The sequence below is a fragment of the Rhea pennata genome, chromosome 1, assembly GCF_028389875.1.
Source record: "Rhea pennata isolate bPtePen1 chromosome 1, bPtePen1.pri, whole genome shotgun sequence".
NCBI classification, from domain to species: Eukaryota; Metazoa; Chordata; class Aves; order Rheiformes; family Rheidae; genus Rhea; species Rhea pennata.
Genome location: NC_084663.1, coordinates 36,848,581 through 37,134,576, shown reverse-complemented (window position 1 = coordinate 37,134,576; position 285,996 = coordinate 36,848,581). Strand labels below are relative to the sequence as shown.

General features: G+C 40.3%; 5 protein-coding genes, 1 long non-coding RNA gene and 1 other non-coding gene across 12 annotated transcripts; 4 read left to right on the top strand and 3 right to left on the bottom strand.

Moving 5' to 3' along the window:
• Positions 1–5,368: 5,368 nt before the first annotated feature.
• Positions 5,369–33,702, bottom strand: XPOT (exportin for tRNA). The gene is made up of 25 exons (XM_062584139.1): positions 33,491–33,702; positions 30,180–30,316; positions 28,297–28,379; positions 27,061–27,117; positions 25,396–25,465; positions 23,463–23,681; positions 22,757–22,941; positions 22,239–22,407; positions 20,740–20,976; positions 20,386–20,424; positions 18,652–18,714; positions 17,522–17,646; positions 16,498–16,642; positions 16,224–16,343; positions 15,957–16,051; positions 15,128–15,197; positions 14,452–14,690; positions 13,678–13,963; positions 10,776–10,965; positions 9,351–9,467; positions 9,151–9,266; positions 8,626–8,673; positions 7,224–7,295; positions 6,008–6,064; positions 5,369–5,482 (listed from the first exon to the last, which is right to left on the bottom strand). Exons 2-25 carry the CDS (start codon positions 30,237–30,239, stop codon positions 5,456–5,458), a joined length of 2,889 nt encoding a protein of 962 aa, XP_062440123.1. The 5' UTR covers positions 30,240–30,316; positions 33,491–33,702; the 3' UTR covers positions 5,369–5,455.
• A 1,237-nt stretch (positions 33,703–34,939) lies between these two features.
• On the top strand, positions 34,940–38,616 carry RPL18A (ribosomal protein L18a). Its single transcript, XM_062567595.1, has 5 exons — positions 34,940–35,048; positions 35,426–35,605; positions 36,234–36,363; positions 37,959–38,068; positions 38,474–38,616. The coding sequence occupies exons 1-5, from the start codon at positions 35,031–35,033 to the stop codon at positions 38,564–38,566; spliced, it is 531 nt and encodes a 176-aa protein (XP_062423579.1). The 5' UTR covers positions 34,940–35,030; the 3' UTR covers positions 38,567–38,616.
• Positions 36,991–37,122, top strand: LOC134135775 (small nucleolar RNA SNORA68). Its single transcript, XR_009957362.1, has one exon. It is a non-coding gene; the product is annotated as a small nucleolar RNA SNORA68 (small nucleolar RNA).
• A 3,413-nt stretch (positions 38,617–42,029) lies between the features above and the next one.
• Positions 42,030–56,103, top strand: KICS2 (KICSTOR subunit 2). 3 transcript variants are annotated; one of them, XM_062584128.1, is made up of 5 exons: positions 42,030–42,264; positions 44,435–44,508; positions 44,605–44,723; positions 48,858–49,670; positions 56,032–56,103. In XM_062584128.1, exons 1-5 carry the CDS (start codon positions 42,030–42,032, stop codon positions 56,081–56,083), a joined length of 1,293 nt encoding a protein of 430 aa, XP_062440112.1. In that variant the 3' UTR covers positions 56,084–56,103. The 3 variants fall into 3 exon arrangements, with proteins under 3 accessions (XP_062440112.1, XP_062440103.1, XP_062440094.1); XM_062584119.1 differs by having other exon boundaries at positions 44,587–44,723; XM_062584110.1 differs by having other exon boundaries at positions 44,435–44,723.
• Positions 56,104–64,628: 8,525 nt separating this feature from the next.
• On the bottom strand, positions 64,629–217,454 carry SRGAP1 (SLIT-ROBO Rho GTPase activating protein 1). Of its 3 annotated transcripts, none has more exons than XM_062584096.1 (22): positions 217,255–217,454; positions 142,952–143,147; positions 138,446–138,608; positions 130,065–130,127; positions 118,607–118,789; positions 118,110–118,238; positions 110,462–110,683; positions 109,514–109,615; positions 106,451–106,648; positions 106,247–106,331; positions 101,435–101,462; positions 98,759–98,861; positions 95,004–95,064; positions 94,778–94,855; positions 93,109–93,243; positions 82,676–82,781; positions 79,091–79,315; positions 78,318–78,397; positions 70,688–70,868; positions 69,959–70,093; positions 69,483–69,828; positions 64,629–67,739 (listed from the first exon to the last, which is right to left on the bottom strand). In XM_062584096.1, the coding sequence occupies exons 1-22, from the start codon at positions 217,319–217,321 to the stop codon at positions 67,362–67,364; spliced, it is 3,264 nt and encodes a 1,087-aa protein (XP_062440080.1). In that variant the 5' UTR covers positions 217,322–217,454; the 3' UTR covers positions 64,629–67,361. The 3 variants fall into 3 exon arrangements, with proteins under 3 accessions (XP_062440080.1, XP_062440059.1, XP_062440069.1); XM_062584075.1 differs by lacking the exon at positions 98,759–98,861 and adding an exon at positions 98,214–98,247; XM_062584085.1 differs by lacking the exons at positions 64,629–67,739; positions 69,483–69,828; positions 69,959–70,093; positions 78,318–78,397; positions 98,759–98,861 and adding an exon at positions 98,214–98,247 and having other exon boundaries at positions 70,816–70,868.
• Positions 217,455–258,958: 41,504 nt separating this feature from the next.
• RXYLT1 (ribitol xylosyltransferase 1) lies at positions 258,959–270,622 on the bottom strand. 2 transcript variants are annotated; one of them, XM_062567592.1, is made up of 6 exons: positions 270,474–270,622; positions 269,718–269,888; positions 268,658–268,760; positions 263,438–263,752; positions 260,994–261,164; positions 258,959–259,935 (listed from the first exon to the last, which is right to left on the bottom strand). In XM_062567592.1, the coding sequence occupies exons 1-6, from the start codon at positions 270,601–270,603 to the stop codon at positions 259,518–259,520; spliced, it is 1,308 nt and encodes a 435-aa protein (XP_062423576.1). In that variant the 5' UTR covers positions 270,604–270,622; the 3' UTR covers positions 258,959–259,517. The 2 variants fall into 2 exon arrangements, with proteins under 2 accessions (XP_062423576.1, XP_062423577.1); XM_062567593.1 differs by lacking the exon at positions 269,718–269,888.
• An 81-nt stretch (positions 270,623–270,703) lies between these two features.
• LOC134135796 (uncharacterized) lies at positions 270,704–281,478 on the top strand. The gene is made up of 4 exons (XR_009957384.1): positions 270,704–270,793; positions 277,961–278,069; positions 279,177–279,261; positions 281,310–281,478. It is a non-coding gene; the product is annotated as an uncharacterized LOC134135796 (long non-coding RNA).
• Positions 281,479–285,996: the final 4,518 nt, after the last annotated feature.

The following is a 285,996-nucleotide window of genomic DNA, read 5'->3' as shown; positions in this document are numbered from 1 at the left end:
ACAGGCGCCAGCAAGGTGAAAGTCATCACAACTTAGCTTTAGCAATTTTTTCTTGGCTTCCTCATGGTTCTTTTCAATGTATTAGTACAATTTTGGTATTCCTAACCTCTCTTGGATTCTCATTTATGTCCACTGATACAGCAGTCTGCAGGTGTATACTACTGCATCTCTTCATACTGGCAATATGGCTATATGTATTACAGCTGGAGCTGGCACGTTGCACACAGTCTTCTCACTTGTGTAGAAGGTACTTAGAAAATAAAAGGATATTGGGAGAAAAATCAGATTGTTGGAATGTAGGTGCTCCAGAAAGAAGTTGGGTAATTAGCATAATTGTATTAGAAATTAGACGTAGTAGATACTTGCCAAGAAAAAAAAAAATCATATTGAATTATCTATATTTGAAGTCTTTGGTTGGGGGGAAAAAAAAATCTTCATCACCTGGCAGCTTTACTAAAAGCAGCACCGCTAACTTTCCCAGTAAGTCAGGTGAAAACAGTAACTCTGGAAATTTCCAAGAGCATTTAACATTGTATTTCCTATATCATTAAAGAATGTTCTAATTTTCTAAGAATCTAAAGAAAATAAGCTTTTGAGCCATCTTATAGTCCAATTGCCTGCTACATTCAAATTAAATATTTAGCAGGCATCACAGCTGAAACAGGATAAGCAAATTTGTTAAGTAGCTATTTTCACTTCAGTTAGACCTGCCTTGCATAGCTGCCAATCATTTAAGCTTTTTAAAATTTCTACTGCAGTTATGCAGAGAGGGAAGGGAAACAATTCAACAATGTACAACAGCTCTTACCATCTTTCTCTTTTTTCCAGCCTGTCACCAGAGCATTCATTCCAAAGCTGTTCATAAATCTCATAGACTATGATAAATACTGACAAGAAGATTTTAGTCCAAAAGTATTCATGTTAAATAGTACACAAATTATACTCTTCTTCTTGTCCTAAAGGTAAGAAGCCAACTAGGAGAATCGAGTAGAATAGGAGCTAGTGCTGATAGTCAAAAAATATATATTGGATAGAAAACTCCCTGTTCTGGGTCCTGGTATCTCCTACTTTGCTGAAATGTCTGCAATATAGAAAACAATCAACATAAGGAAGGTCAGAGAAACAGAATGCGGGAATGAAAAGCTTTCTTGCCAGAGCAACAAAAGCAAAATCTGACAACCAGTCTCTACAAACCATAAGAGTACGTGACCTTCAGATACCCACCTCAGAAGAAATCAGAATTATTCAGTGTCATGGCCCAGCAGAAACTGTGGACAAATACAGTGCCCCATGTATGAACCAGAATGATGTGAGCAATCAGCAGAGAACAAGAAAACCCCTTGGATTTGAGAAAACATTTCTCAAAGAAATACTCCATCTCTGCCTTTCCACTTCTGATACTCCTGGAACTTAAAACAACAATCTTTGACTTGTCAGAAATGCATTTTCTAGCACATTTCCTTTTTCCTCATATTTGCTAACACCAGAATATTTCATAGATACTACCTCCCTCTTTCTCTCTGCCCCATCTGACATTTACCACTTGTCCTCTTTGCATACCGCAAATTTCTGCTCTTTCCCTTGTCCTAGTGCTCATCAGACCCTTCATAGCAGTTTCAGCATAGTAAATCAGCTTTAAATGTTTTCTTCTGTTATTTTTCTTCACTGCACTTTTGTAGGTTTCCTGTTGGCCTAGCTTACTAAAACAGCTCAATTAAAAGTTCAATGAACCTATGTAACCACAGTTAGAGGGCTCAACAGCTAGTTGTTCCTGAAAGGGTCTTGCTCCCTCCTCCACCCCAGCTATACTTCACAGCCGTTTCCTCAAATCAGCAGTAGTGCCTGTATCACCCCATGGTGATATAGTTTGGGGCTGGAAAATTAAACTTCCCAAAAAAGGGTGAAGAACTTTCTGAATAGTTTTCAAAAAGCTATTCACTTATTTTGTAAGAATTGTTTTCCACCAGAAATTGGCTGGAATTCAGAGAAGTCAGACAAGTACTAAGGCTGACTCCAGAGAGGGCATGGGACAGGTTGCCTCTCTGCACAGTAATTAGCTGTTGAAGTGTCTTAGCCGCACGGACAAACCGCTCCCTGAGAGAAATTGACCCCAACCTCTACTTGCTTGAAATTCATTGCCTCTATTTTACACTCAGGAAAGGGTTGACAAGCTTTGTAAGCCTGAGAGCTTATCAGGCTTTGATAACTACACCATCTTGTAAATAAAAGATACCATCTGCAAACCATGCCTTCTATATTTAATAAGCACTTGCAACTGTGTTTCCTACTTGAACATTTTATACTGCAGTAGAAAATTCTGTTGTGCATGAAAGATGGAGTTGTTACCATGATGATGGTCTACATTTTCAGTCTAGATAGGGGCATTTTGAAAAGTGCAGGTGCACAGCAAGGGTTTAAGTCATACAGGAAAGCTGCAGAAGGTTTTGTCTGGTGCAGAATTCAAGTCAGGAGAACATACACCTATTGTCCAAGGAAGAAGAAAAACAGGTGATCACCAATCTAATCTCTCTGCGAATACCTATCTGCTCTCTTCATCTTTTCTCTCCTGCCCCCACCAAAAAGTACTTTGCACTTGGTTTGCAAGCACATTATTAAAAACATCTAAACACTTTGCCTGGAGAGACCAGCTGATATGCTGAACAGAGATCAATCACCAAATTTTTCTTTTGATGTAACAAGTAAAGTGCGAATTTCTTGTTCAGTCCTTTTATTTTTTTTTTAAAAAAAGGTCAAAATCCATGCCAAGTGAAAATCTAGAAATTCATCAACAGCCTTTCTAAACCTTGGATGTTTGCAAAGGTAGTTACTACATACCCATCATGTAACTCAGCCCAGATATAACCAGCTATGGACTTGTGGTCTCTGCCTAGCTGAAGGAAATTGCACGCCGGTGATCTGGTAATAGTCAGAATGAGTGCTGTTTACATGTTTATCTAAATATATAAACCCTCGAACTCTCCCATAAATCCCACAGATCCTGATTTACAGTTCACACTTTGCACAATCCCTGACCAAACAGGATTTTGACCCAACAGGGCCAAAGTAAATGAAAGTAAAGATTCCTTTTTTTTTTTTAATCCTTCAAGCTAAGGCAAATTTCTCAGAATATCCAGTCTACATAACCATTCATCCCACAGGATATTCTTTCAGTCATGGATGGAAGGTCAGGGTACAGTTTTACAATACATCAAGGCTGATGGCTGTCACAGAAGGTGCAGGTGTCCCTCCTGCACCCTTGGGCTCCCTGCTTTATACCCCTTCTCACATGACAGTGCAGTGGCAGCCTACTGAGGAGACACATTTTGATGGAGAAGTTTTCTGCCACTTTACATTCCTAAAAGGCTCATTATGGGGTTATATGAACACAAAATTTGGCACAAAGTAACTACATGAGGACAGTGGGGCTGAGGAAGCAGGGGAGCAGCCCCTTTTGGCAGCAGCCGGGCTTTAGACTGTTCCCCTGAAAGCGTGATTTGGTAACAGCGAAGTCATTCTCTGTCACGCAAATAGAACATAGCACAATTGTACTAACAGAATTAGTAACTGGAGGCTTTTTCATGCTTTTACACAGAACTAAAAATAGTAGCACTATCCTGCTTTCAGAAAAAGTCTCAATCTCATATGTTAGACTAAGTCACTCCATTGCAATGACACTCTAGCAAAGTGGAGATTTTATATATATGTGTGCGTGTGTATATATACATACATATATATATATATATATATATATATAAATAAATAAAAAAAGCCTTTCCCTGTTACCGATCTTGTCCCATTAGTGAAAGCTTTCTTTTCCTTACCATAAAGCAGTGGTGACTGCAAAGAAAGGACATGGGCTACAGCAGTAGCTGCAGTGGCCAGTCCTCTGAGCTGGGGCAGGGCAGTGCAGGGAAGCAACAGCACAAGCAGCACGTACCAAACGGGAAGTCAAAGGCAGAAGCCAGTTAAGCACAGGCTTACAGCGCTACACGCAAAAACGAAAGCGAGAGCAGACCTAAGGAGCGTTCAGCACAGCTATCACAGGAAACGGAGGGAAGTGGGATTGTAAGGCAGAGGCAGAAAAGGCACCAGAAGCATTTAGCAAAGCACTGTGGGCGGGGAACAAAGCTCAAGTAACAGAACGCTTTTGGTTGAATGTACAAAAGTCACGAACACAGACCTATCAAAGTGATAGGAGTGACACTGACCTATCAAAGAGCAGTAAAGGTGGCACTTCCCAAGCACTCCTACTTCCCCTTCAGCGAGGAGGGTGGGAAAGGCAGCAAAGTATCCACAGTGATCATCAGTTTCCCCTCCTAGTTGTTCTTGACCTACCTCCTCATTTATTTTCCATTTAATGTGGACAATTAACTTAGCACCATGCTGTCTGAAGAAATGCTCAATCTGATTATGTTAGCATTAAGGCAGTTTTGTATGAGCATCTATTCCTAAGAGTCCTGTGCATAGTAAGACTTTCTTTTTTCTTTTTTTCTTTTTAATAGGGATAAAAACCCAAGCTATACAATAAAACAAAAAGCAAAGAAATAAACTGACAAAAAATATGTTGGGATAAAATTGTAAACAGGCACTTTACTAAAATCTCTGTACAGATCATTGACCCTACTGAAGTATTTTAATGAAAGCAATTCTTTCTTTCTACTAGCATCTTCCATATGCAAGACTGCAATATCACTATCATCCAAGGATCAGTAATATTACCAGCTTTGCTCAGGTCAAAGCCAAAAGACCAGATTGTTGTGGCTTCCAAAAACTCAACCAAAATGATCCAGAGAGACTTAATATTTCATGAGATAAAATTTTATTTTTTGATAAAAAAAAAAAAAAAAAAAAAGATAGAACCAGATGCAACTTTTAAATGAAATCATTTATTAAACCAATCTGTTTTATAGGAGGTATATATATATATATATATATATATTTTTTATCATTAAGACAACTTCAATGAAATGACTATCTACAAAAATGGCTTTGATTGTTTTATTTTCATGTCACCATACATGAATGAATGAATTTTGTCTTATGAAAACATTTTACTCAGTATCAAAAATGTACACATTTTAATAACCATTACTATGGTCCTAAGGGATTTTTACATTTAATTTCAAAAATAGGTCATTTTATTGCTGTATGTTACAGCATAAGCTTAAATCATCCTATACATAATAGAAGTGTTGTCTAGGTATACAGGAAGCTTTTCATGTTGTCACATGCCTTCATGTTCAAGATACAGAAGTGGGGTGTTTTTTTTTTTTTTTTTTTTTTTTTTTTTTTTTTTTTAACGCAAAGGCTAAAACATGTACTGATGTGAGCACAAAGCAACATTTAAAAAAAGAAAACAAAACCAGTCTGAATGGCACAAGAGTTAGCATTTTTATAAATTAACAACCAGAGTTCCTGATTATGGAAAGCGATACATGAGATTCCAGTACTTCCTTTAGGGCTTTGCTCGCTGGAAGAATACCTGTTAAAAATTTGTAAGAAACAATCTTTTAAGACAGGAGGAACACACTTTAACCATTCCATATCTCAGAAGTGTAAGATAGTAAGATATATCTAATTTTCTGTAACATACTAAACCACTGATCTCAAGGATGTCTTGTGCTATTTTGATTACACTCCTCAAAACTTCCAAAATGAAGTATATCAACATATTCTCTGCAAGTACAAACATCATCTTTTTGCTGTTTAAATTAAACAAACACCACAAATCACACAAATACCAAGCTACTGAGGATATACCAAAAGGCTGAAGATAACTATATTTATAGAATGTTCACTTATTTGGAAGGAAGGAAAATAAATAATAATTAAAAAAAAAAAAACTTTTATTACTTGGAAATTCACAGTACCTAAAAGCTATGAAATCATTTTAGTCTTCAGTTAGAGCAATGAATATTTCAGTTTTTCTTCAGGTCACTACCATGACTGAATTATGTGACAATTCTGATTGAATTAAAGACTATTTAAAGAAACAAAAAATCCTTACCTTTAAGTAATTTTTAAAAACTTTAGCATCAGGCTGCTGAAGTGCTTGACAGAATTCCTGTAAGAGGAAAAAGGAAAAAAACCTGAGATATGTTAGCAGTACATAAAAAAACAAACAACTAAGAAGCCTTTATGCAATCCATTAGTGTGTGCTTGTATTTTCCTTAAGTAACAAAAAAAAAAAAAAAAAAAAAAAAAAAAAAAAGCAGCATGTTATTACTAAAAAATTTATAATAGGCTACAAGAGGAAGGCAAAATGCATTCTGAGGTGAAAGCAGCTTATTTTTCAAATATGGGGTATCAAGTTCACACTTAGCTGAATAGAGAAAAGCAGGACTATCTAAGAGGACTGCAATCAAAGAGATTCTTATCAAACTTTTGGTGGCTTGAAATGAATACTTCAGGTGTAAAAGTTTATCTGAAGTAGTATGCACATCCAGAATTACATTAGATTACAGCAAAACAATGTCTGTCACTGCTGAAAAAATTATAACCTTAGATCAGAACAACATTGGGGCAAATGAATAATATTTGATCTTTACATATTTTTAATGCTATTTAAAAGCTCTGAATTTAAGCCTTATGAGTACAATTATAGCCTAAAGCTGCAAACCTCACTACTACAGTTTCCGTATTTGTTGCAATTAAAATTCTGTCAGTCACCAGCTAACAATTTCTTCCCGCTAGCACGGGATGCTTCCCATGTGGCTAACAATGTTTAATATTGAGACAACAGTCAAATGCGAAAGATTTCATTTCTTGGAACCCTCTTATACTGTCTACCACTCCAAAACAGGGGGCAGAGGGGAACCCTATGCTGTACAGCACTTTGACGGTAGAACCAGAGCTGTGGCTTGAATTTCCATAGTGATGAACATAACCTTTATTTTCACACTTGTTTTTATACTTTTTTTTAATATACATTCAATATTGTCACTCTACTTTTGACTTCTTGCCATAAGGATTCTGATACATTTTCCCGCAAGTTAAAATGGATTTGAATTAAAGTAGGAATATGGTTTAGACATGCACTAGGCTCTTTCCTACAAGGTATTCTTGCAATAACTTCACTCTTTACACTAAATTATTTTGATATGTGATATTAAAATATGATTAATGAGGACCAGTAGCAGACTAATTCTGCCTATATACCTTTTGCTCTCATTTAGAATTTCTGCTAGTTAGAATTTTCCAAGTGTTCTTTTAGAAATTCCTACCTGAATTATTTCAGGAGCTACTTGCAAAGAAGGCAGATATTCTTGCTGAAGATACTGAATGCATTCAGGACCCTAAAGAAAAGCAGTACACAACTTGAACAAGTATATTTTTGTATATGCTTTTGGGAACTCAGGCTTACACTGTATGGTACAGAAGAGCTTGAAAACAGATAGTCTATTTGACTATTTTACACAGAAGAGGTGCATATGAAATATCAAATGTTCATATTATTCTCATTTGTAGTGAAGATTTTATCTCAGCCTTGGCATTAAGAACTCCATGTTTCAGTACTATTTGTTACACAGAAGAAAAGGTTTTGTGAAATTGCACTGAAATAAGAACTACAAAACAGCCAGTCAGTTTCTTGAAACACTATGTAATTTAAGGTAGACAAACAGTTTAAAATGTAGAACTCCCAAACCTTTGAGAGAAGCAGACAGGTCTGTTTTGTCTAATATATTAGTATTTGTTTGCTTTCTTCACCTGGAATTATCAAATGTCTCTCACCACAAGAGGTTTTACTGTACAGTGGTATACAAACAAGACCCAATACCTCTTTAAGAGGAAAGTCAATCAACATTTTTTTTCACTCAGGCGTAAGTTAACCCTAGAACTGGAACCTGCTATATAGTTCATATGAGGAGTAGAAAAAAAAGATTTCAGATCATTCTCCTATAGTTGCATTGGTAGAGTTAATAAAAATAGTATTTGTGATAGGAAGCACTTCATTTACCAACGCTCCATTTCCTACAGATTTTTGTCTCCTCGCTGCTTTGGGGCATAAAGTGGTACAAACTCAGAAAGTCTCCTCAATCAGAACACGACCTCATCTCTGCCAGTTTACACAAAATTTTTTAAGTTATTTGTATTTGCAACTTTATAATTTGCATTTGACAGGTGGAGAAAAGCCAGCCAGCATTTTCAAGGGTGTAGCAGAAACAGTAACATGGACACAGAAACTGCTTGCTTTCCCATTAACATGGAAATATGCTAAAATATTTTGATTGTTAACTGATGCAAAATTCATTTTTTTTCCCTAAGTGTTTTTCAGTCAAGTCTCTTAAGATACTGAAAGATGCCTTTAGGTTTGGTGAAGTACTCTATAGTACATCTCTGCTTGCCCTTTTATGTCAGTAAGTACTATACTGAAAAGCAGAAGAATTCTTCAACTAAATCCAGTAACAATCAAGCGAGAAGATTTTTCTCCTTAATGAATAGTCAACACTTTGCTGTAAACTGTCAAGAGTTTGGACTCTATATTCCTACATAATACTACAGCCATTCTATTAACTCATGAGGATGAATTACTATTCTATTTTTTATATCAGTATTTCTAGAAATTGATAAAAGCACTAGAGAAGCCTTTAAGTGTTATTCCCTGCAAAGTTTTATGAAGCTTACCCTTTTGAGATGAATTGTTTTTAATGTCACTGCACATTCTGATAAAGCCTGTAAGATAATGCATAACATTAGACTATTCAATTAGCGCTTTAAGTATTTAAACCCAAAGAAGATAAAAGGCCCAAAACATGGGCTAGTTCAAAGCCATTATAACCGCCCTTTCCCTCACACAATGCTAACTGAACTTCAACCATTACTTCCAGTTTTTGCTCCACTCTAACCAGAACAATGTCTGTCACAGCTGAAACCAAAATGAACTACAAAATAGCCATCTACATTTGTTCACTTTCAGTGACATTAATTCATAAAAAATACAGGTCAATGTTAAACACTCAAACCTGCAATTCTCTACCTTGACTTTAAACATAGATGAATACAGTGTTACACTTGCAAAAATTAAAAACCCAGTACCCCATTAAAAAACATAAGAGCTTTTGTTTGTGAGACAAACCAATCTTTGATACCATGTGGGCATGTTAATTATCTGTCCCATACAAATGAAAATAAAAATTCTGTAATACATACCAATACTGTCTGGGCATCTGCTAAGTCAAACGTTTGCTTTAAAGGTGCTAAGAAACATGCAGGGACAATATGCTTGTAGACAAAGTCTGCAAAGCCTACTGGTCCATCTTTGCCTCCTGAAAAGAAAAATAACATTCTGTATTTTATCCTTGCTCATGATTAGTAGCAGCTAGAAGGGAATTATTAAAAGACACTCTTACCCCAAAGCTCCACCAGCTTAGAAAGAATAATAAAACAAGTCTTCTGTGCAATAGGATCTGGGTAATCCACTGCTCCTTGAATGACAGTGAACAATACACGCTCCACATTCTGTGCACCTTAAATAGAATAAAATAAGCTTGTTATTTAAGACTGTAGTTTAAGACTTTTGTGTACTTTTACACAATTGTATATCAGAAAAATACCATATTGAAGATAAGTTTCAGCTTACAAATACTGTGCAAATACTGTTCAACTGTACACAAACAAACACAAATAGTTTTTTGCATGGATCTCAAATATTTTGGGGAAACTGATGCAAAACCACTTTTGGCTATAATCCATTTCTTGTGATAATTTTAATATTTTGTTTTCTTTACTGGTCTTTAATACACACTAAGATGAGGGGGTGCACTGACAGGTATTCGTAAAAAAAAAAAAAAAAAAAAGCTTTCTTCTATCTAAACCTGCTAAAGTTGATTAAAACAGTACTTAAGTAGCCTACATGCCTTTTAACATATGCACAGATATTTTTATCATACTTCAAACTTCTGTGCTGTTTCCAAACTTATTTCTATTCAATTTCTATAAAATATCTTAGCTGATCACAAATGCCTCAAACGCCTCTTTCAAGAATGCTCTTGCTATTTTAACACTGCTTCCTTTCCCACAGGTATTACCAAGAATTTTAGGGATGGGGGAAGGAAATCTGAGCTCCATCTACTAGATGAGTCAATTTAAAGCTTTTAAAATCCCTAGACATTTTGACTGTATACAGATTAAAAGAATTACTTAGTAAAGAATCAATAACTGAATATTTGACTTTGAATTCTGAAAAGCAATAATTTACATTTTGGCACTCCTGGTGGGGAAAACCTGGTAACTACATATTTAAGAAGTCAAAGGATGCCTTTTTCCATAGATGACAAGATCGGGTGATAGTAACAAGAAGATTATGGAATAAATTACTGATATGTATTTCAGAAAGTAAATAATACAGGACGAGCTAAGAATACTAACTGCTGTGAGTGGTCTTGTCCAACAGTTTGAACATTTATACAAGTTTTGAACATTGCTATCCATTTTGGAATGCCTTTCTACAGGAAAGTATTTTATGAGCTCTGATTTGTAGATCAAATACAATGTTACATGAGATGCTATCCTTCTCCTTGCAAGTTAAAAAAAAAAAAAAAGTCAATATTGCTTACATACCACCACTAGGAAGAATACATCAATTACAGTTGGATTTTACAAACCCAAACTGTTGCTTAAACAGAAAAGGTTAAATATAGTATTCAGCCTGCTCCACCTTAACATAGCTAGCAGTTCTTTATAGGAACTAGGCTAATGATTTTAGCAGACAAATCTGTGGTTATATAGGATGAGAACAGTTCAGTTTCTCAAAGGATTGCAGCGTGGTTACTTACCTTGATTAGCTATGACTTCACTCATTCCACTGCCAGTTACAGTCTGCAGAAAAGCAAAGTAACTCCTCCGTAACATTTGTTTTTCTAAAGCAGCAGACTGGTCATTTTCTTCTGCTGGAAGGAGCAGCACTTCAAAAATAGCATGAAGGAGTGGCATAAACATCTGTTGCAGAAAAGGTGAAACCTGTGTCTGTGGAGATTGGAAGAGGGCATCAACTCAGACAGTAACATCAACGGAACATTTGGAAATTAAAACTTAAGGGTGTGTTATAGTTCTCAGCTTGATTCAGTGTTAAAGTTAATATTTTAATGCACCAACTATATACAACAAAGTGAATCACATCAGGTTCACCATGAATGCTACCATACCTGACTTGCACATCACCTAGTCTTTCATACAAAAATATCTAATTACTCATCTAGTCTCATTCTGTGTAGAAATGAAAGACTTTTCAGCATTTCTCACTCTTCTGTTGAGGCAAACACTATTTCAAATTCCCTAAAATACAAAGATAGGCTACTGTAAAGTCACTGTAGTTATGAAAAATTCACTTTGGAGAGGCTAAAATTGACAGCAGATCACTTTTTGTAGCATTATCTTTAAAGACTGCTTAAACAAAAATGTTTTTCTAAACTAATAAACTATCAGCATTACATAATAAGTTTACTATGTATTTTCTACTTGTAATCAGAAATATATGTAAGCGTACTAGAGTCACTAAACAACGAGTTGAAAAAGTGAAGAATTCCACTGAGCTGCTATTGAGCCACAACTTCAGAGTTCCATAAAGAGAAAATGCAGACATCCATTTCTTAGTATTTAAGCCAGTTGCAGTGAAGAGATGATTACAGATTTTTTTTAAAAAGGTTTTGAAAGCATTCGAGATGAGCCTCACAAAACTAGAATTCTTATTTTAACATGTTCTTATAAAGAATGGCACAGTACCGTAAAAAGTTAGACACGACACCAAATGCATTTGTTCCATCTTGCTCCTGCAACCTTTATCCTCTTCATCTTAGACAAACTATTATTAATTATCTACTTTTATCTTGAACTACTTTTAGGACCACTTGTGAAAAGGACTGCAGAGTATTGAAATTATTTGAGAACAGAGACCTGGACAGGCTGGAGAGCTGGGTGGAGAGGAACGTCATGAGGTTCAGCAAGGGCAAGTGCAGGGTCCTGCACCTAGGGAGGAATAATTCCATGCACCAGTACAGGCTGGGGACTGACCTGCTGGAGAGCAGCTCTGCAGAGAAGGACCTGGGAGTGCTGGTGGATGACAGATTGACCATGAGCCAGCAATGTGCCCTTGTGGCCAAGAAAGCCAATGGTCTCCTGTATATATCAGGAAGAGTGTCAAGGGAGGTGATCTTGTTGCTCTACTCAGCCCTGAGGAGGCCTTGAGTACTGTGTTCAGTTCTGGGCTCCCCAGTACAAGAAAGACACGGAGCTAACTGGGGAGAGTCCAGCGTAGGGCTATGAAGATGATCAGAGGGCTGGAGCATCTGTCCTATGAGGAAAGGCTGCGAGAGCTGAGCTTGGTTATCCTGGAGAAGAGAAGACTGAGGGGGGATCTTATCAATGTGTACAAGTATCTGAAGGGAGGGTGTCAAGAGGATGGGGACAAACTCTTTTCAGTAGCGCCATGTGGCAGGACAAGAGGCAATGGGCAAAAATTGAACCACAGGAAGTTCCACCTAGTATGAGGAGCAATTTCTTTACTGTAAGAGTGAGTGAGCACTGGAACAGGTTGTCCAGAAAGGTTGTGGAGTCTCCTTCTCTGGAGATATTCAAGACCCACCTGGATGTGATCCTGTCTAACATGCAGTAGGTGACCCTGCTTGAGCAGGGGTGTTGGACTAGATGACCTCCAGAGGTCCCTTTCAACCCTACCGATTCTGTGACTAGGGAGGAAGACTTATGTTTTCAAAGTTCCTTCACTATCAACTTTGTAGAAACATATTCCAGCCACAGGTCCAGATGTCAGATTTATCCAAACATATTACGGATTTGTTTTACTGCTCATAAAATGCACTTCACTTCTAGCAGTTTTATTTTTGCATTCTTCTGAAAGATTTAGTTAAGCTCCTTTAATGAACTTCTTGATCTTTTCATATAGCAATCAATTTGCCACCCTATTCATAACTGCACAACATTCTTGTGGGCAGCTCTATAAAGTGAGCTGGGAGTAACATATTAGTAACAATATTGCAGTACGTATGCATTTAGGCTGTGTGAATCTAAGACTAGGTATCTCTCAAAGGATCTTCAAGATCCTTTGCTATAAAATCAGCTGAAGATCCACTCCTACTTAATACATACCTCATGCCTCTTTTTCAAGAGCTCCAAAGTGTTTCCAAGGTATAAAAACCTCCATATTTGTCAATCTGTTTTGTATAATACTGCATTAAGCCTCACTGTATGTTTTTGTGCAAGAATACTGCATCAAGTTCTTGTAAATCAGTGTTTTTCACTATATGCAGATCAAATGTTTCTATATACCTAACTATACATCTCATTATAAGAAATGAAAAAATGTACTTCAAAACTTAGCATACAGTTGGAATTATTAGCTCAGCACTTTTTTGAGTATGAAATTGTGCCAATAAAAAGAACCACATTTTGCTTAAGTAGTACTTTATAATTAGTCTCAAACATATATTCTGTCTAGATTTTTGTTCTAATACTTAAAGAAAAATACTCATTTAATTGATGCATGTCCAGTCACGTATGACTGCAGGAGAAGACTGTTTCCTATTCGATTCTTACACGTATATTTGACAGTGAAATAAGGTTCTGACACATTCTGCCCTCTTGTTAATGTTATTCTGCCCTCTGTACTCAGCAAGCAGCTATTCAGCAATGCTCTGACTCCCAAAAGCTTATGCAATACCGTACCTTAAACTTAGCTGTTATCTGGTTTATAAGAGGAATGAATTCTTGAAGATCTTTTGCTTCACAGTCTTTGAGCATGTGTTCAGAGGCAGAAGGAATGAATGGAAGAACTTCTTCCTCTAGGCAAATAATCATGCGGTGAAGGAAAGTGCGGACACCGCTTCTCAGAACCTCCTTCTGTAGTGGACAACTGAGAGCTGGCAAAAATGTCTGCAAGCAGTCCAAATACACTTCAGAGCAGCCACACTGTTTTACAGTCTGCTTATTGCTGAAAGCCTTGCTGGTTCGGCTGTAAAAGCAATACACCAAGCTCACATTCCAGTATGATGGAGAAGCAGTAACATCTAGAATAACTTATACTTTAAAATCCATATACTAAGCTAAAAAAGTATATTTCATGAGATAAGAGGCAAACACTGGAAATAACAATTTGGTATGAAGTAGCTATACTTTGGTGGCTTTTGGACATTTAAGTCTAACAATTCACAAGCAACATACTATCAAAACAGCTCCATACAGTTCTTTGAGGAAGCTATTTCATGAGGAATGAAATAGATGTAGATAAAGAGAATATTGAGCAAATTTGTAACACACTGACATCTCTAACAGCCTTTTCTAAGAGGATTCAACTCATTTTCTTGGCTACTAGGGAAAAATCCCCAACCACTGAAACTGTGCTAGGTCAACAAGCGACAGGTAGAAACTCAATGCCTCCTTACTGTAAGTTCTTTACACTTCCCTTTTACTCAAACCAGATACAGTCAATGCTGTACCTACCTAGCAAACCCAACAGCATGATTCAGGCAGTCTGCCAGTGCCATCTGTCTGTCCTCATCTTGCGCCATCATCAGTTTTTCCAATAATACTTTGAACTTCTCCATCAGTGGAGTCAACAAATTTCTCATTAGAACCTGTTTTCTTTCTGCAGAATATTCACTATTAACTATTAATACTCCAGCTGTTTCATAAATGAACAGTTGATCATCACTGCTTAAGAGGGCCTGGTAACCATTTTCCTAGAATGGAACATAATAGGCATAAATTGCTAAATGCATTCTTATGGAAGTCTTCTTCCAATGAAGATTTAAACATACTACTATTTCTTTAATCATTGCATAAGCAATCTCTACAGAACAGTTACAACAGTTTTGATCTTTTCCTACTTAAGTAGAAACACCAAAAAACTCATGAAACATAAGAGGAACAACTATTTCTATACAGTTCAAAGGGTTTATCTTCTACATACTCATTTCTAGCCTACACTCCCAGAAACTCAAGTGAGCAATGTAATTAAATCAGGTACAAATGGATGCATGCAAGTGATTTCACACCAAAAAAGATAATTGTGGTTAAATACATTAGTGTACTAAACTCACAATTCAGTAAGTACTTTGGCACACTGATGAGTAAGTGCAAGCCTTATTTATTACAAAAAAATGCTTTAAATACTCACAGGAGGAGAAAGTTCCAGTAGGTCTTGTATTCTGTTCAGAACATCTTCAATAAAGGGATTCATTTGCTTACTGAAGTGAAATTTAAATAAGCAACACTTTTAAATTATTTTACAGAACTCTTGGCATTTTCTTTAAGTTGTAAAGCTTGCTGCTAAACTATCTTCTCAATATAGAAATCACCCTTTAAAAATCAAAGCATTGTTGTAGAAATACCTGGGTTATGAATATGGTGCTTGTGGTAGGCCAAGTAGATACATGGCACAGTGAGAAATCAATTCTTTCTTTCTTTCTCTCATTCTTTTATAACACACACACAAATACTTCACTCAGGTGAGTGAAGCTACTTTCATGAACGCTGAAAAAAGGATCCTTCTGAAACCTGAGTTGTCTTGCAGCTTCTCCTGCTTCTACATTCAAATACATGCCTGCGAAATCAGATCAGCAGGAGGAAGTTGTTTGAAGGGCTTTAACAGACTGAGTAAACTCCATCTGTGTATTTTCCAAATATTCAGAACTTGGTTGGGGTTGGGAGGGTGAGTTACTATTGTGAGTGTGCAGATCTGCACATTCTCAGCTGTGCTCACTGAACAGCTAATAAAAATTAGCTAAACATATACATTCAAGTTCTTTATTCTATGACAGATTTTTTTTTCCAGTGCTACCTTGGTATTTCAAAATAGGACACCTCCATTAGAACACTGTTTTGATGTATTCACTGCAGTTCATTTAAAACCCAGCCTGTTCTAATGATGCTGTAATGCACTGAATTCACCATATAGAGCCCTTCTGTACAATTTGGATGCAACATTTGTAACAGCTTTTACTCACTTAAGAGACTTGACAAATCTGGAAAAGAGGTAAGCTGTTCGGCTTCGCACTTTTGGACTTGTATGGCGAAGACCACGGTGATCTAAAAATGCCATCTGCAATCAAGAAAGCATTGCAGTCTTACAATCCCTGAACAAGGCTAGAAAAGCTAATCATTCAACAATTTAAGCAAGCCAGTTTCCTTAGTGACATTCAGAAAAGGAAAGAAGTTCTTAGATTTCAAGGAAAGTCTGATCTAGTTGAAAGTGTAAATGAGATGGAACTTACTAGAACAGTTGGAATGTGCTGAGGTTCAACAGCAAAGAATTTTTCATATCTAACCACTGTTTCAAAGAATTCCAGGGTGACTGATGTATGTTGATAGGCACTAACACCAGAAGTTACCAGCTACAGATAAAAGCATTAACAAGTTAGTACTTTAACCATTTATAACATTAAACTACAATTTAGGTGACATACCAATAATTGAGATGAACCATTCAAACTGAAATGTTTTAGTCTACTAACATTTTTATATAGCTCCCACGTCACACATACTTACTGTTCTCATCATATCTTGCAAAGCTGTAGCTTTTGTAACATCACCAGAGAAGTGAGCACCATGAGATACAGGAAGAGCCTCAGCCAACATATACAGTAATCTTATTGCTACTTCTACTTCCATAAATCGTGTAGTCTGCCAATTCCTAGACAGGGAATAAGAAGATCATACCAGTCAATAATAGCTTTTGAAATAATCACCAGTTCTACGAGGCAGTAGTACTATTTTCAGTCAAATATTCTTCAGATGCACAGCATAAAAAGGACAGATTGATTTTAACTATGCAAAAGCACACCGTGAGACCTAGGCAGTATTTCAAAATGCTTTTGGAACACCTTATATGTAGATGTAGGTCTTTTCTGTCAAAGCAGTATTGATTTCTCTTTACTAGTTTCAAATTGAATGCTACAGATTTTTCCAGTTGCCTTTTTTTAAGGTATGAAAATAGCCTACTTTGATGTGTGGATGAGGCATTCAGCTTCAGTTCATTCAGCCACTGACAAAACTATTCCTATTTGCATATATATATAACTTCTTCCTAGTTAGGCACCTGGTAATAATTTCATGTGCCTGGTTATAATGTTAATGTATTTATGTACACACATTTCAGGACTGCTTCCGTCTCTTTTGATAAAAATACTTCACTGCTGCTTCTTTTCCTCTGTCCAGCTTTGTTCCTCTGTGAGCAGTAATATATAAAATTACTTTCTACATGTCATATGCATTGTACTGAGAGGTAAACAAATGCATCTGCCAAAGTGGCTGTTGTTGTACAGGTAAGTGGCAGATCAAGAGACATCTCCAAGAAAAAAAGAAAGAAAGAAAAAGCTCTCATTCAAGATTACATAAGGAAAGTTTTTTTCTATTATACAAAGTCAAGTTTATAATAAAGTTATAACAAGCTTATTAAACCAACTGACTTCTTTTTACTACATCATGTTTATGTTCAGTATGAACCAGGACAGTAAAAAAGGCAAAAAAAGCTAAGGACAATGTATTCACAAGATTAAAACAAGAAACTTACTGAAGTGTAGTGTTAAAAACTCTGCGGACAGATGCCAACAGTAATTCTGGTGAGACCTGAGCAAGTCTGTCCAGCAATAATTTCAACTGTTTTCTGTATTCCACAAACATTGCTTCATCTTCACCCTACAAGACAGGCACATAACAGAGAAGCCCATGCTTAAATACATCCAGAACTGTTTTAGACAATTGCACCTACAACAAAAATATGTACGCACAGAAACAATATACCAAGCTCAGACAATTCAATAATCTTCGTCTTATGCTCCTGCAGTGTAGCAGCAAGCTCTTTTACTGTCTGGCTGTAATTTAGTGATATGTTGAAGTCTACTGTGTTCTGTCCAGAAACACACTAAAAAAAGGTTTTTCAGACTGAAGATAAAGCCAAAAGTAAATGAAAGAAAATGCTCTTGGCAAAACCTTACTGACCCAGCTCTTGAAAATTGACTCCTTGCTCATAAAGCAGTTCTTCCTCACCATCTAATCTAGTTTTAAAATTAAACTGACAGAAACATTTATCATTGACTGCATACAGTACAAGTCAATTTTTTTAGGTTATACTTTCCCCAAACATTTGGGGCAAAAACAGATCTGCAGACTATATTCAATTATTATTGTTGGCTGACAGATATACAAGCATATGAGAAAAGTGAAATTAAGACAAACAAGCTTCTTCCTCTTTATGCTATTTTTACAGAAGTTACATCTCCTCCAGATGCTGTCAAGCAGCACCTTTAAGAGCTTCATTAGAGAATATATTTCTCAACTCTTTTGCACAACATAGGAGTAATGCATGGCAACATGCAAAATCCCTCCAAACGAGCCAGTTCAACAATCATGTTTAGCCAACAGGACAGCTCTATTTGACTGGAAATGATTTCGTGCAAAATGCAGCTGTACTTAACCCACTAACTGAACTGGCTTGGATAACCCTTTACTATATTGTTTTGTACTCTTCAGATATGCTCTTCGGTTAAAAAGTTTTCCACACAAAAAAAGCATCAGCCCACAGACTTAGCACTAAGCCTTCAAATCTTAGCCTGTACAAACTACTGATTTTTAAAGTGTGAGCGAGTTTTCTACATGTAATTTAAGCTGCGTTTTAGTCTGTCTGTTTTTACATCAGAATACCTCATTTTCAAAATTGTATTCTTCATCATATGTCAACTTCTTCATAACAGCCAACATGATTGCCTAGGGTAAAGAAACAAACAGATCTATGAGTGGAGAAGCAGTTAAGTGATAAGAAGCAACAGTTAAAATCCTACAGTAAAGGCTTATGTTAAAAAATATTTGTAAAAGTTTAAGTAAATTCTATTTGAATTACGGTTTTCAAAGATGCAGCAGAAGTAATACTCATATTAAAACAGATGCATTATATCAAACAATATGTAGAAGCTATTCCAGATACACAGCATAGATGACTCAGCAGAGTGCTATGTCTCTGGCAGTATTATCTGGCTTTATTCCTTCCTTGTAGTCTGTACTGTTCAGTTACACACTGAGAATAACAATTAAGATGTCTAAACTAGACAGATGGAATCTTATCTCTCAGACTGTCTGAGGTCTTGTTTTAAAGATCCAGGCCAGCATAAGCATAACTAACTTCTCTAACAGCTCAACATCTCTGAAAGGTTATTTTTTTGCCAGATTAACAAGCTGAATTAGTGCAGCAACAGATGCAAGAGTAACAGCTGGGACCAGTTCCCAAGAGAGTAGGAGAAGCAAACCTTCCCCCTTCAGCAGCAGCAAGCCATTAGATCCGTTCAAGCAATGAGGTGCAATTTCACCTTTAGTAAGGACTGCTGTACAAACCCTGCAACAGGAATAAAGACTTCATCTTGTCTCTACTGAATCTCAAATTCTAGATTTATCACTTATTTACTGTTTCAGATTCTTAAAACTCTTGACTAAATGTTTTACTAAATAATAAGTTGAAAAAAGTGTATTGTGCACTTCAGTGGTAATCTGATTTATAAAGAAAAGGGACAGAAGAACAAAAACAAAAGGTTCAGTGATGTTATGAAGCCTCTCTATAATGTTAGTTCATCTGATTAAAATAGGTACGTTAAACAAAACTAGTTAAGATAATATGGATATAGTTAACTGAACTTATAATTTACTGTTAAAAGAACAAGTACAAAATTCATTTTTGTTTGTAAAGAAAAAGGAATCATAGTTTTCAGTTTTATCAGCTTGCAGAAAACCTGCACAAACCTTGTCAGTCCAAGATCTAAATTAGTGTGAAAAGCTCAGAGAAGTCCAGAAGGACTGTGGTGAATAAACCAAACAAGTTTACTATCTCCAAGACTGGACACAAACCTTACTTATTAAACTTAGTATTTATAGCTGCTCATCCTCAGTACAAGCATTACGTTTGAATAGTAGTTTTTTTTTTTTTTTTTTAAAAAAAAAAATAAGTTTAACATATATTAACATAGAGTTGATGACAACTCTTTCCACACTTCTTCCAATTCTTTGGAATTGCAGCAGGTTTTAATAAGAACAAAAAGCTCTAGGGAAAACCTGTTCTTATATGTTGATTTCAGAACAAAATAATACAGTCTTTCTACAAGCTTACCAGAACGGATTTAAGATACTAGAATTGTTTGGGAAGGCTAGCACTAAAATAGCTTTCATACATGATTTAATATGGGTTTACTATTTAAAGAAACAACTGAAGTTACTGGATAGAAGCCGATGAAACAGTTCATATACTTTTAAGTTTTCCCCTTTAATTATTGTCTATAGGCACATTTTAAGGCATATAAACACAAACATGACTTGTTTCAACAAAACACAAGTTCTGTCACACAATGTGTTCTTGAAGTAAGACTCTAGTCAAAATAAAGTTTTAATTCTTACCTCTACATTAGCTTTTTGTTGGTCTGAAAGCGCAGAAAGCTATAAACACAAAATTTCAAATGTTATTTCTTGCATCATAACTTTTTCTAATAGCAAGATACATTTGCTTTTCTTTAACAGCCATACGATTTGCAAGCATTCTTTCCACTTAACACCATATTTAACTCAATTCCTTCAGATTTCCCCAAACTGTATAAATAGTATGCCACAACCAATAAAGATACTCAATACTAGTTAGTCTAAAAGGATTATTTTGCAGTCAGCTGCCACAAAGTCTTGCTTTATATATTCCCAAGAAGTTGAAACAAGTAATAAGTCAAAAAGTGATGTTCAACTGAGGTCAGATACACTTACTTGTTTCAAGATGTGAAGGTAGTCATAGCAGAAGCCGATGATATTAGATGAGATGTCATCATCTTCATGAATTAGGAGTTGCAACATTAGAGCCACTTTTGCTTCAATAGCTTGCAGAGTGTCTTGAGCACTCTTTATATCACCATTTTTTACCAGTTTAGTCCAACTAGCTATTAATGCTTGCCCCATCCCGTTGACAAGCTTAGAAAATCTGGCCAGAAAATCCACATCATCTTCCTGAAACAAAAGAAGTCTGATTGAAAATAATAACAGAGTTCAGATTTAAATGGCATGACATTACAGACAATACTGCTTGTGCTTGGTATGAACACAGTGTAATATAAAGGCAACAATTGTCTCCTAGGTGAATAGTATAATTGCCTGGTTTGTTTTCCCTGTGGAATGGAGAGACAAAAATTAATGTTAGAGCTGGCTGCCCTCCATCATACAAGAAGTAGACTGATTCATCTCTTCAGATTAGTCACTTTTTTCACTTTACAGCAAGTAGGTTAATAATTCTAGGGGAAACACATACACAGCTTAATCTACGGTAGATAAGAGGAAAGACACTTTATGGGTGTTCACTTCAGAAATACTGATAACGAGCAAGTAGAAATTTTCAGTAATCTCCAAAGAGCAAGTGATTAGGTACTTAGGGGTTGCATTTGCAAAAATCCCCTGACTAGAACTGAGAAATATTGCTAAAACTACCATCCCAAACACAAGCTTTGCCCCCTGCCAAACCCCCTGCCAGAGAGACTGAGGTAATATTAAGAGGAACAATTCCTGAAACAATGAATGTGTATTTTCTGCAGTCTAGTAGGCATACATATTTGCAAAAGACTTCACAATGAAGAATTCAACTGTCTTGCAGTTGAAGAACTGGAGCCTTATAAAAACTGTTTTCTCTTTCTCCACAACAGGTAGTTAACAGCTGCTCCTTATGCACTATAGCTGCATGGGGAATGGGTCTTTGGCTGGCAGGTTTATTTTCCTAGCTCACAGGTAAGAATTGCAAGTCTTGTATCTGACAGAACAGACATGCATAACAGCATAAAACTTGAAGAAAGCTCTCTTTCCTCTGCCTAATTATGAACAGCTATTCTAAGGTCTCACCCTAAAAAACTGCCTTGACTGCAATATTTGTACTTATTACAGAATTATTTAGAAGGGAGGTCTCTAGGCACTGAAACACAACCACTATGCACAGTACATTTTAGCAGAGGAAAGGAGAAGTGATGGGATTGTATTAGAAGAATACCTTGATTCAATAAAGAAAAAGTTAGCAAGGACAAAGGAAATAAAACACATTATATTTAAAAAGAGTTACAAATACTACTGGCAAACTTAAGTATCATAAAACTGCTACAAATGCTTAGCATCAGTGCAGAGGCACACACAATTTTCACCTGCTTATGTAGACTTATTCTTTAGCTTTCTGCTCATCTGCTTGTTTAAGAACCGCCTGACTCACTGTTATTCAAAATCAATTTACAAACCTGATCAATACTGAAGAGGCCAGCAGACTGTAATACTTGACACAAAGATTCAACTAGTTTTGTTTTATCAATTGGGTCCATTCCCTTATTTACAATTTCAAATAGACAATCACAGGCTTCTTCCCGGAGAACTTCCACAGACATGTGACCTAGCAGCATATTTATAAACCTGAGAAAAAAATTTAAAAAATTATTTTTATATATCTACACAGTAGCATTATATAGAAACTTTATATTACTTGTTCACATATGTACAACTTTTTTTAAAAAAACTCTTTAAAGTCTACTGTACTGAGTAAAATCAGCATCTTATATATTTCACAGAGGATCTGGCAAACTGTGCATGTCCATTTTGGCCACGATATCAGCTTGGAAAGTCAAATGCTTTACTAAAAAACAAAGATGAATGTATAATTAAAGTCCTTATTTAAAGATGAGTTTAAATTTAATATAGAAATACAATCAGCATGCTGTGAAGGTTATGTTTACAAAGATGTGCCAACAAAAATAACTCCTACCTTTCATTGGCTATCAGGCTTAAATCTATCCAAGATACGTAAGCTCCAACAACTTCAAGGCACTGGCATGTCAACTCTGAGTTACTATACTGATAATTTTGTAAGATTTGGTACCACGATTCCACCAAACTTGGAATGCACTGTTCCCTCATAGTATCTTTCAATAAGGTGTTCCTACGAGCCTCCTATCAACAGGATAAAAGGATAAATTAATCTTGTCAAAGAAAAATATAAACTAGTAGCATTTTCACATCCTTTTCCAGATAATGCTTGTCCAAGCAAGATTAGTAACTCAAATAGAGGTCAGAAAACTCAGAAGAGTAGATTACTCCTCTTTAAATTAAAAATAATTAATAACGTAAGTTTTATTTACTTTTTTTACCCATAATGTCCAAATGCTGACAAAAGGTTGACAAAGAGAAAAGAAGTCCTCTAGACCATTAAATAGATTTTTGACGTTAGGATTCCTTAAAAAAAAAAACGCACTAGTAGAAATGAACATTAAAAAAAAAAAAAAAAAAAAAAAAAAGAAAAAGTACAAAACCATAAAGAGCATTAAATGACACATGGCTCTTGGATCTAAACCACCTCATGTCTCTAAGGTAGGGCTGCCATAGGGAGAAAACACCTCTAAGTTTTTTGCCTGAATTACCTACAGAACTCTTCTGAACGTTAAAGAAAATGATAATGCAAAGCTGTAACTTGCCTCTGATGTATGAACAACGTCACGGTCTACCAGTTCAGCATCAACAGCCATCAGGATTCTGAGGTACATATCCACTCCTCGTGGATTAAGGTCAACTACTGATAGAATATCAAAAAAAAACTTGGGCCATTTTGTGAGATATTCAGTAACAAAAAGCAGTGCAAAGACTTGTGCTGCTTTGTTGCGAATAAAAGTCTTCTCGGGCTGGGGATTCAGCATCTGGTAGAAACAAAATATTTTATTTGTATATTTTTACTAGATTAGAAAAATATCATTAATGGTTGTTGATTTCTGTATACTGATTAATATAGTTCCTCTCTCCTCTCTTACTGGCTGAGACAAAACAAACAAACAAACAAAGAAACCAAAAAAACCCTAGTCTTTCCAACAATTTTGAAGAAAACTTAGCAAAATTTTAATGAAGTAGGGGCAACATTCTCTCTGGATGATACAAAAGACTTTTAATCCATAGTAAGACATTACATGTATTATTTAAATAATAACAGCAAGTTTAAGTTGGTGGAAGGAATAAACAACAACTTCTAGAAAGCAAGACATGGTCCTCTTGTGGTTAACTTCTGTCTAAGTTAAATATTAGCTTTAAGAATATTTAGATGTGCTTCTAGATCTCAACTTATCAGGGAAAGAAGGAATCTACGAATTTCTCTTCCTCCTCTTTTTCTATAAACTCTCCCTAAATAGGGCAATTTGCCACAAATAAATTAAGAACAATATTAATCAATTTTGCAATGATTTTCAAGTATTATTTCAAATTGTATTATAACCCATTCTTACTATTCAGCTTTGTGCAAACAAGGCAAATACGGATTTCCAATGCAAAACAAGTGAAATGACAGCTAGATAATGGTAGATATAGGCAAGATTTGTAACAGCCCACTTGACAGTTTTGCTGGTTGCAAACTCTTAGGTCCAACTGATATCTACTGTAAGTTCAGCTATGATAACTAATTCCAGCAAAAGCTAATGACAGTTCAGACTAATAAAATGTATGTCAAATAGACTAATAAAATGCTGTGAAACAGAAGTATACCCCTGCACTTTTACTGTGTACGGAATACCTTTCTTCAAAAGGTAGAAAATTATTTCCCTCTCATAACTGCTTCCAAAATTAACTTTAAACTGCATCAAAACATATTGACATTTTTTAAAATTAATTCTTGACATAGGAAGGAAATCAATTAGAGGGGACATAAAAAATAGAATTCATTCACTAGTCTTCCAAGATTACATACTTACAGTTGGGCTAAATGATGACTAACATGGGATCATTTATAACCTGACTTTCATTGAAAGGTCATGTTATAAAGGAGGAGGAGGGAACGTGCATATACAGCATGAAGGTGACAAATGGAAAAATTAAGGTTTTCATTAACAGTATGATTTACATGATTTTGACAGATTAAGAAAAACTAGGGAAACACTATTTGTCCTATGCTTACACAAGAAAGTAGTCAGTATACTACTATAATATTAATAGACGCATAGCCTGAGTAGTCTTTTGTTCATTTACAAACATTTGCTAGTATTCTAATAGATAAGAGTTAGGCTAAAAACAGAGTTACTGCTCCTGTTTCAGGCAGCCAAAAACATGAGGAATGTGGATTATACCTCTCTAAAGGGAAGCTTTGATTTCCATATTTGGTACACAATGATTAAACAACCCATCGTTATCTGACGTAAAAGATTAATATTCAGTAATAGAGAGTTCAAGCACAGACTTCTTTGGCAGCAGATAATCTTCATTAGAACATTAGAAATTCTTTAAATTAGAATGTTCAAAGCTTTTCACCATCAGATACTCTCTTTTCAGGAAGTCACATTTAAACTCAGATTACAGGTTGGACACCTAACCTCCACTGAACACATTATCCTAGCCTACTAATGTAAGACTGCTGTGAAGGAACATACTTACCTGCGCTTGCAGCCATGTTATGAGTGTTTCCCTTATCAGCTGCTGCTGAACTTCAGTAAGTTCAGAATATCTGAAACAAAGTGTAGCAAGATCAAAATACAGTTTTGCTTCATGACAGCGGCAACATGCCACAAGGCAAAAACTATTTCAATCAGAGTAGTGTAAATGAAAGGTTCCTAAAAAAAGGTATTTACACAACTACTTGTATGTAACGGTTCTGAATCAAAGTCTTATAGAGAGAATAAGGAAAGATGTTTTGTCTATAGTAATGAATCATACTGAGGCATTAGTGCCTCCTGTATTGGAGTAGAAGTTTGAAGTTTTGCAGGAAGGCTGCCTCACTGTCGGGGACATAACTTATCACTCTAAAAAAAAAATACACACATTTTATCATAACCCACAGGGAGAGAGACAAGCCATTTCTATATGCTCAAGCTTGTTTAGTACACTCTTCAAATATTCTGTCAACACTGGGCTCAAGCAAGTCCTTAACATGGTTGCCTTCAGTGCATTTATTATCACAGATAAGTCAAAATAAATAAGCAAGCAAGGAATTTGCATTTAGGTGATACATATACAAGTCTTTTCAGAATATATAACTATAACCGAATATATAACTATAACCAGCCCACTTCAACACTTCAAATACTACCCACACAACAAGTTCCTTCCTAGGACTACAGTAAGTATGACTCTCCCTGCAATTATTCCTCCAAGCTGCTTAAGGGTCTGGTACAGACCCTAACAACTGCTCCTGCTGCATGGGGCCCCTGTGTTCCCCCTTTCAGCTACTTGTTTGTTAAGGAGAAGAAAAAAGCATCCCACCTTAAAATACTAGGAGAAAGCAAATGAGAAGCATGAAATAATGGGAAAATGTACTGCAGGAAGCAGGTGACAGAACTGAACAAGTGGAAGAAGAAAGTCAATGAGGTAAAGCCAGGTAGATAAAACTTCAGAAACTTAAGTCTTAAATTTCTACTCCAAAACCAAATTGCAAAACTCACCTGCAAAACATACTTTATTACTATCTAAAGCCTGACCCCTGTGTTCAGTATACTACAACCCGTCATGTCAATATCCCAAGAGGCAGATGTCTTTGCCATGACTTTCCAGAACAACTGTAGTTCCATGCAATGGAACTTACAATATTTCAAAGTAGTTTTTCCGTAAAATTATGATGTGACTTCACAGTGAAAAGACTACTTTCTCGCAACATCTCTGCCATGCTTATCGCATGAATAAAGCTTTGTCTAGGATTCTGAATATGGCTGCTACTTGCAAAACTCAACCTCTTTTCTGCAGAAATTGGCAAGAGTGCAGAGTAAGGGGCACTCCAGGAGGGAAGGGTTAAGAAAGTTTAATGCCAACCTTGGTAACTGACTCCATGTTGAGCTATGCATAGGTTGTATTAGCCGAGTAGAACATGAGTTCATAAAAAACTAATCTTCTCCCAAGAAAAGGTAAAGGAATACAAAGAAAAGTCCTGCAGGCTGGATTAAAGTCACCTCATCAATTAACACTGAGCTAATGGCTTGCAGAATCAAGGGTCTAAGGACTTTATTCAGGAATGGCAGGAATAATAGGTACCATTTAAAATCTTTGTAAACAGCACAAAAATGGAAATTAAACATCTTTACGTAGTTGGTATCAAGAAAGACTACTCACTTGAACTTAATTTGATGTTCTAGAACTTGAAAGCAAAAGAATTTGATATGATCATCACTAGAAAAGAAAAATAGCTCGGTTACTCATGGCACTTCTCTGAAAAGATAAAACATTCCTCAAATACTGCAGACCAGTGGTCCCTTTAGCAAATCAAGAACTGCTATCCATTAGAAAAAAAAAGCTACTGCTGTTACTTCAAAATAAAAGCAACAAATACTTGAGCAGTTCATATGTTAAAAATGAGCAAATACTAAATTAATATTTCTATTTTTCCCTATATCCACCAATCTGTTATTCTTTGCATTGACCATACAACACTACAATAATTACTGTATCCTCCCATAAAAAAGAAAAATCTATTAGGTTTCAATAATACATTCATTGGACCATTAGTACATTGAGTGAGAGTTGCACACCGTGTCTAAACAGCAAAGCTAAAGACATACTGAAATACAGACTAAGGTAGACTGTTCCATACATTATAATCTACACATTTATTATGTTTATCTTAGACCAAAAATTTTAACAAGAGTCAGTAGGCATTTTAATAAATAGAGACTAGAAAGCGCTTTTTTTTCCAAATTTTGCATGGTTTGGTAAATCAGTGCACACACTGATGGAGTCAGAGAAGTTTTGATAAATAATGTACAAAAAGAAGCATTCACTGTAAATCACTATTTTCTTATTGTTATTTGGGATAGCTGAGGCTCCTTCCAATCTGAATTAAGTGTTTTGAGATATAAATACATGCATTCATGTAAAAATACTAGTGACTACACAAGCTTTGTATCAGTTTCATGAAAAATGAGATGGCCTGTTCAGTAGAAGAGTGGGAACAAAGAACTATTTTCAAGCTTACAGCATTTAAAGCCCATAATTTCACAATTAAAACATTCCCAGCATCCCCCCCCCCCCAAAGAAGATAGTACTTATACAATACCAAGGCACTAGAACTTATTTTTTTTTCTGGGATTTCATAAAGCAGCAGTTTTTGAGCTACTAAGTTTATAAATAAAACTCCATATTAATTGCTCTTCCCTGGAAAAGCAGTTACAGATCAATACTGATACTAAAACTGTATGCATTAAGTCCATTTTAATGTACAGCTTCTCAATTACCCAGTTCATAGTTCTGGGTATTTTGCTGTAGAGCAAAATAAATAAATAAAAATAAATAAATAAAGCAGACCCAAACATATTGCTAATGAAAATAAGCAATGATTTTTAGATACATTACCTGTACATACTCTGAGCTAATGCTTCTGCACAAACTTGCCAAGCATCCTGAGATACCTTCAGTTGCTCAAAGTAGGCTAGTGCCTGCAAGCATTCAAAGATGTTTCATTAAAAACAACAAAAAAACAAAACACCTTAAAACAAAAAAACCCTCCACAGCAAAACATCTCATTCAGATTAGACTCGCATTTAAACGCTCCTCCCTCAGGAGGGATGAACTCTATTTGGCTATATCCAAGTATTTATATGGCTCCTTCATTATCATACTGGAAGAGTATTTCCACAAATGCTAACACTGAAGGTGGTGCTCATTTCCCTTCTACATTCATTATTAAGATTTTGGTACTTTAACATAAAATTCACAGAATCAGAGTTCAAGTTAGAATGGACTTCTGGAGACAGTCTAGTCTAACCTCTTAGCTCAAAGCAGGATCAGCTACAGGCAGCTGCTCACAGACTCGTCTATCTGGATTTTGAGTATCTGCAAGAATGAAAGTTCAAATCCACGTTCCAATTCCTTCCACAAGTTCTAAGTGGGAAGACATTTAAATTTTTCACTGAAACCAACTCACTATTCTTGCCGGACCACTCTGGCTGTATTCTACATGTCAAACTCAAGAAATATTCAAATACAATGTTCCACTGATTATCTAATTTATGAATCTATGAAAAAGGTTAGAAGGAATCCTATGATTCTGCCAAATTTTGGACCCTCAAGTTGCTGATCAGACCTTCTAAATAGCTTTTATTAACATTTAATTTGATCTAATTGTTTTAAGATTTAGTATGGTCTGTTAAAAAGCAAATAAAGTAATTTTTGAAACAGAGCAGATTGAAGACATTATTTCAAATCTGTGCAAGTCTCTGTTTCAAGGCTGTAGATTTTGTTTTTCTTTACTTCATAACTGTTTCCACTCATCAGTTTCATAAAGTAATTACACAACTGATTGAATTAGATATTAAAACAAGAAAACAATTCTTGGAGATTTCCTTATATCAAACAGTCTTACTAAAAATTGTTTCACAGCTTTACTTTATCTAAGCTACTTCTTACATGAATATTGAAATGTTAAGTCACCTTTTACTATATAGTATTCAAAAGCATACAGACTGCATGGTTAAAAGGTCAATAAATCTGTAAGCTTCAAATTTGATAATGGTATTCTATTAACAAAACATTAAAAATTAACCATATCCAGCCTTCCAAGCAGGGCAAGCACCCACAAAGGACACACTTAGCAGGCTCCTTTGCAACACTGGGATATATCAAGCCACATTCTTGTATATTAGCATCAATTCTGAAAGATATTACTGGAGGTCATCCTGTAGACACTCAAATTGATTTCATAAACAGGATGCATAAAATTTTTCTCTTTAAATAGCGGTGGAAGTTTAAATGCCTTTTCATACGAGCATCTCCTATCTTTTTGTCAAGTACTCGTACACCATGATTTAAGTTATATTAGCTAATATAAGCTTCACTATAGTTAAAAATACACATTTCATTAAAAGACAGTAAAGGTATGTAAACCATTCAAATCCAAAAAAACAGTTAAGAATTAAAAGAACAACTGCAACAACTCTGTTTTCAGTGGATATTTTTCATTTTGGGGGATATTTGAGGTGCTAAGCAAAAGTACTGAGAACTGAAAGTTGCAGCGCAGAGAAATAAATTCTATATACGTTAAGTGCAATTTCATAAAAATGGTGATATATGTCCTTTAGTTTACATATAAACTTCCCATATGACTTCCAGTTTAGTACACACCACCACAATCCCTTTGTGTCAGTTAACCAAGTAACAACACATGGTCAAAAAAATTAGATTTTTTCATTGAAACAGCACCCCCTGTTATTAGAGAGATAAGCAAGTTAATTACATACTCTTTGTCTGAAGTCTGCATCAGCATTTGGGTTTAGTCCTAGAAGGGCTTGTTCATCCATCTTTGTTGCTATATTCTTTGTTTCCTATTCCTAACAGCCTTACCCACTTCTTCTCCAGGGGAAGGTGCAATCATCATCTGAAAATAAAGAAAGAACAACTTTTATTTGCTCAGCATCACAAGAGAACTTAAAAGCATGACAACAACAACCACAGCGTTTTGCTCACAAAACAAAACATATAGTATGTACCCCACGAAGATGACATCATGCATACTTCTACTACAGACTTCAGTATCAAAATCATTGATATCAGAATTTGTCTAGAAAATAAACCATTCTAAAGAAATAAGCAAATTTAAAGGTCTACCATTTTATAAGGCTAGCAAGTGCAAAAATAAGCATCTCATCTCAAATATTGTTAGATGTTCCATAAAATTATTTATAAAGTATTTCCCCTAGATAGCAAAGTCATCAGGAGCGCTTTTTTCTAAAGCAAGCACACACAGGAAAAGTGTCACAGAAGTTAACCACAAAATACTTCATACTGAGTTGTTAATCAAGTTTCCTGTTCTTTATAATGGGTGTTAATTTACTATTTTTTTTTTTAAGAAAATTCTGTGTAAAACTAGCCACCAAGCTGGACAAATGTTCTAAAGAGATTATGTAGGTCTATAGGCCATTCTGTAATGCTCTGGATTAAACACAATGAATAAAAAGGTTTTGTCAAACACTCAGATGCTGTAAGCAACAGCTTCTGACAGCAAGAGTTTCAAAAAAAATGCAGTATGCTAGCATGGTTAATTAGGCCTGAAATAAGGCCTTATTCCATAAGTATATATGATGCAGGGGGAAAGGAAGATGACTGGCATGTGGAAGAGATGAAATACAAAGGAAATGTGGTTAGAAACTGCCTACATGCCTATAGGTAGAACTCCTGATTTCTTGGTATTGCATGTCTCCTGCATACTCCACTGCTCACCCTCCCCCACTGCAAGAAAGGAGGCATGGTGACAACCAACAGCAAGCATGCAAAGGAAAGCCCAGCATTTAATATGATGACAAATAGACACTTCTATAAAACTCATTACAGGGTAAATTATACCAAAACGCATGGTAAGTAGAACTGAGTTGATACAAAAAAAATTTTTTTTGCAGGTCTTGATAGTATAGAAACCAGAACATTCTCTATTCTGGAACAAAGTAATGATTCGTGGCAAACAAGCTTCACATGCTGCCTTACAATACAGAACAAGGCCACTCAGGGTCAAAACCTTTAGGGATTAAAGTTGCTCTACTGAGTCTCCTCCCTCTGTACCCTCCCCCCACCTTCTTAGCCCAAAACATCCAAAAGATTAAAATAAAGTTAAAATGCTGAGGGGAAAATGCTTTTCTGACAGCATCTTCCAGTTAGGGTGTGGTCCACAGTTATATAAATAAAACTCCTAACATATACAGGCATATTTTCCTGATGATCCTTATATTATCTGGCAAAAGATTAATCTTCAACAGAGCAGTGACAAGTTTTGCTGTTAAAAGTAACCTGATACAAGGATATATTCTCTTCACATGTTTAGCTAACAACAATGCCAATGCAATTCTAAATATTTTCTGTATGCTACATAAGTACATTTAAAAATTGATCTTCCACTACACACACTGTTCAGAGTTTTAGTTGGCTAGTCAACACTAGAAGATACTTAATGGAATAGTTATCTCAGAAGATCAGTTCAAATACCATAGCAACACATTTTTAAATCAAGCTTTATTTAAAACCAGTATTAATTAGTGACATTAAGCATTAATATGTGTAGGAAGTATTAAGCCTTATTTATGCAGAATTATTATGTTTTTTGTTTTCAAACTGCTGCACTACGTTCTGTGGTGATCTGATCTTACTACAATTAGGAGAGCACAGTCTTTTCCAGCAAGGTCATACAGGTATACATTCCTCTCACCATGACAGTCTATTCCTTTTCAAGTATCAAATACTTAAAATGGTAAGAGACTGCTTTCCTACAAAAAAAACCTGTGGTCACACTTCAAGTAGTAAAGATTGCTACTATAAAAATACTAACAGTCACAGGTGCGTAACTTGGGTCCAGACATGCCCTAACAATGTGTTAGGGCAACTAAGTGTTCAAAACATTCTGACTACAGATGTTAACCATTAGAATAATTAGTAATTAAAGAATACCTCATTTACAGCACTTGTTTTAGGTATATACAAGATTGTGACAGCACATAGGGAGCCAGCCACATACTTCATTTTAATTCCCTTAAATTTTCTAATGAAATAAATATAGTAAAAGATCATCTCTCATGTTCTTTTTTAGAGTTTTGTTTTGCTTGACACAAATCTTGAACAGACTTACAGACTCTTAGGAATTTACAATTATGTATACAAAGTATACTTAAATGAACATCTCTGTAATAGTTACTTCTCAAACTTTTAAATTGGACGAGAAAGTTATTCTTTGGGGGAGTGACAGACTAGGTCTTGATCTCAGACATATTCTTACTGGCCAGAAATTCTCTGCGAGGACTGAAGTTTTCTTGCCCCCTGAACGAGTTCTCTAAAGAGCCATCATCCTCTGAAACGGCTCAAAGGCTCTACCAGCGGAGGTGTGGTGATCAGGCGGGCACATCGCGGGGCTTGCAGATCCGCAGCGAAGGCGCCAGGGCTGCAGCTGAACCTCCGCGGTCCCTTGCGCGGGTCGCTGCAGGGTGACAAAGCACTCCTGCTCGGGCGTGCGGCCACGGCGGCGGCTGGCAGCGAGGCAGCGGCGGCGCCACCGTCGCTAAGCGAGCCGACGGCAGCTGAATATGGAGGTACGCGGGCACGTCCCTCCCCTCACGCTGCCGTTTCACCGCTTGTGGCTACCTTCCCCCTCGCCAAAGGGGCGCAGCAGGCCACCGACCGAGACAAGCTCCACAGCAGTGTGAGCACAACGGCACTGCAAGCGAAAGCTTTAAAGGAGGAAAAAAAGTCCCTAATAAAATAAAAAAGGTATTTTTTCAGACCTTTCCCAGCCCCCGCCGCCTCGCAGCGATGCGGCAGGCCCGCGGGGCGCCGGCACCCCCGCTCCCCGCGGCCGGGCCGGGCCGGGCCGCGGCGCCCTCGCCAACAGCTGCTGGGGAGGCGGCGCCAGGCTGAAGCGAACCGGCAGGGCGGCTCGGCAGAGCCCGGCGCGGCCCGGCGAGCGGCGGCGCGGCCTCCCACGGCGGCGAGGGGCGCGTGGCGGCCCCCGCCCGCCCACGGCGCAACAGCCCGCCGCGCCCCCCGCCCCCTCCTCCCCCGCCGCGGCCGTTACCTTCCCGGTCACTCCGCCATCGCGGCGGCGCTGCCGGCTCCCGCTCCCACAGCGCCGAGGTCGCCACGAGCATAGGGAGCGGGCCGGGCCGGGCCAGGCCGCGCCGCGCCGCCTCCCTGTCTGGCGGCGAGAGGGAGAGGAGGAGGCGCAGGAGGCCCGAGGGGAGGCGCCGCCACCCTCGCGCGTGCGAAACGGCCGCTGCGGCGCTGGGAGGAGGAACCGCCCCCGCCCCTCGAGCCACGCGGGCGAACTACAACTCCCGGCATGCTCCGCGGCACCGGCCGCGCCAGCGCGGGGCGACCCCGCAGGGCGCCACGAGGCTCCCGGCCGGCCTGCGCACCCCCCCCCCCCCCCCCCCCCCCCCCCGGCTTCTGCCGCCCGCCGCCGAGCATGCCGGGATACACCGCCGCGGCACGGCGCTCCGCGCAGGCGCGGCCCCGCCCCCGCCGGCACCTCTGCGCGCGCAGGCGCGGAGGCACCGTGGTGGCAGGTTCCACCCGGGCAGGGTGTCATCGGTGCGGCAGGCGGGTGCGGGACGGAGACGTTTTACGCGCATCCAACAGTCTATCAAAAATGTCGTGTCCCCCCCCCCCCCCCAAAAAAAAACACGCTTTACACACTAGGTGTTAAAGGTGAGGTCTTAACAGATACCTAGGAGGCAGTCACGCATGTGGCTGTAAAACAACGCTGTAAAATCAATCAATTCCTAAATCGAGACTCATCTGTTCCATCCATAAGCTCGCTCTAGAATCCAAAAATTGTGTTTTGTTCTCCCTCCTGCGTATGTCATCAGCAATAAAGGTGAGAGTATTAGCGGCTGGTCGTGTCATTGCACATAAAACCAGGACACAACACGTTCCTTAGAAGTGATGTTAGCATCGTAATCCCGACTAGAATAACTTGTTCAATAACTTACACAGAAAGGGCCAAAGCTCTCGTTTTTCAAAAGCACCAGCACATGCTTTAAGCAGACGAACAAGACAACTTATCCGACTTCTATTAATACAATCTCCTTCCTGCAAGTTGTTGCACCACCATCAAATTTGAGTGCTTCAGAATGACGAAGGGTTTGGACGTTTGTAAAATGAGTTTTAAAGACTGAATACAAAGAAGTACAGAAAAAATATTATAACATAGTTATTAAAAAGGAAAGAAATTAATAGCTACGAAGCCGCGGGCGGCTGCGCGGCCCCCTCGCGGCCGCGGAACCGGGGCAGCCCCACGCAGCAAGGGCTGTGCGGATCCGCGGCCGCCGTGACAAGGCGCGGGGGCCGCAGGGCTGCGCGGGCAGAGGCGGAGGTCGCAGCCTCCGGCCGTGCCGAGCCGGGCCAGCGCCACCAGTCACGCGAGCCCGCCGGCTCCCGCCGGAAGCAACGTCACCGGCGGCGCGCGCAGACTGACAGCTGCATCGTGCAATCGCGCTCTGTCGGCAGCCAATGGGCGGAGAGGCTGCGGCCGGGGCGGGGCCTGGCGCGGCGGCGGAGGGACGCGCCTCTGCGTCAGGCCTTTCCTTTCCTGGGGCCGCCGAGGAGGCAGCAGCATGAAGGCGTCGGGCACCGTGAGTGCGGCTCCGCGGCCGGGGTGCGGCGGCGGCGGCCGTGGGGAGCGCGGCGGCCGTGGGGAGCGCGGCGGCGGCGGCGGCTAGGCCTCGCGGCGCGTGAGCGAGGCCTCCACGCGGCCGGGGGCCGCGGCGCGGCCCGGGAGGGAGGGGAGCAGCCAACATGGCGGCGGCGCCGCTCCCGGCCGGCGTGAGAGGAGGCCGCGGCGCCTCTGGCCGGGGGCTGCGGCCCGGGCGCAGCGGGAGCCGGGGATCTCCGTCCTCCGCTTCATCCTCGGGCGGAGCCGCGGCTCCTTCTGCGGGGCGGGGTAGGGCTGGCGGTGGCGCAGGCCCCCGGGGGGCTCACGGCTGCGGCGGTGTCTCTCGCCTCCCTGCAGCTGCGGGAGTACAAGGTGGTCGGGCGCTGCCTGCCCACGCCGAAATGCCGGACGCCGCCTCTCTATCGGATGCGGATCTTTGCCCCCAACCATGTTGTCGCCAAGTCCCGATTCTGGTACTTCGTTTCTCAGCTGAAGAAGATGAAGAAGTCATCTGGAGAGATTGTGTACTGTGGCCAGGTACATCATAAAATCCCGATAGTCTTGGAGGCTTTTAAGGAATTCTATCTGTTTCATGTTGAAAGAGTTGATGTAAAATACTGTTACTGATGAAGTGGAACTTTTTTTACCTTAAGCTGCTGTGAAGCTGGACAACTTCTTCCCCTCCTCCCACCTCCAATGTTTGTATATGTCAAATGAAATAAAAAAACTTAGATTCACAACACTTCAGAGTTGTGAGAAACTATATCACTACTGTATGTAGTACTGTTGTCTAGTTCTTATGCCTGCTTCGTAGTGGCATGTATCTCTTAAGAACCATCTAGACCTTCATTAGCCTTGGAAAGTAGATCCTTGGAAAATAGATACTTGCATGCTTAAAATTTCATATTTTGTTGCTGGAAGGACATTATTTTCCATTTCCTTTGAAGATGATGTAACAACTGAAAATTAAATATATTTTCATACCCACATTGAATTACCAGAGACTTCACTGTAGTTATGATGGTATGGGGAAAGAAAACAAGTAGTTACCTTAGTAAAATTAGCTGCTTTTGTTAGAGCTGTAACCTGTTTATTCTTAAAGTTGTAAAATGTTGATGATTGATGTACTGTCTCTAACTATTTCTGTGCCCTTCTGTAATTCCAGGTTTATGAAAAGTCCCCTCTGCGGGTAAAAAATTTTGGTATTTGGCTACGCTATGATTCTCGTAGTGGAACCCACAACATGTACAGAGAGTACAGGGATTTGACCACTGCTGGTGCTGTCACTCAGTGCTGTAAGTTCATGTAACTATTTCAGATAAAACAGTAGGACCGTATATGAACAAAAGTTTAAATCTTAAAGTGGATGTAAAGCTTAAGTAGGAGTGCTGACTTGATCCATGATAAGGTAACTTAAACACTGAAAAAATAATGTAGGAAGCTGCTGGAGAAGCCCAGGGATGTCTATGTATTAATGTATGTAGTATTTTGTTCATTACCATTTCTTAGACGGTTTCTCTAGTTCTAAATATTCCCACTTGATTTTGGTGTGAGCTTTTAGTTTTCAATTTTGCTATATAGGCAAGAAGTTTCATGACCTCTAGGTGCTATATATGTATTTTGGTACTATGCTTACTGTTAAAAGAATTGAAAATATCTTTCCAAGTCTTATGGAAATAATTTTGCTGGTACTAGGTAGAGCATACTAGGATCTGTCCTTTGGAGACCTAAGTTAAGAAACTTGATTTCCAAAACGTGATTTTTTTTTCCTGTAACTTGCATTGCTCAAAAATCTCCATAGTCTTAGTTTAGAGAAAATCACAGATTGTCCTTGTTTCAGTCTGTTACCTAAAGTAGTTGAGAGAAAGCATTTGTATAGCTGATGCTGCACACATTTGATTTCAGTATTCAAAACACTGCAAAATGCACACAAAAACCCAAAGAATATTATTCCTAGTAATGATGTTCTTGTCATGTGTGCAAATATTATATGTATCTTGTCGCCTTTCAACAGCTGAAGTGCTGTTAAAAGTGAAACTTAAGGTCCTACATGTAACTTACATTATATTTCTGTTACTTAACATACTGAAGGATTGCTTAAGAGGTCTGAACTAACTTAATCTGTTATTGCATAATGACTTTGATACCTTTATGCTCCAGATTTCTTTTGAAGCATAGGTTTTTAATGGGTATTTTGCTTCTTCATAGGAAGTATTGTAAGCACAAGAATATTTAGATAGCCACATCTTAGATGAGAAAGAGCTATTGACATCATGATTTTAAGACAGTGATATATTTGGATTGCCACATGGGTGAATTTTGATGAAGCCCTTGCAAGGGTATCTTTCTCCTGTCTTATGAGCCTAATCTTATAGGACAAATGTACAGACTTGTATTTGTTCCATGTATAAATTTTATAGCTATAACTAAAGCTGGAATCTTTTCAGAAAAAACAAAGCTAGAAAGTGCAGGTATCTTTACTTGAAGCTTCCTTTTGGTAGGTGAAGGGAATATTTGTTGAAGTTCAGTTCATATTTTTCCTGTAATGATATTTCAGTATTGATTCTGAATCATCATTTTCTTGTGCAAAACACAGAATAGTCCCTGTAAATGTGTACCTTCTTGAAATCGAGCAAGGATAAGATGCCACTCTCATGTAGAAGCTTGGTTATGAATTCCAGGAAGAAGCTGCTGTTTCGTGTTGGTTCTCTGGTTAGTGCTTCTGCCATCACTCTGCCTAATAATGCTATTTCCAGTATGCAGAGTTGCCTGAAAATTTGGAAAGTGATGGACAGCATCACACTTACCAAAAAGATGGTATTAAGATTTTGAACTGAAAATACCTAAAAATTACTTCAGGATTTATTTTTAATGAGTTCTCTCGTTACAGACCGTGATATGGGAGCCCGTCATCGTGCCCGTGCTCACTCTATTCAGATCATGAAAGTTGAGGAAATTGCTGCTAGCAAGTGCCGTAGACCAGCAGTCAAGCAGTTCCATGTAAGTGAAGCAAAATGGCAGTATCTGGTGGGTCCCAGTGCTATTAGACTAGGAAAGGAGTTCTCTTGCCCAGTCCAGATTTGCTTTGCAGACTATAGTAGGAAAGGAACCAAACTTGCATGTGTAACTTTAGAATCATTTTATATCATGATCGAGACTTTTAATATTAAACTACTTGAGAGAAAACAAAATCAAAAAAGTATACTTTGTTACACAAACCTTGCCTTTAACAGGTATTTTATGCAATTATTTGTTGTTAGTTACTATGAAGCTTATTTAATCTGTGGATATGTTACGTCTATAGAAGTTAGCAGTCAAATACAGCTTGCCCATTTACTGCAAATTATTTTCTATTATTCATCTGTTCATGAATGTTTCAGTTAATGGAGAAACTTCTTTTCACAGGATTCTAAAATCAAGTTTCCTCTGCCACACAGAGTTCTGCGTCGTCAGCACAAACCACGTTTCACCACCAAGAGACCAAATACATTCTTTTAAGTACAAAAACATGCTATCAACTCTGTGTTGTAATAAAGGTCTTATTTGAACCTTTGACTCTCAAGTTTTCTTTTGGAACTTGTGCCACTGGTGCCTAAGAATTCCTCTCCTCCCCTTCCCCCAAGTTTTCTGTAAACTACTAGCAGCTCACTGTTTACAGCTATGATTGCCTTCAAATTGAGGCAGCTGTAGTTTTCCTTTGTTGTGTTATAAGACTGTTCATTACACTTTGTAATCACAGCTGCTGTTAGGTGGTGACCGAAGGTACCAAAAAGAACCAAAAAGTAATAAAAACAAAACAATTTAATAACTAATTTTCAAATCAAAGTAAGTCTGTTGTTGAACAACTATAAAATCCTTTGTTCCTCTTTCCCTTTAGAGCCTCTTGATGAAAAATAGTTGAATTGAGGGAAAAAGATGGCAGCTTTGAGTGTGCTCAAATGCTTCTTCAATTAAAAATGAGTTTCTCATAGCTTCAGTTAAGCTGAAGTTTTAAGCATTTAAAACTAAAACCTGTAGCTCTTGCTTGAACCTTTTCAAAGATGTTACATTCAATTCTAAATTAACATGTGTGTGTGTCTAGATAAGAGACCTGAGAAGCATGTCAGACTTTCTTCTGTCAGTCCAGGTGGTCTGATAAATACAAGGTCTGCATGTGAACCCAGTGATTAGACTGCCATGCTTGCAGTACAATGCCACAATCTAAAAACTGTATCGTGATACAGTTAAGCTGCTTCAGACCAAAAGTCAGTTTTCACATGTGATGCCTATTTTAAATTGCTGTATGTTTTGATTGTTTCCTGCAACTTCATCTTGCTTTGAATGCTTGCTGGTCTGCTGCTGTTCACTTCTGAGTATTTAGCTAAAGAAAAGACATGCTTTGAACATGAAAATTTGAAAGGCTTTATAATGTTGAAAATAAGCAAATAGCACGTTTTGTTGTAATTAAGTAACGCTCTTGTCAAACACTTCATATGACTACTGATTCAAAAGTATTTCCTAATGGATCAGTTCTTACCTAGGTAATGTTATGTGACAACACTATATGGTCCTAGAGAATCATTCATAAACCAGCACAACTAACAACGACCAAGCTGATCAGAATGAGTTGTTACAATATATGGGAGGATCTTCTACAGAATAGATTTAAGAAATCTGAGCTAGTGTTCACATTCGTGATAAACAGGGCTCTATAGTAAAGTACAAATTCTCTTCTTTTGGGTTGGCTACTTCAAAGAGAGAAACTAAGCCAAGCTTAAGCATAATGTCTTGGGTGTTGCCGTACATGATACATCTTTGGCTGCCTCTAGTAATCCTAGATTATTACTATTTTTCAGCTGAACTTGAGAGTATGTCTTAACTTTCTGCAAGTCTTACATAGTATGTGGCCTATGGCTGCAAACAATACCAAAATGTATCTACCTATGTGCCACACAAACACAAAACCTGGTAGGCACTCTGAGTAAGAGGCTAGGAGGTAGCCAGTTTGATTAGCACATGGGTCTTGCCTACTTCCAGAACTGATACTGTGTTTGTCAACAGATCAAAACAGAAGTAGATGGCAGCGGAGTGCTGGGAACTACTGGTGAGAGAGGAAATTAGGAATATTGCAGTTTTGGGGTAGCTGGAATGCTGCAGCTCACCCACCAGAGGAATTGCCTGTTAAGTGCAAGAGACTAAATTCTGCAATGCAATTCTTGTTCTGCAAGAGCTGAAACAATCACTGCTGCTGCAAACTCTTTCTGTGGCCTCGTGTTTCTGCTGAGCTTTGCATTGTACTCTTCCACTGTAAATCAGCTCAGGGAGTTGATCTGTCCAAACCTTAATCCTAATGAAAGGGGATTAATTTGAACAATTCATGATCTCTGAAATGGCTTATGAGCACACTGCAGAAATTCAAGTGAGAGGCTATATAAAGTATTCAGACAAACTGCAAGTATCCTGCAGGGATTGACTGAAATCAGTTCCCACAAGGATAGGCCACAATAAAGTCACCCACAAGCTCTTGTATTTTGGGAATACTGAATGATATTTAGGCAAGAGCACTTCTAACATGAAAATGAGTTTCAGATGTGTTTCACCAAAAAAAAAAAAAGCAGAAAGTTTTTAAGAATGGATGACTTGTAATAGGAACCAGTGCTAGTACTGCCAATCTAAAATAATTAAAACACATTATGAACATGGCCAATGCACAGATAAATAGATATACAAGTAAAGCTTTGATTCTTCACATTTGCCTTCTGGCTTTAGAGCCTTCAGGACTCAGTGTTTCAAGATCTTCTTGAAAAAGATACTGTGATAGTACTCCATACTGAAACACTAAAAGCTTAGAAAATGTCGACTAAGACCTTTAGACCTTTGACAAAACCAAGTAATTCGGAACACAGCAAACACTGAATCATTGAAAAATCAGTGGAAATCCTCAAATGCAAACTTTTCTTCTATCTGAACTTGTGACAAGAGATTTTGCCCAGTGTAACAAAATGTCCTAGCAGCTGTGACTTGTTTTAATTCAATCTCTTGCTTAGCAGAAGACACAGCTCCCAACTTTCTCAATTTCCTGAGGTTTGTGGTAACATAAATTCGGAATTCAGGAATTTACAACTCAATTATGGCTGGAATGTGCTAGATAGCATGCTAACTGCAGAAAAGAAGCTATCAATCCTGAATTTAGGAAAACAAAAATAGTCAAAGAATATAATTACCATTTTTAGAATTTTAATTTAGTGTGAGATCCTGACATCCTATTTCCCACGTCATCTCTGTATTTATGTCTTTCTCAGTTTTTCTAGAGAATTGGATATGCACGTAACGAAATGACACCTTGGTAAGTTCTCCTGCACAGCAAGTAATTGTTATTATTTTTAAACAGACTCATCTGCTATTAGAAACCAAACATGCCTCACTGTAGCGCTGAGGTAAGCAAAGACTGCCTTGGAGGCTGTCATGAGTACGTGTTCTGCAGGGCAAGAAATAAGAGGCTACTGCTTCTGGACTAAAGATATTGCGCCCCCCCCCTCCCCCAAAAAAAGGGGGGGGGGGAATTTCAGGACACAGCAACGCACCATGGGACCAGCTGCACTGCCGCCTCTGGCCTCAGAGAAGGGCAGGCAGAGGCGGGTGAACACCGACCCCGACCTAGCCCCGTCTCCCTCGTAGCTCACAGCGAGCGGCAACGCTAACCGCCCCCTTCCAGAGCAAATGAAATGGCGCCGCCCACCCCCGCTAACGGCCGCGCCGCGCCCGCCCAACGGCCGGGCCACGTGACCCGCGCGCGGCGTGCGGCCCGGGGCGGCCGAGGAGCGCGCCTCACGTGACACCACCTCTTGCCACGTGACAAGAGTGCGCGGCGTGAGCCCGTTCCCCCGCGCGGCCGCAGCGTCGCACCCGGAAGCAGTGGCAGTGCGGGGGCGGCGGGAGGAGGAGCAGGAGGAGCGGGGGAGGGGGGCCGCCGCCGGGCGGGATGGGGGAGTCGATCCCGCTGGGGGCGCCGGTGCCGGTAGAGCAGGCTGTGCTGGAGACCTTCTTCTCCCACCTGGGCATCTTCTCGTACGACAAGGCCAAGGACAACGTGGAGAAGGAGCGCGAAGCCAACAAGAGCGCCGGTGCCAGCTGGCTCGCCCTGCTGGCGGGGCTGGCGCACCTGGCCGCCGCCGAGAAGGCCTACCACAGCATGACCTTCCTGGGCCAGAAGCTAGGTACCGCCGCGCCGCGCCGTCGCCCGAACCGGGGGGGGGGGGGGAAGGGGCGGCGGTTGCTCTGCCCCGGCCGTTGGGCGCCCCCCCGCCCCCCCCCCCCCGCCATGCCCCAACGGCCGCCGCGCCGCCGATGCGGGGGGGGGGGGGGTGAAGGGGCAGCGCGGCGGCGCCGCCGCTCCGCGTGTGGCCGCCAGCCTCCGCGCCGCGGCCGGGGCGGGCGGCTCTTGCTGCCCAGCCCCGGCGGAGTCCGTTAGCTTGTGGCCTCGCCGGCGCGGGCCCGGGTAACCGAGGATCGCGCGGGTGTGTTTGAAACGCGCGTGCTGGGTCGTCGCACGTGTCTGCGCGTCCGGCGCAGGGACTGGTCACACGCTCAGTGCCGTGCTTTCAGCGTCAATAGGAGTGCGGCTGCAGTGCAGTTTACGAAAATGGCTGTGCAAGTCGATGTATTCTTCACTTCACAATTTCTAGCTTCAGTATGTAGAACGACATACATAAAAGTACCTACCTAAGCACTCAGGGCTGGAGATACCCTCCTAAAAATTGCTGTTCATGTAGCTACTACAGAATCTCGATGAATTCTGGCTACAATCTCAGCTACTTCCCACTCTCTTTGTGACTAGAAAAATCCCAAACTGCCACAGCACAAGTCATCATCAGTGTTATCCTCTCAGCAAAGCTGCTTGTTTTTCTTTTGAACTGTAGAGTGGTATGGAAAATGGGATATAAGCCTGATATGTACTGCAGTAAAGCATCAGGAGATTTCTACTGTGGTGTTTACATTCAAGCAGTATTGAACTATTATGATAAATTTCCTATATGGAAAAAAATCTGTCTGAAAAACTGAGTTTAAAATGTGAATGTGCTTTCTGAAGAAAAGACAGAATTAACAGCATTAGGGACTTTTTTATTTTTATTTTTATTTTTTTAATTTTTTTAAATATATCTCATGAGCAACAGCAATGGAAGATTTTTCATTTCTCCTGACCAAGGCACTGCCTGTGGCTTGAGAAGGCAGCTGTTTCTTTGTGGCAACCAATTCTCTGCTTTCTGCCTGAAATTGCTAATGTTGCTTTTGATTATTATATGTGTAAAATGGCGTGAAAAGTACTATCCACCATTACAACATTTCTAGGCAGTTTCAAAGCAGAGCCTAAATTTGGAATACCTTTATCAGTTCTTCAGATTCAATCCTGGTGCTGTTACGTAATTACCGCATTTCATGCTGCTACAGCTCATGAGTGAATTTTATTTGTAAGTCTGCCTGTAAATGGAGATTATTAAATAAAGGTAGTATCTTTGTATGGGTAGTATCTTCATCTTGACAGTATGGAGAATTTAAAAAAACGTAGAGGGTCAATGAATAAGATATTTAAATTGATATTAACAAAGGACTGTACAAAGATACTACCTTTATTTAATACTGTCAAGATGAGGTCAGTAGAGGTCAAGTAGAGAGGAACATTGAATTCTGTCTTTCTCATTTTGGGGGGGAATTTTAAACGTGGAAATTGCTTGTAGTTTGTTTAGTTATGGATTGATCTGTGATGTTGTCTTATTGAGGTAGATTTGATGTTTTATCTTGGAATTCTGGTTTATATTTGGATTGTATATGGACTGGAAACATTCAGTTCATAAACACAAATATAGTCATATGGTTCTCATTTAAAGTTTGCTTTCCAAATTGCATGTTCCGTGTTTGAAGAGGTATTGTTGAGAGAAATGTTTTTAAAAGATCGGGTGTTATTAATAGCAATGGAGGCTATTAATGATGACTTGATTCTTTGACTTCCATTGATAACAATATTTCCAGGTCATATATGATGCTAGCAAAGTTACCTCAACCCTTTGTTTCAGAAGGGTCATGCCATAGCTAAGGCAGATATGAAGGAGTTAGCCAAGGGCTTCTGCAAAAATTTTCTAAAAAATGAATTAGGACAAGTATGAATTTAGTTAATTACATAACATGCTTTTGGATATGCTGTGTATAATTTAATTCTGTTATTTGCAAAATAATATGTGGAAAATTATTTTTGATGCAAGAATACTGTGATCAAACGGCAATTAAGAACAACTAGTTATAAACAAGTACAGTTATACACAATTTTCCAATATTGCTGTCTATCTTTGCTGTCCCTGGATTTTGGTAATACCTCCATATTTATCTGAACAGGTGGTCAGTCATTCTTCAGCCGAAAGGACTCCATCCGAACCATCTACACATCTCTGCATAATGAGCTGAAGAAGGTGGTGGCGACGGGTCGCAATGCACTAGGAGGAACAGCTCCTCACTTGGAAGAGCTGCTTTCTCACCTGTCTGAACAGCTCTGTTTTTTTGTTCAGGCTCGGATGGAAATTGCTGACTTCTATGAAAAAATGTACACGCTCAGCACCCAAAAGTTCATTAACTCTGAAGAACTGGTAAACATTTTGGAATCCATCTTAAAGAAATACAGCTCAAGGTCAGTGCTTATTTGTTGGCAGTAAGTGCTCCGGTATATGATGACCTGCAGTAAACGAGGTTGAGATTCAAAGCAAGCCCAGTGACTTTGCTATCCTGTGATTGTTAAACAGCACAGCTTTTTGCATGAATTCATGCACACTGGTGAGCAGCATCACATAATATAGGTCTAAAAGAAGGACTTTCCTGCAAAAAAAGAGAGACTCTCTCTACTCATCATGATCTAGGAGCTACCTTCCTCATTCCTTAATTTATATCCAGCATATGAATATTCAGCAAGGAGAGAAGGGTCATTTTCCTCATAAAACATGAAAGAATTCTTGCACAGTTTCGTGAGGGGCAGCAGGGAAACAAACTGTAAATCCATGTGGGCTTCAGTAAGGATGAATGTAGAAATACTTATTTACATGTGACCATTTTATTTTTAGACTAGAATGTATGTCTACTTCTTTAATTATAAAATCTATGTATTAGATTCTATATAGGCCTATCTTCAGGTAAACAACACACTTCACATGTTATTTTTGGAGTTGTTTTTGTTTTTAATAGCTGTTTGGTCCACTTTGAAGGGCTTTATGGTGCTCTGAAATAAATTGAGAATTGTTGCAGTGACCAGAAGGAGCACTTCTGACTATCTGTTCCCTCCTTTTATGATTTCTTGAAGTTCAGGTCTAATAGTTTTATTACAAGAATCCGAGGATGCTTTTTATTGATTTTGGTATAGATATTTTGCTTATAAAACATGGGAGCATTGCATGTGATAGTGGTTTAACTTTTCAAAAAAGTTTTGAGATAAATTTTGAGGCTGACTCTTCAACAGAATAAAATTCCAGCTTTTAATTTTACAAGGAAAATGAGGTAGCTTTTGTAGGAAAATAACTTTCAAATCCATTTCCTCCCCTCCCATCTTTTATTAGCAAAATAGTGGCTAGGAAGAAATTTGTAGTGAATGTTCGGAGGTTTTCTTTTTCATGAATATTAACCTAGTTTTTTAAAGTGTATGCATAGGAAAAATCAAAATAATTCAGTGCTGCTTTCTGACATTCCAAATCTTAAACACTGCAGCTGACTCACTTATTTCTAAAAATAGCTTAGGCAAATTGCTGCATTATTGTGCTATTATGAAGTCAAAATACATCTAAGTATCGTGCTAGTGATTTTTGGCAATTCTTGATATGTGAACTCTTGCAATGTCAGGGCTCTTTGTCCAATGAAAAATGAAACTTAAAGAGTAAAAGGAGGTAAATTTTCTTTAAAATTGATTTTACATAGTATACTTTCTGACATTTGTACTGAGCAAGTGGTGAATCAACAGCAATATTAAGTCTGAAAACTCAAATTGATGCTTTAACAAAGTAACTGGAGACTATGTTATTTTTGAAATGCTTTATGGTGCTATGTGGAAAATGTCGGTGTCACTGTCTGCTCTTCTAATGCACTGTTATAACCACACACACACACACACACACACACACACACGCAGAGGCAGTGTCTCACAGGGCAAATAGTGATGATCTTGCTTCGGATTAATGAGCCATTTCTAAGATGGAGACATTCGAAGATGCTCTTAAAGCTAGTTCAATGACTGCTGTGTGCCCTTCCTCAGTAAGGTACAGAATGTTTCTAAAGGACAAGTGGAATAGTGGTATCTTTAGTCCAAGTGTTTTTTCATATTTCAGTAGTTTCTCGTGGTTGTTATGTCAAAGTGTGCTGGCTAGAAGATACTTAATAATTATAGTCTATAGACTATCTCAGGTGAAAGGCCAATAAACTCACCCTTCTCCTGTCTGTTCTGGCAGTATGTTCCTCATTGGTAGTTTAGGATATGTACCATTATTTCGGTCAGCAGACAAGATGTTTGCTGTCTAGATAGATTCTGGCCTTGATTTCTTTCTTTACATATGCAAATAACTGTTCAGATAACATAGAGCAAATACCTACTTACTCGTAAAGGAATGGAAGTACTAATTGTCCATCATTGATCAAATCATATTGCTCTTGTCTGAAAAATCAGAACTCTTGAACAGTGAAAAGCTATTTTGTTACTACTTATTGTCTAGTGTGGGCTGTTTACAAGTCAACATTGTTTCCTCTATGTTTCTTTAAGATAAAACTGGGGAAGCTACTTTCTGAATTATTGGTTTGGCTAGGATGTTAATTGAAATAATTTAAAGGATCCTGCTGCTGATACAGGTGCTGTTTTAAAGCTTTTTTTTTTTCTCTCTTTCCAGTGAGAAAATAACTAGTAAGCCTATCCTGATGTATTTTTTGTTAAATGTTTTTTATCTCGTCACCATTTTGTAAAATTGTATGATTTGTAGAAGGATGAAAAAAGCTGTAGGACAATGAGGCTTCTGTAAAGTCTACAAAGCAACCCAGGCATCTCTGCTTTGGAAAATGATTAAGGGAAAAAAAACAATTTTACAATGTGTTCTTCAGTTGTTAACACAGTGGCTTACTGAAATACTGTAAAAACCTGTTTGTTTTATGTGATGCTGAGATTAGTCAGATACCTCTGTGTTGTGAAAGTTAATTACAACAGATATACATGGTGCATAACCTGTTAATTTATTCTGTAACCATATCAAGCTTATCAGCTGTGACTGGGATGTGTATTTTTGGATTAAAACAGTTTAACAAATTCTGCTATGCGATGAAACATGAAACTAACTGAGCCATGAAGCAAAGTGGGAAGCTGTACGTCATAGCATTAATACAGGAGACTTAGCAGTGCTGCATTAGTATGAATTTTTTAGTTGCTTTTAAGGTTGAAGAGTAACCCTTAGCTCAGTCTGACTGTGAGTGTGTTGAAACTTATAAATGAATACTTGATGGGAGTATCTGGAAGAAATAATGTTGCATAGTGCTTTTCCTTCCTTCTCTAACATATGACAACAAAACCATTTTCCTGCTAGATAGCAAAAGCACTGCAAATACGTAATGTTGAGTGTTAGCAGGATATTAGTTTTAATTGACACTTTTTTGTTCAGAGGTTCAACTATGCTCCAGACTTCTCAACCCACTAAAGAAGACAGTAGTCATTGGATTCTCTGCTGTAGAAGGAAGGCATGATCGTTCCTAACAGCATATTGTGTTCAGAAGGTGGCAGGTCACCTAACCTACAGAACATAGTGCATCAACTGGTCTGCCATACTCATTATTTAATTTTCTTTAAGATTCAAATCTGAATTTATTTTAATAGCAAATCCTTTCAAGATGTGTATTGTGGCTGTCAAAAAAAGGTATGCTTGAAAATAGTGATATAATTGTCAGACAGCTTTCAGAAGCCAAGAAATAATGTTTTTGCAGAGAGCTTGATGGAAAGTCAAGGACAAAATAGTGAAGGGTGAGGGAAGAAAATTTTACTACAGTCCAGAAGAGAGAACTAGAATTTAAGTCCTTTGGTTCTGAGCCAGATATTTCCAAAACCAATTGTATGTACTATGTCTGGGAGCTGAGGAGGATAATGTAGTGGTTTTCACTTTGTCTGAAGATGAGCTCTTAAAAGTTGGGGAAATTGAGTATGAGCATCTCTGTTTTAAGATAATATCAAGACCCAGGGTATTTTTCTGAAGGAAGAGGTTATATCTACCTTTTCTTAAATAGAAGCATCATCACATCTTGTCGCAGAGCTATTGATTGTTCTTTATTGGAGATGATTCAGCTTGACTTCCTCATAGCTTTCCTACATAGCCAATGAATTGGTATTGTTAGATAATTTCCTTGGTTTGACTTAATGTCTTACTAGACACCAACAGTACACCAACTAGAACCATAAAAGCATATTTTATCACCAGAAGGAATGTAAAACTGAAACAAAACCACCTGAATTTAAACAGTGCTATAGTATTTCATGGATCATAATAAACAGTGAATACTTTTGGATTGATCAAATATGGCTCCTTTGCTTTGATTAAAAATGAGTGGGAGGTGTTTTTGTCAAACATGAAGAATGCTGTATGTTTATGCCAAAATTATGCTAAAAGAATTGTCTTTAAATTGATAAGATTGTTCTTTGATTTATACTATAGTCTGCTTTGATGTTTTGTTTTCTGGCTGTGAACTGATGTACTAGCTGATCATCTCAGTACTGTTACAACAGTTCTCATGTTCTGAATACTATTATGTTTTCTAGATTTCATCATCCAATCCTCAGTCCTCTTGAAAGCAGTTTCCAGCTGGAAGTAGATGTGCTTGCACATCTTTTAAAGGCTCAGGCTCAGATCTCAGAGTGGAAGTTCCTTCCATCCCTGGTCAATTTGCACAGTGCTCACACAAAACTACAGACTTGGGGCCAAATTTTTGAGAAGCAAAGAGAGACTAAGAAGCATCTGTTTGGAGGGCAGTCTCAGAAGGCTGTACAACCTCCATACCTCTTCCTCTGGCTGATGAAACTCAAAAACATTCTCCTTGCCAAGTTTAGCTTTTACTTTCATGAGGCCCTCAGTCGACAAACAACAGCATCTGAAATGAAAACTTTGACTGCTAAAACAAATCCTGATTACTTTGGGAAAATTTCCAGTTTCATCCGGAAATACGATGCTGTCAACGTTTCCCTAATCTTTGACAATCGTGGATCGGAGAGTTTTCAGGGACATGGTTATCATCATCCCCATTCTTACAGGGAAGCCCCCAAAGGAGTGGATCAGTACCCTGCAGTGGTGTCTCTGCCCAGTGACAGGCCTGTTATGCACTGGCCCAATGTAATCATGATTATGACTGATAGAACCTCTGACCTCAACAGTTTGGAGAAGGTTGTTCACTTCTATGATGACAAAGTCCAAAGCACGTACTTTTTGACTCGTCCTGAACCTCATTTTACCATTGTAGTTATTTTTGAGTCCAAGAAGTCAGAGAGGGACTCTCATTTTATTTCTTTTCTCAACGAAATCTCACATTCCCTAAAGAACTCCAAAGCTTTTGCAAGCCTGAAGCCTGGATCCAAAGGGTAAAATACGTGCTGCTTACATGTTGTCAAGGCAATGTGCTAGCCTTGGGGGAGCTGTAGTTTTCAAGGATTACATAAATTCACGATTATCAGAGTCTAATTAAAAGAAACCATTATTTTTAATATACTGTAAGCTCCTCTTTTTTATGCTAACAGGAAACTTGAAAAAATTATTTTTGGGCACTGCTCAGTGGGACAACTTAATTGTGGGGTGCTAAACAGCCATAGTGGGATTTTTTGTGTGGTTTTCACTTTACAGTATAAAATTTTTTTTTCAGTCCAGAACTACTTTGCCCATATCAAAATGGAATATATGCACTTTATCATCGTCTATTCATTGACCGTCTTTTACAGAGTTTAATGAAATTGTGATTAGGATGGAAGATACTTTCTTTCAGAAAACTACATTGCTTGACAGGATTTATATCTGGGAACTACATGCCAATGCAAGGGAATATTAAAACATGCTAACCTGCAAGAACATATTAAAAAAAAAAATGCATCACAGAAAGCACTCTTGTTAATATCATTTTCAAATGCTTTAAAAAGGGTAGTTGAGATCTCTGATGCTTCCTGTTAAACAACAGTCTCTCTTATGAGCAAGCTGTAAAGCGTAAAACTTTGTTATTGCTCCAAATATAGGTTCTGGCAAGTAAAGCTGAAGCATGGGTTGTAAGTACAGTATTCACAGGAGTTTTGTGATACTCTGTCCATGACTAATCTTGGCTTTGATTAAATTGAAGAAGGCAAGTTGAGATTGAACAGGGATCTAGGAAGAACAGATCAGTGGAAAAAACAGCAAAGCTATTTCAGATTGTGCTTTTGTCTCTCTACTTTTTGAAAAGGAGTAGGAAATGTACTTCTAAGTACATGTCTTCCTTTTTAAGTAAGATATTCTGTAACTTGTGGTTATGGTCAACCTGAAATTGTTTTCAGATTTTTTATATATATATTGTTTTTTCTTTCTGTTCAGTTTTGAATGATTTCACAATCAAGCCAAATTACTTTCAGAATTTGGATTTAAATATTTATCTAGCCTATGCAATATATTTACCTCATTCTAAAGTCTGTATCTCACCACCTACTTGTAGACTCCAGATTTGGATAAAGTATAATTTCTAGTTACTCTGAAAGCGCTCTATTTATTATGTAAATAATTATCTGTAAATATAATACAAAGATTAAGGCTACAGTACAGCCAGATTACATTGTTTGATTCTTCTAAGCTTTAGCTATGCAGTTGTGCAAGCACTTTTGTGGGGATTCGGAAGGGGCCAATGTGATGCATAGACCCTTTGTTTGACACCCTTTAGGGTGTAACAACAGACTTATTTTAGAGGGGAAGTTGGTAATTTGAGTTAAATTGTTGGTTTCTCATTTTGTTAGGATTTGAAATACAAAAGATACCTTAACAGGTGAGGCATTTACTGATTTGCTTCTCCCCCACAAAAGGTTATGGTAGCTTTCTCTTGTGTCATAGTGCAAATACTGTTTTTCTTTACAATCATGCAATCAAAACAACGAACATGCGCTCGCCTTAAAGCGTAAGCTCCAGCTTCCTGTTTAGTGCCAAATAGACCCTTCCGTGCTTTGCTGTAACTATATGTTTGTCTGTTGTAAATATCTGTGCCACTTCCTTGTGTCTGAAGTCTTAATCTGACTGCAGATTCATGCTTAAAACTTCTAAGAGTGTTCTGTACCATTGGAAAATAACAGGAGTTGCAAATACAGCAGCAACTGGACAGCACCTAACTGTAACTGTGTTACCCTTGCAGCTTGTATTGCCATTTTAACAGGACAGATGGTTGCTACTGATGGTATTGAGAGAGTTTGTATGTTTTCCGTCTTTGGGACAGTGACCTTGTAAGAGCATTGTACTATCGACTTCCTCAGCCTGAATATCAGAGAAGAGGCAGTTACCAGAACTGATTCCCAGTCTTCAGCAGTGTAATAAAGTGTTGCACAAATTCTGTCTGCTTCTACAGTGTTTTCCTGTGATATTAACTGTTCCTGGGAAGGGAGGTGAGGAGGCTGGGGGAAGAAGAGCGTGTGGGTACAAATACTTTCCTGCTGCTTTCTGAGTTGCAGAGGACTGCACTCTTTAAAAAGTTGCATGTTGGAAGAGGTGAAAGAGAAAGCTGCTGCCCTTTGAGGCAGACAAGCAGCCTTTCCTAGTTTCTGAGATGGGTGCAGGTTGTTTTTAGGGAAGAGAGGTCAGCTCTCACAAGAACCCACTCCTGTGGGTGAGCTTTTGGTGAGCGGCCTCTCTGGGAATGGGGGAGGCATTTGGGGTGATACTTCTGTGCAGGAGGAGGTGAGAGTTATTTTGCCCTTTATGAATGGCAGGGTGGTTTGCTCTTCTTCAGAGGGTTTGGGGGGATCAGCCAGAGGGTGACTTGTGGATGTTTAAGGAGCTATACCCCTCTCAGTGTGGCAGAAGAGAGAGTGGGAGAGGTGTATGCAAACCGGGTGCTGTCGGGTAGGAGAAAGGACTGGAACCAAGACTGTGGAAAGCACGAGCAGCGGCGCTCCCGGCACTACAGCTGGAGCTTTGTTGGGTGAGATGCCGACTGTTTGCAAGGGAAGGTGACAAACCATTTGTACCCTGTGGTATAGGAAGCAAGTCACTGCAAACGAAGACTCTACCAGACTCTACGAAGACTCAAGCAAATGCAAACACTGCCCCCCCCCACCATCCTGGCACTGTACTATATGCTTCATTCTTAGGAGTTCTGTTCTTGCAATTTTATAGGTATATGGAAAGCAGTATCTTTTCTTGAGCTTTGTGCGTTATTGTATTGTTATTGTATATGTGAATTGAGGGTATATTGCTAGTGGTTGAAAAAAAGTGTTGAAAGCAGAAGATGAGTTCCTCTGATGAGTTACTGCAATGGTGTAATGATGATCCTTTTAGAAAAAATTAGGGTGGAGTAAAGCACATTTGATGTAACTTATCTATGAAGCTTAGTGTTTGACTTAAAAATTGTCGATTTTTATCTGGTCAAGAAGATAGAATTGAAGTCTATTAATGGAGATTGTAGCAAAATTATAAATACTTGCAAGTAGATATGTTTTCTCCACTCATTTTCACCCTTGAAAATGTCTTAAAGTGATGTTAGAAAAGCATCACGTTTGTTCATAGTTACTGAGTTAAAGATTGGCACTTGATTATATGTAAAACATGTAGATGCTGGTAAACTACCACATGGCAAAGCTTAGCTGCTTTACGTCATGGGTGGATGTAGTGCTCCAGCTGCTCAGATGCGGGAAAGGAGATCAGAGCAAAAATAATTACATTCAAAGCCTTAAGTGAGTGCCAGAAACATTCTTTAGCAAATTGGAACTTGACATCTAGCCTCTTTGGACTGTACTAAACCAGAATCCCACTGCTAATTGCTCTTAATTTAGGAAATGTTGCAGCGTGGTTATGTGGTATTAAGTAAATATGGGCCTATAAATATTTTTTCTAAGTATGCAAATTTGGGATCCTAGACCGGTATTGACAGATGTTACGAATTTTTGTGTGTCTGTCTCTGGGCTTCAGAATTCTTTCCCTGAAACTCTCCCCATAAGAACTCAGCCCTAAATTTATAGAATAGGAGAGCCAAAAATCTGGGCTACAGGAGGAGGCTTGGGTGAAAGCTTCTGCAGAGGTGTTGCTAAAGATAAGTAAGTATGACAGAATCTGAATTGGATAATTTTGCAAAGTTGAGATGTGCTATGTCCAAAAACTATTGAAGGGATTGAGTGCACGTGTTAGGAATGAATATTTATAGATGTGTTAGCTCCTTTCAGATATAAGACAGTTTCTTTTCTGATGCCTTGAGGAGTTTACATTTTAAGTGACAAATGATGTAAAGAGAAGACAGTTCTCTACGAGATAAAATTGGCTGGGCCAGTAATGAAAATTAAGGGGAAAAACATGCAATAGGCAAAGATGATCAGAAACTCGGGAACTGAGGGAAAGTATGTTCATTAATGACTTCAATATTGAAAAAAATGAGCATCTCTTTAGAATAAAAATTGGAGAACAAATGCATTTTTGCAAAACTGGATCATATCTCATCTCCCAGCTCTTCCTCTCTACCTTCAACTTAAATAAGCAAAGTTGAACATACTAATGTACTTTAAAAGTCTAATATAAAATATTACTTTAAATGCAAGATGTAAAGATGTTTATGGCAACAGAATGAGAGCCAATGCTTCCAGACATTTATATGTTTAAAACAGGTATTGAGATTTGATCTTAGTACTTACTTAAGCTGCTTAGAATAGCACTGTGAAAGCTTATCTTGTAGCAAATTTCATGTATATCACCACTTAATTGAGTCTATGAGGATTTTGGCAGAACTTTTAATTTAGTATCTGTTGGCTGGAATGTGGATTTGACTGCAAAAAGTATTCTCAGATCTCTTACATATTTTATATTTATGTGTTGTACTTTTTTTTCTTTTTCTTAAATAAATATACTTCCTTTTCTACCCTTTGAAGACATAACACAGGGAGTTAAAATTGTTAATATATTTTATATGGTGCTGCAAAGGACTGTCATACACGCACAATGCAGGTACTATTCAGGTTGTAGTGATCTAAAAGTAAAGTACATTCCTGGTCTCTGTCTGAAATACCAAAGCTCACTGTTTATCCAATTTATTTTATAGATATTTTATATATATATATATGTGTGTGTGTGTATGTATGTATAGGCGCTATAAGTGGAAATAATTTTATGCACATCTCCCAACAAATTACTACTCTTTCCCCAGTGCAGCTGTGGGCCACTGTTTTTCATATATGAGCCCTTAGAGACACTTATGCCTTTTCTAGTCACTGTTATTTGTTTGAAAGTGGTTATTTGGAGTTTCCTTCCATACCATAGTCTGTGCTGCCTGCTGCAGGGCTGCTAGTCAGAGCCAGCCCTGATCGTGTAGAGGCAGAAGTCACTTATTGGAAAAGCAGTGGAGACCTCCAGAAATGAGAATACCCGCAAAGGACAACAGTAGGGTAACACTTACAGCAAACACCCAAAATAAAGAAGTAAAATGCACGATGCAATTGGACTTTAATTTCCTTTTCCAGTTAGTGAAGGACTAATTTATAGGCTCCTTTGGAAGATAAAGAGTACAGATTGCTTTGCTATAATGCTATTTAAGTACTCCATCATTTTTCCTACCTTTCTCGTGTATGTATGCCTTAAACACACTATTTGATTTATTTTTAAAACAGCTGCTGGAGATTTTCCAGGAGAGTTTGCCTGTTTGAGTTTAGTGAAAAAATATGCATTTCTAAGTTTCAACCTAGCACTGAAGCTACTGGGTTTGTGGTAGAATTAACAGAGTTTTCTACCCTGTGACTGGGACCCGAGTGCCCCCTTGTTGCACATGGCAGCGATAAGAGCAGTAAAGTGCGCTAGAAGAGGAGGCAAGTGAGTGCAAGATGCACGGGGGCAGGTGATGACAGCTCTAGCAAAGGCAGCTGGGGGGCAGAAGCAGAACAACTGCGATGCAGACAGAGCTTGAGCAGGAGGGTTGTGTTGGCCCCTCTGCAATCACTGGCCGGTTTTAGAGGAATCTATATAGGTTTTATATCCTGCAAACCTTCCCTTAGACCCTGCCTGTAATAACAGCTGCTTGCTCTATGTGACTACTTTAAAATAACTGCAGTATTTCTGAGATGGTAGCACTCAGTCTTTAGGTACCAACCATCTTGGCAAAGCAGCCGTTTTTGGATAGGTGATTAAGACCAACTTTGCTTTATCCATTATTGACTGGCGGATAATTTGTTCTGAGTTAACATTCAGAGCAGTGCAATGTGCTGCTCTACTTGTGCAGGTCACTACTGATCATGTAAAGTATTTAGTGCTCTGAGGTGTACATATCATTTGCTGCAGAAGCCCTGAGAGTTTTCAGTGTGTGTGAAAATCAAACTCCTCAGGTTAGACGTATAAGGAATCATCCCTGCCAGGCTGAGTTGTTATGATCCCATATTGGGATCCACAGCTTTGAATAAGACTTCTAAATTTCCTATGGAGAGGATTAGGCACTGCAATGTGATATTCATAGAGGTCAGAGGCAAAGTGAGGAGCAGTGGGAAATGCTAAGAGAGACCGGTGAGTTCGAAGAGCCAGCTCTGGCAGAAGGTGGGTGGCAGCAGCAGGGTGTCTGTGTCAAACCGAGTCCCCAGTCTTGAATCTTCTCTTGGAGTCAGTCTTTTCTGAGAATATAGGCAGAGGAAACAGTGTCCCACAGTACCGCATCGCCTGACGGTCTCTTAAGCAGTTAGAAAATGTTAGACTCATGTTCAGTGTTTTCTTTGACCAAGGGAATCTAACCCTGCATTTTCCTTTTCTGTATATTCATAGAAATGTTCTGGTCCTCGGGCCAGATATTCTGGGTATTTCTCTGTTGTTTTGAGCAAGAACCATATTTTCTCTGACTTCATATTTTCACCGAACGGTGCCGTCACGTCAACCACGTAGAAGGGGTTTACATGCAGCGCCAGGATGAGAGATTAAACTTGCTTAAGAGGAGAATGTCAGCTACTTCCGAGATGGGTGCTGTATCAGAAGGACCGTCTCCTCTGGCTACAAGTAAAGCTCTAGGAACGTATCAACGCTTCACAGGTGAGAACTTGGGTTTTGGAATGGCACTTGTCACCTTTGGGCTCTCTAACCCTCGTAGCAGGAGCTGAGGCTGGTTTTGCCCGCGGCGGTACAGCCGGCCCATCTCTCAGACGTCTTTCCTCCTAAGCAAACCAAATGTCCCTGCTCTGGGAGACGCCAGCTTTTGTCAGAGAGATGGCGCGAGGGGTTGTGATCACCAACAGGTTTAGCCTTCTGCTTTTAATTTGATGCTGCAAATCTGTCAGGATCATGTAGGAAGTCAGTGAGTTGAACCTGCTGTACGTGCAGAGTCTTCTTGCAGAGCTAACCTCTGAGTAAGGCGTCAGAGGTCTACTGAAGAAAACATGTATAAATCGAGTAAAAATATTTTATTTTCTCCATTCACATATATATCAGGAGAGAGCAATAGCAAATTATTTTAAATAGCCATTGGAAAATAGGTGTTTGGGAAAAGTGCGCTCCTCATTTCTTGTTACATAAGCAGAGAATTAGTGGGATAAACCACGCTGCCCCCCGGCCCCAGGCCTCCAAGTAATTTGTCTACACTGTTTGGCCTCCAGATTCAATCTCCTTACATGTAGCAGAGCAATCATTTGTCATGCTGAAGCAACACTTCGTGCCCAAGGCAGCTTCTTCTGAATTCTGAAGTTGTGCAGTACTCACTATCTACTGGATACAAAAATAGATGGACCTAAATCTCGGACCAGGCTAGTGGGATTTGTGGCACTATCTCATTTTGGTTTTTGCTATCCCAGTGGGCAGAAACGATACTCCAAATCCGCTCATCCCTGGACGTGCAAACATTTCATTACCTAAATGTGAGTCAGGTGCCTCAGGTCCCTCCCTAGTGAGGAATGATTCATTAAAATGATGGCTGCTAGATTAGGAAGGGATCACGCTAGCTTTTTCTGTATTCTGTGTTTTTTTCACCTGATCGAAGTTGTAAGAGAACAGTAAAAGAAGCTTGTTGGTGTTTTCCTACGCCGTCCAACTAGTCAAGAAGGAGGTACAAGTCCAGAAACTGAACTATCACAGTGTCGGGATGTATCTCTCTGTAAAGCTGTCCACTGCTACCTCTTCAGGGAGCTGATAGAATAATAATATATTAAAGGATAAACTTCATGCTTCGGAGTATGAGTTGCTCACGAAGTACTAAGGAACTTGTACCCCGTTGGAAGGTTATTCTACCACCATGTTATAGGGATTTTATTGTTTCATGTATTTCACGATAACCATTTTTTAGATGCTTCTTTCTATGTTATTTTTAGAAAGAAACCAGATTTAGAAATTTTGCCAGAGCAGATTTTCCTTAGAGATTGTGTGTTGTAGGCAATAAATGCAACTAGTTGCAATTTTTGTACCATTTCTTAATGCATGAGACCAATAAGTTGAACTGAACTTTTCCTTCGGTACAACACAAAAACTGCCGCTAGAGGGTGGTGTTAAATTAAAAAGAAAAGTCATTTTGGAATCACTCTCTTTTCAGGATAAAATAATTTATTCTCTCCTGCACGTTTATAAACACAGGCTACATTATACTGCTCTAGTCAGATTTATTTTAGTATTCTTGGCTTTTTTTCCTATCCAGTGATTTATGTATTCTGTTTCAGCTGTATACAACCACGACAACTATCTAGTTTAGTATTCATGTATACCTTAATGTATACATGAAAAATAAAATGATATCTCGTCTTCTTTCTGAAGGAATTTTTTATTAAATTGCTGAAAAAATTTTAAGAAAGCTTTTATAATTTTTCTCTTGAAAAATACTCATTGACTTAAAATTCCATTCCATCATAGAAAATACGTTTTTCTGCTTTTTTTTTTTTTTTTTTTCATTCTTCTTGACTAGTAGAAGGACTAAATTATTTTTTTTACCAAGGCAATGTGGTGCAATCTAACAAACACTTTGATTTTCAATGTCAAACTCCACTTAGGAAGATTGCAGGGTGGCTTGTTCCAAACTCAAATGCAGTACTACTAGTCAAGTTGTGGTCTTTAAGTGAAGTAAATCTATCCAAGACTACATCGTTTCAAATAGGTTCCTGCAAAGGTTTTGCCCTTCTGTACGTGTGTTGTTCTCTCTTTCTCTAAGCCGAAATTGCACAAGTTGCCTGTCAACGGGTCGACGGGTGACAGCACCCGACACGAGGCTCCCGAAGAGGCGTTTTCCAACCCCTGCCACCCTCTCCCAAGCGTACCTTGGATAGCTTTTCCATAGAGGGATTTATTCTGGGAGAAAGAGGAATTTGAGGAGATGAGGCGACACGAGCACAGTCGGTTTGGATAGTCTACCTTGGGCAGATGTTGTAGCAACGCTGGACATGTAAATGTGGCGTTGGCTGAGGGGTCCCGGGGGCTGAACCGTGGGCACGGAGACTGCACAGGCGCCTGGCGCCTGCCTGGCTCCGGCGCCCGGGGCTGATCCTGCTCTGTCATGTGGGACCCTGCGAGCCTTGTGGGAAGCTGCTGGGGCCACCGGGGCAGCTTGCTGGTCCCAGGGGATCAGGTAAAGCTGGTGGGCCAGCAAGGGGCATCATTGCCACTGAACATCAGCTGTGCTTCACCCTCTGTCTCCAGTCTGGTGGGAAAAAAAAGCCAGTGATAATAACTGTATTTATTTTTCTTTTTTTGTGTGCCAGGAGATAGCAGGATGAAAAACATTATCTAGCAGCTAACTGTTGGGCTTTGATGTATATCTGTGGAAACGTTAGTTTGTGTTTTCCCTGTTGCTGTTCTACATCACCGTACACGATGACAACTCTGCCAGAAAAGCAGCAGCCTGGACTGAGCTAGCATACTAAAACGATGATAATACAGGTTTTAGTGAGTGCAGCAAGCACGTTCTTTCGATGTGACGACGGTGCAGTCATGGCTCTTCAGGGGACAGGACAGTGTCTTTGGGCTGACATTGGGACCGCGTGCAGAGGATGCGAACGGGCTGCGGGAAGCCGCCCCGCAGCGCCCGCTTTCAGAGAGCAGATTTCCAGTGACCCATCGCGAAGATGAAAATTTTCTACTTGCATTTAATCTTAGCCAGATAAATCCCCGGGGGGGGGGGGAGGGGAACAACAAAAAACCTCGGTAAAATCCGGCCTCCCCACCGACACGATGAGGTTGGGCTCCGAGAGCGCTGGCGCCAGGCTGGGGGCTGCCCGGCACGCAGGAGGTGTCGCGGTTCCCGCGCCGGCCGGGAGGTTCCCACGGTGCCCTCGCCGCCCGCCGAGCCCGGCGCGGCACGTGGTGGCCCGCGGTGGCCCGTGGCGACCCAGGTGCAGCTGGTTGCCATGGCAATGATGGAGCTGGGGTTGTCATGGCGATGGAGAGGAATTTTTCCTCACCTTCTTCTCCCTCCAGGAGGGTGACGGTGTCCTTCTGGGGGCTCCGAGCTCGGCCGTTTGCCTCGCGCCGTTTTCCTCGGTAGAAACAATCGTGCGCTCTGCAAACAGTGTACGAACCCATCTTTTTGTACGGTTATTTTGTTTTCTGCGGCCTGGTGCTAAATTTTTATTTCAGAATTAGAAAGCTGAGAACCCCCCTGGTAAGACACAAATTGCTACGTCTGACGTAAATGTGTACGCTTTTGTATAAGGTGTGTTCGTGAACCGTACCTCAGCTAGCGAGGCTGTTTCCAGAGACCGCTTTAATCTTGTCAGGGCTCTTCACATCTGCATCTGCACAAAATGCAATTTAATAGCACATTAGGTGCCTATTTAAAAAATAATTTGAAGCTGATCTGAACTAAATTGGCTTCAGATATTCTCTTTCACTACAGAATAATGTACGTTCTGTCTTGGAAATGCATCTTTTTGCTGCGGTTTTACTTGAATCGCCTTTGCTCTCTATTCCCTTCCAGGCTTTAAGAGAAATGCATTATTTTTTTTTTAATTACCCATGAGCTTTGCATCAGTTTTCACTTGTGTGTGTGTTTTTTTTTCATATAGGTCATCAACAGGACAAGTAGGCACTATGTAAATCACATTGCTTTCAATGATCCTTTCCTTAGGAGAGCTGATATAACTCACAGTTAGCCCTATAGAAACACATCATAGGATAGCGATCAGCTGTGTTTTCTCAGATGTGCAAGAAACTAAATTCCTAGACTAAAAAGGACATTTTGCAGAATGTGTGTTTCTGTATTTTACTGGAGCAAACCTAGGCTGACTTACTGCACCCTAGCTCTCCTGGAACACCAGGCGTCTTTTGTAAGCGTCCTGGCGTTCATTTATAATGAAATAGTAAATGTCCTTCTCTTCTCTTTTTCTGCTTTGGCTTAACACATTTGTCAAAAAAAAAAAAAAATCCTACAATATTTGGAGCATATTCAACTTTTGGTTTTTGAAGGTTAAAATCACATATACGACTTGACTGAATGTGATGGCTGTTTTTAGAAAAGCTGAACAGTTTGCACATAATCTTCTTTTTAAAATCCCTAAACCCTTCATGACACTTAAGTTTCTGTGCTAAATCATACACTTCAAAATGAAGCCTGAAAATAATATTAGCATTGCTTCAAGGCAAGGAGTGTATGCTGCTTTCATAAACCATTTTTTTGTAGGCACTAGGGACCTGGGAAACGGAAAATCTGAATTTTGGAAGTACAAATTAATAGCACCGCTATTTCAGAAATTTCTTAAATATTTTATTTTGTTCCGTGTTTTTCAGCAGACAAGTCTTGGGACTGCCGGCACAACTATATTTATCGCCTGGGAACGTAGCAATGATACTGGCTTAGAAGCGTGCTGTTGAGATTTGGACCTGTACCACGGGTTGGGATCTGGGTTATGCTTGAGGCTGAGTACCTCTGGATTTAGGGGTGTGATCACGGTGGGGTTTTTTAAGTCCTTTCTGCTTTAAGGACCCCTGGTTCCCGCGCACCTCAGCCCGTGCTGACGCAGAGAGCACACGCAGGAGTGCGTGCACCGGTTCCTCCAAAATTCAGGTTTGGAGCACCACTATTACCATCCACAGGTCGTTTCTTATGCTTTTTTTTTTCCTCACTCATAGCTTTAAAATTACTCCCATAAATGTTGTTGAGTTCACTGACCTAAGAACCTCGGTTTTCAGAAACCTGCGGTGCCGTTGGCACCAATGGGCTAATCTAAGGGCGCCCAAAGCGGCCTCTGGGGCAGGGAGATGCTGCGCGGCGGGTTTGGCCGCGTTTGGCCGGGCAGGCGTTGTCCTGCGGGCTGCAGCTCGTGTCTCCAGGAGACGCAGAGCTGTTAAAAATAGTTAAACTGCAGCTAGCGCTTGACGTCCATCCCGAATTTGATGAGCGACGCAGAGAAGAAATGAGCTCTGGCCTCTCAGTCGAGCACGGGTCAAGTCCTCTTCTCGGTTACGGCGTGTTTTTACCCCCCTAGCAGCACGACCAGGCTTGGTCACCGCCTGCTCCCCGTCTGCTCTCCACCCTCCCGAGCGCGTCCGTCTCCCGGGCCCTCCCCGCTCAGCACGAGCCGTTCGCAGCCGGGGACGTCTGGGGCCGCCGCAGCCGGCAAGCGGCTCTTCGGCGGGTCTGCGCCGTGGTTTATGGCTGCGCAGCTGACAGACGTGAAGAAAAACACTTCCCAGAGATCAGGATCGACTTACCAATGCTCACGGGGAGAAGGGCGCCCATCCGCCTTCAGCACTGTCTTGCCGGAGGCTGTGGACAGCCCGGATTAGCCTTGGCTGCTAGTCGCCGTCGTGCAAGCAACGCTGCAAGAATATTCCTGCGCGTAAGCTCAGCGACAAAAAGTGATTTATATTCCCCTTCGCAAAATTGCCCGCCTGGTGTGATTTGGTAGCATCTGACCGGCAGTAGCTGATTGTAACACCACATATAAACCAGTTTTGTTTGAAATAAATTCAACTTAACCATAACATGTCTTATGTCGTGTGTAGCACCAATAATAATAAAAAAAGTCTTAAGAATAGGTCTGAAATGAATTCTTGAGAAGTTCTTGGAGCAGTGTTCAAGAAAAAACAATTAAAGGGCTGAGGAAACTGTGAAAATGAAGCTCTGTTCCGATGTGAGAGCACTGGTGGAAAACTGTTGTAAAATCTTGCTGATTTTTAACCACTGTGTTGGTGTGTCCTGGTGATGGGTAGTTCTGAAAACACTCTAGGCAGGAAAAAAATAACAGTTAAACCTGAGCTGACATATTGCACTGGCCAGTGAATCATTTTGCAGTATTCAGCATGATTTCTTGGTCAAAGTAGGGAGAGAGTTTTAGATGTTTTCTACCTTGAGCTTACTTAAAAATCCGCAGTTCATGATGGTGAAAACAGTCTCCATATTAATGCTATTTCATGGCAATCAGAAAGCCACCGTTAGGAAAATGACCATGCCAGTGACTGTTTTATGCCCCTGTAGTTGGTCTCGGTGATTTGACTCTCCCGCAAAGTAACGCAGCCAGATAAGCGGAAAGCGCTTTTGGATGTTGCGGGAGCCGGGCACGAAACCCCGGGGGCAGCTACGTTTATTGGCACACACGTGGCGGGAGCAGTGCACGAAAAAAAACCTGGACTTGTTTGATTCATTTGCACCCGGTTTTGAGTATGCCATTTAATGCCTTAGCCAGTGCCAAATTCTGCGTGTCCCCTCCTAGCACGCCCCCCCCCCCCCTTCAAGTCTGACTTGGCTCCTCCGTGTAGGCGCCGTCCTCCCGCGCGGCGGGGACGGCGCATCAAACCGCCCGGGCTCAGACCTGCCTTGGTTTTCCCTCTCTTCCCGCCGGCTCTGCCCGCGTTGGTGGCCGGGAAGGCGGCGCGGCGGCTGGGGCAGAGCAGCCCCCTTCCCGGGCTGCAGGAGCCGGGGCGGCGCGAGAGGGGCCGCGGGCAGGAGGCTGGCGCAAAGTTAGCGTCCGTGGCACTGAAACGCCTCCAGGGCTACACCGGGCTGCTTGCTTACGACGGGAGGTTGGCGTGCAAAGTTATTGATTTAGCTGTCCTTTCTTACACTGCTGTTCCCCCCGCCCCCAAGAGCTGAGCTCATGGAAAAAAGTAACACTAATACATGGAAAATGTAATGGTGCTTTTCAGTACCATTGCCAGCTAATACTTTGGCAAGTTTTAGTTGCTCCCAGTGTAGCTGCACCACTTAGGTTGCAGTTTTGCTTAATTAACGTAGAGGTTCACCCCGCTAAGCAGCCACAGACCGGCCACGGCTCTCTCCGGGCAGGTCGCTGAGGCACAGCCCAGGTAATGGGTTACCTGTGGCTGGTAATGAGAATTTAAAAACTGCCCCGAAGCACCTGGGATTTCCTTACCCAGTCTGTGGAGGACCTGGTGCGGCCCTCAGAGGTGCCAGGTCCTGGAGCTGGCCCAGAGCTCGAAACAGCTGGTTTCAGAGAGGCAACGGGCCGAGTTTCGCCTGGAGAGCTAATCGCACCGTTTTCATCGCTGCCGTTGGCTTTCATCATATGCTGTTCAGTTAATACATGTCACTCAGCAAGGCAAATCACCCCCTTTGCTTTGCCAAGGGCTTGGAAAACCGGCGGGGTCCCCATTCACCTGCCAAAGCCTTTGGCTGCATCTACCAAAGCCAGGCTTGCAGGCTTCGCCACAAAGCCCCGAAGCAAATTAGAAAGTTGGAGCAGTGCAACAGCAAAATTACATGTCAAGTTAAACATCAGATGGCTTCACTTGTTCTTGTGTTTTCTTATTTACTTGAAAGTTGATTGAAAGCTGCCCAGAAGCCTCCATCCCTACTACTGCAAGGGCTGGCTGCGGAAACTGGGTTATGCAGGACTTGAACGAAGGCTGCCCTTTGCCTTCCCTTCCACAATTTCTTGGGCTTCTTTTGTGCAGCGGAGGACGAGAAGAAATATCTAAAGTAGGTCACTGGCCACCGAAATGCACAGGCTGTTGCCAGGGGCTGAGGGCAGCTGCAGCCCGCAGAGTAGCTGCAGCAACCGCTTCACCCCAAGCAGTGCTGATGGGCGAGAGCACTACAGCGTGGCACCCTGTGCAGCCGCTGTGGGGTCTTCTCCTGCTTCCCTCTGGCCAGGTGATGCCCCATCACCACAGCACAGAGGGGACGAAACACCGGAGCCTTTAGCTGCAGCTGCTGCCCCTTATTGTTTTTGTTTGTTTTTAAAGCAAAGATTGGAAATCTTGGTCCAAGTTGGTTTTCTTCCCCCAAAGCTCTTGGTTAATTGAAAAATTAAGTTATTCCCTCCACGGCTCTCTGCCGTGATAGTCCTGGGTTGAAGAGAAACCCCTCTGAAGGCAGGCCTGCCTGAGGAGGCACATTCCTGGCTACAGAAATCATCCTTGACAACACTAAAAAAAACCCCTACAAAAAGCAAAAGTACACGCACAGACAGAACTAGCTTCTTTATTATAAAGATACACTATGAGGAACAAACCTGAATGTATACTGAAGCTTGTAATGGTACATGCCAAAATGTACAGTACTATACATAAAAGTGCATTGTCACAACAGATTAACAGTACATTGCTCTTCCAGAACCGTGAACTCTCAACGCCGTTATTTGTTCCTTGCAAATGGAAGGAATGCAATGGGGATGCAGCCGTACACGACCAGGGAAGGGCGCAATGGAAATGCAACAGTACAAGAGCAAGGCTAAAGCTCCTCTAAAATTTAAAGGCACTTTCACATGTACATACTACAGATGTACATTGACACAATTAGGTAACAGTCAACAAGCAGGAAGCTACCAGTACTGCAATTTATCAAACTTGACAGTAAAGGACAATACTGATTTGATTAGGTGTGTAGGAGTTACCCTTTAGTACGCCTGTAGTTGTAGCAGTCTTTCCTGTTACATATCCACTTACTATACTCTTAAGTATCTATAATAACCATCAAACTACACATTTAACTGTGTGAATGCACTAAATGGATGCATTCACTAAATGCACTGTTTCTAATATTTTCTTTTGCTAAACAATTTCTAATATAAGCATTATGGAGTCCAGTACAGTTATTTAAACATACAAAATTCCCTATGTAATTTAAAGATACAGGTATCCATCTCAATTATGCCAGGTAAGTTATTTTAAAAACGCTAGACTAAAACTGCATGTAAATGAAAGCTGAAATTCCAGTTTGTTCCGCTGATTCTAGTAAATTTGGGAACTACTTGAAAACATTTTCTAAACAAGTGGCCAGCCCTAGAGACGAGCGTCAGTCTGTACCCGGGCCGTCGGCCCTTGCCCCGCAGCAAAGGGCTGGACGGTCCAGCCAAGAGGGATGGAGAGGCGACATGGACTCGGCTGCCCTGCTTGGGCTGGGGCACAGGCAGCGGCTCTCGCTCGCTGAGCCTGCACGGGCCCCCGCCGCGGGGTACGGCTTTGCAGCTAACCACCCCGCCGAGGCCCCCGGCGCGTCCCAGCCGGCTTCGCGCGGCTGCAAATACCGGGAGCAGTGGGAAGAGCCCTGCCGGTTTGGCTTGTGGATGCAGTTCACGGGATGCTTTTCACACCAGAGGCCTTGCATTACCTATCTACAGAGCGTAAACCAGAGCAGGAATAAGCAGCTCCTAAACAACAACAGGAAATTACTCCTGTCACCTTGGTAATTAAGTTTATCCAGTTTTGTCACTACTCTTCCCCTCCCTAATTCAATCGTTTTTGTATAGTGAGTGGTACAACTTAAAGCTCTCCACTGCTGAGATCTTAATATAACAAATAATTTGAGGAAAGACAGATTTTAAAGCCAGTTGGGCTCCCATAGGTAGACCTCAACTGATTTTGCCTCCCCCTCTTCTTCAATGAAACTTATTCTATGGACTGGATGTTGGCAAATGTAATTCACAGAAATAATAGTATGGCTTAGTGTTGTAATGTGCAAAACAGCTGTACATTTACTTCACACGTAACAGTTTCACAATCGAGCGCTAAGCAAAGCTGACGGTCTTCACTCACACACAGACACCTTCTGTCATTAAAAGGAAAAAGGGGGGGAAAAATGGTACGGAAAACTTTCGGCAGTGTGACTCGAGGTGGCAGAAGATGGGCCGCCTGTCCTGCGCCTGACCCCTGCACAGCTGGCCGGAGGAGACCCTCTCCAGAGCGGCCCCGCTCTTGCTGCAGTCAGCACAGCTGAGGAAATGAGCACATCGGTTGCGCTGTGTAAGACGAGCGGCAGCGCTGGCTCAGCTTGCAACTCCTCTGACTGTTACGAACCGAATCGTGTTTTCAGTTGGACACTGAGCAATAAAGTCAATGGGACACTTTGCTGAATTACTGTGCAGTTGATCCCTTTAATCTCCTAGCACCCTGCCAAGTGGACCAACAGATTCATATGCTCTCCAGAGCTTGACTCACTCAACTGTGACCTTTAAATGGATTAAATTTTTGTGAAAAAAATGGAACATCAGGGAAAGAAGTCCCAGTTTCATGAAAAAGGCATACAATTATAGAGAACAGCAAAAGGAGCTTCTTTACACGATCTTGAAGATATGCTTTTCCTGTGACTTGGAAGGATGCTTTTTATTGGTGAGACTAATGTGATCTCCATATCTGTTTAGCACTTGTCTCTGGTAAGACTGCCAACAAGAATGCTAAAACATGCTGCCAACTGTGAGTGAGTTTTTTTTGTTTTTTTTGGTGTGTTTTAAATAAGAAAATGTGGCCTGGGATGACTTAGACATTCCACACAGACCACTTGCTACACTTCAGTTCTTAATAATCTGCTAGAGATTTCATTTGGTGACCTAGAATTAGAGGTTCCACATCCCTCACATTCCCCCACCCCTAGTTTTGTGCAGGATCTCTTATTATGTACCTACAGTAAGACTGTGAAATATGGTTCAACGTGGCAAGCTATTTGTGATCCGTGTTGTTTTTATTACAAATGGTGCAGCATCAAGTTTTCAAGTAAGTCTATGTTTGTATTTTAAAATGATGCACAATTGTCCAGTTCTTTAATTGAAACCATACAAAATACAAATGCCCATGTTAATGTAGCTAGTTTCAGACAATACATTCAAAAACACTGAAAAACAAAGCCTCTCCAGTTATAAACATGAACAAATGATGTTATGGAACCCTGACTTCTATCGTTAATCCATTCCTCTCCCTAGCGTAGCCCAGCCGTGTGCTGTGGGTGGCTGAGCTTTTCACATTGTGCAAGATTTGTCTGTTGGACCCTGGGAAGGAGGGGAAGGTCCTATGCTAGGATTAGTTTTTGGAAGAACAATAGGTTTTGGCCTAAGAGCAGGAGGTTTTAGCTGCACTCCCATTCTAGGGGCCACCATGGGCTTGAAAGTACTCATGGTGTCACTGGAAGAACTTGTGCTACGGCGAATCTGAGGCTCGGAGCTCCTTAAAACTACACTGTGGAGGGGGCTCAGTGACTCTGTGGAGGTGGCAGGAGTGGGGGTGTTTTTCATTTGCTCCAGGGTGTCCAACACCACGTCGGGGGCGTGCTTTGCTGAGCTCTGCCGCTCCAGCTCCCGGAGCTCGTTCAGCGCCGTGTTCATTGTCTCTTCGATGTCCTGGGTGAGAGACCAGAGAGAGCAGCACGTCAGTGCAGTTGCTACTGAATGCGAAGGACAGAAGGAGCAGGGGAAGGGGGCGGAAAATGCCTGAATTGTTATGCAAACCATCTCCTCTTAAATGAATATTATAGTACTAAAGCCAATTTCCACTAGATTCATTTAATTGTAACTGCCAAGACAGCAGCTTTGGCTGAACATTACAAATATTTTTTCTGTTTACCCAATGTTAGAATGTCAAAATTCAGCTAAAATAAAACAAACCCCGCAAATTATTTTACTACGTGACTGTTAGGAGAATGGGCATTTGCTTAGCAACAGCTTTGTTTTTTAATTGTGATGATTTCTGTCATCTCTTGGGTACTGACAGCCATTAAGATTTTAATCCACTTGCTAACTCTTAGTTGACTGCACCCCTCTTACAGACCCTAGGGTGTTCAGGATCAATATTCCCTCACAGAGATTATAAGATTGGTTTCCTAAGGAAACAAGCCTAGTGTGTCTGTCAAGTCCTCTCTCCTCCTGTTTCTCTCAGTTAAATTTTAAGGAGAAAAAACTATAAGACATTTTTCAGTGAGCTCACCTAAGAAATTATTTTTCCTATCAGTATTTCCGATCCAAATGCTAAAATAACATGCTAAGATTGTTCTACCACTTTTTAGTGGTACTAAGCTCCAGACAAATAGTTAAAAATATCTGATGATCCCTGCTTGCTCATGGTAACTTTCATGTACGTTAATCAAAATTCAGGTTCTCTCCCTGCCAAATATTCACCAGTCTACGCATGAAAAAGATTAGCTTCAGCCAAACAGCACTGGTGTAGCTCAAGGAAAGTAAATAAATAACTTAAGAGTAAAAGAAAATAGTAACAACATTTACATTTTCTAACTCTCTAATATCTGGTTCAACTTTCTGAATTAACCATGACAGTCTCTTCTGTCCTTCATTAGAAGCAGAATTTGAAAGCATTATCAGTACATTAAATTTTAAAACATGAATGACAGCCTGTAGTAGAATACTTTCATAATTGTATTATACCGTCAGGGTGCCCTTAGTAATCACGTTATACTGCCTAGTCAAAATTGAGTTTTGATGAGAGTGATATCTATTTGCTCAAGACCTGGTTGTTACCAGCTTTGTACAACAGAACAATCTGATGGTTGGGTACTCCCTATTCCATCCTTCTCATCTCTTCCCTGCTGGGAAAGAGACTGGTGACTGTTCCCACAGGAATAAGATGACCCATGATTTATGCTGGGGTAACTTCTTGCACTTCGTGTTCTTAGGCACAACTACAAGCACCAAATCAACAAAACTATATGAAAACTATGTGATGTCCACAAGACTGAAATACAAATCGGTGTTTTAAATTGCAAAGGTCACTGCTAGCCAGTCACAGCACTTTTCTGCATACTATAATATTAAGAAGTAATTGAACACTGATTATGCAAGTTAGATTAGGCCAGCCTTCATCAGAGCATGGAGATTTACATAACTGTTGTAATCATATATTCTCCTGGTGTTCTGGGTGGCAGAGGAAATTTCATTACAGTATAACGGGAAATTATTTCCTTTTATTGCTTCTGCAATGTCTATTCCCCCTTGTGCTTCTTCCATCCAGGATACCTTAATGCATTGTCTTTCCCATGCTCTCTGTTTAGAAAGCTAAGTAAAATATTCTACATACACATTCGTACTAGCGTGCTTTTTCCAAGGGAAAAAAAAAAAAAAAAAGACACACACCTGAGCTATTGACTCTGGGTCCAGTGGTTTATGGTCATTGAAACCTGTGTATTGACCAGATGATGTAGATCTTCTAATTGGAGGGGAATCAATCTTCTTCAGAGAGTCATGCCTACTGATGTTGGTGAGACTGCCGTGCCCAGGTCTACGCCTCCTTTCAGGGCTATCTGCATTGAGGTTGCGATTTTGCAGGAGGGCTCGGGGACTGCAGTGAGTTGCCAGGTTGGGAGAACCCAACTCCATGGATGAATTGGAGAGAGTATGTGGTGGATGCACTGGGCAATGACCATCACTGCTTCTGCCAGGGCGTCTCAGAGGAGGGGGAGGCTCTGATCTCTTTCTTTGCCTGCATGAATGGAGAAGTACTCATTAGATAACCTGTCATGACCCACCACAAGCACATGAAAAGGTAATTGCTGTGTTACTTGAGCCATGAGCTCTGAGTACTGCTGCAAACCTGTTATGCCCAAGCTTACCTTCCTAAATACACATCAGAGTGACGGTCCGTGGGAGAGTTCATGTCCTTTGATGATGACTTGTCCTCGGTAATTGGTCCACTGCTGGCCTCACTGTCTGCTTTTTGGCTCAGTGTATCTGAGAAAGTATCATCCCTGAACAAAACACACGATGAGGTGAGAAGAGTTAGTGTGACAGAGGGCATTTTGGCACTCCTAGCTTTTAATCCCCTTAAGAAATGAAAAGCAGGCTTGCTATGATGCACTGTAGTCCCTCCATGTCTCCAAAATTGCTGATAATCCTTCTGTTTACTGAGCTCCTTACATTTTGACTGTAACTTTCAGTAAGCAGGAACTTTGTCATCTTTGGCAAAGCACATGCTTAATACTATAAAACAACAAAAATTTAGGGTTGCATTCCTCCAACTGGTGTTATTCTGAAATTAAATGTCAGCAATTGCTAAAAAGAGACAGTCTAACTAAAATAGGAGCAACTAAAATAGGTGTAGCAGCATCTGTCTCTTAATGTATAGGGAACATATGCATAAACAAAGCAGCTTAGCCTAGCAGTAGTATTTGGTTAAGACCTGTCAATTCAGGGCAATAAAGACAGAAACAGCCTGTTTAGAAGGCAAACATTTAACCGATTTGAGCCTGCAAAGCACTGTTCCATTTGGGCATTACTTTATTAACAGCTTCAGTATGTTTTTATACCCCACCAAGAACATTGTCACACTAGACACTGCTTACATATCCTGCACCACTATGTACTGGTGAGGAACAAGGCCATCAATCCCGTTGTGCCTGCCTTCCCACCAGTCTTCGGACGCTCGATGATATAAAAGAAGGGAAGCTCCTTTTTTGAAAGACTGTTCTCGTGCAGATCTTCCAACATAGTCAAACTTGGCTATAGCTTCTATAGGCTCACATTCTGGGAAGAGGGAGGGAAAAAGAATGGTTGTCAGATTCCAGATAGGCTTATCTGCAGATTTTGGTTTCATAAAATTCATATATTGTTTTTACTTAGCACTCATTAGGTTGCAAAGCTGACAGAGATCAGCTGAGCTAAGGCAAACTTCAGGTATAGTTACAATATGTCCCTTACAGAGAAATATGATCAGCCTGTGCCCAACTGTGAAACATCTGGATTGCTTTGGAAGCTGTATAAAACTGAACAGAACTGAAATTATGACTACAATAGCTGGTGGTGGGAGAGAGCCCTCTGCCTCCTGATGCAACAGCTCTTTCATGGATGCAGGTGAGGCAAAGAAGACCTCTGAAAATAAGAGGAACAAATTCAGGTGAATACTAAGAAATCTGAGGAAGCAACGTGTGATATAGCAGAAGTAAACAGGAGTGCCTTTAACATCTGCAGCAGCAGAGGAACGAACAGGCACGATTTCCCTCTGCCTGAGTAGGGATGCGCTGCCTAATTGGGCTGTGTTAACAGCTTTTAAATCCTAAAGTTACGAGACTTCTGTTTTTTATGTGACGACTGTGCAGACCCACAGTGAAAAAAAACCCTAGTGTTTTACACAATGCTGAGCCCAGTGCTTGAATATGTGCAAGCTTCCCCTGATGCCCTCTTGGGTAAGGCAAACAGATCCAGGTTGCCTAAAGACGACTCCTGCGCAAGGGCAGTCCCTGTGTGGCCTGAAACTGCTTAAGGCACTTCTGGCTGCTCCAACATCCGATGTTCCTCTGGTTTCTTCTGGGGAGCTTGGTATTTTTTGAAGTCAAACACTGCTTACTGCAATCCTGACTTGTCTCCACAGTGTGGAAAAGCTTCTCCATTAAGAAATAATAAAAGATTATATTTTTTAAAACCTGTCTTTCAAAGATGAAACTAAACCCACATTTTCTTTACTCAGTATTCTGGTAAATTCATCTTACACTGGTAAAGGATGCTAGTCTGCAACCTATGCTGAGTTCAGAAATGAACTGATGTCAATGAAGGGCCCCTGCTGAACATCTACTTGCAGACAGCATCCGAGCTGTCAGAGTATCCCCTTGGCACCAGTGAAACAGCTGTGATTTTAGCAACGTCTAGCTTCTCCTGCACAAAATCAAATGCAACTGAGCTCAAACAGATTAAAATTTGTCATTGCAGTCTCAAAATATAAAGGAAAACCTGCAAAATACTGGTTTAAAAATCACACACTGTTGATCTGAATAACTCAAAGTAGAGCCCCTGAAATGAGAAACTTCACGTAATTAGAGCAATATTTAGATGGAAATGAACATCTGGGCTAATGACTAGCATAGCAACTTCCTGTCTGGGGCAAATTAAAATCGCTGAGGCTGTAACTCCCCAAAGAACCAGACTTATAATAAAAACCACTGTCCCTTTATGACAACATTTTGTGCAGGAATTTCTTTTTAAAATTAATTCCATCCTGCAGCATGAAAACATAATGATAGTACCTTTATTGAGGTTATAGTCTGCAGATGTTTTTTAATAATTTGCCCAGTCTGCAGGAGGCTGTGCTGTGGTTTGCTGCTACGCAGTCAAGTTAAGAGCCATCAGTGACAAACTGCAGTGCATTTTGGTTAGTCAGGAGTTACAAAACGAGAAACTTTCCAGAGATGGCATACAGTGGTATTTTTGGAAAATCTGGAAAATTTTAATGCTGGTATACGTAATAGTGACATATTCTAATACTAATACATGATCATGTTTTCATTTCTAGAGAATGTATCTAAAATACACCATGACAGAAAGTATAGATGTGACAAAGCGATTAGAGGCATGGAAAGACAACATTGCCATGTGAAGAAAAAGTAAATTAAACCTGCCTGTTTATCTTGCATCATACTATAAGAAAGTGATATTAAATCAAATGGCTGTAATATAAACTGATAAAAGGAAATGCTGTTTTTACACATATCATGAATGTAGCTTGCAAAATTAATTGTAAGAAGATATGGCTTATCTCAGGTAGAATTCAAAAAAGGCTAGATATTTGTATTAACATACATTTACATTAGATGTAAATTATGGATTATGAAAGAGGGGAAGCATAAGCTCCCAGATTTCAGAGAGAAAGTCACCCATTAAAGTCACAAATGCAAGCAACCAACCAGCCCCCTTTAAAACAAGTAGGCAAGTGCGTGTACATGTTTTTGCTTTTTTTCTTTGATCATCTCTGAAGCTAACTGATAATGGGTATGGACCCTGGAGTGACTGATAAACCTCTAAACTGATTAGCTATGGAATTTCCTGTTTCCACATTAATTTCAACAGATGACATAGTATCACACACTTGTGCATACAGGTCTAAATCTCTTCTAGTTTACAATTTAATGGACTAAACTAGAAATAATTCCATCTCCCTTAGCGGAATTACACTAATATAAGAGCGGTGAAAGATGAGAGGCTATTTTTTGTGTTCTCTCATGTCCTGTACCTCACTCCAGATTTAAACACTTCCTCAGCTGCCTGAAGGAAGTTGCCCCATTGGAAACAGCTGTATGAGCTGGTAATGTTCTGATAACAGATGTGACTTACTTCTGAGACTTATTTGTTAAATTTCCTGGGTAACAAACCCTACTTCCTCATGGAGGAAAGCTCAGTACATCTCATACAGTTTTCTTAACAGAACTTCAGAAGTAAGTCCAGATGGATTTTATTATTTTGAAAGGGGCCTTTTGCTTGCTTGGGTGCTCCTTTTACATGGACTACACTTTCCTATAGCAAACAATACTCTGATTTTATTTCTTAAATACTAATTCACCTTTTTACGAGTCAAACTTTAATAGTTAAAACCAAAATAGCACGACAGCTACTCCTAGAAATAAATGCATTTTGAAAAGCCAAGCCATTTAATATCAAGGTTACCGAATGACAGACAAGCATTTTTCACAGAGGCAAAGGTGATGAAAGGTGAAATTTGGAAGCTGTATCTCAAATTCTGCATGAAACTGAACTGTAATGTCTAACAGTAAAATTGACAGCTTGGAAGGAAACATAATTACATTCCTCTGCCCATACCTGGGGGCATTTGCCTACAACGGCAAGAAGTACTTGATGACATATATGATCTCAGCAGCGATCATCCCTAGTGATTCAGGTAGAGATGGAAGTGAAAATTTAGGGCAAACTGAAGAATTGTGGGAAAAGCTTTAGGGGTCCTGTTAACCAGCAAGCTCTGTTCTCACTTTTTTACATATGACCCCCAAATTCTGTTAATACTATTACTATTACTGGTGGCACAACACAGTGTACTGCGCTTAAAAACCAAGGTTTGATGGCAAGCAGATCTGTCCAGATCCATCAGCTCAGGAGAGGGGAAAGGGCATACAAAATGGAGGCGCCAATTTTAACCTTACGACCAGAGGGCCAGATGTGGCACTAACCTCCCGGGTGGCTTTAAAGCAGTGCTGTGCCGCCCTCTGCACCGCAGGGCACCAGGAGCTAAGGGAAGAGGGGAAACCACCCCCTGCGCTTTTGCGAGGGTTAGCAGTTGCTCTTGCTCTGTGCTTCCTCGGTTACCCTGGATGTGCCCTGCCTGCCAGGAATTCAGCACATCCTAAGTTCCCTGGGAACACTAGCGTAGTTCCTGATGTGTTTATGCTCTTCTGCGTCCCACCAAAGAACAGTGGCTTTGCAATTTCAAGGTCTTGTCCTCAAGGCAGCAGTTCCCTGACTGGGGAACAACAAAAGCAAAGAAATGTTGCAAGGTGTTGACAGAACAGAATTTGGCAAAAAGTTGATACCAGCATGAACTACTGAAAAGCAGTAAAAATAGGACATATTGGGGACACAACAGTAACTTATAACCTTACATGTCCCTGTAATTTTTGCTTTCAGTAGAACTACTGTCTCATTTTCTACCTCATATTTATGAGATATCTATGAACAGTATGATATTAATGATATGTATGTTTTTCCAGCAGAAATAACCCATCTGTTCAGTTTCCTCAGGAAATTCTCTCTTACTTCCTTTAAAAACAAATCCTTTTTCATACGCCTCCAACAAGAATAAAAAAATCTCCAGTAACTTAAAGGCAAAGAAAATATTCTAAAAACTGCTTGAGCAAGACATAAATAATATCTTTTGCATTTTTGCATAAGAAGCACTATGAAGTAAAGGTTTTCTGCAGCAAAATTAGATACAGGTAGATTTATTCGTGCCTCAGCTTGAGTCCAAGTGGTCTAAACATCACGAATTAAATTTAATTTCTAAATTGAGGAGAAAAAATAAACTTATGTGTTTTCCTTAATAGGGTTATATTCAGCACATTTTTTTAAAAAATGAAAACATTATAGTGAAAAATGTCTTTTCGTCCTTTCCTCTTCCCTTTGCAGCGATCAACAGAACATGTGAGTAGCCTTAGGAAGAAAAAGGAGATTTATATGCTTAAAATTCAGCAGTTATAAAGTATTTATATGCTCAGTTGTAAGTCCCAATCTTCTTTTCCTCAAGCTTCCAGGTTTTACCTCTGCAGAAATACTCTTTTTGAAAGACTATTGAAAAAAATGTTTGTTTTGTAATTAAACAAACATTCCTAGTACTACTCAGCCAGCTATTACGGGTGGGTTTATTCTAGTAGGCACAGTGACTCACTTGCATTTTAACTTTATATGGCAAATAACTCTTATAACAAGAATAACTAAAGTAGAAAAATAAATTCTTTAGCTTTTGACCATAGCCTCTGGATTATGTTTCAATAATCTAGTAATTCCTATGGGGTTAGCAGCTTGGTCTTGGGAACATTTAGGACATTTTAGCATAAAACTAATCAGATTTTTCTACATTAAAAAAAATTGCATTTATAGAATCTGCTTCATCTATCTCCTAACAGAGGGAAATACATAAGTACCACATGTCCGATCAATTCCAGCAAGCACAAAACTACACTGCTCTGCCTCCCTTTCTCTCTCCCAACATATTATTGGCACTGATGCATCGAGCCTATAATCAATGAATCAATCATATTAAAACACCAAAACACTCCAAGCCTTTTAGTGGAAGCTTTCTGTTTGTCCATCCAGGTCAGTCAGTGACTCTAATGAGATTCAATACTCAAGCTGTAAAATTATCACCTACTCTCGGGCTTCATGAATATTTTATAAAAGGAATTGTCCAAGGGACAGGCACATGAATATACATATAAAGAGATGGTGAATGCATTTCATTTAATGCAAATGTCTGTAGCCTACATTAGAAAAACATCCTATTGTAACGGAAAGTCTTTACCAATGGAAAAAATGGATTAGAGCGTGCAGGCTGAGAAGTGAAGATCAGCACTGGTTTGTACGCGATCCAGGCTTCCTCTTTGCAACAGTATTTCCCTAAATCACAAATATTTCTGTGCTAACAATCATTTTGCTGTAAACACAAATGCCTGCGTCCTTTCAGAACTGAGTTAATTAAAAAGGTGTGGTTGGGCAACTATAATTAAACTGCTAGTCAATCTGATGAACAAAAAGCCATGTTCTGAGTAATTTAATCTTTTACTAGAACTCTCTTCTTTCGGCAGCTGTTCTCTTGAGGGTTTGTCTCCATCAGTGGCACAGTCCTAACACAGGTAGCACCACAACAGTAACATGAAGCTGTTACCACCACCACAGCACAGTGCTTGATTATCCAAGATTATCCAGGCCCAGATGATGCACTGTGTGATGTTTCCATAGCCACAATTTGCATGGCTCTGTTTCGCTGGATCCTGACAATGTTTTCATTCTTTCTAGGCACAGTTTTGAAATAACCTCTTTGGATCAGTGCTGAAAAGCTGCATGTTTCTTCCACGCCTGCTCCATACTTTCTCTCTCAGTTTGGTCATGGGTCCCACTTGCTTTTGCTACAGCAGCTGGCTCCTGCGTATGAGGCTGGTGTATCCACCTGCATGTCGCCACCTCATCTGTGCCCTGAATGAGAGCCAGACAAGACTACGCCTATCTTCAGCCTCTGCTCTTGCTCAATATCTCCAGTAGCAGCAGTTTTTATAACAAAGTGTAGCTACATTATCTTGGAAAAATAAGGTGTAACTATAACTTTGTTCAGACTGTTTTGTGGAGCTGTATTGAAGAAAGAACAGGCTGAGGTATTTTTACCTTTACCGAGCTGGTTGAGAGCTTGTAAAACTGTATTCCCTATGATGGGTTCAGGCACGGGGAGATATCCTAGGCATCCTGGAAAAATGTCACCCCTCTCTAAATGGCTGCATTGACAGACTCTGCCTGCCCCTCCTCACTGCAGCAAGGGGGAAGAGACGGGCGATCTGTCACCGCTGGCTTGTCTTCGCGACAAAGCAGATGGTTACCGCTACCCTGGAACAATCATTTACATTGTCCTGTGTACAAAGGGACCAACATAGCCAGCTTTCCTATAGATACACCTTCCTGTTCCCCTTCCCTATGGCAAGCATCCCAGCTCCTATAAAGTGTCACTTATGACATCCTTTAAATGTTTTTTTTTTAAATATTTTGCTTCTCTGCTGCTGTAATTTTTTTCTTCTCATCTCCCCCTTTCTGTCTCCTCCTCTTCCTCCTTCCCTGCATCCTCCAAGAGGCACAAGAGGGGGCTTTTGTTCCTGCTGCTTCTCAGTGCATGTGTGCTGGCTGCTCAATTTGGGTTGCGGCTGGCCAGACACCTGGTGAGCTCACATGGCAATTCTTCTCTGCAGGGAGCTTTATTTTAAAACCTTCACCTCCAACCAGCTATTAAATTACTGGAAATGTGTAGGTATTTAATAATTTTGACATCTCTTTACATCTGTTCATTTGACTGAAGTCAGCCAATGAGTTTAAAAGATATTGGGTAAGATACCTGAGAGATGACCCAGTTGACATAAGCCACAGTCAAATAAACCTTATTTATTTAGGAGACTTGGTTAAAAAGAATTAACCTAACAGAGATGCATCAGCTTCTTCATAGCTACTCACAGTACCCAGAACTGTCAGAGTGAATGTGTTTAATATATACAGGAAGGATTATTGCTCAAAAGTCTTATTGTGGTGGTATCCACAAGCTTTTTGACAGTTTTAGAAGGCATAGCTTTTAAATTCTTATCAAAATGTGGCATACTGAGTGGCAATTACTTCTGATAAGTTTAGCTTTTTCAGACAAAAGATAAAGGGTCACCAAAATGTAACACTATATCAGAAAATATTGTGTGCTGACTGAAATAGTTTCTCTCTTGCCCTTCCTGTGACTGGGCAAACCAGGAGAGGAGAAGGAAACAGCTGGCCAAACACAGATGGATCAGAGTGAAAAAGCAAACAAATAGGCTTAAAAATGGTGGCTTTGCTACAGAACACCAAGACTGAAATCCTCTTCTTTCAAGTAACACACAATGAGGAAAGGAAGCAGGTCTCCTGCATGAAACACCTGTAAAACTCATTCCTATCAAAGGCACAATAAAGAAACAGACCTACCATCTTCACTGGTATGGGGCTCTGTACTAGCATCCTGGTCCACTTCCTCTAATGTACCATGTTCGCTGTATGGGCTGTCACTGAAGAGACACAAAAGTCGAGCAGAGATAGAAACCACAGCATGAAATGGATGCTTCAACGTGCATTAAGCCTCAGTCCCTGTCCTTTCCAGTCCGTCAAGAGTCACTGACTTCTTTCACAAATATCTATCACGTCACCCCTCCACATCATAATTAAAAATTATTATTATAATACCATGAAGTTATGCAAAAAGTAATTCTCATGCTCTACTAGGAATACATAACTATTGAAGAAGATATATACCTCTCCTTTCAGACAACAACTTCATTCATTAAAAAGTTATCAGAACTTTTGAATCCTTTCATTTATGAAAAGTGTGTGCAAGTGGCTAAGAGAGGAAAGGAGCAGGGGGGAGAGTCTGCATCATAAACTGAAACTGGTTAAGGTAGTTCACCTCTTACAGTTCAGTATCTGGCTGTGTACTCTGGCTGTACACCTGGAAGCCTGCTTGCCTCTGGCTAAATGCAAGGGTAGCTTCCTCCACAAAACGTTGCAGAAACCTTCTATGATTACTGTAATTGCCTTCTCTTCATGTATTTTACAATTAGTACTTTCCTTGTGAACCTAAACGCTCGTCTCATTTATCTTCATACTTCTATAGTTTGTAAAAGTCATCCTATATCACAGGAGTCATTCAGACAAGTCATACGAAGATTTTGTTAAAGAGATAGAAGGATGATATTCTGACTTACCAGTAGTCATCTCCAGCCATACATTTTTCATAGACTGGTCCATCAAGTTCTTTAGCATCTGGAAAAATAGCTTCATGATGGATGATGATAGTTTTGATTATTTCATTTACGTGTGCCTGACAAGACACCTGGTCTTGTATGTCTGGAACAGGCATCAGTGTTGGCCCAAAACAAATGGCTAGGTTGTATGGATCCATCATGTTTTCATCACTGTACTGTGAAAGGCTATTATAACAGAAAAATCAGGAAAACATGACTTATTCACTGTGACCTATATTATTCTGAAAACTCGAGAAATTTCCATTTCCTCACAATGTAATAAAATAAAAAAAAAATGGAAGAGGAATTCTTCAATAGACTATATAAACTACGAAGTGAGCTTCCGGTATGTATGTGTGTGCACATATATGTATTTCTACATTGTTGTGTTTAGCGTACACTGACCTAATGGGCTAATGTAAAATGCATCAGCTGCTACTGCTTCTATCTCATCAATGTTTATCCTCAAAGGCCCAAGTGGACTGGATCCTAAATGGGTACATACTTACCATTTCTCATCAGACATTGATGCATCTCTCCCATCCACTGGCTATAAAACTTAGGCAGATTGAATTGTCCTCTGGAGGTAACTTGGTTCCTGGATCTTACAGTGGCTATTGTGACTTCCAGTTTGTGTTTTTACCAAGCAACCTAAAAATCCCTACGCACCTTACCCCTGCCCAGAAAATCCCATGGGAGGTTCATCTTGGAATCATCCAAACAAAAGACTTAGTTTTATTAAACAGTTTTTGTATGCTTCTTTTTTTTTCTTCCAGAAAATTAAACATTATCAGTTTTCAATTTTGATTTTGAATGAAAAGTTGCTGTTTATTCCCTTGTTTGAAAGCACTAAAATTTCTCATGGAAATTCTGGCTTTTGAGTAGTTCTGTTCAGGGCCAGTCAAACATAAACTGAAGCCCTTGGACACCCTTTACCTCAGGATTGTTCTGCACCTTGAAGCAGTAAATGCATTAGTATGTCTGTTTGTATTTAAATATGGCAATATATGGACAGCATTTGTACAACAGAAACTGAAGAGGCAAACCTTCTAAATGACTCCCTTCATAACCTGTTTGCAAAATTAATGATGCTCTCCCTTTCTTATGCCACATTTTGTTATCTTAGCCCGTGTGTTTATTGGAGACATCTTGTTTTACAGATTTACATGTGTACAAGACAGGGCAACAAAGGCGACAACTGTCATCATGAAATATGGGAAGTAATGGTAATGCGTGGCATTCCTCAGGGATCATGGCTGGAGCCAATGCTGTTTAACATGCTCCTGAACAACCTGGCCAAGGGGATGGCATGCACACTCAGTTAACTTGCAGATGGCACCACACTGCAGGGAGCAACAGATATGCTGAAGGACAGGGTTGCCACTTAGAGTGACCTTGACAAGATGGAGGAATGGGCTAATGGGAGCTTCATCAAGTTCAACAAGGATGAATGCAAAGTCCTGAGCCTGAGATAGAATAACCCCATGCATTACTACAGTCTGGGACTGACCAGCTGAGTAGCAGCTCCCAAGGAAAAGCAGTAGGGTCTTGCTGGACAACAAGCTGGATGCGATACAGTACATTCACCCTTGCAGTGATGAACCCTACTTGCATATCTGGCTGTATGAGGAAGAGCATAGCCCAGCAGATTAAGGGGACAGACAGGAACTCACAAAGCTGTATTTGTGGTGCTGTTTCTAGTTCTGGGTCCTCAGTACAGGAGAGATCGATGAACTGGGGCAAGTTCAGAGAAAGACCACTGAGACGGTTAAGAGGCTGGAGCACAGTGAGTACAAAGGGATGGGGGAGGGAATCGAGTACAGCCTTAACAGGAGGTTAATGCGGAATACAGCTGCAACCTTCCATTATCTAAAGAGAAGGCATAGACAAGATAGTGTAAGACTCTTCTTGAAGATGCACAGCAAAAGGATGAGAAGTAACAGATATAAGCTGCAGCAAGGGAGATTCCTACTGGAAGTAGGGAAAAAGTTCTTCAATACAAGGGTGAATAAACATTGGGATGGGTCATCTAAAGAGGCTGTGGATTTTCTGTCCTTGGAGAAAGTTAGAGCTTGACCTGACAAGGCCTTGAACAACTTGATCTAACTTTTGAAGTTTTAAGCAGGTTGGACTTGATGATCTCAAATCGTTAGGTGTGATGACTCCACATGGCCAAGCAGGCCCAATGATACATATAGCAAAGCAGAATGAGATTTGCAGAAAGGTAAACTATAGGCTTTTTTTCTTCCTGTGCATGGAGCAGTTTGGAGGCAATCAGGGCTTTAGCCCCTTTGCTGAACTGCCTTCCTCTAGAGAGCACAGATTTAGCAAATGTGACCACATAACAAGTATAACTGCATGTAACTCTGGCCAACATGTACGTCTAAGTGGAGGAGAAGCTGTGACTGAAGCCTTTGAGGTATTTACACAGCAGCATTGCTCTATGTGGATTATTTGCTGTCTAATGAGGGGAGGATTTATGCTTTCAATGAATTCACACTTTAGCTCATCTCACTGTTGGGGGAATGAGTAATGCTTCCCTCTTCTACCTGCTTATTTTCATAAAACTTCATCTTTGAGATCTATGTCCCTCTTTTAAATATTGCTTGAAAGTGGTTTACAGACTATTGGAAGAAAGGAAACATGAACAGCTATGAATACAGACATGTGCACATAATTGGCCTTCAAAACCACTGTTTCTGTAGGAACAGACAGAAAAAGTTGAAATGAGGAAGACACCAAAGACAGAATGAATGAGCAGAGGGTAAATTTGGGAAAAAAAAAAAAAAAGAGGAAAAGGCAATGTGAAAACAGATACAGCAGTAGAAAGAGAAGAGCTAGAATAAGGACGAAGAGAGCATGTGAAGCAAAAAGGATACAGTGAAATCACCTAGCCTACCTTTTACTTTTCTCTTTCAGAATGAAGAAGAGTTTTGAGAATGATGGAGGCATAAACACTACTTTCCCTTTCTGACATACACTTCCTTCCAGCAGCCACCTCTCTTTTGCAATGTGAAAATCCAACTAGTTTATAACAAAGCACACACTCGGGGCACAGGTTCTCCTTACTGGTAGTTCCATTATTAGAAAATACAAGCAGAAACATGGAGTCTCTCTCTGGCTGAGACTAGCATCAAGTGAGTAGCTTGTAGTGCCTGTGTTGCTTGTATAGGTTGTTAATTTTTCCCATCAGGAGATTAAAATCAGCTTAAGATGAGGAAAACTTCTACTTCTAAATTATGTAAATTATTTTTAATGTACCTACAGTTTGTGTATGTTATTTTTCCTGGTTTACTGCTGTAGCTTGCACTCTCCATTTCAGATAACTTTAATCTGTCTTATTACAACTTTGCTCAGTTTTGGACAAACGGAATTTGCATGAAAATTGCTATTTTCCTTCTATTTTCATTGCCAATTAAAATATTATCTTTTGTGTTACATGAAACTTCAGTGTAAATTCTACACAGAGTATGAGTAAACACAACAATCTTTGATATCAGTAGAAGAAGGTAGATAAAGTATCTTGAGGAATTCTGAAGCACTTACTGATTGAGGAAGGCAAAGAGGTATCTCATCACTATAAGGACCGACCTGGGCAAAGTAAGTAGGAGTTTGCGGATGTGAAGAGCCCTCTCACAGAGATTGTCTATTCCTGTAAAGCAGAAGAAGATACTTTAAATTCCCTTTCTTATTATGGTCTAAACCAGCATTCACTCAGTTCATTCAATTGGCATTTGACTCTTTAGTACCGCATGTCCCTAGCCAGTATTTTCTCATTTTGGGCTATTAAAAAAAGAAGCCCTAAAAGTCCTTTCCCCTCTCATTAAAATCATACATAGTTTAAAATAATTCCTTTAAATACACCTTGCAAATCTGCTGAAGCCAAATACTATACCACCTGCTGAAACAGACAGCTCATAAAGCCACTGAATTGGTACAGAAGTAATCTGAGAGAACTAGGAAGAGAAGTTTGCCCTCAGTTTCAAACACAGATTCATTCTCTTTATTTGAATGTGGATATTGGAAATAATATTCCAATCACTAAGCTTCTCTAATCAGTATTTTTATCAACTTTCCAGCTGTAACTCCAATAACAGCAAAGTAGAACAGCTTTATGTTGTTTAATGTGTAAACAACAAATCCTAAGATCACATGTACCTTCCCTAAACTTTGTAACAATCCCCGAAATTCCTCTAAAGTAGGCAAAACAACGTCAGCTTAATAAAACCACCACTTCCTAATGTCTAATAAAAAGGATGTATTATTTTCTGAGTTGGTCATTTTGATTATATGCTACAACTGGAGGTAAGGATGGGCTAAGAAGAGAAATTATCTTTCAGAACAACCAGTCTCTGAAGTTTCTAATCAATGTGTTTTCTATGTAAATAACACTGCTAGAAACAATCTAAAATGTCAGTAATGTTCCTTATGTCAACAAGAAAAAATGCCGCAATTAGCATCATTTAGGGAAAATATTAGTAGACTACAAGAGAAATACTATCCAGTTGCTCTGAAATGGATGTTTAGAAATTTGGAAATGTGAAACAAGAGCTGTTGCCAATAGCTAAAAAGCCATTTGTACTAAAAATGGCTTAACAGTAGACACTTAAAATAATTGTTTACATAAAAATGTACTAACTATAAACAGAGCTTTTGGTGTTTATTTGTGCTTTTTGCTATGCCTATTTCCTATAAATCAGCACTTATTTGTAGATGCAAAATGTGCACTGACTTAGGTTTCTCAGAACAACTGGAGTCCAGTAATTAGCATTTTCGTACCACGAACTGGGCATAAGCAGAGCACCTCAGCAGTGACGCTTCTGTTTATTACTCAGAGGTGCTGCACTTCACTAAGAAATGCCTGGGTAGTAAACGGAGGGGCAGAACCTGTTCCCACATCTGCAGTTAAAGGAGATCCCATTGGCTCAGCCCCATCAGTGCGCTGGGGAACTGAAGATTTCGGGATGGGGTGAAACTCAGCTCCCTGGGACTTTCTGCAGAAGCAGAACAGTTCACCCCCACTTGTATAAACCCATTTGGATGGTGGCATTTATTGCAGGAGCAGCAAAGTGAAGCTCTTGCAGGAAGAGAAAAACCCTATTCTAGGAGGGTGGCAGAACACTGGAATAGTGGCATCGGTGAGCTGTAATTAACAACATCAGGGCTTATAGGGGAAAAGACCGCTGCCACGCTGTGTAATTTATAACCTGAAGAGTCAAAATGAACCCAGACTCTAGCTTAAAGTCAGTTCAAACCATTGCACTTCCTCAAGTGGAGTGTGGGACTTGAAGCTTATTTTTCTGTTTCTCTTGAATCTGAACGGTATGAACCAAAAGGAAGTACTTCTGGTTCCTGGTTAAGAACAGCAGTCCACAGCAGGGATGTGCTAAGCCTGGGAGCTGTTTGCACAGCCAGGATTGGAGAGCGGTGGCAATTGTCTTCTCTCCCTTTCCTCTGCATACCACATTTTGAGCTTGCCAGTACCATACACCCTTGCTTCTGCCCTGCAGCACCGCTCTGCTGTTCTGCGCAGCCCACAGCCTTTCTCCACCTGCCTAAACTAAGCTGCTTTCAGTGGAAGGAGTCTGACTGTACCTTCAAATCCCATTCTTCCATCCAAGAGGGCTCCTGTTACTACTAGTAGTGCCTTGTCATCTGCACTTCCCCCCAGGAAGCCTGACTGTGTATCGCTGTATACAGAGCTGTAGGTCTGGGTGTTTTTTAGTCTGTATGTATGCGTGTAGGTGGTTTGTATATCAAACAGAGCTTGGGAAGAAAGGTCTACAGGGGTGTTTGTTAGTTACTTCTTTCAGCTCTCCTGCCTCAGCAGCACTGCTTGGTCCGAGCACAGAGCGTGGCTCAGCTTCTCTCTAGCCTTTCAGTCCTATGTCCTGGATTTGGGAAGCTGGAGAGAAGCTGTGACACAGCTCCAGGATCTGCCTGCTGCATTAAAGCCTTTCCTGGCTAGTACATTGTGCTGTAGCCCTGCCTCTTCCAACCGGTTTGAGAAACCTTTGCTGACCTGAACCAGGACAGATTTCGTCCTAGCTGAACTCAAATCAGAGCTGAACCAAGAAATGGACTGGTTCAACAACCAGCTGGGTCCAGCAGCTCCTTCTGGTTGCATGCTGCCTATCTGGATGTAAAAGCTTTGTCTAAACTAATGAACAGGACAGGACACGGTCTTGAACACTGATGGGCAGCTGCCACATGGTGTAACTGCTATCACACACTCTGGTGTGCTTCTGGTCTGTGCCAGCTACAGCTCTCCCAGGCAGTACTCAGGCATGGTTCAGGGGATGTAAGAGCCTGGAACTGGTCCCAGAAGGAAACATGGACAAGGCAGACTAAGTACAGAGAGTCTGGCTGTATGGCCTTATGCCAAGCTATCCCAGTTGTCCTAGTACAGGCATAACCAGTACAAGCAGGTCATCGCTATAGTGAAGCTGTTGCAAGCTGTACATACTAGAATGAGGTGTGTGTATTTCTAATACCTTCCTGGTAACTCAGTCCCAGTTTCCATGAAAGCTCCTTTATTGAAAATCCAAACCACTGTCAAGTGGTAAATTTGGGTGCTTTCCACACTATTTCAAAAAGCTTTTCTTTCTCAGCGCTGGTTTGTTTTAAAGGAGAGAGGTAATAACATTTTTTATTTTCATGCTTCTTTTAAATGAGGAGCCAAATTTTACAGCTGTTTGTGTGTATGCATTGCGTGTGTTTGTGGATATGTAGGAAAGAAGGAATGAATACAGAGAAATCTTTCTGCATCCAGGCAGGAAGAATTTGTAGTTCTGCTGCTTCCCATACAAAGGGAGCAGAAAGCATTGCTTTGCCTGCACTCCCTTCAGCCTCCTCTGCTAAAGGGAGCCTCAGGAAGGAACAGTTATCCAGGCTGCAATCTGGCTGCTGCAAGGAACCACTAGCAATACCAATACCGAAGAAGGTTAGCTGCATCTTTCCCCTCATAGCACTTCTGTTGGTGGCTCTCTTTTCATTACTCTAATTTTTAAGTACTGTAATTAGTCCTACCTCAATGCCCAGGAAGGTATTTGCCATTTTTCAGCTATGAAAACCAAAGTACTGATATAATATGACTTGCCCAAATAATGCAATTAGCTGCCAAATAGAAATGGAAATCAGGGAATTCGAGCACTTGTTCATTACTCTAATGATAAATGAGACTCCCATCCTCAGACACAAGCAATCGGATAAGCCTCTGGCAAGGCCGAGCACATTGAGAACTAATGCATATTTTCTGAGTATAGACGGAGGCAGGGAAGGGAGATCTGTGTGATATTCACAGGAATATCAACCACACTTCAAGACTATCATCAGGTAGATACTGCAAATGGAGAGGGTTACCTATTTTGTAGTTCCCAGTTCTCAGAGTAGAGCAAAATCAGAAGAGATTTTGGAGCTTGTCTGATATACCTGCATTCCAGACCTGTCTCAGCCATGCATGAGCCTAGAACTGGTCCCAGAAGGAAGCATGGACAAGGCAGACTAAGTACAGAAAGTCCTGTCTTGTAGCTCAGACATGACTGTCTCAGCCATGGGGGCCAAACCTGCCACTAGGAGAGGCAAACCTTGCCACAGTCAGGCAAGAAGATGTTTCAAGTTGGGAACTCTCTGTGCTCTGATTAAAAACTGCAGTGCAGCCCGAAAGACAAAACGTGACAATTGTGGGGCAAAAGAAGAGAAGGAAAAAAGATCAGATTGGTTCTGGGACTTCAAGATTAAGGCACTTTGTAGGACATCTGGCTGGAAATCTAGTTCTCAGGACTATGAATGTATTTGTATCAGACAGAAATTGAATGAACTCCCAATAATATAAGGAGCCAGGTCTTCTATGTACCCACAAAATTATATAGACATCTAACCATCAAAGGTGTTTGGGATCTAAGGAATCTTCACCAGCTACTATGAAACATGAAAAACAGAGGTCTAGGATAACTCTTCAGAGATATTTAGTCCACACATCTTCACCTTCATCTTCACCTCTGTCACCTCTGAGAGATATCTGTCCAACCTGCTTATAAAAGCTTTCCATGATGCAGACCTCAGCCTCCCCAAGATAATCTGTTGTACTGCAATCTCACTTTGCTCTTGTAAAATTTTTATTTAACGGTCTTCCATGTATTTTCTCTCCAAATGGTCCTTGTCTTTAAAATGGATGAACAAATCCAGTAGAGACTCATATCACTGCATAAGTGAAAGAATTGCTTATGAGCTACATTGCCAGTCACTAGCTGAGGACCAGTTCTCAGTACTGTGAGAGAGGTGCAAATCCTGGGTATTTAACCCTTACATTAAAAAAATGCGATTTTCAGCTTCCTAAGAAGATAAGCACTGGAACTTGTTTCAGATGCATAGTGTCACCTACTACAGAGAGACACATAGTAGGTGAGCATGCACTTTTCTCTTCCTTGAGAGAAAGCACATTTTAATCACTTGTTGAATCACCATGAGTTTTCAAAGAGAATGAAAAGATGAACAGTCTGCCTCAGAAAAGTAAAGAAAGCCAGAGAGGGGATTTTTACTAACAATTACTAACAGAAAACCCCAAATGTAAATAAAACAAGACTAAATTATAAATGAAGAGAGGGATACATTCATCCTAAAGTACATTAAGAAAACATAAGGCAAATTGATGTTTAATTAAGCAATAATCCTGAAGTAGTCAAGCATGTAACAGGCAATAAATATTCAAATACATAAACTTAAAGCTTTGGTGACTGAGAACAAAAGACACTTGCAAGAGAGCAATTGCAAGCAGTTCTCAAGTATTTTGGGCCAACTAGACAGCTACATATCTTTGTCATTCAATTTCAGTTAAAAATGCTCTAAAAGCACCCTACTTTCCTGTTCATCAACATGGCCCTACACACAGCCTTGCCCGCGCTGGTGGTGAGAGATGGGTACCTCACGAGGAGAGGAGCAGTCACAGGTCAGAAATCAGAAACACGAATTCTGGATTGTGTCTGTTTTACCCCCGTGTTAACATCCTTCATCGGCTGATCTCAGCAGTAACAAAGGAAAGGCAATGCGAAGATATTATTGATCAGCAGACACAGGAGGAGAAACCTGGTGTCAACACCAAATTAATTGGGCTAACCTAATAGCCAGTGAGGTGCAAGGTAAGCACAATTCACAGGCAAGGGAAGCATAGAAGAGAAGGAAGAAGAAAGTAAACAATGGTAATGTGAGATACAGTTGGCCATTTCTCTCCTTCAGGACCAGTGTCTTGAAGGACAAACTCCAACATGGTATCTATGGGAGGTCACTCATTACTTCCACTTGGAGCAGCACCTACTAATAATAGAGTGAATGTCTAATACTTACTTTACACATCCACTGAACCTTAAATGGGATTAAGTTACACTTCCAGATGAACTTCTTATGGTCAATTTGCAGCTGATATGTATTATACATAAATATATGTTAGTGGTGAACTTAAGAGTTTGCACCTCTTTTCACTTCTAGATGAATCTCATCCACATTGAATTTTTTTTAATATATATATATTTATAAATTTATAAATAAATATACCTATATTTATATATAGGTATTAAAAAAACTCAACAATGCCACTTATGGCTCTGTGAGATCTATTCAAGAAGGCATCATTACAGGAAGGCAAAGACAACAGTCTCCTCTATTACTTTTGGAGAAGCTGTTGTCAATTTGCTGAAATTTCTTCAGGAAGAGTGGACAGTTCATAATACAGTCTTTTACTTTTTAAATAATAGGCGAGAGTCTGGAAAAGCAACAAAATAATTTCCTGACATAACATATTTATGTCTATAGGGAAATGCAAACTGTTGGCTGCAAAGGATCAGAATGATGAAAATCAGAAGGGAAAAGACAAGTTTTTATCCATCCTGATGTGTTAGTATATCAAATCTAAGGCAAGGGGGATGACAGCAAGAAGAATTATAATGACCTAAACAGTAGCTAAATTATCTGGGTAGCTTAGGTGTGTCTGCTGCTGCATTGCATAGCTGTATATATACAAGTCAACTGTAATTCAGATGTGTAAGAACTCACATTAAGAGAGGAGAGCCCATGCAGGGAAGATGACATATGGCCAGCCTTCAGTACACAGCTTCAGGACCCTGTGCCTACATGTAACTCCTGTTACAAACACCTCACTTTTGTTTGGAGCAGCCTGCTATTGCGGAAGGGCAGAAAAGAGGCATAGGGCAACTCTCCTCCCTTTTCCTCCACCCTATCTTACCCTCTGGACACAGTAGTGCTGTCAGCAACAATAGCCACCCTTTTTGCTGAGAATACAGAATTATGGCTGTGTAATGCACAGAAGCCCATAATGAGATGGAGTTTTTACATGTTTGTCCTACCTTGCGTGCCTTTTCTGGAGCAGTCACAATTTGACCACAATTTTATCTAAAACAGTTCATAAACCCAAACAGAATAACAGTGTTCTCATGAGCCTAATTAATACAAATTGCCTTAAAAGTCACAGTCATTTTGCACTGTTTCCAATGTATTTGCAAAAGGGAAAGCATTAAATCACAATGCTCTATTTCATTTGAAAATATATGCATAAATGCAAAGGAATTCCTCAGTGGCTGCACTGAGGAAAGGTTCATTTTACAGCAGTAGCCTCAATTATGCTTGACATCCATAGCTAAGCACTTCTGTTTCAAGTTTTTTTTTCAATAGCAACATTACATTCACATATAAAATCTGTGACATTCTGCCCTTTTATAGCTTTTCAGGACCATTAACTTTAGGAATTTGTTTTCTCTGCTCCCCTCTTTTATAACAATTTCTGCCAACATTAACAAAAATGCACTGGCAAATTTTGAAAAACAAGTTGAAAAGGTTTATTCCTTTCCTTACTGTTTTATCAAAAAACTAATGTAACAAGAATTGGAGTATTCCCACCCTCTTAATTAAAAGCACTAAGGCTTTCTTGACTTTGCATACTCAATTATGATACAAGGAATTTACAGTGACTTCCGTTCTCATAGAGGAAACGGAGTCTGTCCCTGCTACCATTAACATGAAGGAATATGTGAAGGAATTATTTGGTGTTCTAGGGTCACATGAGCACAGAAAAAGAGACTAATGCAGCTATGACAGGCTCAAAGACAAAAGTCTTGCCTAGATTGTCTTCCTCTTTGCAAGATGTACAAAGTGTTAAGGTCAAAAGATAGCAAGGGACACTTGTCTTTGAGACAGGCAGATTTTAATGGTACCCAACACACAAATTCTTTTAAAATTGAACTGTGACAAACAGTGTATTCTGAAATGCTTGCTATTTATTTATTTATTTTTTTAAAAAAAGCCTCTTATTCCCTGGAAGTGGTGGATAGCTTGGCAAAGCACACAGAGTACATACATAGCTGTAAGAAGACTCCACCTCAGGCTTCTCCCAGATAATCAGAGGATGCAGACACACAGCTCACCATTTCCAGGTGTGATTCTGGGGCTGGCTGTGGATAAGGGTGCAAGGGCTATTCCTTTCTCTTGTTGCACCACATTCAAAACTCCTACTGCGACAAGAGAAAATGAAACCACCCCAAGGTGCTCAAAAAGAAAACCCTTTACGCCCTGCTAAAATCCAAACTTTTCCCTTCACTGAAGGAAGTTATTGACATGACTTTTCAGAATGTCCCTAAGATAGGGTTGTAGAAAACAAACCGAACAACAGCCTCAAAGAAAGAGCTGTTAAAAACAGGAGCAGATGGCAACAACCTCTTTCCCAATAACTGTCCCATTCAAAACACTGTAGCTGGGAAAAGCAGTGACTTCAAGATTATTGCTTGTGACTGGTTTCAGTTCTACTGGATGATGATGTTATAAAAAAAAAGAAGTTGTCAATTCCTCTTTGCAAAAAACTAATCTACAGTCTTCCTTGAGCATGCAATACTTTGACCTCTTCTAAGGAAACCATAACCCAGTGCTAGAGATCTGGTATTCATTGCCATTTTTCTTAAAAGTTCTTAGTAATGCAAGAACATCTTATGATAACTGAACTGAGCCCCTCTGAGAGGCTGGCTTATCCCCCTCTCTCCATGCCCAAATGTCCACTGAACCTCTACCTCCTCTCCAAATAGCCCAGCTTATTTTCAGAAGATTCAGTGGTGAATGGAAATACTTTGAAACCATGCAAGTTCCTCTTGTTGGAACAAATTTAAAAGGTTGTTTTGGGCAATTATGTTTCCATTTCCTAAGCTGTCCTGTGTACAATCTCTGTAGGCTGAGTACTCACTCTTGGTATTTCACAATTCTATTTAGAGCCATTCAACACAAGTGGAAGACCAGCAAGTAGAGGGCAATACTACCTCCACATATGAAACTACCACTCCTGTTTTTCTTAATGCTTAGTCAAAATAATAAGCCCATAAAGAGATCTAATAGGCAGAATCTGACAGCAGAAATTTTGAAAAAGAAACCTGGTGCACAAATTTAACGACGAAAGTGATTAATCATTTAAACAGCTTAGCCAAGGATGTGGTAGATCATCTGTCAACTGAAACCATTAAATCAATAAATTCTTCTAGTAGACATGCTTTAATTCATCCACGAGATAACTTCTGGAAAGCAGTGCAGGAATTATTAGGTAAAGTTCCATCGTCCCTGTCATGCAGAAGATCAAACTCAGCCAAAATGATCCCTCTTTAGATTTCAGTTTTTCTGACTCTCAGACATCTGCTGAGCTGTGGCACAGCAGGTAGCTAAAGGTGAACCCTGGCAAGACCAGTATTATGCTTCCTAAAGAAATGGTGTTCTCCTTCAGCATTGTCCTCTGCGTGGGATCAGACTATTAATTTGCAGTTTTGAGGATCACTGGGTCTGTAAATAGTGACAGCTGCAGAAAACGACCCAGCTCTGTCCTGACAAAAACCAAAACGTTGCACACAGACCTGAGCACAGTGATGCACACGTTCGTAACATCCTCCGGGCTGAATTACTGCAGTCCTTTCTATCTGGGAAGGAATCTGCACAAGCTGGTTTCCACTCGGCACAAAGCAGCACTGCCTGTCTGCTGGTCTGCTCAGGACCTCTGCTGCTCTGACTGCTGGGCTTAGGCCCCTTTGCCAAAATAACATCATCTGGAGAGAGCCCACTTTAATTAATATCCCCAGAGAACTGGCCTCTGTACCTGAGAAACAGCCTCTTTCTCCATTTGGCTGAAGTAGGCGATTTACAAAGAAAGGGTTCAAAGGAGGAAATTCTTCGACAAAGCCAGGAGCTCTGCCTACTTCTAATGGACCCACGTGGAACACTGAACCTATTGATTGCTGGCTTGGCCTCACCCCTCTGCAGGCATCTGCAGGCATCTGGGCCCTGGAAGGGGTTTTGTGCATTCCAGGGCAATTCAGTCACCTGCTGAGAACTTTCTGAAGTCCTACAACCTCCTCATGCCCAGCTGCAAGCACCAGCAGGGCACAGACCAACACACTGCTCCTCATGAGCATCCTGCTCCAGCGCAGGAACATGCCCAGGTCAGAACGTGGGGCGGGCTCTTGCACCCCTCATTGCCTGTGCCCAATGGTCTTCCCACCAGCTGGATTTGGGGTTTTAAGCTGCAGTCCAGAACCACACAATGTCAAACAGTTAGTTACTGATTCACCAGCACTGACTCCAAGCTGCAGGGCATGAAAACCTTTGTGAAAAGTAACACGTTCTGTTTGCATGGTCATGACTTCACCCCCTTCTGTCTGCCCCAGTGGGCCGAAGAAAATAACAATGCGTATAAATTTAACTATCTCTTGTGTTCCAAAAGATTTTCTTCCTGCTGTATTAAACAAAGAGTTGTACTGTACATTAATCCTACTGGAAAAAGAGAATGACCACAGCTGCAAGTATGACTAATAGCCGACCCAGACTGTTCCAGATGGCAAACAAATTGTCTCAGAAAAATCTGTGAAGTTAGCTCTTTTTCCAGGCGGCTACTGTATATACGAAAATACAATTCTAAGGAGAAAGAAATAGGAATTTCTACTTACTGATACAAGAAATAAGATCATTAAATCTTTCCTTAGGAAAGACAGGATTTTCCAGCCCTCGGAAATAGAGCTTCAGTACTCCAGCAACTGAGTTAATGTCATGGTTACTTTGGTCATCTGCCAAAGGATTTTCACCTAAAAAAGTAAATAAAGTAAATAAAACACACATGCAGGAGAATTCTTGCTTGCAACATTTTTATAAGTGAATGACATTTTGGGGCTTTTTGGCTTGTACTGTGTGGGATGTGCAATGCAAGCATTCAAGTAAGATAATAAACATTGATTTAGAAATCTCAGGCTGTGATTAAACTGAAACAGCAGCCTGAATAAAGCTTTCTTTAAATTATATAACTTAATGATCTTTTAGGTCCTGAAGTGCCAATAGAATATTTCTGGACATGTTATGATTTGCAGTTAGTAAAATAAAAAAGCAAATTTATATATTAAATAATTGAATAGGACTTCTCAGACTATTCTTCGGGATCTTACATAAAGTAAATGGAATAAAATAACTCTTCAAACTCCAAATTTGTTTACATTCTGAAAAACAGTAACATTAAAAAAATACGTGCAACAGTTTTGTGGTACAGTGTATGGAAAGTGAAACCTTAAAGCTCATGACTGAACTGTGTGTATTTTAAAGACTTAATCTTTATTTTGAAATGCTTTGAAATGTACATAACTTCCAGAATCCCGCTATCTAGGAGAAGGAGTTAACAATAAAGTAGATTTAAAAGCTGTAGAATAAGAGAATGAGGCTTCATCTAGCACGTAAAAAGAGCTGCTTCACATATCCTGTCAAATACTAAATCAGCTTTAACAAGATATATAACTAATACCAGGGAGAAAAATATTGTGCATAATTTTTCATGGTATCAGTCACAAGATTTAATGCTCCAAGGGTTTTCCCATTAGCAGATGATGTGTAAAAAGATCTGGAAATTAAAAGACAGGTTCTAAAATCCAAGAAAGAGAATACAAGACTAAAAAAAAATTTTGTAGTTGGTATTGTTTTAACACAATTAGAGGATTGCTGGATCCTGGCTGCTCTAGCAGAGTAATCCTAGGCTTGGTGTTGCCAGCCATTCATGTTTAAAAGGCTATTTTCACTTCCTCGTATCCTTCCCATGATTCCTCCTCTGGGGCTGAAGTTTCCTTCAGGAATGAAAAGAGTGGTTGAACATGGAAACGGCTCTTTCACAGCCTGCAGGCGCAGTGATCGTGATGTCGCGTTGGCAGAGGGACTCGAAAGTCGAGCACTTATATTCCAAAAGATCAAATACCAGCAGTCTCAAATTCCATTAAGTAGTCTCTTGAATATAATTAAAAATATATTTCCTTTCAGAAGATCTTCAAAGTAAAATATAGACAAAACTATTCCTTGCAGTTTACCATTAACAAAATAAGTTTGTAGTTAATTCAAGAGTCATATGTCTTGTCTGCGCAAAGAGTAAAACATAACCTCAAGCTCCTGAGACGTTACTGGGGAAAAACATTTACATGTTATCATTATACTTTATCATTAAGCATATGATGGTGCAAAGTTTTAGGTGCAGTACACAAAGTGCATGGCAAATTGCTTTAAAAAGCCAAGAAAGTAATTAGACTTTAATAGATTTTTTTCAAGTGTCAGATATTAAGGTGCTTGAATATATGAAAATGCAATTACCTCTCTCAAATGAATTTTTAATATCATTGACTTCCACCTGGGAACCAGACACTCGAAAAATTCCTTGATGCTGAAGACCTGGAGTGAAGATGGGGGAGAGTGGTGAGAAATGAACCTATTTTTAAGAGATTATATTTTGAAAACAAAGCTGTAGTAGTAAATGCAAAAGATATACACAAAATTGCCATGGCATTTAAGAAATGACATAACATGTTTCAGAGCTCACCATATAAATTGATAAATCTGATACAGCTTTCCACGATGAGAGGAATGACTTGTCCTGAATCCTGGAAAAACAAAACCAGAAAGAGTGTACTGCAAACTTGAAAGACAAAACCTCCTTACCCAAGACTGAATATGAAAATTAGTTTTCTTGATAAATCCAGATGGACATACAGTGCTGACAAAGAAAACACTCAAAAAAAATAATTTCTAACAGAATTCTCTTCCCATTGCGGGGTGAGGGGGCAGGGAGGAAGAGGAGAAGAGAAAGGATTAATGAAAAATCACTGAATCAGGAAATTTGTAGCCTTCATTCTCTGCCTCTACCATTGTATCTGCCTAACACTGTATGTGACATCTAAGCTCATGCATTCAGTTTAGACTTTAGAAGCAAAATGAGTTAAAGCAGTGAATTTGCCCTTTTTGAAGTTTATTGTTAATGATAACGATTCATCATGAAAATGCTCTTTCTGCATTCATCTAACTTACCTTTCTTCTCCTGGTAGAAAAAATCTTACATGCAAAAGCCCTAACTCTTGGAGATGGTGTTTCTTTTATTTTTTATTTTTTGGTAAAAAGTGTCGACAAAAAAACATCTGACAATGCCTTTTCTAGACCTGTGGGACTATCAAGAGCTCTTGGAGAGGAGCCACCAAATGACACTGCATGGAGTAGCAAGCGTCTCCTGCCTGACCAGAGAGCTCCTTTGTGCTCTGCTGACTTGTGTGTCCTAAAACACAGCAGGTCATGGCTCGGCATGTTATATCAGGCCGTGCTACCTAGCTGGTAATACTGGTGGTGAACTGCAGCTGCTTGGAGGCAAGGATGCGCCTGCTCGGCTGCTTCTGCTGTTAGGCAGCATGGTCACTGCGAGGGCGGTGGGAAGGGAGCTTCCCCCTTCCACGGCACCTGGCACAGCTCCTGATCTCCACCGTGACACAGTGCGGCTTTACAGAGACCTCTCCAGCTAAATAAAGTTGTTCTATTAAAGGAAAAGAAATGCTTGTGGTGATAGGGGGATGAGTTGACTATACACTGCTTTTCAGTGAATGATTTGCCCTTTTTTTTAAAACCATTGATTTTCCAAAAGACCTGTCACAGTCCTTTGGATGCATATTTGGCACTTTAAAAAATGGATGTTTTACCCAATCCACATTAATGACTCTCAGTCATCAAATATCTATTAAAGACACAAATCATATGATTAAAAATTATTTAGAAAAGTTAGTGCTTATGCTGGAAAAATTACTTTTTCATAAATAATAGGTACCTTCAAAATTCTTGCCTTGGAAGCTATAATTTTTCTTTCAAAAACGAATTTCAAACATGTAAGCACTCGGAGAACTGACTAATTCATTTGAAAGCTTAATATAAAACCAATCTGTATTATAAAACTATGAATTTTAAAAGCACCTTGTAACTCAAAATATGCATTTTCCTTTTTAAACTAGTCCTTCATTTTCACGCTGAATTACACTAATAGGAGGATTATGAATCCAAGTAGAGGAGAAGTCAACTATTTTTTTTTAATATACGTGAAAAAATAATACACACTAATGTAAGGAAACAGTGTAATTCCTGAGACAACCTGATTTTCTGTGTACTCTGATGTTGCTTTGGTGGGGCTTATAACAGACTATATCAGTAACTAGGTTATTTAAAGTGTGGCTTGCTTGTTTGTCTTTTAAATTAAAACCTAGAAAAAAATGAGTATCAAGAATCAACAACGTCTGGACCAAAAATTTCAGTTTGGATTGCATTTCAACTGAGTAACAGTTGAATTAAAAAAAACCTATGGAATAGGTCAGTTGTTAAACCAGGAATATTGTCATCTTCACATACACTGAACACTTTGGACGTCCACAAAAAAAAAAAGCAAAATATTAGGACACATGCACAACATGCACCCACATCTCCTGTTAGTACATTGATTCATGCAGAGAGTGTAAAGCCTCTGAAAAGATAGTTTGCAGTAAGAAATTACCAAAAAAGAAAACTACTTTCATAATTGTTTTCAGAGTATCTGTTCAAAACTATGCACTACTTTATAGTTAAGTAATTCCCTTAAGCAATCTAAGCCACCAGCTTTGGGGTTTGGATCTAATGACAGGAACCTAATTTGAAGTACAAATGTTGGTGTTGGTGAGATGCCAAGAACACGGATCCTGCCACCACTGTGAATTTAACCTGACGTGTGTAATCAGTGAAAGATCATACATTTTGATGCAAAAATATAATGCAAAGCAATTTGGTGCAGTACTGGATTTCACTAGCTGTCATCCATTTGGACCTGTCAAAATGACTCATCCCTATGAGGAATGACACGGTCTTTGGCCAGGGATGCTTCCCAGTGTTTCCTCATACTAGCTGATCTGTCATTAGGCTACCAACTCTCTTCTTCTTCTTCTCCTTCTCCTTCTTCTTCCTCTTTTTTTTTTTTTTTTCTCAAGACTAACTAGGTAGAACCCTCTCCATTTACAAGCAAGAAAGCTCACACCCCTATTGCCATAGGGCACTCTTATCAGTGAGAGGGAAAATGATGGGGTAGCATTTCTCCCCATTTCATTTGTGTTTTTCTAATCAAAGGCTTCTTGTTGTGGGATTTTCTGTTTCTTTGCTTACTTGCATCTTTGAGCAGGAAATTGCTTATGATATTCATCACTTACACCATGATTTGCTGAATGTCTTTGCACCTCACAGCAGCACCTGCATAATAATGGTTGTTTTCCATATAGTTTTTCTTAGGCTGGCTTTAAGCTCCAGTCAAAGCTAAACTGGTACGGTGCCACTGAAGACAGAAATTGGCTCTGCAAAATACTTGCTGCTAGCAATGTCGCAGAGCAAGAAAACATACCATATAACATACCAACCCAGTTCACCAAGCTAACAGTTAAGATTTCTGTCACTTCATATGTAAATGTATTGTTACATATTTTTTTGAAGATTTTTTTCTCCTTTAACACAGGACTCTGATTACAGGAACACTAATTCACTGTGGTGAGCAAGTGCTTGTTAAAGAATAAGGAAATATCAGTCATTTAAGACTTCAATCACTCCATAGTCATGCTCTGGTTCAGTTTTGCCTCCTGTATGCATACACTCATTTCTTAATGCAAACTTCGCCTTTCAGCTTAATGAAAGAACTAATTTTGAGTCAGGCGTGAACGCAACCCGACAGCGAGGCAGAGATGGTTCTCTTTTCACCAAACTATACCTGATGTCTTGTGTGAGAGTTCCTTCGGCCCCGGCTAGAAGCATTATTAGAAATAAAAGTATGAGAAAGAAGAAGATAGCAAATACAGAAAAGATATAAGATCTAGAATAGTGGTGATCACAATTTCACACAATATAATAAATTCCTAAAGTCACAGGAAATCAAGAGCTGGATATCAAACCCAGGGTAATATGGCTTCTTCAGAGACTTTGAATGCCGAATAGAACTAAAATGGCAAGCAGGAAATTGAGCTAAGCTGTGGGATACACTGCTATTTCCTATCTTCTAAATGATGCTAAAGTCCCTAAATAAAACCAGGCTGCCAATATTATCCTTACTTGATTAACAAAATTGTAGCAAGTCTTATGTGAGAAACGAATCCTCGGCTTTCCCTCTGACTTCAGGAAGTATTATATTGATCAACTGGGAAAGAAAAGAGCCCCAGGACAGACTTAAACATAATGATCTGCCTCAGCTCACATGAGGCCTTGACCATTATAGCAAGAAGTGTTGAGATCAGCCACTCCGGTGGCTGGTGCCAGTACCTTAATGAACGTTTCCAAATCACCATTAAACAACTTAGCACTATACTGTGATCGGGGTCTGGGCTTCCTGTGTTTCTGGGGCTTAGGGGGAAGATTTGGAGGCCTAAGGGAAGGGAATATCATTACTGAGCAAGGTAGAATTAAGTCACACAACAAAATGAGACATCTGTAAGCTCATGGCAAAACAACACAACATTGCAAAGGGAGATAAACACAGCACTTAACAAGCAAAGATAGTCCACCAAATTCAAGTGTAATGTAATGATTAGGGAACTCCCCCATTAAAAATTACATTAGTTATGGATAAATGTTGACATTCTTGATGAACCCCTGGTACATCATATATGTTTTTTTCCAAACACGGCACAACTGGAAACGCCTTTTGTTGTTGTTGTCATGCATGAAATGTGCAGCACCCCTGAAGTTCCTGCTGCCAGCCGCGGCAGAGCACAGGGCATTCTGAGCATCTCTTTTACCAAGCAGGAAACTTGCTTCATGCTGGAGAAGCTTCAAATGCAAAGTAAAGCTGCTCAGCACACTCCTCAGATGATTTCAAAACAAACTGTCTGCATTTTCAGCTAGAGCCAGTAAGGTTAAATAGCTTTAGCCTTCCACATCCAACCATCAACACCTTTACACAAGAAAATAAACACTTTGCAAATTAGCTAAATAAATTAAAATAAGATTGTCAACTTAAAATAAACAAACAAAAGCAGCATAACCCCCAAAAAAGAAAAAAAAAAACCACACAAAATTTTGGTCTGCAAAATCTTTACCTAGTATGTTATATGTTACACATGTGATGACTATGACTGAAAGAGATTACAGAAAATAAGTATTCTTCTATAGGTCACAATTTTGTGAATAGTGTGGCAGTTGGCATGCCAACAGTTTCCCTAATTCCCCTGCATAAACACTCCAATATTTAAATTGCTCTTTCAGAAATCAGCAGAAAATTCAATGTTTTCAGAGGACAGGGCAAGGAACAATACCTTTAAAAATTAATAGTGGTAGGACCTACTATTTCTAACATATCTTTAAAGAAATCCTCTTTCCTTCTGTATTTTAACTTTGGCTTTGAAGAACATTTCCGTTTGCATGTCTCTCAAACTGGAAACTCAGCTGAACCTTGGGGCAATAGGTAGATCCCAGCAGGAGTGGGGGAACTGGTGCCAAGAAAGAGATGGGCAGGCCCTGCTCCTCTAGAGCTTCTTCCCAGAGCCTAAGTGACCAGAAATGATGGCTTCAAGCTGTTCCCTCTCTTCACTACTGTAAAACATTGCCTGAGTACACTATCTTCTTTCAGCTGCTTGCAGAACATGGAATTTAGGATGCTGTGAACCTGATCAGTCACCTGCTTTGGTATTAAGAAAAAACTTCTTTTCATTAGCATAGGCTTGGTGACCTCCATAGATTCCTGGTTGCATCCAGGGGCAGAGTTAAGGACACAGGCACATCTCTTATAACTAATGTCAGCAATACGGAAGAATGTTATGATTTGTCATCACTTTTCAGCTGGAGTTGTGTAAGGGAAGAAGGTGAAGAAGTCCAGTGGACAGAGCTAAAATGCACCACGGACCTAAGGGAGGAAGGAAGCTCTGAAGTCATTGTAGAGATGTCCCCAGGGATATGGGGGCCAGGCAGAAGAGACAACATGAAACCAAGTGATCTAGCAAATGCAGAGCAGAGCTGGATCCAAACTTCTTAGCTGTGAAGGAAACAGCATTATTTTTTAACTCAAAGTTGATTGGGGGCAATGCCAGTTCTGTCAGGAAAGCCAAAAGAAGAAAGGGTAGGAATTGAACTGGGATGGGTTGAATGGAAAGGGAAGAGTGAGCCCAGGACAGCGGGGGCTGGATGCTCCTGCTGTCCATAGGATTGGAGGGGTAGTGCCTGTAGTTGCGATAGCTGCAAGTGGCAGCTGCAAATCCTAACCGTGGCCGTTGCCCCCCATACTCTGATACTGCTGAGGGCAGTGAGCTTGTTTACATTTATGTGTGGAGGCAGTCTTGCAGGAATGGCCTAAAAAGTATGTACTGCACAAAGCAGAGGGATATAACGCTCTCTCCCTGCTATTCTGTGAATATAGAGATCTATTTAAATGCCAAATATGTGGACATTCATTGAGGCAGGTACTGCCATTTAGGGTTCATTTATTGAAGATGCAACCTATCCCATAAATTCATCTCCATATTAGGTTTTTAGGGTTAATTTATTGAAGATGCAACCTGTCCCCTGAATTCATCTCCATATTAGGTTCTACTGAAATGCATGTCCTGATCAAATGCATTAATAGCCATGACAGCCAAGAGACTGCTGAAAAAGATTTCCTTTCTAGTACCAAAAAGCTCCCTCCAACTTTCAAATATGACGTGTCCTCCAATTCACAGGTTGTTTCAAGGATCTCCCTGCGTGTGCCAGCCTGACACCAGCCCAAGCAACTCACAGGAAGGAGGCAAATGAACAAGCTACTCATTTATCTATCAGTATGCAGAAAGAGAGAACAGTGAATACATACAATGTCTATACAAAATATATATAATAACATTAATAATAATAGTGATGTTTTATATTTAATTATTTATATACCCATAAGAACTTGTTCTAAAATTTTTAATTCCTCAAATTTTATTACATTTGTAGCTCACTAAAGCAAGTCAAATAAAAACGCCTTACCTTGTTGTCATGTATTCAGCTCTGTGACCTAGAAAGATTTCAATGAACAGGAAAATCAGGTGTAAAATTTGGAACGAGATATATTTTTTAGTATCTAAATCATGCTTGACAGTTTACATTTAACCTCAGCTTTCAGGTTACCAGCAAAGATATAAAATTATACAACAAACAGGGCAGTGCAGTTATCTACCATCTCCATGGTTACATTTAAAATAAATACAAACAGAACCTGTGCATGAAGCACCTCCTCAGAAGCCTTCCCATAGATTAAAGAACCACTTGATACTGTGAACAATTTGAAGTACAGCTCCAAACAATCTCCCTGGTTTATGCTCATGTATTTTAATGACTAAGTCAGTATGGAAATAGAGCTGTGTCAAGACAAGATTGCATCTCCCCTTGTGTCTAAACCTGTTCAGTTCTCGAAACAGAGAGCTCAGGACACCAATGGCTTGCTAGTGAAAGATTCCTTTCTCTCTTTTGTCTGTATATCACATAAAAAAAAAAATCAATGTTATCACTTGGAAGCTATGCAACACAGACATAAGAAGAGTGACAACTGCAGAGCTGTAGAGAAGCAAATACTGTATCCAAAAAGGTTTGTGGATAACCTTTGCAGACCCATAAGTCAGGCATGAGCACTGTGTAAACTCATAATAATGAAAAGTAAAATGATGAAACAGTACGAAGGTCGTAATATGATAAGTTCCATCCAGTCTAGTTTCCCCAAAGGGAAATCATGCTCTATTAATCTATTAGAATTCTTTGAACTTGTCAGTAAAACAGTGGATAAAGGAGAATCAGTTGGATTAATTTATTTAGATTTGAAAAGACTCCTGACAAATTTCTTCACAAGAGGCTACTAAAAAACTAAACGGCCATGGATTGAGTGGCAAAGTATTATCATTGATCAAAAACTAGTGAAGAAAGGAAAACTGAGTGGAACTCATCAGTCAGTTTTCATCATGACAAAGAGATAACAGTCATTCACTCAAATCTCCCCATTACAACCTGCTATACGCTGCACTTATTAACGTCTTAGAGCGATCATAGCAGCAAGGGAGGCAGAAAACTGTGCAGAAGACAAAAATATATTTATATCAAGTCCTGACAAAACTGTGAGCATTACACAGGAGTTTAATCAAGTTAGGGAACAAGACATAAAATGGCAAATGAAATTCAGTATTGACAAGCTCAAATAATAAATATTGGGGAAGAATTAAACATGCAGCTAGTAGAACTTCAGATAACAATATTGACTCAGAAAGTCACTCTGAGCATCATTTGGGCTAGGTCTGAGTAGACCATTGCTCTATTTGAAAGTGATGCCAAAAAGGCTTATCACACACCAGACTGCAAAAAGAATGAAAATCAAAGTGGTATGCAAAACATAACATTGTAATGTGGCAATAGCCAGTTGCACCTGAAATACTGCACCATACTGAATACCCTAACCTGAAAATATATCTTGCAGTGCCAGAAGGGTGCAGATCTGCAAGTGGTGACACAAGGAACAAACTCTGGGAAAAATTTCTGGCATCAAAAGACATGTAAAGACTGCAGACATTTATTTTAGAGAGGTGAAAAAGAGGAGACAAAAGAAGAATATGTAAAATAATCATGACACGGACAGGAAAAGTCAGCAACTTCCTTCTTCCTACTCACAAAACCAAGGGAAATTCACTGAGATTAGGAATCTCAATAATGAATGCTAGTAAAACATAGAAAAGATAAGAATTCTAAGTTTGGGAAAATTAGCAATTTATTTTACAACTTCCTCTTAGCTTTCTTGCATTTCCCCTTGCCTCGTTCAACAGATGAGCTTTGAGTTTGAATTAATATAGCAATCAGTGTGTTTCCTATGTTTAGCACCACTATCATTTGAGTATTTCTCATCCAGTTTTCCCAGTCTGCAGATGCAGACTAAGCATAGAGCATTTAATCTATCTGCTCTGTCCATAAACAGAAACAGATTGCAGTAGGTAGGTGATCAACTGGAACAGGATCCAAAAGTGGCCCATGTTTTGGACATCAAACTGGAATCTGGATTTATTCCACCTACATCCTTACACTGCACTTATTTGAGATCTACCACTCAAATTGTACCCATGGAATTTTTTGAGGGAGGATAATCCTGACCGCAAAGTTTCCAGCATATCTCAGTATTGCATTTCACAAATTTCTCCTGTTCATTGGCCCCTGATTGCTAATGCTGTCTTCTGGAAGATGACTCTGTTCACATTTCCTCACCCCTTCCCTGGTGCTTCTGAGAATCTAAATCTGACCACATTTTTTCAACAATCCATAGGCAACTTTTGAGCCGGGAGGTTGGCTCAACCCATCCTGCTCATTTCACTACAATCACTAACTACAGCACAACTCATTTTCTGCTGTTAGTCATCCTGCCAGACATGAGCACAGTGAGGGCCTCGCTCACATTTAAGTCGTGAAGAACGACTGTCTAACCCTTGACCTTGCACCCTGCAGCGTGAGCTTACATCATCCTGTCAAGGATCTGCATAGCTAGAAGAGAGAGATGATGAGATAAAAGCAAGAGAGGGTGCCAAAGAAAAACTCACAGTTCAGACAACCCCTTCCTTCCCTTTCTCTTCTCTCCACTCTCCCCCGCGTTATTTAATACAACACCCTGCGTTATTTGATGTGTTGCTGTCTTACTGACACAAAAGGTTCCAGAAAAGGCAGCTTAAGTGGAGCAGAGGCTAAGATCATTTCCTATAAATTCATTTCTATACCAGCTACAGCAATAATGTTCTTAATTCCACTGTAATTGTACTCTTTCAGCCATCTTCACTCTAGGCATGCACAGAATCCAGACCTTCCTTCCTAGGCATGCACACTGTAACGCAAGACACGCTTTCTCAATAAAACGCGTTATTTGAACTTTTTAACCTGTAAGAATGATGGCTTTTGCTTCAAATCTCTACTCTGAAAGTGCATGTATACATTTGGGGTACTATTTCTATGTGCCACTGTGATGACACAACAACTATGTGCAAAAACACAGGGAAAAATAGATTAACTGCTTAGGGGTTAAACCTGGTGGGCTGAAGTGAACTGTTCAAACAGAAAGGTTCAAGCACGCCCAAGCATGGCAGAATAACCCAGAGTCTGATGGCAATTTATCATTTTGGTCACCCTGCTGTTTTTCTTCAGTTTTCCTTTGATACAGTTCTTCCTTTGTTTTTTCCAACACGCATTAGGCAAACGATTCTGTTGCCTTTTTTTTTCCTTTTTCCCTTCAGTTAACAAAAATGTATTTTACTGGGCTTCCAGATAACAAATATTTACTTTATTTTTCCAAATACATTTTCTGTAAATATTTGGAGAAAAAAAATCCTGAGTTTTGACTAACGTAAGCTGCATGTTTTTTGCAGGAATAAACTGCTCAACACACATTTAAAACAAAATCCTAATATATGAGAACTTTCACCAAAAAGGAAATAATACAGTTAGTTATTTAAAAGTAGTTAGCATCTTCTGGGGTCCATTCCTTCAAGAAAACACTATTTATTTCTAATCCTCAACTTCAGTCACTCTGGACTAGGGCTTTGGGTCATAGCCACAGAAATGCTAATGGCTCTTCAGGCATCTCCACAACTGGATTTGTGGAACTGTGCTTTTGTATTAAAAGTAAGAAGAGATTTGATTAACAACAGATTTTTGGCACTAAAAGGAAAATAAATCGGCATGTCCTATTGCTCTTCAGAGAAAAAGTTGGCTTTCTTGAGTCTGAACTTCAAATTATAGTCTTTAACCTTCAGGAGAGGATTTTTACTCTGCTGTGCAATTCACTTCCTCTCAAGTCTGTAACACACTGTGTGGCTAGTCCTCAAGGCAAGAAGTATGATTCTACTTCCCCCATGGGTACATGAGGAAGTGCCTGTCGGGAAGGCTGGTAAGAGACAGGCTGGAACTGTACACAGGGGCTGATTCATAACTGTCTTCATTCAGCTTTAGTTTCTTTGATCATGGACATCTGCTGAGTTAGTTTATATTTTATTTAAAACACATTATTAAAAATTGTGGAGAGCATCCAGGACAATGGATAAGGTTATCATAATTTATATATATATATATATATAAAAAACCCAGCTACTTTCATATGAAATAGTGGTAATTAACAGGTATACAATTATTCATTAAGTTTTTATTTATTATAGTTCACAGTGAGCAAATACTTTCCAGCATCCCACCACTAACTACATCAATGAGTGTCTCCCTGCTGACATTAGTGAGGTTAGGATTTCACCTTATTACCTTTCATAAATGCTCTCCTGCAGAGTTAGGCTGCAAGAAGGTCATTCAAATCCGCATGTCAGAAAAGTTGCACTAGCAGAACCGTTATAAGAGATTGGTCCTGGGTAATTTTCAATGTTAAAAAAAAAATCATTTCCCTCCACTTCTTAAAAAAAAGCCCCAAAGACAACAGAAATTGTTGTTGTTGGGAAGAACAATGCATTTGGCATAGCTCTTAAATCAACCTACACAGACTGTGTCAGCTCTCATTTCAGAACTGAGATTTTTCATTCAACAGCTCCATTTCCAAATAAAGTCACTTGTCTAAACGTTTGCACAGTGGAAATGAACATCTGTAGAGGAAATAAAACCAACTTATAGCATGTAGTCTTACCACTGCACCAAAACTATGACTGGTAAAAAAAATCAGGCCTGTGCTTTTATTGGACAATTAAGCTTTAAGTTTTGAAATTTTCTCCTGCACATCTTTGAAATACTTAATTGTGGTCACTGTATGACCTCAAACCACTTTTCAGTTTATTGTGGGATACTTACCTTCTCCGAGCGTCCTCTGCAGCAAGTCATGCTTTGCTTGAAGCTTTGTGATGAGATTACTGCCTTCCAGATATTCTCTGAATTTCTGTAGAGATGAAGACCCATCTATTACTATGTATGTGACCTAAATTCTAGGAACTTCTGCATAACATTCACTTCAGGTATTCAGTCTGTGTCACATGAATGAGGAAGCAACCAACATACCATGAAATAGAATTGTTCAGTTTCCTGCTGGTTAGCTCTTCTTTTTGCAATGCTGGGCTTACTCAGGTACGTCTCCGAGACTGTTGACTTCACCGACTCGGTCGAGCGACTGTGCTGGAAACATTCTGACACATCGTAGTCTTCAATGGTGACCATGTCTTGTATTGTTTGCAAGGTAGCCTCTGTTGTTTTTTTAACCTGTTAAAAGGCACAGTTTACCAAATGAGAAGATAAATAAATACTCAAATAGTTTTGAACAGAAGCTCACTACTCAGATGAACCCTCTGGCACACTCTCCTAAAACTAACTGTGATGTGCTAATGTGAAAAATGAGGTGCACTAGAACTAGAGACCTACATGTCTTTACATGCATGTGTGTGTGTGTGTGTGTGTGTGTGTGTGTGTGTATACACATATATATGTATATATTTTTATAACTGAAGAATGACATCAGTAGACATTATTTTTAGTTCTCTGCTTTACTGAGGTACAGCTCACAAATACAGGTGTACTCTTGTGCTGTCTGTATAGTAGTCCCCAGCATTTGTTTCTTGAAATTAGAATCATAGAGAAATGTGACATGATTTGTTTATGGTCCCTGACTTGGGTCAACAGGCAACAGTGACACACTTCTCTGAACAGTCAAATCTCACGATGAAAGTGGCTGAACAGAAGTACAGCTGAAGATGTGGCTGATAGAGCAGCATGTTCTTCTACAGGTGCTGCGGAGGGCTGGGGTGCAGTGCACAGTGGTGTTCAGATAGCAGAAGTGCAGCTGGAGGAAAGGGTGGAAAAAGAGCAATTTATACCCCATCCTATGAGTTATGGAGCGTGGTCACTCATGGTAGAAATCAAGGCATGGAGGCAATGGAAGAGGAAACGCAGCCTCTCCAGAGTGCAGTGAAAGTAACTGGCAAGATCCACAAGGATGTGATTTACCTCCAAGCTTTGGTGCAAGAGTGTCTAGTAAAGAGACTCAGAGAATCATACACACTTCTACACCTATGCCTTCAGCATAGGAAAGCACCCTTCTCTTGCCTGCCAGCATTTTTCTCCCATGTCCTTGCACTTATCTGGCAAAAACTCTTTCTTTTTTTTTTCTTTTTTTTTTTTCTTTTTTACCTTCCATCTCCTTGAGATATTTTCCGAATTTAGGTAGTTTTTAAAAGACTCATGTGTTCTGTACATGTATAGTGTATATGACTCACAGACATTAGCATTTTGAGCTGGGCATTTATGATATAAAACAGAATGAGAAAAATTAAAATCTAAAAACCTAATCAAAGTACACAAAAAATTTAAATAACCCCCGTACTTTAATATAGGAACAGATTCTCATTTAAATGGAAGGATTCTTGTATTGCCTTAAATTGGATAAAAGTGCAACTCATACTCACTATACAGCCTGTCTTTGCTGCCAGAGTAGAGGATAGGGAACAGCACTGCTTTTCTGGGTTTTTTTTAAGAAAAAAAGCACTTTATTTTACTAGGTGAGCTATTCCCATGACAGGCATTCACTACTACTGTTTATAAATAGCTCTAGCTGAGAGTATAACAGATTTTGACTCAGCTACCACAAAAGACGATACAAATTCCTTTGCCCTTCAGAAGCAGCAATTTGGGGATGGAGTAGAGGGTAGGCACAGAAGACAATAACTCTGTGTTCAGTGGCTTTTTGCCACAAAACTTTAAAATATATGCTCTGACAAGTATTCACTGTAACTTCTGCCAAATACAGAATTCTGTATGGTGACCATATGGACAGGTAAATGATGGAGTTTTCAAATGTCTATATGAAGATGAGAATCTACTTTTGCTTAAAAGGAGACTAAGGAAATTCAGTGCTTTGGATAAGCAAAGTACTTGTGTACACAGCCGTATCTGTGGACAGTCAGTTATGTCTGAATTTTTGTTAGAGTTTTATGTACATCATGCAAGAACCAACTGAACAACAAGTAAGACTTCCAGAAACTTAGACCTTGGTGACATTTCATGTCACTTGCCAAATGCTGCTTCTTTTAGCATCTCAGGAACTGCCTCCACATTCAACACATTTGATCATTTTGTAGCAGGCAGGAGGAGCTGTAGTTTTATCCTGCTACATGTACATGTATCTTCTAAGAAAGAGCTGAACAGAAGAAAAGGTAGTTGCAGAATCTGTGGCTTTCCCTACTTATTAGGTCCACAAAGGTGGCTGCAACATCAGGTTCTACATAGCCAGTGACCTTCATGGTTGAGTTCTAAACGAGCATAAATAGGTTTCAACAAATATAGTTTGCTGACGGGCATATGAACGTAAGAAAAAAATCATCCTGTTTTGACTCTTTTCTGTTCAATGGTTTCCTAAAACTGGATCGAGTGGCTGTCAGGAAAATACAGTAATTTCAACAATCTCAAAGAGAACTAACACCTGATTGTATGCAACCAAACATTATTTGTTTTTAAAAGGAATGCACTGTCTAGAACACAAGAGTTCCAAATCTAACTTATTATATGATACATGTGGGTTAAATGAATACAAGAGTTAGCTAAAAAACATGCAGCATTTTTCTCTGAGCTGAAAGATATTTACAAAACCATTTATTTTCACAGAATTGAATTGATAAAGAAAAGTTTGAACAAACAGAATAAAATAATTTTGCAGACAGCAGAATAAAAGCAGGAAAATGTATGTACGTTTTAATCAGTTCAAACTGAATTATCTCAAGCCTTTCCTGAAAGAACAAAGGCTATGTGAAACCAACATATGTCGGCACTTTGTTCTGGTCTGTTACTATACATGACTTGGGCAAACATAGCCACACTTACTGCATGCCAAATCCTGCACTAATTTACATCCCCTGAAATGTCTCCAACTAGCAGGAAAGGCAGTGTTATACAAAGAGCTTTTTCTTTATGCTTCCAACTTAGCGTATTTGCCAGTATTTGATTTTTAAAATTAAAATAGCTCATATATACTGAAGCCATTTTTACTGTTCTTTATATGCTTCTGACAAGGCAGAAAACACTGCATCACCCTGAAAATGGTGTCCAGTGCGTAGGTGAAGTAGACACAGATCTTACCTCCTCATTTTCGATTTTAAGCGTGGCCAACCGTGACTGCAGCTGCTGATACCTAAGCATAAGCTCTGCTTGCACAGGTTGCTGAGCAGTGACCTGACAAACCTAACAAAGAATTAAAAAGAGCTGTAAGATGCAAAGAAAAAAAAATCACAGTCTTGAGAGTTGCTCTTCCTAAAACTAGGTGAATTCCTACCAAAGGTATTAAAACATAACAAAGCAATGAAATCTGCCTATTTAAAGTATTTATGTATTACCTTACAAGGTAGAGAACTACATACCACATCCTATGACTATAGAGCACAGCCTTGTTGTATGGCTGCTTTGTGTTGCTTCTCTAATACACAGAAATGAAAACTGTGGAGCTACCATTGATAGATATACACAGGTGATTCAGTATTCTGCTTTGCTACTGTCCTTTGGCATAGCAAAACAGGGCACAGCTGGGGAACACTGTGCTCTTGACATCTCCAGACAGTAACATGGGGGAGCAAGAAGGGGAGAGGGTGGCATTTCAGTGAGCACAATTTGGAGCAGCTCTGTAGCTGCTCTTGAATCACTCCCACAAGTTCTGATGTGGTGAAGCAGGTAGTGAAGATAAAAAGTATCACGAAGATACTTATATTGGCCCTAGGCTGAGTGCAGGTTGGCCAGAAAATCTACAGCAATGTCCCTATGGGGCAATTCAGAATAGAGTAAAATGTAACTGCTTTTACTTGAGCACTCTCAAGCAACTCAGAACACAGTGCTGCTGCCAGTTTTGCAAAAACTTGTTGCTGGTCCACTTGTTTTTGGGTAGCAATAAGAGCTTTTACCAAACTCTTTGTAAAAGGGGATAAGATCTATATCCTGCTGAAAATAAATCAAAAATCAGGCCAAGGAAAGCTTCTTTGTATATACAAACAGAAACAGTCACCACAGGGTTTCCTGTATTTGTCACTAACTACAGACCTCATCGCCCATATGAGACTGGAACTCAAATTTCATTGGTGGACAAAAGGCAGTGGGATACATTTCCATGAATCTCTGCTTGTCACTTCGTGGCTCCAAGCTGTCAACCGCATTTTCAATGATGTCTAGGCCCTCATGCCTGGAGGTTTCAAGGTTATACTCTGCAGAAAGATATGTTCTTAGGGCTCTGTTCAGACTCGCATGGTATCCAAGATCACAACACTAATAAAACAACAAAAGAAGAAGAAAACAAATTAAAAATCAGGAACTCCATACAAATACACCAAACCACAAGTTATTATTATAATTTTCTGTCCACAATTTTTTATCTTCAAAATATTTTACAAAATACTATCTAATAAAAATACAATATTGTAATCAAGATGTTAAGTATTTAGTGTCCTCTTTCTATTAACAGAAAACGGGAAGCTAAGAGCCTGGCACAGGATTGAAAGACAGATCAGGTGTACAAGTACAGAAATACGTGTGCATTTGTTCGTCAGATACAGATATGCAGTTACTACATTTGCACAAGAAGGTCTCGGGCTTCACAGAGAAGTGAGTTTTTCAGTATTAGTGTCTTAGGCAAGCCTCAGATAATGTATTTAAACCCACTCCGACAGACCGCTACTATCTAAGTCAATGGTAGCACCAAACTGAAAATGAAGGTGTTCCTGTCTGGGCCTAAACAAAAACAAAAAAAAGACCACAACTGTCTCTCATATTAGTGACCCATATAAAATGCTTTTTGATTTAATGAGAATAGTTTAACATCCTTCTTCTGATAGTACAACATATTTACTGTAAACCCCTTATTCCCCATGCTCTTTCAGAGCCAGCAATGCACATCATGTTACTAAATGCAGAAAGCCATAATTTATATATTTTTTTCTAGGCGTGAGAGTAACACTGGAATACATGTAAAATCTAATTGAAATCTAATTGGTAAAATGTAAAGTTGAGCTTGTTCTTGAATTTTAAACATCCTTGGTTTTCATTACTCATAATTTGTTAATATTTTAGAGGAATAGCTGAATGCATTTTCAAAATGTCACAGTAGCAGTGTATCCAGTGATTGTTTTCTTAATTTCTCCCCATATTATGCAGCAAACAGTATCCTCAAGCTCTGCTCAATGAGCTTCCAGATAATGGCAGGAGGATTGCAAACCTCTCTCTCACCCCAACACTGGCATACTGGTTGCACACAAAACAATTTCTTTCTAAACAGTGCTTTTAGGCTTGACTCATGCCAGGGTCACAACGACCAAACACCTATGGAGACAAGAGTTTGCAGTGGACCAATATATCCAAAATATCCCGCCTTGCAGGCTGCCTGCAGGAAATCACTGCTGGCTTGGGAGAGATTTGCCCCATCAGAGCAGCACGATGCCTGGCCAGGGCAGACAGGGAACGCACTGCTCCAGGGCAGCCCTCTGCCCCCTCCATCCTTCCTAGGTGCCCACCTGCAGTTTAAAATCACTCTTCCTACAGAACACATAACCAACATGCTGCAGGAGGGCAAAGAAGCAATTTGAATTCAGCCCGCTGTATACTAGGTTTAGGTGCACACCTTGCTCACACCTATTACAATCCCTAATGATGCATGTGATCACATTTCTTTTCCTTTCCTCTTACTTATTAAAAAAAAAAAAAGAGAGAGAGAGAGAGAGAAGCAGAGAGAAGGAGAGTTTTCCACCATTTACCAAATCTAAACATGCCTGTGTAAGAGAAAAAAACCATACACACCTTGCTTTACATTTAATACACTAACCACTAATGATCAAACCACCCTTGGGAATCTGACAAGAGGGCTGTTTTATTCACAATATTGACAACAAAACTATTTTGATCAGCAGCAGCTTTCGGCCTTGGAAAGTACTGCAGGTCATTATTGCTGATGGGAATGGCCACGCAATTCTTGAACCATTTAAAGTCTACCAGAGAAGAAAAGGGGGAAAAAATGTCATGTTCTATCAAACACGCACAGCTAAATCTCTCTTTTTTGCATTTATACAATGGAAATTTGTGTTACATTTACCAAAACAGTCACTCAACCTTTATACTTAAGTGCATCCATATTTCAAAGATCTCCAGACTAAAAAATAATTGTTTGCACATGTTTCTAAAAGGAAAAATCTCTTGGTGTTTTACTCTTGTTCTATGTCAAATCAGATCTCACATTTAATTCACTCTCTTGGATGAAAAAGACAGACTAAAAGTGATGATAAGAAAGTGGATCAGGATAGCTGTTTTATTTCACGTGTATTAGCTTCAGAAAGACCCCACAGAAGATTAAACTGAAAGGAAATAAGAAATAGAGGGCAATGTTTGGTTTGGAATGGCCAGCTATTCGTGTGTTAAAAACTACCGGCACCTAAATCCTCGATTTTGGATCAGAGAACTAACAGAAGCCCATCGATTTCAATTATAGATGCATGGGCTCTGATGCAGCTTTTTTGCAAGCTGGAATATAATGTTGCCGCCTTTATGCTGTGACACTATCAGGAATTTCATTGTTTAACCCTTAATCTACAGAGTGGCTATCACCTGCTCATGAACAGTGCCATGGTCATCATTTGTAGGTGATAACAGCTATGCAGGGTAACAAACACTGCTTCTCAGCCAAGCATAAGGATTCTTCAAGCAAAGCAGAATATCTTGCCAGACTAAGGCATTTCTTAGCAGTCCTAATGCTGGCAAAGGAAACAGGAACTAAATCCAGAACCCTCAACAAATGTCTTGTCCACAATGACTCCTTGAATGGAATTTAAAATGCCTGCATTTGGATTTTTGCTTCAAAAATATAGGTAAAAATAAAATCTGTATGAGTAATGTTGTATTTTAAAAGCAAAAGATAAAAACTCCTAACAACATCATAACTCTTGCTTCTGCAAGAACACAGTTCTCTTTCTCCAAAATTTGCAGACATAAATATTCTCTACCTGGTAATTGCTCTACCATGAGCAATTACATGGTAATTACAATACCAGCTCATGGCTACTCAGTGAGGAGAAGGACCCTGCTTTAATATGCAATGGATGGGAAGGAGAGGGATAGAGAATGGAGACAGCACTTAGGGCATTTGTCCATTTTATGACCAAAAACATAACGTATGGCCACTAAACTGCTGTCCCGACAACATGCCATCTGGCTAGGTGTGGAACACAGGAAAAAAATCTCCAGCATCTCAAGTTTACAAAAAAGTACACATGCATGCACACAGACACAATACATGCACGCCTGCACACAAGATTTTCAGAGAGACTTTGTAGATCTAGAAGATTTGTAAAGTGCAAATGAGAAATCACATTCAGCCAAAATAAATAAAGAATCTTTGAGGTTCACTTATCAGTACATTTTGGCTACAGCTTGGATGCCTAATGAGATCTGCTGTCAGTCTATGAGCTGGGGAGATGAGATATCAGGTAGTGCAAAAGGACATGCAAGATGAAAAATAAGAGAATGAAGTCACAGCCTATGAGTTTTATTCATTTCAAGCTCTATAAAGACTTTTGGTTGGGAAAAGTAGAGGGAGATGAGTGATGCATTTGAGATATCCGTGAAAAATTAATTTTGTAATTTGCATTTTATTCATATTTGGAATTAAATCTGAGGCAGTCTCAAGAGCATTTACTGTCTTTATTGCACCCCAGAGTACATTTAGGGTTGAACAAAAACTGCAGTGCTTAGCACAGAGCTGCAACGAAACAACCAAGCTGCTCTTTACTTTATTTCATGAATAATAACAACATCCTAATGTCAATGGAAAGAGAAATTCATAAAAAAGCACTAACCTCTAATAAGTCACTATCTAATCATCTCTGTTACATAGACATCAACTCTTAAATCAAAAGGACTTGGCTGTACATACCATATTTATGAGAACTTATGTAATAAAGATTGTGAGCTGCATATACTCCAGCTTAGTTTTAAATTTAGTTCTATGAATGATTAGTAAAGCCTTACAGAATGAATTAAGTTCTTAACAGCTAGATGTTCTCTAACTTCTTACCATACAAACCATTACTATAGACTGCAATTAGAGGGTCAGAAATTCCACTCTAAGAATGACCAACACATAAATACTGTATTTATTCCAGTAGCAGAACGACAGTCAAATTTGTTTTGATCACAAATTCTCAGCATTTACCTTCAGGTCATGAGTACATGGTGAGTCTGAAAAACGGTCCCTACCTTCATCTTATGCCCAGATAAATCTAGTAATCTCAGTTACATGGAAACCTTCAAGTAACTGCATTGTCACATGTGCCACATAGTTGGATGTTGTTAACAACAGACAGATTAGCAGGGATGTGTAATTTATCACTCCTCAGAAATCCACAATTTTCAAACAAATTTCTATATACTATATGAAGCTTATTTAATTTAGCTAAAAAGCATTCTTTGCTACTTTTCACTTGATATAAATAAAGAAGAATTCTGCCCTTCACTTGAACTAGATCCTACCGTATATTCAACAGAGAACAAATATCCCATTCAACAGAACATTCAAATACCTCTGCTACAATATGCAGGGGACAGAAACAGACTGTACATATCTAGTTTATCCCGCTACTTTTTGGCAAAGGTTGGTCCAAACCCTCAGCTCACTAAACACATTAAAGCATCCAGCTAAAACTCCAGTAATATTTTTCATCTTGCTTTTATCACAAGGGCTTAAGATTATGAACAACACATCATTATTTTAAGTCAAAAGTACTGAGCTCTGTTAATGAAATGAAGGAAGTTCAGCTTAGAAACTGAAATTCAGGATTTTCCACAGTAGCCTGAAAAATCCAGTTGCAGTGGAATCCAAATGAAAAAAAACTATAAACATCCATTTGTTAATAAAAAATCCCATGACCCTCTCCAATATTGTTAGAAACACAGTCAAGTACATTGTACAGTTTACTGCGCTCCTCCATATATTTTTTGTATTTTCACTAGACATTTATCAATAACAGAGGAAATGGTTCAGTTACATGTATCAGCAATCACCAGCACGAGGGGATCTAAATCTTTTCCATGTTAACTGGAATTCAAATACAGAGAAGTAACGCCCTTCTGCACAAGCAAAGAGAGAGAGATCAGGAAAGAAGAGAAAGGAAGGCAGCCAGGGACAAAGCAGAGAAGGTAAAGAATGAAATCATTACCACTACTGAAAACTCAAGATCACACCATTCTCTTCATAGATTTACAGAATGAGATGTCTGGCTTGTTGCAACATATGGTCAGTGGGAAGCTTGTCTCACATTCCAATGATATAACCCTCAAATCTTGCCAAGACTCTAGCATTTACAAAAACTGTTTCCTTTGTCAAGTAGTAAACACTCTGTCTAGATACGACTGCTTTCACAGAATATTCTGATTAAATACAACTGCCTGAAAGACACTTCATTTAAACAATCCCACAATTGGATTTGGCTCTGAAGCAATTCTGGTTACACATGTTTACAGCCAACTCGTACAAAAATGTGATGCAAGGGGTTTCTAGATCGTCCATTTAAATTCTTCAGAGAAGAGTCATTTCTAAAGCCATTTTGCCAAAAGAATTTGTTATTGCCTACATTAATCCACTGCTTGGAAAAACATTCAAGGAAGTTATCTTTTTTTCTGCATTACTAAATTGTGTAGAATGTATATTTCCATTAAAAACTAGCAGCTAGAAAGTTCTAGTCTTCATGGCTGTGCAAATATTTTTTCAAGCACTAACTCCACTAGGTGTTGTCTTTCTATATACGTGACAGAGAGCTTCACTTCGGCTTCTCCTCACAGTTCTTTGTGAGGCTCCAGGTCCTTGGCTCCTCCTGCCAGCTCTCCCTGTTATAGCAAGCTCTGTGGACATCCCCAGCCTGAGCCACTTTTGACCAAGGAGAAACACAAACTGGAGATATTCACTGGGAAATGTGAGAACCGAAACAGGAGACAGGAGAGGAGACACAATGAACATCTTTCCAGTGTGATCTCTGAAAGGGTGGTGATGCTGGGAACAGAGGGAAAGAACTTCCTTCCTTCCAGCCACTAGGAAGAACTAATGAAGTTTATATTTATCAGACATGCCCTATCTAAAAGCTACAAAACCATCAGCCTTTAAGCAATATCTCAGAAAATTATCTGATAAGTTGGGACAGCTTCTCACCTGGGTGTTACCTAGCAGCTATGGCCACTTGTCCTTAGATTTCTGCCCTAATAATATATCTATCAAGAGTCTGGTAAATGTTGCCTGGGCAGGACAAATGGGTGGAGCAGGATGTGCAAATATATGAATGTAGATAAGACAGGGGTTGTATACAGTAGAACAAACCAGAGAAAATCAGAAGAGACAAAGCAATTGAGTGATACAGAGAAGGAAAAAGATATGCTGAGATAGGGACAGCAAAAAATACAAAAAAATGTATCACTGTCCTATACGAGAGGGAAACAAGAAAGAAATGGATCAAAACTTTTTGGAGGGAAAAAAAGTTGTAAAAGAAAAAGGAAGAATCACAACAAAAGCAGGCAAGATTTTGCAGATTACAGGAAAAAATGACAAAGAAAAACAATTCTCAATATTTCAGTAAAATACAATAAAACAGACTTATGCAGCTGTTCTAGTCCACCCCCCTCAAGGAGGAATTTTTCTTTTTCAAGGTTTGCTTCTCCAGCCAATAGAAAAGAGAAACTTCTTGTCAAATGCTGCACTCATTTATGCTACACAACAAACTAGAGCTTAGTTACCTTGTCTTTGTGATGAACATCCCACCAATGCAAAAGAAATGATTCTGTGTGAATGTTTACTATTGTAAATAACAAATGCCACTGTTGCAGTAGAAAGCACATGCAAATAGCAGCGTTTCATACAGGCCACAGGAGTGTACTCGCTGACCTATTTAACATTACATCTCTGGTGAATGAATATTATTGAACCTGTATTTATTATCTCCATATTTTGTGTATTAAATGTGGTCAGCTTAAAAAGAGAGCATGGGACATGCCAGGCTATGGAAGGTTCTCTCCATGTCATGTAAAAACATCAGTAATAGAGACTCTGCGGACAAAATACTGGTGTAGGTCAACATCAGTGTATCACCTTATTCTCCTATGACATTCTCATAGTAAAATCTTACTGAAAATTAGTAACAAGTCCTGCTGACAATATAGAATACTCCATTGATTCTGTCTATTTTGCAAACTATATGCAACAGGAATAAAAGGCAGCGTATGTTTGACTGAATGACTAGATGAATGAAACCGAATGATTTTGAAGACACACAGAAAATGCGTTATATTAAGTTAAATACTATACTTATATACCCGCTAAAGAAGTTTATTTTGTAAAAATATTTTTTTACTGCAGAAGTCCTTTTATAGTATACAATGGAAGTGATGACTTTTTGTGTTATTCCTGTCATATTTTCTCTTGCCACCTGGGGAAGAAAGATAATGCTCTAACTTTAAAGGAATACACTCAGCATCTTATTGACACCGTGTTTTGTGAAATATAAAGCTGAAAGGAAAACTTCCTGATTTTAATATAGAATGTTATAGATGATGAGTATACCCTAAGCAACTAATATCACTAATACATTCCCTTTGAAAACGAAAAGCAAAATAAAGTATGTATTATTCCTGAACAGAACAAACATAAAAACAAATGTGTGATACTTACGTCAATTAAGTCTGAAAGGTCATGAATATAATACTTGAAAACAGAAGCATTAGTTGCTTCAAGGGTGAGCAGGTATTCATTACGGGCCTTAATAGATTTCAGCTTGTTTTCAGAATATTTTGCTTGGCGCTAGGAAAGAGATCGTATATTAATGAATTTGAACGACTTCATTTTAGATACATAACAAAAACAGTAACAATTCAAGCGCATATTCCTATTAACAAGAAAGACCCTTTACTGACAGCCTTTCATAAATACAACAAACATAACACAAAGAAATAACTTAGTACTTTATTTCAAATCATATAATAAGAATTCTACTGGGAAGCAAGTATTCCCTTCTCTGAACTGCAATTAAATCAAGTTATCTGTAATGCATGATAGTTTATTATGCATTTTTATTTCCCAGTTGGACTCCTCTATCTAATATCCTGCTCAAGAATTTCAGAAATGTGTTGAATTTACTTCAAATGAAGCAAAATAAAAAGACTATTTACTTTTTCCTTCATTTTTTCAATCTTCTTTACAGAGCTCCGTCTCTGGTGCCTTTCTTCTAGTCGAATATGAAAGACAGGGTCTCCTGACCTCCCAATCTGTTTTTCTTCTTGCTTCTCTGCCTCTTTCAGCTTGCTTTCTGCACTGATGCTCTCTGCATGATACATGTGGTAAGTTTTCATGACCTGCAAAAGACAGAGTCAAAAGAGAGTTAAGGGAAAATGAAAATACAAGGGTAGCTACAGAAAAAGGTCTTTGACTAAAATACTCTTTCATAAATGTGGCTCTTGGATAAGTTTATTTGCCAACACAGACTGAGGATTTCTAGTTGCATTTTTCTTTTCTAGTTTCTTTAATTGTATCCCAATAGTTAACTGCAAGCCTATAGACCTTATTTATATGACTGACTTTGTATGACTGCCTTTAGATGATGGCAGAATTGGCTAGTCTGTTTACAAAAACAAGTATTTACATACATAAAACTGCACGTTCAGAGTGCTTTACCAACCACTATGAATAAAGAGAAAGATGATGGAGAACTAGAAATAATGTAAGCATATGAGACAGTCTCCCATTCTGCCTCATTTCTTCTCAGAAGGTCCTTATACTGCAGAAACATTTTGGTGGGTTACTTAGCAGCAAGCTAGCAATTGTTACAGTTGAAAGCAGGAAATATCTTTGGGGATTTTTTTTTCCATTGATCCAATAGGAAAGTAAAAATTCTTGTCATTAAACTTTCGGATTTTTGTCTTCACATGAAAACTTGAAATATGAGCAGTAGCATTAAATCTAGGCAGTGCCTTATCTTTCTGACTTCTCCAGTATTAAGTTAACAGCTTGGGTGTGGACACTGAAGGCTTGAAAACAACAGGACCCCGCTGGCATGGAGGGAAGGGGAAGGAAGCAGAGACAACAGGAAGCTTTAGCCTGGTAACACATCCCCAGTCAGCTGGATGGCTGTCAAAGCCTGGGAAGAAGCGGCTTTCCACTGCGTAGCGAGCAGATCAGGCATGGTGAAGAACTAGCCAGCTCTGCAGACCAGAGCAGGAGGAGGAACAGTCTGATAAATAAACTGCAAAGATGCTTCCCCCTTCGCACACAAACCCCAAATTAATACCATTATCTCCCCCTGCACACGCTGCCCCTGCAGCCAGGAGAGCTCGGGCTGCCAGGCTGCAGCGACGTGCTTGCGCAGACCACAGAGAGAGGAAGGCTGGTTCAGCCCCGTCTCCCTCTCCTGGCAGAGCACAGTGAGCTTCAGCCCCAACCCTCAGCACACGCAGACGCAGCTGCAAACCGCCCCATCTCTGCTAGAAGGGCTGCACCAGCAGCACGGACACAATCTTCCCACCTTCCCCAACAACATTTTTTTTCCCCTTTTTAGATCCAAGCAAGGAACAAAGCAGAGAGGACTCTTCAAGCGGCTGGCCGGCCTCCTCTCCTCGTCATCTGATGCCAAAGGGCTCTTCCCAGCAGATGCTCTTGAAGGGCCTGGGTCACATGAATAACACGCATCTCCAAGGGCCATGGCCACGAAGGAAATCCATGGGCCCCTCTTCTGAAGCAGAGCTGTGGACCACCAGCTCGGGAGACACACCAGTTTGGGGAGATGTCCTGAAATATCCCCTAGGGAACATCCATGGACTGATGCCAATGAGGAGACATTAGAGCTGGATGGAGTAAATTAGCCTTCCTGGTGACAGCTGAGACATGGCCTAGCAGGGACCCACACAAACCAGCTATGTGCCATGGTGGATGATGGCTGACCAGATGTGCACGCAAAGTGCTGTGCAACAGAAAGGAAGAAGCTTTTAGAGAGCTGCAATTTTGCATAACATATCTGTGTATGTTATTATGTAACACAGACACTCTTGATATTAAAAATAAAACAGGCAACTCTTCACTGACTTCCCAAGGTAAGGTAAAAAAGTTAAGGGTGCCACACCAGAGAGAGTGGCCTTATTTTTATTTTTGCAAACATTTTTATAGCTCTCTGCTGAAATACCACACTGCGTGGAACAGGGATGAGTGCTGCTGTTCTTGTGATTATTTTATAGCACAGTACTCCAAGCAAATCCAAGCAAAATGAGGACTGTACTGCTCTGGCACTGCTTACGCCCACAAGAAACAGCCAGTGCCCCAAACAGCCTCAAAGACTCAACAGTTGAGGCAAAAATGTGGAGGTGAAACAAGCTGCGCAGGGAACAGAATATGGGTCTGCAGACGTGGGATCTATACTAGTTTTGGTTTAACCAAATTGCACGTTTAGCTTCCTATATCCTGCACTATTATCCAAAGCATTTTTTAAGTTGTACCCAGGGAATCCTACTTATATAGCCATGAGGAAATTATTACTTAGAAGAAATGCACTTTTTAAAGAAATAATTTACAAACTAAACCTGAAAAAGCACCAAAAGTGATATGGCTGTATTAAAGATGATGGGAAAGGGAAATCAAAACCAGGAGTTGTGCCCTTCTCTTTTGGCCTTCTTACTAATTTCTTTAAGCGCTTTTCTGCAGAAGTCTGCAGTTGTTTGGCGGCTGTTTTGCTCACCTCTCATTTCTCTTGCTCCTCCGCCCCCCCTCCCCCCTTTTTTGGTCCAAATTCAGCTCCACCGCAAGAACTGAGACTTTTTAGGTGGTGGGACATGACTAACCCATCTGTCTTCCCAGCTCGGAACTTACACTGTTTTTCTGCCTGCAGAGTTTTTCTGCATATAGGCAGTATCATGGGAATTCTCTAACACACCTCAGAGCATCTAACAGAAGTGATGAAGCCATGATTTGCTTTATGTGACAAAGGCAGTAACCACAGAAGTTTTTGAAGTATTTTTTTGTGAGTGTGTATCCGTACTAGGTGATACTTGGTGGGAATAGTCCATGTTGTAACTTTTGTATCTACTACCTGATACTTGGTGAGAATGGACCCTGTTGTAACCTTTTGGTGTCTAGAACAATATCGCTGTGTTAAGTGGGATACAAATAAGTAACAAACAAAGTCTTGGAAATCTGTGAGAAAGAACAGCGGTTAGTCACATATGGATTCTGTGGCTTCCAGCCACAGAGTAACGGTGAGAAGCAGTCAACATGAAGGTCAGAAGTTGAAGAACAATGAAATAGCACCCCCGAAGTCAATGTGGCCCCCAAAATAAGTCTGCACACGTGCGCAGTATCATAGCCAGTTATGCAGCCAGGACGGAATTGGGCTAGACTCTCTGCACTTGTTGGCCCCATGTGCCGGGACTCCCACCTACCGCAAGTAATCATAAATACCGGAATTTTTCCAAAGGAGAGTGAGACTGCTACACAACAGAGGACCACGTTGCCTCCTCGGGGATGCCTGAGAAGATTGTGCCTGCTGACTCTCTCTCTCTCATCATGCAGACGATCAGGACAAGCATTGGAGTGGTCCTTCTTGAGATCACCATCGGGTTGGTCTGTTTGTAAGTATTTACTAATACACTGCTTGTTACTGAAGAGTGTTTGTGTGTGTGTGTGCGTGAGAGAGAGAGAGTTTGTGCTGGCTTGCCAACCCAGATGTTTGGCCCCTGGGGATCTAACTGCATCAGAGTGCTAGGCATAAACGTCTTTCTGCAGTGGGTGTGACATTTCAGCCTGCCTCACCCTTGAGTAAAGGAGCACAAGCACATCACTACCATCTCTATCAACACTACCAACCTCACATCACCAAAGAGTGCTTCTTCTTCCTTCTGCCTGTTTACAGTGCACACTATCAAATTCAGTGTCTCAGTACCCACTGACTCTCACAAACTCAAGTTTCGCGAGAGAGCAACATAGTAAGGTTCCCTATGAAGAACTGAGAAGTCCACTTGAAATTCATGTTCCCACAATAAACTCATGTTCCCACAATAAACTCCACATAAGTTCTTGCTACAAATGAGTCTTAAAATATTTTAAAAATTGTAAAAGAAGCCCTTCTTCTGGCTGTGTACTCAGGGCTGGACAATAGGCAGCTTGTCCTGCCTTGGCCTCACTGGTTTAGAAATTAATACTGTCTATACACAGAGCAGTCATCAGTCTATGCATCTGATTCCTGTCCAGTTTGTTATGTTGATAGCTCTTCTCATCTCACGCACTAATGACATCATTATTTTGCAAGCCTTTGGGCTTCACAGCTCTGCTCTTTTTCATAGTTTATCAATGTTTTTTAAGAGCTGATACAGCAGCAGCTAAACTTCACTCGAGAAGGCAGCAGACATATCCAGAAAATAAATGGGAACAATTGAGGGAGTTAGCTTCCAAGTGTTTCTGTGCATGTTTTACCAATAAATTAGCCTAGAATTTGCATTCTAAGTTGCATATATGACTCTTTTCCTTAATGTTATGCCACCTTTTGTCCCAGGGGTTCTTAGAAGACTGTTAAATACTGCAAAAGACAGTGACAGGCCTTGCCTAATTCTCGTAAATAGACTTGAATGAATCATTCTGAGATTCACAGATCTCAGGTCTGTGAATATGTAATAGATTCACAGAACTATTATTCAAACTACAAATAATTGGATGAAATAAGCAATACCCCTTCTCAAATTTCTGCCAAATTGCTGAATTGATAGACTATTCTGTGAAAGTATCCATCACTGAGCTGGCTTTAATTAGTCCCCAAAGTGGTTATTGATCAACCATCAAGTATTCACTGAAAAGAGAGAGCAAGGTCGTAACTTTGCAGATGGTGAACTGTCAACATGACAAATATGCTGCACTTGTCTGTGGAGAACAGGCATCGTTAAATGTGTACTAGTCCTTTCCTAAAATTAAACAATGAGTTTATCTCCTACTAATTTAGCAAGTTTATTACTGCAGCTCCAATGATGTAGAATATAGATTTCTGTCAAGACAACTAAATGAGACAACAAGCAATTGAAAAAGATTATGATACCCCAATTACATACCCTCCCACTTGCAGGTGATGGACTGTGCATCTAGGACTGTGCATACAAACTGCCCACATTGTGTGCAGAAAACTCAGCATCATTCATAACAGCTCAACAAGTAAGCTAAGGGCAGACTACAGCACACACACATCATGGGGAAGGGCACACTAAAGACAGCCCTTAGATAGTTATTTTATTTAAACCCACAATAGTTAACTGGGCAATTCCATTAACCAGACAGCAATTAGTGCTGCCCTTTTGTGGAGGAAAAGAGAAGGAGCATTCCTGAAACATGGCTCTGCTTTTCCTTTTCAGAGCTATAACACAAACTTCTGTTTTAGAGAACTTCTTAATCCAAAGCACTAAAATTGACTACTACAAAGTTAAAATATATTGGAATTATCCTGTGCTGGCCACAGGAGCAAGCTTTATTTTTATAATAAAATTAAATAATTAATAGATTCTTCACAGTGTTTCTCAGGAAGTAGACATTTAATGGAACAGTAGTTCATCTCTGCTGCAATTACTGTGTTTGAATTTTTGCAGAATTGTCTCAGAACTGTAAGTAGTGAGTTTTCACCAGAAAATACAGTTGCATGGGGTTCAATAGATCAGGCTATTTGGTGCTTTTCCCAAGAAATAAGTAAAAACTTACGCCAATTTCACTACCTCACTGGCTTCTAGCAGTTGAGTAGGCTCAGCATTATATATTTTCATAAGTCTCTTCACATCCAAACCAGCCTCTGATGTGGTTCCAGGAATTGTCACTGATATATTATTACCAATACAGAATTTCTGATCTCATCATCTCTCAGACCTCTGGTGTGCTGCAGTAAATTAGGCTAAACTTTTCTAGTATTCAGACTCTGTGTTACTTCAGCAAAGAAAGAAGAAAATTTGGCAGCAAGTTCTTTGAAAAATTAAACTGCCAAGATTTTTAATGAATAAGATAAGGCAATGGAAAATGCAAGTGGCACAGCTGCCCTGGTCTTATTTAATATTAAATTGTTTGCTTTGGACTGTTCCTACTTTTTCATTTTTCAGTAAGCCTTAGATTTATATTGCTTGTGAAAAGTGTGATACCACGCACTGTAGTTTGGAAAGCCAAAGGGGAAACATGAAAACGTATTTTTATGATGCTTGAAAAATTCCTGCTCCTTGACATACACAGTGGCTTTTTTCATGGTCAACTTCTGCAAAACGGAGCACAAAAAAGAAAAAGCTCCAAATCCTTAATAGGTTAACAGGTCTGTCACTTATACCAGTCTTCAGTTGCCTTAGATTGGCTTTGATAGTCAAATTGCAGGTATCTGCAGTCCTGCATGATAGGTGAAATAGCAGAATCTTCTGAAGAGGCAACCAGCAGTTATTCCTTTAACTTGAAGGCTCAGGGATTATTATAAGGCTGCCTTGAACTCCTCTCCCCAAAGTAGGGGCTAGAGACTTTGGATGAGATGCACAGAGGTAGGTACTTTTCAGGTATTTAAGTGTCACTAAATATTGCAGCTGATTCACATTAGTGTTCTTAACCTACTGAACCCTTCACAGTCCTTTCTCACTCCTGAGCAGCCCAGTGGGCTGGAGCTCTCCCAGGTTAGGCAGCTAGAGAAGTCTACTCAGAACAGACTGCATTTGTGATCAGCCAGTTCTTGTTCCACTATCACCTCTAGAAGTGGCTAGTCTATTTTTATTTCATTGTGATTTAAAATTTAAAGCTTAAAACCACCTTATGATCAGTCTGGGAATAAGAGGGAATTTGCAAGGCTGAGCAAAAAGAGGTCATCTCAGGTCTTTGCAAGAAAAAAAAGTTTTATATCAAAAAACACTCTGATTTCTCTGCCTAAAAGGCATTTTTTTGGGAAATATCCATCTATTTGATTCTTCCAAATTAGAAATTAGAAACACTTCAAGATGCTCCATTGATATCTATCTCATCTAATATGAAGGGGGATTCCTAAATCTCCCAACTCACAAAAAATACCCACCCAAACCTCCAGCCATTTTTGCTTTGAATATTTTTCTATTATTATTACTTTTTTTGGAGGGGAGGGATTGCCAGGAAATAACCTCCCTTCTGTGACCCCACACAAATAATCCGGCTTCCCTTCCCCCTATCCCTGCTCACTCCAAATATAAGCCTAGCTCTAGTTCCAACAGTTCATATCCTTATGTAAAACATCGGACTAATTACTAGCCTACATCGACTGAAAGAGTAATGGGTAGAGGAGTAAGAGATGAATGCAGCAGCTGGGATGCTGTAAACCTGAAAGTACTGATTGGCTGGTACAGCCAGGGAGAAGCCATGCATAATTAAAATCCTTGCCACTTAAAATTTACTGAACTTGCAAAGATACAGACTGAAGCTTAGCTATTTAACTATTTTTAGCATGATGTTTTGAATCATAATGTAAGAACCAGTACATAAAATACCGAGAACTGAAAATATAGAATCTAAAGTAGCAATTTCACTGATCATCTAACATGTAGAAAATGTAAGAATATTTAATATAATGTGTGAAAAACCTTCCTCTATAGAAAAAGGATGGAAAATGAAAAATGCAAGTTTCCCTTACAAAATTCTGAACAGATCATCCAGCAAAATAAGCCTTCCTCACTCTCAGGTTCTTAGAACATCTTCTGCAGCCTTGGTTCATCCGCTTCTATTTTTATTTTTACATCAATCCTGTATATGATGTATAATTTTAATTAGGATAGCACAAGCCAAAGTCAACACAAGCTAAGGTACTTCCCAAGGAATAAATGAAAACCTATGGCACAAATCTCCTATTTTCATGATAATTTCTAGTAAAGAAACAGGAAAAGGAAGGAATTACATGAACTATAAGTAAGTAGAAACATTTCTAAGTAGACTGCATTTTTGAAGAATAGTAGGAATTTAATACTCTGGAGTGTCTGACCTTTTCTTGGATATTTCATTGCAGTTCGGAGCTTTTCCACGCTGAACAAGCTGCCAAATTACTTTGTACTCATTCTCTCTCAAAAGACAAAGGTTCAAACTTTCATAAGCTTAAAAACACCCTTGAGCAGAAAGAAGTTTTTTAAATGCCTACCTCTATAATGCATTTTCAGTGAAAGGTGGTAAGTCTCTTCGATTCTTTAGTGCTTTCTTTTTCTTTCTTTCTTTCTTTTTTTTCCTAGAAGAGTTTCTTTGTTGCAAGATCTATGGCACTGTCTATTGACCTTCAAAACTAACGAACACGCCTCCCTTTAAACATGTTAAAAGGAATTTTCTAAGGGAGAAGTGCTAAACTAATTTTCAGTGATGAGTTTCAAAATCATGGCACCTTATATGACACAGAAGATAAGGACACATGATGCAGCATTATCACCAGAACAAACTCAGCAGGAGTCAGTAGGCAAGTAATATTTTAAGTCTTGTCAGATAACTACTTTATGGCAAGCGCTTACACATAGACTTAACTAGACATTGGAGCTAACAACATGATGTTCGGTTGAAAGACTGTGGAGCTGCATTACTACTGTGTGTGCCAGCACACATAGCATATGTAGGTCTAAGGGACTCACTTCTTACCTGACAGGTTCAAGGAGTAGCAAATAAAACATGCAATTTCTTTACATTGATTCCAAAAAGACAGTTTCTCATTATTTTTGCATGTAATGATTTCAGTCTCTCATTCTCTTCAATCTATGTGTAAACACAACTGTCTGTCTGTTTGCATTCTGGAAGGTCACCTTAATTTTATAGACCTTTCTTGAAAGCTAAGCAATGATGTCACAAGGAGTAAACAGATTATTAAACTCTTCTTCATCCACACACAGTTCATTAAAAACCCTGACAATTTTTCCCTCACTTAGAGGATTCAAATGTATTTAAACTCCAGTGAGGTTTACATCTTAACATTTATACTACATGATAGGTACAATTCCTTTAAAAAATACAGAATGGTGTAATAGAGACTTCTCAAAATGAGTATATCATTCACTGATTCAGAAACTTTCTTTTGGACACAAGGACTTACCTTACAATAGTAAGATTGAAATTAATTTTACTAGTTTTATTTTTTCCATAGCTCATGGGGCAAACTGAAAAAAAGACTTCTCCTTTTTGTAAATGATTAAAATTGAGAAATTAAAAATGTAGATACTAGTTTCAGCAAAGCCATTATGGTCTTATTCTATAAAGACCATATTCTATAAATGTTACAGAGAATTAAAAGCCTGTAGGCACAGGAGTTACCCATCTGTCTAGATATCTTTCTATCTCTATGTAAACAAGCATTTATATTACACAGATATGCTGATTATCATTTTAAAGACGCAACCAGTGGAACAGATGATTATTTGTACCATTCTGACACTTTATTAAGTGTGGCATGCATCTAGCTAAATGTGAATGTCTACAGCTGACCAAGTGCTTTGCAATCAATGAAGAGGTGGACAGCAGAGTTTATGGTGCATTTAGTTTCATCTGAAGCAGATGCTTCCATCTGGTCAGATGAAGAGTTCTGAGCTCCACATATTAGATCTCCAGGGATGATAACAAATGGCAAGCTAAGACATGTATACCTACACTGCAGATGCCTAAAAATGACATGAAATCTTACATCAGTAACTAAATTCAAATCGTGTACCCTGTACTTTATAAACTTCAAAGATCTTCTCATTTTACAAAAATCCTAGAAGTTTAAATGCTGGGATAGGGGTTAGTGTTTACTGGAAGCCATAACATGGAAGTTAACATCTCAGTTAACTTCTGGAGCTATCAGTGGGAAGAGGTAACACTAATGTGAAAAAAAAAAAAAAAACGGTGAAAATACTAAAGCCCAGTCCTGCAAATTTTTACTGGTGGTTCAGTAAAGTATTTCAGCACATGCTTTAACATTTTCCTATCCTGGGAGTACAGAAACTAATCCTGTGCCTTGCCAGGCACTGGAGTTATGTAACTATTTAATTGGAACAAGATTGTATCTTCAGAGCTTACTCATCATTGGAGCCCTGTTTGTGCAATGGCTTCTACAGGCTCAGACCCCCCGCAGCCGTGTGAATTGTCTGAGGCTGTCTCTGCTTTGCAGAAGCTGATCCCAGCTGATATCCCTGATATTTAACTGATTGCCAGCCTGAGCCAACAGGGTTTTGCAGCACCACGCTGTACAATATCAGCAGTTAGTTCAGAAAAAGGCCCCAAACACAAGTTCTGAAAAAAATATTTAGGTAGGTTTTGGGAATATTCATCCATAACCACACAGGGCAAGCAGACAGGTCTAAGCTTCTTTAGATCTCTAAAAGTTCAAATACTCTCCAACCCATTTACTGATGGTGAACGATTTTTCCTAGATCAAAAGAAAAACAGACAAGATGCGCAAAGATAATATTTGACAGAGCTCAGGCTAAGGAGCTAGTCTCTGATATTTGTCTGAACTTTCTCAAAAACCACAGAACTGTTTTTTGATATAAATACTGTGTGTTTTTTTCTGTTCTCCCAAATCCTGAAAAGAGGTTATGGAAGGGAGCAGTCTAGAGATTGTTGGGTAGGGTACTGGAAAGTGCAGATGTTAGAAATCTTCAGGACAGGAAAGACAATTTAAACAGCAATGTAATCAGCAATTTAATCAACAGACTTTTACAGGAAGTGAATGTCACCAGTCCCTCCTCATTCTATAGCTACATAAAAAAAAATCTTGCTTTGTACTTTCTCAGAATATGTTGTTTGAGCTTCTCTTCAAAAAGAGATTTTGGGGAATGGATTTTAGGTAGACAAGACTCATCCTTGTAGTAACAAGTTGTGTTAAGTTACAAAAAGGAAAAGAAGTTCAGATCTACTCTTTCTCTTAGAATTTCCAGTAAGCTACCAGCAGCTTGCCAGAATGCTCCAAGTGTTTTTTCTTGATCTCTTTGCACTGTTTGGAAGCCCTACACAATCCTCTGTCTTTCTTTTCTTCTCCTTTCCATATTTATTTATTCCAGTCAATGAGAGGGGAGTGCACATATTTAACATATAGACATTACAGTGTTTTTTTTTTACTGCATATAGTCCAATCAATATAGTCAAACCAAGCAGATGGCAGCATGGGTGAAAACAAGGCCCAAAGGGGATGAGCTTTGCTCTGGCAAGGAAACTTTTAGAATCACAGAATCATAGAATCAGTAAGGTTGGAAGGAACCTCTGGAGATCATCTAGTCCAACCTCCCTGCTCAGCAGGGTCACCTAGAGCATGTTAGACAGGGTTGCGTCCAGGCAGGCCTTGCATATCTCTAGAGAAGGAGACTCCACAACCTCTCTGGGCAACCTGCGCCAGTGCTCTGTCACTCTCACAGTGAAGAAATCCCCCCTCATGTTTTAATCAACTGGCTTAGCATATGCTGGGGGAAAAATAGGGTGGAAAGTTAACGAGCAATCCTGAAAGCATTAGCACTTATGTTTTGAACAAATGAGTAGTCTTTCTAAATAAAATAGTCTGGACTTGCATAAAAAGAGAAAAATTAGTATCTGCAGTGGTGGCAACTTGCTAGATAGAAGGATACTTAAAGCTTACAGGAAAGGTTTGGCATGAAATTTGTGTAAGAGAAGCTAAGTAACTGTACTTACTGTGTAAAGCTCGTTAAGAACTTTCATCAAGTCCTCATGAAGCTGAAACGCAATCTCTTTGCTCTGTAATTGAAAAGGAATGATTAGAAATAAACATGCAAAAATCACAACATAAAGTTGCTTCTGGATATTCATATTCATTGCTTATATTAGATAGTGAATGCAATGGAGCTCACAAAGACGCCATTCTGTCAGAATTACAGTGCATGAAAAATAAGGATTCAGGGATGCAGAAGTAGATAGATAACAGCTAAACCAAGGACTTTTATAGGAAACCCAGAAGTAATTTAAGAGTGTGATTCATATGAAGCATCATAAAATTAGGTGCCAACAGAAGGGCTGAAATTTAGGATTAATGTTATAAGCCTTTTTAATGGAAGGAATTCTTTACTGTTCTATAACTGCTGTGACACACGCATAAACTAAAGCACTTGGAATGCAATACTCTATAAGGATAACCTACCCAATTTCGTATCGAGAATAGTTTTTGTTTCTGAGCACATGCAACTATCTAAATATTTATGCAAGAAATAATTGTGGCTTCTCTTTGAAAAAGATAGCCAACTGCAAAACAATCCACAGAGCAGGCTGCTGCTGGAACAGCTCTGTTTAGCTTTTCTGCACTGTAGCTTTACTTTCATTCTGACCCAGAAAAAAGAAACGCTTGGCAGTGGTTATTAAAGAAAGCAAGTATGTCAAAATAGGAGTATTTAACTGGAGTCTCATTCAAACATATTCCTTTGTTAGTGGTCCATAGCAGTCCAATCAGATGAAAATTTATGGCAACTGTGCAAAGTGTTCAAGGCATTGGCACCACATTCTTTGGAAAATAACTACAGAACAGATCTATAGGACTTGGCAAACAGTCTGGAGATAATTCTTCTTTTCACTGTAACATCTAACCATGATGAACATGTCATTTTTTTTTGTTGAACAAATTGATAATTAGCCCAGCTCCTAAAAAACCCAACTTCATAATAGATAATGGCCTTAACTGTGAGAAGTACTTTGTATAGAAGCCGAAGGAAAATCTTCTGGGGCAACCCATCTCCAAAGTCACTAACACATAGTTGGCCAGCACTAAAACACTTGTAGGAATAATGGTTTCTGAATGAAGATTTCCAGCGCAACACCCACATATGAGGAGGAATCACCCAATACTTCTCAACTACTACATCTTCCAGGAGGATGAAAAACACATACAGTAGGTGGAACAGATAACTTTGCATGAGATGTCCCTGTTCCTACTGTCCTACCTGAAACTCAGAGCAGCATTTTAAGGAATATGCTATATCATCTATCACTATTTACTTCAATCCTTACATGCAAGATGATTTTTAACTGAGAAGAAACTGGAAATGTAAGTTAAAAAAGTCAGTGAGATTCTTTTATTTCCAAGGGCATCAACTTCAGCAGCTAAGGCACAGTAAGACAGATGCTCTGAAGCTGAGTTGTATCTGTCTACTACAAAACTTTCTCCATCCTTTATACTTTAAAGTTAGGTATTTTTGAAGAGGTATGCTCCAATAGAAGTATCTAACAAACAAGGCTTATTACTTCAATTTCTTTGCAAATATCAGACTATCTTCATCTAATATTGCAAACAGATTGCAATTACAGACAGAAATTCATATGCATGAAAGTGTATAAAGTACTTGTAAAGAAGTAGGATGGGAAAGAGACCACCTGTTTTTTCCCGGGTAGCTTCTTTGATAGTGCTGAACATGAGCACTCTATTTTTTAAATTACTTTTGCAGAAAGAGAGACAAATTACACAAATAAGATGGTAAACATTACAACTGGAAGATGAAAACATGCATGCACGTGAAAAAAAAATGTGGAGATTAACTCCAAATGCAAGCAACATATTCCTTTCAAGCAGCAGTCATTACCATCTCAAAGTTGATAACAATTCAAGCCCTAAATACAGTAATTGTAAGTTTAAAGCAGCACGACTTAATCTGGCAGTGCAAAAACTTGTTTCAGGAGAGGAGATAGGAAGGTCCAGTCAAATTTTCTTTGTACCCTCTGCAAGCTCTGTTGTAAGCAAAGCCCACAGCAGTTCTTTGAAAGACTCATCTTCCTTTTCCACTCTTTATTTATGCCTTAATGCAGATAGATACTGGATGGGTTAAGGACTAGGGTGAAAATTACCCTTTTCTAGGACATTTCTCCTTTTTGCTCCTGTAGAGCTTTGTCCAGCACTGAAACAGTCCAGCTCTAGGGATTTAGTTTTGGCTACCACACATACATGCTCTTTTTCAGGCAACACATCGATCAACAGTAAATTTGAAGGTGAATAGAAGAGATAACAATAGAGGAAAGAGGGTGATGTTTTAATGAAAGGAAAATAGATTCTAAAATAGGAAATAAAAAGGGAGAGAGAGAGGTGACCAACAAAAAGAGTAAAAAGCAGGAAGACATAGCCTAGCAAATCCATATGATCTCATATGAGTAATCTCTCCACCGCTTTACAGGGGGACTCCAAACTGCAGAGAGAATCTTGCAAGGGTGTCTGTAGTGATGTATAATGTGTTCGTTTTTGTCTTCTTCTGATAAAAGATTTTGTAGCAATTCTCTGATAAAAATCAGGAAATTTGGTTAACCTTAGAGAATAATATAAAATGGATTTATTTTCAAGAACCAACACATTTTACATTAGCATTTAAGACCAAGAAACATTGACTCAAGTGGCAAGCAATACGGCTTTTAGTGTGCAATATATATCGTGTCTGAGCACTAGACAAGAAATGCACTTATTTTCAGTGGTTAATGGTTCTCTCCAGTTTCTCATTTATGCTACCTACTCCCTGCTGCGGCAGCAGTTCAACACATTTGAATGGTGTGCTTCGCTAGAAGCCTATCCTCAGGGTAGCCAAACAACAGTATGTAAGATGCAGCACACATTCTCCTGGAGCTAACTTAATAGCTCTAGTCAGGCCATTAAAACCTTAGAAACAATCACAGAGTTGCTTCTTTATTCACTGTATCCTACAGAAATTATTATTAACCTATTAACTAAAAGAACAAAGACCATAATAAAAATATATAGAGTACATGTAAACTCTTGCTAAAAATACAGTATTTCTTTCTAATCTGGTTCACAGCATTAAGAGACAGTTTGAAAAAAATGTTTTGGTAAAAGTTGCATATTTATTTCCCTAAATTAATGGTAGATCACATCTGTGCAACAGACACCAATACCTAATAACAGCTTTTCAGTAGGTACTCCACTTTCAACACATCAGCAGTCCAACTGATGTTATCAAGATTTATATTTATGGATATAACATCTGAGAAACTTTAAATTTTATTCCGTATCAACAGCCTTTCCCTAAAGTTTGTAGGAATTTTTCCATCTATTTTACTTAGAGCATAATAGGGCACCCAAACCTAACTGAATTGTTTTTTTACTGAATTTTTAAGAGTCAGTTAAGTTCTTTCTGGAACTCTTCAATGTCTGCATTTAGCACATACAATGCTACTATCAGTTACATCATTTAGGGAAAATAATCTGTGACTATTTCTTTTAAATGAGTCTGCTGTTGGTCCCTGGGGGAAGTTGTATTTAAGTCCTTTATAAAAGAAGCTTTCATGAGCTGCAGTGACACTGACAATCCACAGTAAAGTTTTGTACCAGATTTTCCAGTTTATACCAACAGTTTGTTATCTTCTTAAAGCTAATGGTTTAAGAAAATGATGCAAAAAATCCCTATACATTCCACTATCTTTAGAACTTTAAAACAGATTTGGCAGGTAGTCATATTCACTGTTAATAGCCAGATTATGAAACTAAAATATTTATTGGGCTTGGCTTCTCCAGCATCTTTTACTGTAAACACTGGAAGATACGTTCATCTTGGCTCATTATGGTTTCTGTCCAAAGAAAATACATTTTTATAAATTATAAATATACAAATCTGCCTAAGGTTTTTGTGGGTATGTGTTTATGTAGTTGATTATTAATGCTGGGGTAACCAGAATCACTGTATGAAATGTTCTGCATAATACTTTTCCCTTCTGCTTGACATTTTTCCTTATTGCTTTATTCTTTAATTGTCCCCAAGAGGCCATCTACTCCATCTGCCTGAAGAGACATGCAAGAATGCAAGGTTTGAACTCTGCTACTTTATGTTTGCAATTTTATGTGTAGCATGAAGGCCAGAATAGCAATCTGTACTGCTTTTATATGGCAGTAACTGAAAAGAAGAGAAACTCAAGTGCCAGTCTGAAAGTATGAGACCTGACATAATATGATTGGACAAATGCCACAAAATCCCTGAACTAGATCCTGTCTTTGTCCTGCATTTAGTATATTTAAAGAGTAGCTGGTTCCTGACCCCTGGAAAAAGAATGACAGAGCTCCCAGGTCTACAAAAATAATGAATATCCAAATGTTAAGTGGACTGGCCTAGACAGGAAAACCATATACCATCAAGTTCGTGAATACAGTATATCTTGACCCATCAGCACATTTACGTTACAGTGTGTAAGGGTCATTTCAACAAACTTTAATCCAAATGTTAAGACGGATGTACACACACACACACACACGAAAGGAAGAACCAGAATGAGAAAGGGTATCTCATGAGTCAGGAAGAGTGCACAGTGAGACAAGCACAAGGTACAAAGACCAAGGGGCACAGATGTCCCTCATTGCTAGGCTTCCGTCTAGTCCATTGCTGGATACTATACACATCTTTTCAGAAGGGCTGGAGAGAGGGGTTGCTACAGATTCATGACTTTATGCTTTGTCACACAAAGGAGCTGTGAACAGGAGAGGGAACAAAGCAATACCCTACTGCTGAGCACAGCTAGCAAATAAGGAAACTAATCTTTTCATTATCACAATTCAAGCTGGAACTGGACTTGAAAATCCAGCACAGAAAGAGTATCTCTCTGGAAAATGTTGGCCTCAACTCACAGAAGGTTTCATCTGAGGGCCTCTCAGGAAGAGAGAGAAGAAAAGAGAGGGTGTAAAAAGAGCCAAGAAGCTCAGAGTGATGTTGTTATTATTTGCCTGCATCTCTCTTGCCTGTGAACAATGGGGTGACTCACTCTCTGACACTTTCCCTTTCCTCAACAGGCAGCCAGGGAGTTCAGAACAGAACTGTGAAGATTCAACACAGACAGCAAACAAAGATTTGCTGTAGTTGTCCTTGGACTTGGAAGGGGACATGAAGCATCTTTGAAGATGCAGAAGCCGCTGCTGCCAGACCCAGGATGAGCTAAAACAATGGGTTAATAGAGATGCATAAATAACATTGTTAGGTTAATAAACTGACAGATATGTAATTAATCTCATTACTGAATATGGAAAAGTTTGATTAGACAGTATTTGGAGAGTACTTAGAAAGATATTAAGTGATCCTATATGAATTGCTGTGTCAGATAGAGTACAGATATGTTGGATGGATGGATGGATGTTGTGTTCTTGACCATAGACTACGGTAAGGCATCAAGGTTGCACTTATCAATATTTACTTTTGAAATCTTGATATTACTACTGTTCTTATTATTGATAGTTATCACTTAAAAGAGAGAGTACATATTCCATAAAACAGTATGACCAGCATGGTTGCAAAGAACAATACTATTTCAACATCAATATAGAAATATCTACAGGATATGATTTGTCTTCTTTAATGTGAAACCTCTGAACAGTGAACAAATCCCATATACTTTCGTAATGATGAAACCCACTGAGATGGATTAAATTTTCTCTAACATGTTATTCCAAATCCAATCTTTTAAAAACCTAACCTAGGGAAAGTGGCTGAAACTAGTTAAACACTCTATTGGATGTTTACAGTTCTCTAACAAAGTCTAGGCAATTTTCTTTAGTGGGAATACAGTTTTCATGGAGGAGAATGTGGATGTTACCTTTCTCACTTTAAGTGCACCTTCTCTGTAGACAGATTGTAGTATATAACACATGCACTTCTGCACCTGATCTCTTTCCATTCCCTGGTGGATGTCCATTAAGCAGTTCTGAGATGGCCTGTAATGTACTTTCTCATCTTGCTCATTCACATCTGACAGAAATGATGGTTGAAGCTGCCCATTTGGACTAAACATAGATGCAGGGGGCTTATGTCCTTCATTAATAAAGCAAGACAGCTTGCTAAGAGCTTCACCGCCCACACAGGTCTTAGTTTTCTCCCTGTCCAACTAGCTCATCTCACTCCAAACCACCATTTCCTTTTACCCAGAAGAGAAACTGGAGCTTCATCATCATTCAAGGTATGATCAGATCTGCATCCGGGAACTAACAGCAAGCAGTCTCCACTAGGACTCTGTAGCAAGCAGTACAGCAAGAATTGTGTGTGTGGGAGCTCAGTGGAAATACCTACATTACGAACACTAGTTGGTGACAGACTCAAGTCCTAAAAACAAGTGCTCAGAATAAATACTGGTAAATAACCACTGCCACATTCATGCCACATGCTTGTAAAGCTCATTTACACCACTTCAAGATGTTGTGCGTCTTCCAGCCACCTTTTCCCTCACGTTATTGGGCCTTGCTCAGAACCCTGCACATAGCCGTTGGCGAGCTAGCTCTCCCATGCTCTAAGCTAACAGCTGCTTGATGTGACATTATCACTCTGACTGTTTGCTAGCAAACTCTGATGAAAGTTAGGATATGGCAGTTTGGGATCTGGACTCCACTAATGTGAGCTTCAAGTTATGCGCAGCAGCACTCCTTCAATTTCCTTTCTCTTCATTCCCCCGTGGAAGGTCCAAGTTATGAATAAAAAAATGCTCTTCTTCAAGAAGCTATGCCAGAATGAGAAAATTTGAAATGCTACACGTTGCTGGACATCATATGGGGAAAAGAAACAATTTTGTCAGGAAGCTGTGAAACTGTGGTTCCTATTAAGTTGCTGACAAAATTATCCACATTTTCCCCTTCTAATAAGGAAGCTGCAGCAATCTCCATTAATTAATTATGAATGAATAAAGAGGACATACTTGTCCATGGAAAACTTTATCCAGATATCTTTATACAATGTGTTTGGAGACAAAGGAAGCAAAGCTAGGCTTGCAACATAACAATCTGAACTACGCTGCAAGAGGATAGGCTAGTCCAATAATGCATATGCAGTAAAGAAGAGACTTCTGAGATATGACATAATCGACTGAAAAACTAGTCAAATTCAATAATCAAAGATTTCTACTAGTCCGTAAGAGTCTGAGAACACAGCATATAGACTGTACTGAAGCATGTTCAAATTGCTTTTCCCATCATCTTTTCACCTTCTATAATAATTTTCCTTATTAGTAAGTTCAGCAGTTTGTGAACTACAGCTTTATCAGACATATATTACGTGAACAAATGATTACTGATTGAGGAACTATGAATTTAAATTCTATTACTGTTAAAGTTTTTCATGTGCAGCAATAGATTTGATTAATGGTTTTACTTCTTTTCTTCCAAGTACAGTCTCTGCACTCCCTAAATGACTCTTGTCCCCACCTCATTGCTATCTGTCTAGCACTGTGGTCAGGTGTATGTGAAAACAGTTCCTTATTCAGAGAGCATTGATCAGGTACCCTTGCAGGAAATGCCATCATTTAGTCAGAGACTTTACATTCTTTAACCTTTATATGTTTGGGACTCATTTCTGTAATAAATATGATGTTTGCCTATAAGCATTCCACTGTGACTGATGGTTTCCCATGTATATTCTATTTTTATTTCAGAACATAACAACTGTAAACATATTACACAGAGATCAAACCAAGGCTCCCTTAGTGTTCTTGCTTAGCCAAAGGGGCTCTCATACCTGTGCTATGAAACACATAAAAGATGTACACACAAGGACAAACATGTACAGAGACAATGCTTAAATGACCTAATAGAAGCAGCTATGGTACCAAAAATACATATTCACATCCAGTATGGTGAAAGAAAGGAAACACTTATAGGAGAATCAAAGCACATGGCTACCATCTTCATACCAACTCACTACAAGGTGTATTTTCACTTTGGCCTGAATCAGAGTTTCCTCATGACAGAGTTATAAGCAAATACTGTTTCTACAAATAATTTATTAATACAACATTACTATTTTTGGAGTCCTAGGTTAAAACTGTTTCTTTTCTGCTTGGGTAGACAAAAATCCTTTTAAGAGAATAGGATTTTTTCCTTGTCTCTTGGAAATTTGCCATTCAACTCTTAAGGTCACCACCATATTCAGCAGATTGCCAAGCATTTCAGCACTAAGGGTTTGCTCCATGAGAATAGTCATGAAGGATTTATAAGTTTGCTAGAACAGATTTTATGCTACGTATTCTGAAAATCTTCTACTTGTTAAGACAGTTTGGTCTCCCTCATGCACATTACAGGCCCCACTGGAGGTCTGCAGGGCAGGCAATACCTTCTTGAACATCCTGGTGGAGTCCTCACTTATCTGCATGAAGCGCATGATCACATTGTTCAGGTAGATATCACTCAATGTTGCGTGGTCTTTGCTTTCCCTTCTCACTTGGTTCAGGAGTAAGTACCAGCAATTCACTGGCGATAAGAGATTCTGATCTTTCCTAAGGAGGAGAGAAACATATATGTTACATATATAAATGAAAAAGTTACATAATTAATACAAACAGCCCCTGATATTTACACCCATAACTCGTCACGTAAAAGTAGGAGCCCAAAGCTTACATTTAAATTACCAAACTACTGAATTTTGTAAAAAAAGGCATTAGACAAATCTGTCAGAACAAATAGTGAAAGTCAAATGAATGGCCTGCTACTACACACCCTGGAAGTCAAGTCTTCTTGCCTTTACTCATGCAAACAGTCATAGCAAAATCAATACTCTTACTCCTGTTAACAGAGTATGCTAGATCTGGACTTCTGTTTGTGAACAGCCCATCTATCCATACTTGGGATATCTTAGGTTAGGCAAGCTTCAGATAATGATTTAAGACACATTTTACAAACCCCAGGAGGCACAACTATAAAAGAGAAAAGGGGTAAGAATTTAGAACATTACAACCCGGCTGACAATATTAAAAAAAATCCTGCCACAAAGCTTACAGTTGCTCACAGATGGACTACATATAAATATTCAAAATCTATAGTAACACTAATTATTTTTTTTTTGAAATCAGAAATAAATAAATGCCAGAATTGCAAACCCTTCATGATTGTAAAAATTGTAAGTGTGCTTGTTTATCATAAAGCTGTTTCAATATACTGCTTTTTATAACTGCAATAAAATTAAAAGGAAATGTCACAAACATATATATTTTGTGATCAGCATTCATAAATTCTAGGCTAGTGCTGCCAGACACAAATGGTTCAACTGCAGGACAAAGAAGAGGACTGGACTTTTTCTACAGTGGTCCAGTTCTGCATTTCCTTTGTAGACTTTCTGGGTTGTAGGCCATTCTAGATGTTTAATATTGCAGCACAGTGAAATCATAAACAACTTATCTTCTGCACAGAGCAAAATAAAAATACATACAGTTTAACAACTGCTTCACAGCAAAAACTTATTTATAAAATTTGCCTTATAATTTTATTGAAATTTTAAGTTCATGCTTTCCTTGGAACTATGTGATCTAGAAGCTTGCTGCTCTTTCCTGTTTTTTGTGCACATATTCTCATATAGTCGTAAGGATAGGATCATGCAAGCGGGAACAGATTAGCCAGAGGCAGCAACGAATTGAGGGAGAAACTCCTTCAGCCCTTGTAAACCGTTTTAATAATTAACTATTCTCACTGTTTAAAATTTGTCCTTTAATTCCTCATCTGATTGTTTAGCTTTAGCTTTCCCCCCACTATCAAAGCAACAATGAATGATTAACAGACAAAAGCCTTTTCTTATTCATTCAATGATATGTTGGTTTGCTGTGAATTCAGATGTGAGTTAATGAAACTTCCTCATTTTGTATGACAGGGCATATCTTAACAGAGTTACTCACATCAATGCCCTTCAGGGTCTAATCACTCAGGTTAGCCTCTGGGAGCATCCCTGAAGAGCCATGCCTGTATACTTGCTCCTTACTGTTTCTGCATGTCCAAAAACCAGTCCTACTGAATTATTTACCAGCTAGTGCCATTAAGAATGGGAGAAACTTTATCTGCTGTGGGGGGAATGACAGGAACAGCATGGGGGACCACAAGTTTAATTGACTTTTGCTATAACCTCTTCTCAAAATAATCAGGTAATTGCACAACAAAGCCAAAGGCAAGGGTCCAATCCTGACCCCTACGCACACATGCTAGCCTGGATTTAACACTCATTTAAAAACAAGTAAAGATTGTATGCATCAGGCAAAAAGACAAGCTTGACATCCACAAGTCCATGGGTCGTGATGGGATGCACCCACGGGTACTGAGGGAGCTGGCGGATGTTGTTGCCAGCCCGCTCTCCGTCATCTTTGAAAGGTCCTGGAGAACTGGAGAGGTGCCTGAGGACTGGAAGAAAGCCAATGTCACCCCAGTCTTCAGAAAGGGCTAGAGGGAGGACCCAGGGAACTATAGGCTGGTCAGCCTCACCTCCATCCCTGGAAAGGTGATAGAACAGCTCATTCTGGATGTCATCTCCAGACATATGGAGGAAAAGAAGGTGATGAGGAGTAGTCAGCATGGATTCACCAAGGGGAAATCCTGCTTAACCAACCTGATAGCCTTCCATGATGGAATGACTGGCTGGGTAGATGAGGGGAGAGTAGTGGACGTTGTGTACCTTGACTTCAGCAAGGCTTTTAACACTGTCTCCCATGGCATCCTCCTAGAGAAGCTCAGCAAGTGTGGGTTAGACGAGTGGTCAGTGAGGTGGATTGAGAACTGGCTGAAAGGCAGAGCCCAGAGGGTTGTCATCAATTGCGTGGAGTCTAGTTGGAGGCCTGTGGCTAGTGGTATCCCCCAGGGTTCAATACTGGGTCCCATCCTGTTCAACTTCTTCATCAGTGACCTGGGTGAGGGGACAGAGTGCCCCCTCAGCAAGTTTGTGGATGATACCAGACTGGGAGGAGTGGCTGATACACCTGAGGGCTGTGCTGCCCTTCAGAGAGACCTGGACAGGCTGGAGAGCTGGGCGGAGAGGAACCTCCTGAGGTTCAACAAGGGCAAGTGCAGAGTCCTGCACCTAGGGAGAAATAACTCGAGGCACCAGTCCAAGGTGGGGGCTGACCTTGTGGAGAGCAGCTCTGCAGAGAAGGACCTGGGAGGGCTGGTGGATGACAAGTTGACCATGAGCCAGCAATGCGCCCTTGTGGCCAAGAAAGCCAATGGTATCCTGGGGTGCACTAGGAAGAGTGTTGCCAGCAGGTGGAGGGAGGTGATCCTGCCCCTCCACTCAGCCCTGGGGAGACCTCTTCTCAAGTACTGTGTCCATTTCTGGGCTCCCCAGTACAAGAAAGACATGGAGCTACTGGAGAGAGTCCAGCACAGGGCTATGAAGATGATCAAAGGGCTGGAGCATCTGCCCTATGAGGAACGGCTGAGAGAGCAGGGCCTGGTTATCCTGGAGAAGAGAAGACTGAGGGGGGATCTTATCAATGTGTACAAGTACCTGAAGAGAGGGTGTCAAGGGGATGGGGACAAACTCTTTTCAGTTGTCGTGTGACAGGACAAGAGGCAATGGGCAGAAGTTGAAGCACAGGAAGTTCCACCTGACCATGAGGGGGAATTTCCTCCCTGTGAGAGTGACGGAGCACTGGCACAGGTTGCCCAGAGAGGCTGTGGAATCTCCTTCTCTGGAGATCTTCAAGGCCCACCTGGATGCAACTCTGTCTAACATGCTCTAGGTGACCCCGCTTAGCAGAGGGGTTAGACAAGATGATCTCCAGAGGTCCCTTCCAACCTTACTGATTCTATGATTCTATGATTCTTACTGAACTTCAACAAAAGCCTGGGCTCTCTGTGAGGTGGAGACATACCCGCATATTGCATATTTGAAAGAATCACTGAGTCACTTAACTAAATTTTAAGAAACATATATTACACTTTCTGGAACTGTATAAGCTGCATTCAGATTAACCTTTTTTTTTACCAAATGTGTTTGGTGAAGACTTCTGTCCTGAAACAGAAGATCTGTCTGTATATTTAGAACATAACACTAAATAGACAGTGGAAAAAAGATACTTATTTTTCAGTTTTACACACACAAAGTTATTGCTTAATACACAATCTAATTGTTTTATACATACATCTAAACATAACAGGAAAATAACCAGACAAGACTATGTCAGCAATTAATGTATTTGAAACATTTTATAAAATGTACTATTCACCCTTTTTGACAGCTACTGACCACCTCTGCTTTGCACAGAAGTTACTATACCATGAAAGGGATGCATTAAATTGTTAGTAAGCATAAAATCTACATGTTCTTTATTTCTAAGAACAAGAGTGATCAAGAAGCAGCAAAAGCTCACATGCAGTAACAAATCAAAATATTTTTTCCATCTCAACACCTTTTTTACCAGTATTGCTGGCCTTTTTTGCAGAGCGAGTGGCCTTTATTTAGACCCTTTCAAATTCTGCCAACTGCAACAGACCACACACAGCTTTCCAGCCCATCTGGGCCTCTGCATCTCTCCTAGATGCTGACTGTATTTTGGGGTGGTTTAAATTCTATTTGATATGTGAGAGATAATACTTGTTTAGCCTATGTTTTAAGAAACTGAATCCATCTGTCAGAAGTTTCCATGAATAATTGCAGAGGTCCAAATCAACAAAACAGTATTTAGGCACCTAGGTACCTTCAACTGCAATGAAAACTCCCACACTGTTAAGTAGAGGTTAAACATGCCTTTGAACTTGCGCCCTACTTAACAGTACTCAAAAACAGAAGAAGCAAAGTGCCAGGCAGCAGTCCAATTGCACAGCAATGGCTAATGTGGGTGAGCCGGAGGGCAATGTCTCTTACTTGTACTGTTGATGGTCCTTTGTACTTCTTGTTTTTGCCATGAATCTCTCTGCCAGTTTTTCCAGGTTACGGGAATACTCCATCTCTATTTCCGACTTCTTGCGGAAGAAATCCTGCAGATCCTGAAGAAGTTGCACTCTCATTTCAGTCTGCTGCTCCAGGCATTTCTGCTGCTCGATGAGTTGAGCTCGGATCTCTAAAAGGAACAAATGCAACTCAAGTCAGTGAAACTAAATAAGGACTGCGTGTAATCAGTTAAAATTACAAATGCTTTAGAGCACTTCAGCCTCTGCAGCTGCACTAACTAAATCTGATTTCGGGTCCGGTGGTGGGAGGCAGCAGCGATTGCTCATGGGTCTGTCATGACCTGCTTCCACATCAGGCCAGAACATCCTTGCCCTGCTGCCTGCTTGTCCCTCACAAGCCACCACAGTGAGAGCACAGGACTCTGTGGGGCTCATATGAAAAGAAGGCCTGCTTCCCACTTCTTCCCCCATCCTCTTCCTTGCCTGCGCCATTAATATAACATCTGGCTCAAAAATTTCTACTTGCATGAGGTCGTGTTCAACTGTTTGAGCAGCAGCTCACTCTCCTACCCTGAAAAACAGCAGGCCAAATAAGCACTCTTGGGGTCAGGGTGTCTAAGGACTGCCAGGTGCATCACACTGGTTGACCATCATGTACACCATATAAATAGTTTTGCAATAAACTCTGGAGGCATCATCAACTATCACTGCGCATAGATGAAATTCCACATCTGCCCCATCTCTACCAGAGGGCAAACTGGTGTGCTATACATCTTTTTACCAGTATGTTACAGTGAATTTGGAGGAAAAAGCACACATGTATACCGAGATATCAAAAATTTTGTACAAGTTTCTAGAAACTATGGTATATCTATCAATGTAAAATATGATCAGTCAATTTAGAAGAGAATATACGCTCGCAATGATCATCTAGAGTAACACAGAAAAGCCTCCAGATTTCTTACTGCTGTACTGCATACTGTTTGCCATATGTGCAATTACTATGTGGTGGGGACTTTTTTTTGGAACTTTTATTTCTTTAGTGCTAAGCAGATCATCACATTCTGGGAACACTTAGACTAAAAAACATTCCTCTAGTTCTTTTAAGAGACTGGTTCATTAGAGTCTTATTAGCTGCCCATACACATTGCAATAAAAGCACTGTGCTATGGTAAGAGTAAACAGTTTGCAACCATAATATATAAAAATATTTTAAAAACAGTATAACACTATAACAAGGACTTTTGGATTGCAAGACAATACACTAGAAGTGATGTCAATGTAAAGGCAAAATTGTTGTAGATCTTTACTTGATCTTTAATGATGTAACCATGCTGTGGGTAAAGAGACTTTGGAAATCTTAGCTGCCTCATTGCGTTTAAACAATAAAGCATTCTGAAAACCACCACTAACATTATGTGGAACTGCAAACCAATTAGTAGTAATAACATTGCAAAAACTTATTAGACTGCAACCAGAAACGAAAGCATCCTTATTCACCTTAAAAGAGGTATGAAGGCTGAGATCTAGTCTGCTGAGATTTAAACATGTAAACAAATAAGCTAGGATGAACACAGAAAACTGTTAAGCCAACGTATTTACTGGAGGAGGGAGACACTGCAGTGTTTTCTTCCAGATCTCCTTTGAGCTACCAGCTGCTGTGTTAATCATTAATGAGACCATCCTTTTTCATAGTCTGGGAGGTGAACCAAAAAATTCATGGTTTGGTTTTCATTTCATTTCAAATCAGCCCATTGGAAAAAAAAACATGCCTCCAGCAAGGATGAGCCACTGTAATACAACACTATATCAATGACATTCATGTACACAGAGGAGAAAATCACATTGGAGCTGGAAGGTTATTAACAGAAACAGAAACCCAAGAATGGATTCTTGGATGCTCACTACTTGTAATACTTGTAATCATGGAAAATCCATGCCTATAGGAAACCAGCTGTACAGATTCACTGATAAGAAACAGATACTTGGCATGAAAGCAGGAATTTTGACTAAATCAAAATCCATGTACATTCTCCCTCTATTTTGGTAGTCTCCCATTCCCACTACAGATATTCCTTCCACCAGTGACTGAAAAGCAGCACTCTGCACAGAACTACATTCAGATTATTTTGTAGGTCAGTGGATCTTGCTGCTGTAATTCTTCCTTTTTAGGCAAGCTTTTACCATAGCAACAGTAAAGAGAAAGATCTTAGAAACAGGAATATATGAATAGAGATACAAAAAACAATCAATGAACAGGGAAGGACAGATGTAGTATCGGAAGCTACACTAGCTTTCTGACATTGTGGATTTGTTGTGGACTGTACTAGTTTCCTTCAAACTTGTGCATATAAAAAAAATTGGAGTGTGACCTCTAAATGTTGACAGTGGCTGAAAGTCTCAAAGCCCTGGGAAAGGCGGTATGCTAGTGATTGCGAGGCTGGAGACTTAAGAAAGAAGTTCCATAACTGAGTCTACTACCTGAGTCTCTCAGCAATGAGAGCGAACGTGCTAGCTCCAAAAGATCAGCCCCGAGTTAGGGGAGTAAAAAGGGAGATGTATGTTCCCCTCAGGCCAGCAGGCCAGAGTCTGTTGAAGAGACACTTCAACGTAGTTGTTCTCCTTCTGATCTTTCAAGTCCTTCTGCTCTTGTTCTTTTGAATTTCGCTTTTTTTTCTCTAATAATGTGTAATGCCATATTGGGGAGTTAGCAATGAATAAGACATTAGATCAGCAAATGCTGTTATTTTCACTTTTTGATAAGATAAAGCTGTGGATTATTATTATTATTACCATTATTTTTAACACTGGCATAACAGCCAGACAGTCTGAATGGCTGTGTATCACAAATAACTGTCTAAGTACTATTAATTAGTGTAAGTTTTCCATTACTTACTGTTTTGGAAAACTTCATCAGGGCAACACTACCTTCTTTAACCAAACCACATATGCAACTTCCCTAGAGCTACAAAGAGCTATGTGGAATATTGCTGCATTTTATTTAAAGAAATAAATAGCCAAGAGGCTGGGAGGGTGCCAAACTAAAAACTAATAGAGCCCAAACTCTCTATAGATACATAAAACAGGTGCAGCAGGCAACAGAAAGACGACAGTCCTTACTCTATGTTGCCGGCACATTTAAATGCAAAGTTGAACCAATACCAGCTGTAATGGACAACGACATTGTCCTGTGCTGCTCTGTGGGGTGGCTGATGTAAAATAACTGCCAGGATGTTATGTGCCAGGAACAGACATGTTTAAACAGTGGATGTACTAACACTGTCTCCTTCCTTGTATAGCAACCTTGAGTTGTAATCATGGCTTTTCTAGCCAACCACTGGTTCAAAGGGAATCCCATCCATTTACGGTGCTGCTTAAACAGACTGAATTTGTGTCAAGTGAAAAATGCGCTCCCTTTCTCCAAGATTTGCACATGTGACCAAAGCAAGGAAGCAGCTAATGTGACTGTAATTAAACCAACAACCTTGGAGTAAAAGTTTTATTGCTAAAGATTATCATATTAAAAAATATTTCAAACTGATGCCCCGATTGACACCATCTTTAAGAATTATAGTATTAAGTATAAAATCAGATTTTGTTTTTGACAGCCTTCAAGATATCACCTCTACTCTTTATCAGATCTTTCTCTTCCTCTGGCAAGAGGTTAAGTCAGTGCACTAAGAAAAACAAAAGGAGACAAGATTATAGCTGTTCTGAGAGTTAAGCACAGAACAGATGAGGCTGAATTACTGATATCATCCAAATCATAACCAGAAATAAACTTGTCAAGGTTACCTCTTTGTACACAGTATAGTGTTACAGATGATGACTTACATAGCACTGCAGCACTACACAGTATTGCACTGGAGAAACGGTGGCTAACTGGTACTAGGCCTGTGCACAAAAAGGTCACAATCTAATGGCATCCGTGGCATGATACACTGCTGCGTGACACAGCTATCACACTGGCTACAGATCAGCAAAAAGCAAAACCTGCCACCTTGCTTCTACAGCCACCAGAAGCATCAGGCTCAACCAAAACCCTGGGGAACCATGGGGAACCTCTTCCGATCTCAGCAGGTGCTCAGCTGGGTGTCTCGAAAATACGCAGTATAAAGCAAGTTAACTTTCTGGCCCACCCAACGGCGAGACCAACGCCGTATGAGGACTACTGCCTCACCACAGCACTGCTGCTGTAAGATCCATGTCCCTCGCCACGTGGTGCCTGCATAGTCACGCAGTCTCCATCTGCACCACATGGCTGTGCCATGTCTCGTTAGCCCTCAGTTTCTTCCCGATCGTCGTGAACCCTCATTACCAAACTCTCAACTGAAACGACTCTGAACACTTCGTAGTGCAGTTTCATGCCTGCTGCTTCTCATCAGAATGGCTCCAGGAGTTATGCCAGCCTGCCATCTTTCACTCCCATTTAAGTGGAGTTACTTCTCTGAACAGAAAAGCCCTTGCGTGCCTTTCGGTGTTTGTTCAAAGCTCCTGAAAAGTGTTGTTGCACTGGACACCTCTCCCTGGTCACCTCCAGCTGCTTCAGGACAGGCAGCAGCATCACTGGCCTCCCACCTGCCATCTCACCCTGCCTGGGATGCTTCTATATTTAACTAATGATTAAAATATACAAACCACGCAGACACATTAATCCAGTAGTATTACTGCATAACAGCACAAACAGCCCCAGGGCCACATCCTGCTAACAGTTATAAAAGCAAGTAGCTCATCCGAACTACAGGAGAGTACAAATAACCTTTCACAGGCATATGTTTATTTTTGCAGGTCTTTATCTGCTCAGAAACTTCAGTCAAAGCAGTATCACCTACACATCTTTAAGTACACAGTTCCTAAAAAAAAAAAAAAAAAAAAAAAAAGGTTACTTTTAAAACATTCAAAAATATCTTACCAAAAGCACTGAGGCCACTAGACCTGATATTCCCAAACCATTACAACTCTGTCTTTTTTACTCCTATGAACTATCAAACACACATATACATTGTTCTTACATTTATGATATCCAGATTATATTTACATAGGAAAAGATTCAGACCTTAAATTCAGTTTAGATATCATCTGGTGACTGACATATCTTTGAAATTAAGCAGATACTGGAGCATTATTCACCTTGTAGTTCTTCCTGGAAGAACAATCTTAAAAGATTTTCATTCCTGAGTTTCAGCTACTTAGCACAAGACTGTCTTATGTCTGTATCAGTTGCTAGAACCTGGGATGCTACACTAAGGGACCGATCTTTCCTATTTATCCTAGTCTTACGTCTTCCTGAGAACCTGCTTTTGGCTTCTATTTGAGATGGGCAGAACTCTGGTGTAGCCCAACACAGGTGGCCAACACCTGCAGGCTAGCTGTTGCTAGGACTGCCTGCATCAGTGAAGACATTCCTCATCCCCATCAAAGGCCAGCCAAATAACTTCAATTATACAGCCAGCTCTTCACATCATCTAGATTTTGTGCTTCAAGGAAGTGCTTAGTTCCAGCTCACTAAATGCACCCTCAACAACAACAAAAAAATAGCAGCAGGCCATCCTGGAGAGGGTTCTGGGAGCTCCTCTAAGCATATTTAGTAGTCCCTAGCTCCTAGTCATCCCTAGGATCAGGGCTTCTGAACCTTCCTGGGATGCTATCATGTCTCTCAGCAGACAAAAAGATAAATATTATGAGAGGTATTAGACTTGTGGTGGTGGTTCTGGTTCTGCTGTTACTGCTCTAGGAGATATGGAGCTACAGAGCCTAAAGGTGCTGAACAAGCTTTTACTTCTCAGAGCCATGACTAGAAAACTATCAAAGCGTTTCAATAGCAAACCAAGAGGGAAGCTTTGTGTTCAGCAGGACTGGCTTATGCTCTGTTCCAGGTTCTTCCTGACATTTTCTAGGACCAAAGGCACTGCACTTCAACAGCCAGGGAATTCCAACAGCCAGACAGCTGACAAGAGATGCTGGGGTGAGGATCTCACAGGCTGCTAGAGAAATGCCTTTAAATAGATCACTAGCCTCTTCACTCTCTTTAATATGTAAGCAAGCAGTGTGGCTACATACACAGTTTGAAGGTGACAGGCTTTTGAAGACAAGGCTTTTGTGGACTTTCTTCTGTTCCCTTGTGAATTTTACTCTGGACATTCAGTATAAGGCTTATGCATGCCCCCACCTGACAGAGTGAAACCTCCCCAATGCGCACCTCTGCTCTGAATTAATTGTATGGCTACATGCCATTTCCCAGAGAAATCATTTCAGGATTTTTGCTTGTCTGGGTTTTCCTTGGGACATAGTTGAGGCTGCCGGCTGTAATAGGTTGCAGGCTGTAATAGCCTGTGGAAGCGGAAAGGGGAGTGAGAATCATTCTGGTATATTAAAGGCTGTACAAACGGAAGAGGTCAAGGAATCTAAAGCCCCTATTGATATATGAGCTTTCTTCCCCTTTCACAACTGTATATCTTATTCCTTCAAGCACTTCAGTATGCTTAAAACAAAGAAGAGTCTCTCTGGGGACACTAGCGGGAATGCTGGTGTAGACACCATTTTCACAATGAAGACAGTTACGTGCAGGTCCCTTTAATTGTCCTACTGAAGCAATGAAAACAGATAAAGAATGCATTCTCTCTTCAGAGTAACTGCAAACGTAGTTTTACACATTCAAGTGGATATCGCTTTACTCCTAATTACACCAGGCGCAGCCTCAGCAACACACATACCCACAAGCAGAATCATGTAACTGGGGGATCCTGGTGGACAGGATCCAAAAGGGGACTGCATTAAGACACCTTTCACGGTCCAGTTCCTGCTGGAATGCAAGGATGTGTTTGGAAGAGCCAAGAAAGCCTCTATATGTAGCTGAAGAAGCTTTTCTTCTTGCTGTTCTTGGATTAACGCCCTCCTGCTATTCACAGCCACAGCTGCTGGTCACTTGGCTGCCTACAGACAGTCTGAATGGAGGGCAGCTTGCCAGCTCACAACTTGGCTGGACACTTCTGCCACAGTGCGACTGCCAAACGACCATGGGTTTCAGCAGGCAATCTGCCTGTGCCACATTTTAAGGGCCATCGCTTCTGCAGGAGCTGCTCCTTTGTGCTGGCAGCTAAGCACTGGCACTACATCCTACCAAAACCTGAGCACAGCATACTCTGTCCCGTTGGTCACTGTCTGGCTGGAGCTCAGACTCTGAGGACAAAAACTTCTACCCCTCAGAGGAGAAAGAGAGACCTTTCTTTTGGTAAACAGCAAAACCCCAGCTCATCTCAGAACAGCACTGACCAGACAGAGGAGAGCAAAGTGCAGGACATTTTCTCTGTCTCCATGTCTCCCCATGTATCTCTGATGGGGAATAGCCTAGCTCTGATCTCAGCCTCCCGCCGTGGGAGCAGATGCTCCCCTGTCGTCCAATTGCCCCACCTCTAGATGTGCAAATCAGCTCTGCAAAACCACAGGCACACAAAAGAAAAGCAAAGAAGCCACATCAAACAAGCCCCAAAACACATGTTCAAAGAACAAAACAAACAAGAAATTATGCCAGTCATGGCAGTCCTGGCAAAGGCCTGTAGCCTCAGGGGGGAAAGAAAGAAAAAGAGAGACAGAGAGACAAGGAGTCTGTGGGCACCTTTGTCAAGCAGACAGGCAGTAGGTGTCTAGAAAACCATTTAGGCCATCTAAACCATCAAGATCCATGTAACAACTTATTTTGAGGTTTCCAAAGGGTTCAGACCATGCTGGTTTTTCTTACGTTTATTCTAGATGCCATAAGACTTCCCTCAAAGTTTAAATTTGGGGCACATAAGAAAATAATAATAATAAAAAAAACCCAACGTACCCAAATCTTTCTCTTCTTACCAATGAAGTATCTACCAGCAGAATAGAAAAATGCCTCAAAACTCTCTGTGGAATAATTCTTTGCAGCACTGTCTGGAATGCTAGATTTACAAGAGTATTCTACAAGAAAAAACCATACCCATTCCAGGCCACAGATTTCTATACATCTATTATTTAATTTGATTATTATAGACTGCTGTGATTGCTCTAATCAGTAGATGAGATCTATCCTTGTTTCTGCATGCCTTCCACACAGGAAAATTCTTTCTTTACACAGAATAACTCTCTAACTATTCAAACAGAATTCATCTGAGACATGCTGTATGCTGCATTTTCCTGTCACATGCTGTGCTTGCTCTTCAGTGTTTAAATTGTAAATTCTACCTCTTAACTAGTACCTAAGGAAATGTTATTTATTTCAGCTACGGTGCTTCACAAATTAGAACAAAAGCAGCTTTAGCATCAACTGATGGCCAAACTCATGTCTGTCAGCAAATTCATGTTAGCAAAAGATCAAGACTTCTAAGCTAAATTCTGACCTCCAAAAAATCAACAGAGATTTGTTTCTAACTTTATCCCATGCTGGGATTCCTACCCTACTCTTTACCTAAACGTACAAGCAGCTTGTACTCATCTAATGGACATACTGCTACCAAATGAGGCAGGCTTGTGCTCCTCTGCATCCTTCACGCTGTCCTTCCAGATCATCATGTCCCAGTATGAGAACTTCTGCAGCCAGAACAAGTAATCCATGGGGGGGGGGGGAAGTGTCTTCTGCCAGTTATGCTTCAGAAATATTTTCAGGAAAAGGGACAGAAAGGAAGGTGTAGCTCAGACCACTTCTGTCATTATAGACCAGCTTCAATCTCTTTCAAAATCTAACTGAAAGTTGGTAGCTACAACAAATATTATCTCTCTGTAGAAGTCCATGTTAGTGAATGAAATACTAAGTTATATCAGGCTTATCAGGAGCATGCCTGAACTCTTTGGAGAGGCTAATTCAAACTCAGCAGAAGTGAACTGATTCCTGCTTTAAACTTGTCACGCAAGACTGGAAATTCTGCCAGCAGTAATTAACAATTCATAACATGATCACTACAAAGTCACTAATTCTGTTTTGATGCCACTTTCTCTCCTCCTGACGCCACTAAAGCACTTTCCTTTTTGTAGATACGCTACACGTTTTTGTGTTGACAGTAAAATACAGACGTGCCCTGTGGAGCCAGACAGGCGAGAGAAGCGAGGATGCTGGCACACAGACACGCGTATCAGAAGGCTGGGACCGAGAGATAAACTCAGCCTTGCGGGCTGCGGAGTCTGTTACACGGATCAGCAGAGAAACGGGATGATATCATTTCCTACGTTCCGGAGTGAACTCACCGTTAGTGTAGAGTGGGGTGATTTTACTGCTCCTAAGTTGCTCTATGTGGTTTATAAATTAAATCAGACTATCAAATACCAATTTTGGGATGACGGTCAATTTTGTTGCTCTTTATAGATAAACTGCTGGCTAGTTTATTCTCTCTACATGTATGTCATGTGTCTATATGCACTTATTTATATATGTTTAAAAAGCTTATTACCTGTATAATAAAACACAGTATAATATAAACTATCACCGAGCCTTTGCCAGTGTAAGATGACTGCGGAAGTGCAAAGAATTCATGAAACGTATCTTACTAAGCTGTTTCCAAACTCCTCTGTTTTCAATAAGGCTTCCAGCGTTGGGAGCCCACCTCTGTGGGCGCTCCTGGGCCTAAGGCCCTCAGCGGAGCACCTACCAGATCAGACGGCAAACTGGCCACACAGCCTCTTTGCGCAGCGCCGCGGGGCGCCTCTGAGATCAGCGGTATACCAGGGGGACGGCCGGGTGACAAATGGCGAGAAATGAAGAAGAAAAGGAGCAACAGCTGGTAGTCTTAAAACCGACGGTACGAGGTAAAAACAAGTGCTGGAGGTACGCACATTTACAGACCTTAGGATCACCATCATAAACTTGCTACTAAAATGACTTTCATTAAACAATCTCAATCTTGCCACAGAGTAATTCAGTATAATCTCTTTTCCCAATATATATACATATTTGGTCACTGCTATATTAGTTTTAGCAACTTCTCCATAAGAAGCAGGAAGAAGGATGAAACTGTAATGGAGAGAGAAGCAGCTGTAGTCTTTTTCTTTTCTTTTTTTAATTTGCACTTAGGAGACAGTATTCTGAATTTGCAGGAACTGATGAAGCACTGGGGGATCTTTTATATCTTGTCTGACACTCTTTAATTTTTATCTCAACATGACAGATTTAGGTTCACTTTTTGCACCTCTTTCTTTCTAGCAGCTAGCAATTATTTTAGCATTCTTATTAACTAATTCCTCCTCTAATTAAATTTAGATGGAAAAAAATCTAAAACTGATTTCAGATTTTTGCAATTGCTCTGACTTTTCACAATAATATCCAAGTGCAGGTTAGGAAAGAAAACTTTAGCCAAAGAAAGTTCTCAGTTACCCTGCAAATAATTCAAAGCAACCCCCCCGTCAGAACCCTAGTTTTAGAGGCCTTTCCTGCTCCCTACTCCCGCAAGTTGCACAAGTTTATTTTCTTGACATAAGACAAAATGGGACAATGCAAAGAATGTTTGGCATAAATCTGTCTTAGCTGAGATCAAGCAGAGTCAAGCAGTCAACTGCTAAGAAGACTGAAAGGCAATGCAATATTTAAACGTTTAGCATATGTCCTTACTATGGGGTGTGTGCACTGAACACAAAACACTTGGTAGCTAGAGCATATGCTTTTAAATGGTTCATCTAAAGTTTCTTCAAAGTGCAGAATATAGTATATAGGCCAGTATGCTATTTTAGCATTAAAAAAAAACAAAAAAATCAGTAGCAGTGTGTCATGATTAGAAGCATAATGAAAACCTAATGTTGTTAATCAGCTTTTCACTGCTGCATGTGGGAAAGCTAAGTTACGCCTCTGACCTTGCTGCGAGGGTGGCCACCCTTGGAGGTCTGCGACGGGGATGATCCCTGCTCCGGGCAGCGGCGTCCACATGGTGACAGACGCTACATCAGCCCTTGCCCGGTGCCCTCCCGAAATCACATCGACCTCCTACAGATCCTTCACCTCAACACAAGTAGAAACTCCCCTAACATACAGATGTGACCACTGTTTTCTTTTACTAAGCTTTGCTACAATAAACCCCTTCATTCTTAATATTTTAGGGGGACAGCTGACAAGTAAGAATGCCTTGAGGCTTCTTCTATAAATCAAATGTTGTGAGATTTGCCTTTTCTTGACAAAAAAATAAACTATTCTGAACCTTCAGCCAATCACACAGCTGTTAAAATCAGAATTATGTTGGTAAGAGCAGAGCAACAAAAAACACAATAAAAACCAAAGTCACTATCTCTGTATCATCAGATGTGCTGCTCACGGTTTCTTCTGTGTTTTGATTACTATCACTATGATAAGACTCTGGAATTAATAACTATAGAAAATGCCCTCCCTGCGTGCTGTGAAAAGGATTCTTCATGCATGCAACATCTTTAAGAATTCAGTAAAACATTTTTAGTGTGACACAGATGCCACTGCATACCATAAATATGACCAGACATTTGACCCAGCCATGACTTTCAATGACGGCTTTTTAAATCCCAAGGTGAAGTCACAGTCCAGCTAAGGACAAAAGGAAAACCGCAATATGGGCTCTGTGTGCCAAGATTTCACACATGTGCCTTGCCCACCCAACCTGCCTAACACACAGCAAAATACTTTGACCACTGTTCACTTATCTTTTACACATTTAACTCTGCTCCAATGATTAAGAATGACAAATTTAACATTTCTGTGTTTTTCCCCTACAATGACAACTTTGTATTTTTTTCCTGATGAATTTTATTTTTTTTATTCAAGCCAAATAGCTGTGCCACTGCAATGCCTTTAATGCTGATTTTAAAACATTATGTCCCAACTCCATGCTGTTTACTCATGTCAGTAAATCTTTCTAGCTGCCAAAGTCCTGTCTCCACTTGCAAACAAAGCAGGGCAAAGACCCCGTCCTGGGCAGCGTGCTGGCATTGCCACAGCTGCTGAAATGGCTGGGGCGCAGCGACCGGGCCACTCACCTGCTAAGTGCCGAGACAAGGCTAGGGTCTGCTGAGCAATTCTGCAACCACGTCATTCCAATACTGCCAAGCACCAGTGGGATATTCTCCAAAATTATATTCCAGTGTCTTGTCTCAATTTTGCATAGCAAATAAAAATGGATTCAAGCCAATACATGATTTAAGAAGCACCACAACCTAGTATTCAGAGAATTAAAAAACTGTTTCATATGCCAAACTTTGAGCAGAAAAAGTGGATATTTTTACTGATTAAAGAAAACAATAACACCTATCATGGTGGAAGAACTTGTGCCTGTGGGAATCCCAGCAACGTAAGATGATAGTGTTGGTTAAATACAACTATCAAACAAGAAGTAATGGCTTGTTATATACAGTGAGGTATTTTTATATATCAGTGAATTAATAAGAGGATAGAAATTTTGCCAAGCTTCAAATACATCTGCCTATGTACTGCTCTGATTTGATAAAAGATATAATTTCTAAGTAAGTGAGAAACTAAAGCATCTACCTCAAAGAAAGGTTTTCTGACAAGTCTGAACTCCATTACTCAGAGCTCCGACTTCTACTAAGAGCAGCTGGGAAAAAAATCAAATCCTTTACTGTCACGGAGAATAGTTTTTGTTCCATCGTCCTGCTATGGGGAAGTATAAATTGGATTGTGGACCACATTTAATTAAATTTAGCCTCAGTTGTTACAGTAGTAGGAGAAGAAAGCCCCCCTGAGGTTCCTGCTAATGGGAATTAAAAAAAAAAAAAAAATCAGACTCCACTGTTGGAGACTGTTTGTATGTAACCCCTGCTCGCTCACTCAACAGTAAGATGAAGAATGGTGTCTGCTAATAAGGAATCTTCTGGCTAAAATCATTTGCATATTACCAGCTTCTCTGAAAACATCTTCAATCTGTTAGGAATTAAAACATTCACCCACTTTTTTTTTAAGGAGATGAAAACATCAGAGCTAGCAAAATTTCAAGTTGATGATTTGTATAATTCAGTATCTGTATTCTCTTCCAGCAATAACTCACTAGTTTAAGTCTATTGTGCAAATTGTCTCTTTTCAAGAGACATATGGATGGTTATGGTTTCCAGCAGGGTCCTAATGACTGCTCTGCGGAAGCAAAGGCACCAAGAACAGCTGTAGTAAACAGATGTTTTCCACTTAGGACACTTTCAGTAAAAGGCCAAGGGAAGAATCCTTAATGTGCTACTTAGTCCAGGATCCCTTCATAAGAAAGAAAGTTAAAAAAACCCCTATTATTGACTATGTTATTAGGCTGGTTTAACTTAAAAGTGCACATTTTGGTAGCAAAATCCTTGCTAGGGTGAATAAAGTAGAAGGCAATCCAAATACTGCAAGTTGCAATAGGCAGGGGAGCAACAACATCTCCTAGGCCCTTTTTGTACCTAAACTATAATTGAACCTGAACCACTGAATTTTCGTATGTATAAACTGTCAGCTTTGAGAACGAAAGAAAAAAAACAGCAGCCACTGCAGCTGGATGGTAGTAAACTGGTAACCTGCAAAAAGACAGTTGTTTGTTATCTGGGGAGAAATTGCAATTTGACAGTTTGTAGAAAGCTGCACAGATCTCAGAGAAGAAATCAAAGCAGGAGATCTAAGACTGAGAAATCTCTTTGTCATCCTCCAAACAAGAGCAAAAAATTAGGGGAAAATTTGTAAAGAAGAAACACAGTAAACCTGGATACCAACTGGGAAAAAAAGCCAGGGTACTTGGAAAGGGCACACTAGATATGCCAGCAAATGATATGAGTCTCAGAGGCTTCTGACAATTTGCCAAAGGACTCTTTATCCTCCGTTAAGGATGATAAGAATACTCAAGAGAAGCTAAATGATTTCTTGGTACCTGTCTTTACAACAGTGCTATTTCCCAATTGTTTACCTTAGGCTTGGTCTTTTTGTGGAAAGAAGAGGAGCTAGTATCAGTCAGAAGTGCTGGAAAAAGAGCTGAAATGAAAAGATAAACTCAGGAGCAAAATGTCATCAGGTCTGAAAGATATAGACCACATGGCTTGGATGAACCCAAGAATGCAGTGGCCGAACTGCTAAGAAAAATGTGGGCTCACATCCTGAAATTGGCTGCTGTAACCAAAAAACTGAAGAGCATCTCTTCGAAAAGGGCAAGGGCCATGGACAGCGATGTTAGCATGTTCTTGGCAAGTACAGGCAAGCAAAGCATTACTTCTGTACCAAATGAGCTACTGAAGGTTTAGTTAAAAATACTTACCAAGTAAAAGCAGATTAAAAATAAGGAGAAATCAGCATAATTCCTGCAAAAGAAAACTGTACTGTGGCAAACTATTGGAATTATTTAAGCTTATCAACAAATAATGGCTAACAGAAACCCAGCTGGCCATCAGTTTCAGGTTACCTACATTACTTAGCCTCAAATTATTTTGCTCCCATTGTTGCATTTAATATCTATCAACAAACCCTTAAGGAGCATGAAAAACAAAGGTCCTAGAGTTTGAAGACTCTAGCCTCTCCAGGTTACAGCACATCTCATATTTCGGCTGCAGTTTCCTTCCTGCATCCAGTCTGTAGATATGGAGAGAGTGTTTACTGAAGGAGCTGTCCTGTCCTCTCTACCTTGATACAAATTTTCAGTTTTAGTGCTAATTTACTGCTTTTCCACTTTGTGATCTCTACCAGTTTTGGGGATGTCACAACCCAGGAAACTGGCCACCCAGAAATCATGAATAAATGAAGACCATAGAGAAAAAGTCACACTTGCAGGCTTCATACACGCAACACAGACATTTGTCAAGTCTAAAACTGAAGATTGGTCGTTTCCAAACTGGGCATGGCTGAAAGGCCTCTTCTGTGGCTTGTCTATCCAACAACAACTCTTTCATAACTAGCTGCACCTGCTCAGGACAGTCATTTATAACTCAGCCTCTACTTCCAACTTCTTATACACTGGTATAGAGCCAAGGCTATGTGATTGTAGATGGTAACACAATGCACATCAAACACTACTTGTGAGGCCATGGATTTCTTTAGTAGATGCACCACTTACAAGTAGCATAACCCATTTGTGAGCATGTGCACAAACACCGTTCAGAAAGGTACAAGACTTTGAATTTTGTTCCACCTTTGAACAGGCCTGAAAACTATGATAGTGGTGTTCTGTACCAGCATTTCTAAACACAGTGGTACTACAAATAGCAAATACATTTTGTTATAAATACAAGTCTAAATGCAGGTAATAAATTCTAAAAATTAAAGTCCTAGACAAAGTAGTCCTATCAAAAAGTTCTGAGATTATTACTATTTTTTTTTCCCAAACAGACTTTCTGGCCATTTGGGACATGAGGAAGTAGCATAAGGTAGTTGGGAGATGCTGAAAGGGCTTTAAATATCACTTCTTCTTATCTATTCTGAAAGAAAATAGAGAGCTACTGGAGAAAAAATAAGAGAGCTACTGAAGAAAATAGAATGCTATTGGAGAGAGTCCAGCATAGGGCTGCGAAGATGATCAGAGGGCTGGAGCATCTGCCCTACGAGGAATGGCTGTGAGAGCTGGGCCTCTTTAGCCTCGGGAAGAGAAGACCTTATCAATGTGTACAAGTACCTGAAGGGAGGGTGTCAGGGGGACAGGGACAAACTCTTTTCCATTGCCCTGTGTGACAGGACAAGAGGCAATGGGCAGAAATTGAACCACAGGAAGTTCTGCCTGACTGTGAGGGGGGATTTCTTCCCTGTGAGAGTGACGGAGCACTGGACCAGGTTGCCCAGAGAGGTGTGGAGTCTCCTTCTCTGGAGATCTTCAAGGCCTGCCTGGATGCCACCCTGTCTAATGTGCTCTAGGTGACCCTGCTTGAGCAGGGGTGTTGTACTAGATGATCTCCAGAGGTCCCTTCTAACCTTACCCATTTTGTGATTCTGTGAAGAACAAAATGCTGATAGGAGAAAAAAGAATGAACTTCTCCTTTTTCCTGTAATGGGGAGCGAAGATTGTGAGTGCTCCGATAATGCTCAAGTCCTACAAGTCAAGTCATCCATGTTCTACCAGAAAACAATTCATTCCTTGTCAGTAAAACCCAGTTTCACCCCAAATTAGCATTGGTTTTGATCCATCAGAAAACAGATGGACTTGATATGTGAAGAAATGCTGGTTGCTAAAATCACAGAACTGTAACATCCAGACACTGGTGCATATGAACCAGCTAATTTTACTAGTAAAATAAGGTCCTCTTCCTATCTGCAAACAGCAGTAAATTTGCTTGGAGAACAAATAAAAGCCTTAAACTGTGTCAGCCATCCTGAAACTATTTGTTAATATAACGGAAATTTACTGAGAAGACACAACTAGACATTTCTTTTCCTAAGGCCAGATTCATGAAATTGCTTTAGACAGACAGAGGAGCTGGTAATAACCTGGAAGATCATTGAGCAGGGTCGATCGCTGAGCAGGACAGACTGCAGAGCTCAATCTAAAGTCAGGGCAGAGCCTACATTTCCTGCTTTCTTAAAAGGAGAGCTCTCTAACCACACAAGTCTACTGTACTAGTTAATGAAACCTGTTGAAGCTGTTTCATTTTGTAGAATTGTTTTACAAGTATTAACATAGCATCTAAAAACAGAGATGTCTCTACTCAGACATGTTCTAGCGACCAAGCTGGAAAGCCAAACTCTGTCAGTGGTCCATTCGGTTTTTTAGAAATGCTTAGTGCTTTACAAGCACTCATGTCTCTGTTCAAGTCACACTGAACCATAACTGTTTTGGTGCCCAAATGCGTCTAGTTTTTGAAACTCCTTTAATCTCCATTCTTAAGAATTCCCTTTATGGCTGACCCCTTTTTAGACCACTTTACATCCTGAAGATAAGCAAATATCAAAGCAGAAAAGCCAGCAGATCAAATACAAAAACCTGGCTGCAAGCCAGCTTGTTTGGAAAAAATTTTCTAATAGATCTACAAGCATTTCTCACTCGAGCCAAACTAGCTGCCTGAGTTCCTCAGAGGGGGTGTAAAGCCACCCAGAATTAGCATAGTTTCTGACTGAAGCAACATGAGGAAACAATGGTTGAAGACATCTCTCATGTCCCTTGAGTAAGAAGTGCATCTGCAACAATCTAATTCTTCTGAATAATTATTTCTTACTAAAACAAATAAAAAAGCTAAATAAAATAAATAATTAAAGCTCTATATAAAAATTGCATTTGGATAGAAATGTATCAAACACCAATTTTAGGGCAAGACATTTTTAATTTTGAACACGGAGAGCTCTGCACCCTCTCAAAATATTCCGAATCGCCAGCCTACCAAGAGGGCCACTCACCCTAACCTGAATCCATGCCTCAGGTACTTTCTCAGGAACACCAAGTCCAACCGTTTGCTGGCCCTGAGCGGCTCGTGGCAGCCGGCCTGCAGGCAGCCCCTGCCTGCTCTACAGCAGGCTCCTCTACTCCCCATCTCTGCCACGATCGTTCAGGCACACAGGACCATCACGGCTCGCCCAGGGCGCAGGGGAAAAGGACAGACACACTCAAAGCACATCACTACTGATAAGGCACCATGGACAGAGTAGGCAGAGAAAACCTCCTATGCATTTCAGTTCAAGAAAAGAAAAAAAAATCCACTTCTAAAGCACCTAATTATTTTAATTAAAATTTCCCTATTTAGCAAAGTTTCAGTCTTTTGATTTATTAAAAGCTTATGATTAACATGTAAACAGAAGTTCAAAACATTCCCATTTCCTGCAGGAGGGGCATTCATTTTTTTTAAGCATGGCATTAATCAGCATGCTTTAGATAGAAATTTTAGAATGTAAATCTCTAAATAAATAAATGATAAAAAGCACTAAACAATTGCTGCCAAAAACACCTAAGGGCAGAAAAAGGTAAAAAAGCCAGCAGTGACATAACAGCAAACATTCAAGGAAAAGTAGCAGCTTTGGAGAAGCTGCATCTGGCAGTGCGATACCTGACAAACTTGTCACTGTTCTCATGAGTCCCAGGCTTTTTCCAATTTGCACTTTCAGCTGTATGTGTTTGTTCATCTAAATACAGTAACAACAAGAGCAGCTCTTGTTCCTTGTGCTGTCATTCAGCATATATTTCCTCAGCTCAGAATTGCGGCACGTCTCAGACGCTCCATCTTGTTAGAAACCTGCACTCGTTCGCATGTTAGCTGCGCGAGGGGACACGCCGCCTGGCAGCTGTTCGTGCAATGTCCAGCGTATCTGCCTCTGCTGTGGGCTGGATTCCCACCATTTGTGCTCTCCCTCTAAGCTCCTCTGTGAGTTCACATCCATCCTGGTGTCAGTTTTGGGCCTGCCAGATGCTTTCCCTATATTCCCCTGCTCCAGCAGGACTTCTCACCACCTACGTCCATCATTCAACAGCTTAGCTGATCCTCTCTGGATGCAGGGAAAGAGACAATGCAAGAACCTTAAGTGCTTGGGGGCAAAAAGAAATCTTTTCATTATCTATTTACACAGACACTAGACAGACATGTAAAATGCTGGTTTGCAGGGCACTTTCTCTCTATTTACCAATATGTTTTACTTAGCACACATATGCTCCCTCTGTATTCCCATATGTGTTGGGGCTTTTTTAAAAATAAATTAGTAGGAGTGGAATCACTTGCTCCATTGCAGGAAGCTTACATGAGAAGCATTTTGGAACAGCAGAAGAGGATAGAAAACCTACTTGATGAATTCCTGAGAAAATTTTTATCTTTCAGGACAAAAAGTGTTTAGCAGAAATACAGAACAAGGTCTGCAATGTTAAGGGCATTCCTTATTAAAACCATAAACATCTGAATACTGCTATGCTACTTAAGAAAAAGATACAGTAAAGGTCAGGTCAGCTCAAAGTTGTACCTTTCTTGCATAAAAATACAGAATATTGCATTCTCTTCAATACAAAAGATCTTTTGTTAAGACTCGGTCAAGGAAATCATTTACAGCTCACAACAACAGCTGTATTGATCATATGAACTAATGGACAATCATGCTTATTCTTGTGTGTTACATAGTGGTGATCTTTCTATCAACCATGAACACATAAATCTCAAACCACTGTTTGACAAATGCTGCACATACAGAACAATGTGGTTTTTTTTGCTGCATTAAGTATCTGAGGCCTGAACACAGACACAGACTAGACAGAAGCTCTATGGCCAAGGGTGAAGACAGGGTACAAATACAACACCTGAGAAATAGGAATTTTATTTTCAGCTTTTATGAAATCCTTGTATTGAAGGCCAAGTTGTTTTACCTTCTTCCGTCACCCTGCAACTTATTCATCCTACTTAGTTTTTCTGGATCTTCAATCTTTTTATTAAGAAAAAGTGGATGTTTCGTGTTTTTTTTTAAATAAATGGCAGGGCTTCTCAGTGCAAAATTTGGATTGTTACAAAGAAACTTAAGCTAGGCTATGACCTGCTTTTACATTGCTTTAAAGAAAAAAAAATCAAAAAAACAAAATAGCACTTTTAACTGAAAATGCATTACCTTGTGATGATGATGTCTATGAGTGGTCACTATGAACAAAGGCAAAAAGCTTCAGTTTCATAGGATTCAATCTGGCGATGTTTTCTTTACCATGTGCCACTGATCATAGTTAAAAATCGAGCTGAACTCAGACAACAGCCTGAACTGTGATAGTGGAAGATCAGCCTGGCTTTGTCTTCTGAAATCAAGACTTAATCAGTGCTTTGAGAAGGAGAAAAAAATACAGTGGAAAGAAAACCCAGCAGCCATAGATAACAGCATACAGTGGAATTGTTTACAGTATTATAAAAATCAAGCACTATGAGATATGTGAAATATGACAGCCTATCTTTACACCAACTGTTAAAGCACAATCTCCATCTGACTTTTTCCTTTGCACATTGCAGAAAGGTGAGATTTAAACAGACCTAAACTGGATTAATGATAATGCACCTGCTAACATACGTGTTATGCCTGTTCGTACCATTGATCTAGCTAAAAATTAATCCCGTCTGAAAGATTATCCTTCAGATCGGCTCTCTTAACTGGCTCACTGGAGTCACAGCACAGCCAGTGCCAGAGGGAGAAGGCAGGAACATCTCATGGGGTCTAAGAGAGCCACCGTATCAGGCTGATCTTGAGACCTCAAGTGTGAAGCTTCAGCCCATGGCTGTTAGTTGATTAACTGTGGGCAGAAAGATGTGGTCCCATCTTCCCTTCTCTTCTTGGTCACTCACCCCTTCTACTTCCCCTTCCAGACCTAACATGCACATGCTCGCGTGCTCAGCCAGATCAAAGCCTGAATCCAACAAGAAAAAAGAAAAAAAAAAAGGTGTGGGGATGGTAAGGGTGAGGTTAGTTTTCTCTCCACATCAGTTCTCCTATAATAAAATTGCATTACCAATTTGGCCTAGAAAAGCTTGTCTCCCATACTACTCCTCTATTCAGGAAGACATAAACTTCTTTTAGCCAATGATACAGAGCAGCAGCTGAGCTTGATGTGCTCTGATCTGTTCCCTGGAAGAGCTACTCTCCTTCCCACTGCTGATCAAGGGAACCTACAGACTAGCCCCCTAGCGCTGAAGTTCATCAGGACAAACTGATCTCCAGACGAAGAGACGTGCTCCAATGTTATGCTCTATGGGTTTGATGTTTTAAGTATTCTAAAGTCTCAGAGCACATCTGCAGCTTTTTTAAAAGAGCAAGAAAGACTTATCGTAGAACAGGCAAAATACACTGCCATTTCCCTGTGGTCCCATTTTTGCATCTAACTGGAATTAGAATGAGTATCATCCAGCTGGAGCAGTCACACAAATGAACCTTTTCCAAAAATGCTTGATGACTATAAACTATTAGTCTCTGTATAATCCATTTTTGTATTGGCAAATAGATCAGTGACACCTGAAGGTCTGCCTGATGCAAATGGAAGCCCTCTTTCCTCATCTCCCAGAGAGAGGCTGTTCATGGTAGGAAAGCAAGCACCCTACACAAACGATCCAGGAAAAACAGGTGCACACAGGTGCACTGGCACACGGACAAAAATTCACTTAAGTAGTTTATACATGTGGTCACATGTTTTAGAAAAAAAGGGGTGAGAAAACTTGTCCTCACCCTGCATGATACATTTGTCATCTGATCAGATGGGCTATTATTTCCTGCAGTGCCCAGCAAAGGTGCAGTCTTACCTGTCTGTGCATTAAGCATTCCTGTGAAGTACTTGTTAAGATATATCTCCATAAAAATTGCAAACCAATTCCTTGGCAAGAGTAATGGTACTAATGCCAAAGGCTCACTGTCTTCCAGTCCAAATCCTATAGCACTGAAGCAATTTCTATTACTGTCAGCCATACAGTACAATGGATATTGTCAAACACTGGAGTAAAAATGAATGTATAAAGAATTAACAAGGATGATAGTTTCCTCGTTCATGAATGACTCTGTTGCATAAAGCCTGCAGCATACACAACTACATATTTTACCTTGTTTCTTGGGGAATAATATTATTTTGGTTTTGTGGATCAGACTGTCATTGAACACATCCACCTCATTAACGGATTTTCAGTGGTATAGAAGAGTAATCCACAGGATGTCACGACTCGGGTCAAAAAAGGCAGGTATCTCTGTTAGATATCTAAGATACATACTACAGTACCTAAGTTCAGGACCCTAATTCTCTATTTAGCTAGCCAAGAAAGAAGTCCTCCAGTAGGAATTCAGAGCAAGTAAAATGCCCGAAGAGAGTACCTTTGTGCCATCACCTTTGTGCAAGCTACTGGTTCTGAGGGGGCAGAAGACTTATGCTGAGGGATTGATAAATCCATGCTGAGAGTACATGGGAATATGAAGAAATTGCATCACAGAGGAAGCCAGGGAGGAAACGGCATTTCATATAATCACTTTTTCACATGTGCATTAAGCCTAAGACATGGAGATGTCAGGATGTTATTCACTTGTGAAGAGAAGGAAATATTTTATCCTGTAGATCTTTTTTTTTTTTTTTTTTTTTTTTTAATGGGGGAGGAAAAAGTCTCCCATGACAGGAGTAGGCCCTCTAAAACTGTCAGTCCCGTAGAGAGAGGACTCCCTACCATGGCATTGCTCAGGACTTCTCCCTTTTCTGAAGGCATGGATATAACATTAGCCCATGCATCAATGCGTGGAAGTGACAGATTTGCCAAGCAGGAGCTCGGCCAGATCACCAGCTGGCTAATAGTCATATGCTAGACAGAGACACACACTGCTATTTTCTGAAGAAGTAAAAACATGCCTTCTTGCTGTGCACCACAGCAAACTGACTTGAGTCATCCTCTCCTGCATCAGTGGGATGCCTTTTGTAGCTAGAGCAACACTTCCCTTCTTGCTGTCACTCTTTCCAACTCAATCTTTTCTGTGTTACAAAGATGGGATGCAATCTATTCTGGTGTCCTAAGACAACTGCTGATTTAAGAGCTTCATGGAAGAAGAAATTCAGCACGTATTATGTGTTGGATTATGAACCTTTAAGTTCAGATATTAGAACGCTAACACACAAAAAGCCTATCAACTCCTAGAAGCATATTAGTCAGGAAAGAGTGTAGTTATCGCAATTAAATAAGAAACAAAAACAAAAATCTCTTTGTTCAAAGAGACTTAGAACTATAAAGCAAGTACATCAGAGAGGAAATGCTATAGAAAAAACCATTCACAAGAACAAAACAAGGATTTGTCTCAGGAGGAAGGAACTATAATTATTATAAATGTCACATGAAGTGCAACGGATAACTTCCACAAACAAATACATATGAGGGATTCTACAAGGCACTGAATCCTGCATTAATGCTTTCCAGGTGTAAGATGATAGCTAGTAAACCACACTACTGATAAGCCCTTAACTATGGCAGAATGAGCTCTAATGGGAAGATAATCTTCCCAGAATTGCCCCTCTGCAGAGCTCAGCTGGTCTGTCTTATTTTTTCCTTATCATTTTTAATCTTAAAGACACATCACCAACTCTCACCAATTTCCAAGCCATCAGAAAGAGTCTCCCAGGTGAACATCTACAATTTTAACCTTGTCTTTGTGTTGACATGTTTAAAACAAACAAGCAAAAAATCCCAGAGGGAATAAATGTTATAGAAGAAAGGAAGGAAACTAGCCAGATGTGAACTGCACAGGGATCAAAAGTCAAGAGAATGAAGAATGGAGCCAGCTCAGAGCAGGCCTACACTGCTGTTCCCATCTCCAGGTTATTCCTCTTACCCCTCACATCCTCTGCTTTCTGTGCTCCAAAGACATGCCTATCTTTCTTTCCTGAAAGATCCCTCTCAGTCCCTTTCTGCCTCTTCTATCATGCACCATCAGGATGCCAGGATTCACCTGCCACCTGTTAGTGTATCACACCATTCCCCTATTGCCTTTAGAAATGCCTTCTTCCCCCTAATTTTCTCCTACTTGGTTTCTCCAGGCTTAAGCATGGAGAGAGGATGGGAGAAAGCTTACACATCTCATTTCTTCCTGCCTTCATGCTGCTAGGGAGGAAAAAGGAAATGGCAGTGTCTGTCCTCTTGCTGCCATCATATGCTGAGGAGGGAAGCATGTTTTTGCCACATCATATACACCGCAGCAGGGGAGGAAGGGTATTCAAGGATGAAAGGTGCTGAGATGATCAGAATATCTTCACTCATTCTCCTGACCGTAATAAAGGCAGCCACAAGGGTTCTAAGAGCTACAGAGATTATCGCACATTCAGGGGCCAATTAGCTACTGAGCACCTCTGCAGAGAAGGACCTGGAGGTCCTGGTGGACAAAAAGTTGAACACAAGCCAGCAATATACCCTCGTGGCCAAGAAGGCCAATGGTATCCTGGGCTGCACAAGGAAAATGTAACCAGCAGGTCAACGAAGGTGATCCTTCCCCTCTATTCAGCCCCGCGAGGCCGCATCTGGAGTACTGAGTCCAGTTCTGGGCCTCCTAGTACAACAGAGTCATGGACCTGCTGCAGCAAGACCTGTGAAGGGCCACTAAGATGATTAAGGGATTGGAGCATCTCTCTCATATGAGGAGAGGCTGAGAGAGCTGGGACTGTTTAGCCTGAATAAGAGAAGGCTCAGAGTGGACCTTATCAATGCTTATAAATATCTGATGGAAGGGTGTAAAGAAGATGGAGCCATATTCTTCTCAGTGGTGCCCAGTGACAGGATGAGAGGCAATGGGCACAAACTGAAACACAGAAAATCCCACTAGAACACAGGAAAACACTTTTTAACTGTGAGGGTAGCTTAACACTAGAACAGGTTGCCCAGAGAGGCTGTTGAGTCTCCATCCTTGGAGGTGTTCAGAACTTGACTGGACATGGTCCAGGGTAAGCTGCTCCAGTTGACCCTGCTTGAGCAGAGGTGGGGGGTTGTTCAGATGATAACCAAAAGTCCTCTTCAACCCTAACTATTCCTTGATTTTGTACATCTCATTGTCAAGAGTTTGCAATCAAATCTCCTTCCTCAACTTCTCTCCCCCTTCATGACCCTCTTCTGTTCTCCTTTGGCTGACACAAGCTTTCAAGTTACAGATGCTTGTCTGTTATGACTCACAGAAACAGCCCTTAGTAAAACAAAATACAGTTAATAATACATTGCTCTTGTCTACTGTCTTTATCCTGTAGACTTAAAGCATTGTATAAAGTGAGGCAGCTGTCAGTATGCCTGGGCTGCACCAGGGGAACTAAGGGAGACATGGGTAGAATTACTGCTGCAATCCCACAGTAGGAAACAAAAAGGAAGCATAGAGGAAATGGTTGAGTAGCAAGACAAAGAACAATTTTGAGTGAAAGCAGAGTCATGACACCAAAAAATCCACCTCCTTCCAGCTGTACACTTGATCACGTGTACACACACTGGTAGACACACCATGTATGACTGATGGTAAAGGATATCCAGGAAAAGTGAATAATTCTGGTACAGAGAGTCTATGGGACATTTACCAACATACTGCTACTTTTAAAATAGATCATTTGAAAGCTCTGGTGCAGATTTGCGTACTAGTAACTTCTTTCTGACATTACTAAGGAAAGCATTTTGCTCTAGGTATTAGAAAGCCAATTTCTGGAATTCAAATATGTAGACATCTACATCTATGCTGAAGAGATGAAATTGTGTGTAATGCTGCCTTCAGTGTGCAAACCAAATATCTGCATAGTCACAAGCAGTTTATTCTCCACATTTAAAAGCAGGAGAGCCTAACAGCTGTCTATGCTTACTTTCAGAAGCTGAGGCTAGAAGAGGAAATAAGTGCTACCATTGAGGAGAGTGCAAAAGGTTCCTTTACAGAAGGAAAAATGCTTTTAGAAAGTAAAAAAATTAAAAAATATTTCAAGTATGAGAAGCTGCTGTAAGCCATATGGCAACATTTCAACAAATCTACATTTATGGTATGATTTGCTCATAACTGGTAACTTTACTCATCTTGGAAGACTCTAAAATTATTCTGTATAATCTTGGCTGCAAGTCTGAAATTCTAACTTGAAAATTTTAAATGATGCTTGGAATAGTAAGAGGTTGCTTTATCATTTTTTGCTTTCTCTATGAAAAGACTGCCTTATTCTGGAAATAGTAGATACATACATTAGTGAGATGAAAAGCAGTAGTTAAAACCAATTTCCTGTTTACAAATAAAATTTATTATTAAACTGTCTTGAAACTTGACAACTTGTTGAAGAAACACAGGGCAATGACTGCATTTAACAGAGTGAAGGAACTATTGCGCAAAATCTCTAGGTTAAAATTCAAATCCTCAAAGTTGAATAAATCAAGCCTTCAGATAATACATTCTAAAAAATAGGAAAGACTTTATTTTGATGTTCTTCATTAGCTTGTAACCTCTTCTTAACAGAATCACAGAATGGGTAAGGTTGGAAGGGACCTCTGGAGATCACCTAGTCCAACACCCCTGCTCAAGCAGGGTCACCTAGAGCATGTTAGACAGGGTGGCATCCAGGCAGGCCTTGAAGATCTCCAGAGAAGGAGACTCCACAACCCCTCTGGGCAACCTGTGCCAGTGCTCTGTCACTCTCACAGTGAAGAAATTCCTCCTCATACTCAGGCGGAACTTCCTGTGGTTCAGTTTTTGCCTGTTGCCTCTTGTCCTGTCACATGGGACAACTGAAAAGAGTTTAGCCCCACTCCCTTGACACCCTCTCTTCAGGTATTTGTACACATTGATAAGATCCCCCTCAGTCTTCTCTTCCCGAGGCTAAAGAGGCCCAGCTCTCACAGCCGTTCCTCATAGGGCAGATGCTCCAGTCCTCTGATCGTCTTTGAGGATATATGATTCACATCTGCTCATCCACACCTCCACTTCTCTCCTCCTTACTCAATGATCTTTAGCATCCCACCATCATGCCAAAATTCCTTTATCTCACATCCACACTATTTGTACAGGCCATCTACCTTATTGCCCATGGACTACCAGTCTTATTTGATCCATCCCCTCCAATCCCAGAGGAGTGCAATTCGCTGAACCTATAACTTTGTAATGCCTTTATACAGCTAATGCCCATGCAGGAAGACCAGCCACCCGGCCTCTATGACTCAGCTAGTGATAGAAGAACCTTGTGTGACTGACTCTCAATTAAAAAGTGCCTCTAAAATATGAAGCTATACTCTCATTGCCTCCTAAATAGGAAAAACGTATTTGCTTCAAATGTAAAAAATACTTTTCTGATTACAAGTCTGCCTGGTGAGTTGCACTGTAGCAGACCGAGGAGCTGCAAAATTAGCTCCTAGGTCACTATACTTGGTAACAAAAGTGTCTTGGACAAGTAAGTCATCTGTTAACTTACTTTCAAGTCCGCTGCACCTATATATCCTAAAATGCATCTGTATTTTTTCAACTATCAGAATACATAACAATAGATATTATCATACAAACCTGATTCCATTTCAAAACCATTATTATTTTTCAGAAGTGAGCCACACTTCAAGGTCAGTTACACCTCAGCAGAAATGGCTGAGTAATGCACAGAAACCAAGATGGTTGAAAATATACTGGAATATGTTTTTTCTTTGAAAATCTTGATCTCACTGAATAAACTCTGAAAACAGGCTGATGCAGAGATTTTCAAGAGATAAATTATCAGAATATTTTGTTCTGATTTTATATCCTTCAAGCTTTATGACAGATTTTGACTAGCTGTGCAAGGATCTTGTTCAATCAATACACTACAAGGCAGAATTACCTGCAGTGTAGATATTTGTTCTTACAGACACAGACATGATGAACAAGAAAAGGAAACCCCCCAGGATTCTGGTGTCCTTTATAATAAAACTTGGATAAGGCTCTGATCTCAATTTTTAGAGGCGTGCAGCTGAATAAATTCAATCTCTTTTAGAGTTATCTCATCTACAGCTGCATATGTGACATCCAAATCTATCAGTCTTGCACATCTTTTTTCGGAGTACTTGCCTTAACCTTTACCTATGCAGAGCAAGGCAGCACTGTTCTACATCTTCGTAATTTCAAAGGAGAAGAGACATGCTCATTCTACCTTTTTTAAAGGAAGGTGACCTGGATTTCCAGAAGGTGAATTGATCGGTTTAACACCTTTCTCCACATTACCTCTTCACAAGAACAAAAAGGTTTACCCAACGTGTTTCCCCTCCAAAACTAATAATGCTGTTCACTGTTTGCCCTTTCCCCTCTCCCTCCTCAGAAAAGCTAGCAGCTTTTCCATAATTTTTTTTACATATAAATTTTGTGAAACATTCATGAATTCTCTACGGTGAAAGTTATCATATAGTACACAGACAGATGTCTTCATGAAAGGTAAAGCTAGACGACATTATTAACACTCCAGAAGCATGGTAGTTTGATGAGTTTACCATGTGTACAACTAGACATTACAAAACTATGATACTTTAATACGTTCTAGCCAATATACTTTCAGATGCCTGACATACAGTGTGCAGAAAGTGACAGTTGCAGAAGAAAGACTGTTAAAGTGGAGAAAGGATTCTGGTTTAGTCAATTAACAACATGTACCACTTCTAAAAAGGCTGGTTAAGAGAAAGTGTGAGGGGAAACATTTCTAATTAAGAGCTTGCAGAACACTTACTTAACTGTCAGTCAGCTGGGAAGAATTAAACAACTAGCCTTATCAGAAAAGAGGAGATAATGAACTGTGCAGAGTGATTTTCGGACACACTCTGGAGCATCACAGTCTGATTAAGCTTCTGTTGGGTTCCCAACACAAGGCAAGTCTCGCTATAAAGCTTAAGACGTTAAGAAGCTCATTCTCTTCTATGGCTTCTTTTTCTTTGGTTTTGCAATCCTCAAATCACACAGATAAAGTTCCAGAATCTTTCCCCTCCAGTAATGCAAATTTGAACCATTTAAACTTAAAATGTTACATCCTGATTTCTTCTTTTAACTACAGCAGAAGTTTGGGGTGCAGCAAGGCCACCCAGTGCTGAATGGCATGACTAGCCCTAATGTCCTCTGTGCCCAGTCACCGGAGGCGACTCTACGGTTAAGGGGAAATGCTGTGGGCTAGGCTCTGAGGGAACAAGCCAGTTTTAGATCTTTTTCCAGGAAGTAAATGCTATGGAAGATGTGACAACGCTGAGAACCAAGCCAGGATTTTAATTAAAAACCCTTGGGCCTTTCACCCCAGAACAGTCCAACCTCTGCATCATCAGCTTTTTGCTAACAGCATTTCCGCTGGAGGACAAACTGATTCTATTTGTGGAGCAGTGCAATTAATTTGAGTTTAAAAACACAAAATGTACTTTTCAGACAAAGAAAAAAAGTGACGGTAAATGCAAACTTGCTGAAAGCTGCCCATCTGAAGTGTGATATTTGCTGGTGTATAACTTTTTTTTTTTTACAATAATACAGTTACAAAAATTTAAAAAATATGTTATGCCACTGTTGTTGCAGCTAGACTGTATCAGCTCCTTTAGAAACACAGGGTTCAGTACAGAGAAGAACCACCCTTTCAGTAAATGACTGTTGTAGCCAAAACCAAAACGACACTAGAATACCACATTCCCCAGCAACCATTAAATATTCATATGCCTTGCTAATATATTGCACCTGGAAGCAACAATCACAGCCCCAATCTAGAGTAAAATTGCATTTTTTCCAGTCAAGTGAAAATAATGTACAGTTACTGCTACGATAACAGGTCTAATCATCTCCTTAGGCTGTCTCCATTCTCCGTATGTTGGCTGTGCATAATTCATAGGTTGTGCCATATGTTGTCTGAAGCAAGTGTCCCTATAATTGTTCATGGTTCTACTCAAAGGCCTGTCTCCATAAATTACATTGTGATATATTTGACATTTAAAAAACAAACAGGGAAAACAATTCAGCAAAACATAATCTGCTTAAAGTTTACCACTTAGTCATTTGTTGAACATTCAAGTGATTAACTCACTAAAGTACATCAGTTTTTCAGTGCACACAGACTGCTTCTGCTGGCATGAATTTCAAAGGCAAGAAACAATTTAGCTGGCTCTCAAAATCAGATCTCGGTCCAGCAACTCCTTACACACATGGATAGACTCTGCCTACTTCCCAGGGCTTCATCATCCAAACTAGGATTATTCACTTGAGTAAAGGATGGCGGGATTAGGCCTTAGATTGGGAACTGCCTTGCAGCTAGATTAAAAAACAAAACAAAACAAAAAAACAAACAAAAAAAAACCCCATAAAACTCAAGTTTCCTGTTTCCTGATGGACCTCTCAGCTCTAGGTCCTCTGTACTGTGACTCCCAGCTGGCCTCACTACAGCATCTCTAATGATTTTTAGGCAAGTAAAGTTAAAAAGATAAGCAGCTGTGGAGCGAAGACTAGTCAAAATAACAGGATGACAGAAAACAGGATCTCCCAAGAGTGGCATTGTTCAAAGAGGGGAAGCAAAGGGGGAGAAGTGCAGACAAGGTTGGAGGAAAGGAAAAAATAAAAGCAGAAGTGATGAAACCTGTTTGCTTCTGTCTCCTGCCTGTACAGGCTTTCTGATAGCTAGTAAAAGATGAGCTAATTAGCACATCCCTCAGCTGGAACAGTAATAAAACCTCCCTCCTACGGCCAGCTATGCATATTTTAAAAACTTGTAGGAACATTTTGCCTTTCAGATTGTTGACCCTCTGACGAATTTGGTTGAAATTTGCCCAGGAGTTCAAGAGGTACTCAAGAGGAGAAGGCAGACAGCCAGGTGGACAGACACAGCAGGATCTCATAATACATGTTTCCTTAGAAAAACAAGTTAAAAATCTCAAGGATAAAAAGAATACAAACATGCATGTTCCTCTTACATTGAGAAAAAAGAAACAGGAAAGGAAAAGACCTGTAGCTCTGTGTATTTAAGAACTCTTTAAAGACAGCTTCTCAAAATATCAACATAACTGTTAATAAATTCCAATTTATTGAGGAAGTCAGAAAAGCAGGCATTAGATTACACTGAAATGTGAGGCACATTTTCTAAACCATAATCTATTTCTCATGTTCAGAGTTATAGTGTCACCAAAATCCCCCAGCAGTTACTACGACAAAAAATTTCATGCATAAATTTTTTTTACATAGCCTTTACCCTGTGAAGTCATAGGTTTCCAACACGAATAACACAAGCAGTCACATTGGAACCAGCAGGATTATAGGCACTTAGAGTTAAGCATACACTCACTCTTTGAGTAGTCAATGTCTCAGAAAAGTCCGACTCCCACAAAATTTAAAGTGTGCCCTCCCCCAACCCAATGCAAAGGGGTGCTCAGGACTGCACCCAGGAATATTTGTTTTCTAACAGAACAAGCAACAAGCATCTCTTTTTGCAAGGAGGGCAAAAGGGCCAGACGTCCAAGTACCCCAGGCAACACTACATTTACATTTTTGTATTAAAATGTCACATACATAAAAACAATAATAATTGAAGCAATAATGTCCTCTTTCCTCAGAAGTTTGCTCTTGGCAAGAGGGAATCTTTCCATATATTGGGATTTAGTTAATCTCAGAGCATCTAACTCTCCCAGACTTTTCATGTGTGTGAGAACATTTGGAAGACCCAAGGTAAGAGTATCAGAGACACAGCAGTCTTGTGAAAGGCACCACTGAGAGGTCAGTACAAATCCAGTGCATAATTCCTTCAGTATTTCAAAACTGCTCATTTCAAGAATGTATATAGTTCTTGCCTGTGTTTTGTTGCTGGTGTTTTTTCTTTTAAAAACAAAGCTATGAATTATTTACTAGAATAAAAATTTCAAGTTTAGATGACACAATGAATACTGAAGCCAAGGCAAACATATCAGAATGCACAGAAAATAGGTCACTCAAGATCCAGTTAAAAATGAATAAATGAAACTAATGTAAGTTCTATTGCTGACTTGGCTGAAGAGGCATCATCTCTTTCACTTAGAGCACTGCAAACTCTTTTTCTTTCAAAGTAGGTTTTGAGTGGACTTGACAGGGTATTTCTGTTGAAGGTTTATATTTTTCTGGTATTAAGTATATATTTAAACAATAATTGCACAATAATTGAATTAGATAAAATTATTATATTGCCTAATCATAAAAACTCCCAGAAATGCCAACTGAGAAGCGACCCCACTGTGCTAAATGATATGCAAATACATAGCAGACAACATTGTCCCAAAGTTTCCCATCATCAGGATGACAAAGAAAATACCTCCCCTGATTTACACTGTAGAAGCAGAACAAAAGGCAACAGAGACTTGTGCAAAACATTAAGGAAAGCTGAGAAAGGAATCCAGCTCTGCATAGGTCTGATGTATTTAAGCACAAGACGATGTCTTCTTCCAGCTGTGGTCAGGATCAAACTGAGGTCTTCCCCCAGTTCTTTAGTAATGCTCCTAAGTTACCACCTCCCTCGCCATTTTTCCCTCTGCATTGCCAGCTAACCCTTTTTTAATCATATCCCACTCATTACTTGGAGTTTTTGTGAATCAGTGGTAAGTAGTTCACTCAAACTGGCTGAATGCCTCATTGAATTCCTCCCTACTTACCATCAGCATTTTATGTATTTCATTGGGATTTTGTCATGTTATCTTCTAGCTGCAAATGTTTAAGCTTTTGTTCCAAATGGCTTGTTTTAATGGTTATGAATGTCCTTTTTACTGGAGATGATGGAAGCAGATTACCCTTACAGATAGGTTATAGAAAATCCCAATAGGTGCACAGAGATTGCTCTTTGTTTATTTGAAGATAAAACTACTGCGTATTTTGCAAACTAGCTATAAAGAAAAATGCATTGTGTTATCTGACACCTCCAACACACTTAATAGACAAGTGCCATGACAGGGTCATATTCTGCCCCGGGCAGAACGTATCAATATATCAGCCATAATTCTAAAGATGGATGATACAAGCTGTTACACAAATGGAAGTGACTCAAGTGATGAATACTATAAAAGTTGCTGTGCAAAAAAATAGCCAGGGCACTGCTACATAAGCCAGTTACTGAGACCACAGAACTCACCATTGTTTAATAGAACAGTTATTGTACTTTTAAAAGCCTCAATTCAATTGGGCTGTGGGAAGAGTAAGCATGGAAGCAACACAATGTGTTCCCAGATCAGAACATTTTGGTATACCTCTGAAATACAACGAGCCAAGCTGTTAGCTTCAACGAATTTGTTTCCTCTGTCTCCAATGAGGTGCAAATCTTGCTTTGCAAGAGAGCTGGCATGACCAGACCAAAGACTTACCAGACAGGATAAACAGCACCTTTGCTACACAGGTAGGATGAGCTGCCAAGGGTTCCCCAAAGAGCGAGGGCTGACAGAACAAAGATAGCAAAGAGGGAAACTCCAAAGAGGGATCTGAGCTCATCTAGTGTTGGCTAAACATTGGTAAATAGACATCTTATTGTTTCTAAAGCTAAAGTCTATTTTGTATTTTTTTTTTCCTAAATTCAGCAAGTCCTTCCTTCAAAAAGAACATAATTACATAGTCTAGGGATAAATTAGGCCTGTTGAGGTAACCACAATCTGTATTTAGTGGCCTGCAACCCAGGGTACCGCCTAGGAGTGGGAGGATTGCATACTTCCTCCCTGAGGTGGCATTGACAGTCTAAGGTCTTCACCTCTGGCAGGGCATAATTGGAAATCCCGGGAGCATTCAGACGGCTGCTGTCCACCCAGTAATCGTGACATTGGCTACAGCAAGGTTTCGAGGGACAAGGTGTTTAGGTTCTTTCTGTAGCAATGACTGCCTCCAGAGATCATCTGACATCAGCTAAACCAGCATAAAAACTGAAGTCTGCTATAAATACATGTGCATGTTAACAGACTGGCAAGACCTCAATGTAGGCCTGTATACAGAGAAGCGCTTGACATATACTTTGTAAGTCCCAACCAAAGCAATCCTCAAATCCTCAAATTCAAAACCTTCCCAACTGTTTTCAGCATTTGGAACACACAAATCATCACTGAAGTAATTTATAGTGTTAATCAGTGTTTCAATAAGGTGATACTGTAAGTCTAGCCCTTTTTAAATCCAGAATTACTATGTTTTCCCCATTAAGAATCAAGGCAGTGAAGAATCAAATACTTAAAGGAAGAAGTTAATGAACCGACCCAATTCTTTCCATCTTGAAATTCACTGAATCTTATAGCCTAGGCAGACAAACCAATGGCTTAGAAGTAAATTAGTGAAATGAAAAATTTATTTTCCTATATTCTATGAGCCTGTCATCTCACAGAACATACTTCCATAAACAACATCGATAAAATAAAAAAGTCTTTTAAGTCACAAGCATTTCTGCCTATTATTAAGAGCAAACAGCATATTCCTAGGCAATGCTGCATTCTTTTCAAGAGTATTTTATTATTAATCTAAAATACAAAATGATGTATGATGTATTTCTCAGCACACACAATGACATTTATTTACTTAGAATGGACAGGGATACCATTATCAGAGGCATATTATAGGCATATACAGAAATCACATAAAAAGATATATCCTGCTCTTGCGTGTTTTGCAATTCTGCCATGAAAACCCAAGCCAACCCAAACAATCAGTTCCTTCCATCCAACCCCAAAACCTCTGCAAATTATGTAAAAGATACTGAAAATTCAGATTTTTTTTTTTGCCTGCAATCTCACTACTTGTTTGCTAACAACAGACCATGTTGCCATCTTAGAGGGTTCCTCTAAGCAGAAATTTTAAAATAAGTTGCTATTATGAGATGTAATTTATTTCAGAATTTAAAGACAAAAAAAGCCCCACAGAACAAAGCCCAAAGACTTTTCGACCCATTTGTTTTACACAGAGCTCATCAGGCCACAGACCAGCGAAGTCGGTTACAATACAGATGCTGTGTCTTTCAACTACTGCTAAGTTGCATCAATACAAGGCAGATCTACGGATCTAGGCTACGGTCCAAAGGGAATTATTTGTAAATGTTACATAAGAATGAACTGCTGGCTGTACCGCTTCATTTTTGTTTATCCACACAAATTAAAAAGCGTGGTCATGCGTTAAGTTAATCAATAGCAGAAAACAACTATCCCCACTTCTTATGCCACATGGCCTATTTATTGCTCTCAATTTAAAAAGCAGCAATAAAAAGGCCACAAAAAAGAAGATATGTCAGATAAACAGAGGGCTGTGACTAGATGGAGAGTAAGCCACAGAACGTGACTTCCATCAGCATGCAATTCCCACATCCCAAGTGTAAAACTGGCAGGAGTTACAGATAAATCTCAAGACAACAATATACATTAAAACTTACTATAATGTAACAGACTGAAGTACCGGACACTGCAAAATACACTTTAAAAAAAGGAGGCAGCTAAAAAGTATGAAGCATTGGACGCAAAGCCACTCTTTCAAGAGTGCACTGTGTGAAAACAGAAACAAATCTCTGACAGTGCCACTAGAGATGTCATCCCCCCTATTCTCAGTGCTTTTAGGAAAAACAGGGCATTTGGAAACAGCAGTCACCCTCTGGCAAATCATCGGAAAACCAAAACAGAACGTGCCTATTACATGTTCTGAATTTGCAAGAACATTTTTTGCGTAATATTTGCAACAGTATTGTAAAGACTTCCTTCCAATTTATAAGCTAAGAAAAAAAACAAAAAAACCCAAACCCCAAACACACATACACACAAACAACACATCCTTTGGCACATCTCCAAGCTTTGCATCAAACAACTTTGTTTCACGATACCCAAAACAGAAATCTGTCAAAATGCAGATGTTACCTAAAATTACATGTTGAGTTCCAAAAGAAAAATAGATGGTGCTTGCTGGAAGAGGCCACTTACACATTAAAAAAAGTGTTTAGACATGTTTAAGATGGGGAAAAATTAGGCATGAATTCAGAGTCCATCACAAGTATTTTTCACAGCCAGTTCGTATCCTGACAGCTTACTCTGAGGTTTGACATCATTAGGATGCCAACCCCATTCCAGCCTTCCGTAATTCTGTGCGTCTGTGTAACTGTTTTCCAGAAAGAAAGGTCTGCTCTTTGTTCGGAGTAATTCTAATTCCACCTCCCTCTCTCTCCCCACAGCTCCTTTGTGTACTTCAGCCATTTCAAACATTGAATTGTGGGAGGCTTCGAGGTCCGAAAACCTGCTAATCAGGATGGAATTTCTCTTGGTGCTCACATCTGACCTTAAGAGTTTTCAGCATTTTGTTGGTCTCCTTGGTGACAGTTGCTGCGATCACTTTCAGTGTTTGTCGGGAGTAGTACTGAAAAAGAAATTTCTGGTGCCTTCATGTGGTTGTATTCACTTTTATCACTACTGTTACCTCTTCAAAGTAGGTTGCAAAACTCCTCTCACCCACTTTTTTTTTTTTTTTTTTTGTTCCCCTGGGAATCTAAGTCTAAGGATAGGATTTGCATTTTGTTGCTACAATGAACCATTTGGAAAACAAGGTATCTTGTTCCTTTCAAATATTCAAACAAGATAAACACATCAGGGTGCTACAATAAAGCCACGGGGCTATGCCCATCAACTTCAAACATCAGACCTTAAGCATTTTACTGCATGCCTGTCTTTATGCATCTGAACAACTTGAGTTATATTGTTTGCAAGGCCACAATAAATCCTGCTATTTGACGCTTCTTCCTTTCTACTAATTTGAAAATACCAATGTATTGTATGTTTTAAATCATGTAAGTCTCCAGTCAACAAAATCCTTCTTCATAAGCTTTAGAAGACTCATCTCATTAAACAAGTATTTCATATTGTCAATGCAGTAAAGTTCTGTTGTCAAAGTATTGTAATATGCTTGCTTCTGTACAGTATGTTTTCAGCAATTAAACCTATCTGAATTGATACTTCAGAAACATAAGCACTACAGTTCACTATAGCAACTCCTCCTGTCTTTTTGTTTTATTTGTTTTTGTGGCTATTCTAAAGGAAGTCCGTATTTAATATCTGAAAAGCACACAAAAAAATCCAGACATTCATATTCTGCCTCTTAGTAGGTCAGGAAAGAAAAATGAATTCATTATTAAGGAGAAGCAACAATTCCAACCAAATCAAAATTGTGTCCTATAGTGGCATGTATTTTTCTGAGGAATATTGCAAGTTCTGTGGGAAGCATCAGTAATTTTAATAAATGAAGTAAAACAATCAGCTCTTTCTGAAGACTCAATAAACACAGAGGTCTGAGAATGGAAAAGAATGACATTTTAGAGATAGTTCAGGTATCCTGTGAGAGGATATTATATTCTCACATTTTACTAGGAGACAATGAAAATATGTTGCTGAAAGTTTTACTCCTGTATCATATCCTACAACATTAGAAACTGCAACAAGACAGAGTATACCAAAAATGAACATTAAGATGGCTTGGAAAACAGTATAAGGTATAAATAATAGATATCATTATCCAAAAGCACTGGGGTACAACTCCTCAGGCAGCAGCAGAAACACATCTAGATATATTATTAGACATGTTAAACAGCTGGAAAAATGCATCCTTGCAAAATTAAGGTGAATCCAAATTTTATGTCAAACAGTAAAGCTCAAGTTTTTCCTAAAAAGGACAGTTTTAAACACACAAAAAATGAAGGATATTAAAAAAATAAAGGATATTCAGCCGATAAAGGTCTTTTGAGGCAAAAGACGCCTATATTACAATTCCCACAAGAAAACAAAATAGCAATTTGATTTTTTTTCCCACTTCTAATGATAGACCAAAATGCAAGGCAAGACAGCACTGATGTCTTCCACTACTGAATAAGAGGGTAAAGAAAGGCAGAGCCATACTTTTCTCAGAGCTGCACAGTGATAAGATGAGAGGCAGTAGACAAAAACTGCAAGACAGGAAATTCTGATTACCTGTAAGGGAAAAGCTTTCACCACGATGGCGGTCAAACCATGGAAACAGGTCGTCCAGAGAGGTTGTCGAATCTCCATCCTTGGAAATATTCCACAGTCAAGTGGACACTGCCCTTGGCAATCTGATCTAACACGGGCTGCTGCTTTGAGCAGAAAGTTGGGCTAGATGATCTTCAGAGGCCCCTTCCTAAATTATTGCATGATTCTACACATTAATTGAAAAGTTAACCTGTACATTCCCAGTAAAGTGAATGTACATATTCTTTTTTATGTACACCCACTTTTTACTGAATACTTTTGCTACACTTCATGGTTAAAGAAAACTGTGTTAACTGGACTGAATTCTTCCATGCAGTCCCCTAGATAATTAAAAGTTGCTCAGATGAACAAATTCATATGCTAAACTGACTTGGAAACAAACACAACAAAATCATTTTCAAAATAAAAATACTTGATACTATTGCATGCACAACTTACTGGCATCAGGAAGACATCCAGATCTCTCTTGTAGAACACAAAGATTACTGTAAAAGTGGTGGTGGTGAACTATGCTTATTTAACATTCACTGGGGTGTATTAAAAACACTAGCTAATATGACAGTCAGTAGATACTGATTCATGCTGTTACACTCCACAGCCCTTGGAAGAGGTTACTATCATCCGAAACAGAAGCCTAATCAGATCTGCCTTACAAAACCAAGGTGAAAAAGCCCCTCTGCCTCTCCATGCAACTTAGTGCCTGCACAAGAATGTAGGACAATTTCAGGATACAGGGGGAAAAAAACATTCAGGAATAAAAATGCCAAGATGTAAGTGTCTAAATGATATGTATCATACATTTTACTCTTCCAGTATGGAATAGACATATTGGAAATGTCCATAAAATTAGTTGTTGAAGGCCAAAAGTTATAAAAAAAAAAAAAAATCCAAACCTGAAAATCTAACCTAAGGGATATAAAACCAATTCCTTCACATTTCAATCACAGAGCAGTATTTTTAGACAATTTGGTGAAATGTTAACAAGTATTAGAGAAACTTAAGTCACTCTAAGCAACAACAACCTGTATCAAAAAAAAAAAAAAAAAAAAAAAGAAGGAGAGCTCGTTCTCTTGAAAAATTATGAAATAAATTTAGCTTTTGAATTGGTGACACTTCACATAATGCAAGGCTTTTCATCATCTCAAAAACTTGTTTTCATCCTTGAACTGGAAATGTTCTTCTAAGCAAGGAATTAAACATAACAAGACAGAACTATGTGCTATTAACAGGGCACAAAGAGGCCTTTTTTCAATTGTCAGTAAGAAGATATTTCCATCTGCCTAACATTGACTTAACAGCTTCTGGAGAAAAAAAAATACACTATAGCAGCTACTACAATACTTCAGCAGATTAATCTTGAACAAGACTCCAGGAAAAAATCAGAACTTTTCTTATGGGTTCTCCATGGAAGTCATTTATGCTTGATCATTATTTCCACATCACATCTTCTGTGTCTTCTATCTCGTCTATGTAGAAGTAACTGAAGCCTCTTGTTATTGTTGTCTACCATCGCAGCAACCCTCATCTTTCTTAGCATTTTGCATAGAATCATGGAATCAGTAAGGTTAGAAGGGACCTCTGGAGATCATCTAGTCCAACATCCCTGCTCAGCGGGGTTACCTAGAGCATGTTAGACAGGGTTGCATCCAGGCAGGCTTTGAAGATCTCCAGAGAAGGAGACTCCACAGCCTCTCTGGGCAACCTGTGCCAGTGCTCCATTCACAGGGAAGAAATTCCCCCTCATGGTCAGGCAGAACTTCCTGTGGTTCAGTTTGTGCCCATTGCCTCTTGTCCTATCACATGGGACAACTGAAAAGAGTTTGTCCCTGTCCCCTTCACGCCCACCCTTCAGGTACTTGTAGACATTGATAAGATCCCCCCTCAGTCTTCTCTTCTCCAGGATAACCAGGCCCAGCTCTCTCAGCCGTTCCTCATAGGGCAGGTGCTACAGCCCTCTGATCACCTCTGTAGCCCTACGCTGCACCCTCTCCAGGAGCTCCATGTCTCTCTTGTACTGGGGAGCCCAGAAATGGACACAGGACTCGAGATGAGGCCTCCCCAGCGCTGAGTAGAGGGGCAGGATCACCTCCCTCCACCTGCTGGCAACACTCTTCCTAGTGCACCCCAGGATACCATTGGCTTTCTTGGCCACAAGGGCACATTGCTGGCTCATGGTCAACTTGTCATCCACCAGCACTCCCACGTCCTTCTCTGTAGAGCTGCTCTCCACAAGGTCAACCCCCACCTTGGACTGGTGCCTAGGGTTATTTCTCCCTAGGTGCAGGACTCTGCACTTGCCCTTGTTGAACCTCAGGAGGTTCCTCTCCGCCCAGCTCTCCAGCCTGTCCAGGTCTCTCTGAATGGCAGCACAGCCCTCAGGTGTATCGGCCACTCCTCCCAGTCTGGTATCATCCTCAAACTTGCTGAGGAGGCACTCTGTCCCCTCACCCAGGTCACTGATGAAGAAGTTGAACAGGATGGGACTCAGTACTCAGCCCTGGGGGATGCCACAGGCCTCCAACTAGACTCTGTGCCACTGAAGACAACCCTCTGGGCTCTGCCTTTCAGCCAGTTCTCAATCCACCTCACAGTCCACTCATCTAACCCACACTTCCTGAGCTTCTCTAGGAGGATGCCATGGGAGATAGTGTCAAAAGCCTTGCTGAAGTCAAGGTACACAATGTCCACAACTCTCCCCTCATCTACCCAGCCAGTCATTCCATCATGGAAGGCTATCAGGTTGGTTAAGCAGGATTTCCCCTTGGTGAATCCATGCTGACTACTCCTGATTACCTTCTTTTCCTCCATATGTCTGCAGATGACATCCAGAATGAGCTGTTCCACCACCTTTCCAGGGATGGAAGTGAGGCTGACTGGCCTATAGTTTCCTGGGTCCTCCTTCTTGCCCTTTTTGAAGACTGGGGTGACATTGGCTTTCTTCCAGTCCTCAGACACCTCTCCAGTTCTCCAGGACCTTTCAAAGATGATGGAGAATAGCCTGGAAACAACATCCACCAGCACCCTCAGTACCTGCAGGTGCATCCCATCCGGGTCCATGGATTTGTGGATGTCTAGCCTACCCAGAAGGTCTCTAATCCTTTCCTCCTCAGCCAAAGGAAAGTCTTCCCTTCTCCAGACTTTCTCCCTCATGTCCAGGTTCCAGGATTCCTGTGGGCTGCCCTTAGCAGTGAAGACTGAAGCAAAGGCAGCATTCAGTAATTCTGCCTTCTCTGTATCCCTTGTCACCAGGGCCCCTACCCCATTCAGGAGCGGGCCCAGACTTTCCCTAGTCTTCCTCTTGCTGCTGATGTATTTGAAGAAGCCCTTCCTGTTGTCCTTAACATCCCTTGCCACACTCAGTTCCAGCATTATCACTACTCTGATTGTGAAAGTGATTGTATATTCCTAGAATCATTTCTGTATATTCACAGAATTTCTACCCAAACGGATTGAGTGACTTGTTGATAAGAATAAGAAACTATATTAAGATTGGTGTCCTAACTCCCTTCTAAGAATGAGTTCTAAGAAAGGAAGGGAGCACATTTACACTGTGAGGACACAAACCACAAACTCCAGGACTGAAAGTACTGTACTGCTACACCTACACTTAGTGGAGAAGCAGGAGTTACTTGCTCCAACACAGTATCCTGTGAATGCAGTCCTGCTGCTTCCAGACACCACACATCTTGGTGCTCCACAGCCAGGATTAAGATTTCTGCTTTGCGTTGTGATACAGAATGGACTTTGCAGGCTATTTTTGGTGCTTAGAAACAATTCCCTGCACTGAGATTCACAACTCAGGCACTTACTTCAACAGAGTATTCAAACTTCTAACTCTTCCTTGAAAGAAAGAAAGAAAGAAAGAAAGAAAGAAAGAAAGAGAAAGAAAGAAAGAAAGAAAGAAAGAAAAGAAAGAAAGAAAGAAAGAAAGAAAAAGAAAAGGCTAACCAATAGACCACTGGGTAGAGTGGTCACTAAATATGACAGAGTCTAAGCTGAAGTTCTTCAGGCTGCATGAGATCAGAGATTCATTGTCTCAAGAGACCAGGAAAAACAAAAAGCAATGACTATAGCCTAGTGCTCAGATCTAATCTTCAGCAAATGTAAACCTTCATTACATAAGATCCCTCTTTTTATCAGTACAAAAATTTCTAAGAAAATGCTCACTTATAAGTAAAGGCTTCACAAGGAAGTCGCTCTCTCTCTTGCTCCCCTGCCCAACCTAACGATTATACTGAACTCCGTGGAAAACTAAATGCTGCCAGCAGGAAGGCAGCTGGCACACCAGAACTGGCTTTTGTCTGATGATGAGGGCATTCTCATAGGGCAAGGGAACTATGAGACAGGATCTGTTCAGATGAAGGCATGCCCAAGTCTGCTACGGCTTTGATTAAGCACTAGTTACACTTCTGAACTAAAAACACCTAGAAAACCTAGAGACCTTTCATGAACTATTGTAATGTCCACAAGAAATAATTTACCAAAGATCAAATCTTTTCAAATGTCAAAGACACGTATTTATCTTCTATGATTTGACTCACAGAGCAAAGTCAGATATTTCTGAAGAACTGATAGACTGTTATTGTTTCTCACTTCTCTTTTATAGCAAAAATAGAGAAAACACTTTCCACCTCAACTTTAACATGTTATAAATAATAGACAATGACATTTAAATATCTAGACTTCAGGTAAGAGTCAAAGTTTAGGAAGTACCCTTCATCTCTATAATCCATTAAAGCTCCTTCCACAAGGTTATTTCTGTTTTGTCTGGGTTTTTTCTCCCTCTTAATACTAATTTTGTTTGTCCTAAAGAGACAACAATAGGTGTCTTTATCCTTTTAAAGATGAGAAACTAAACAAGAGTCTGAAAGCCAGATAAAAAGAATCCAAAGCTGGAAGACATTAAAGTCTCCTGTGAGTCACTACATGAAAAATAATTCAGTCTGATATTGAAACAGCTTCTGGGACTTTCGCTTTTCAAATTTGCTTAGAAATTCCTGTAGCTGTTTAATTGATGCAGCAACAAACAGTGGATTATGAAGGAAAACAAACACTGGTGTAACAACAGTTCATTTTCTTTTTCCAGTATACATACAGCTTTTTGTCTAGTGATGCTCTAGAAAGACTCCTGCAGAAGCAAGTGCTAAGCTAGAGGCATTCCTCTACCCAGATACAGAGCAGTCATGGCATTAAGTACAACTGTTCATAAAACCTGAAGTTACTTGCAAACCGTTTTACACACAAATGCAGGTGTCTTGCTCATATAGCTAGTCCTATGATAAGATGCATGTCCAGCCTGTGATGGGGAAACCTTGGCATTTTTGGTCACAGTAGAAAGGAAATAGGTCCCTCGGGACAAAAGAAGCTGTTGCGTGATCTGTGGGGAATGGGCGACTATGTGCAGCTTGCAGACTGCCCTCTGCCTGGTGCAAAAGAGAAGGTGAAAGATGCAGACTGTGGACTCTGCTAGTTACTCTGCTCCACTGACTACTTCTAACGCAAAGTATTCCTAGAAGAAAGACCAGTACTTCTTCTAAATAAGCAGTCTACTGGGACTGAGGTGCAATCCTCCCCCAATGTATATCAGAACAGAGAATCTTTCATATTTCTTTTCTCTAGACAGCCTACATGTACTTTGCGACACCAGCTTGTCAAAAAATGTTTTGGCATGACAGATAGCCATTAGCTCTCTGAAGAGGCAAAGGGAACACTACTTCACTCACCATTTAGGAACGACATCATCAAACTGACCAGGTTGCAATATCTGAAAAAACTGGTGACCAGCTGCAGCTGCTATTTGCCATTTGCCAGTGTGCCTTGCAGTTTCCAAGTTAGAATTTGCCAGGGCACCCAGTGGTGAAACTGGTGCTAGAAAGGAAACGATCCTGGTCTACTTAAACAAAAAAACAAAAGCAGTAACTGCGCAGGCATATAGCGATTGTTTTCACTGACAGCAGCAATAAAGACTCAGTGGAAATGCAGAGAAAATACAAAGTATTAACCCAATGAAGTCCTGAAATCCTTCATCAGGTGCTTCTACACCAAGTTACTATTCAGTAGTGTAACTTTCCCTATTCTGAATATGTGCTGCACACACATTATGGAGGACACGAAAAAGAATTCCCTTTTCCTCACCTTATCTATTAATTCTACAAAATATCCTCCAATTTTAATTCTGGCAATATGGACTTATTAATCCCTATGAATCAATTCAGGGACATTCTCTTAACTACAAAAGCTTATTTAAAATATTTACTTTCTTCTTTCACCTGTATTTTATTTATATGTAATTCCTCCCTTCACAGATAACCATGCTAGTGCAGCTTTCCCAGACTGGCATCAGTGACAAATCATCTAACAAGGCAGCAGACAAGCTTTCGTCAGACTGGCTTCTTCAGCTTCTGCTGATATTTCTTTTGCCCTCCAACATGCGGGAGGGAAAAGTACACACACACAAAAAAAGGAGAGCTAAAATTGCCTTCATTAACCGGCCTTCCAGTGTCTTTGCAATAGGCATTATGAACACTATTGCTCAGGAACTCAGAAAGAGCAGCACGCGTGCTCCCTTCCCCTTCGCGGCCAATGTGCACCCAGCCTTCAGCATGTGCTCCTGCACGTACTGCGAGCAAGGTGCCGATACAGCGAGGTCTGAGTATGGTTCTTGAGCATGTTAGATTTGGGTCGGGTTTTTTAACTGGTTTTCTGGTTTACCACACACACAGTAAAAGCAGACCACGTGCATTTAAAATATCATCATCTTCACACCTGAAATATATATATGTATTTAAAGTAGGTATCAAAGGGAAGTGTGGTTAGTGTCTCTGAGCAAGCAGAATGCCACACAGGAAGGACATCATGTTAATATGCAATCCAATGTTGCATTCATAAACCGCAGATGCAAAGCTGTTCTTGGCAACTCATTCATTAAGCAGCATCGAAAGAAAAGCCTATAGCCAGAGGAAGAAGCAGTGATGTCTTCCTTATATGAATTTAGTGCATGTGGTAAGCAATATACTGCAAAATTTCCTTCTAAGCCAATACAGCAAAGGTTTGCCACAGTCAATGTAGTAGCAGATGCCTTCATTTAGGTTTTATCAACATCCAAACCTTATCTGTCCCATGCTAACCACAAATTCTCCCTTTAAAAATATTTTGTGTCATCAAAGGCATTTACAGAGCACAATTATCACACTACCTTAGGAAATAGCTACTTCACTAAATGTATTCACTAAATACTTCACTAAAGTCAAGTTATAATTCTGATGAAAATATACCAAGCTGTGTTTCCCATTGTTTACAGATTTTCATAGGAATTGTCAAGCAGAAGCCCAAAATCCTTAAATTTAAGACTGTTCAACTTGCATCTCTCTTAGTGCTGCCAAATTTTAGTTAAACGTAAAGGTTCAGAAAATGTAGCATAAATACACTAGGACTTTCCTGCAGACCAAGTAAAACTCCTTACTAGAATTTAGCTGTGTTATGGTAGATAACTTGCAAGTAAAAATAAAATTGCAGGCTGAGACAAGCACTGCACAGTAGACCCATGTGTGCTGGATTTTAAATTCGGTTGAGTTGTGCAAACCAATAAAGATTGCTCAGAAGAAGAAATTCATTTGATGAATAGAAACGTGGTTCCTTAGGGAACCAAAGAAACAGGAAGCTTGCAAATGATGCAAAAATTGCAAGATCCTTGGAAGAATGGAGAAGACCTTACTCGTCTTAATGAAGTACTTCTAGGATTTCTCGTGAGTCGCCAAACTATTCCTGCTGAATCAACAGCGCCTGGACTGAAAAGCACATGCTATTATCATTATCCAGAGTGCAACACATAATACAATTTGAAATCCGAAGGTGATCAATGCACACTTTTGGATAAAAAGTGAAGACATTATTGCCTTAATATGCTGCAAGATACACAGTATTTTCTAACTGTTGTCACTTTAAAAGGCTATGATACCTTGAGTTCTGTGTAATGTTTACTTTTAAAAGCTATGCTACTTTTCCCCTTTACAATTCAAAATGTCTTAAAATGAACGAAAACAACAGCAACAAAAAATCAAATTCCCTCTTTGTTAACTATCCCAATTCCAATAATAAATAGCAAGCTTGTTAAAACATTTACCCAGTGAGGATCTAGGGGTGGGGCAAAGACCAAGAGAAGAAAAAAAAACATTTTGTTTAGAAGTCTCTTTAAATACTGCCTTATTTAACAGATCATCCAGTCAAGTAGACATGCTCTGATCTACAAATTGTGTTTGGTCCATACACACTGTTTACATACCCAACTGTCTATAGCAGCTCCAGGTACTGCTCAGTTCTTTCAAGATAAATATACCACCAAAATGTATGTAAAGTGGCAGAGAAGGAAGTCCTCATGCAAAAGACACACAAAAAAGTCCTTAACAAGGTTGCTTCTGAAGATTTTACTAAGAGATTAAAGTATTTAATTGGTTAAACAAGTGAGACATACAAGATCTAAGTACTCCCTAAGTAACGTACAAATAGAAATTCTGATTTAATTGATCGAGTAAAAATTGAACTGCAGAGACATAGCACAGAAACAGCTGATGGTATGTGTAACAAACAGCCCACGTCAAGTGGAACTGTGCTAAAAAGTAGGTTGAGTCCATCCGTATAGGCCCTTTGCATATGGCTTTCATGACAGTGAAGGACTGTAGCCCCACACTATGAATACCCTGGAAAAAAAAGAAGTACAGAGACTCTACCAAGCAGAAGCACTGTATATGTGCCATAAGATGACTTATCCCATTGAAAAAAGCTTTTCAAGATAGACAAATATCATAGAGTTACTAGAGAGAAGCAGAACCATTCCAAGTATAACAAAACATTTACTCCATAGACAAAAAACCTGCACTAGGTCCAAGCAAATCCAAGTACTAAGGAGCCCATGGGTTTCTAAGCTCTGTTTCACCATCATAAAAGTCAGAAGGCAGTTTCTTCAGCTTGGCTCTGGGGCAAAGCAAGCTGCGTGTTCCCACTACAAAATGTAAGCTCACCTAGAGCACCCTCCTTTAAACGCAGTAGGATGTCAGGAAAATGCTAAGGCCTTTCGCTCACTCTCTGAAAACTTAGTGCAAACTGTGGTTTTCTTTTTTCTTTCTTTCTTTCTTTTCTTTTTTCTTTTTTTAAACAGGATTAAAATTGTAAGCACGCTATACTATCAAAATCAGTTGCATAAGGCCAGCAAGCACAGTGCTTGTGGCAGGAAGCTCTGATTTTACCAACACTACCAGGAAGACAATGTTGCAAGTCAGCAGAAAACAGGAAAAGGATGGGATTTTAGTTTATTGAAATATTATAAAGACGTTCAAAGAAAAACCAAATATTTTTAATCCTCCACAGCTTCAGCAATGTTTTTAGAGTCAAAATTCAAGTGTTCTTTTGTGTCTTTTATGTAGTTCATCAATAGCTTAATTCATTCTGATTAGAGAAAAAAGTGTAACACCAAAAGGCACTGAAGTCTAATGCGGCATTTTATTTTTCTGAACTTTAGTGAGGCAATTTTTAATTACTGTAACACATATACTTTTAATCTTTGGGAGTTCACCCATGCACAACTACTCTTTCATGTGAGTTTAAAAATACAATTAGATGCATGGAAGCTTTATTGTATTAAAGGGAAACAATTTTGTCTTGCAGTCCTCTCAGCATCACAATATACCCATTAGCAATTGCTGATTTAAGCTTTTAACAGTAGCTGCAGCCATATCAATTCATGACGCTGACCTCTATTTTTCTGAATGAATTAAGAGGAAGAGAAAAATGTGGCTTCCACTAAGCTCCCATTCCAGCACAGGAAATCCTGTGTGGTTAGATACAGTATGTGTCATGCTCAGAGATTTCATTCTACTCCCCTTTAAAAGCCAACATTAGCAGCATGTCACAGGAAATTCTTCCTTATTTTCAGTAGTTCATAGGACAAGGCTTCTTTGGAAACAAGGTCAGCATGAATAGAGCATTGCTTCCTTATCGCTTCTAAGCAGCTGTGTTGAGGATGCAAGACACAACACTGCACCGTGTCCCTGAATACCTCTTTTCATAAACCTTAAGCATATTCAGTTCAAGCACTCAGAAGTTCCTTTGTGCGCTTTTATTTTGAGATTTTTATATTACACGATTTCCAAAACTATTTCTTTAAAAAATGCAATGAGTTAACATTAAGGTTAATCTCTGCCTAAATAATAATTACAAAAATCAAACTTAAGCTACTTTCCAACAGAAAGCACCATGCAGCATGGAGGAGAAAGAAATGAGTTCTTGGTTGAGTCAAGGTGATGAAAGACAAACTTATAGATGCTGGGCCATCTCTTTGGGAAATATGGGGCCCAATGCCAGCTGCCCACTCCCATCCCCAGCATACTTCTCTTTAATTTAAGGTCTTTTACTCTACGCCACCCCCAGGCTTTAGGTAAAGCTCCAGGTGCAATTAGTCTTTAACTTAATAAGCTACTTATGTAGGAATTGTACACTTAAGAAGGGTGAAAGTAAATTCCAGTTTTTCCTAATATAAAGCACTGACTTCTAATTCAAGCCACCGATTTTCCTCATTTTTTCTACCAGAAAACAGACTAACCAAATGACAGCAACAACCCACTAAGAATATTGTGAATTATACTGCTGAGTAAGATGCAGCTAATTTCCCTCAAGAGAATGCCTTAAAAGGTTTGCAGTGATAATAATAGCAGCTCCTGAAATATTTGCATTTTTTCCATCTTCTTGAAAGCAAGCCATGGGACAGAGGGAAACAGGCTTTACAGAAGCAGTTGGTCCCACAAAAACTATCTGGTAATCAATATCATGAAAAACACAGGAAGACATTTAACACCAAAATGCCTAAAACCCCCACAGCCTGCCAGATGCGCAGTAGGCAAGGCCCAGCCATGGAAAGACAAACACATCAGTTCACTGCTCTTGCCAGGGGAAGAAGCAGAGGCAGCACGCTTGGTCTCATCGTGCAGACTGTTGGATTGAGAATTTGGCGGAAGAACTCAGAAGTGAGACTCTGCCAGCGATCTGCAGGCAACAGGAGAGCAACAGCTATCTCTGAGGCACAGGAGACCAAGTGAACACAAAAGAAGGGAAGCATCACAGAGCTGTGGAAAAGGGTCCTTGCAGTTAAAATACGTTGCAGACTGAGACATAAAGCAATATACAGCATTCCTACTGCACTGCATTTTGGTCTTGTTTGAGCAGCACTGGGCTGGCACCGGGACTGCTGAAGCAGCTCCTGCTGCTCCCAACACTTGCCCAGGCCATCTCCATCTCTCAGCGGAGCAGCGAGGCTGAAGGAAATCACGTGAGTGTCACTCCCAACGCTTCCTCTCAAACCTTCAAGTGCTGCTCTCTGTGGCCCATATGCAGACTTTTGCACAAGGTTTAGGATTTGTGAAGTCTTGGCTCAAGTACATTTTATGGCTCAGTCTACCAGCAGCTGCAGTATTAGAAACAATAGGGAACAACTTCTCCTTGAGTCACACACGGCACAAGTTACACTGACATCATGATAAATGCAGAGTAGCTATGAGAAAGGAAGAGGGAAAAAAAAACACCCAGAAACCAAAAAATCCACTCCCCCTCAAAAATAGAACAGCTTCCAGGAAATCACTATTGACAAATTGTAATGACTTATATCATGTTTGTTTAGGGGTTATTTACACGTAGTATACTATAAAACGAAAGGGGAGGAAAAATACAAGAACTGACGCTAAGCGAGGCAGCAGAAAGCATGATTATAGAGGCAAGGGGGCATTGACTGAAGCCATTAAGAATACTAGTTGCTCAAGGTGACCTGGTTTTAGGTCACTATCAAATTCCTTGGAGTTCACAATCATGAAAATCAGAATTCATCTCTTTTCTGGCAACAAGTTTCACTCTTTAGAATCCGTTGTTACCAGAATAATCCACGCAGAAAAATATGGAAGTTTCTGGAACAGTCAGACCCATCCCTCTGCAAATGATTTTCATCTTATGGGAAAAACATTCCTCTTTTTCAGTTCCATGCTTGGCATAGAGATATTTAATTCTAGTGACTGCCATCCTGAAATCATGGAGGTCCTCAAGGGGGCTGAAAAATTCCACTGTGGCACATGAAAGCGTTTAGCTGGATACGGGTGACAAGAGAAAAAAAAAACTTACTATTAAAGTGAGAATTCTAAGTGTAATGGAGCGAATCATTCAACTAGTCTCCATAGAGGTCTAATATTTCCTGCCCAGGAACAAGCCTCTATTTCACCACTGTGGTCACTTGAATTTTAAGGATTCCCTTGCCAAAGGTAAACTGATCTGTTAGAGGCCACAACGGCTCCTAAACAACAGAAATCAGCTTTATTGCTTCTTATTGTTCCTCCAGGCAAGAAGTGTTTTAATCTTGTAAGAACCTGCAGCAGGCTTCTAACAAACACGCAGGCCATCTGTATGGAGGCTTTCACCTCGACATAGCAGAAAAGGAGCAAAATGGTAGTTACGACTAGGATTCAGAAGCAGCAGTTCTATTTAAAGACAAAAACATTCAAACAAACAAATCACATTCACATTGTCAATAAGAAGGATTTGGAAGATTTACTTACTAGTTCCAAAACCTTACATTTTTCTAGCATGAAGAGTATGGCATTCTGTATAATAAAGTTACGTAACTCAAACAGCAAGACAACTGACTAAACTCCTTCAATATACGCGACAACATTTTAACATTTGAGGATTAAAGACAGAAAACAGCAATTAATGCCCCTAATGTTTTTAACAGTGTACAGTCGAAGAGATTTTCCTCTAATGGCATTACAAAACAGAAGCATGCCTTGTTTAGCACGTTAATAAGCTTGCATTTACTGCCGTCAGCATCAGACCTCCCAGTACAGCAGTCATCCATATAATCAATGAAAATAGTTTGCAAAATGCCACTCTGATATTAGTCAGACAGTGTTATTCACCCAAGGAAAGATCTCTAAGTTTAGGAATAAGCGTAGCATTTTTAGCTTGGAAACTGGTTTGTCAACAGCTATTCTTCTCCTGCACAAAACCTTCAACAATGCCAGCTCAAAGCAACAGTAGACTCATTTATTGGCGGGAAAAAAGGCGCTCCTTTGTACCATCAGTTTTGCGCCCTTTCAATAGCAGCTCCGGCGGTAGACTGGTGTGGACAATTGCAGTGACCATCTGTGACTATGAGATACTTTGGTAGCAGCAAGACTACCTTAGGTTCAACACTGCCACATCTTGCCCTACCGAGTCTTTCATATTGCTTTGAGAAAACTTAATGAAAATGGATATGTTCAAAGCTGAATAAAAAGAGGTCGCAGCAGGCTTGACCTGAACTCTAAACAATGGAACTGTAACGCCGGCACCATTGCAACAACACGACAGATGTAGGTCGTGCTAGCTTTCAAGCTTTCATCCGAGGCTGTGACGGATAGCTTGCAATTTACTGACAAGACACGGAAAGTTTCCATTTTCATTTAGTCTGTAGGCTCAGATTTCTAGGGCTCAATTAAGATGGATGATGCACAGTTTTTTTTGTTCACACGGAAAAATCTTACAAAGATTATAGCTAGTGCGTGCCCCTGACCTAGGGACGTTCTTGTCCTGAATCCACCCTGCAGACTTCGCTCCAAAATTATGCAGTGCAGGATTGGCCTAAAAAGTTTATAGAGGAATATTGTTGGTTAACCAAAGAGGTTAATTCACAAAATGTTTAGTGTCAGTATAGATTTTACCAGCTATGGACTAATACTTTCCTGATTGCTTCAATTATGTAATCTAAGTTCTATTAAGTTTACTCAACTATCTCCATTAATCCATCCTAAACATACGTACTTAGATCTTCACCACATGTTCTAGTTGGACTTAGGTGAGGAAGCAATTTAGATGCAGGACAGAGGAAAAAAATCTCCTAAACTGCACAGATCTTCAAAGAGCAGTTACTAGGAGTCTTTCAAGCAATATTAATTTTTCTCCTCCCTCGAAAGATACAGAGCAGCTGCAAGAACCATCATCCAACAGCAGCAAAGCCAGCTTGTCTTAGAGCTGCCCTTGTATGACAAAATATATCCAGCCGAGCAACATACAGAAAGTGAGCCATAAATACAGGACACCAATTGATTCATAAATTCTCCTGAATTTGTAGGCAACCCGCTTGTGTGTGGGCATGGTAAGCAAGTGAAAGATTGGCAGACTATTGATTTAAGACACAGAAAGACATCAGGAAAGCTTCCTGGGTCTTTCTCTTTCTCCAGTAGATAAAGAAAGAGGTGCCATTTTGCACAGAAACCTCTTCTAGACTGAAAGCAAGCTTTAAGACAGCTGTTAGAAGATCCAGACAATCTTCAACCAGTTCGTGAAACATATTTAGAAACATGTTTATGAAAACATACTTGCATTTCATTTTCAAAGGAAATTCTTCTTAAACCAAAAACAAAACCCAAAACACATCTTCCTTTCTAAAAAAGGTCCTAAAGCTTTCTCAGAAAACTGGAAGAAGCCTCATGTTTGCAGGCCCTGGTCTTCACGGGGAACTTTAACCACCCCAGTATCTGCTGGAAGGGCAACACAGCAGAGGACAAACAATCCAGGAGGCTTCTGGAGTGTATCAGTGACAACTTCCTGACACAGATGATCAAGGAGCAGATCAGGGGAGATGCTCTGTTGGACTTCATACTTACAAATATGGAAGAACTTCTTGGAGATATGAAGGTCAAGGGCAGCCTTGGCTGCAGTAATCATGAGATGGTTGCTCTCATGTTAGTAACCACGAGAGTAAACATGAGAGGGAATAAGACAAATAGCAGGATTACAACCCTGGACTTCAGAAGGGCAGAACTTTGGCCTACTCAGGGATTTACTTGGAAGAATCCCATGTCCTGGAGAGAAGAGGGTCGGGACAGCTGGTTGATTTTCAAGGATCACTTCCACCAAGCTCAAGAACTGTCCATCCGAATGAGCAAAAAAAGTCAAGCAAGAGTGGTAGGAGACATGGATGAACAAAAAGCTACTCACAGAACATAAAAAAGGAAGCATGCAAGAGGTTGAAGCAGAGACAGAGGACACAGAATATAGAGACGTTGTCCAAACATGCAGGAATTAAGTTAGAAAAGCCAAGGCCCATTCGGAGTTGAATCTGGCAAGGGACATGAAGGGCAATGAGAGCTGCTTTTAAAGATAGATCAGCAGCAAAGGGAAGACTAGGGGAAATGCAGGCCCACTACTCAATGGAGCAGGGCATCTGCTGACAGAGGAAGCAGAAAAAGCTGAGGTACTCATAGAATTGTTTTGGTTGGAAGGGACCTCTGGAAATTACCTTGTCCAACAACCCCACTCAGCTGGGCAACCTGTGCCAGTGCTCCGTCACTCTCACAGGGAAGAAATTCCCCCTCACGGTCAGGCAGAACTTCCTGTGGTTCAATTTCTGCCCATTGCCTCTTGTCCTATCACATGGGACAACTGAAAAGAGTTTGTCCCTGTCCCCTTCACGCCCACCCTTCAGGTACTTGTAGACATTGATAAGATCCCCCCTCAGTCTTCTCTTCTCCAGGATAACCAGGCCCAGCTCTCACAGCTGTTCCTCATAGGGCAGGTGCTCCAGCCCTCTGATCACCTCTGTAGCCCTACGCTGCACCCTCTCCAGGAGCTCCATGTCTCTCTTGTACTGGGGAGCCCAGAAATGGACACAGTACTTGAGAAGAGGCCTCCCCAGGGCTGAGTAGAGGGGCAGGATCACCTCCCTCCACCTGCTGGCAACACTCTTCCTAGTGCACCCCAGGAGACCATTGGCCTTCTTGGCCACAAGGGCACATTGCTGGCTCATGGTCAACTTGTCATCCACCACCACTCCCACGTCCTTCTCTGTAGAGCTGCTCTCCACAAGGTCAACCCCCACCTTGGACTGGTGCCTAGGGTTATTTCTCCCTAGGTGCAGGACTCTGCACTTGCCCTTGTTGAACCTCAGGAGGTTCCTCTCCGCCCAGCTCTCCAGCCTGTCCAGGTCTCTCTGAATGGCAGCACAGCCCTCAGGTGTATCAGCCACTCCTCCCAGTCTGGTATCATCCACAAACTTGCTGAGGGGGCACTCTGTCCCCTCACCCAGGTCACTGATGAAGAAGTTGAACAGGATGGGACCCAGTATTGAACCCTGGGGGATACCACTAGCCACAGGCCTCCAACTAGACTCCACGCAATTGATGACAACCCTCTGGGCTCTGCCTTTCAGCCAGTTCTCAATCCACCTCACTGACCACTCGTCTAACCCACACTTGCTGAGCTTCTCTAGGAGGATGCCATGGGAGATAGTGTCAAAAGCCTTGCTGAAGTCAAGGTACACAATGTCCACTGCTCTCCTTATCTACTCAGCCAGTCATTCCATCATGGAAGGCTATCAGGTTGGTTAAGCAGGATTTCCCCTTGGTGAATCCATGCTGGCTACTCCTGATCACCTTCTTTTCCTCCATATGTCTGGAGATGACATCCAGAATGAGCTGTTCCATCACCTTACCAGGGATGGAGGTGACGCTGACCGGCTTTCATCACCGTCTCCCACTACATCCTCACAGAGAAACTGACGAAGTATGGGAGAGGTGAATGGATAGCAAGGTAGACTGAAAACTGACTGAACTGCTGGGCTCAGGGAGTTATGATCAGCAGCATGAAGTCCAGCTGGAGGTCAGTCACTAATGGTATCTCCCGGGCTCAATGCTGAGGCCAATATTGTTTAACATCTTAATGTTAAACAGTTATTAACTGTTAATGACCTGGATGATTGGAAAAAGTGCAAGCTCAGCAAGTTTGCAGATGATACAAAACTGGGAGGAGTGGTTGATACACCAGATGGCTGTGCTGCCATTAAGAGGGATCTTGACAGACAGGAGAAATGGTCCATCAGGGATCTCATTAGGTTCAGCAAAGGGAAATGCAAAATCCTGCACCTAGAGAGGAATAACCCCATGCACCAGTACAGGCTGGGGGCCAACTGGCTGGAAAGCAGATTTGCAGAGAGGACCTAGGAGTCCTGGTGGACACTAAGTTGAACATGAGCCTGTAATATGCTTCTGTTGTGAAGAAGGGCAACAGCCTTCTGGACTCCACTAGGAGGAGCATTGCCAGCAGGTCGAGGGAAGTGATCCTTCCCCTCTGCTCAGCAGTGGTGAGGTCACATCAGGACTGCTGTGTCCAGTTTTGGAGAAGAGCAGGCTTAGGGGGAATCCTATCAATATGTATCAATATGTATAAATAACTCATGGGAGAGAGTGATGAAGACAGAGAAAAACTCTTCTCAGTGGTGCCCAAGGAGAGGACAAGAGGCAATGAGTGCAAACTAGAAATTCCATTCAAATGTAAGGAAACACTTCTCTGCAAGGGTGGTTAAAACTAGAACAGAATGGCCAGGCAGTTGTGGAGTCTCATCTCCATCCTTGGAGACAATTCAAAATCTGACTGGACAATGTACTGGGCATCTTGCTCTAGCTGACCCTACTTTGAGTAAGGGAGGGTAGGACTACCTAGCCTCAGCCAGTCTGTGATTCTAGTATAGCCAAAACTGTGGAAGACATTTTAAAATCTCCATTCTCAGGTAACTGGTACTCCCCTTATGTGAGATTATGGTTTTAATCCTTGTGACAAACAAGGCCGAGTTATGGTCAAGTCAGGCAACAGGAAGTTATTTAGCAGCATACTCCTTAAGTGCAACATAACGTCCCTGCCTCTCCTTCCTGGTAACAGCTCCCACATACCAGTTGAGGTTTTTCCAAGGGGAGAGATGGCAATACCTTTATTCTGCAAGTTAATTATTTGCATGGGATGCAGAACAGGGATGCAAGATGTGGGTCAGGGCAAGAGATACAAAGGATCTCCAAGTATATTGTTACTGTGACACACCCTATGCAACTCCACAAGTAAGATGCATTGTGTTCTGCACTTAAAATGGAGTTTAACGCTCACCCAATAAAACTGGAATGTTATCCTTCTAGAACAGCCTGCAAAAGGAAGTTTTGACTGATGAAGGTCACATCAATTCTTTAACGCAAAGGGCTACATTCTTCCTCTCCAAAAGCCTGACTGAAAGTTCACTGAAGTCAATAGCAGCTTCCCACTGAAGTCAGAGAGTTTTGAATAGGTCCTTTAAAGAGATACTACAGATTTTGCCTTGGAAAGCACTCTCTTGATAGAGAAGGAAAGGAGGCTGTAAAATAAATGAAGAGATAGATAATTAGGGAAATGGACTATCTCAAGCCATGTTCAAGAGCTCTTCTGCCCAAACAAGTAGAATCAATCGTTTTCCAGACAACAGCCATCTTTTGTCATTGTTGGATTTGGCATCTAAACTGAAAAGGACAGGCATAGGACAGATTGCCAAAGCTTCCTCATATTTACCTTTTTAAGGTGTTTCTTAAAAAAAACAAAAAACAAAAAACCCTCATTTAAGTCAGAAGATTATTCTATTGTCTATTTGCATGTGATAAACCAGCAAACATTAGATAAGGAAACAAAAAGAAAAATTGCTTCAAATCTGCTATGCCTCCCCTTTCCAATGTCTGATGGGACAGAGGAGACTACAGTTTGTATTTTTGCCAAAGGTCATTTCAGAGAGAAGTTAAGAAACCCTTGAACCTACTAAATATTATTCCTTAAGGGTCCCAGTTTTATAATTTATTGCACGCTGGCAATTTTCTGAGCCTGCGCAGAAGGTTATTGACTTCAAGACCTCAGCAACACAGAGCAATGTGTACTCTGCAACAAACCAAAAAAGATTTATTGTCATTTTTCATGTTTAAAGGAAATGCTGCATTGTATTTAGCTCATATAAACTAAGTACAAAGATGAGTAAGGGAGGGATGCAATTACAATGCATGCACAGACATTAAAATGAAGTATGATAACAGCATAAATGGACTGCTATTATTTTATGTTGCAATATAGGTATTTCATCTGAAAAAAATAAAGTGAATAAAAACTCAAAACCAAACACTGAATAAGTTGAAAAATATTTCCTTAAAATATTTTTGCTAAAGGATGAGGAGAAGGGGAATCTTATTTTAAAAGCTTCCCAGGAAAAAATTACTGGTTTACTATAAACTCAGCACTTAACTTTGTAAACAAACGTGCTTCTTCCAAAGTTCCTCCACCCCATCCATTGTTTTATTTATTTATCTGATTTAATGCAAGTTTCTCTTACACAAAGCAAAAAAGAATGCAACTGAAACTCCTATCCTAATTAAAGGTTTCTTTGTCCTATTATGTACCTTACTTGACTGCTCAGTAATACTGCCCAGAGGAACAATACATATTTAAATTGCTAATCCCCACAAGGGAATAGAGTCCAGCTGGAGCTCTGCAGAAGCTGTAACAAATTTGCCTGAGGACAAAATACTATTTAAAAATATGTATTAATCCAAAAGGATCACTTACTCATTTCTTTTTCCCTTAACCTAATGGTCGACATCCTGCACCCACTTATTTTTACCTTTCTAATATTTTGTACACTTACAGTTGAGTGCAGCTGCATTTTGTACCAGCACAAGTTCATCGGGTTTGAATTGTGGAGAAGGTGGGAAGTTAAGACTACATGGATTACTCAGAAAAAGGCAGACTGTAAGAACACACCACAGGATTGGCACTAGCACCCAGAGCTTTCTCCTGCAAACAAATGTGACCTCCAGCAAGAGCCACATTTCTCAGAAATGATCACAGTTGATTAGTGACAAGAGGACAAGACATGAAGGACAGCAGCTTTCAGACAGGTTGGATTTTGCATACAAAGATAAAAATGACTAAGGACTTCGCCCCATTCAAATTAAATGCAAAACTCACTTTTTCAACTCAGCTTTTCATAGGCAACCTACCCACAGGAACCTGCAGCTAATGGAGCTATTTATCCTGCAGAACAACGAGGAAACAAGAGACCTTATTTGTAAATTTAGCAGTTGCGAGCCACTGCACACAACAGTGACACGACTCTCTCTATATTTTTGTTGTTAAATATTTGCAGATATCTATTAAAATAGTGGTGCACAGTTCTGTTGGGGGGCATGATACAACCGCTTCAGGAGGCTCCCAAGAGAAACACCTTTCAGTACCTCAGTCCCTTGACCAAGCACATTCCTTTCCACATGTTTCAAGTACAATCACACAACAGGCACATTTGTATTCAGTGACAGGATGCCATTTGCAAGCAGTTCCCAGACATACAACTGATGCACATATGTCCCAATTATATGACAGCTATTTCAGGTACTAGAACAACAGTTTATCTAGTTACTTCAAAAGGAGGAGGTAAAATGCAACAAGAAAGAAGAGCAGAATGCAGTAAGCAAGATCCTGGCCACCAGAAAAGAAGAAAAGAAAAATAAATAATAACTTGGCCCACAGCTTGCCCCAACATCCTGCTTGGGACAGCTCTCTGGCTGGAGGGTATTCTGACTAACAGGGTCTGGTCTATGGTCCACAGGTTAAACTACAGAGTATCATGATTATGGATTTCGGGGCTTACATGAAAAAAAAAAAAAAGAAATCATCACAGCCTGGTTAGTGATGTCTATTACACATGTAGACAATGTTTAGCAACACTGTCTTGTTGTCAAAGTACTCTTCGTATGAAAGTGTCTAGGGAAATAGCATTTTATAAAGTAGTTCAGCAAACTTATTTCAAACATGAGTACAAAGCTTTTTAATACTCACATAACTTTTCTTTGTAATGCAAGAATCATTCTGCTCCTTCACTCGTCTATGGAACCTTCATTCCATCAATATTGCAATTTCACAGCAAAACATATTAATAGGGTCATAAATATTCAGATTATGTATTAAAGACAGTGAAAGCAGCCAATAAAATGCTGTTAACATTCATTTACAGCAGCTGGGAAGGCCCTGCCAAATGTTGCTTTACATAACAGGTCGTGATGCTCTGACTGCATTAAGCTTTCTGATCACTCTTACTTTATCTGTTATGATTTTGAACACAATATTTGACACAGTGGAAAAAAAAATCACTATCCAGTGGATTTAAAAGTCATTACAAATACACAAACATTTCAAAGGTTTAAAAGATTAAAATATCAAAAACAGCCTTGCAGTTACTATGTTTGTACTTCTGCATTTTAAAGTGCAGACATGAAAGTGACATTCACATCATTTATCAGTATTAGTGCCACAATTTGTTGCCTCCAATAAGTTTTAAAAATAAAAAGAGTTTATTTTATTGTACCATACTACACTTATACGCTCTCATGATGAAAACAGCATTCTGTAAATTTAAAACATCTCCAATGCAGTTTAAAAAGATAAATCTTGAGTACTATTGAAACATTCCATAACATATGTGCATAATCCTGGCAGAAACCTCAACTGATTTTTATCTTCAGAGTTGCATCTGAATGCTTTCTTTCAGTATATTTTATGCTGTACTTACTTGGCTTCTGCATAGGCTCTGTTACCCTGAAGTCAGGATTCCCAAAGCATGGGTCAGATCCCACAAGCTCTCAAGCAAGCATCAGCTTGGCACGTGGACACTGGGACTAGGTCAGAGCATTTTACTGTAAAAAGTGATGACTCACACTTTGATTCATTTGTTTTGCATATTTCCATGCCAAAATTAAGCCCAATCCTGCAGACATTTATGGAGATTAGCAACCCCAGAAAGGTTAAGAGCCCTGATGAGGTCAACAAATTCATGTGTGTAAAGTAAACAAGGCTGTGCATAACAGGACACACAGGGCAGCTACTATACTGCTTATAAAAGCAATACCACTTTCATTCATCCCTCCAGTCCTGCACTCGTTAGCAGCTATTCAGAGCAGTGAATACATTACAAAGCTTAATGCTGTAACCGACTGAAATGTTACAGCAGTAGGTCTCAGGCTTTTCCTGTAGCCAAGGCTCATTAGAGAGAACTGACATGTTCACAGGCCATGGAATTTTAGCGGCGCTTACCAGCTCGGATGCCTCCCCAGCAGCCTGGGCAGTGCTTTGGCAAGGTCCACCTCACCGCTCAGGAAACTGCAAGCTAAGGTGAAGAGGGCAACCTGACTAATTACCAGATGCTGGCAAACCTCTTGGTCATTGCTGGAAAGATAAAACTCATGAAAGAAAACACCAGATTCATCAATACTCATTCGGTGCTGCTAAGCCTGCACCAAATTACAAAGAACTCAGTACGCTGATTTGCATGCTGCTACCTTCAGTAACTTCTCAAACCCCTGCAGACCTAGAGACTCTTGTCAGTACATTCAGTCTCCCGAAATTAATATCCCTCTTCATCTTAAATGAAGTGTACTTGCCAAAGTCAGAGCAGAAAGACTGAAGGTGTTTTCTTGCTAGATCAGATCTATTGGCAAAAGAACTACAGAAGAGGTATATCTTCCAAAAATTACAGACCTTTGAGATGAGATTCATCTAAGATAACTCCAAGGTTATAAATACACCACAAGATGAAGAATTACCCCTACGATCACAGTAACAGACCAGAAATCCCCACTGCACTATACAATGTATAATTTATAACTTTAAAATGCCCCTTTCAAAAGGTTTGCAAATAGGCCTACAAGCGAGGTAAAACATGGCCTTCAGGTTTCCCAGCTAGAGGTTGTTATCAAAACTAATCCCACAATCTCACATACTGCTGACATCTTATTAACCGAGAAAAAGGTAATTTCAGAGATACAATCTAAGAAAATTGCATGTGCACTTAAATTTACTTTCAAATATCCAAACACAAGCCATGCTAAGGAAGAAAAAACACCACATACTGTAAGCAGCACATATTCTGCAAGACAGATGTTACAACTCAGAAAACAACAGATTACATACGAATACTTCAAGTTAGGGAACTGAAGTTTGTAATAAAGCTTCCTCATCTATTTTATCTCCTTATTCACAGTATTTTTAATAAGCTTTTAAGTATCTCTCCTATCCAGTATATAAGAACTGCTACTGATTCAGGATGTATTACCTATTCATTTAATACAATATTCATTTACAGTATTTTTTTAAAGAAAGCTATGAATGGCTAGATAAATTATCTGGTAACAAGGTGGAGTGCGGGATAGACCTAAGAAAAAAATATTCTTTCCAATATAAAATATGCCAGTGCAAAAATTCAGAAACATACCTGAAGTGTCTCCTTAAACCTCCTTTTTAAAATAAAGTTCAAAGTAATTGAAACATTTCCATGATTTCCATCTTCTTGCTGCTTCTGACATTGAGCTATGGTATTTTGCTTACAGCTGCTCAAACAACCTGACTTCACCACATGCAGCAGAGGTGAAGAATAGGCATCTTACTATACCCAGGAAAAGCCCAATATGCATTAAGTGCCTTCGCTGTTTGAGGTAACTATGTCCTATGAAACAGTTCTGCAGCCGAAATAACTTGATCAACTGTCATGACTGATAAAGAGTTCTTCAGGCCTTTTCTTCTTAGAGATGCACTAAATGCACTGCAGTCATCCAGCTCTAGTTGCTAATAGCCAAAACATTCACTGTTACTTGATTAACTGCTGCGGATTTACCTCAGTAACATCTGTAAACCCACCCCTCTTCTTTCTTCCTTGAGCATTAGTTGAAATAATTTTTCTACCTTCAAAAAAACCCCCACTCTTCACTCATATAAAACAAGTCAGGAATATTTGCACAGTAGGATTCTGGTGGCTGTAATGAAAGCTACTTGTGGATCTGCAATTCAGGCAACTAGAGTGCAGAAACATCATGTGACAGGTGACTAAATATGCTGTACAAATAGAATACTGCAAAAAGAGTAATTTGAGCAAAGGTTTACGCAAATATAGTCATCCACGAACCTTTCAAATAACTTTGAACAAACATTTTTTTCACAGATTTTCTGCAAAACTGAAGGCAGTCTTCAGAAATTGCCCTGCAAAGTGTTAAAATTAAAAATCAATATAACACGGTCTTTTTTGTCTACTACAGCAACCGTGTAAAATGAATAAGCAAGCTATCCTCTGGATATTACCCACCAGAGATTTATAAAGTAAGTATTTGTACTTCAAAATGGTCATGCAAGCATCTCAGTCCTACAATCTATACCCCTGTTTTATTATTTATTCAAAAAGGAGACCAGCAAGACACACCTGCTGGAACACATAGTGAAACCTATCTCTTTCAGGTGACTGCTCTAACCATGAGGCAAAAGGTCTATAATCACTCTGTAAATAATTAAATATTCATTGGGTCTGGGAAAAAGCAGAGCAGCTTCACGAACCAAGATATCAGAGGAAGACTTGTCCCAGAACACTGTTGCCGTGTTGTTAGAGCAATCCCTAGCAACATGGGAGATCTGCATTCAAGACTCAGTTTTGAGTAAGATAAAGGTGGCAAGGTCTGAAAGCAGACTCCTCATGAGAACGTTCTGATCACTAGGAAGGATGCACTGCTTAGGCTCTAGTATCATACAGATTTCCACATGGCTTAGAAAAAGAAATTTTTACATTTTAGGACTTCTCTGGTGGCAACACCAATTACATCAGCATGGATGGAGGTCAAAATTTATCTCTTGTCTGTGCCAGCCAGAGGCGAGGCAGCTTCTGCTCTATAAATAAGGGAACTATGTTAGTGAGATGCTGTGCTTCAAATTATAAGCCCTGCTAACAGTTTGCAGAATAAACATGTGGGCCAGTATATGCAGTCATATAAACATACACAGAGACACTGCTGAAGTGAGATAGCAGTGAAAGAGAAACTAAACATGGCATTTGAGCGACAAACACAGGAGTTCAAGTTCTTTTATGGATTAAATCCCATGGGATATTTTTCACCCTAAGCCTTTTTGAGCCAATACTGAAGAGTGTCAAAACTGCTGCTGTAGTCAGAAAGTCTGTTCTCTCGAACCTGAGCCAAGACCTCCCTCGTAACACAGAGGCCACCCCCCAGCCGTTGGGGAACTGTAGAGTCGGGACAGAGCTATCCTGCATGCATTGGCCAGTTGCCAGCTGAGCGGGCTTTGTACCTCCTTGAACAGGCCCTCCACCAACCCATTCCGCCTCCTCACTGACCCACCACATTGCTAGCCCAGGAGCTACAGCCTGGAGGAACGAGCCCTTTAGCTCGTTTCAACCATTTGGCCTTCTTGATATGAAAAGGAAGGCTTTCCTGCCAGGCACTGTCAAAGCAGTCACCAGGAATTGTCTAGAAAGGTTTCCTTGAGAGATGCTCTGAAAAACAGGCAAAAGCTGCTAAGCAAATTTTGCACACAGAAGCTACTTGGTCTTCAATGGTCAGAAGTACCACTGCTCTTTCACAGCCTCTCAGTACTACATGCCTCACTGCAGTCTAGGTCATCTGTGCTACCTACCTAGCATTCACCAGGTCTTTTTATATGTAGAAAAAGTCTTGTAAGAGCTCCAGTTTTCTGCATTTAAGAACAGTAAGCCATCATGAAACATAATTCAGTATTCACTTTTAGTTTTGTTATGTTATCAGGTAGAAGTAGAGCAAGTGACACCCCCAAACAGTATTTGTCCACATTTCTTTCATTAACATTTTCATATTTCTCTTCTTTACTTCTCATAAATACCAGGGACATCTCCAGAAAGCCAGACACTGTGCATTCCTGAGGTCCCTTACTCAGAATGGTTCACAGGACAACACGTGAAAGCCTTGGCAGCAGACACCTGAAGCAGCCAGAAGCCTCAAAGGAGGATTGGAACAAAACCAATAAACCCCCCAACTCTCACACTCCCTAACCTCTCAACCTCAACAGAAACCTGAAAAAATAACATTTATTCCATATCCCCAATGTATAGGCCCTGGTTCTAACAACAGTTTGCTGATACAGAGAGCTAACCTTCTAGACTCCAGCCAAGTAAACTTCCATTATAGTCAGGCACAGAGAACAGGATGGTTCAGGATGCCCTTGGCTGCTTATTTCTAAATAGAGCCAAAAGATCAAGTTTGTCTGGAGTAGCGTATGCCACTCTCCTTCAAGCAAAGTTAAAGATAGCAATGCGGGATCTGCTTAAGAACCACAGGATTTGACCTGTAGCTGTAACATCATGGCTTCAGAAGTAGGTGGTAATTAAAGGATTACAAGTGACTATAATCTGAGGAGCTCAACTGCAGATGCGCAGCGACTGCTCACAGCAGGCTGCTGGGAGAAGCTGCAGTTTGGGTGCGCGGGATGGCTGGAGCCACCATGAGGACTCCTTCACAGCAGACCCAGAGGAGAGGAGCCCCTGTACGGGCTGTAGAGAAGGGACCTGCACTAGGATCTCTCATCTCTTCTGCAGAGCAGGTCTTTTCCCACTCTGCACTTTGTTATGTGTTCAATGCAAGATTATCTGAGCAGATTAACACTTTTGTTCTGTGTTCTGTCATGACGTTAAGAATCTAACTAATTTTATGCACCGTTACTTGGAAATTAGGAAGGCATAAATACATGAAGGCAGCCTTGAAAAGGCACGTAATACATACAATCCTATTACTTTGGTTCTTAACCTCAAGTGGTCTATTGGGCAGCAAAGCCAACACACGTTAGAAAAAAAACATAGGGACTCTCCACTCACAACACAGAACAAACAAGTTAGCTCTCTGTTACATAGCTGGTTCTTCACAGAGCTGACAATATTGGTGCCAAAAATGCAGGTACACCAATCTGACACAGGTACAAGCCACCTGTGAACAAGTGTTTATATACTTTGATTCCGACGAATCATGAAAATAGTAATTTCCAAGAGGAAAAGTGTGCTGCACCATCTAAACACTTCTAATACTTCATTATTACTTTAACTACCCTGTAACAAGAGTAAGAACTTCTTCTTTTTAGTATGTATTTTGAATGCATAAATACTGTCAAAGGAATAACTTTATTCCAAGGAATACAAAGGAATAGTAACTTTATTCCTATCAACATAGCCACAGCACATTTTGATAGAGACCTATATTGCAGAGTATCTATCTAACAAGCAAGGAGAATGATGATTAGATGCATTAGACAGCTGTCTAACACAGTGCCCTGAGCTACTAGAAACAAAGGACCTTCAGGAAAGGGACTGTGTGAGTCATCAAGTCCTATCTCCTCTCACAGGCAAATATATCATATAATCTTTCCTAAAAGATTATTTACTGGACAGTTGGCATCTTGAAAAACAAACAAACAAAAGCCCTTAACTTAGTTAATGATGAAAAGCTGAAGGTTTCTGCAGCAGAAAATGCAGATACTGTATCTTCTTGTACTACAATATAGAGCAATTAATTAAGCCAATTGCAATCCTTTCGATCTCTCTACTATTTCCAAAGCAGTAACTTAACTGCTGAGTCGGAAAAGTTTTGGTTTGGATGCCTTCTCATCTTGCACACTGAATGGACACTCATTTTATCTTGTTTCTCACCTAATGCTTTAGACTATTTATCCTTTCTTCTCTTTTAAAAGGCAGGCAGAGGAGAAAATTAGAGAAGCAAGGACTGAAGGAAGAGAGGCTGTTGAAAGAACAGAGTCATATAAAAGCTATTATTCAATCTTATTAGTCTTTCGCTGTATTCTGCACTTTTGTAAACCTGAGCAGATTCCTCTGATTTTCAGGAACTAGATAACTTTGGAGCTAGCTAGAACATTAGAGACAGATTTCTTTTACCACACAAAAGTATGCACACTGGAAAGTACATCAGCACATCTAATTTAGTTTAATACATGGACAAAGCAAAAGAAAAAAAAAAGTACATGTTACTCCATTTCTGGTGGCTTGGAGAAACAAGTTAAAGCAGCATTTTGAAGTCTCCCAACACAATACAGACCAATGAACCACTAGTAGACCCTTCACATGGAGTAATTCAGATGAGCAAGCACTGCATCAGTTAAGTAGTCTGGACAGTCCATTTACATGAAGCTGTAGTAGTCACTAATGTTTCCCACAGCAGCTGATTATGTGAAGGATAACAATCATTATTTCCTGGAAGTCACCATCCGGTAAGTCAGCTGCATTTATTTTTTATTCCCAATAAGGTTTACAAGAAGTACTCTACCAAATGTGTTCTAAGTATAGTTTTGTAACTTTACTTCTATTTCACAATAAAAAAAATAATTAATTTTTAAATTTTAATTAATTTTGTCTAGCATATTTGAAAAGGTTTTGCTTAATATGCTAATATAGCTCTCTTGCCTGCTTGTCAGCACTTCTACATCTGTAATGAAAAGTCTAAGAGGTTGCAGCTGAAACAGGTTTTATTGGTCAGGAATAGGCAGCATAACAGAATTTATGAAGATATTCTGATGAAAGCTGAATGGATGAATAACATGATCATACTATGCTCAAGATAAATGCAAATTAAGCACCTGCACACCTACACAGGGACTTCATTAAAATCAGGTCAACTGCACTGTCCTGGATTGGATAGAGTCAGAAAATAATGCCACAGGCTGTCCTAAACTCATTTCAGTCTTTATTATAGAGTTATGTCATAAAGCATATACTGTCTCCACAGCATTTTCTGGGAGTAGTTAGTGGTTTTGCTGATGCTTGTTTCCCAGAGATTTCTTTCTGACACAGGAGGCTGGTCTGTCTTCTTGCACATATGTTTCAAAGGAAAGACCTGGAAGAGAATCTTCTTTCCCTACCTGCAACACCTATCTCATTAACATACACAGAGCTGGGTGATGTTATTATGCTAACCATGAATCAAAACAAGCATTTTCTCCTTCTGGAGAAGACAAATTCTTCCTTATAATGTTTGCATCCATGGACAAGCAGACTAAGTAATACCAAGTCACTGACTTTCACATATATAAGAGGGTTCTTGGAAGCAGAACTAGTGTTCTGCTTAACTAATGTTTATTTGCTTAAAAATATTTCTGAAACATGCTCATGTTTGGTTATAAAGAGATTGAGTCTGAACCCCAGGATGTATTAAACAATCACCCCATCCTTCCAACAAGGTAAAAGCCAGATTTCCAGTGGGCTGTATGATGCAAGCTTGAATACTGCACCTTGAAATTCATACTGGCATACCTTTGAATGGTAATCACTTGAACTAAGGGGAGAGAAGGGACTTAGAAAAGATTTTGTCATTCAGTTAAACTCTAGCTAATGGAAAATGCTCAACAGTACTAGTGTTTTGTCCTGGACAAGATGGATGAGTGGAACATCGGTAAAAAGTAATATACCACCTTTAGTCTACCAGGTGGCTATCACAATCTCGTGACACACTTGTATGTCTACAAGCTGCCGAAAACAGCAGATTCCTGAGGAAGTGGTGTCTCAGGGTTACCGCTCCCATTAGAACAGTTCAAAGCGGATTTGTTTGTCTTAGAGCACTCCCACAGGACCAAGCCATCACACAAACTGCCATAACAGCCTACAGTTGTTTAAAGCTTGGAAACAAAGGAAAAAGAGCAGCAATAATCAACTCCTTTGGCTTTTGTGCCAGATATAATCTTGGATATAATATATACATATACATATATATACTTATATAAACACAGATACAATGTAAAAAATACCAGCTTTCCTGCCCAGACTGTTGTGCCTCTTGCCCAGAAAACGATGGCCTCGTGCTCTCAGCTGTGAGCCGCCCTCTGTCCTTCATCTCAGCTACATGCCAGTGCCCAGCCCACCATCCCCACCCTCCTTCATGGTACAAAGGCAGCTATGCCTGGCCACTGTGCCTCCAGCCGCTGCCTCTGGATTCTGGTTTTTACTCTTCCTCCTCTGTGCACGCACAGCCCTGCAGCCTCCTTGCTGTGGGAGGCTAGCACGGTGCCCAAGAGACAAGAAGCGGAGCAGCAAAAGGCACAGGTCACTTCAGGCAGAGTAGGCTGCTCATGCCTCGTGGCTCACCGACTACCCAGCACAGAGCCAGGACAGCCAGCCAGCTTTGCCTCGGAGGCGCTCAGTACGTGATCGGATCAGACCTAGCCCAGGGCATGGAAGGGTCCCAGGAAAGTTGGCTCGACAGCTGGCAAGGTGGGAGAAGCTGGCCACAGATGAAATGCTGCCACTGGAATAAAACCTCTCCAAAGCAAAGGGGAGCCACACACCATTTGCAAGGAGCCCTGCTGCATGTTTATGCTAATTGCTGGCAGACGAAAACAAGCCCCCCTCCCCAAGCCTAATTTACTCCACGAAAGCCAAGCAGTAAGAGTAGATTAGGGTCTAATAGGGATTAATACAAGATAAAGTAGCACTAATTTCCACTACGGAGACCAGAAAGGTTAGATGTGGGATAGCGTGGCTGGATGAAAAGGCAAAGGGCAGACCCACCCCTGCGGGCACTTCCACTGACACCTGCCTGGGCCCACCTGCACTCCCCTCATGCCCAGTCCTGGCCAAAACAGAGATTAGGTGTGCTCTGCTGTCAAGTCAGGGTCAGTGATTTCTAATAGGTTTTGTAATGGTCAGCAAGGGGATTTCTTATCCAGTATCAACTGCACTGACCCACTTTTTTTTCCAGAGCTACCATCCGTCACCTCTGAGTGACAGGGAAATCAGTTTTCACAGAGACAAAACCTAACCCAAGCAAAGTTTGAGGCAGAAAATGAGGTGAAGCTCAGATCCCATTCTGTCTTATTATAGCCACTTCCAAGCTATACGTTTGATTTTTATTAGCAACTAATACTTCAGTTCATAAAAAGTGACCAATAAAAGATAATGGTAGGAAATTAAACGAACCTTCACATGACTTAGAACCTTACTATGCAATAGTGAAATATCATGCAGAAAATACATTTGGAAAGGAAAAAAGCCCAACAGAAGCAATCCTAAAAGGATCCAAACTGCTTCAAGTTCAGAGGCAAGTTAAAGCCTTCTTAAAGACTAACAACGAAAGTGCAGGTCTACAGAAAATGACAAGACTTGCGTATTACATATGCATTATGATTGCCATATGTAGTAAACTTTTGAATATAAAATATTTTTAAGCAAGAAATACTGGTCAGGCAATCCATTCACTTCTGGCCGTTTTATGTGTGCTATAGTAATTAGGACTTTATAGATCTTCAAAAACAAGTAAAGCGTGAAATGTAGTTTCACAGCAGGACTGGGACACATCATCTACAGTGTGTAGTCAAATAAGGAAAAGGTCTGTTTTCTTGACTCTGGAAGTATAGAAAAGGGCATTTTTTCTGTAATAAATGGGAAGGCTAAGAGGCCAAAATCACTAAAGTTCTTAAATCATGATCTTTGAGAAGTAGCCTTTTTGTAGGGTTACACCCCTCCAATAATTTGGTGTGCAGAATTCCGCTAAAACAAGTTCCTTACATCTCCTTCAAAAATGCTATGAGAAGAGAAAGGACACTGAATATGTAGGTTAAAAAATAAAGAAAGACTGTTCAGTTCACGACTGAAGTATATAAACTTGCAGATACCTCTTTCAACAGAGCAACCAACTACAAATCATTAATATTTAGCTAGACAATTGGAGATTTGTACTTTGAAGTGAAGAATCAGAAACCAAAAAGGAAGTAACAGAAAAAGGTAAGGAACTACCCTTCATTAACTTGTTTCTTGAACATTTAACTCCAATCAAAAAATGACATGGAGAACAATATAAGACAACAGTCTTTTGTGTAAGACAACAGTCATTGTAATCACATCCTTTGATCAGAAAAACATCTACAGAACTGTTAGAAACTTGAAACACTAGAAATCAGCATTCCTTCACCAAAATGTTTTGAAAAGAAACTTAAGAGTTCTGACAGCATCTAAGGCATTATTAGCTAATTTTTCGTTATTAAGTTTTTTTCATTCTTCCGAAAAAGGGGAATTAGTCCATACAATACAGAGTTCTAATAAATTGTTTCTTGGAAAATAGAAGCATTTTGTTCAGAAAAAGACCACATAAATATTGTTTTAGGGAAGTGTTTCCCTTCACAAAGTTGCTTTTTGACCTAAATTTTTAAAGCAACCTATTTCCACTCAGTCTGTCACTCCCAATTGGAAAATGAAGGTGGAAAACGGAAACATCCAAGTGGCTCTTCTCCTAGTCGAATTCAGTTACAGATGTAGTTCTGTAAGTGTGTGCAGCTGAAGACTGCAAAGATCCACAACACTTCAAACCATACAGAGGATCTGCAGATAGACCTAAATAATCACATTTATTCATATAAAGCATATTTCTCTCGTGCTCGGAAGGCCAGCTACAAGTCTTAAGAAGGCAGACATGCCAGTTTAACATGTGAATCATCTGAAGTCTATTGAGAGGCTTTCCTGATCCTCTGCTACTGCTACTTACTTGGTCTCTGAAGAGACAGATTTCTGAAGTGAGCCAGGTATTCAAGATCTCACTAATTCACCATTCACCATAGCTGAGATACTCATGCAGACACCACAGGATGCTCTAGTATTTCTTCACTGCTACAGGTGTTCAGTAACATTATCAACAGGCACTACATTATATTAACAGTAAAACCAAGAACCAGTTGGTCCTCAGGAAGAAATAAGGTGTAATAATAACAATAACAATTTATAATACTCAACTGAGTGAACAAATAGCTTTGAGTTAAGGAGTGCTGTACATAAACCTAAATAAGTCTAAGTATCAGAAAAGTAATGTGACTACACTCCTAATTAAACAACAAGTCTATTGGTCATTTAAACCAGGTTCTCTCTAGCTCCAGTAGCACCAAGCCACTGTATCTCCAGCCAACTGCAAAATTAGTAGAACACCCATCTGCACAGAAAAAGAAGGAACAGCCTCTAATGGCTTCAGAGCCCCTATAAAATTATCACGTTCTCCAAAAAAATACATGCAATTTATAGTCTGGATGATCAAGGACAGTATAAGAAGCTATGTTACTCAGTCACCCAACACCTGAAAAAAAGGTCTACAATGCACATTGCCCAAGCCATCTTACCAATAATGTAAATTGTTCCTCAAAACTGTCAAAATGTTCTGGAATATGTAAGATCTTGATGCCCTTCCTAAGGTTTTTGAATTAGACGGTGAAATAGTGCTGAGAAGTAGGTGTTTGTACAAAACTATGAAGTAGCAAGTCATAGCGGAATAGAAGTGTATCAAGATAGCTCATTTCCAACTAGTAAGAATTATAGAACCAAGCAATAATTCCCACCCACTGTAACATCTTTACAAATTAAGGTCCCCATATTGTCATAATACCCTTTAATCCCCCAAAACAATGTGTATAGGTATCCATCGACCAAGACCTAACTTGTGTAATATGATCTAAGACATCATATCCTTCCGCTATCTAAAGGATGTGCAAGAAAGAGAGTGAGCACAATTCACAGAATCACAGAAGGTTGAGGTTGGAAGGGACCTCTGGAGATCATGTAGTCCAACCCCCCTGCTCATGCAGGTCATCTACAGCATGTTGCACAGGATCATGTCTTGGGGGTTTTGAATATCTCCAGAGAAGGAGACGCCACAACTCCTCTGGGCAACCTCTTCCAGTGTACTGTCACTCTCACAGTAAAGAAGTTTTTCCTCATGTTCAGGCAGAACTGTCTGTGTTTCAGTTTGTGCCCATTGCCTCCTGTCCTGTTGCTTGGCACCACTGAAAAGAGTCCAGCCCCATCCCCTTGACACCCTCCCTTAAGGTATCTGTAGACATTGATAAGATCTCCTCTCAGTCTTCTCTTCTCCAGGCTGAAGAGGCTCAGCTCTCGCAGCCTTTCTTCATAAGAAAGATGCTCCAGCCCTCTGATCATCTTCATCGCCCTACTCTGGACTCTCTCCAGGAGCTCCATGTCTCTCTTGTACTGGGGAGCCCAGAAATGGACACAGTACTTGAGAAGAGGCCTCCCCAGGGCTGAGTAGAGGGGCAGGATCACCTCCCTCCACCTGCTGGCAACATTCTTCCTAGTGCACCCCAGGAGACCATTGGCTTTCTTGGCCACAAGGGCGCATTGCTGGCTCATGGTCAACTTGTCATTCACCAGCACTCCCAGGTCTTTCTCTGCAGAGTTGCCTTCCAGCAGGTCAACCCCTAGCCTGTACTGCATGGGGTTATTCCCAGGTGCAGGACCCTGCACTTGCCCTTGTTGAACTTCATAAGGTTCCTCTCTGCCCAATTCTGCAGCTTGTCCAGATCTCTCTGAATGGCAGCACAGCCTTCTGGTGTATCAGCTGCTGCTCCCAGTTGCTTATCATCATCAAACTTGCTGAGGAGGCACGCTGTCCCTTCATCCAGGCCACTGATGAATAAGTTGAACAAGACTGGAAATAATTCCTTTATTTTTACAATGATGGTATGTCTACTTTTGCTGATAGATGTTAGCTTCAAGAACAAGAAGGATATGAGACCATACAGAAAAACCCAAACGGTATGGTGTTCTGCCCCTAAGTCAGAAGTACCTTGCCCACTTAGCTTGACAAACAGGTGACATTTGCAGTCCTTCTACTTCTTCTATATGATCACTGCTATAGCAACAGGTATTCTACTGATATTACTAAAAGTCCAAGGAGTAGCTGTCAACTTACACCACCCAGGAACTAGGCAGAACAATTAACATCTGTTACTGCTTTTTATTTGAGGAGTGAACAGCAGAGAAGCTATGTGAAGAACGACGCTGTTAAATCTTCATTTCCAAATAGGGCACCGCATACATACTCTCCTAGTCATGAACACTAGAGGCCCCTTTTTCTTCAGCATCAATATTGAGATATATTTCACATTGGATTTGCAAACACACATATGAATGGTATAGTTTTTGAATTGCCAGCACTGGTGTTTAGCACACTAGGCTCTGTGCAATCTCCTAACAAGGTAAGGGATATATGTAGTCTTACACTACTTTGTGTGTGTGCTCATCCAAAGGACCTCAAATCAACAGTTTGCTGCCAAATCATCCACACCTTTCAGGCAACTACATACATCAGCAATAAGAAATCAGCTAGCCATTGGAAACACCAGAAATCATGAGCAGCAAAGGTATTTTGGCCATACCTGTTCTTCTCTAATGCATGAAATTGGGGGTAGTTGGTAGAGGCCTGGGCTTCTTGCCTTTACATCACCTTACAGTCACCTTGCTGGCTAATTAGCCAGCAGACCTCTCTAATATCCAAAAGATTTTCAAGATATCACACAATGATATCACTACTTTGTTATCATGAAAGCTAGCATCGAGAAGAATTATTTATGTCTGGGTACAAAGAGTTCTTATCATCTGAAATAAAATCGTAAAATCGTAGTGATACTGGTTAAAGAAAAAGAAGTTCTGGCTATGATATCTTGCCCAGCATACCTTTTCAAACAAGCTAATCAACAAGCTTAAGCAAGATAGTCAGGACCAGTGACCACTCACATCCCAGAATGCCACGAAGAAGCAATACAAGCCAAAATTCCCAGTAAACCATGTTTACAAATGCCACTTCCCTCTTGAAGGAGGACTGTGACACCAAAGGAGAGACGGGTTATCAGAGATGCTTGTCACCTTTGTATTTGTTGTTTATGAAATTAGACAATATATGTAGCTGAAGGGCACAGTATATTTTCTTTACAAATTCTTTACTCATGAGAACATAATGGCTTACATAGCAACTAGCTATAGTTAATGAACACTGAGCTTGTGACAGTCGTATTAGAAGTAGAGAGAGATCAGTCTGCACACCCTGCAAAGGGATTAAGATTTTAAATATTTTTTTCTGCTGAATGATCAAGACCAATATGAAACATCTCCACAGAGAGGTAGGAGCACCAGCCCTTCAGGCTCAATGGCAGCGAGTTTATCAGCTACATGAGGTCTTTCTCAGCTCTGCCCCTTTCAAGCAGACACTTGGCCTGCCACCTTGGAGAAGAGCCCTCACTGCTCATTGCCCACATACTGGGCAGGTCTCCTATTTTAAGCCTAAGTACTTTCCTGCACCCCAAAAGGCTTTCATCCATAAAACAGGTAATTTTCACAAAAAAAGTTAAACTTGGGAGGAAGGCGGAAAACTGAAAAACTACGTCTTTCCTCTTAAGAGAAAAAGCCAAAGAAAACCTAAGAATTGTCTTGGAAATCTGATCTTACAGCAGGATCAAGTAGGAGGAAAAAAATACTGTGAAATTAGAGAAAGTCTTTGATCAGATCTTTGAACAGCTGAGATCCACCTCCTTTGAGACCCCCTGGCCCAGCAGCCCGCAGCCCTGCGTGCTGGGCAGAAGGCTCCTGAAGCCCGATGGGCTCCGTGCGGGGACACCCGCGGTCCCTGCATGGCACAGATGCCGGGCCCTTGTGAGGGACCGAAAGAGCACACCCACATCCTTTGAATAAGCAGCGTTCGAGCGTTACAGAGCTTTTAAACGCTGCATTTCATGTCCACATCCATCCTCGAAGTATAAATTCAGTGCAATTTGCACATTATGCAATATATTCACCGAGAGCATCAAGAAGAAAAGGACGCGTAGCCAGACGCACACGCCCCACCGCCCACAGCGATACTTTCTCATCCTCCGTGCCACCCAAGGCCATTTGCACTGGAGAAAAGGATAAGCGAGGAAACCACAGGGTTCGGGAAGTGTCAGCAGCAAAAGCCAGGCTCCGCCGGCACTGCTCTCGGCACAATAGTTGGATGCAATACAGCCAGGCGATGGGAGGCTGAAATACTTCCTGGGATTGCTGAAAAGGCTCATTCAATAGTCAGCGATATTTCTTTATTAGCCAACATCTGTAGCCCAACACAGAAAGTATAATCCTAAGGGAAGGATAGGGGGGAAACTGCCATGTGCCTTCAAAAAAAGGGGGCATGGCTTACTATTGTCTCTAGCTTCAGTTTTCCTGACAAGCCTTTTTTTTTCTTTTTTTTTTTCCACTCATTTTATTTTCCCCCCCTTTTTAACGTTACCGATCCCCACCGACGGAGGCCAGGTGCTCGGGCTGGGCCGGGCGGCCGTTAACCGCCGCCGGCCGCCGCCCCGCTGCCTCACAGGGACGGGCGCCGCTGGGGGAGCGGAGCGCAGCGGAGCAACGGCCGCCGCCCGCCGCCGCCCCGGGCCCCGCCGCCGCCGCCCAAGTTGAGGCAGCGCGGAGCGGCCGCCCGCGGCCCGCAGCCGCGGGGAAGGGGAAGGGGAAGGGAAGGGGAAGGGAAGGGGCGGCCGCCGCGGCCGCCGCGCGCCGAGCCCCTCGCGGAGGGGCGGCGCCCCCCGCGCACAGGCGCTTACCTTTCACTTGACTTTCATACTCCGCTATAATCTCTTTGTCCTTTTTGAATCTGCTCGGGGTTGACATTATCCACTTGCTTCTTCCGCCTCTCCCCCTCTCCTCCGCGTCAGTATCTTTCTGGAAGCGCGCTCAACTTGTATCAGGTCGCCACGAGCCCGAGCGAGGGAGGGAGGGAGCGAGGGAGGGAGCGAGCGAGCGAGGGAGGGAGCGAGCGAGGGAGGCGGCCGGGGCGGAGGAGCGCGGCTGGCCCCGGGGGAGCGCCGCCGGCACCAGCGGCGGCGAGGCGGCGGCGAGGCGGCGGTCAGGCTAGCCCCGGCGCGGGCACCATCGCCTCCCGGCACCGCCGCCGGCAGCGGCGGCGGCGGCGGCAGCAGCAGCAGCAGCAGCAGCAGCAACGCGGGGCCGCCGCAGGGCGGGGCGCGGGGGGGCCGCCGGCGGCCGTGGGGCGCCCGCTGCCACTAGGCGGGGGCGGGGGCGCGGCAGCTGCGCCCCGCCATTGTTAGCGCCGCCGCGCGCGCGGCGCGGAGAGGGGAGCGAGGGAGCGGACGGGAGGCTGCGGCCGCGCCGTCGCCGCGCCACAGGCAGCGGTTAGTGCCGCCGCCGCCGCCGCGCGGGGTGGGGCTCGGGCGGGCGCGTCCCCTTCGCCCGTCCGCCCCCCGCCGTGACCAACGCCGCGCGGAGCCGCGTGCGCCGCCGCCCCGGCAGCAGCGGCCGCCGCCGCGCCGCGCCCCCGCCGCGCCCCGCAGAGGTGTCTCCGGGAGGGAACTTCTCCCCGCCCCGCTCGGCCGCTCTCTCCTCCCTTCCTCTTCCCCGGCGGCGCCCGCTCCGCCTTCCCCGGGCACCGTGAGGGACGGGGCCGCCGCCGCCGCGCCCCTGCGCCCGGCGCCCTCGGGGAAGGCGTGTGGGGCGGCGCTGCGGCGGCAGCAGCCCTCGGCGCCGGCGCGCGTGGTGGCGCCGGCGGCGCGGCGGGCCGCGGGCGGGGGCGGGCCGCGGTGTCCCGCGGCGGTGTCCCCCGGGGGCGGCGCTTGGCTCCCCCGTGCCGGCGAGGGCAGCCCGCCGCTTCGCGTTGTTTCCCCCTCCCCGAGCGGGGCTGGGGCCACCAAGGCACGACGGCGGCCGGCGCTTGTCTCTGAGCAGAGCTTGTTCCTTTGGCCTTGCCCGTTTTCAGTGAGCAGGCGACAGTCTGGAAGGGCAGGAGGAGCTTGGCCCAGGGGCATCTGTGTTGTCAGGGTCTCCAGCCCCAGCATCTGGCTTAGCCCCTGTGGCGTTGCAAGGTTTCGAAGCAGCGACCAGCTTGGCAGGCAGGGCCATGGTTGTGGTGTCAGCAGTTGAGCATTCCCGTTAGCAAACCCTCTAGCAGAGCGGTTGTGGGTTGCCAGCGCTCAGCCTGGACTCGAGTCCACAACCGCTTTCCCTTCTCCTCCCTGCCCTGAAGCTCAGCCTTTGCCCAGGAAAGGTGAGCAGAAAGCACAGAAGAAGGCTGCTGCCCTGCGACAAGCGAAGAGCATGGCTGCCATTCTTGGAGTCAAGGCCAAAAGCCAAGGCCACGGATGCAGACTTGGAGCTCCTCAGCTCTGAGGAGTTAAAGTCAGACAGTTCTGGAAGCAAACAGGGCTCTGGTGGCTTCAGGTGTGCTCAGGAGTGATTAGGCAAAGTTGCAAACTGTTCCCAAGGTGCTTCAGATGACAGCCCAGGTAGCTACTGTGTGATTAGTGCGGCACGAGTGCCAAAAGGAAAAAAAAAAGTGAGAGCTCCTGTTCTGGAGAGCTAGTCCTTACAGGGCCAGGACCTGGCTAGTTAGCATACTGATGCTGACATACTTACCCAGTTTACATTTAATTCTTATAAACCTGTTGTTTTAACATTGCAATTGCTCACTTCCATGCCTCTGCGCTTTGGTAGTCAGTGTGTATCTCTGCCCTTGCAGTTCATCTTTCAGTTTCATTAGGTACTATGCTCTCTTGGGCTGCAGGAGCAGGTGTAACAGGACTCCTGTTCTCCTTTTTCCCTTCTGTCCTTTATAATTTTACTTTATCTCCTCCTCTTGCCCTCTCAGCACAATCTCTTTCCAGTGCTGATCCCAGTTCAGATCACCTAAAGTGATCTTAGTGCAGGAGGCTATTGTCTGAAGCCAGTTTAGCTTTGAGTTGGGCGGTCAAATTACATCCCTTGAATAAGAAACCTTGCCTCAAAAGAGCAGTCATCTCCATAATCCCACCTAACTCTGATTTTCTGCTCAGCCTTTGACGCTCACATCTTGCCTCCTGGCTGCTCCAGCCCATCTGTTAGATTGGGGACACGCTGATTTACACAGCGGTAGGCCAGATTCCCAGGGGACTCAGGGTGCTGGCTGCAGATTAGCCGCGAGTCTTGCTTAGCCCTGCAGAGAATGGCGTTTTCACAGTTGGTGAGGGACAGAGGACAGGGAGCAGCAGTCGGGTCCCTTTCTGCCCTCTGAACACAGAGGTGAGGCTGTGTGGGGTGGCAGCTCTAGCTAGGACAGGCCCTGTCTCCCTTGTGTGGGAGCTGGGTGTGCAAACTGTACCTGAGATGTAGCTGGGAGTGTAGACATGAAGTTACTTGCCTCCTCCTCCCCTGGGGGGCTCAAGGACACAGCCACTCTGCCTATGCTGGGATATACTGCCCAAATCCTTTTCCCCAGGAGGGGGCTGGATGCCCTTGTCTACACCACCCCTTTCCCCTGCGCTAGCCACCATCGCTAGAATATGCATCTTGCTCTGTGGAGTCAGGCAAGCCCCAGGCTGTGGATGGAGCATTTCTGTTTCTCTGTGAAGGCAATTGCCTGTGAAGATAAAGAAACCATCTCCTGCCCCTGAAGATTGCTCTCCCTGCCTGTCAATGCCCACTAGCAAATTCAGCCTGCTCAGCTCAGGGCTGTATGTCCATGGTGGACTCCCTGACCAGGGATGAACCTGTATCCACAGCAGGCCCGACTGTGCTGGGCTCAGAGTTGCCCATATCCTGGATCCCTGAGTTAGAGTTGGCCTTCAGGACAGCCAGAATTGAGCTAGCTGAGAAATCTGATCTCCCCCCTCCTCCTCCTTTAGGGATTGCCAAGGGATTGAGCATTATTACATGGGTGTAATCTTTTAAGATGTTTGTGGCAGCTCAAGTCTCTGAACTCAATTCCACACTGATTTAAACAGCCTGCAATCCCACTGCAAGGATGGTGATTGCACAGGGACAGACCCTGCCCAGGCTCTGCAGTGCCGGGTTTGAGGCTACTTACAGCACACAGAAGGTTATTACAGAAATGTCTGTTTTAGGAATCCTCTTCCCAGAAAGGGCCCACAGACTTTCCATTGATTTCAAGAACAACAAGTGCTACAGCTGAGAAACAGTTGTTACAAGAACCCTTGCACATCCATGGATGATGTTTGAAAATGCTTATCCACAGTGTTGCTCCGTGGACTCTAAAAAATTATGCATGTACAGCATATTCAGGTCTTGGGAAAGAGGATGCTGTAGACATTTAAAAAGTATTAGGATAAAGCTGACTGAGAGCACATATGTTGTTGCAAGAGAGAGTTGTATCAATAATACCGTGCAGTAGGGTACTGCAGCAGTACAATACTGGTGCAGCGTTTGTGTACCACATCTCAGTGTATGGAGTTAGATAATCTACTCCATCAGGGAACTGGAAATCCTGAATTATGTATGATAAAACAGAGATGTGTTTATACAGAGAGCAGTTCCTGCAATACTTCATGCATATCAGTGTAAAAGGGGGAGAACACAGGCATGCTGGAGTCTGCTTGCCTGAGAATTTCATTATTACATTTCATTTACACAGCCTGATGAGCTGTGCAGTAGTTGCTTTTGTGTGCTGCTAATAAAAATAGACCGTATAACTGATTGTTGGAATACCACTGAGCTACTCTCTGTGTAGCGTGGAATGAAATGCATCAACTCCCTTAAATGGCAAGACCCTGTACTAATTTTCTTTAGGCTGAAGAGGAGACAAATAATTCATCATGCTTTGTAATTATAGTCAATCGGTCATTTTTCAGTTGGACAGTAAGTCTCTGAATGAAAGAGCAAGCTTTAATTGAAACAATGAAACATTTGATTGTTATTGAAAAAACAGTAAGAGGCAGCATTCACAGAGCTTGTTCAAATGTTTGTCACTGATAAGATGCACAATTCTATAGAATCAAATCTATTTGCTTGGGAATGAGATTATTTTAGTAAACACAGTTCCTTATCTATGATATAAAGCCAGCAAGGCTTTTTCCTCCCTCCCAAGCAGTGCAACACTTACTGCTGCTCCATGCTCATAAACTCTTGAGACACGGAAATGAAATCTGGGCTTATGGGGTTTGTCACTGGCAATAGAAGAGCTGGGACTTCACCTTGGCTGACCTGACAGTGAGTGGCTCTGAAGCATTCAGCTGGTCCTTTGCAGTAATGACCCAAGCCACAAAATGAGAATTGCAAGCTGCCCAAACTTCCAATACTTCAGAGAAGATTTGTTTCCCTCTCCTGAGCTGCTTTGTGAGTCTAAGCTGCCACTAATCTTTCATTTCCAGGGACACTGCTATACCCCTGAACACTGACATAGGTATCTTGATTGTGGCCTGTCTATATACACATGAGGTTATTCCAGAAGACCTATTCAGAAATAAAAATTAGCTTAATCTCTTTTGGAAGAAGATTAAAGGAGTAAAAGGCATTGTTATTTCACAATAGGAATGTCTGCAGATGGAGTTTGTAGAATTGGTAATGTGCTTTGAATGCATGCACATTACCAGATCCATAATCATCATCATGTGCAGACAAGCCTTAAGGGTTGATCATCTACTTTTTAGGATTACCATTTTGTCGTTTGAGCAATTGCTGAGTTTCTTTAGAACATAATGAACTGAGTGTCTATTTTGTGAACTTCATACACCTAAATTTAGGCAACTGAAGTTACATGTCTAATCTAAACACATCATTTATCCTCCTTCAAAAGTCAATCAAGAGAGGTGGGCATGTCTGTGGTAATAACAAGTACGTTCCACTTATTTTAGACACTTAGTCTAGGGTGAATTTTCTTCTATTTTCCCATGTTACCATAACCAATGTTGATATAAGAGAGTTACATCCTTTTAGCAAAACCTGAAAGCAATAGTCTGAACGTTAATAGCAGTCCGTTACAAATAGAATTATGAACTTTAATACCTTGTTCCTGCATAAAATGCATAAATAAATGTTCTGTGGGCGGTATTTATTCATGTATTGTTTGTAGTCATGCTGGGAATGTAAATGGGAAATTCAATAGGCCAGCCTATTGTTCTGAAGGAGGATTCAAGAAAAACATCATTAGGTAACATGCTGTGTGTATGTATGGGGATGTGTGTGCGTGTGTGTATACCCAAAGCTGCCATGCTCAAATGCATGCAATAGCCCTCTCTGACTGACATGAATAAGTCCTCTGAATCTCGTGGAGAGTTGTTCACATTATAGAAAATATATCTTCCAGTCACAGACTTGAAATAAAAGAGAGAAAGAGAGAACCTTCTGTCTGAACAAGGTAGGGTTTCAGTCCTGGACTGATATAGACTGATACAGTACACTGATGTAGACCGATATAGTATGTCAGCCGTTATTGTATTACTTTGAAAGCAAAAAAAAAAAAAAAAAAAAAAAAAAAGCCAAACCTCCTCACGTAAGGTTAGTTGGTATTTTGTTTGAAGAAATTAATGATACTTAAAGCAGTAATTGGGATGTCAATATTTAGTCCTTTGGCTTTACAATCATGAAGTGCAGTTTAATGATTCCTTGTTAACTTGTTCATTTTTAGCAGTGCTAACAGGGCTAATGACATCACTATTATATGAAAAATGATGAGGCTACTTTATGCTTTTTACTGTTGTCAAAAATATTATGCTTTTTTATATAGTGTTGCTATTTGCTTCCCAATTTGTAATTACAAGGAGGAATGAATTCTGGATAATAACTTTCTCACTTAATGAGAAGAGATTGAGGCAGACTTACCATTTTAAGAGAAGAAATATACAAGTAATTGCGTTTCCACTGCACATTTTGCATTCTCTGTAGGACTCCTTTTTGTCTCTTGGTATCCTTTGGGACTCCAATATCCCAGTTCTTCTGAGCATAATGATCTTAATGTCCAGTTTGTAAGCTTCACACACCTAAATTTAGGCAATTACATGTGCCTTCCACTTGCCAGCTTACATGTGCCAGTGTTATTCTGGATCTTTATCTTATTTACTTAAATAAAGCAGCTATATTGTGCAGAGAAGTACTAGTGTATTTTTTGGCTAAGCTCTTTGTTCCAAGCCTGGTGGAGGAGCATCAGTGTGCTTGTGAGAGCTCTTCCAAGTGAGCCTAAGGGGCCATGTTAGTGGTATTTCAAGTCTCTGATGAGCGGATAATTGCAACTCTGATAATTAGCCTTTGATTTTACATTTTCTATTTTCATTGTTTATGTTTGTTCCATCAGTTCTCAGCTAAAAATGAAATACTTCTGCTAATTCATTACTCCTGACCTTCTGATGCTAATGGCTTTGAGTGGAGAACATTAGAAATTAGATTAATTTTAAAAAGGAGAAGAGACCGTGCTTGACAGGAGCATCAGAAAATTAAGAACACTGTGTTTTTAAAAATTAGTCCTGTATGCTTCATCATGCTATTGCTATCTGGCTCTAATTACAATGCTTATATCGATAAAGCTACTGGATTATATCCTCAGAACTTAGGGGAATCCAGCTCCTAGCCTTACTGTCCTTATATGGTCTCCACGGGTGATCCAGATTTTGCAGAATTTCAGCTTTCTGCTTTGTTTCAGCCTCTGCCAGTAGTTTAAAGACTGTGAACTGCCCTCACTTATCTCAAAAGGGCATTCATTTTGAAGCCCAGCAGTGACGCTTCAAATGTCAGCCTTGTTCATTTTAGCAGAAACATCTTGCTAGTGTGCTTATTCATTAGTGTGGGCTAGAAGGGTGGGAACAGCTGCAGCCTATCAGGCTAAAAAAGTTCATTGCTATTAATGGTCTACCCAGCACACTGCTCTTTCTCTGATTCAGCCTCTGGGCTCACCCTCTGACTGAGCTCCTGCCCAGAAGCCAGGCATGTGTGGAGAGAAACCATGGTGGAAAAAGAAAATTCCTTCCTGCACTATTTTCTCTTCTGATTGTTACTAATAGCATCAAAATGCTGCTTTCCTGAGTTCTTCTTTTTCCCCTCAGCTACTTTTGCCTTTACTGTTGCAAAAGAACAACACAGAATCGGTGCAGGAGGAGTGTCAGATAGCTGAAGATGATGTTACTTGGGCATGTGGAGATGGGAATCGATATAGCCGTTTACCTGGCAATGGGGAGGTCTAGTGTTTCTACATTTTGTCTAATGCTAGTTTACTGTCACTCAAAAGCGCAGCTGCTAGCACAGACCAAGAGTGTGAGTTCTGTGTGAGTTGGGTACTGGCAGCTGGAGTAGTTTCAGGCTGAAGAAGGAACTAAATTCAGTCTTTCCACTTCCTCAGCTGCTTTTCCCTCCTTCTCCTGCCATGAGATTTTAAAAAGACAAGAGTAATGCTAACGCTGTCCTTCTACAGACTTGATGCTTACGTGATCCTCCAAAGGGAAGGTGGCCCTTGCTGCAGTCCCGCTCTCAAATGCTGTCTTGAGCACTGAGCCCTGGGCAGGGGAAAGGCTTCAGACATTTTTTGTGCTTAGCTTTTCTTATTGCCTGACTTTAAGAGGCTCTTTATGTGGTGTGCAGCCTTTTGGGATGGATTTTGACGTGCCTCCGTTTCCTTAGGCGATGCCTAGGGAGCCCGCGCGCCTGCTGCCGATGAGTGGATGTCACAGGGGCCGGGGAGGCAGGAGGTGCCCTTGGTACCTACACCCATTGCTGCGCCTGCTTTGCTGTCATATCCTTGCGTTGTAGCTAGCCCTCTTGGCATGCTATGGCTACTCATTCTCATCAGCTGAGGAGACACACAGTAGCTCAAAGATGAAATATAATGATCTTAGCCTCACAGCTGGGACTTAAAAAGTAAAGCTTTTAAGCCTTTGTTCCACTGTCCGAGAAGACATATGTTCTACACTAGAGAAAACCTGAAAGAAGTTTAAGAGCTACTTTTTTTCCTTTCATTTTTGGTATTTGTTTGCACTTTTCTTGGTGTTTATTTTTCTTATTTATATTCATTAGCCCAACGTCATAATAACTGGGTTTGCAAACATCACAGATACCTAATTCCAAGTAAACATGTCTTTATAGAGTCATCTCTCTATTTCTCCTGTGCATGCATATAACTGATAGCCTTCTGTTAACACTAACTGCTTGAAGAATTTATTTTTACCAAGTCTTAATGTAACTGACAATAACTGTTTAACATAATCCACAGTTTCCAGAGCTGTACAAGACAAAAGATCTATAGAAAATATTTCCTATGGGCCCCCCGTGCAGTTTCCAACTGACACTATTAATAGATTTCAGGTGTCACAGCTCCCTCAAGTGGAAAGATAAGCAAAGTGGACTAATGCCAGGAGGAGGTTTCTACAGACATCAAACTAAATGCTCCCAAGCCCGGAAAGGAAAATATTTATAACATGCTATATTTTTGTCTGAATACAGTAGCTGATTCTCCCTTCTGTCTTCACAAAATGATATTTGACCAAAAGACGTGTAAAAGCTCAGCAAAATAAACTACATGGACCAGATTTTCAGAGATTCAAAACAGATATTTACTGTTGACTATAATCTAATAGGCTCATTCATACTAAGCAGGGCTACGAGGATTAAGTTTACAAACCACAGTGTCTGAGATATGCTAGGACAAGGAAGGTCTGGTATGTCTTAACATCCTACCAGTATTATTCTCTGGGGTCTAACCAATGTAACAAAGACAACACAAAATACATGCCATTCATTTAAACGTATGTAAATTGGCTTGAGTTTGTTTTCATAATACAAATTACCGGTATTTTGAACCTCTGCAAGAGCTGATGTCTCCTTTTGCGTTCTTGCAAGTGTGGCACTGGGTGAAGCCTTATCCATATAAATGACGTAGTCTAACCCAGGCTAAGAAACATACTTGGAATGTAAATGGATTCAGAAACTTGCCATGGAAAAATTATTTCAAGGGCTTGCCAATATTTTTAATCCCCAATATAATTCCTTCTGTGATTTATATATCTCAGAAACCTTTGTGATTTCTGGGGAGAAGATACCTTGTAATATACATGTTTTATAAATAGCTGAAGTTAATTTCCCCAAACACAGTAAAAATGATAGTTTACATTAATAAGTATTAGATTGATAATTTAATATTATTAAATTGATAATTTAATATTAAAAATAATTAATGGAGTTTAATCCACTTCATTATGCTTCCTTTATTGAGCAATTTCTGCTTATGTTACTGACTGTATTAAGTACCGATGCAAGCTGTAGATTTAAAAACAGACTTGCAGCCGATGGATGGTGCTGGCAAACGAAGGAGAGGGCTCGGCATGATGGTTATAGTTAGGTGGTGGCTCAGCCTATGAGAATTTGAATTAGATACAATGGTATCAGCATCTGGAGACACAACAACAGCACCACATAAATCTTGTGCATTGTTATATGTTCTCAAGGTACATAAGATGTTGCCTGGCAACTGCATGTCTCCCAGCTCTGCAAAGTAAGTGTTTTTAATTACGTCTCTGTGATGCTGCATGACCACAGAACTGAGAACACTGAATCTGCCTCATCACTTTAAAAATGCTATTAGAAAAAAAGTCTTCTTTTACTAATTGTTACTATGCTTTGTCTTAATCAAGCATCCTGTCCTTCTGATGTAGTCCCTAGGTATGTATTACAGTATTGCAGCTGAAGGATAATTATGCAAAAGCAGTTTTCTTGAATATTTCAGGAATTACAGGATTTATAAAGCATCCTTCATGTGGTCACAGGATGCTGCTCCTTCTTCCTTCTTTATCATTTTCTGCTTTCATCTCCATACTCACAAAGATGAGAAACTGAGGCTATTTTGTTCTCCTGTGGCTTGGACACCTACTCTGTGAAAGAAAAGCTAATAACATACAGACTTTTTTGTCTCTTATCTGTAATTCACAACACGCTTCATTTGGATTTTGGTAGGCTAAATGCATTTGAACAATTAGATCCAATATATGCTATGTTTCCAGGCTTCTGTGAACTGTAACTACTGTACTTTATCTCAAAAGGGCTCAGAATGGAATACAGTAATAAAACGCATTTTACTAATCCCAATTCGGTTGTCCAGTCCAACCCATAGCCTACAATGCACCAGCTTCTGTGATGAATGTGCAGAAGAAACTAACTCTCATTAATCTTTGCAGGCCCAGCTTCAACAGGAAAAGGAGCGCCTGCAGGGTCATCAGGTCCCTGTAGCACAACAGTGGAGATGCTCCTGTGGTCCGGGAGTCAGCCCTCAGTCAAACCTACTTTGTCGGTGGAAATTAAAGGCAGCTCTCCTATTTTTTAGTGAGTACGCTAACCAGAGAATGATAGAAAGGTTGCCATGATTTCACCAAATCTCTATTTTGTGGACTCATACTTATCTGAGAGCCTTAAATAAACTCTGCGACTGCCTTTTGGCTGGAGGCCGGAAACTGGACCCATTTAAGGGATTTAGGAATTCCCTTGTCTTCTCTCTAGATCCTGATCAGTTTTAAGCAAAAAGAGGTGCTGAGCTGCTTGTATATGAGAATCCCGGATACATGCAGGCATTCAGCTACACTAACCAGAGAATTTTTCAAGTTGCACGGACAAGTTTCTACGAAATTAAGGCATCTCCAAAGTTAATAGTCAGCTGACACAGACTTCTTTGAACTGAAATTTTGGACACAAGTCATTCCATTCCACCTTATTTATTTATTTATTTCATAAAAACGCTAGTCTTTTTTTTTCTTTTTTTTTTCTTTTTTTTTTCCTTTGGATATGGATCTGAGTCCCTATTGAGATTTTGCTCTTTTGGCGCCTTTACACCTACTTGTCTATTAAGGAATCTCTTAATGGAGTGTCAGATCATTACCTTCTAAGAGAATAGCCCTGGGACATGAGCTAAGAGAGGATGGTATTAATAGAATTCTGTCATATCACATTCAGTGCTCTGTACACAGTACTCTGTACTGTGCTGCCTACCAGGTTATCCTGCCCAGTTTTTCACTATAGGGTTGCATGAAAATGAAGGTTACATTTCTGGGGGCTCTATTGCTTCATACTCAGGATTTTGAACCCAAATTTAATGTTTTTATTGTTTTCTACTATGTGCACAGAGTCCTCACATAATTTTATAAAAAGTAAAAATGTGCTAAACTTACCACGCATATGAAGATGTATATGCTTAAACATATAAAGAAGGTAATCTAATCTGAAGACACCAAATTAATGTCTGTCTCTCCCTCCTCCCATCCTCCCAAACCTTCTCACCTAACCTGAAATCATCTACGGAGAAAAAAAATCTCATAACCCAAAACTATGTCAAGAGGACATGACTTACAAGTTGGCAACTTTGGTTTCTGAAGCAGTGCCAGTTCTTAAATCTAGAACCCTGTGGGCAGTTCCCAAGCAGTGCAGTGAGAAGGGAGACTGGCAGTGTCCCATCTGAGCAGTCAGGACAGAGCAGGACAGGACAATCTGGTACAAGACTTTTTTTGGAAGATTTTTTGCTTCGGATCAAAGCTGTGTTAGTCTAGGATGATTTTATCTTTTTTTCATAAAGAGAGCTGTGAAGGATTGATATAGGGTTATCAGTAAAAAGTGCACTTCAGAGGGTATCTTTAGATTCATTGAGCTGGCTCAATGAAAGACTGAAGTCTCTTTAAATTAAGCACTGTAATGTCTAATGCCAGATGCAGTCTTAGGTGTTTACTTTCCTTTTGCATTGTATGGGGAGAAACAATTGCCCAGAAAATTGTGGGTGCTGTGTGGGAGCTGTCTCACATGGGCTGGGAGGAGACACAGCATGGAGTAAGCCAGGAATCCCTTCTCTGCTTTTCAGCTTGGGAAGGGATGCCTGGGCAATACGGGACAGATAACTCCACCTGGCCATTTGCAAGCCAGAGCCCAGAAACTTTTCTTGGTTGACAGATACCTACGATTATTCTTCTAAAGAGTGGATTTTAGTCCAATCTTTTCTACTGTGTAGTAGCCTGGTAATTAGAGCGCTCCATCACTAAGTATACCTGCCGTAGCCTAAGGGTTTGACATCGGCTTCTCTTTGTGCCTAAGAAAGTGTCCAGCCCACTAGGCTGTAGGCAATGCTATCAGGGAAAACAGTCTTTGCTCCCCCTGTTAAACTGTGTGGCTGTGCTAAGATGATAATACGATTCACTGAAGAAAGGCAGAGAGGATCACAAGAGAAAGAAGATGAGGGCAAGTCTCATTTTGTCATCTGATGAGGAAATGAAATGGGGGAGTCACATCTGCTCAAAGAGGCAGATACAGAGTAGTAATGTGGAGATTAAGTAGGGAAGAGGTCTTTGATTAAAAATGTCTCAGTGCTGAGGACTTCCAGTTTAACCTTGAAAAAAAAGTGACTTCTGTACCTACAACCTTTTGGCAACAGCTAAAGAGAAATTTGAAGTTACAGCTGAACATCTCCATAATTTCTAAAAGTGCAGGCTCTTATCAGCCAGTCCTGACTGTACTGCTCAGTTCCTGAAAATAGGTCATGGAGACAATCTGCAGTAATTAGGAAAAGTTGCTAAAGACAGTCATTGCCAGTTAGCTATTTGGGCCAGACCCATTTTACTTGCATAGTTGACCTCCTGGTGAGGTAATGAACAAGTTTTGTACCAAAGCTGGACATACATACTTAACAGTATGACTCAATTCTAGGAGCCATGGAGGACAAGTCAAAGCAGGTTCACTTTGCAGAACTGCAGCTTTTGCTGACTCCTCAAGAACACCAGCAACTGCAACTGCACTTTACCAAAATGCCCCAAAGCATGTTGACAATTATCCATGCAGGTAATTTTTTTTTCCATCACATACCCAGTTTTCTGTTTTATGAATTTAAATTGCTACTTCCCTTGGCTAAATTCAACAGAGGATTTCAGTGCCTGTGAGCTGGATGATGTAACAGCCTTTAGGCATTTGGCTTGCAAAACAGAGTGCCAAGGCTTGTGCCAGGCATCTACCAAGTTGGTACAAAGTCAGGCATGACGCTGTGTGTGTAGCGTGTAGGGAGAAAGACACACATCAGGATGAGGAGCTACAAAACTGATGTGTAAGCAGAACAACATAATAGTAACTTGTAGGAAAAGGGGGGGGGTGCGTGAGCTGTTACCCTCCAGAATCTGGGCACCAGTATCAGTTAGTTTGGGATCCAGGGTTGAGTGCCCTCTTGTTCCTATGATGCACTTCCCCAAAGGCTGATCATGGCACACGTATTCACGTTAGAACTTGAAGGCAAAGTGAGTGCCGGAATTACTCATCTCCTATATAATATTCTACTGCTCAGCTGGGGAGTAGGTGACATGGGCCCAATACCTACATGCCAGGAGAACTTAAAGTGACGTTCCCCCACCTCTTAGCTAAAGGGGGAGTGGATGAGCAAGACATATTCCTCTCCTCCTGGTGGAGTTGAGCCTCAGTGCAGCAAAGAATGCAATATTCACTGGTCTAGACAAACAGGCACACAGAAAAGTATATTTCTGCAGTCTACTACTCAAGGCAGTCATTGAGAATCATCGAAACCTGGATATTGCTCCCTGCTTCAAAGACTATTTCTCTCTACAGCAAACCAGTGCCTATGTAACGTAAAATCTAAAAGCAGGAATGGAAGCAATATCCCTTGCTCTCCTCTTGCAGGGTGCAAGTGTCTGCCCTTGAGGAAGGTTCTTGGGGCCTGGATTTCTTGGGGCCCTCAGGTCTGGGTTTCCCACAGATTACTGGCTCACACAAAGTGATTTCCCACAGTGACTTCCCACAGCGAGTGTGATGCTTTTGGTTGCCCAGTTGAGATACTCAGCTACCACTATGCAGTCAGTATGAAGCTGTGGCATCTTGCACAGGCCCCTGTGCTCAGACAACCAGCACTAAGCCCTGCAGCACCAAAGTTCAAGCTCATTGTATAAACTGTAGGCATTAGCCCCTTTTGTTTCCTTTTCTTCTCCCGCTAAGCAGCCTCTGGTTTCTGGATCAGTCCAAGTTTAGGTACAGAATAGCTCAGATGAGCCTGATCTCTGTGTGCGCAAAAAGTAGGAACTCAGGGGACTTTTAGGTCAAGCAGACAAGTGTGTATGCAGCAGGGCTGGGTATCTGTCTGACTGCTTAGTGATGTTTCGATTGTACTTATGGAGACAGGCATCTGAGTCTGCTCGAGATCTCTCCTAAGACATGGCTGTGCCTGGATTGTTATTCAGATTTAGATCTTCTCTTTTCTTTGATTTCCTTGATTTTCCCCCCTTTCTCCATATTTAGAATCAACGCAGAGTGTCTTCTGACTTTAGTATTAAGTATTTTACTTACTTTCTGCTAGAACAATGCCCTGGATAAGTCACTGCACAGGACAGGTATCAACGTGGAAGAAAAATTTAAACTGGTCTTTAGGTACATGTTCCAAAGCTTGTGATATCATTTGGCATGATTTTACTGACTTCAGCGTGCTGTAGGTCAGGAGTCTGTGTCTTGGTGAGTGTCTAGATGATGTGGGAAGCTGCATTTCTTTCATTAACTTCCAGTATTATTTCATTACATGAATCATTCCAGCATGCAAAGCTGTCATAAAAATTTACAAGCCTGGGCACACAGTCCTACTTGTCTTATACTTACTGTGATGAAAAAGACTAATAATACCTTATTCACACATCAAAAAAAATTGTTTGCCTTGGGCAAACAGAATTTCAATCAGTTTTTCTTCCATCAACTTTTCGAAAAAACATGGAGATATCGGAAAAAAAACCCTCTGTCACTATTTTTTGTTAGCACTTTGTCTGTTAATTTGAAATGAGTCAGTATAGAAACACTCTGAAGCAGTGGATAAAACCTATTTTGAATTAGAAAAAAAGAAAGGTACTCTGATTTGCTGTTCCTTTCTAGAAAGGAATACAATAAATCTGTATGTAATGTTTAGAAAGCATCTAACATGGTTTTCTCAGCCAGAAATCTCATTCTCATTAAACATTTTTTTTAGCATGGCAACTTAAATTTTAATATGAATGTGGAATAATTATTCTGAAAATGAATATTTCAAAATGCATATATTGCACGTCTCAGACTGTGGATGTTTGTTACAGCTGACTCTGCCAATGGAGTATGAAGCTAAGGCCTTTTACTGGGAGCAGACTCAAAGATGAAGAGAAAATTACATTCTGATTAGGACAGTTCTATACTTGTTGATATTCTGTATTTGCTTTTCTGGGAAGAATGTATTTTCCCCTTTCAGCTGTGCTGTCAGTAACTGTTCACTAAGATATTAAACTAGACATAATCACTACATCGCAACTGAACCTCATGGTCAAACAGAACACGAAGACTGCAGCACTCATGAGGCGATTCTGGTGGATTAGGGCTCTTGATCCATCTAGCATCAATTCATAGTTATTTGAGACCACATCTCATTCTCAATTGCTGTGTCCTGCAACAGTCATGCAATTTTCATTTTGCTCTTTGAAACTTTAAATGTTTTCAAAGTCCAGCTCTTATACATAGACCAAAAAGCATCTTCTTTCATCTTGTACATGCAAACTAGGAAGTTTACTTTTTTAATTATTGTTTTTCAAAACAGATTCTCAGTGGGTGAGATGAGAGCCAGATGAGAAGCTTGTTTGCTCTCCTCCTGGGATTGCAGCCTGTGTGATACAGACTCCTGTCTTCACAACTCCGTACTTCCTCACTGCTGTATGGAGGCAAAGCCGCGCAGCTCCCTGGGTGGTGACCAGAGAAGGCGGAAGCAGAGGTAGCTCTGATCCATCTCCCTGCTGCCTGGCTGAGGAGCAGAGCCCATGAGTTTCTACCGTTCTTGGCACCAGCCCCCTGCCTGATAGTGTAGCCTCTGCTGCACCTTGTGGGCTCCTGCAACAGTCTTGTTCGCTGTGCCCCAACAAATTATCCCTGTCACCACACCTGAGTCAATCTCACCATCGCCCTGAAATCCTGTTTTTGGTCTGAGTTGTTTACGCTGCTGTTTCTGCCCCCTTTCTCCTCACTGCGTGAGCCAGAATTGCTTTCCTTAGGACTGCACACACCTTCCAACCCTGGTGGTCTCTGGGCACCCCACTGCCCCTGACTCCCCGTTCTTCCCGCCAGACGCAGCCCTGACTGCCCTGTGGGTTCAGCACGGGACATTGCGAGGGCTCTGTTTCTCGTGGCTAAGGCTAGTGGTGATGGTGATGGAGGGAGGCATGCCACGGAGGTTCAGGACAAAAGACTGCTCTTCTGCAATGCCAGGAAAAATGTCTCAGATGATGAAAACTTCAAGTCCTTTATTACTGAAAGTAATAACAGAAAGCTAAAAATACCAGAATCTGTAATTTTCTTTCTTTTTTCTTTCTTTTTTTCTTTCTTTTCTTTCTTTTTTTTTTTTTTTTTTAATTTAGTCTTCAAAAAGAGGAAACCAGAAGTGGCTTCAGGAAGAAAGCACAGAGTAAGCAGATGATTACACTTTCCCATTACTCTGACCAAATCTGGACTGGTAAAGCACCTTGAGTGAGGTAAGGTTGTATTTTTTAAAATATATTTTGCATAATATGTGTGACTAGAAAAAGAAATGTGATTCAGCAAGATTACTAACTTTAGGGAAAAAGACAACCCGCATGCTTTAAAGAAGGGAAAACTACTCAGGGTATAAAAATAATTAAAGGCAAGCAGCTTTACCATAGTCCTATGACAAAGTTGTTAAGGATTATTGCATGTCATATTTAGTCCACTGTACCCTGTAATTTTCTCAAGATGAAGGGTTATTTAAAGCTCTCTGATGATAAAATGATGAAGTACAGGAGGAATAAAGACTTGCAGTACAATTTAGAGAAAGAGACAGCTATGACTGTTTCTGAGTGGGTGATATTCTCGGAATTATATACAGAAATACAACTAAGTCTCAAATGTGCTTTTGCATAAACCCACTGAAAGTCTTCAAAAACAAGTGTTAACTAAACCTTCTGAAATGAATATTTATTTTTTTTCTTGCTTCTGTATGGTCCTTAGGGAACTTGTAATGATGGAGCACACAGAAGAGAAAGGTAACTTTATTCTTTTCTGCTGCAAGACCCGCATAAGCAGCTTCAAAGCAATACAGAAATACTTTCTGCAAACCACCGATAAGTTTAGTGCCACTGTTCAAAAAGATCCTTTTGCAAGTTAAGCTTTAGCTCACAGAAGAGGCAAAAGTCTCATTCTGTGTGCATATCATTAATTATGGCAAACACGTGCAATAAGCTCCTTTAGTGGATGACTCGTATTGTGAGGACAAATAAGATAATTTTCCTCACAGTACCAGGTAAGATAAAGAGATTACTGTGTATTAGCTAAAAGTTCATTAGAATATTATTATAGATTTCCCAGCTGAGCACACAGTGATATATTTATCCCAACATCTTTTAATGTTTTTATAAACTTTCCTTTGTTGTGGGCTGAATTAAAAAAAAAAAAATGAAGGAGAGTCTCCTGAATGAAGAACAGCTCCTCCTTGTCCCAAGAACAGCTTTAATTTCTTGCCTATCTAGCGCTCGCCTCGGTATCTCCTTCCTTTCAATGGGTATTTGCACCTCTGTGGGCACACACCTGCCGCTTTTACTTTTTACTCTCTAGATGTTTGATAAGCCCAATCATCACCTAGTGTTCTCTCCAAGTCTGGAAGCTCACCTCAGGGAGTATTTGTTCCTCTTCTGACCCTCTCTGCCTCAAGCCATGTCTGAGCCATCACAGCAGCAAGTTCTAGCCTGTGCTCTTTGCTCACTGGGCATTATGAAGGATGTGCTCCCCCAGGAGGGGAGGAAGAGGAGGTGGCATGTCCCGCTTTCTAGGGGCAAGAGACTTCCTACGCTATTTGCGACATAAGTTACCTCCATAATAGCAGCAGCCGCCATTCTAGCGTGTCTGCGTTGTCCTACACACCAGACTAGTCTGGTGGGCTGAGGCTAAGCTGGTGCTGCCAGGTACATACCTGCAGAACTGGGTGCATCCCTGCACCCCCTGACTGGGGGTTTGAAAACACGTACAGGCCAGTCCTGCTTTCCACTGCACTACTTGAGTTTGACTGGTGGTAAAACCAGTTGGCTTTCTCCAGAGTAAGGCACCAAGTGAGGCAAGACACAGCATCAAGCAGCAAAGAGATTTGACTGGCTGCATGTTTATGCTTTGAGCTAACAAGACAATGCAGATGAACCCAAAGGGTCCTCCAAGGGTCTTGTTAAAAATCACAAGCTCCAGTCAGTCCACAGCAGCACATGTTTTCCTCTTGAGAAGTGTGGCCTTTTGTGTGGTCTGGGGGGTGGCAGGGAGCACACGGCTAACTGTTTCTGCTAAGGCAGTATGGTGCTAACCAGGTGACTGAAGCAAATTCTACATTTGAGGAATAGTTTAGGGCAAGCAACAAACTTTTAAATATACAGAGCAATTCAAGTGCTTTGTATCTACAAAATTTACATTGCCCCTACCATGGCATCTGCTGGGCATCTGAAACTTTCTGTAAGACAGTCCTCACTCAGGCCTGATGACAAGAGAGAAATTCTATGATTTCCTGTTTAGGAAGAGAGATTAGAGACACAGAAATTACGTCTTTAGTTTTAGTTGATGCTTTGCTCTCAGAGCAAGATTAAGTACATAAAGTCATTGTGTTGTGTTTTCTGTCCGGATTGAGGACATGTTAGCCTAGCTGTAACCTCTTTGACGTACTTAAGAAAAGCTGATCTTGGGACTGTTGATTTACTGACCTGTAGTGCACCTGGCTGGCTCCATCGAGACTGCAGGAAGTAAACCTTGGGCTTAAGCTAATACTTGGCTTTCCTTTCATGAAGAGCTTGGAGATAGGCCCATATCAGAGCCCTGTTGCATGTGAATAATGGCCATGTCATCAATGCACACTTCAGTTTCAAAACATGCCATAGCAGGTCTTGTGTCTGCATGTAGCAGTTTCTAGCCTGCTTTCTGGAACTTGAGCTCCTGGCAAGAAAATTAAGCTATTGCTCATGACCAGAATCCCCTGGCAAGCTGCACTGTGCTGTGGGGTGTGAACACAAGTCCTGAGCAGAGGCCTCTCTTAAGCAGGCAGTGCTCACGTAAAAGTCAGGGTTGGAAGCCAGGATTAAGTAAAGAAACTATTCCACCAGCTCTCCTTATTCAATTTATAAATGACCAACTCTCAGCCTTGATTCCAGTGGTTTTCCAGAGCTCTGCTGATTCAGCCTACATCTATTGTCACCTACTGTCTTCTGGTTTGTATTATCCAAAATGGAATATGAAGATGCAAATGTTATCCTTTTCCATAATCTTTATTCCAAGGATAAACTTATAAATTCTTTGATGATAAACAACAGCTCAGTATTCATTTTTATTATGCAAAAGTGTAAAATCGTTGAGGAGGAACAGGGAAATGAGAGCCTTGATGTCATTTTAAATCCCTCAGTGCGTTCTGCAACAGGCTCACCTTAACTGTAATTTTGACAAAGACAATACAAACATAATCTAACTCTTGAAACATGAAGGAAAGATGCATTTTATATCGTCCTCAGAACTAATTGCTTGAAACAGTTAAGGAAGCTAGCCCACTACTCTGGCTGTGGATGTTTTTTTTCTTTTCATCTTGGCAAGGCTTGTTTTGATCACCTTAGCAAAGTCAGGCTGAGCAAAGAACTGCACATGCTAATTAGGAACAAAATGTCATCTCACAAGAAAGCCACCTGACATGTGGAAAGTTGTGCTGTGAAACAACATCTATAGTGTTAAAGCAAATTTAGCTGTCTTGGAAATAGAAGCTGAGAGCTGGCACAGTGGAACAGCTATAGCTAGGAAGCCTAGGTTTGAATTAGCAGTTCAGCTGGAAAGTCTAAGTTAGGGGAGCCTGTGGCAGAACAGCAAACTGCAGTCAGACCTCCTGGTTTCTAGGCAGGGGCTCTCTTTACTACTCTGGCTTTCCTCACCTTGACAAACGGCTGTTGTGTTCTTCCATTGATTTAATGCTACCTATGCTTGTGAAATGAAGTCTAAAAACATCTTCTCCACAGCTAAAAAGCTTAAACATTTTCTGCAAACACCAATTAAGGTTGGAGCTTAGCCCTCCACTTCAGCAGGTCTGGGCCCTCGAGCACTAAGCTGTGAGCAAGTGAATATTATGATCTAATACCAACATGCTTTACAGTTGAGATGCCCAAGGCAGGAGGCCAAATGCCGTTAAGCACTGAGGTGCGTCACTGTTAGATTACACACATCCTGTTACAACTTACAGCAGTTTTAGAGCTTTAACCTCTAAAGAATATGCAACATTAGGAATATTTCTAAGCTGAGGAAATCCACTAGATTTGTCAGTTTAAATCAGATAAATATCACAATTAAAATAATAGCCCTGTATAGCAGAAAAAGAGTAACGATAAACAGATGGACACTTCAGATTCTGTTACCAGCCTCCTTCTCTATAGAGATACAAGAACGATGTAGCCTGGTATTTCCTCAATGGCCAGCAGAAACTTGCACTCTCCTTTAGGCACAGCTGCCAGTCTGGAGTGGAAGCTCCAACTCTCTCTGCCTCCCTTTCATCAAGCTGAACTTGCACAGTTTGCCATCATCCATTAATTCCACCCTTGGGAGATGGTCCCCACCCCGTTTTCTCTTTCTCCGTAACTGAAATGAGAGTCTTCCTTAGAATATGGTAAATTTTGCATATAAGACTAAAATGCTTAATTTATACTTTAAGCAGCAATTTCAGTGCACACGGACAGGATAGTGCACACAAGCTTCCTCATAGCGCTCTTTCCCAAAGACATCAAAATCAAAGAGAAACAAGACGGTAACTTACCTTCAGATGAAGCTGCAGCACTTTCAAGGGTTGAAGCGCCGTCCATAGTTATCACCACAGCGTCTTCCTCAGTTCTGCTAGACTTTTCCAGACCCTCAAGTGGAACTAAAGAGATACAACAGAGGCATACTCTGCCTACGACTCTCTGCTTCCTGAGGCCTACGATAACTATAAATCGTGGGAACTCAGGCTATGACTCGACTGCTAAATAAACCAGGGCCTGAGGCCAAGTGGCACAGAGTGGTTATATCCACACTCAGTCACTGGTCTCATCCGGGATCCATGTAGTGCCCTTGTGGCCTGAAGACGTAATTTTTTGGGTATCTAAATTTTTTTCTTCAACTCAACCTGTATGAAACAACGAGGGCTACACTGCAGACCAGCAGCGTGGAGTTTTCATAGGCTGAAAAGAAGAATATGCGCTGCCTATTTCGGAGTACAGAATTAGTACGGACAGGAAGGTCAGATGTTGCGAAGCCTGTTGCAACAGGGCTGGAGAACCACGTAGACTGGAGAGAGCAAACCCAGCGCCGCTGCGGCTATGCTGCCTACGAGGCCGGGCTGCGGCCATGCCCTGTCCCCCACCGCACGCAGCCCCGGGCGGGCATCGCCGGCGGCGGGGAGCCCCGTGGATGAGCAGTGTACTCATCTGGACTCGCTCCCGGGCTGTGCTCAGTTCACAGTATTGACTTAGACTTTCAGTCTCAGAATATCTTGGTTCTGTGCTGGATTTGAAACAGGGCTGGGATGGATATTCTTTATTTAGGATTTGACTATATGCTTTTGAAAACCACCGAGAGGTATCTGAACAGATAACGCTCCACGCCTCTACAAACATACATCCATGAGCAACTTTACATGTATGGTTTAACTAAAAAAGTAACACTAAAATCATTTGGTTACTTGTTAGCAGGACAGGCCTATGAAGACATTTAGATTTGTGAAAAGCTCCCCAAAACTTAAATGTAATACTGTAAAACTAATGTAATAGTTTTTAATACTAGTAATAATGGGTTTTAAAAGCATTTCCATGGTCCACAGATTTATTTCCAAGCTTACTAGCTGAATGAGAAGTGAGAGAGAATTGCAAATCGCACAGAGGCTTATATTAACTAATTAGAAAATCAGATAAAAATCGGTGCACTGTTACATACATTATTGCTAAGATTCAAGAAGAGCTTCTTCTGAACAATGTTTCTGCCAGACAGTATATAATCCTTTTTCCTCTACTTCAGGGTGAGCTTACTTTTTCTCCCACAAATGTCATTTAAGAGACTCCGCTGAGCAAGAATTGAGTCTAAATGCACTTACGTGCAATCTTAACTCTGACTTTTTCCTTGTGCTATTACCAACATACTCCTGGTTATTTCAGACTGCCTCACTACAGACGTTTTATTAGAAATCTCTGCTTTAATTTTTTCCTGTGACTGAATTAAAATAAAAATGCCTCAGGAAGTATAGCTGATGAGAACTCCGGAAAATGGCATTTTTACTAGAGTCAAGGCAGTATTTCACTGGGCAAATAGACCCTGACTGGATTATTTATATTTTTTCAAAGAAAGACTTAAAAGTTACACAAAAGAAAAAACCCATTTGCAATTTTGACTTACTGTTCTGGTTGATTGAAGCCCAGAGGAACCATGTTTTGCCAGCAGAATAAAAACAACAACCCTACTAATCTTTCAAGCTCCTTTTGATTTACATCTGCAAGGGCAAAGCTCATGTGCAGTTGATTTCCCAGCACTCTGTAAAATCTGGGAGGCCTAATGACAAATCAGAGTGATAACTAGTTCAACCACACAGGACTAAGCCTACAGTGTCAGACTACAGCAATTTCTTTTTCCAGGCAAGAAAAGAAGTTCTAATTTAAAATATTGTTTTTAGTGAAATTATTGTTATTATTGTCATAATCATCATTGTTATTAATAACTATATACTTCTACTCAGCTATGGTAACACAAAAATTTATAATGCGTGCATAGTTTCTGAATATTTGCTCTAGAGAAATGACTTTCTGCCTTGAGCAGGAGTACAAAAATAAAGCTGTGGAAGAAGATAATCAAAAGCAAGCAACAAATGAATATAGGTTTTAGAGATGCTTGATACTATGCCAGTTCCATCTTTATTTTAGTAAACATAACAATACTTAATTTGATGCTTGTTGTTCAGAGTTAGAGGCTGATTTGAAAGGAAACACTGTAAATGTGCTTATGGTGCTTGAATGAGGAGGAGAAGAGGCATTTAAGGCAAATAGAAACTGTAGAGGCAAAGTGAGAATGTGAGATTTTTAAAGGCAACAAGGACCATGTAAAAGTGTGGTTTGAAGTCTCACAAACCTGAATTGCATCAAGTACTACCAAGAAAACTTCAATGTGGGTCACCAACAGGACTGGGTGTCTATAGCATTTAGATTCAGCCCAAACTTTGATTTCTCAGAAAACAGACAAATATATATATATATATAAATATATATATATATATATATATATAATGTATATATGTATATATGTATAATGTATATATGTATATTTTTATATATGTTTTTATTTAATAGGTGATCACAATTTCCTTCTAGGGGATCAGGAATTCAAGGCAAGCATGATTCCTCATCTCTGAGGGATGCTTGCTAATAGGGTAATAGGACTCTCTTGATGGTAATTCCCTGCTTAGTTCCATGAAAACAACTCTTACTATATTTGCCATGATCTTCCACATCATTTGGATGTTAGAAAGTACAGCTGACCTCTGTCTAGGTAATATATAGCAAACCAAATGTAAATTGAGTATCTCCTACTGAAGGCAATTATAATTAATTAATTTTTAATGTTTAGCTTATAGAGCTCACACTGAGAATGCCAAGTGCTTGGACATACTGCACCAGAAGTAAATTATGACACTAGCCTATAGTGATACTCACAGGTATTAAGGCTAGGAACAGCCACTATTGTCTCCTAGGCTGATCATCTACATTATTGAAACCATGAGGCTTCAGGAAATAATGGCTGCTTCAGGTCCAGTAGTTCAGGCTCAATTAGAGCACAATTTTCAGAAAAATGTTCAGTTTTAATTTAAGTATTTCTAGTGCGGCAAGATCCCGCAAAACCTAGACTATGTTGTTCCGATGGTTAATTGCTTTCATGTTTCATAATATGCACCTTATTTTTGGCCTGAATTTTCATCTACCCCTTCAAACTTGTCATGCCTTTGTTTCCTAGATGTTAACATCATGCAAATTTATTTCCTACAAGTAGGAATTTAACTATGGTCACCTCATGCATCACTGCACTTACTCTTGATAACCCATGCGTGTTGAACACTTCAATCTCTCACTAAAAGGCAAGATTTCCAATCCTTCTTGTGGTTCTTTTCTAAACCCTGCCCGGTTCGTCAACATCCTCTCAAGGTATTGTAACAATACTAGACACAGTAGTATCAAGTTAAATTGAGTTCTGCAACACCTCTTTCTTATTTTGCTCAGGATAAAAATCAAGCTGAAAAGTCACCCCCTTATCTTCGGTAAGTGCTGCCATATCAGCATCCTTTTGTCCTCTGGAACGCCCCGGTGTTCAAAGAGTTGTAGCACAGAGCCTTCCTTAAAAACCCATGCACAGGAGTTATCCAGAGCACTCAGAATATTTTCTCCCGGCTAATGCAGCTTATGATTCTTCTGAGTTTTATGAATCTGCCCCCGTCAAAGCCTGTGGTGCTGCCTGGGATCCTGCTCTGCAGCAAACAGACCATCTATGAGCAAGACTAGATCAGCGCAGCCTGAACTGCTGCTGCTTTTTTTTGCACTTCCCTCCTTCTCAAAAGAAAGCCTAAAACAGAATTCCCTGGCAGTGGATGCGGTATTTTGCTAGTTTGCAAAACGCCACCTGTAATACAGAAGTATTACAGTGTCATTCTAGCTTTACGAGCTGCTGCTGAAATCACTTCTGCCCAAATCCCTCCTGCCGCTGGTGGTTTTTCTCCCTGCATGTTGCAGACAGTTGTTTATGGGCTGGTTATTGTGTTTTCTAAAGTGACGTGGTGATCTGTAGCAAACACCGACCGGTGTCTCGCTTGCTTGTCCGCAGAGGATCCATCCAGACGTAACCATGGCAATTCGTTCTCCAGCTGCTCGTGGCGCAGACCAAAGTGGTGACTTGTTGGACACAAAGACTCACTCCATTTTCGTTTTTGCCCTTTCTTTAGTTCTTAACCAGCTGTAAGCAGTTTTTATAACAGTCTAATCACCTGAATCATCCCACAGCTCTGAGAAATCCTGAGGAGGTAGAACCTGTGCTCTTAAAGGACCAGTTTTAGTTCTTGTTTGGCACCCAGCTTCCTCACGTTGGTGCATAGGCAATTACTTCTTTCCTTCCCTTTATATTTGGTATTTTTGTTCTTGCCAACCTGACCTTATGTTATTTTCTCCTCTTTTCTGTGGGCAGTCCTGTGGCGGGTCAGCCCAGGCTCTGCAGACAGCCCCCACTGGGTGAGCGGGGCGAAGGGAGCTGGCACTGGGGCCGGTGGTGGACGGTCTAGGGGGCTGGTGAGGGCCAGCCAAGCCTACAGTACTCTCAGGGTCTGACGCTTTCCACACCACCCAGGAGACTGCCGGCTTCTTGTTTCAGACAATTCTCAAAGCCCCTTTAGTTATTAAGCTCGTACCTCCTCACTGATCTAGTCCTGGAGTTCATTCCTGCTACTGCCAGGCTGGAGCCATACCGGCCGTATCACCCAGGCACCAGAAGTGGCTCGGTTGCCCCCAAAACTTAGGCTGTCAACCTTGCAGCATTTGCACTTAGCTGGCTGCTCGCTCTGAGGGCTCCCATCTTCCTCTGATTATGGCGCAGGAAGGATCTTCAAAATGCTCTCGCCACTGCCCTGCTTTTCACGCTCTCCGAGGGCTAGGGCTGTGCCGGCAGGTCACCGTACACCGGTCACCGAAGGAGCTTTGCTCACTCCGCTTTGGAAACTTGCTCTCCTCCTTTTGCTGGCTTCGGGAAAGCAGCACAGCTCCTGCTCTAGGCTGAGCACCTGTGTGACGACTGGGTGTTGTTGTTTCGAGCAGAACGTTCAAACCGGAATAGCTCTCTGGGTGCCTCTGCTTGTGCAACTGCCTGGGAGTCTTGACCCAAGTAACAGGCCCCCGCGTACCTTGAGCAGCGTATGCAGGAGGGTCCGTCTCCAGCAGTGCTAACCACAGCTTCTAGGAGGAGAATGGGAGCTCTGTCGTGTGCATGCAGCAATATGGATTTCCTCCAGATGCTCTTTGCTCATCGTGGCCTGCCTCATGTATTTTGTCCCGTACCAGCTCTACACAAGTTTGCGTGGTGGAAGCCATAGCCAGTGCTCAGCTTCACTGTCACTTAGCAGGAGCGGAATTGCTTCATTTCAAAGGCTAATCTTGGGCCCTATTGAGACATCAACAGATTGCTTCATTTCGCTGAGCCACGTCTTTTTATTGTCCTGTAAGGATGAGTGACAGCTTTCAGAAATAAGCAGCTTGAATTAATTATGTAAATATGCATTACGTAAATAGGAGTTGCACCAAAATATGTACAAAGCACTATTTTCCTCTGGGAAAAAAAAGGTGCCGCATAAAACCTGGGCTGCCTACTCACCCTTAGCCTAAATAGTCAAGATGGAAATACTCTATTTTCAGATTTTGGAAGAGAAAAAACCTAAACAACTGCACTTCAATTTTCCCTTTGATAGCAGCCTGTAACCATTGAAAAGTGTGCCTTCTCTATTTATACCACTTGGAAAAAAATGTAGTTCAATATTCTATTAGTTATCAGGATTCTCCAAAAGAAGAGTGTAGTACCAAATTATGGTCCCTTCCATAAAATCTTCTCCTGATATGTATTTCATTATCTTTATAAATCCTATTCAGAAAATACTTCTGAAAATACTGTTCATGTGTTAGTGTGGTTCCAGGAGCAAACCTCCTGTCTGAGCTGATCACTATCTGGGTCAGCTTGTATTTCAGCTGCTAAGCAATAAGGAGGCTGAGAAGGGCTCTGCCAACATTTTGCAAAGTGCTCTCAATACAGAGGGTCTGCATCTCATTAGTGTCTCAGGAGTTAAACATTAGTAAATGCAACCCTCAGAGGAAAATTACTGAAACAAACATGACTGAATGGTTCTAGTCACCTGCTGCTCTGAGAAAGGTGCTTATCAAAAAATAAGGCACAAATTTAGTTCTTTTTTGAAGCTGCTGTAGACAAGACAACCTTTAAGAACACAAGGTATTGCTATTGCTGCAGTTGTCACGTGTGTATGTATGATCTAAACAGAACATAATATTCTTGTGGCTAGTCATAGCTATTCAAGGCACACTAGTGGAAGGACAAAGCAGAACTTTTGTACACATTTAACCTAGTATGGAAATTCCCTTCCCCATCTCATTTACAGAGGAATTGCTATTGGTGAAGAACCACAGCTTTGAAGCATGGAATATATTACCAGTATGTGTGCAGAGACTCTACTGTGTAGAATTAACTCATGCACCTATGACCCTGCATAAAGGTGATGAGAGTTGCACAGTGCAGAGCAGAGGAGGGTTTGAGAAGTAATTCTATAACCGCACAGATCAATAGTCCAGAATTGCCAAGTACTATTGCAATACTCATCTACAATACTGCAGTTTATTACCTAGTGCATCTAAAATATTGGGGTGGAGGGAGAAATGAGAACAAGCATGGCTTCTCACCAGATTCTTTTGGATATCAAATCTCACAAAGGTAAAATTCAAATGATAACTGTGTTGAAGTAAAAGTTCCCTAAGTCTGGCTAGCTGAAATAACATGAATCACAGTCAGACATGAAAAGAGATCACTGACCATTCAAGTGAAATACGATATTCAGAGCATAAACCATTCATGTCTCTTGCTCTCTTTATACCGATTTACCAGGCAGTGCCAAGGAGTACTTACCTGAGACAAGATTTGGCCTTTTGATGGCTTGCAGGGCTCAGCACTTGGTGATGTCTTGATGTGTATCATGTAGCATGTGGAGAATTTTAGCAGAGTTGTAGAGATGATCAAAAGATACCTGGTCATCAGTGATCCATCTAGTACCACAACATACTGTCCATGTTCCCATTATACCCTGCAATCGGAGAACATTTCATGTTTTACTCACCACCTGGCACATCGGTTACAAGTTTTGCTGGCCTGCTGGGCTGATTCAATTTCAGCTATGATATCAGTTCAGATAACTTCCGATCTTTGACCAGCAAAACAGTAAGGACTGGCTGCTGCAATTTCTTCTCCTCTTGATTATGACTCTCAAGGTTCTTCACACTGCATCTGCTGCAACCAGATTCTTACAACATGTATGCAGGATCGCACATAAGTACAGAGTCATTTATGAATATTGATTGAAAAGCAATAATCAGTCATAAAATACTGACGGATATTTATTTGTTGTGATCCAAGGTATTTCATAAAGAAGATGGCTTGCAGTTATTCTTGCTGGATACGTTGAAGTCTACAATGGAGTTGTAAAAGGATCCACATGTGGAGGCCTTTGCCAGAGCTTTTCTTTTCTTTTTCCCCTTATCTAGGAATTCCTTTTCTCTGAGTTGGACAGTTCTATGTATGATAGAGATCTCACTTTATCACTTTCCTGCATCTGATGTAGGACAACTCATCAGTCAAAACAATAATTGCTTTGCACAGGTTGAAAATTACCTAATTTGGAATGGACACAAGAATCTCATTGATCTAATCAAATGTCACCCTCTGAAATGGTGTCAATAACCACAATTTCATCATAAAGCTCATACAAAAGTTTTAGACATCAGAAGTTCCAGTTTCTACTCTGCCTTTAAAATTCATATAAACAGAAACATTTTATGTCATTAATTCTAGTTGGTTCAGCTAATGTTTTGAAGATGGCTTCAGAGTTGGTCCTATTTTAGAAAGCACTATTGCTAGTGATTATAAGGCCCAGAAAGCAAAATGTTGTTTCTTTGAAACTTACATTTGCTAGGCTTCAGATGAAATAGTTGTAATATTTTGTATAGGATGTTGTTATTAGTCTTGACAGAAGAATTATGGACCAGAATGTTGTAAAGATGGCAGAGTATCCCTTCCAGGCTTTCCAACATATGGCTCTTCTTTCTCTGAAAGATTTCAGATGCTGAGGAAACAAGAAGCAACTGAATCTCTCAGAATTATTATCAACAGTAGTATTTGCTGAAACCCAAAGTCTGGCATTGAGCTCGCTGGGCCAGGCGGTGCAGTCAGATCTTATTTGGGATAACACATATACCTCGTATTCTTACTGAACTCCACATCATCAGTGCAGATATGTTTGTCTTCGAACAATAACCATGGCATATGTCAGCCAGAAGATTCATTAGCTGAATTAATAACTCGTGTGGACCATGACTTGGAGTTTGTTGACAGACTTCACCAAGTGAAAAGGAATTATGGAGTGCTGTGAATAGAAGGTTGCCCAGAGATTTGCCCCAGTTCAGTGTCTGAACCAGGCCTAACTCTTCACTTCCACTGCAGCTCAGCTGTGATCATTAATGTCTTTAACTAAACACACAGCATTTTGTATTGCTGCTCCTTGTTCAACATCCTGATGACATGCAGGGGCATCTTTGTTGTGCAAAAAATTTCATGTCAATAGGACAGACCTTAAAATGAACTAAAATAGATTTATGTAACTTCTCAGTCAGGACTTCTGTCCTTCTGCCAATCTAGAAAGAGACTGAAGTGTCTCAGTATCCAAGATCCAGTGGCTTGGCTCAGGTCTATATGCCAGACAATTATAGGAAGGTTCCAGTTAGATCTGGACTGTGAAGTCAGCCTTTTTTCATGAAACTGGTTCATTTTATGACTTCTGCTCCATGGCACATTCTTAAAGGGCATTCATCACAGAGATGTCTAGCGATGTACCAACACCAGATGCATGCAATGATTTGGGATATTATTTGCTAACCTGTAACTGGTTGCTGTCAGGATAACTGGGTTGCCCATTATCAGAATGATGTTTGTTGTTTCTTTTATGATCAGTGCAGGGCAGTAACACAACAAATATTGCCCATGGGATTATTGGGACTGCACAGAATCTCGTTACATCCTCACACTGTTGACTTGCTTGGCCACTGCAATTACTTTCCCCAGGTCTGTGTATCTAGCTTTCAGAAAGCCAGACCCAGGAAGCTCTGGAAAAACCCAGAGAAAGTCTGTCCAAAGTCTCAGTGCCTCAGTTGCTGGCAGTCTTTTTTCTCTGGCAGGAGTGTATTTACATTGTGTTATTGAACAACAGTTAGCTCATCAGAAACAGTGGCTTTTAGGATATACGCATAATGTGAGTAATAATAAACATCACACGACCAAGCTACTCAGAACAAGCAGTGAAGCTGCTGTCTCAGGCAGGAGTACTCAAACCTTTTCCAAGTGGGCCTTGCTGCCACTGCCCCCAGTTATCATTTCTACAATGTCCTGTGGGAGCTGCAGGTTGCTGCTCTTCTACACATCCACCAGTCTTGTCCCCCAGTTCCAACCATGTGAAATGTAAGCTAAAACCCCCAACACTCTTGGAAATAAAAGACAATTATAATGCTCTTAGAAATAATATTATGAATTCCTTAATAATGAAAAACAAGTAGATTCACTCCTATTGCTACCAGGGTATGAGAGAGCATTCTGAAACGAGCATGCATACCCTATATGGCCTCTATCAGTCGCTGGAAAGAAACAAATGGGTACAATATTTATGAGATATATTTATAAATACAGTACCTAAGAGGCAAGGTTTATTAAGTATTATGACTGATGAGGTTATCTGAGCCAGAAAGAGCAAGCTAAGAGCTCTGTGTAATGTGAGGAGTCTCTTTGAGAAGAGAAAGGTTTCTCTAGGACAGAGGCAGGAATGAGCAGGCGGGCCGGGGTGGGGGGGTGGCATTTCCTCTTTTGGTGTCCATGCTGCCTTGTGCTAGAAACAAGCATACAGTATTATGTCTGCATAAACATCAGAAAGGTTAGGCTAGCTGGGAATACTGTATTTCCTTAATGAAAGAGGGAGATGATTAGAGGGAGTTTCACAAGATCTTTAGGTTTTCCATTAGCAGTGGAAAAGCTGGACCTCTCCATGTTTTGGGGGGGGGTGTATTATTATTATTATTTATTTATTTATTTATTTTTAGGCAATACTGTGAGGATGCTGCTGTGTGAATAAGACACTCTCTGCAATAACATTTTGCAACTGTGACTATGGAGTGGCACTTTGAGAAGGCAAGTGTCCGTTGGCTCTGCTTTTGCTGTGGGCTTCTATCAGAAAGCTTGAAGGAGGTCTTGCTAGGAACTGGAGAAACCTCCTAGGGAGGTTATTGAGGCTAATTCATTTTGTTCTTCTATCTTTCACAACTTACTTTCCAATTCTGCAATCAGCTAATCAGTCTTTTATGTGGATAAATGAAATGATCTTGACTTATTTGCATGACTGACTCTTTGTACTAATGAGTGAGCTCAAAGTGATCTGGCAAACAGATGGCTTTTTTGGAGCAATTTTATATTTCTGTGACTGGCATAATCTTCGAGCGTCTGCCAGCTTGGTCTTCTCAAGATCTGGAGTGTGCATTTGCTCAGCTGCAAAGTTCAATTTAGGGTATTTATTCCCCCCCCCCAACACACACACACAGAGGGAAGTGTTCCTTGATGGATACAAACCAGAACCTGTCTGCAAACAGGAAAGGGGCAGAAGGAGAATTATAAAAATATTGATAAGCCTCTGTAGTTTTCATAGTCACACTTGCTCTCAGTATGTCCTCATGGGTAACATTATCAGATATGTAGGAACATTTACACTGTGAACAAGGTCACCAGACCTCAGACTGCTAATTGATTATAGGTGATAAGTGAGAAAATATGAAGGTGAAAACTTCATATTTATTTTGGTCCGATCACAGCTGTTTCTTAGCAACTTGAATATTTTCTTTGACAAGTGCTGCTGCAAGTTCATAAAATATGCAGTGAGTGTATTTGTTTCTCTCTCTTTTCTACCTACTGAACTGTTATAAGTCAAACTTGTTTTCATTTTGCCACCTAATGCACCTTTCACATGAATGTTACATTATGCTTGCTTCGTTAAACAGCTGAGAAATGGTTAACAGAGTCTTCGAAAGATTTATACTTCTCATACTAAGACTGGGTATATCAAAGTGATTGATGTATAACCATTCAAAGACTCTGGATCATAGCAGAATAATGGTTTCCTCCAGTATCATTTATAACCGCTATTTGTAGCAGAAGGTGGAATAGTCACGATTATTACTGGACTGTGGGGGGTGACTAGAGCATACAGCCTGAGGAACCCAAATCAACCAAAGCCCAGAAGGAGAGTAGTTGCCACTAACAAAAGATCAGAGCAATCAAGACAACAGAAAATAGGGTTTACTGTTAGGCTGTGAATTCAGCAAGGCCAAGCTATGAACCTTTGATAAACCATTTAATGCTGAGTCCCTATAACAGGAAGTGAACAGAGAGAAAGGGGGGAGATAGACTGGTAGCTGCTATATGCAGTAGAAATGCCTCGTTGACTGTAGACACGGAAGCAGGTTAAGTGCTTGTTTTATGTATTAATCAGAAAACCACTGTACCCAGGTGTCAGCTCTGTTTAAGAAAGGGCATTTTTAAAGCATTTGTAAGCCACGTATAAAATCACAATACAAAAATACTAATTGAAATAGAGTTGCTATATTTCTATTCTATGTATTTCTATAATCTATGTATTTCTATATGGTATATATTGCTAATAGAATAGAATTGCTGCAACATTGATAGGAAGGCCATTCTCAAACTCCCAAAGCTTAATAATATGTAGTCATCTATAGTTCATTCTTCAAAATGAAGAATAATTTGTATAACAGTCTGAATCATCAGGGTACTGAACAAACACTAGCAGATCAATACAGCTTCACAAGGGTGGCATCTGTGGAAAGTGGGAGAAATACGACTGTTTTACAGCTAGGGGAACTGACAGGGAGATTTGTGTCCCAGGCCAAAAACATGACAGAGCCACAGCTAAAACTCAGACGTTTATAAGTCACTGTTTAAGCACAGTGCTCCCACTGCTGTTTCTTTCCAAAATATTTATAAACAGGTGTTTATTAACTTCTGTCTAATTGATCCCATATTTACACTGTGCTTGGGGGCGTACAAGAACAGGAGCCTGTAGGAAACTGTTGCATGCACAGCGCTACTCCTCTCGACCCCTTCTGAAAGGCTTGTGAACATGCCACCACATTTGGTTGCACGAGGGATGCAGCTTTACAGCTGTCTGATCTAAGCTTACAGCTCTGCACTGCACTGTTTTATGCTAACAGATGTAGCAGCTATGTTTGTACTAGACCAGAGGCACAAAGGTGCGCTGAGCTGGCTTCAGCCTGGGGATTTAAGTGGCCTTATGCTCAGCTCTGCAGCGCTTGACTTAGGTGTACGAAGTCTGCAGTGGAATGCACAGTGCTGATTATGCATCCAAATCCCTACAAAACTGAGTTGCCTTGCAAGGGGATTTGCAACAGCTGACACATAGATCAGCAAGGTGTTCTTTTATTTGATTATTCAGTCAATACATGAGCATCTCCTGGAGCAGAGACAGGAACTCAGGATGCCTGTCCTCTGGGTGAATGCCATAACCAAGGCATACCAGAACCATTCTTATGTGTATTCTCTGTCCAGTGAAAACTGGAAGATTTAGTGGAGAGTGTGATGACCTTAAATGGAGAAAAGCCCACTCTACTCTGTGCTGGCAGTTAGGATGTTTTTAGTCTGGGAATTGGAACATGTGGGTTCAAGTTTTCACAAGCAGAAAAGGGAATCAAGTCCAGTTCTCACGTAACTTGAGAAGTGCTTTAACGCCTGAATAGCTACATGAAAGAACAGGCATAATCACCTCCTTCTTAGGAGTTCGCTAAACAAAACTAGTTGCCTTTTCCTTTGGAGGTGTGTAGTAGACATGCTGTGGACATGTATAATGGATTGGGACCCCGAGGGAGATATACATGAGAATACTTAGTTTGAGGTTCCTATTTGGCTGGAGAAAAGTGTTAGTCATTTAGCACTGACCAAAAAGGGAGAACTCTGCATGTAGGGGAGCAGAAATTGAGGGGATTCTGCTGGTGAAAGTGTGGAAAGCTTTGGAAGTAAATAGGCGATTTTAAATCAAAGGAATAGATAACTTCCTCAGGGTGTGTGTGTGGGGGGGAGAATCTATTCTCCATCTTTCATCATACTTCTCTTTGATGTTGGAGGAAATTGTAATAAAATAATTATCACATAGATGAACTTTTTAATAAAATTGTATTTTACTTTAATAAACACTTCATTAAAAATCAGTAGCAAACAAAGTGATTTTGTTTGACCACAAATAGTAGCAGCAGTTGGGACCTGCTTTATTTACCTGCATGTGGGGAATACATGTTTGCAATTGAGAAGTGAAAAAGTAACGATTTCACAGATGACATTTTGCTGTTTCACAGCTCACCAGGAGGCCACACAGGCTGTCCAACAGTGTTTTGAAGAATTATTTGGACAGTTAATCTAAGCAGATTTGAGTTGCCTGAAGTTTTATGCTGGCTGTGAATATCCTTTGGGAAATTTGGCCCCAGGTAACATAGGCTGTAAGAGACTGAATTCAGATCTCACAAGTGGTAAGGTAATGCCACAGAGTGCAGAGCCGTACCTCCTAGATTACAGTCTCAAGTATGGTGGCATCTTTTTTACTCACCCATTCTTAATACATTTTCCTCGACAGAAAAATGACAACAACCCCCAGAACAAATAACACTCGGCCCCCAACCTCCTGCAAAAATTTGGAATGCTTAATGCAGTTTTGATCTCTGAAGGTTGCTAAAATACTGAAAAAATAGAAGTACAAAAAAGGCTGACAAGAATGGTGTAAACATTTGAAGATAAGACATTAGAAACTGAAGAAGCCAGACTGTCACCGATGAACAGATGAAACCCAGAGGAAACTGTGCTCAGTTATCTATAGTATGTGAAGCTTCAGAATGAAAAAAAAATGGAAGATGTTTGAAATTGTTCTCTTTTGCTCCTAAAAATATAATCCTTTTCACTGAATTTTTAATACATTGAGGGTCAAAAACCTTAAACAATACACTATAAATGTTTAAGAAACAAGTACTCCAATAATGTAATAGCCTACACAGAGATATTCTGACAGCACGCTGTGTAACAGCAAGAGCTTCGCTGTAGCAGAAATTCAGCAAAAGCCTAACGACATCTACACTGAGATTGGCTACCTGGTAGAAATTCTCCACAGGGACAAGGAAATGATGTTTCTACCAGATGGAATGAAACTTGCTATAATATGAAAATAACAATGGGAAAAGAGGGTCAGTGGGGTGAAACAAGTGCAGCCCATTCTACAGGGTACAGGAAAAAAGAAAAGCGTAAAAGAGACGTACAAGAAGGAACAATCAAAGTCTGATTAGACAGTGGAAGGAATGAAAATTGTACAGTGTGGCACAACTTGCAAATTCCTTCCTGTATAGTCAGTAGATAGTATATTGTCTTCAGTTTTAGCATTAGTAAGACCACTGTTTTCACTATAAAACAATCATGATACACTGAACAATCATTAGCAAAGGATTGCACTGATGGGGATTGATATATTGCTATTAAGTGAACAGATAGACCCCTCCAGCAAAAGGAATATGCAATTAAAGACTGCATACCAGAGAGCACATGTCACTTGCTGTCTTCAACTTACATTAATGTTTGAAAGAAGTGTGAAGCATCATTTAATTCCTATAGCAATTATCAGTACATCCCATTTTCCCTTAAGAGAAACAGAGCTGTCCTTAATTCTCTATTTCCCTCAGGAAATTTGCATTCAAAAAAGAGAATCCAGGAACTAAAGTCTACTGAGCTGTGCTTGTGAAAATGATGAGCAACTCTCTTCAAATTGAAATACCTACATTTCTACTTACCCAATCATAGCAGACAGTAGAAAATTGTTAAAAATGTTAGTTTCTGATACAATTCATTGTGTCTAAGTTATTCAGTTATTCTTACATTTGCTTAGGATTATTGTGATCCTTGAAAGTTTCCTTTTCAGTAACTTTTTTCAGTGAAATGAAACCTTTCATAAAACGTGCATAGTTTCAAACATTTTGATGTGTAACGTAAGATTTTTAAAGTGAGACACAATCCTATCCTGAATATGAGACATATTTAAGTTCCTCCTGGAGTACTGCTTCTCCTGTAAAATCCCAAACGGCAAGGCAGGCCCAAACGTTGCTTCCACATTCCATCATTACTGATCAGTTTGCACCTTTACACTGCGTATCTCAACATTCAGAGTTTTTAACTGATGCCCATATAGCGTTATATAGTGAGATGAAATACCGTTCAACCTAAAGACTCGTTATTTATATGAGAAAGAGAAGATAGAAACTAAAGAGAGAGGAAGAAAAATCAATTGTTATGCCAGACTCCCATTCAGAGTTTGACAAAGCATTTTCCCTATCGTTGGTCTTTTAGGAAAACAAGTTTCTTCAGGCAGAGATGCTTTGCTCTGTCTTCCATAGCACAGACTGCTTTCCGGTCTCATAAAGGTATTCAAGATTTGTTATTCCTAGCTCTCCACTAGAAGGGCTTTTTTGCATCTCTCAGAGTAAATATTACCCAAGTTGGATCTCTTCTCATGCCAAGAGAGTAGCCTTAATCTTCAGAAAAGGACACCACTGCAGAAAGAAAAAAAAATGAAATGTATGTACAAACCTCACATTTTTGGCTCTGAGCACAACTCCTTAGATCTGGCAAACTTCAAAATATGACATTTGTCATATTTATGTTGTTTGAATAACTTCATCTGGAAGAGTCAAACTAATTTCAGTCATTCAGAGATTCATTTCCTTTTATTTTTAGCCACTTGCAGACTTGATTTTTTTCAATAGGCTCTGTGTCTTCATCTGAATCTTAGTGAATGACTCATTTTTGTTTGATGCATTTATTTTACATCCTGCATCTTTTGAAAACATCCATTTAATGGAAATCATCTGTAATATTTCAGTTCTATTTTGCATGTTTGAAAAAAAAATGGTTAAAGAAAATGCAGGCAAGATACAAATGACATTCTTGAAGCCGAAAAAAATGGAGATCATAGGAATGGTGAACGCTGTCACCTGAAAAGCAGGAATTTCAGACTGTCAGACTGGAACATGGGGAGTCTCAAAGAGGAAGCAGTTTGAGAATATTCTCCTAAAACTATCCTTCCGTGATTAGGCTGGTGTAAGACTGACTGAGAGAATGAGTTATGACACAACACGGCACAGTTTCCAAAACACATCTGTGCTGTAAGACTGTGGACTAAAAATACCTTGTATTGTAGTATAATTGCTTTCACTGTAATTGTACTAAAATCCTATTGGTGTTCAGAAAAGAAAATGTGAAGAGCAATGTATGTGGCTGCCAGGGGCACTCAAAACAATTAAGAGGTAAGATATGTTATTATAATACATACAAATGCCTTGCTCTGTGGCTGGTTTTCAAAAATGGATACTGCCTTTTATAAAAGATTTTTGATTTTAAAATGCATATGATTTTCTGAAGAGTGAGGCCCCTTTAGAGGATCTGGAATCAGAAACACTTAAAATACTAGACACACTAAAACACCAGACCCTGGAAAACTACCATTGCATAGCTTATTTTGAATATCTTGGCCTCTGCATTTTACTAATCTGTAGTGCCAGTACTCACATGCATTTTCTCAGAGGAAATGTCTTAAATGTTTTAAATGAAATACATTAGAAATGTTTATAACCATTATTTTTTTATTATTATATTTTTTTTTGATTAGCATTCCTTTTGGCCCTTGGATTTTTGGATTTTACCTCTGGTGCCTTTTCAGCTTTTAAGTTCTTTAAAAGTAGAGATGGAGAGATTAACATTCAAACAGCCCTTAATGTTCAGATTTGTATTGACAATGTGAAAAGTATTTATATTAATGAGCTGAAAGTACATACTTGTTTACTGGTTTCTACTTGTTCAGGGGGCATTGAAAGAATACTGAAATTTGACCCACCCAAAAAATTTAAGTGTCGAAGACTGATAAATAATCAGTAGCTTGACTTTCTGTAAGCTGCTTTCTTATCTGCAGGATTATCCATTATGATTTAGGGACTGGTGATAAATAAGAAATCTATGTAATTCTATGTAACTGCATAAGCTTGTGGGATAAGAATAAAGGATTTTAGAATAATTTTTGCTGCACAGATAGGTTTTATAGCATCACTTTCAGATTGATCCCAGGAAGTTTTACTGTACACACTAGCTAGCATGTCTTTCTGGACTCAGCAACAAAGTCCTGGGATCCAGTGTAAACTGTTACGCCATCCTTTTAGACATGTTTTTATCAGGTCAGGCATTTTTGGTTTTGATTGATCCGTGAAACCCTTTGTGTAGGATTCACAGCACTATGTAAATATTAGATTCCTTCTTAACGCTGGAAAATTGCAGTTTCAACTTGCCTTACGGTAGCAATTTTCTTGGAAACAGCAGTTCCTTAGAGCACAGCTGGAATGGTATTTGAAAGACTCGTCTCTCCCATTGTCAGTCTATGTGAATATGCCAGAAATAAATGTAACTTTGTTCAACTATCATTTGTTTCTCTTATTCCCAACAGGAAGAATGCCTAGAAATATTTTAGGATGCTATAGTTTGGGAGCTGCTTCCTAGTTTGCCCAGATTTTAGAGGTTATTACTACATGCAAGTTTCTCAAGAAGTAACAGTGCTTTATTTCTGTTTCTCAAGCATTTTGATGAGGACAGTAGCCAAGAACCTGCTGATACTGGCACACAGGGATCCTAATGCATACTTAATGACTATCATGACAAAGGCTTCTACAGAACTTCTAACTGCATCGCTCTTAACGTTTTTAGACATTGAAAGACAATATTTAAAAATACTTAAAAACATCTGCTATTGTAATATCCTATACCAACAAAGAATGGTCAGCATCTCGATCTTTTGCAAGCTACTTCCTTATCTAGGGGATTATCAACTATTGCAAAGGCTGGTAACATTTCTTTGGATACTCTGCTCTTTAGAAGTTGAATTTTTAAACAGCTCACTCTATTCATAGCCATTCTTAATGGATTCAAAATGATTTCAGAGCAACTAAAATAAGCTACATTGTGAGAAGCTAGATCTCAGTTTTTTCATACATGTAATCCAGTTTGATTTATGAAAAGTCTTCATAGCAGGCAATACCACTGATAATGAAACTGGTAGTGCCATATGTTCATCATACAAGTATGATGCAAAATACTGCATAATTATCAATCTGTGTAACATCTGCTGTTACAACTGGTAGTCTTTCAATTCAAGGAAGGTTCACTTCTGCTAAGAATTCCCTCTTTGCAGAGATGGTGTGTGGTTACCAAAGGCTTCAATCCATGTTTTATGTTCTGCAAAATCTTGCTTGTTTCACTACCTCTAACCAGAGGGCTAATTGCAAAAACAGACTGTGCATTTTCCTCTATTAAACAACTGAATCGATTCTTTATTTACTCACTGTCAGCAAAGTTATTATCTACTCCCACCTATAGCTCCCACATAGGTGTTAGCTATCTTTTTGTCCAGTGACTCGACTACTTCCCTTCTTTTCAGTTTCTTGTATCAGAGATCAGACCTTACCTCTGATGCGAGTCCTTCATTAGCCTCCTTTCCTCAGTCTTGTCATCTGTTGGTAGAGCCCCTCATACAGTACTGAGTTATTTCTGGTTCGTTTCCTATGAGCACTCTCCTCCTCCAGTTCTAACATACATTTGACTTACCTCCTGAATTTGTAGCATGACAAATCTTATGCCTGGGCTACCTCAACTACTTTCTCCCCTTCTTACTTCAAATCTCCACTCTTGCTTTAGAAATTCTTCTACATTGATGACCTCACTTCAGAGTGCGTTTTCGTGGTCCTTAAAATGACAATCAGAATTGCATGGGCTTTCCATTTCCAAATCACTCATCAATACTTCAACAAAATGTAACTGCTGTATGGGTAGTATTTTATGTGACAAACAGAAACAGCTAGAAGCCAGCAGAAAAGCTAGTATCCCTGACCCATCAAATTTTTGCAGATGACCAGCCAGGGCAATATCCCAAAATGCAACAATGGGCAGAAGATCCCAGGGCTACAAAGGAGGGGGAATGTTATATATACGAGTGTATACATATATGTGTGTGTGTGTGTATATATATATATATATATATATATGTATGTAATGTAAATTACTTCTTTGAACTCTAAGCAGGCAAGCCACTACAAGGTGAAATTCTGCTACAACGCTTTTGCATGTCTTGTCTCTCTTAAGATGTAATTGCCACCTAAGAGTTTAGAAATAAACTCGTATGTGTTTACTCAGAAATAAACATGAGTACCATCCTGTTTCCTCCTTTGGTGACTGAGTAACAAACTTTACTGCTTTTCAAATGTTTTGATTTGCATCTCTTTAAATTCTTATAAAAGGGTCTGTACTTCTTAAAGATTTTAATCTGACTGATAAAGACTTACCTGTCTTATCTCTTTTGTAGTACCTTTAGGTCCTTCAGGAATGCCTAAAAGTCTGCAGACTACAGGGGAAAAATGCTCCTCTAGGTCATTGCTCTGCAGTTTTGTAGCTCATGTAGAAAAAAAAAGATTCTAGTAAAAGGAAAGCATAGTGATGTCTACATTCACAGGATACTAGTGCGGAGATTCCCAAGTCTCCCCTAACCCTCTAAATGCTGTCTACTACTGTGTAGGTGCTATCAGAGATCCTCAACATTACTGTAAATTTGATCTAACAAGCTCCACCTCTAAGCAGTGCTCATCAACTCAATGCAGAACTCTGACAGCTCTGCTTCTTCAGGTCTCAGCTGACTGCAGCATGTCTGCATTGTATTGCAATTGCACGACGTAGGCATGCTTCAGGCACAATAGATGGATGATAGTCATAGGAAATTCGTGATAGATACATGATTCAGATCATTATATTTCTGTCTTCTGAGAGCATCCATTTCTCTCCTGACTGTATAAGGAACACAAACTCCTTAATCTAGGTGTTCTGAAGCACACCTTATTCCAGATCCAAAGCAGCCACTGTGAATACCATCTGTTCTTAGCAAACTAAAATCTACTTGTGGAATTTTTTACACAGGATGTGATGCAAGAAAACTGAAAAACATCAAATAAATCTTCCTGTATGATATTCCAAAAATAATGGCATCGTTACAATAATGAATATTATTTAGCAGTAGAGTTGCAATGACATATGACATATGAGACTGAACCCATATGGCATATAGATATTCAAAGACAGAGAACACAAGCTGCTCTAACACTTTCAGGATGCCAAAGTTCTGTATGAAGTCAAGCAACTTGGCCTAACTCACTGAAAAGATAACAACAAATTTCTGATGTACAAGAATAATAGATTCCTTTAGCCATGTTTAAAAAAAAATGTTGACATTGTTGTACATGTAGTATCAGAACATGTAATACTACACTTCTACCATCCTTTGGAGGTGATTGTTCCAGCAGATTTTGAGAATGAGTTAAGCTACATGCAGGTTTAAGACCTACTGTTCAAAACAGCTGTAACTGCAGGCAATGAATGCTTCCTCAAAATAACTTCAGAAAGATACGTCTTAAAATTAAACAGAAATGAAAGGAAGATATTTCAATAACTGATATTAAAGGAAAAACATACTGCTTTTAAATGCGTTTAAGAAAGAATTCTCCGTTTTTACCTTTAAATATGTATCTTTATTCCACATAGAGTGCTTAATTAGCTTTATGGCTATTTTCTTAGAAATGAAGCATGTCAATCAAATAAACAGTTCACATTTTCAAAACAAACACTTACCAGGATATATCTTAAAGACTGTGCTATACCTGGTAAATTTGCAATAACCATAGTTTTTTTATGTCTTCATAATACATTCCTCTGTACCATTCATCTTTCACTCTTCTGTTTCAAATGCAAATGTTGATCTCACGTTGGGTTTAAGAAGTTCACACGCTCAAAAATATTCTAACAGATTTTTTTTTTAGTAAGTCAAGAAGACAACATGGAAATTGTAAAATCAGCAATAAAATTACTGTTGTCATCCCTCCAGACTACTACCCTTCCAAGTCAATATCCCCTCTGAAAATAGTTAAGGATGGAGGGTCAAACTAGTGCAACTCTGATGATATCAAAAGGAATGCTTTGTGAGATTTCTTTTTTTGTATAAAAACTTCACTGTAAGGTTAATGGAAATTATGCTTTCAATCTATTTTAGATTTCCAAAAGGGGCAATTTATCCTTTATGACTGGATAAAAATGAATTTTCCAAAGTATTAATGAATTTCTGTCTCATCCGTGCTTTAAAGTTTTGATACCATTCTATCAGTTTTCTTCTCCTCTGAATCTTTTCTTGTAAGCTCTTTTTCTTTTCTTTCTCTAGAACAGCAGGAAGCTCATTCCAGTTTTTAATAAAGATAAATGGAGCCCCCATGGTCTTCAGTAATTGCAATGGAGCACTGTGATACATTGATGAATTTCCACAGTCACCTGGTGTCATTACATCTTCTACAACCGGCAGAGATCCGTATGAACAAGCTTCATATATTCTATAGCATTCTGTATTTATTCCCACTGGGCACAATGTCAGATCACTCTGCAGTAAAGCATCTTGATAGCTTCTGAAACTTTCCTTTGTTTCTTGAGGCTGCCATCTAGGAAAATAAAGGAGTTGAAAATTAACATTTTTGACAGGCATGAATGTATTACAATGAAAGGGAGAGACATGCTATAATTTCAATTATTTATGAAATTTATGAACATGTGGATGCAAACATTTTACATACACACACACAGCAATAGGCTTTTATTTTTAAACCTAAATATTATTGAATAGTCTTCTAAAAATATTTACAGAAAATCACTATTAATAAGAGATGATAACATTGTTTAGATATGGTGCTTTAAAAAAAATTAGTACTTAGAAGTATAAGAGACAAATTGAAACTTCATTTTAAAGACTTTTATATTATTCACATGAAGCATGTATCACCTTACTTCAAAGTAGAGTTCAGCAACAGACATGCTGGGAGACATTTGATGGATTTTTAAAGGAAATCCTTTTGCCCCGAATATTTTAAATCCGTAAAGGTTTACTCTTCAAAAATCATGATGTAAAGCAATCTGTCAACCTTACCAGTCTGCCTAGAATGCTTTGGAACTTTTGTAAAACAGTTTATGCCACAGATAAAGTCTGAGATTCTTTGTCAGCACAGCCACGGTCTTCTTAAGCACAACTGTGCCTATTACCAAATATTTTACAAGTGTTGCTTGGGAAAATAAATAAATACAATCAGAACCCTACTTCTATCAGTCAAAAGATCTGTCTACTTACTTGAAACAAAAGATTAAATCTGTTCTTTTTTATAGAACTAATTCAACAAAACACAATCGTCTTTTTTTCTGGTAGGTCATGAACATGCATAATGTGCAAGACAAGTATGTTTCCTCCCACCACAATCAAATGTGTCTAAAAACAAAATGACTGTCTTTATATATAGTAAATACATATAGGATTTTTTCCATTATGCTTTATGTAAGATATTGCAACATCAAGGCTGTTACTCAAGACCTACACAAAAAGACTTGTTCTCTTTGTTTCATTTATGACTGGTTATCTTTATTTGAACTATTTAAGATTGAAGAAAGGTTAGTAATAATGAATGAGGAAGGAAATTCAGAGTATTTTCATGAAGTAGATCAAAGCTCTTACTGTTCTCTGGCTGCAATCCAGCAAAGTTTATCAAGCCCATCCCGTTTCAGAATTTCCAACAGGGTTTCCCTAGAAGAATTTTTATAAACTGTTCCTAAAAAATTACACAGATACGATCTTGGATCATGTAGCATTGACCAGCTGGATTCTACAACTGGAAAATTTCTGTAGCTGTAACGAGAACACACACATTAGATAATGATATGCTTTAGGTCAGAGAAAAAACATTTTGCATCTTTTCATGTTTACTGTAGTAGGTTTTAAAGTTAAAAATATCTATTTTAGCATTCCAAATCTGTAACTACAGACAGACCCATTAGCAAACCAGTAAACATCCTGACCTAAATGTTGATCTTTATTTATTTGTGGCCTCTGCTCTTTTCAGACATTCTAGAAGATTACGTCTCATCTTAGCATCAAAAAAATTATGTATATATGTTATAAAATGTCCTTAAGAAATGCATGTTTTTTCAAAAGCAGCTTTTCTCAATGCAAATACTGTTTTTGACTGAAATGGGCAGGTTAATGGTTATTATGGAGTCAATGTCTCAGCTACCTGAATTGCTGAATATGCCTATCAACTGAAAATACCACTGGTACCTTCTCAAAGGAATATTTCACTTTGATCTTTGTGGACTACACCAATCTAATCTTTTGGCTACTCTTAAATCACCAATTTTATTCAACATGACAGCTAGTGAAATACTGCTTCAGCTGAGGAGCTGGTACAAACTTTTTAATTATATAAAATTTATTTAGTATTTTTTCTGAAGCAGGTGAATGGTAAATAGTCTTCCCTTTTTTCCTTCACACTCTCAAATTAAGATAGACACTGCTTCTAGTTTCATTATTTTTAATAGATCACTGTACTATTTCCCTGCTGTTTCTCTTTACATTATTGCAGTGAGTTTTTTTTTTCTTTTTTCTTTTTTCTTTTTTTTAAGAAAGTTGTATCCTGGTTTCATTCTTTACTGGTTTCAAAGCTGATCTCTATTTCCTTTTATCTCTCACTGACTTCTTAATCAACTTTAATGGTCCCGAAGACATATTCACTTTCTTCATCTCTCCAAATTTAGATGAACAGTCCTTTCAAACAAGAAGGAGAACTGGAAATATTAATTCACTATTCTCAGAGAATTACTTTTCTTCATACCAAATGTTTTTGCAGCATACTACATCTTTCTTTTCTCTCTTCGTTTGGAAAACCTTGCCCATTCTCACGGCTTATTCTGCTTTTACATAAACATTCAAAAAGCCCCATTCTGACACCTGATTTATCTTTCTCCATTCTACTACTGTAACTGTTGTTGCTTTGTTAGCCAATTGTCATCTTAATCTTGGTGCCTCAAAAATCAAGTATTTTTTGCTTAGAAACTCTAATTCCATTAACTCTCAGACACTTTCAAGAATCCAAATTTACAATATTTTAATGACACAGAGCAAATTTAATCTATGTATAAAAATCTGTCAAAATCCGCAACATTTTCTCTTTTATAAAGCAGATAAAAATATTTAACTTATTGTGGGAAAAGCATTGGAAATGGTAGCACCAATTTAGGACAAAGTGCTGCTGAATGAATGATCTGGCCTAAACATCTTTTTGCAACCTGCATAGATCAAACTGAATTAAAAAAAAAAAAATGTAGTAACATCAGGATGTGGTAACCAACCAAACCATAAAGCTCCAGACAGGTTTCAAACAACCTCCATACAAGACAGAAAATTCAAATTCAACACAAGGTATATATAAAAATAATCATGCATTCTTTTCATCTCTGATTACCATTATGAGTAGCTAAAACATTGTAACTTGAATAACTCTGTTAAAGGGGATACCTTGGGAAAAGACACATCTAACTGAACTAAACTTGTTTCTACACCACATAACTAGCCTGAGCACTAAGTATAGCAAAAAGCTTTTGTGAGGAAGCAGTTAAACCAGCTTGGGCTACTGGAGAATTGCATCTTACTGCAACACTAGAGTATACCAATTACAGAAAGGAGGCAGAAGCAATTTCTTTTTGAGACACAGAAGAAAGGAAAAAACCCCAAACATATTACCAGTACTAACCCTTTCCTGTCTTAAACAAGCATTAGTTGAAACCTGATTATATAAAAATCTTAAATCCCCATATTACACTAGCAGTGATAATAGATTTCAAGAACAGATCTACTGAAGGAAAAAATAAAGAAACAAAAGCAAAACTAGACAAAGGTTCGCTTTTTATAGGGCTCGCTAAATCCTGGCATTCTTGTTTATTATTTTAATTTCAAAATGTAATTTCTATAGATTCTAACACTTGATTTAGAAAATCAAATAGAATCATGTTCCAAAATTTAGTGAGTATAATCATTTTGGACAGTGCAGTAACATTCAGAGGTATTTTCCATTCCCCATGCATAACAAATAAGTCTTCACTATAATTTGTGTCTATAGCACTTACGTAGCTACTCCTAAAGGCCACTGGAAAATATCTTCTTCATTTACCAACGTATAGTCGTATGTTACGAACAGTAGATTTACAAATCCTCCATTTCTTTTCAGGTACGGTTGAATCCATTCATTGTTGCACTGCTCATTTCCAAGTAGCACAACAGCAACATGCTGTATCTTGCGAGTTTGAATTAATGTTTGTGCATAATGCAACCACTGAGTGGCATAGGAGATTTTTGCTTTTTCTCTTCCATTCAGAACTAGCACAACATTATCAGCTTCTACTGTGAAGTACCCAGGAACTACAGATGGACCAGTGATGAAGCTGTGAAAAGCAAAATTTAAAGACCAAATATCTTTAAGACGAATTATTGACATTATCTAATCCTCTAAAAATCTATACTACACAGTCTGTACTCTAGGGACTTTTTCTTATATAAAGTCAATGCAATATACTGTAATGTAACCATGCAACTATGTAACAATTCCTGTTGTTAATGTCTAGCTATAACGCAGAAATAAAGCTTGCCTTTCGCTTTATTCTGCAAAATAAGGAGATTTAGACTTAAATGGAAATAGGGTATTTTTTCAACAAATCAGAACTAATACCATATTCAAATATTGACACGTGGATAAATCAATCAACTGAAAAAAAAAAGGATGTGCTTTGTTACGCACGAAATGACAAACTTTTTTATTCATTCCAGAAATAACTGACAAATACAGTATAAGAAAAAGAGAGACAACCCTCCCCCAAAATCTGTAACAGTATATTAAGAAAAACTCTTATGTGAAACAGTTGTTTGGATGGTCTGGTGTATTACAAATCTTTTGTGTAATTATGGGTAAGTCAGGGTTAGACCAACAAAGAGACGGTGTAATCTGATTCTAGTGTAGAATCTGTTAACATAGAGGTATTCATCTAAAGGTAAACTCGTGTTGCTTGTATAACCTGGATTTAACTCCAGGCTTTGATAAAAGCTAAGCAGCACAAACATTTTCAGTATAAAACTGCATTTCTAGGTCTTGCACACACTATTCTACAGAGGAATTTCAGTCATACAACAAAATCCTAATTGCCATTAATGCACTGTCACAAAGTAATGAATTTTTGCCGGTTCCTGCTTCAGCTAACTGCTGTGTTACGACTACCGACTGAACTCGAAGTGGTAGTGATTACACAGCTTGGGAAAAAAGAGCGGTGAGGGAAAAAATTGCAAACCTTTTTTCAGGAATCCATGAAGTGGAGTTTATTTTTCTTTTTAGGTCTTCTGCATTACTACAGGCTTTCAACTACCAGTTAAACTTAAAAAGCATGCTTATTCTAAATTAACCTCTGAAGTGCTTAGGTTGACAGCTAATTTCAATTCAAGGATAAACATGCCTGATGAGGAAAAAAAATTCACAGAAAAAGCAGCAAAAACTATTCTAGTGAGGATATCTGAAACAGAGTAGCCTTAAGCAAGTGTGTTCTGAACCTGAGCTAAGCTGACATGCTCCTGGCTCATGAGTGTATTCCGGAGACAAGGGTCATGAGTGATTTGGACCCAAGACTTTTAATAACTTAAATATAAGTCAGGTCAAGGCTTAAATCCTAGCTTTAAAATACAGGGCAAAAATACTCGATAAGGCACAAGGACTGCAACTGCCTCAGTAGCACACTCTCATCACTGGGATTCTTAGGCGATAACACTCGGAGCACCAGAATGCCTAAAGCAGTCAATACGATATGTATTCTATCCAACCATCACCCTGTAAAAAGAAACCTGAGGGGAAAGGGTTTCAGTCAATGGACCCAATAGTGCAAGGCCTTCAGCTTCACAGAAATAACAGGATATACAGAAGGGGAAGCATTGGTTCATATGATGAAAAACATGAAGTTTAATAGCATAAAACTACACTGGGGAAAAAAAAGCACTACTATGGAAATCCCATACTCCAGTAATAAAGCACAGTATTAAAGTTGTACTATTAACTCCTGATCATAAAAAAAATAGTGATCAGGAAATGTGAAGGAGATCAGAGAAGCTGCAAAATTAAGACAGGCAGTAGTACTACCACTACTCACATACAGACTGGATTAATGCCTCATCAGGATGAGGTATAGAAATTACATTTTGTACTGAATGAATTACTGTTTCCTAGAAATTCCTTGCTTTTCCTTCCTATTCTTTGTACTGATATGAAAAGATGCTATTCTGGACTGGGTCTTCAGTAATATCCAGGGCCTAGTTCAAAGGTCAGCCACCCTGTAACACCAATCATAATATGATTAAGCTTAATACTGTAGCAGGAGAGTGCATACCAAATAAATCCAGCACAGAGATATTCAATATCAAATAAAGGAACTACGTAAAAATGAAGAAGAAAACCCTTAACAGTCTGTCTAAACAACAAGAAGCTTGCAAGCAGCTTGTAAGCTGTTGAAAAACACTGTATAAGAAGTCCAAGTAAATTGTGTGCCACAAGTCCGAAAGAAAACAATGCAATCCAAGAGAAAAGTCAAGGAGGCTGTCAAAGGGAAAAGGTCAACATTTTTTTAAAAAATGAAAAGCTTGTCCAAATAAGGAGGACAGGAAAGCTCACAAAACATGGCAGATCAAATGTAAACAGAAAATTAAGGAGTCTAAAAAGCAATTTGAAAGTTGTCTTGTAAAAGGATGCTTAAGTTGATAGGTAAAGGTTCTGTAAATATATCAAAACCAGGAAGACAGTTACAGATTTGGCAGGACCACTGGACGACAAAGGTATTAAAAAAAAAGACATTCAACATATGACAAAGACATAGCAGAGAAGATTCGCACACCCAACTCATTCTCTGTAGCAAGAAACAATGTAAAATACACGAAGTATTCTATCAAATAGAGAAGTTAACAGTTGTTTGAAATCACTCACTCACTGTGCAGCAATAGCTGAAAATCCAACTAGTGTTATCTGGAAGACCACTGAAGACAACAAGCAAGCTCTCTTCTTGATTACTGTGTATTAACTGACCTCCACATCTCAAGAAGGAGAAAAAGGAATGAGGATATACACAGAATAGGGCAACTAAATTGACTGAGGGAACAGAGAAGCAGTTTTAGGAGGAAAGAATTTACAGGCAGAGACTCTTCCACTTCGGAGAAGACTGGGTGGAGAGGGTAAATTCACCAAATCCTGCATTACTAAAAATAGGTACAACTCTAGCAGGAGAGAAACTAGTTGGATATTGGTTTAAAAGTGGTAAGGTCCACTTTGATACAGCAGATAGTGAATATCTGCAGTTTGCTGCCAAAGACTGTTACGGAAGACAGTAACAGCAGATTCAGAAAAGAACTGGGACAAATTTATGGGTAACAGGCCTATAAAAACACACTAATGGGAATAAGTAGGAATGTAATTCCTAGCATCCCTAACCCCTAAACTGGAAGAAGATGAGGAGGAAAGACTGCAGACAGTGGCCAGGTTCACCTCATCTCCCTAAACAGCATCTCCCACCATGACTGTAAGCCTGAAGTCTTTGCTAGACTGACCACTGGTCTGAACTGGCAGAGTGATTCTTACATTGATACCTGTTCTGTTCGCCCTGGGAAAAGAGATGAGAACAAAGGTTTCCCCTTTTCAGATGAATGCCTTAACTGTTACACAAAACTCCGCAACCCTTTTCCCATCGGCCACGTGAAAGCTCTCACTATTTATGACTTGGTGGTACAGCTTCAACAGGAAGATAGTGAGAACATTCAGCAAAGTACCTGTCACTATGTGCAAGGCTTGTGAGCAGCTCTACCTTGCGTGTATGGTTAACATGCCCTAGGCATCACAAAAGCAGATGAAATTGCTTCTCAGCTGTACACTTACTGTGTCTTCTGTTCATGGTATTAGGTACAACTCATGGTTCATGACTTTTTGTAAGGTTTTTAGAGGGCAAGGGCTTGCACATGCTCAATTGCTCTATGCTTCTGTTGGTGACCCAGTGCACTACCTCAGCAGGCCTCTGGATCACAGATCAAGTAAACTACTATATCTGTGTTAAGGACCACGGAGTTACATAGACAACAAGCGCAGCAAACATATAAAACGCAGTCATTGCTGGAAAGTAGGTATGGTCTTCTGTGCTTGCATAGTGCTGAGTCTAAATGTGGGATGCTGATTCAAGAAAATTACACAGGTCAGGAAGAAGTAGGATGTAGGCTGCCTTGAGAGTCTGGAGGACTCTGGAAGATTATGTTCTTTAGGAATTCCTTTATCAGATTATGAAATCTTTGTTAGTTTACTTTGTTAGCGGACTGGTATGTTTTCACTTGGTGATCTGAAATGACTGTAGATGGTTGTAATTTGCATAAAGGCAACAGGAGAATGCGACAGAAGAAAACTGCTGAACAACTGGGGCTATCAGGGACTGAGACTGGGGGAAGGCAGCAGAGAATGTAAAAAAGTGTGACTCTCAAAGGTACAGCAATTCGGGAATGTCATTACTTAATGGTATGAAGGTTGACTCTCCCTGCTCTATATCCTCCAGCGAGACAGAAGAGAAAGATGAAGCATGTGAAGAAGATGGAGTGAGATTCTTCTCAGCACTGCCCTGTGGCAGGACAAGGGATGATGGGCACAAACTGCAATACAGGCAATTCCATCTTAAAAAAGGGAAACACTTCTTCACTGTGAGGGTGGCTGGACACTAGAACAGGTTGCCCAAAGAGGCTGTTGAGTCTTCATCTCTAGGAATATCCAAAACTTGACTGTACTGAGTAAGCTGCTCTAGCTGACCCTCTTTGAGCAGGGGGATTGGACCAGATGATCTCCAGAGGTCCCTTTCAACCCCCAAAATTCTGCGACTCTGTCGGACAATAGAGGTCAGTATTTCAGAAAATAGTTTTCTTATCAGTAAGCAGCCAAACTCATACAGTAATTCTTCCTCACAAAAAACTACAAAATTACTCCTAATTTGACTAGAGAGTAGAACAAATTCTTACCAGCCTGTCAAATTTTAACATCTGCTATGTTAGTAACTGATGTAAACTAAACATTTCCATAGGAGCTAGCATCCAAGTTGAAGTTAAAACCAATAAAAAGCTCCTCAGGTATCAAAACACTAAAAATTTAACATATATGCAAATGATGGTATTAAAATAATTGCCATTTTGAGGAAATGGACAAAACAATGAACCTGTGTATCTTCTCATATTCTTTTAAGTTTCCAACATATAGATTAAAGTTAACGCAAATTAAGCCAATATCATGCAGCTTGTACCTGAAACGCGTTTTTCCTGCCTTTTGACTTCCTTCTCTCCACTGTGCAGTGACATCAGCTGGCTCAAGAAGCCCTTCAAAAATATGTTGCCAAAGGTATAGACCTATATAAATGATGAAGATACGATGGAGAACTTGAACGTATACATTTTGCCTACTTTACAGTTCCTGTAAAATACTTTTTCTAGGAGACAAAAATGCATATAATAACATAAGAATTCACTAAAGAAATATCAGAGCTCCCTACATAATATGGGCTTTCTCACCAAACTCCATTTAATTTGGAATTAGTTAAGACAGTATTTACACACATCAAGACATTTAAAAGGATTCTTTGGCAATCAAGATAGTCAGTATGAAGGCATACCACACTATCATTTCTGTTAGCATCTCTTTTTAGTACACATAACACTTAAAAATAAACAAATATTAATCATCATTTTATGGACAAATGTAATTCTTTGAAAGCTTTTGTGAAATACATCAAATTTTTATGAGAGAATGCGGCAGCATATAATACACCAATGTGTTCTACAATGCCACATAAAAGTTCAACTGAAGCTGACATTTTACACTTTCAAAAAAAATGACATAAGAACAATGAAATCTCTTCAGCAGTTGTCAAAGAGGCCAAGAGGAGCTTGAGCCACAGTTTATCCGTGGTAGCTGTATTACAGTACACACAGTGTTGTATTCCCCACCATACAATGCTTCATTTCACAAAGCGTAAATGCGACAGAGAAAAGATATTCTTTGCACCTGTGTTTGTCCTACTATGAACTACATTCAATTTAACAAGTAACAGCGCTTGCCTGCCATTTGTGCCATTTTGACAAATGTAAAAAACGGTCTTTAAAAGAACTGATATTAAGAACCAGAGCCTAACTGCTGCTATGTTAGTGTCAACATAATTTTGAGAACAGTTACCACTTTCTCAATGTTTTTTATTTGCATATACCCACATTACTTAATCATATACGAATTACAGAAATTTAAAGAAACTGAGAACAGTAACATATCAGAAAGGTTAAGCGCCTGACATATTAACTACATGTGCTTACCCACTGCTGCTTTGCCCCAAATCTGCACTCTAAGACTGGTTTGTTCTAGGTGAGACCTCACACTTTTGATCGCTTTAAGATGCGCCTCGTATCTCTGCTGCGAGGCGGCCTGCTCGTTCCTCTCGTCGGCCTCCCACGGGTTCCACTCTTCGCCGCCCGGAGCAACATGCTCTGTATTTCCGAAACACGAAGACCCCCCGTTTACAAAGCCGCTCCTAGCCGAGCAGTGCCACCGACGGCTCTACTCATGCCAAACGCACCAGGCAACCCTCGACAGGAATTTTCCGCCGCGGGGAGGCGGGAAGCGCCCGCGCCGCTCAGCCGGCGGCTCTAGGCGCAGAACCGGGGCCTGCCCTTCCCGGGCCGCTGCTGCCTTACTCCTCTGGGCCGCCCTCAGGCGCCTCTGCCCGCCCGGCATGGGGCACACGACGTTAGTCACGCCGTGAAACACGCTCTGGGAAGAGTTTCGCTATCTAACGGGACTAAAGAGCGCGGGGAAGCAGCGCGGCGCCGGCCGCCATCACCGCGGCGGCCTGCGGGCCCGCACAAGCCACCGAGGAAATGGCCGTCGCCAGCGGGGCCTCGCGGCGGACGGGGGGAGGCCGCCACCACGGGCGCCCAAGGCCTCGGCCCCGCCCTGGGGCTGCCGCCGCGGCCCTCGGCGGGAGGGCGCCGCTGGGCCCGCGCGGGGCCGCCCCGCGGGCCGAGCGCGGGGCGCCGGGGCCGCCGCCGCGCGCAGCCGGCCGCCGCTCTCACCTGGCGGGCCGCGGCGGGGCCGGCGCGCCGCGCGGCCGGGCCGCAGGAAGACGCTGTAGGCCGCGTAGAGCGAGAAGAGGCCGTAAGCGACGAGCAAGGCGGAGCAGAGGCGCCGGCGAGCGCCTCGCATCCCTCCCGCCCGGCGCGGGGCGGGCGGCGGGCGGGGCCTGCGGAGCGCCGCGGCCCGGGCGCCCTTTCGCCGCGCCGCGCTTTGCGCCGCCGGGAGGAGCCGCGGGCCTGGCGCGGCGTCGCGCCGCGCCGGCCTCTCCCCCTGCGCCCCCGTCAGCGGCTTTGGGGCATCGCGGGGACCCGGTAGGAAGGTAAAGAGGGGCCGCAAGGCTGACGGAACCTGTCCGAGCAGCGCTGGCGGCGCGGTGGCCGCGTCCATCGTCCCAGGCCGGGCGTTGTAGTGCGTCGGGCGCTCGCCGTCCCGAGCGTTTCGAGGGGCAGGACTAAAGCGTTGGTTCGCGGCGAGGATCTGCGCCCCGGGGCCAGGCACCTTCCACAGCGAAGAGCCCGCGTCCTCTCGCCCGCTGGATACGCCTGCTCCGCCGTGAGCTGGAGCCACCGCCGCATCGCGGCTTTGGTGCCGCCGTGGCCGTGCCCAGCGGGATGGATTTTTAGTCTTTCCATCAGTCCTTCCTAAAATTAGGCATTAGGTTTTTGCTAGGCCTCCAGCAGCCAGACTTTTCACCTTAGATGTGGTCCTAACACGAGCCAAAAGCGTAGCGACCCAAACGTGCTCTAAGCATAGGCACAGCCTGCTGTAACAGATTCCTAAGACAACACGATGCTGCAATCTGCTATGGAGCTAAGGTTTCTTCCTCCCCGCTTTGATTTTTTTTTTTTTTTTTTTTTACCACTAAGCTTTACTCTGTCTATGGTCTAAAATTTATTCTACAGACCTGTGCTTGCTCCAAGCCAAGATATAACTAGTTGCCTTAGCAAGTTTTCTAGACTAGGCTCACAATGAGCTCACTGCCGAATCCTAAATGTAACTTAATGACCTCTGCGTTCATTAAACCAGAAATTTATCCCGGGGACCTGCAGTGGCAGCAATGATCATTTAATTCTGGCATCCCCTTCTGAATAGCTGCTTTAGCCTGACTCTTCACTTTCCTCACAGCACAGATACTCATCCTACATGTAACCCTGGTGTTAATCCTACCCATTTAAAATCTGAATGTGATCAGGGTGACTCTTGTCAGTACTAGAAGTCATCTGTTGCAGAAGTGAAGGTCATAGGCTTGTTCCTGTTTTGAATCATGACCAGTTAAATAAGTGATTTATGAGTTTATGGAAAAAATGCACCAGATAAATGTTTTCAAATGAAGACTGAGATTTGCCTTTGTCTTTCTGGTTTATTGAATCTGTATGAACAGACAGTGAAGTGAGGTAGTCGTAACCTTTGGGACTATCAGAGGCATGATCTATATAGTTATAGATGTTAAACCATTTACAAATTTGCAGTCTGTTTTCTATATTGTATCAGTATCTGGATCCATGTGCTGTTAGTTGCAAAAATTCATAGAATACAAGTTCATCTGTACTAAGAGTTTATTATTTAATTTAAAGTAGAATATGACTATTAAAGTAAGATAAATGTTAGAACCAAAAGGGAAGAAGAATGAAGAGTGTAATAGAACTGAACTAAGAAGAGCAAGGAAGAAAGTAAAATATTAAGTCATTTGGGAACACAAGTTTGTTACTGCACAGATAATTGCTTTAAATGATGATCAGAAAGTTCTGACTTCTCCCCTCACAGATGTAGTTAATTTCTTATAAACGTAACAGGGGACTTCAGAAAGAAAAAGTCAGGAAGGATTAATCTAAGAAGGGTTTGGATTATAGACTATTTTATAAATAGAGTGAAAGTCTATTTTTGAATGTGGGCATTTCAGTAAAAAATGAAAAAAAGCAAATGTGATTTGGAAGAGTAGAGATCATTAATCAGCAGGCCACATTAATCAGCAATGATACAGTGGTCCTATTTACAGCAGAGGAGAAAGGCATGCCAGACACAAGTGAGGTAAACAGGCAGAAACAGGCAATATCAAACAGAGACTTACGACAACATTAGCGGCTTACAGCCTCAGAGTAGATGACAATGTTTGATCATTTGGAAGGAAATTCAAATGCAGAAGATAGAGTGAAAACAGATGTGAGAAGGAACAGCATATACTTCCTGAACATGTTATCTTAATCTTACATTTCCTACCTCCATTAATTAATTTTATATTTTCCAAGTAGCATTAACTCATTCCGTGATTAGGACAGGATGGAAAAAGTAATACATAATTTAAAAAAGGGTATTAATTTTATAAGAAGAACTTTGGCTCCTGTTCAGAAGAATACATGTTGAGTTCAGGACAGACTCAAGTAAGTGCTTTTCCTACGATGCAAGCTCAAATCGTGTCGAAACCAGTGAGACTTAAGAACATACTTAATGCTAAGAAGGTACTAAGAGGCTTTCTGGGATGGACTGAATGGAATGCTTAAATGAATTAGGATCTTAGAGTAGGAGCTTTGTCTACAGACTACAGAAAGGCTAGAGTTACAGGAACATAGAACTGGAAGGAATGATCTTGACCAGGGAGTCTCCTGAAATCATGGGAAGCCATGCATTGGATACCAAATTTATGAATTGCCTGAATGTCATCCGTTGTGTCTGTGATGGCCTACAAAGGTCTAGGAAGTATTACTTTCTAGTACTCTGTAATAAACTTAAGATCTCTCTTGGAAGAGCAAAAGCCAAATGACATGTCAGAAGAAGAGAGGAAGGGAGATCAAGAGTGCTGTTGATGACCTAGACCTCTGCACAAACAAAATATTTTAATCTAGATGATACTAAGAAGCAGAAGCATATAGCAGATATGTTCTACAGTACAGAAGAAGGTGAAAAGCAGCAACTAATTAGACATGAAAAAGATATTTTTCTGCTCTTGACCCCAAATCTATCAAATCAGCAGGTTTGGACTCTTTTCCTTAGCTCTGAGATAGCTAAATGTATGGTCTTGTGGCAAATTGTCTTGTGGTGCCCCAACTTAATGTAAAATATTCGTAAAATTAAACTTTGGGAGTGTTATGGAGCTTAGTCAATTTAAAATAGTTACATCTTTTTTTGATTGAAAGGTACTAAGGAAGAGTTGTAACAAAATAGGAAAGTCTATTTAACAACAAGGACTTTAAGCAGTAAACAACTAAATATGAGAAGTCCTTTAAGTTACATGGCATCATAAATTGTTAGCTCCAAGGGAAAGAAATATCATTAGGTTCAATAATAGTGTAATCAGAGATAGAAAAAAGGACTAAAGAGAAAATAGAGAAGTGTTAAGTATATTCAACGAATGCCTATTCTGCACAATAATTCATTATAATAAATGAAAGTTATCATGAAGTTTCAAAATTATAATTATGCAGGTTGCTGGAAGCTTAAGTCAAAATTAATTCTCCCATACATCAGATAGTTTTAAGTTGTAAACGATACTACGAGGCTGATACAGACGATACTAGACATCTTGATGAAGTTTGTTTTTGAGCAGTGACAGTATCCCACTAGTCATTTAGAAAATAGTTGCCCACTTGGATGAAGTTGGTATTTCCAGTGCATTTCAGAACTGATTTGACCAAACATGGTTTTAAATGGCACCAATGATGGGACACAATTGCTTTTTTTCTGTGCATATTATGATAAAAGCAATGCTCCCTGCTATTTAATTTTTCTTCTCCTGCTTGTCACAGTAGATTATTCCTCTGTCTTCTTTACATCTTTCAAATTAAAATTATTACTAAGTTCTGTGGGGTTACTTGTCTTACTTGGTTGTTACTTAGTCTCTGCTCTTTAGGCTATTGACAGGGCAGAATTGATTGACAGATGTCATTGAGAAGTTCTGGAAAACTATATTGGTCCACAGGTAACATACAGATCTGAGCACAGTTTGAGGATGCAACTAGGCACGAAAGAAGGCATCAGACATTTAATGAGAACAGGGAATGAAAACAGTCGTTGCCAGAATCTCTATGGAAAAGTTTTGGGGTATAATTACTGCTCTGTAGTTTGTTAGTCCTGTTTTCATTAAGAAGTTTATAGAGTTTCTTACTGCCACCTGCAGGGTCTAGCAAGCAGCTGCTGTTAGAGTTTTCTGTGCACAAGCCAGAGTCTGCTGCTAGGCTGCACTGTGAGAAGAGTGAAAGGGAAAAGTCTATGGGAGGCAATTAAAGAAGCGTGAGCAGAGAGGGAGGCCTCTCTGCTGGCAGCAGATCGCGGTGGGGACTCTAAGCTTTGACAGAGGGACACTTCCAGGTAGGTCTGTTGTGGAGAAAGAGGTAACAGCCCTGGGTGCTCAGTACGGCTTCGCTCTGATGGCTGCGGTTTGGAGGCGTTTGTCCTGACATCCTCCTCCTGGCAGAAGTGAGCACAGGTTAACTTCAGTTTTTCCCGGAGCGCATTATAGTGCCTGGACTGTTACACCTCCAGCAGAGGGGGATGATGGTAAGCAGCTGCTGGTTGTGGGGAGCAGTTAAGGGCAGTGACCTTTTTTTCTGGTACACCAAGATCAGTGAGAGAGTGGCTTGATAGCTTCTTAGAAAGAAAAGCTAGTGTTAAAATAAGAACCATCTCTTTCTGAGAAAATGTGTGCCAGTGCGCTGAAATGATGCATTTTTTCAGCCTAGTGGCAAATACATTCCATTCTCCTATGTTTCTCTCAGATACCAGACTTATCTGAAAACATTTTTAGGTATCAAAGGGTTTTCCTCCCATGTTGCATGTATTACATTTGTAGTATCTCCTGGCTGTTGTCTATATAGCCATTCCAAGCATAAATCAATTTAAAACAGTGTTCTATAATACAAAGAAAGGACTGATAGGTGATGTTTTCAGAACTGTTTTGTCTTACACATTTTTTAACATATGTTTCAGGACCCAGTTAGACCTTTCCAACAAGGCAAGTGGGTTTGATGCCTGTCATCCCACTCTCTACCATGCTCCCCCTTGTTCCTTTAATTGTTTCATCTTCAGTATTTTGTTGGCTTGACATAGTATGAAGGCAGGCGGTAAAGTCAGTTCCCTGGTCCTTTAAGATTTCTTTGGATGTTCCTATTCAGATAAAAATCCATCGTTCATTTGCTGTTGCAATAGATTAAATACATCATTTTAAAAACTTGTTTCCTCAGTCTTTTACAATTTTAAGTACAAATCTAAACCAGATAAATATAATAAAAAAATTAGAAAACCAATACCAGTACATTGTCCATTTGCATAAATTTCCAAGGTTTTTCAGTAGCATAAATGACTGCTTTGTAGATAGCAGGGATTATAATCTTTCCTTCTCCATTTGGTACATACAGAAGACCTCTTCTGCCCATTTTGTACTAGCACAATTTTTGCTTTAGCTAGCAATAAAGACATGCATTTGTATGTTACATCCATCTAACAGATTCCAAGGCAAGTCATTTATGCTTATAAGAAGAACAACATTATCTTGAAAACATTCTTTTTAAGTTGCTTTCTTTGTGTTTGAATCAAAATTGTCTGAATCTGATAACTTTCACATATTTCTTATACTTCTTCCAAATATTGTTTACTTGTCTAAGAGCCTGGATTACAATTTGGCTTGTGTGGAATTTCTGCAAACAATGCCAGCATCAGAGGCTGGAGATGCAGGACGGAAATAGTCCTGTGAACTCCAATCCATTTTGCTGCTTCTGGTCCATCTCTCGTATGTAATCAAAGGTTAGAGCCATTATTTTGGGTTCTTTGTACAGGACAGTTTATGAGTAACATTTTGTTTTGTAGTTGCATAAAAATCCAAACCCATTATGTGTAATCTTTTTGGGAGATAATACTTTATCAGCAGACATGTAAGTGCTCAGACAGGCATCACAACTCTAAAGCATGACGAAGAGCACAACATCAAGGATTGCTATTATGCTGCTGTGTTTTGCGAAATGTATGTTTTTCCTGACTGAGGTGAAAGATATAAGAGAAAGCAGCTTTTAAAGATCATATTGGTGAACTGATCTCAGGAACAGTGTTTATTCTTGAAATAACCTTTCCTATGGCTGAAAGAATATACTTTTGGAAATAACTATAGATGTGTTTGAATGAGATTCTCAGAAGAAGATGTGATGATTATTCCTGAACACAGATGTTCTCACCAGTGCCTGTACACTGTGCAATGAACCTTTTGAGAGATGCAACTAGAATTGCTTAGTGCTGTTGGGAGCTCTGAGCATTAGAGATGTAGGACTGGATCTGCAACAGAGTTCAAGCTGCACTTCCCTCAACAGAAAATGTGGGAGACTGATGGCTTTGTTCATGTTTGAAATCATGGAACCAAAAGGATGTCTGAGCACCAACTTGTCCCCATGTAATTTACAGCAACTTTAAGGCAATCTCTGTTTAAGGGCAATTCTGGCCCTGTTCTACTTTCTTGGCCTTCCCTTTGCCAACACTAAGTATCTTGCAAAAGGGTGAGATCCTGCCAGCTGATGCGAAGGGAAAAAAAGGGAATGGTCAATCATCCTGTTCCCTCGCAAGATACTTCGTTTTTCTGTTGTGGAGCACGTTATTCTCTGCACAACCTCTCACTATGCTGGGATGAAGCCTGGTGCAGAGAGATACCATAGCTGGCTGTATTTCACCTCATCAGGATTAGAGAGCCTGGTATCAGAAAAAGCTCCTCCTTCACTGAATTTGTGTTAGGCAGGCACATAACCATTGCTAATTGCTGCTGTGAGACTTGCTGCTGCACTTAATGCAGCTTCATCACTTGGATGAGGCTGTGAAATGGACAGGTATGTGTCCTTCTAGCAGCAATGTCATCCACGTTCTCCCTGTACTTTACAAATCTGCAGGGGCAAGATTCAGCCGGTTTACACCACGGCAGTATAATAAAGCACGTGGAAACCGATTTTGTTTTCGAGCATCTGATTTTTCCTGTTTAGATCTTTCTTCCCACAGAAATATTTTATGTGGTGAATTCTTTTAGAGTCCCTTGGTAGATAGTAAATGAAAGATATTAAAATTGGTATTTAGCTTCAGAACTCCTACTCTTCCAAAACTTGGAATGTGAGCTTCTAATGACATTCATTTACTACTATATTTCAGAGATTTATGTGATGCTCTTATTATTGGCCATTTATTTGTCTTAACATCTACTGTTGCTTCTTAAATGAGCTACTTGACATCAAGGCATCTGCCTGTATTTTGGGCTGAGATGCAGTATGGATTGTACTTTAAAATAATCTGCTTTCAGCAGGGTAATTTATTGTTTGTTAGAGTGGAATTTCAAGATATGTTATCTTTTCTCATCATTCTTTCAAAAGTACTCTGCCAAAAGGGAGCAAATCAAAGTCACTCCAATGTTTATATTCTGAATGGCATCTATTTATGCAATTTTACAGTTCCCTAATGATTAAGTAAGGTATGGGAGAAGCAAAGCTATTTAAATCAGAACAGAATGTTTCTCTTATTTGTATGGCAGGTGGGAGAAATAGCTTTCTGAAGAAGTATTAGAAAAGTCAGTGAAACAAGAACCTTAAGAAGTGAATGCAATCAAAATGGGGGCTCAGCCTGACTTCTCTGTCTATCAGGTAGGCCCACTCTAGAGGTAGGCCAAATCTATTCTCCTGTAGAGGCTGTTGGCTATGCATCCTGGCATGATGAAGGCACTGATTTTCTAACATTGCATCTTTTGTAGCAGCCAGAGGTAACAGAATCTTCTCTACAAGGACCTTGTGGGCACTGTTGTGAGTCTTGGCCCTCAAGCTTCAGTGAACAGCAAGAAGAGCATCTAGTCGAATGAACTGATCTACCACATTGCTAGCTGCTTAAGGAGAAGCTCTTGCTGTGTCTCTGTGGCAGCCAGACTCCAGGGAGTGCCTTACCTGCCTGCGCCCACACATCAAAGTCTCTAGTTTTCATAAATCTCAATTTCCTAAATCCAGCTGTGGCCTTCTGTGAATATTGTGGGACTGCTCCAAAGTGAGATCTTAACACACCATCTACTGCCATGTGGAGGTAAAATCCAGCCTGGCAGTTTGGACCTGAGGAAGGGCAATCGCCAACCATGCTCTCTTCTGGTGAAGATACAAGCAGATATTGCCATTCCATACCTTATAGGCAGCGAGTCACGTAGTGGCACAAAGCACCCTCGAGGACCGGCATAGGAGGAGAGTGGAAGTGCTTGTGCACAAGTTTTTAATCAGTTGAAATGACCTTATGTATTAACATTGCAGATTTTAATGTAGCTATTTGGCTGATCTACCATTTCTTATTTTCAGTTGTGCATATTTGATCTATTATATATATATATATATATAAAAATATATATATATAGTTGCGCTACTTTTAAAAAGCTTTCGGAAAGACATGAACACAGTTCACTGTGCAGATAGGAAGAGACAGGGAAGAAGGCTGTTAACACAAGAGTATTTCCTCTTGACTGAATGGACCTTATACCTATTGAAATACACAAATTTAGATAGAAATTTGTAATGGTTGGTCGCAGAACTTGATCTCAGTTGTTTACAGGAATTTCTATATAAATATGGTTGACATTGTTTATAGGTGGATGTTTACCGTAATTCAGAAGGGACAGTTGCCTTTTTCCAACATATTGCATTCACTATAATCAGGAATTTATTCTGACCTATTTAACACCTTATTTTTTCTCTTTTTTCCCTTAAACTTACAAATAGTATTTGATGTGAAAACACAAGTGTAGCTGACAAAGTCTGCGACTGGAACTGAAGTACCTGCAAGGACAGTTCCCCTCAGGCTCAGGTAATGCCACGTCCCCTCTAGGATGAGTAACATCAAAGCGCAAATCACTCATTGTTTGGAAGAGAAGGAGGGAAAAGACCATACCCTAGTCACTCTTTTGATCCCTGTGATTGCATATCTGATCAGCCTGCTAGAGCACCATGTCGTCCATCAGGGAAACCAGCAATGTTAAGCATTGCTGCAATAGGAACAGCAGTTGTCTACTTCTCAGGGTATCCTAGAAGGTAATATTTGGCATATTTTGTTTCTTTTTTTTTATATTGCATTGTATCAGGAAGTCATATTGTACTTAACTGACTTACTAGGATTGGAAACGGGGTGGCCCCATAAACAAAACAAAATTTCAGCTTGAAGCTCATAGAGAAGTGAACATCACGTGGTCAGCTGATAGTATCCTTGGATCATTGCTGAGATTATTTTAAATGCCCATTCTCTTATTTTCCAGTTAATTTCAGAGAAGCCTATGTTTTCAAGATTACCCACCTAAAAAGAAACCATACACAGACCTCTCATTCAACCAGTAAAATAACCTTTTGTAGTTCCCTTATGATTTGCACTTTGTTTTTATCAACATTCAACAAGATACAGCTTTCTGAGTACTCTATGAATAGAGTTATTCATTAGCAAGCATTATGATCACCAGCTACAGATGTTCCAATGATAAAATGAATCCAGAGGCTTTAATTTTTAATTTTATTGCATGTGAAGGGACTGAAGAAATATAACTCATGTTAAATTTGAAACCTTTGGTGATACTGAAAACACCTTAGTGCTTTCTTTAGATATGAGATCTTCTGGACTATTCCATCAAGAGAAATCTATCCAATAATAAGAGACAGACAGAGAGAGAGAGATTTTTCTTTGGGTTACATTACATGTCAGTTCAGTCCTCTGGGTGGCTGCAATCTATGTGAGGACGTCAGATTTCTACTTTGAGTTCTGCTATATTTTACATGACATGTACAGTGAAGTCATGTTGTGTTAGTTTGCGTCTTGTTGTGTTGCTACATTTAAGTCAGAGATCTCATTTGAATAAATGCAGAGCAATACAGCAAAAGAATTTCAGCACCAGTAAGTGCAGTTAATACTTTTTCTTTTAAAAAGAAAGAATCCCTGCAACTAGGAAGGCATAGCGATTGTCTCTGAATAAATTGTTATGATTCATGGAGAAAATATAGACAGACCATGGACAGTACTCTAAAAAGCATCAATGTAACACTCAGAGAAGGTGGAAAAGGCCTTCTTTTAGAGATTACTAGGGAAGAAATAGAAAACAAAACAGAACTATCACTATGCCACTGAATAAATACATGGTACATTCACAGGAATAGCCTGTACAGTTCCATTGTTAATGACAAAAAAACTGGGGGATTGGCTAGGAATCTCCCACCATCGCTTTTCAGGCATTGGCTAGTTTTCTTATCTGCAGCATTTTCAGACTCTTGTTCAGTGGCACCTCCCTGCCATGACAGCAGGAATTGTTAATATGGCCAAGGTAATATGCATGCATTTGGAGCGCTACCCGAAACTCCTCAGTTTCACAAGGTTTTTGGTACCATGTAGGTATTCCGAATGGAGAAAGAGATACAGAAATACCTGACTGAGCATTCTCAGAGATGCAGAAGCCAAATGGAAATTAGCTATCTCTGACTGCTGCAAGAGGATAGCTAACTAATTCCAGGCTAGCAGATCGCCTGGTTTGGCTGTTGATGGCTGCCCTCAAGGTAGCTTTTAAAGTGGATTATGAACCTATGGATTACACTGTTTTTAGACTTTCGGTGCTCAGAAATAGTCAAACTAGAGTGTTTTGATATTTATTGTAGGAAACAGAAGAAAAAGAGAGAAAGATTTCTTTATTTTTTCCCTTTCATTCATTCATTTGTTCATTTTCTGAAGAAACAATATGAAAACTATACCTGGGCCATAGCATTATAGAATAGAGAAGACATGAAACATGAGATTGGAGAAGTCATCTAGTCTATTATTTTGCTCTAAGGCTTCTCATCATTAGGCTAAACAATCCGAACTCCTTCAATCTTTTCTTGCAGGTCATGTTCTCTAGATCTCTGATTGATGATTCTCATTTTACTCTCTGTGCTGCATGCTGTCAGCATCATTCAACAGCAACGTAAGAGACAACATTTTGCATCACATTTATGAAAACTTTGCCCCACTGTTAACTGCATGAAATCTTGAATAAAAATATCTAGACTCTTGTGCATGGTATCTGAATTCAACAACTGAAGCCAATTACAAAGAGAATAAAATGTATAAATATATTTATAGATATATATTTATAAATATAAATTTTTACTTAATCTTTGTCAAATGAGGAGCTCACTACTGCTAACAGTTTGGCAAGAGAGGTACCTACTAGATTTCTTAATGGCAAATTTTTGTGGTCATGTCAGGGATCATGCTGAGCCAAGCCACACATTGGCTTATATAAATGTCAACCCTTGAGAAGAGCTCTTGACAGCAAGCATCCAGATCAAAGCCAAACGTTTTGTGTTCATTTCTCACTTAATTGAAATGCTAACAACATTGCAGAAAAAATTGTCTATTGAGGTTGAGACTGCCTGCCCAGACCGACACAATTGTAGGTAAATTGCTTGGTGATACTTCTACTGAAGAAAATATCTGCTCGCTAAAAAACATTTGTAAATATTGCCTGTCTCAAGAGTAGCTTTGAGGACTGAGACCTGTGTAATTTGCTTATTCTTCCCAAAATCTGACAGTGGTCGAGTTTGTGAGGCAGTGTGTTTTGTAAGAGACCCCTGGAACAGATTGGAGCATCTGGATTTCCCTCAGACACTCCTTTCTAGGGGTCTAACCTGTTTTTTCAGGGACTCTTCTTCCAAGAAAAGCTAAAGAAGGAGTCCGCTGCAGTAGGAGCCAATATTCTTGGGAGAAGGAGAGACTTAATGAATGTTCATAGCTTTGTTAATCAGATACTGAGGTCTCACCACAGGCATTCACTCCCCCTTTATAATAATCCCATAAGAAACTCCCCCAAAATAGTTTTCTCACAGATTACTTGTTTATTCTAGTTAAAATTAGTCTTTTTTTAGTGTGTCTAGATAGTCAGATTTAATGTGTCTAAGTAGATTGCAAAGGTAGTTTTAATGTAGTGAACAGAATTTAAAACGTAACTTCCCAACATCCCCCTAACACCACATATCCTGCCCTTACTGCTAACAGTGTCTGCATAAGAATCTGACCTCTGTTTTCAGTTTACTTCACTCAGTTCTCTGTTACAGTATAAAAATTTAGGAAGACCTCTTTTGCAGTACATTGTAAAGGTCATTACGTCCCAAAGTAGGATTTGGTTCAAACCAAAGATTCACCTTGTCTAGTGTCCTGCCTGTGACAACTGTCGGCAATGAGTAACTGAGGTGTCATAAGGCCCCGCAGTGGGTGAGACCCTTCTGGGGTGGATGAGGTGGCCAGGTCCACCCTGAGGAACAGTCCAAAGCCAACCTTCCTCCTGCTGCCAAAAGCCCATGAATTCAGCCTCAGCCCAGGGTATGCCAGGGATGTCTGAGAAAGGCCTCTTTGTCACCGAACTGCCTGATATTGCCACCTGTAGGACATGCAGGTTGTCCTGAGTGCCAGATCCATCTGTGGGGCCAGGAAGGCAACCCTGGGCGGGCATTAGAGCACGTCTCTTAAATTCCCTTCCTTTCCCTTGGTGTAAGGCTTAGTGCAGACGGGCAACAGAGAACAGCGGTTAACTTGGCTTGGAGCCCAATTTGGCCACAGCTGCTGCCACATCCTGCAAAGAGGCAGGCACTGGCTGAAACAGATGTGCTCCACCAGTGGAATAATTTAGCAGTTCTAATTGTCTTTAATTTAGCAATTTTAAGCTTACAACTTTTCCTGTATGTCATGCAGGTGAACTTATTTATTTACCACCACACTATGGGCTAGTTTAAATGTTAAAACCACCATCTTAAATTATATTCAGAATCCAAGTGGCTACTGGCCCAGCAGACAGAGCACAGGGGCCACGCACTTGCCGGGGGAACCTCTGTTAATATCTCAGGCAACTCCAACAAAGTCTTGCTGATGTAAAGCTATATACAAATTTCAAATCAGTATGCTGATCATGGGAAGACTCTGTGTGGAGATATTCCAGTAGCAAGGGAATAAAAGCCTCTAAATTGCCTCTCATTTTTGCTAGTGTTGTTAATGAACTGTAGGAACACTATCATAATCTACTGGGTAGGAAACAGGCAGCATTCAGTATTTTCAAACAGCTCTTCATGATTGAATACTGCAAGGTATAATTATAGAACACCTGTTCTATTTTATGAGTATCAACATCTATTATGCTATCTAAACTGTCAGCCACTGTCTATGCCTTTTTTTTCCGTTGAAGAAGAAAGAATACTAGCAATATCCATTTTGCCCTTTCCAGAAATAAGATAAGGAAAATTTGTCTAATATTGTTTTCCCATAGCAAGCTAAACATATGGTAAAAATGATAAAAACAAAGTGTTAAGAGTATATATTCATAGCAGTGTACTTTTCTGTTGGTGTATTAACTGCAATGCATACTGCAAAACTTTTAGAGAGCCTCCATGCAGAGAGAAAAAAGCTTTTGATAATAAATCATGAGACTGGGTATTCACATAACCGTTAAGCACTGATTTAAATGTAAGTTTCTAGAAATACTGAACATGTAAGGAGTCAAATGGCCTAATAATTAGATGCAAATGTCACAGAAATGTTTCTAGTGTAAAACATCTACCCTCATGTTTCATGATACAGACATGCAGTTAGTGTCAGACACCCACACACTAACCAGAAGAACAACACACACAATGAACAATCGTTTATACTGCTGCATGTCTCTTCTTGAGAGAGGTATGTAGGTACGTATATGTATGTATCCTTGTATACTTCTACAATCACTGATACTTCTTTGGCAGAGTCTGGACATGCGTACACTGGGGCAATGAACCAGCTTGGAAAATAGGTTGATTGACATGTCATTAGACATAATTTGTTATGTCACTATTAATACTCATTTCCCTTCCAGACCACAGCTCGCTAGCTAGAGGAGGCTCACACCACAGGTCTACCCTGTCCCCCCGCAGAACATGTCCACACCACACTCACTCCTCTCTGGGCCACTGCTGACTGGGGATGCAGTGCTGGCAGCAGATCTCTCAGATTTTAGCCCCAATTCTTCCTTTTTTTTCATGGAAAAAGCATAGGTACTTCTTTAGATACATGCTGCCTGCCTCTCTTTTTGCAAAAGGCTCAGATCCAAGCTATCCCCACAACTCTATAGTCAACACTGTCTGCTCAAGAGGTGCTTGGAAATTACAGAACTGGTTGCAGAAGTAGCATCTCTACATGTTAGGTGATGATGAAGGATAAAGCATTTCTAGGAAATCCAGTGCCGTGATCTGCAAGGCAGGTGCTGTTTTGCAGCCAACACTGGTGGAACAGAAGCGTTGCTGGTATCCAGCGAAGTCCAGTGAGGCTGAGGAGAGGTCTGGCTATGTTGCTGCTTTCTACTACTCCTGTAGTGCAGAGCTTATAGGTGTTAAACTCCGCCGTAGAAATGCATCTTGCAGAAGGCATAGATTTCCCTCCATTATGCCAATGCTGTTACGGTTTTGCACCAAATTTCTGTTCTTTGTTTTCTGTCTCTACACCATCTGTAAGCCCATCTCTTCCAATGTGACACATGCATTTAACAGTATCAGACAGAAAGGAAAATAGTAAATACTTACCCGTGCCAGCCCAGCACAATATTTCTTGCAGAACCACACTTGCAATACCTCTTTGCAGACAGGCATTTTTTGAATGTATTACAGTGATGAGAGCCTATTAATTAATCTTAGCTGTGAAGGCAGTGAAGGCCCTGGCCACTGATTAGAGTTCCTTGCTGAAAAATGGTCTTGTCAGAACAGCCTGCCTATTCCCAATCCCTCATAGTTTGCACTATGCTTCCTGCTGTAGTTGCAAAGCATCAATATCTCTGTCTTTCCTATGCCCTTTCTGATGGAAAATATCCTGGGACAGATGATGGAGGAATTTTGATTTTAAAAAGAACTTTTGACTTGTAAAAAACCTTAAATGCTCATCCATACATTGCTACTTACTGATAAAGTTTCTAGTATTCAACTTTTATGTGTCTAGTATTGGAAACTTAATTTTTTTTTGAAGCTTGTGGCTCTTCAGTGCATTATCAAGATATTTAAATAGTCAAGAAATGTATGAGGATTATTACACAGTGGAAAAAAGCAGTTACTGTGGTTCAAACTGTTTGTGGCACCACACTGTACTCAAGGCACGGAAGGAGTGAGAGATGTTTCAGAGAAGCACCACACACTGCAGATACCAGGGACTGAGACTGCTTGAGAATTCCTTCACATCTGAGTTTCACACTTTGAGATGCGTTTTGAGCTATTACAAAGGTACTTTCTAATTCTTAACTGGCAGCTCACACAGTAGCATTAGTCTTTGTTTCACCTTGATTTATTGGCTATTTTAATGATGAGGAAATGAATCGCTGCATCTTACCAAAAGATTTCATTGCACTATCATAAAACACAAAACCATTCATCAAACTAAATTATATGGGACTCCACAAGTCAAAAATCATAGATGCAGAGATTTATAGTTAAATGGATAGAAAGCAAAGATAAAGCCTTTTGTCAACAGGGACCCATAAAATTAGTCAGGCACAATATCCTCCCTGCATGCTGAAGGAAGTCC

Bases quoted from the DNA above. Each gene is read 5' to 3' on its own strand.
- XPOT (XM_062584139.1), bottom strand. From the start codon at position 30,239: ATGGATGAACAAGCCCTTCTAGGACTAAACCCAAATGCTGATGCAGAC. The intron at 20,977-22,238 runs GTTTGTAAATTG...CTTTTGTTTCAG, and splicing joins GCCTCTTCAGTATTGATCAG to GAAGATGATGTGGATTTTCT. The intron at 7,296-8,625 runs GTAAGCTTCATA...GCTTTTCTTTAG, and splicing joins AAACAATTCATCTCAAAAGG to GGTCCTGAATGCATTCAGTA.
- RPL18A (XM_062567595.1), top strand. The intron at 36,364-37,958 runs GTAAGTTCATGT...CTCTCGTTACAG, and splicing joins TGGTGCTGTCACTCAGTGCT to ACCGTGATATGGGAGCCCGT. The intron at 38,069-38,473 runs GTAAGTGAAGCA...TTCTTTTCACAG, and splicing joins CAGCAGTCAAGCAGTTCCAT to GATTCTAAAATCAAGTTTCC.
- KICS2 (XM_062584110.1), top strand. From the start codon at position 42,030: ATGGGGGAGTCGATCCCGCTGGGGGCGCCGGTGCCGGTAGAGCAGGCT. The intron at 42,265-44,434 runs GTACCGCCGCGC...TTATCTGAACAG, and splicing joins CTTCCTGGGCCAGAAGCTAG to GTGGTCAGTCATTCTTCAGC. The intron at 44,724-48,857 runs GTCAGTGCTTAT...TATGTTTTCTAG, and splicing joins TTAAAGAAATACAGCTCAAG to ATTTCATCATCCAATCCTCA.
- SRGAP1 (XM_062584096.1), bottom strand. From the start codon at position 217,321: ATGTCAACCCCGAGCAGATTCAAAAAGGACAAAGAGATTATAGCGGAG. The intron at 118,239-118,606 runs GTAAATAGTCTT...TCTCTTTCCTAG, and splicing joins TTGAAAAAATGAAGGAAAAA to CGCCAAGCAAAATATTCTGA. The intron at 93,244-94,777 runs GTAATTGCATTT...TTACTTTTTTAG, and splicing joins TAAAAATTCATTTGAGAGAG to GTGAAAATCCTTTGGCAGAT.
- RXYLT1 (XM_062567592.1), bottom strand. From the start codon at position 270,603: ATGCGAGGCGCTCGCCGGCGCCTCTGCTCCGCCTTGCTCGTCGCTTAC. The intron at 263,753-268,657 runs GTACAAGCTGCA...TGCTTTTCACAG, and splicing joins GCAGGAAAAACGCGTTTCAG to CTTCATCACTGGTCCATCTG. The intron at 261,165-263,437 runs GTAAGTGCTATA...TTCTCGTTACAG, and splicing joins TGGCCTTTAGGAGTAGCTAC to CTACAGAAATTTTCCAGTTG.